This window comes from Zosterops lateralis (genome assembly GCF_965231275.1).
Source record: "Zosterops lateralis genome assembly, chromosome: 1".
NCBI classification, from domain to species: domain Eukaryota; kingdom Metazoa; phylum Chordata; class Aves; order Passeriformes; family Zosteropidae; genus Zosterops; species Zosterops lateralis.
The window spans coordinates 117206171-117494528 of record NC_139762.1 but is presented as its reverse complement, the minus strand read 5'-3'; the positions used below and the strand labels follow the sequence as shown (position 1 = coordinate 117494528).

General features: G+C 39.3%; 2 protein-coding genes and 1 long non-coding RNA gene across 6 annotated transcripts; 2 read left to right on the top strand and 1 right to left on the bottom strand.

Annotated features, from left to right (window-relative positions):
• Positions 1-121437: 121437 nt before the first annotated feature.
• LOC310909837 lies at positions 121438-127067 on the top strand. The gene is made up of 2 exons (XR_014590193.1): positions 121438-121742; positions 125682-127067. It is a non-coding gene; the product is annotated as an uncharacterized lncRNA (long non-coding RNA).
• Positions 127068-147150: 20083 nt separating this feature from the next.
• Positions 147151-272374, top strand: CYP7B1 (cytochrome P450 family 7 subfamily B member 1). 4 transcript variants are annotated; one of them, XM_083869649.1, is made up of 6 exons: positions 147151-147231; positions 250111-250262; positions 256541-257137; positions 257583-257789; positions 263760-263938; positions 267955-272374. In XM_083869649.1, the coding sequence occupies exons 1-6, from the start codon at positions 147161-147163 to the stop codon at positions 268249-268251; spliced, it is 1503 nt and encodes a 500-aa protein (XP_083725775.1). In that variant the 5' UTR covers positions 147151-147160; the 3' UTR covers positions 268252-272374. The 4 variants fall into 4 exon arrangements, with proteins under 4 accessions (XP_083725775.1, XP_083725774.1, XP_083725773.1 ...); XM_083869648.1 differs by having other exon boundaries at positions 147153-147255; positions 250111-250247; XM_083869647.1 differs by having other exon boundaries at positions 147153-147255.
• Positions 272375-279582: 7208 nt separating this feature from the next.
• On the bottom strand, positions 279583-280482 carry BHLHE22 (basic helix-loop-helix family member e22; the record flags this gene model as incomplete). The annotated part of the gene is made up of 1 exon (XM_083873117.1): positions 279583-280482. One exon carries the CDS (start codon positions 280480-280482, stop codon positions 279583-279585), a length of 900 nt encoding a protein of 299 aa, XP_083729243.1.
• Positions 280483-288358: the final 7876 nt, after the last annotated feature.

Below are 288358 nucleotides of genomic sequence, written 5' to 3'. Positions count from 1 at the left end.
GAGCAAAGCAGAGGGGGACTATAGGTACAATTGACACCCATCATTATGTTTGTGATGCAGATAATAAAGGAAGCAGACCCAAGCAATTCACTAACACTAACGCTATTCTTTACATAAACAGTAAATGTTTAGATTTTCCTGTTCACTGACTAACAGCACACATATCATAAACACTAAGCTGTTATAGTACGTTTCGTGTGTTGATTCACTTTAACAGTTGTTAGTGTGAAGACAGGAAAAGAAAAGTGGGTGTAATGAGACCATGTGCAGTATGCTGTGAAAACAGAGGCCCTTATTTGGCATAATGGGTTGCACCATAAGGGCCATAAAATTGTGCATGTGTTAGTATCATTTTAATTATTACGGGTGCCACATGTTAAGCAGAATAGCGGAACTACTAAAACAGCTTCAAAATCCTTACTGCTGATCGCTGCATTTAATTACAAATAGGAACATTTGGAGATAGGTCACCATAAAACCCTTCTGTTGTCAAATGAGCTCAAATCTGATTTTTGTAATTATGTTTTTATACCACAGATCCTGTTGAATAACTATAGGGAATAAAATTTTAATAAGTACTGATTAAATGCAGGTACATCTTGCTTCCTAAGAATATTTATGTATGTTCTTTGCCACTTACATCAAGGTACCATCATTGCTTCTGTTTTGGTCAGTGGTGATCATTCAGCCTTAATGCAAATAAGCTGAATAACTTTATGTGCCATGAAATATTGGTTTTTTTCAGTGAAGCATAAAAGCACTGGATTTCAATTATTCATTCTGCTTGCTAGAGCTGTGTACAGTACTCTAATCCTCTAGTACCAAGGCACTCTCATTATAACACTACATGTCACATTCAGTAGAATATGATAATTAACCTTCCTAAGGCAGAGTTTTGGTATAAGGAATAACAACTTTTATTGTCTGTAACCACTTCCACTGTAATAACATGTTTATAGGTTCATATTAATAATGTTCTTTGTTAGTATCAAAATAAAAATAATAAATATAGAAAATTTTCAGTTTAACAGGAAAGATATAATTTGGATATTATAAGGTGGTAAAAAGCATAATTTAAGATTTAGGTAAACAAACTCTCATTGTATTTAAAGACTGCCTATAAAGTTCTCTAAACAGAAATTTAAATTGGGGGGAATGACAAAATCAAAGAGGAATTCAGTGCTATAAAAAGTAAGTAATAATTAAATAAATATATAAAATTTAACACAAGTTGTAGGGTGGATTTTGAGTTATACTAAGGACAAAAGCATTATATTTGGCTATATTGTTCAAGCAAGACTGAAGTCAGAATATGTATGCCCATATATCTCTCTGAGCATTTATTTGTTCATATTCCTTATTTCCTTTATAGACATATATGTAAACCTTAATCAGGCCTCCCCTGTGGTTTTTCAAACTGAAATATTGTCATCAACTAGAAGATTAAAAACATATATAGATTTGTCATGAACACTGTAATATCTAAAGGAGGAAATCTCTTTTGTGAGAGACTGCCATTGGAATCATGGGTTAGCATCCAGCTCAGAACCTGCTCCAGAGTTGCTGCACTTGCAATGGCTTCAAGAGACTGTCAGCTGGAAGTAAGTAAATATACAGAGCCTCCTGGAAAAAGACTGATGTAATCATTTGTAAAATGATCGGTGAAAGAGAATTACTTTGCTAGTTCTGATGCAGACTGACTGCTCTGCAGCATTTATAGCTGCACGGTAAAAACTCTTAACCCACACAGCAGTCCAAGAATCTGTGTTCTGGCTCAAAATAATAAAGAAAACCTCTTGTTGATTTTTGTAACCTGTTCAATAGGGTTATTGAATGAGCACTAAATAAAGACCTCAAATTGCACTGAGTGATCAGAAAGCAGTACAGAAGTTTTCAGGAGCCAAGCAATACTAGAAAATAATGGTCTCCTCTGTACTAGAACATTAGCAGGTTATGTGCTAATGTGAACCAGCAGAAACATTTGCACCCAACAGGGAAAAACCACAGATATGGATGAAATTCTGGCTCCATTCTGACCCCAGAATAGTTTGTGTATTTGTACAACTCCATTGTAGCTTTTATTATTTGCACTCCGCCTTGTGAGGGCAGAATGGACTCCTTGTTGCACTCTGGCTCAGTGCAAGAATAATGCACTATCTGTATGTCTAATGAAATTGTCTCTCACTAACATGAAATCCTCATCTGACAATGTCAGCCTCCATCTGAAATACAAATGGCTAAAACCAAATCCTTGGCTTCAGTCTTTCCATTGGAACTCTTAATCCCATGAAGCTCTAGTTGTGATCTCATTTCACACTGTAAGATGTGCCTAGTGTTGGACAGAATTATGTCATTGCAGAGGAAAAATAGTAAGGAAAGAGTGTGAAGAATACTCAGCTACAATTGTCTTGTAGAGAAGGGGAAAAAAAGAAAATGAGTGTTTTATCTGTGGGGTTTGTTCCAGTCTTATTCCTTTAACTGGTCCTGCTCTGTGATTGTAATAATAGAAATCTCTTAGTACTAAGAGAATAAAGGAGTATTGGTATTCTGCTCCCTATGGGTGATTTACTTTGGAAATTTGATTCTATACTGGTCTCTGCTTTTTCTGTTCTGTTTGGCCCAATATCCCCATCTACAAGGGGGAAATAATCAATAAATTAGAGAGACAGAATGAAAAAAAAAATCAATGCAGCACTTCACTTTTTAACAATTTAATACTAAATGGAGAGGCTCGTAACATTCAGACTTAAGGTTATTACCTGCATTGTTACTACATCTCAGAAAAACCATGACCTTTCCTGTTGATAAAGAAGATCATGGCACTCCTCTAGGTCACAGCGCAGTTGAGACTTTTTCAGGGGTTGTGCATCTTGAGAATTGGGGCAAAACTTATAGTAATGCCAACTCATACAGGTGGATTTGAAATCGCATCTTTGGTTTTGGACTAAGCCAGGTCCACCTGAGACTTTGATCCATTCCTCTACACAGTGTGTTTTCATGTGTACTTGAATCTTTGTTACTCTTAGGAATATTTCCTACTACACTACTAAATAATCCTTTTTTAATAGAAATCTGAGGCTACTTTTAGAGGACGTTTCTTTCACACATTTTGCAGTCAGAGCCTGCTGAACTGCTCATTCATGTGCTGTGGCAATTATTGGGTTTTGGGAGTTCAGCAGAAGGGATGTGGGGATTGTTTGCCAGCTCTGCTACACTTTCCAGACTTAATGCTCCCTTTCCTCTTCTCGGTGCTTGGACAATGAGCTCTAGGCAGTGGTAGATCTTGCTTGTTGAAGTTGAAGTTCATTGAGATGAAGGAAAAAGTTAGAAATAGGAAAATAAACGTTGTCAAAATTAATTTGTTTTCCGGGAAACAGACAATTTTTCATTTAACTTTAATGTTTGCCTTCTTCGTCCACCAAACCAATCACATCTTCTCTCATTTAACTTGTGTCACTTCTTGGGAAATAAAGACTAGCATTCATCTGGTCATTGGTTACAATTAAAATCTGACATTATTCCTGCATTTTTAGTATAAAAGTTCTTTGATTATCCAAGTAGGGAAAAAAATATGCTAAACAATTGGTTGCTATAAATTAAAAAGTCTCATCACAGGGACTTAAAGTTTCAGTGAGTGCATTGGATAGGCTTTCCGTTTTTACTTCTCCATAATGCCTTGTAGCCTGTTGAAATTTTTTGCTGCAGAATTAATTACACTTGCATGAATTTACAGATACTAAAGCAGAAATGTTTGTTGTAACTTAATTTTCACCTCCAGGTCCGTGATGACTATGAGAGTAAAGTGTATGTAATTGAAAGTAGTTTTGCTACACAGATTTTATGTCATTGTAAAGAGAGCTGAAAAATAATGGGCCAATTTTGGTTCTCACTGGATTTGCTTTGTAAAGCATCTCCTGAACTCTTAATTCAGCCATGAATGCTTTGTAGCCAAAAAATAATTGTGGTATTCTAGCTCCTGCAGTGCTACTTCAAGGATAATAAGAAGGAAGACAAACTACCTCCTGAAAATCACAAAAGAGAATTTTCCCAGCTCTCAGTGTTTTCCAAACTTTAGTGCCCCAGAATAAGAAAACTGAGAGAAAAATGACAGTAACTCATCAGTCATCTGTTTGAGTGTCATTAAATGTGAAGAGAATTTTTTTGCTGCATAGTGAGCACTCTTGGTAAGACATTCTGGCTGGGTCACTTGCCTGGCAGGATTATTAATGAGGATTGCTGCTTGCAATTGTACATATGGAACATTTTTCCTGTGGAAAATTGAAGGTATGCTAACATGGAAACTCACCAATCCACTACCTTTGTTTACCATTTAACTTCAAATTCAGAAATATTTGTAAAAATGGTAAAGAGCCTTTTAGATACATGTCAAAAGCACATTTTATTAATAGCCCTGCTTGCTATGTCATTCAGTTGCTAGAGATAACCTCACATGTCAGTGCCTTTTGTAAGACATGTTGTGTTGTGCTGAAAAGATAAGCTTTTAATTTTGGACACTGGTAACTTTAGCTTCCAGACCTGATCCTTCAGTTGTCCAGTGAGTTAAGTAGCCCTGCAGAACTCACTTAGCTGTGGATCAATAATCTTGGTTAATTTTTAAATAAGGGAGAAACTGTTACCTCTTTGTACATAGTACATCTATAATGGATAAAAATTTAAGGGAATTCCTAAATCTTTTTCATCTGTGTCATGTATGTATTCTCCATCTTTCTGTGCCAAATCACACCCTAACAAAAACTATCCCTCTACTCCCAAGAAATCTTAGTACACAAAACTGCTGCCTGTGTAATTTGATATGGAATCTTTTGTTCACCCTGAAGTCTTCTCTTTTCCAGGGTGAACAATCTCAGCTCTCTGAGTCTTTTCTCATAGGAGATTTATTCCATGCCTCTGATCATCTTGGCCTGCCTCTGGACTTGCTCCAGAAGGTCAATGTCCTCCCTGGGCTGAGGACTCCAGAGCTGGATGGGGCACTCCAGGTGGGGTCTCTCCAGGGTGGAGCAGAGAGACAGAATCACCAACCTGCTGGCCACACTGCCTTTGGTACAGCCCAGGATTGGTTGGCTTTCTGGGCTGCAACAGCACATTGGACTGGACTTCTGGAGGGTGGACTTTGGCCTATTCAGGGTCCTATTCGAACTGTGCCTTGGGAATCAGCCCTTAAAAACAGAGGGGCCCAGGAAAGGCTGGATATACTTTAAGGAAGAAGTCTTGAAGATATAGGAGCAGGTCATCCCACTGTGCCCAAAGATGAGCTGGTGAGGAAGGGGATCATCCTGACTGAGCAGGGAGTTTTGCAGGGAACTGAGGGAAAAAAAAGAGTGCATCACCCTTGGAAAAAGGGGCAGGTAACTCAGGAAGTGTTTAGGGATATCATTAGTTCATTAGAAAAGAAAGCTAGAAAGACAAATCTCAATTAGGACCTAATCTGGCCACTTCTGTAAAGGATAATAAGAAGGTTTTTTTAGAAATACATTAATAGCAAAAGCAGGGGCAAGGAAAAGCTCCACTCTTTACTGGATGTAAGAGGGGAATATAGTCACCAAAGATGAAGAAAACACTGGGGTACTTGACACCTTCTTTGGCTCTTCAATAGTAAGATTGGTTATCTTCTGGCCTCCTGAGCTGGTAGATAGGGACAGGCAGCAGAATGGAGCTCCCATAACCCAGAAGGAAGCAGTTTATGACCTGCTGAGCCACTTAGATGCTCAGAGGTCTGTGGGACAGGATAAGGTTAACCCTGGTGTGATGAGGGAGCTGGTGAAAGGCCTCGCTAAGCAGCTGTCCATCATTTTTCATCAAACCTGGCAAACTGGGGAGCTCCCAAAAGACCAGATATTGGCCAATGTGATGCCCATCCACAGACAGGGCTGGAAGGTGGGTCTGGGGAACTACAGGTCTGTCATCATGACCTTGCCCAGCAAGGTTATGGAATCATCTTGAGTGCAATCACAAAGCACATACGGGAAAACCAAAGGGTCACGCCCAACCAGCATGAGTTTAAGAAAGGCAAGTCCTGCTTGACCAACCTGATCTCCTTTTATGAGCAGGTGACATGCCTGGTGAATGAGGCAGAGGCTTGTGGATGTTGTGTACCTGGACTTCAGCAAAGCTTTTGACACCGTTTTCCATGACATCCCCCCAGAAAAGCTGGAAGCCCATGGCTTGGACAGGTGTTCTCTTTGCTGGGTTAGGAACTGGCTGGATGGCTGGGGCCAGAGACTGCTGGAGAATAGGGCTGTATCCAGTTGGCAGCCAGTCATTATTGCTGTCCCTTGGGAATCAGTTTTGGGCCTAGTTCACTTTAATATTTTTATTGGTGATCTGGATGGGGGGGATTGAGACTACCATTAGCAAATGTGGAGATGACACCAAGTTGGGTGGGAATGTTGATCTTCTGGAGGATAGGAGATCTCTGCAAAGGGACATGGACAGGTTGGATTGATGGGTTGAGACAATGGCATGAGGTTTAACAAGACTGAGTGCCAGGTTCTGCACTTTGGCTGCAACTACAGCACTCTGCAGCACCACAGGCAGAGCAGCTGGAAGGTGTCTCAGCAGAAGAGGACCTGGGGTCAACAGCTGTCTGACCATGAGCCAGCATATGCACTGTTGGGCAAGAAGGCCAATGGCATCCTGTATCAGGAATAATGTGACCAGCAGGACCAGGGAAGTGATTCTTTCCCTGTACTTGGCACTAGTGAGGTCACACCTCAAATCCTGCATTCTGTTCTGGGCCCCTCCTTACAAGAAGGGTATTGAGGTCCTGGAATGGGTCCAGAGAATCTCAGCGAAGCTGGTGAAGGGTCTGGAGCACAAGTCCTATGAGGAATGACTGAGGCAGCTGGAAGTGTCTGGAGAAAAGGAGCTCAGGGAGGACCTTATAGCTCTCTACAACTTCCTGAAAGGAGGTTGTAGCCAGGTGGGGGTTGACCTCTTCTCACAGTCAGCTAATGATAGGACAAGTCTCAAACTGTGACAGGGGAGGTTTAAGTTGGACCTTGGGAGGAACTTCTTCACAGAAAGGGTGGTTAGACATTGGAATGAACTGCCCAGGGAGATGATGGAGTCTCCTTGTTTAAGGAAAAACTGGATGTGGCACTCTGTGCCAGAGTCTAGCTGACATGGTAGTATTTGGTCACAGGCTCAAAGGTTTTATCCAACCTAATTGATTCTGTAATTCTGTGATTGCCATCTCATGTCCAGGCTCTCACCCACCAAGTCCTTCTCAACAGGGCTGCTCTTCATCAGTTTATCTCCCAGCCTGGATTGATACTGGGGGTTGTCCTGACCCAGGTGCAGCACCTTGACTTGGTCTTTTTAAACTGCATGAGATTCCCTTCTCAAGCTTGTCCAACTTCTTGTTCAGGTGTCTCAACTGCACCACTCAGGCTGTTGCCATCTGCAAATGTGCTGAGGGTGATTACTTTGTCTATGTTGTTAATGAAGGTAAATAGCAATGGACATAAAAGAACTTTAAAGTCAACACAAGATTGAAATTCCATTCCCTGGAACTGTTTAAGGAGATAGATAATGTCCCTGCAAAATCGTTACTATTTAATTAAAAAAGATACCAAAAAGAGGGTGGAGGTTTTCATTACTAGTGTGATGTCAGTAAACAGAATAATCTCACTGTTTCACATATTTACAGACCATTAGTACTAACTGCTTAAAACTTTTTATTATTGACATATACAGAATTTTTAAGAATTCCATATCAACCCATAGCCCTCTGTGCTCCTATTTTATATAGCTGTCATCCCAGAAAATGCCAGTGATATCTCTCTGGGTATTCTTTCTATATGATTTATTCCTTTATGCATAAGTTAAAAAGATGGACAAATTGTTGGAATAGGTAAGTTGTGAGATGGCACCAGTACTGAAGCAGCTGAAAACGGGATAACCCAAGAGTATAATTCATGTACTGAAACAGGAGCAGATGTCAAAAGAGACAGCTTGTCTAGTTTGTTTGGATGATGATTTCCTAGCATGTATTGACGGAGCAAGATTGTCAGACAGCCTGTTTGTGAAGTTCAGTGTTGCCTGTCTTAATCGTTCTTTACAGGGAGGTGACATTTTGTTGCAGGCAATTGTAGAGTGGAATTTTTGTGAATTGTTTAAAGTAAACCAAAACTGTCCTACGAAGCAGCATTCTTTGCAAATATCTAAAGTCCAGAGGAAACAGCTGCCATTTTGACCTCTTTAAATTGGATGGGCTGTCCCATCTGTGCGCTGTGGGCAGAGAGATGTTCTGTTCACTTCCTCTGGTATCCAGACCAGGATGATTCCAGTGGCAGTTGTGGCAAGGGAGAGGAGAACTATTGTAGACAGAACGTTGGGTTAACTGAGTCATTTAGAGAGTGTTATACATCTGCTACATTTAGGGACTCAGGCTTGTTCACAATGCAGCCTGTGCTATGATGCAGTTTGAAATGAAAAGGAGATGAGAAATCTGAAGAATCTGGGGAATTTAGTAGTGTGTGCAAAACACAGTTCTACCTGGCTGGTCTTGGTTGGAATTCATATTTCCAACTTCCTGCTGTCTTGTGTAAGTAAACTAAAAAAAAAAAAAAAAAAAGGTAAAAAACCATTCAGCTAGCAAACTGATGTTAACATGTTAAAGGGATTGAAGTTACCCCTCAGGTTTTGTGAATCCAAATGATATTACGGATCAAAGGTCTCAGGATCAAGGATTAGCTCCCTTGCAGCAAACTAAGGAAAAGAGAACAGTCTCTCCCAGAAGAAAAAGTAAAACCCTGTCTCCACAGACAGAAATTTAGATTTTAAGCTACCCTTACATAGCATATATGCCTATTCACTTCCCATAAATAATCTTCTTGAAATTTAGCTACCTAACTCTTCAATTGAATCTTTCAGTAATTCTCTCAGTAAAATACATTGCCTCATATTTTTTCACCTCTTGATGCTCTGGTCACTTCTGTTTCATCTACAGAGTATTCTGCTCTCCATTTTCCTTTTCCTTTATCCCAATCTTCTGAAGGCTATAAATCACCCACAATGACTTCAAGTTTCTTCCTCTTCATTTGAAATCTTTGTCTTTTACAAGACTAAGATTCTTCATGCTCAAATTGTTGGATTCTTCCGTCTTTTTTTCTGGTTTTCTATTACTAGTGTGATTTCTATTTAATTTCTCCTTCTATGTACTGCCATTATCATGTGAGATTTTTTCATATCCTTGAAACAACCTTCTGCCTCCATTGTGCCAGCCATCAAGACCTACTCCTTTCAAATTCATCCTTAACTCACATTATTGGTTTCACTTGCCAGAGACCATTTCTTTATATCATAGATCTCTCACAAAAGAAATAACAAAAACAGAAAAAGATAAATAAAAACAAAAGATTTGCAAATGTTATCATCTGTTATCATTAAATACTAACTCTCCTGCTCATCATGACATGCCCTTCCTTTTTGCGTTTTCTCTCTTTAGAATGATGCAGGTAAGTAGGCAGTGCCTTGTATTTCTTCTTTTCTTTTTGTCTCTGAAAATGATCAATCAATGTTGATATTGAGGTTTATACTAGCACCATATCAAGGCCTTGAGCTGAAAAACCCTGAGGTCAAGAACTTTGTCGTGCTATATCCTTACTCAGTGAGTTAATATATTTCCTTTAATATACAAATAATAGTAGCAGACTGAATGAAAAGACCTTCAGAGGTTAAACTTAATGTTGGTAGGAAATCTGTGAAAACACAGGTGTTTTAACTACTGGTGTTTTTGTGCCAGCCATGACATATGGAGCAGACACCAAGGAGATGGAACTGAAGACTATTGTTAGAATACATCAGTATCATCTTGCATTTTGAGCACGGCAATCTAATTTACTAATCAAATTTATATCAGTATATGCATGCTTATGCGTAAATATATGATGAAACAGCCACATATTTTTAAAAGATGACATATTTTTATTTGCACTTAATTTTGCACTTCCCAGAATTTTTCTGTCTTTTCATATTGCCTTATGGTGTGTTGCTTGACTCCTGTTCTCTGTAAGTGTGAAAAGTCAGGAGGAGAGTTCACAGCAGGTTGATGGCCTGGAGATTAAAAGTCTGTCTAAGGACATTTCAAAGTTGTAAAGGTATTATTCTCACATGTACTTATTTCTTGGTGGGTGTGAACAACAGCTACTCACCAAGCTGGTGTAGTGTGAAATAGTTTCCTGTGAAATGATGTGCAGACATATGCAGAAAGCCACATGTACAGCACATGCACAGACTCATCCCTGACTTATGATTAGTGAGATTCTTGCTGATAACTGAGTTAGGAATGACCAGTGGGGCATCCAATGTTTTAATTACCCAGACAACTCTGTGGTTTTGCCATATTTACCAAACTAAAAGCATGATCTTGTCCTGATGCTTTGAGATTAATACACTGGAAATGACCTTGACTTCTCAGCAGTAGTTCTCTTACTAGGGCAATTGCAGACTGAGATTTTGCCATGTGCACAGATATCATCTATACATTTCTTTGTTTGTTAATGCCTGGGATAAATTTTTCCCATGCTCTGCAAAAGTAAGTTTTATACTACTAAATATTAAAAATCATTCTTGGTCAACCTAAATACATCAACTAAATCAAACAAAAGGATGTTAAGTCTTTCAAGCAATTTTCAGAACCTGAGCAATAATTTGGTTGCAATAATTTATGAGGATAAATATATAATATAGTGGAACAGCTACTGCAAATAATTTGCTTTTATTTCTTTCGAGACAGTGAATAGGACACCAGAGCAAGTGGATCCAAGGTTTCTGACAAAGCTTGCTCAATCACAGATGCCCAGGGTGACTGTCACGAGAATGAGGGGCCTTTTCAACATGCACAAAAGTGAGCTCTTCCTGTCCTACTGCTGTATGCCAGCACAGCCACACCTTTCTGGTGGGCCAAAAATTAGTGTGACACTTGCCAGAAATGACAATAAGAAATGAAAAGGCCATATGGAGCCATTGCTGCCTGCCAGTCATTGCAGTAGGTGGCAACTGGGACAGGAGACGTATTGGAAAGGGCTCCATGCATTAGGGTACTGAAAGAGTAATGCAAAACCTGGATGTGATTCCTGGCAAAATTTAAATTATTTCTCTCTTAATGTTACTTTGCTCAGTTATATCATATTTATTATGCTAATAGGCTTATATTAAAGATATAATGAGTTTTGCTCTGGAAACAGAACTTGGTTTTACCACAACTGGTAAATTGGGGGATTTTCTTGGAATAACATTTGGTGAGTATTTACTAACCTATGCATATACTTCAGTCACCTGAAAGTCAGACACTGAATCACAAATAATTGTATAAACTTTCTCTGAAGGCATTGAAGAGAACAAGATGACTACAGGAGAGTAATCTTTCCATCCTAACAGAAGCACATTGGGTAAGTCATACTTTAATGGGGTTCATCCCATTCTAAAGTTCTTGTCCTAGAGAATGAAACATGCACTGGAAAAGCTGGATTCTCTCCAGTTACTGGAGTGACTGATTAGACATGGCTAATGCTCAGATGAGAATAATCCAGCTTCTAGTAAATACTTTGTAATCAGGAATTAAGGGAAATCTCTCTGTATTGTGAGGTCTTTTGAGATAAGTCTTGGTTATTATGCATAAAGAATAAATTCAGAAATGCAATATAGGGACTAATGAGATTTAAATGGAAGAAGGTATTGCATATAAATTTATATACTGAACTCAAAATACAGACAGATTCAATAATTTTGTTACTTCCATAAGAATATCTTAACTTACATTGAACATACAGTTATTATAACCAACAATTTTTGATTTTGAGTATACATATCCTATACTGCTTTGCAGTGCAACTGCCAGATTTCTCTATTCTTTTGGGCTAGTAAAATCTTTTCCTATTTAAGAAATATGTTTTGTGGAGATTTTCTACATATTCCCTGTCCTCTTCTCTCTCCCCCTTCTCATATCTGATCCACTCCCTTTCATTAGCAGAAAGTTAAAATGAAAGTTTGATGCCGTTGTTTTGAATACTAAAGAGTTTAGTCATAATTTCTGCATCAGTTAGCATGCTTAATACATATTCTTCTAAATACTAACACATATGTGAAAAAAATAAAACCTCTGTCTTTAAGTTGTTTCCTAAAGTACCTGGTGAGACCTTTCTTGAAGATTTTATGCAGGAAGACTTCTGTGCATGAAGCAAATCACAAATAATTTCACTCTGCACAATTTTACTTTACATGAGTACTGCACTGTTCCACACTTGCTTGCCAGATGTCCCACCTCAAGCTCTAACCTCACACCTTGTCCTGTGCAGATCAAACTCTGCGGAACGGGCTGAGTTTCCACATTTTAGGAGATCACTCTGAGAGTAAAGAACACTTCAATTTGAATAAGGCTGCCAGCCTGTGATACTAACAAGAAACTAATCCTGGTTGTTCAGCTGTAACCTAGATTAAGCCAAGGAAGATATAAAGCTAAGAGAGAAGACTGAAGTTCTTACACAACATTCAATAACCTGCAGGTGAATAGCCCCACCCGTGCTGCTCATTAGCATTTTATCAGACAAAAGAGCCAGACTACAAAGAAAGCAAGCATGTCTCAGAATAAGGCTGGAAACATTCCCAGGAGGAAGAATTATTTATCATGTGGCCCAGGTAAAACAACTACATATAACTTCAATGGCTATTTTTCATTTTATAGTTATATTAAGGTATTGGCACCCATGCAGTGCCAATATCCATCCATCCATCCATCCATCCATCCATCCATCCATCCATTTTTCATGTTTGTTTGCTCATGAGAATTTCCCTAAAGAAAAATAGAAAGACCAAAAGAAAGGTTAAAATGTCCAGTTCAGTGAAATTATCATTAAATGTGATTGCCATTATCTGGGATTAGGAAGCTTTCTCACAAAAAAATGAATCCCAGAGGTATCAATCGTGACTCATATGTTCTCACCATGGTCTCACTATGGAGCTCCATGTCCAGAGATATGTGACAGATCTCCCTTCCTGGAAAAGAGGGAGGTTGTTTTTTTTTTTTTCTTGCTTCCTATTTAGTCTCCATTTTATTTCAAGAATTAGCAGTGAGTCATTTGGCTTCGTCTTCTTCCTAACTACAACAAAATTTGTGGACCTGACCATAGATTATAGGCAGATTGCTCAATTATAAACATAATTTCCATTTGTCTCACAGTGACTCAATAAAAGGGTAATATCACTGATTTTTTAAAAGAAACTTTATGGGAAGTGTGGGGGCAGAGCTTTCCCCTTTCCAGCAACTTGCAAGGTCACTCTACAGGGTCATAAAGTCATAGAGCAATTTAGGAAGAAAATTAATGCAAAAGGCCACCTATTTGGTCCAAAGCCCTGCTCAACACAAGACTATTTGCATCAGCCATCATGTCTGGGCAAGTCTGAACCATCTCCAAGGATGGAGTTTTCACAATTTCTCTGGTAACTTGTTCTAGTGTTTGACCTTTTACTCAGTGAACCGTTGTCTCCTGGTATCTCATTTCAGTTTTCCTTGTTACAACTTGTGCCTGTTGCCCAAGTGCTGCCTCTGTGCACTGCTAATATCTGTTCTCCACACTGTCTGTGCCTGAACCTCTCTGTAGAGTGGGAGCAGTGCTGACTGTTTGTGCACTTGTCTCATCTCACAAAATGTGTGACAAATTTCCCCATTTTGGAGAAGGAGGTGAACATGTTAATTTCCCTTCCATTTACCACTTTCATAGCTTGCTACAAAGTAAAGACTGAGGCAGAGGAAACACAAAAACCTTATAGATTTCTTTATTTGTATTACAGGACATTCAGTAAATCTGTTGTTTGAATTCTTCATTGTTGAAAACCTTTACACCAATTAACCTTTTGTTTTCCTCTTCTATATGAGTGGGAATTTAAGACAAAGTTTTGGATGAATTCAGTAAAATGTTGTATTTCTATGTGTGAAAATTATACAATTACCAGATGGGTATAACCTGACATGCTTAGTTTGGACTGGTTGGAATTAAGAATATTTTTCTTCTACAAATCACTATTAGGCTTTGAAAAAATTATTAAGAGAGAACAAAGAAGACAGAGCTGTCTTGGTACCTCTTTCTGATGCTGTTCTACATTGTGAGTAAAAGCTATTTGCAGAAGTAGTTCTTCTGTACTTGAAGATTCTGTGAAATATATCAGGCTGTGAGCACATCTGCAGAAATCTTTTCTGTACCTGGTTCCTGAAAAATGAAATGAAAAAAGAGTAGATGAAGAAAAGAGGAGAGAGATTCAAATGTGGCACTAACTATTTGCCTTCTGAGAAATCACATTTAAATTATGGGTGCAAGATTCTACTCAAGCAAAATCAGCATTGTCTAAATTATAATTATTTTACAATTTATTGTTCTTTAATAGTTCTCTAATTAATCAATTTCTATATACAGGTTTGTGTCTCACTTTATGTAAACAAAACAGTTTTGCAGTAACAAAAAAATTTGATCCTACTATTTGTAGAGAATAGAAAATTAGGCCCTGAAGAGAGTCAGCTCATCGCTATTGAATTAAATTAAGTCTATTGATTAAATGTTCATTTTGTGTTGGGCTTTTTTAGAGGCATGAAATAGTCTCATTTAGTTACACTACAGCAGTAAGGGGGAAAATATGTGAACTACCTTTGCTATACACATGTTTCACAGGAGAATAATAATAATTGAAAAACAGTCACACAATTATAAACCAGGAAGAATATTTTTCTTGGATGTTTTGGTGAGAAGAATTTCAAAAGTAACATTTGATGGACTCCTCAGGTTTCTGCTGGAGATCTTGTGTCAATCCTACCAGTCTCCCCCTTGCTGACACCATGGTCATTTGAAGGACATGAAGATCTGATGTTCATAGGTCTTCCATGGTTCACGTGCAAATGGTTCACACACAGTGTGCTGAGTCCATGGATGTCACTGCAAACGGATTCCTCTTAGCATTTCTTTTTCTTTTCTCCCAAACCTCTTCCTCACTCTCTAATACTGTTGCTGCATCTCCTCCCCTCCCCTCCCAATTTTCATAGGGAAAAGAGATTAGTTAAAATGTGTGTCAAATGTTAATTGTCCAACTGAGAACTGCAAGAGAAGCATGTGCTGAATAAACTGAATAACTTTTTCTAACAATTCCTCTAGTTCTTAAAGTAAAAAATGGATCTTTTTGTGGATAGTTTATGTCAATGTGTATTTCTAGTAAATGAACAGTTCTGTGTCATCTGCTGGCTAAACCATGCAGAAAGGAATTTTCCTTACAGCTTTGCTGCTGTGACTACTTATGAATAACTTTATTATTGTGGATATGGAATGGAAAATGCTAGTTGACCTAGACTGCTTCATAAGACTAAACTTTCACCAATGATTAGGACAGAAACAATATTCTCAGACCCCTTTGTGAACAATGGAAAATTTGGTTGCAGATCCTTCAGAAGTGCAAAGATACTTTTCACCAACAATAGTGATCAGCACCTTTCTTACATCATTTTATTGCTTAGCTGTGTGTTGGTCTGTATCAACACAGATTGACAAAGTCATAGAATTTTATGAGACAATGTGAAAACTCATTTGCAAATTTTATTGCATTCCATCATTGCCTGCATTCACAGTCCAGAGGTCTTCCATTGTTGTGAATAACAATTGGGAGCAATTTCTGGCTATGGTCAATGTAGGGGTTGCACTCTTCCACGGACAGGTGTTCTTTCCTAATTGCTTCCATTAGTTTCCTTTTATTGCAGGGCTTCATCACCCAATGAATGTAGGGTTTCAAAAAATACCAGACCAGATCTATAAGCTCCAGTGTGTGGCGTGATAATCAATGTACATTCCTTGAACCCAACCTTAGTAAAATGATCTAGTCAAACTCACAGAATCTATTTCCCAATAAAATAGTTATTATTCCAAATGCAATATTATAAATAGAAAAAAGATATTGGTGCAGAATTTCAGGCAAATACAAGTACTTGCCAATATTTGTGTCACAATAGTATGGCCAGCAGGACCAGGGCAGTGATTGTTCCCATGCACTGGGCACTGGTGAGGCTGCACCTTGAATCCTGTGTTCAGTTTTAGGCCCCTCACTACAAGAAGGATATCGAGGCACTGGAGAGTGTCCAGAGAAGGGCAATGGAGCTGGGGAATAATCTAAAGAGCAAGTACTGTGAGAAGTGGCTCAGAGAGCTGGGGCTGTTTAGCCTGGTGAAAAGGAGGCTCAGATGAGACCTTATCATTCTCTACAGCTGCCTCAAAGGAGGTCGTGACCAGGTGGAGGTTGGTCTCTTTTCCCAACTAACAAGATATAGGACAAGAGGAAATGGCCTCAAGTCGTGCATGGGGAGGATTAAGTTGATTATTAGGAAAAATTTCTCACCGAAAGCATGTTCAGCATCAGAATAGGTTGCCCAGGGAAGAGGTAGAGTCACCATCCCTGTGGGTATTTAAAATATCTGTAGATGTGGCATTTAGGGACACAGTTTAGTGATGGACTTGGTTTGTTATGGTAATAGCTGGACTCAATGATCTTAAAGGTCTTTTCCAACGAAAATGATTCTATGATTTAAAATATGCTGACAAGATAAGACATGATTCCCATTGGGAAGTTACGAAGCTTCTGACCTGGTAATCTCACTGCACTGTAAAACTTGATTGGATTCTAGATCAAGAATCTTTTGTCACATCTTTGTCTGCTTTGAATCAGAATCACATGTATTTTATCAAAAATGGTGCACTTTGATTTCTCTTTCTTTTCATACTCAAGGAAGAATTAGCACAGATATCAGTGCAAAATGGATTTTTGCTTTTATTTTGCGTTCTAGATTACCTGAATTTTGTTGTGCTTCATGGAGGTAAACTAGGAACAGAATATGCCTTTCAGGCATTTTGACTTTTGAAGTGATACTCAGTCCAAAAAGAATATCACTTTTTCTTATCAGATCTGAGATTACATTTGGAGAAAATGTATTTATAAATAGCGACAAATGTCCAGTGCCTTCTTCCATAGGAACTAAATAAATTCAGTTGACAATTCATAAAAAAGAGAAGCCCAGAAAATCATTGTATACCTTTTTAGAATATTTCCCCAGAAGAGAAGTGTAATTTGACCAAAACCACAGTTACATAGTTCCATAGCTGCAAGGAATTTGTTCAGAAGTACCTTTCTGTTGTGGTATTACTTTAAACATACTTTTCAGTGACAATTTTCCATTAAAAGTAAAGAGCTGTTTTTTAGTGATTTCACTGCACCTTCAGAGACAAATATCCCTGAAAGCACAGTTTTTGTTTGTTTTTTCAGATAAATTATTCTTCATCATTGTCCTTTTACATCCATTCTCTCCCTGTGTCTTTTTCTCCACAGTAACAGAGAAGTTGACCATAATGTATGACACTTATGAGCAGAAGGATTCAGATGAGAGAAGCATAAAGTGTAAGAAATGTAGAAACTTGCACCCAGAGCTGCACATCAGCTTTCTGATTTCTGCAGACCTTAACTTTTTTCCTGCTCTGTTTACACTTGACTCATTCTCCAAAACAGATGGATCTCATTGGTTTTATCTGTCATTTACTTTACCCTTCCTCTCTTTCCTTTAGTTCTTCCTTAAAGTGCAAAACAATTCCTTGGGCTTACTTGTTGAGTGTTACCATGTGAGCTGTGAGAGGAGAGAACTGCACAACTTGATCTCAGATGCGAACATCAGTCCAGCCAATACCACTAAATGCTTGCAAGTGGAAATGGATCAAATCAGCAGTAAAGCCATGCTGAGTCTTTGTTTTGCAAGTATTTTTTAAGACAAAACAAAATTTCTCCAGATCAAGCTCCTGTGGGCCCTTTATTAGTTTTCTGGCAAACTCCCAGATGACCTTCCATTGGCATACTTGTGGTTCTTGTGCCTGGACCAGACTGTTGGTGGGGGAATTCTTTGCAGAAAGAACAACAAGAGATTAGCTTTTTCAATTGATGTTATTTTCTCTCTTTGCTTTACATACCAAATAACAGAATGTAAAACCTTTGAGATGCCTTGTTTGATTCAGTTGGTATATATCAAATCATCCAAAATCTTTATTGTCTGATACCCCTCCTGATGTAAACAGGATGTCTCATTCATTGGGCTATTACTGTGACTGTACATTTCTGACCAGGTTCCTTGTTCCTCAGCGTCTCACAACTGTGTTGGCCAAATGTTTAGCCAGATGAAAGGCTGAATTGGTCTGGAGGATTCATAAAGCACGGATCATGGCTATAATCTCACTATAACTGCAGTGAATTCAAATATATCCTATTTTCTGATGGTATCCCAGAAACAATCCAAATATCAGCACAATGATAAGAATTTGTAATATTTTTTACACACATACACACATACTTTCTCCCCTGTTTTTGGGCATTGAACAGAACAATATGTGTCAATGAAGTGTTGAGCCATTCCCTTTATCTTACCTTCTGGCAGTCTCACTCATGAATCACACAGTTACTGATGGAATAGATAGATCCGCCAGGGTCCAAAACCCTGCTTCAAACTTGCTCTCTTTTAAATTAGCTGGCAGACACAACACAAGGATTTTTTGGCAAAATAAGTGCTAGGTGTTGACATATTTAGAACTGGAAAATGGGGTGTTTGTACAATGGGGTGTTTGGAGAATGACTTTCTTAAAAGGTTGCACTACAACATTTTTCTGTCCAGTATATTTCTATTTTTGGTACCAAGACCAGCTTTTCAAAAACGAATCTTCATTTCAGCCAGTGAAATCAATTATTCATGGCTTTTTATTGCATAGTGAAGTTTTCTGGCTCTTTGGGCCCAGTGCTTGTAAGCTCATCTGCTTGTGCTCTCACGTTTCAGTTTTTGCTCATTTGCTTCTGTAGATCTGTGTTCCTTAGAAGGAGCACATTTTGAAAACAAAGAGTTATTTACTGCAAAGAGTTAAAACAGCAAACAAAGCCAGCCTAGGAGGTTGCATTCCACACTGCCCTTCCTACTTCAAAAGAAAGGGGGATTTGCTACACAAAGGATCCCTTTGGGGGAGCTTGCATGGGTGCTGGCTGGGTGAATACAAAGCACTTTGGGGCAGCTTACAGAGTAGGAGTTGATGTTGATTTGAAGTCAATGGACTACCTGTTGGGACAGAGTAGGTGCCACCTCCTCCCACCACTGGCAGTCTTACTGGCATGGCAACGAGTTCGTCCTTTTTATGCCAGAAGCCATGATCTCATATTTGTTAGGTATTGGAAGCAGTCAAAGTCAAAAACACTCCTACAGTTTTGAGGACGCGAGAATATTATTCTACTGCTACGCTTCAGCCAGTTATGCTGTGCTGCTCTCACTTACTACCTCCTGTGCCACCACCTGCCAGACCCAGTCCGCCTCATCCGAGCGCCGTCTGGCATTGCTGGAGCGTGAGGGGCATGGCCTCCCCGTGAAGGTGGAGTATGTTGGCACCGCAGGCCAACAACCCTTCACTCTTCAATATGGCTGGCGCCCAGGGTCAACGCAGGAGAAGTTGTTTTTGTTTTTTTTCTGGTCCAAGTAGCTCAAACAAAAGCCAATCATTCTTGCACATATGACAAATCTAACAGTGATTCCTGAAAGCAATGCTGCGATTGTATGGCAGATATGTCCCCAACACACTGTTGGATTGGGGAATGTCATGTTCACCAGGTTAAGAATTTAGACACTGAGCCTGTCTTAAGACACAGTGTAAGTTGGATGTCTTTTTATGGTAACCATGGAACTCCTCCATGATGTTTGCATTTGCTTCCTTACTTTCATTTTTTACAGCTGGTAACAAATATCCAACAGGTCTGAGGGAGTTTTTGTCCTTTTGTAGGACAAAGCCCCTGCTCCCCCTCCCCAGTGAGGGTAAAACCGCGGAGCGGAGGCATGGCGGGGCTCGGGCACGCTCTGCCGGGGAAGAGCATTGCGGGCAGCAGCCTGGCAGCTTGTGGTGTCATGGTATGCAGCCCATACAACTGCAGAGAGGCAGATTGGCTGGCCTCAGCCTCGCCTCTTCTGCTGAGGTGTGCTACCACCGGCTCACTGGAGTGGGGACCTGGGGGCTGGACCCACTCCTACGCTAGCCCCCGTCACTTGCTGCCGTGGCCACTGTCCAGATGGACACTGCGTTACGCAGGCTGGAGATGAGGCTTTGTTCCCGCTGTCAGTACTGTGGAGCCCATTTTTCTGAGGAAGCAGCTTTCAGATATTTGGGGTTGTGCCAGGTTCTGATAATCCAGAAAATTCTGAATTTAAGCGTATTCCTTAAAATTAGTGTTCCCTTTACCTTTCTGTGCCAGGCTCCAAGTACTGCCCTAGGAGTTGGGGCACCTTATTTGGCAGATGATTTTTTTAAAGTTCATGTGTGGCTTTTGTTTTAAAATATATTAATTTATTATAATATAAAATCATCTGCCCGGGGGATGTGGGATGTTGTTGGACTACAACCAAGTATTGGCTTGTAGCCTTCTAAACCAGGGTGCTAAGAAATAAATCCTAAATAGAAATGGATGAACAGTTTATGTTGCAAATGTATTCAACAGACTTCACCCTTCTATTCTAAGGGCTTTCCTCAAAACAATTGACATTTTCTAGATTTTTTTCAGCACATGAAATGCAGTATCCTGATACTGCAAAGACCAAAAGTTATTTGCTTAATTGTAAATTATTTGAAATGTCTTTGCCCTCTTTGGGGGTTCATGGTCTTGCATTATTCCTCCTCTCTGATCAGATGAGTAAAAATTTTATTCACAAAAAAGGCATTATTTATCACTAGCTTCTTAATATTGGTTCTCATTTACCTATATAGCTGAATACTAGTACTTTTATGTACAAAGAAATGACCAAAGGATATAGGTGGAGAAAACATGCTAAAAAAGCTATTGTAAAATGATTAATTAGAGTTTTATGCAAGTAGCACATTCTTTTCCTTCCAAATAATTTTGCAGTGTACTTTCTACACCTTGCAGTCATTCTTGAACATTTTAGTTTTCACTCTACTGACCCATGGATGCAGATTTCCTGACATCTTTAAAGAAATAGTTAAAAAGATCCCAAATAGATGAAGATTTTAAAACATAGATTTTTGTTCTTCCATTAGTGTCTTAGCAGGACAATGTACTATTCTGAAGTAAGATTTCAGTATTGGCTGTGATAGCTATGACCTCTCATATGTTCATTTACAGAATTTGTCAGATTATTTTAACATGTTTGCTGGATTCTAATGACTTTTTTTGGTTCAGTTGCTGCCAAGTGAAATATAGGTTCGTGTAACATTGTTACATTAATGATGATCAATTTGCATGCTTGTAACTTCTGCAGATCAATGAGGTACCATTGTGCCACCCCATTTGCAAACACCAAAACTAGATGAGCATGTGATTTTTAACATCACAAACTTTGCAGTCCTAAAGCACTCCTGCAATTGGAGGTATTTAAAGCAGCTTGCTATATCCACTGACAGTTCATTGACCTTAAAGGGTCTTCTCCTGGGAAAGTCAGTGTTCTTCATATTCTGCCAGTCATAAAGTTGGGCGAAAAAGACTGAGGAAGAGACATAATATGAAAGCAAAATTGATGGACACAAAATAACTCAAGTTAGCATTTGATGTATTTCACATTGATTGTTCCCTTTGTAAATTGGAACTGGACTAGAATGGCGTGAAGGAATAATTAAAGGCATTAGCTTTGACCTTAGCTGAATTGCAGAATGATTATATTTATGGTTACAGGCGAATCTTTCTTTTAAATGGAAGTTATCAGAAGGAATTCACACTTTGGGATTTGAAAAGATAATCACAGACTACCACATTGAAAGTGCTGATATTGAATCAAAAATTCAGTGATTTCAACGATGAGCATCATTACTCTCTTCTTAATAACACTTAGTAACAACCACTACACTGTGGTGCTTGGAGAAAAGTTTCTGTCTAAATCCAGAAATGTGCCATGTTCTGCTCCTGTAATTACATCTTTACAATTGTGTTTTAATGTAGTGTCAGCAGAAGAATGTCCATTGACAATGACTAAGCAGAGAGAGAGGAGTCTATTTTTTACACAGCAAACCATTTTCATTTTTTAAATTTCCTCACTTACCCATTCTATTTGTCTCTTTCCATAATTTTATTGTCTCTTCAGAAAGCCAGGCTGTGAGCTGTTCGTGGCAGGCACCCATTTTTCATTTTCTTGAGGGTAGGTAGTCTAATATAAATAAATAATAAAGGTCTTCGGCACTCCTCAAACAACAAAACTTTTAATGTAAGTGGTGAGACTTCTGCTTGGGTGTGAACAGGTTGCATTAAGATTCTGGCTTCAGATCATTTACATGGATCTAGAAACCCATGAGAGAAATACCACAGATTTTATTCATGCTGAGTTGCAAATTTACCCTACCAAGCCACACTGTTGTAGATTGTCTGGAGAAAAAAATCCAAATAATTGGAAAAAAGAAAAAGAAAGACTATCATCTTCTGGTAACACTAATGGTAGCAGCATATTTACCTGCTTGTTTGTCTGCCTCAGATGGAATTTATGGCTTTATGCTTGACTACCTCAAAGATCTTGAGATTAGTAATCAAAAATATTTTGATTGCCAGCTTTATTTCTTGAGATGTTACAAGAAGGCATTAAGTTAATATAATTAACTAAGTAAATAAGCAAACGAGACAATTATATAAGAAACCTTAGCTAAAAGAGACTACAGAAGGATTTGACAGATTACAGGCTTCTAATACTATCATAATCACTATTAAAATCTGTAATCTCATTAACATCAAAGAACTGGAACCAAACTGAACAAAACCAAAAAATCATTCAAAAAGAATATTTTTTTAATTATAGCCTTTTTTACATGAAATGATTGCTTTAGTACATTCTTGTTGTTTACGTCAAAATTGCCTAATACGTTAGAAGCACAAAATCAGCATTTTTGTTCTTAGGCATTTGTCTAGAGTAGAAGCTGGTGAGCTTAACTAGACTGTATACTTCAGTTATTATTGGTTTTGCAGTGAGAATTGTGAGATTTTCAATGAAGATAACATGCTTGGGTGGTTTTAGGACTTTTTGTCACTCATATTATTTTTACAATATTTACAGCATTTACAATACTTTGAATATTCCATATGTGTGTTTTTTAAAGAATGGCAGGAGCTTTCTATTTGATGCAAGCAGTTAGTATCTACCAGTAAATATATGTTTCTAAGTAGGAAAGGAACCCCAACAACTGACCTGCTCCCAGCAGCTAATTCTTTGATTTTCAAAGAATTTACGTGCTTCTTAGATTGCAAATTTGATTATGTAAAATTTTATTTGAAAATTTGAAAAATCAAAATGTTATGTAAGACATTACAGAAGGGAACAGAGTCCAAGCCTGTGATCTTCCAACATTTGCTGAAACTGGCATCTGATCATGGAAAAGAATATGAGAATTCTATCAGGAGAAAAAAACTAATTTCAGATAAATGATATGCTTCAGATTAAGACTGAGGCAGTGTCAGAGGCATCATTGATATTATATATACATTTTATATTCAAAGCAGAACTGCAACAGAGAGGTGATTACAAACAAGACAGGAACATATTCATGCAGTTAATTATGACTTCTACTGCAGAGAAGCTAGCTTTCTGGTCCCTCATCTGTTTAGACTTTTCAAAATCAAGCTCATGTGAAGGTTAAGCAGAGAGAGGGATAACAAGGCATCACAGAACAACCCAACAAGGACATTTGATCAGTCATTCCAGAGGATCTTCTGAATCTAGAGTATGAATGGTAGAAAAGCTGTAGAGACCCTAGAATCAGCTTGAAGGTTAGCAAAACTTGCTCTCATATTTAAAAACAACAAGGACAGACACCTGACTGTAGGTAGAGAAAATGAGTAAGCAACCTAGTAAATGCAATGTCCTGTCTTAAAAGTGAACTGAATATTGTTTTAGGATTTTGTCTGAGTTAGTATTAGATTCACAGGTGCTACCAAAGCTTTCTTTTTTGCCTGTTTTTCAATAACCTTACAGCTCTCTGCAGAATACACAGCTGTGTATACACAGATGTAATTTAGGGCAATGAAAATGGCACTCTTGGCCTCTTCTTGAACACATAGAGTTATGCTTCAACAGGTGCAAAAGGGAAAAACAGATTCCAAACACCAGGAAGTTTGGTCCAATGAACAAATGGTGGTAAGCTCCTCCAACCTCAACACCATATGATGATAACTGAGGATTGGTGTGGCTTTGTTCCAAATTAAGGAGATGATAATAACTGTTCCCACTCACACCACCCTGGTGACTGTGTAGGCTCTGGTGTACCGTGACCTGCAAGAAGACCAATGTTTTCTTTGCTTCCCTGAGTTCTCTCTGGACCATGTATCAATGCTGCTGGTCTGGGTGACCTACAGCATCTGAAGTTATGGGCACTGTCTTTTCTCTCAGGCAATGGAAGGCTTATGTTCCTTAATCCAGTACTGCAGTGTTCAGTTCTGTAGTGGGGCTATAACTATATTGCAACTGTACCTCCAGTAGTACAGATGGGAAATATCAAGAGTCAAGAATGATTCTTTGAAAACAATTAAGAAACATTTTGGAGCTGGGGTCGATATGCCCACCATCATGGTAAAGTAGATGGTCTATCTTGGGTACTGTTCCTGTTAACTGGATTTAGAGAGAGAGAAATAAAGAAAGAGAGGAAGAGAAAGAGAAAGCGAAAAAGAAAGAGAAAGAGAAAGAGAAAGAGAAAGAGAAAGAAAGAAGAAAAGTAAAAGAGGAAAGAAAAGAAAAGAAAAGAAAAGAAAAGAAAAGAAAAGAAAAGAAAAGAAAAGAAAAGAAAAGAAAAGAAAAGAAGGAAGGAAAAGTTAAATAAATGAACAAAATGAGTCCCATATTTGAATGTGTTAAACACAAAGCATGCTTTTTTAAAAAAATGGAACTGGGCACTATTCAGGCAGGGCACTGCCATTTTGACATGCCATGTGGATCCCGGTGTAAAAAAAAAAAAGAAAAAGAAAATAGTAATGTATATGTGTGGTAATAATCTGCACATGACTGGTTGCTGTAATGTGCACTGCCGTACTGCCAGCAGGGAAGTGAGTGATTGCCTCTCGCCTACACAATGGGCACTGGCTTTGCCTTGCATGGTTTTTCAGCAGAACCAATAAGGGGTGAGTGAGCAAGAAATAGGAGCCGCTGCCTGACTCCTCGCAAGCCTTGAGCCCCGCTTAAGAAGTCAACAAGAAGTATTTTTGCTTTTAAAATATTTTAAGTGGTTTACTGTGCCCAGGGAACTTGCTGAGCATGAGCTGAACGGCAACTACCTGCCTTTTGCTTTGACCTTGGTGTCTTTTAGCCTAGGTGGTGAGATGTGTCACAGAAACTGCGCTCATCAGGAAAGTTTCTATTTGTTTTGCTAGTCTGGTGGCTCATCCGGAGCAGTTTGATATTCAAATGAATCTGTCAGAAACAAGAGTGTGGTGCTTCAGTTCTTGCTCAGGCCTGATGACATTGATTTGTGAGCATACTGCTTGACTACAGGATGTGTGACAGATAAATTTTATCAAAATTAAGGCACAATTAAACATTTCATCTTCCTAATTACTGGCTGTAGATTCAGCCTGATGACCATGTGCTGTAAGAAATCAGCGACCATTACACATTTTAATGGAGCACAGCTGTCTTACAGCTTGGTAATATTTGCACAGTGCCACAGAACTGTAATTTATGATAAAAAGAAAAAATGTGTATTGGCTCTTTTTTGCCAAAATAGATTAAGGATTCATATACTTTAATGAGATTTGGACCCAGCCTTGGATTATCGTTATAAATGATTTATGTGCATGTTGGTGGACTCCTGTAGTTTTGAGTTGATTTGTGTTTTGGTCGACCAATATGTAATTCAGTATTTCCTTGTGTGCCAGTATTTGCATTCTTTCCTGTCTCCATTTCAGTTCTATTTTTCCACCATAACTGAGCAAGAAGGACAACTGGCAAGGTTAAGAAAGTACCAAGACGTATTTTCCAGGAGACTCCTTTACAGTGAAAGTCACCCCTGAAACCCCTCCCCTGCTCCACGTCTCAAACACAGGAAGAAGAGAGGGATGGAGGTGAGGGGAGGTGGGTGACACCAGGCTGGATCAGGGTCACTCCTGCAGCCTGGAAAGCAGGGCACTGGGGAACAGATACCTGAACTCCTGCCTAGCCAGAGACCTGCCTGACCATTGCTGTATCTCAAGGCAGAATATCAAAAACCTTTCTCCTGCTTGTTTAAAGCATGACCTACAAAAGAGTGTTTGCTCCCCCACTTGATATTTCTCTTGTTTCAGTCTTCCTTTTTTTTTTTTTTTTCCAGGAAATGTGCTGCTTCTCTAAAGGAAAAAGAATCCCATCAACATATGTAGCCAAGTTATAATTTTTGGAACTCCCTTTCCTCCTCATTCATTTCTTCACTAAGTTTCTTAGACTATTTAGAGAGTGTGTGGAGCATAGGGAATGATGAAGATTAAATTAGGTGTTTTATATCTACACATACATACACTCCTATATATACACACATAAATACATGCAGAATGGCTGTGTTTGTATTTGTTCATGTTTTATTTTTACATTAAACTTAGTGAACCAAATTCATACTAAATTAAACTACCTAGATTTCCAAGGTGTCATGACGCAGTCCAGAGTTTGGCCCCATATGTTGTGAAAGCCTGAGATCCATATGCGTAGATGAATAGAGAAACTAAATCCTAATTTTCATCATAAAAAAAAAAAAAAAATCCTGTCCAAGCTTGATTTACTTCAGTGTTCATATGCTGGAATGTTTCATACTGTACCAGGTTGCATATGCTTGCACACTAATTCTCAATTGCCGTATGCAGTTTGTGACAACCATCTGCTAAGACCTCCCTTTGAGTTCTTTCTCCCACTCAGCCCAGCTGAAATAAAAACATGGACAGAAACAACTTCTGCAGGGAGATGAAAAAGTTAATAGGGGACTTGGAGTTAGACTGTGCATCTGATTCGAATTCAATTGCTCTTACAACTTATGCCCTACTTATAAAATATTCCTGAGGTGTAAAACATTAAATATAGTGGAAAACTGTAAAATAAAGCCATACCTCCTTTGACAGACTTGACTGTGCTGGAAAGGTAATGCTAAAATGTGTACACACAGTGCATGTGTTAGCTAGCCCTCACTAACAATTCTAAACCAGCAGCTAAGATTAACTGTGCATCGCACCTTATCACATTAAAGTACCCTAAAGCAGGAGGGGGATGAGTGGTGAGAAAAAGAAGGTGCGAGAGAGAAGGAGCTGAAAAATGTGCTTTCAGTTTCATTGACAGAGAAGTGATTCCTTTTAAGCCAGTCTCATCAGAAACCCTGAGTGCTGGGTGTTGTCTGTTCCCGTTCAAGCCAGAGGGGAAAGTGAGAGATTGAAGCATCTGAAAATCAGGTGAAGGAAATGACAAGATGAACAAGTGATGAGCAGTGATAGAGAAGGGGGTTGTGGGCTAAGGAAGTGAAGCAGACTATTGCATTCCACTATTTCATTTTATATTTCTCTTTACCATGAAGTAATGGGTTAAATTCTCCATCACAAGTATTTTTCAATACAAATAAAACCAGATCAGAGTTCAAAAGTGCAAGTGGCCTGCCCCCAAACAGGACTGGTTATGCCACAGCTGAGGAGTGCAGGTGGCAGTTTTGCTGATTTGTTCTGTAAAACCCCCTGATACAATAAAGTTTATCCAATCTGATTTTTCCGTTTCTACCATGTAAAGCCTTATACTTCTTCCTTCAGTGCTAGCTGTCATGGAAGGAGGCAGTGACAGGTTTTCCTAGTGCGGCTCCTCTGCACATTTTCTGAGATCCTGATAATGTAGAACACTGGTAAAGATGACTCCAGGTGCCTTCTGGGCAATAAATCTCTACATACCAGTATGGTGCTCATCTAATTGGTAACAACATGGTGGTTTTGCCCCATATTTGGTTCATGAAATCAGACTAGTGCTCTGAGACAATAATGATGAACTTTGAGGTGGCAATCATGGGTCTAGGTGTGTATTTCTGTGGTGACTTCAGCAGTTTTTCAGTGTAATCTTGAGTAAAAAACCCAATCCTAGTGATGAAGACTAACTATTCAGAATTAAAAGGAGTAAGAAGGAAAAGGGAAAGGAGGAATAACTTTTGATATGACGAAAAAACCCCATACCTGGAACCCATATTTTGCTAGATATTTAAAGGCAACACATCAGGATATTTGGCAAAAGCAGCATTCCTAGGCCAAATTGTCTTACGTGACAACCTTGGGCTTTAAGGACTCAGTAAGGGATAAGGGATTTTTGCCCTAGAAATTGCAGGGCTGCACACATGTAAACCTTGAAGCTGAAATGAATTTGAACTATTTTAAGAGCTTTTAAAAGGCTGGTATATTAAATTATATATCAATCTGTCCCCCATTGGTTATTATCTTAACAGCTACTCTAAGTGGAGCCTATCAGTTTTAAATATAGGAACAGCAGTAAATAGTGCATTATGATATTCCAGATGGAACACTTAAAATAAATTGAAATATCTGTATGTTTGAGAGTTTTCTACAGCACCGCTATTATGTCACCATTTTCTTTTTCTGTAGGTAGTGTAAAAAACCTCTTATCCTTACAGCATAAAAAAGTTTGAAGATATGGATGAGTGGAAAACTGATGACAGCCAAATACTCAGCCAGACCTTTTGGCTGCAGAAAATGTTTCGGGATTTGATGCAGGAGTAGAAGTGACATAGGAGTGTACCAGGATCTAGGATCTTGTTTCTCTTTTTCTGGGTTCTTCTATTCATGCCAGCTGCTGGGAATATCTATGGGGCATATCTCTCTCATCTTGAGACACCTATTGCTGACTCAAGAATGTGGGTGCCTGCTCAAGAAGGAGAACAACTACATTAAATGGAATCAGGGAATAGGGCAGCTCTAGTGACCCAGGATTCCTGATGGGGCAAAAACCCTGAATTCAACTGAAGGTTGTGTGACCTTCACACAGCATAACCAATATGCTTTGTTTACAAGCTAAAGGGGAAATGAAACCACATTGAAAACCACATTTAGTCTACTGCAAAATTAGCTGCACTTGCTTTTGAGGGTCTGGGGCTTGAAGTAGGGAGATAAAATTCACAGCCGAGCTGAGAGATTGAACTGCCAAGCCCTGCATGTGATACCTGTATTAATTAGTACATGGGTTAGTATTGCACCAATATCCACATAGAAGACTTGTCAAATTTACTTTTTTCCCCTCACCTGCATTGCTTAAGGTGTCAGTGTTCATTCCACTGCACAGAGAGGGAGTTCAAGTGCTGTCCTTATTGTTAGTGCTCCAGAGGCCCAGTACCTCAGCAACTTGAGAAACACAGAAGTCAAATTATCATGTCTCTTTGTGTATGTGTACTTGCCCCCTGGTTCCTTGAATAGGTCAACTTAACTTTCCATAAAAATATATCCCAAAATACACCCCAGAGCAAAGTGAGGAAGATAAGACAAATGCCAGAAGATAAACCATGGTGGAGCTAAATTGTGCAAGGAACCTTGTCTGTCATCATTGGTCTTGCCTGCAGTTGAGCTGGCTTTTGAGCAATAGGTTCCTTGGAAGATGGTTGGGAAAGATATTCAGCAGGCCCAGGAAATATTGCTTTTATTGCATGCAAATATACATTATTGCTATCTACTTTAGTTTTCCTTATCTCTTGAAATCCACTTCCTACACTGGGATGTTGTGGTCTTACTTCTCAAGTAAGATACAGGTAGCATTTATAACACACAAGCGGTAGCACTATACAAATTCTATGCATTTGTTAGTCTTATCCATACCTTTAAACTCCAGAATCCTGGCCTCCAGGAGGTGCTATGGGTGGAGAATGACAATAGACCCGTTGCTGGTATTCCTTTTGCTTAATCCATTTGGTGTTATCCTATGCCCCAGCAGCTATCTCAGATGTTTTTAAACATACAGTGGCTAAAGGTGCAGCTTTCTCCTTCTGAGCTGATGAGGCTAATTGGCTACAGTCTGTATACCTGTAGTTTTTCTGAGGTCAGAGTTGGCTCCATGGTTAAACTTCTGAAATTCTTAAAATAGTCATTAGACTATAAAGCATTCTGATGCTGTGATCAGGAGAGTCCCTATCTCTTGTTAGCCTTGTGTTCTGCTCAGTTAATTCCACAACACAGCCCATGCCAGTGGAGATACCCAAATATGATTCTTATGCTCCTCAGCTGCAACATAAGGCAAATGGGTAAGCTCACATCTCTGCTGAAAATGAGGTTCCATGGAGATGGCTTATGGAGAATCATAGGGTTACTTCCTTGTTTTTTCATTGAGCTGCTGTTTAGCACCAGGTACCTCCTCTGTTACTGCATCTCAGCCACGGCCAGGTGTCTTCAGCTGCTGAAATTCTATTTAACCAGGAGTACATGTGCCCAGCTGATCCTGCCAAGAGACTTGTGTAATGTTGCTCTTAAGAAACAATTAATCCTCCAGCAACTTTCCTGGGTGAAGTCAAGCACAAAAGGCGTTTCCTTTTGTAAGCAGGAAAAAGAAACCCAAGCTCTCCCCATCCCCAAGGACAGTCTGAGCAATACAGATCATAGAAGTATAGCTTTCAGATTATCAGTCCAGTTTTTCTAGCTTTTGGACTATTCTACACTCCAGGTCTTTTCTAGAGGTCATTATATTTATTTAGAGGTTGTGTGTAAGCTATCAAGAGAAAAGCAGTGCTGTAATGAATTATAAAGTCTCCAGTTCATGGAGCCTCGATCCCTAAGTTCGGATACAACAGCAACCCTGTGGTTTTCAACAGAATTTCCACTTATTGACAGTAGTCTGAACTGCTGAAAACAGTTACCTATACATTTCTCTGGATGTGCTGTGAAGAAGCACGTTACAGGATGCCAATGTCCACATGACTTGGTTTCTGTGGTGAGAGTCACTACAGGAGCAACTCGATAACAGAAAAACCTCTGACAGATTAGTCCCTCTTACTGATAGGTGTTGCTGTGACAGTATATCAATCTTTTTAAAGTAATGGATAACCATTCATAGGTCCATGGTTGCTTTTATACTTCCATCATCATGTCCGTGGCCTTCAAAGTTACAGCTGATGGACCTTCTGTCAAGACCCACATATTTAATCAATGTGACAGCATCCTACATTTTTCGAACCCCAAAGGCTCTGGAAAACTTTAATGCAGCTTCCAGGTAAAGTTCAATCCACATGGCTGAGTCCCCTGAAGTATTTTCTGCAGACAACTCCCCTCCCCCATATTTTAATATACCCAATGTCCTTTACATTTGAAGAAAGTGAAGAGCTCAGCCTGAAGGCCAGATATTATTGCAATAGAAATATGTGCTTTACAGAGCTTACCATCCACTAAGAAGTTGAGTGCAAGGCTTATGGTTAAACCTCTTCACTTGGAAGAAACAGTTAGAACTTTTGACAACAATAATGAGTTTCTCCCTATCACGATCACCAATTACCACACACGTTTGTGAGCATTTGTAGCCTAGAATATGAAGAGGAACATACTCTTAAGGAAAGGAAAACATGTATTAACATTTGATGAGTACAGGAACAGTTTATTGATAAAGAAACATCCTGCTGCTGAGCTCAATAACAACATCCATGCATTGACACAATTCCATCAGAGATCCAAATTTATCAACATTTCTATAACCACAATCAACAAATTATTCTAAGGCAGTAAGATCACTCAAGAAAGACACTATGGGCTTGGAAGCCCCTCTGCTTTCCCCAGATAAAGCATCTGACCTCCCAAAAGACAATCCCTCTTTCTTCTTGTCTTGCTGCACTAGGATAAAATTATTCCCTCTCTTTCTTTATATGTGCACATAAGCATGCACACAAGATCAGAATCTGGCCCAGAATTCTTTTGTTCGCAGTACTTGCCAACGAGTACCAATTATATGCAACATAAATAAGTGCTAGCTACATTAAAATATGAATTTCCTTTAGAAGGGAATGTTCCAGAATCCTAATGGCTGCATTTGCTTTGTCTCCTTCAGTTTTACTCTTTACATGCAACATTATTAGACATACTCATTGCCCAACTTAAACCAGTAATAATGTCTGTAATTATAGCAGAAGCCAGTTCACTTACAGTTAAGTAAAATGCTATATGTCAGCTATGTCAATGTTATCTGTATAATACCAAAAATTTAAACAATGAAAATATAACATCAAACATGAAAATCCATTCATGCTAGTCATTAGATTTTAACTATGCTTCAAGGTTGTTAATGTGAAGAAGGGGAAGACACTTCAGCTGACCATGCCTAATGCAGCAAGCATGCAGCAGAATGAAATTCTTTATTTTCTCAGTACTCAATAAAAGAAACGGGAGCACTGCCTATTAAACTATAACACTTTTGATGAAAAGGTTCTTTAGTTCCAAGTCCCTTACTATTGCTCTATCCAGAAAATTTTACTGCAGGTACTACATTGCATAAATAAGCTGACCTGTCAGGTTTTTGGCAATTTATGGGGCTGGTCAGCCTGTACGTTCGTGCAGTTTTTTTCTTGCAATGAGATGTAATGGCTTTTCAGCGCACCATAAGCACAGTTGTGACCACAGGCTCACTAGTGTCATTTTGTGTGCAGTAATGAAGCCTGACGAGTGGTCTCCTGCTTGCAGATAGCCGGCTGTTGTCCTAAAAATGCAAACCATTGCCTCAGGCCATGGAATCAGGAACAGGCAAAGGACAGTGGCACAGGCATGGCTCCCCACTGCTCACCCTCCCTTTAGCACACTGTACTTGGATGCAGTAGAATAGTCTTTACCCTTGTATATAAGGACACAATGAGAGAAAGTGATAAAAGCAATTGCATGAAGGCCATGTTGGAAATCGGGTTTTGTGAAGTTGAGCTGAGGTTCAGGGGAAAAAAAATCTACTGCCAATACATTTTCCCCTGTGCTGAGTGGGTCCTTTGAACAAAAATACTGATCCTAATAATTTTCTTTTCTTTTTTATTTTGATCTGTATAAATATTTGTGCAGATATGTGCACACATGCTTATTTATAATAATTTATATTTTGAGAATATGTGCTTACACCCACACTAGCACACACATGAACATGTGTACATATACACAGAGAGACACAGCTAGCAGGCACAGCAAATCACAGGAACAAACCTCACTGATTTTCCTTTGCAGCTCATCAATATTCTACAGCCCAGGGAGGCCAGGCGTGCATGGGGATTCACACTTCCCACAGCACAGATCCCCCTCCCTGCTTCATCACCTGAGAGTTGCCAAAAAGACCGCTCTGAGCAGGGTAGCACAGTGCTGGGAGATGGCTTGTTTTCTGGAGAAAAATGAAAAGTAAGCCTATCCTGAATCAAATAGCAGTTAGGCCTCAACCTAGAATTGTGTGATTTGTGGTTTAATTAAGCCTCCTTCCATACACCAGCCATCATGGAGCAGCCTGGGTGCTCACGACAGGGGACCATCTAAACTCTGAGACCTGGAGGGTGGCTGTTCTTCAGGAGGGCAGGAGCTGCTTTTGTGGTTTCCACATGCACACCCAGTGTTTTGTAAACAACTACACGCAAAGGAGATGGGAGCAGAAGTTACAAATCTGTTTCAGTTATAACGTGGTTGCCATATCCCTTCTCACTGTTTCATAGCTCTTTGGGAGTCATCCTTCCCTGCAAAACTTGCCACGTGGTAGGAGGTGTCTTTGTAAAATGCCATGTTAGAGGAGAACATGGAGCCCAAGGCTCTCACTCTTGTCTTGGCTAAGACATTGCCAATCTTTATCTTCAAAATATTTGTCCCCTCAGCTCACAGAGTGCAAAAAGCTGCAGTTTGCACTGTTTTTATGTGCAGGGGTGGAGCTGAGTGGTGCATGAGGCTGAGAAGGGGGGAGGGAAGATAGGGGATTGCTTGCAGGTACAGTTCATCAGTTGCATTTTTGTCTCACAAGTGAGACCCTGGCCCTCAAATACAAAATTTAGAGTTCTTTTTTTTCACATTTCTTCACTTCTGAAATAAGAGGAAATATTTGGTGAAATATTAGGTCTACTGCAAACTAGCAGTTCATCAGGTTATGTGTCACAAAAATGGCAGAAGCAGACAGTTTCCACTGTCACAGTCAGCAACATGGCTTATAACCATCACATTACATTTGTCTTTATTTCTTAAATACATAGCTTGATATTGATATTTTTGAAATGTTAAATATAAATCAGAAAATATACAGAATGTACAACGTTGCCTTGGGAACCTTTGCTTCCTTTTTTTTCCTTTCTGAAATTTTATGATAGAAACTCTGCAAAGTTAAGGTAGCATTAACTCAATCTCTGGGTATATATAATACAAAATGCTTGAACTTCTGGGACAGCAGCTATTTCTATGGATACAGTATGTTGAACAGACATGGAACAAAGAAAACCAAAACAGTTGGTTCTCTGCTGTCAAGGAAACAAGCTGCTCTTTCTGCTTAAATATCTCTTACCAGAACTAGGAGGGAAAAATCCTCCAAAATCCAAGTTTGTACTTAAAAAGAAAGAATCTGACTTTCAGGCCCTGGAATAAATGTATTTTCAGATGTTTCAGTGAGGAATGTTGTTATATTTGCTGTAGTAAATCAATATATCTCCGTGAAAGCCCCTAAGGTTAAGGTTACTCTTAAAGGTAAATACTAAATCATTTTTTGAGAACATAGGAGTCCAGAAGGAAAGTGCAAAAACATTCTGCTGTGTTTTGGGCTTTGTGCTGCATGCAGATCACTTACTTAGATTAAATTCTGTTATTTACACTCCTGTAATTCAAACTCCTTTTTAAATATTTTTTCTGCTCCTTTTCAATTATTAGGAGTTCTGTGATTTAAATAATGAAAACTAAACCTGAAATTCATTCACAACCCAAAAATTTTAATAGGTTTATTTCTTTCAGAGGCATCTGATAAACAGGCTGAATGAAGATGCACATACCTGTATTGGTATTTCCAATGAACAAATGGCATGGGAGAAAGCAGATACTTGGAAACATGGCTAAGGTTACATGAAAGAAAGTGACTACAGGAAAAAAAATTACTCCAAGCATTTTTAATATCTTGGAGTTACCTCCTGGTGAGTGACATTCTGGTTCTGGTTGGAATAAGCTTCATCTTGAGCTCCTGCACTTCAGTGAAGGACATTGCAAAATACCCAGAAAAGCACAGCACCAGAAAATAGGTCTCTTCTAAACCAGAAAAATATCCTAGGAAAAAGATTGTGCTCTGACACATACCAGTGAAGCTCACAGTCTTTCTGGACAAAGTAGATCCAAAATGCCCACCTAGCTTTCAAACACATTTAGGGACACAAATCTTTGTCTATTCACAGCACTATCTCTAATTTGAACCAGGAAGCAGAAGTGAAGACAAATGATGTATTTGGCTAAAGCTGTCTTTGTTTATCAGTTATGCAGGTTTTCCCTCGCAGGTTTTGCAATGCCACAGGTGGACTCAGACATACAATGTCTGAATCCTGAGTGTCCTCCCAGCAATGGGTTCTTTCATGCACGTCCTTAGCTCCCAGTAATGGGAAAGGTACACACATTCAGACGTTACCCTTCTGTGAACAGCAAAGTTCCTGAGGGCTGGAAACTGCAAAGGAACCTGAGCGTGTAAAACAATCCTGTGTCTGGAGATAGCATTTGCCTTGCTAGTTAAAATTTGGCCCTTTGCATACAAAAGAAATGATTTTGAAGCAAATTGCTATTAAAATCCCTGCACCTTATAAAAAGTGTCCAGAAGTAAGCTTTTTGCTAAGCTATTCTTGCTTTCCATATTAGCTTTGTTGGTCTTGTAGGATAGAAATAGTTTTTAGAATTTTTTTTTTTTTTTTTTTTTTTTTTTTTTTTTTTTTTTTTTTTTTTTTTTGAAAAGGGGTTGTGAAACATTTTAAAAACACAGCCCTTAAGTAACTGGTAGATTCAAAAGACATACTCTGAAATGTCATTGAAGGTGCTACACACAGCCCCACTAAAGAATTACTACTGAAGACCTAATACCCATAATTAACTTTGCAGTGCCTTATTTTAATAAAATTCTTATTTAAAAAACTCTGCATCTTCTTATCTTTAATTTTCCTGGGTTTTCTTACTTTGTTTAGACACTATTGTAGCAGAAAAGAGGGGTGGGTTTAGGGGGAGGGAAAGGTTTGTACACTTCTGAATATTTGAGCTGTGTTTAATCATTCTCATGTGTGAAATCCTTTATTAAAAAAAAAATCAGTTTATTTGATACTTACTGCTCTTTAGTACAGCACAGCTTGGTAGCACTAGGTACGTCTTGTTGAAAGTATGTCCATAAATATGTCCCTTGCAGCACAGAACAGCTTGTTAACTTGGCAATCCTCAGCAATTTGCTTTGAAAAGTTTGCCTCAGTTTTGATAGTCCAAATGTAGGGCAAAAACTCAAAGTAACTTTTTTAGCTAATTTTACCAATTGACACTTTCCTCCTAGTTTTAACTGCCTGTTTACTAGAACAAGAACTACAACACTTCTTCCTCCATATCCAATTAGCCTTTTTTTCAATGTTTTATTTATTTTTAATAATAGACTGGGACAATTGATTTTCTGTTTCTCTAATGTACAATGTAAAAAAAAAAATAGAGCCCATAATCTTAAAGAAATATTATCTTATTAACTTAACTTATACGTAAACCTGTGCCAGTATTATATAGGAATGGTATTCCCATGGTATAGGAAATGGTATTGCTTTGCAATGCTTTCTATCTAAAGAGAATGTTAAAAGTGGACAAATGCTACCCATCCCTATGTCACAGAAAGAATAAATAGGGCACAGAGAGGACAAGTAAATTGTCCAGTGCCCAAAGGCTAGAAAGAATCAGCAGCATTGAGAAAAAAAATCCAGATTTTTGCATGTCTGGTGCTGTCAAAAATTTCTACACTCCTTTTTTGGTGGGGGGAGGGGAAGTGTTTTATGGTTTGGGTTTTTGTTTCTTTTTTTTTGGCTAGGGGATTGGTTTAGATTTTTTTGTTGTTATTTTATTAACACTTTCAGCTAGCTTTTTTGGATATCCTTTTTAATGGAATAATGGAAGTAAGATGACTACATTATTCCTATACCAAATATATTAGGTTGCCTTGGAGAAACTGGAGAAATTGGAGAAACCCTGAAGTGAAAACTCTTGAGTGTATGTTCTATTTTAACCACATGAGGACTGTGATTGGAGATACTTCAAAGTGGGTTACGATGGTTAACTAAGTGAAAGATAATATCCCTTTGCCATTACTGTCTAGTAGGTCTCATTACTCCTCTGGGCACACTCCTTAGAATAAATTAAAAGAATCCACTGAGAACCATTTTGCTTTGGGTTTTTTATTTTCTAATGATTGCCAAAAGCCATTTGCTAGAATAGTACAGAATGTTTACAGATGCCTTAGGAAGAAAACAGCAGAATGTGGAACTAATTGTGTTTATTCAAGATAATTATGAAACACAAATGACCATTACTTACAACAAATCCCTTGACAGCTAGAGTTTGACTCATGGGGACAGGATCAAACTGAGTAAAGAAAGGCCTTAATGTAAAGTTATACTGTCCATATGGACACCACCTATCAGCACTGGCTATTGGAGTTACTGCTCGCCCTGCAGTGCTCTTGTATCCAACTAGTGGTCAGAACAGAACAGCCACAGCTGCTAGGAAAGAGGAAAAGCACATGGAGATGGTGAGTACTTCAGAAGGAAATCCTGTTGGGGTCAGAAATTCTGAGAAAAGCAACCACAGACCTCTCTGGCAATTAAAGCAGAACTTCATAGGGAAATAAGCCATCTTTGCTGCACCAGTGATGGGCATTTAATCTCATCAGAGAATGAGATGCACAAACCAAATCTAAAGGCATGACTATTAATTCCACCATAAAGAACATGCAATACACAATGCATCTGTGTTCACCCCAAAACAGTCTGTCAAGCCATCCCTAGACATCCATGCAAAACTGGTATGCAACTTCATTTTTAAGTAAGAGGACAAGAGGAATCCAGCGCAGTACAGGTGTTGGAATTACATAGAGGTAGATGATGAAAAATGTTGTGAAAAAATTCAGAGTGAAAAAAATTAAGTAAATTGTTAGATTAAGGAAACAAGGTATAATCTGATTTCATATGGGGTTTTTTGTTTCTTTGGTTTTGATTTTGGTTTTGGTTTTTTAATGGGGCACAGAATTGTGCTTTTTTGATTGATTTAGGGGGTTTGCTCTAATAATATCCAAATGGATCAATACTGTGATTACAATTTCATTTGACTTCATTCTTCTGTTTGCTGTGGTTGAATTGTTTTAACTTTGGACAAAAAACAAGTAGTTATTTAGACTATCAAAAATGTATTAACATGTGGTTCTCATACAGAGAGGTCATTAATATCCTTAACAGTGTGAAAACACAATGCAGGTTGTACTGCTTTTGTTGATCTCATTTTCTGGTGACATACACAAATTCCAAAGCTTAGTAATGTCCAAAAGAAAAAACAGGAAGTTCTTTATTGACTTTGTATCTTTCTTGCCCATATGGATGAGGGCACACCTTGGTGAAACCCTGGACCTTAAATCACTGTGAGTTTTGGTTCAATGGTCACTTAGCATACCATACATGTAGCTTATGTTCGATGTAATAAATCAGCATTCAGTGTCGGTTTCAAAATTCCACAAAAAAGGATGAGTGTTAGAGCTTGTACACTAACACAGAATTGTTGATGAGGGTTGAAACCTACCAGCAAATACATTGTGACTGAAAAATGCCAGCAGCTCAATGGGTCTAGAAACAGCCTCAGCAAACAAGTTGGATCTTAGCAGTTTGGGTTGCTGTTAACTAAGCTCCAGTGTTTCAGTCTTGGTGATTTTTTCCTGGGAAAGAAAATCTCTACTTAGCTCAGTGCTAATATGGCCAGAAGAAATTGGACTGAGATCCTAAATTAATTGTCAAAAATTTTACAGATGGTTTATCACACCTCCTGTGGTTTTTCAGTTTCAGAAAACTTTTACTGTAACATTTCTGCTGTGATTTTTATTTTTGATATAATAGGTAATCTTGCTATAAGAAGGGAAAATTATTTTAAAACAATTGATAGCCCTCAAAATGAAATTGAATATATAACTGTGTCACTCAGAAAGCTTCAGCAGGGTTTGAAAAATTTTCCATGGGTTTCCATCCATTAGCTTTAAACTGTATTTTATTTAGACTCAGACCTACTTTCTCTCATTGACTTCAGTACAGTCAGGTCAGACTGGGGGGGTCAGTCCCTCACAGTGACAGGACTTTTCTCCATCTGTTACAAGGACCAGCCTGTACTGAGTTCACCAGTTTCCCAAACCACATTTTTAGCCAGAAGAAAGCCTTACCTTTGCACTATGGGGACACTGATTTCTTCTACCACTGCTGGTAATGGTATAGGTTGAAGGGACACGCAAGAGAAAGAAGGGGTGAAGGAGAATGCAAATAGTATCCTAGGATGAGCAGTAAGAGCTCCTTGAATCTCTTGTCCAGTGGATGTGGGCAAGGAAAAAAGGAAAATTAATTTTATGGGAGCTGCAAAATAACAACAGCATCAGAAATTAATAGTCAACTTTTTTTCAAATAGGCTTGTCAAAGTCTCCCAAGAAATATGTGGGACCTCTTAGCAAAGAAAAAGCACAGGCTGGTGAGCTTGACCTCCAAATCCACATTTGAGTGGACTGGTTTCTCAGAGGTGGCTGCAAATGGCTTCTAGTGATGCCAGTCAGCTGGGCAAAACTGGAATGAAACTGGAGATAAAAGGACTTCTAATTTCCTTCCCTTCCTTGGCAGTTGTGCCCCACTTATACCTTAGGCAAAGAAACTGCCCATGAGCTCCCAGCCCCTGTGAGCACCCCGCTCTCCTCTCAGCCACCAGCTGATCCCTCCAACAAGCCTCCAAGGTGAGAGTTCACTGACACAGGTGGGTGAGGTTAAAGATAATAGGAATCTAAACATCCATAGGGAGTTCAGCTCATGTACGAAGTCATAATTACATAAGCCATTACCATCATACGGGTGAAAAGAAATTGCTGCTAGCAGGGCTAAAAAACATTTGCAAAGACAGGCTTAAGAATCGAGGATGGAAAATATCAGACTTTCTCCAGTGGATGCACTGTGGCTTTAGCTAGGCTATAAAACAAAGATTGTTTAGTAATTCAAGGAGAAACCTGTTAAATGGATAACCTTGTTTCAACAAAATTTAATTTTTTTAGCAGGTCTGTTCTTTCAACAGGTACTGATTCAAGCAGCCTCAGCTATTTTTATCAAATGTATTTTAGAGGCACAGGAAATGCCACTGAGGATTTAAACCCCCAGTAAGCTACACAGAGGCAGTGTTTGTAATACACTGCTTGCTGCTTTCATAAGCTGGACAAACCTCATAAATTATGGGCCAAATTATGCCCTTGGATGAGTATGCCTGATTCCCACTGCTGTCAATGTGTCTGTCATAGAAATCTGTAGGAGACCAGCTTGTGCATCCAAAGAGGAATCTGGCCTAAAATCTATTATGCTCATATTCCTTGTTACTTAGATATTTTTCGTGCCTGCTTGACTTACTCTCTTTCTAATTGAGGTTAAATGGCAGCATTTAAAGATAATCTTACAAAAAGAAAAATATAAAAGACCTCTAGTTCTAAAGTGTTTTGATCTACGTGTGACTATAATTAATGGATATTCTTTGTCCAACGTTTCCTTTAAAATACCGTATAAATGGGTTTACATAAATCTAGTGTTCCTGCAGCCTTTTGAGTTTTTGACAGGCCTGGATGATCTCCCTTCAGAGCAAGAAAACATTGTCATTTCCCCACAAGTTTTTATTCTGCCAAACCTCATCTGCCCATCAGTTGCTGCCCTCCTGAAGAATGCTTGAAAAGAGACATTTGGTAAACACTCTGCTGCCTCTGTGACTCAGAAACATGCCCCCTCTTCACTCAGGTGAAGGAGTCTGGGAGTAAAGAGAAGTCATTTATAATGTAAGTATATAATACCAGGGAAAGTCAATTCAGCCAGGGCCAGCTTGTCTGGGAAATATTCCTACTGACCCCTCTGGTTATCTCCTGGTGCCCTGGTCATCTCTCTGAGCTAGATACCAGGTTCAAGATTTACTCTTCTGTGCACGGCTGCTTTGAATTCATTTTCTTCCTAGGCAGCTAGTTGGAGTAGGAAATTTATACATGCATCCAGCATTGTCATAGTCATATTTTGCCTCAGGGCATATTGATCCTTGTTACCATATTGACTTGATGCTTCTACATCTGCCAGCAATAGGTCTACACATTTTTTTTTATATGAAGATTGCACATTTTCCTTCCCCTGCCCCAAATCTCCTTCCACACAGTCTCCTTTTATTAAGGTAAAACAGTTGTAGATTTTTTTCCAGTGCAGCTTTTAAAATAGGTAAAGGTTTAGCAATTGCAGTTTAGCCAGTAGCTAAACCCCGTGCAGCTGCTCAATCACTCCCCCCACAGTGGGATGGGGGAGAGAATCAGAAAATTTAAAGTCAGAAAACTTGTGGGTCGAGACAAACACAGTTTAATAGGTAAAGTAAGAGCTGCATGCACACAAGCAAAGCACAACTAGGAATTCATTCACCACTTCCTGTGGGCAGGTAGGTGTTCAACCACTCCTGGGAAAACAAGGCTTCATCACACATAATGGTGACTCAGGAAGACAAACATTATCAGACTGAATGTCCCCCACTTCCTTCTTCTTCCCCCATGTCAACATGCTGAGTGTGACACCATATGTTATGGACTATCCCTATGGTCAGCTGGGGACAGCTGTCCTGGCTGTGTTCCTTCCCAACTCCTCGCACAGCCCCAGCCCCCTCGCTGATGGGTGGGGTGAGAGGCTGAAAAGGCCTTGACCCTGGTAAGCACTGATCAATAATAACAGAAACATCCCTGAATTATCAGCACTGTTTCAGCACAAATGAAAATGTAGCCCCATACCAGCTACTGTGAAGAATATTAACTCTGTGCTGTCCAAATCTAGCACAGGAGTAATGACGTTAATAAAAAGAAGGAATAAAGAAAATAGTTGGAAATTAATTTGCAACAGAGTTTCCTTTTCAAATTATAAATACACAAAAAACATTATATGTATTTTCTTTCCAGAGTGAAAGAAAAAACACAAAGGTGAAATCACCTGTTCATTTATAATTAACTAAAGACTGGAGGAGCAGTAACAAGATGGTCCTTACAACTGGTATGCTTGGAGCAGAAGATTTGACACCACAAGCAATTTTTTCTTTTCACTCATGTTCTCCATGCAGTTTCAACTATAAAAGTCACTAACCAAGAGCAGCCGTTAAAGTGGGTCCAAAGTAGTTTTTGCTTAACTTTTAGCATTTACTTAACTGATTACTAGTTACAAATCTGACGCACAGCAGACATAACAGTGCTCTCAAGGAGATTAAAGGATTAGTCACTCACTAGCTTAATCAGATTAATAGAGATTTCGAACACAATATATAAGTCTATCCACAGAGGGAATACATGATAGCCACATGCTAGCCTAATTTGTGGAGGGATACTAGGGATGGACAGACTCAGACAAAAGAGTGTAGAAAAAAATTGCTACTTATCACAGGGATTTTTCTATTTACTGCACTTGTAATACCACACAGAGACCTTATATTTTCTAGTGGAATTACAGATTCACAAAATACAGCATTATCATCAGCTAGTAGCCTATGCAATACTGCAAGAATAACATAATGCCCTGATATAAGCTTGAGATATACAGTAAACTTATGCATGTGTTTCCACTTATATAATTTTATATTTGAAACCTTTTTTTTTTTTTTTTTTTTTTTTTTTTTTTTTTTTTTTATGCCACAGCATCCAGGATCTGAAACATCAAGTGTGGGGAGCAGCTCTGTACAATATTAAAAGCTTCGTGGCAAAATTAGAAGTTTGATACAGTGAATTAATTGGAAGTAGGAAGCAAAAAAAAAAAAAAGGATTTGCTGTTATCTGTGAGAGCTGCCAAAGTTAGTTTTTTAACATAGTTTTACCTGTGGAGAAATGTACTATTTTTTTTAAAAAAATGCAGTTCTCTTCCACATGGTTTGAATAAAGGGAAAAGTAGGGTGGAATCTCTGCATATTGAAATTGAAGTTTTCCTGTAGTAGAAGTTACGTGACAACTGCATTATTTCTATGAACAATTTTTAGACAGAAATCAGAGAAAGCATTTATATGCTCCCTGTTTTTACATATAAAGAGAAAAAGCAAAGAATAATCAGTGTAAGTGATGCTATCTTCATCTATCACTCTCCTTTTCAAACCATTATTTTTAATTTTTCTGATGTTTTTCTCCATTTCTGGGAGAGTGACCTTAACAAGTTCCTGAAGCATTTCGGAAGGTGTCAGTCTCGTTTCTCAATCTTATTTCCCTGACATCCAGTCTTCAGAAAAGAAGCACTTTTTAAGAAAGAAACAAACAAATTAATCTCCATGTGCTTCAGGAAAGACACTGTAGCTGGATGTAGGCCAGCTTTTCACTCTGAAGGATGCTCTGTGCTTGGCAAAGCCCAGAGATGTGTGTCTACAACGGTTCTTCTGCTAAGATTTTTGAAATTTAATAATTACGGTTATTTAAAGGAGTAAACTGCCTCTGAGTGGGAACATAGCAGCTAGCAAGGAGAAAAAAAAAAATTAAAAAAATATATGTATAAAAAAAAGGGCCCCGCACCGCTCCGTCCCTGCAGCCCGTGCCTCTGACAGTCGGATTTCAGCCACCCAACCCGAATCCCATCACTGCTCTCCGACAGGAGAAACACAGACACAAACACAAAGCTGCCTTTGGAAAAAAACAGCAATCGCCTGCTCAGGCTTCGCTCTAAAGAGAGAACGCGCTGAATTAAAAATGTGCCAAGAACAACCAGGATGGCATTGCTTTATTTTCACAAAGAAGTCTCTCCTAATTGCACATTAACTGTCTTCGCGAACAAACTTGTTTCCACCTAAGGCTGACAGTCGCGGGAGCCCGGGTGTGTGTGTGTGTGCTGGGGGAAGGGGAGGGGGGAGATGCTTTGTGCCACTGTCTGTACGTCTCGTGCCTGCGCTGATGGAATTATTGTTTATTTTTTTAATTTTCAGAGGTAGGCTGATGACAGCTGAAGAAGACTGTATTTGCTGAAGAGCAGCATGATGGTAGAGAGGAGCGGAGCTCCTGAGGGAGATCTAATGGTGCCTCTCCTTCCTGCACAGAGATAAAGACTTATAATAAGCGTGTATGTTCACCATCTGGCTCTGTGCATGTGGTCCTTATGGAGGCGAAAGCAGCACAATCTGTAAATGATCAGGAGCCATCGCGCTCTCTCCAGAGAATCCACGATGCAATCAAGGTGACAGATGGCATGGCCGCTGCTGTGGCCTCATGGAGAAGATCAAAATCACCTTCAATAAACTCTGACTGAAATGGGCATGAGCACCTCAAAAAAGTCAGTTTGTCAGTCAAACTGCGACAGCAAGCTGCATTGGGGAAACATAGCAGCCAGCTCTCTGTTTTCAATCGTTTCCGTCTGACTGAGCCTGAACTATGATCTTTCTCAAATTGTCCTTTCTGTTTAGCTGAAGCAGGCCAGCAAATTGCCAGATTCATAGCTTTATTGAAGGAAATTGAAAACATGATGTCCTCAATTCAAGGGACAAACAGCTGGCAGGTGCTTGGACACCCAAGCACATAAAATGGACCCCTAGTCTTTTGGACAAGTTTGTCCAACTTTTGTCAGAGTAAATATAGATATATAATAAAATAGATACAATAAAATCCCAATTTAGGCAGGGTTTATCAGGCATTAGCTGACAGCAATTATATCACTGCAAATGGACCTTGTGTTATGTATTAAATGCTGGGTTTTCCTATTTATGCTAAAAATGCCACATCTACTGTTTATTACAGTGATTCTTGTTTCCCTGATTTTGGATGAATATCTGAGTATAACATTTTTGCCATGACTGCTTATCAAGTACAGGCATTCAGGGCCCAATCCTGCAAGGTTCCCAACATGCCTGACAAGGTGGCTGAGCACCTTGCAGGACCAGCCTGCCCAGGTCAGACTCTTCACAACAGTCTGTCCCTCCCTGGCCACCACCCACACCACTAGCAGCCCCAAATGCCCCGTTTCCACCCTTGTGCAGGCAGGGCGGTACCCATCAAGTGTCCTCTGTCATTTGCCTTACTGCATCAATAGCCAAGGGTCTTGAGTGAGTTTCTCTGAAACTGGTGGTGAAGAAACATATCCATTGCTTTACTTTTCCTAATTCTTACTACTTTTTATACTTATTTTTTAAGGCGTCCTTGGCTTGATCTACTCCCATTTCTTGTGGTTTTTTTTCTTTTCAAGGGAAGGCAAAATAACGTGCTTGTTGCTGTTTTCAAGCTTACACATGGGGGCTTCCAGGCTAAAGCTTTATTGCCAGGCTGAAGCAAGAAGGACACGCTGAGAGGAGACAGAGGATGGGCAGCCTTCCTTCTGCCCGCAGGATCCTGCCCCAAGATCTTCCTGGCCTGCTTTGGTACGAGAAGTGGATCGACGTCTGCGTCCCCGCTCCGTGTGGCAGATGGTCACTGTCTTTCTCGCTTTGCTCGCTTGCATGTTTGGTTTTCTACCACCACATTTTAAAATGTCCCTATCGCCCTTAGCCTTTCCAGCTACTCGTTTTTATCTTCATCGCTAGTGAAATATTCTAGAAAGTCTTTTGGCCTGGTTCAAAGTCTTTCAACAGCAGTGAGTCTTTTCAACAACTTCACTGTGTTTGAGTAAGTCCTTGGCACACATTTCTTTGTAAAACAGAGCGTTATCAAAGGCAATTTTTAAAAATATCTTGCTTTTTTTGATTCAGTGTGGAGCATGGGTCATGTTTTAAACTCCAGGTTTTTGTTCCATCTGATTACTTTTGCACATATAGCTGACCATCCTGTCTTGCACATTTTATGCTTGCAAAACAAATAAATAGGTTGCCTTTGTACCTTTGTTCCTCTCTACCAGTATGACTTTGCTTGCATGGGAGAAGAGCTATGCTCCCTCTCCTCAGTACACAGGTGCCAAGAGACCATGACAGAAATGGCCCAGTGTAAGGCTGTTGTTTCCACCAGGCAAAATGGTATTTTGCTGCTCCAGTTGCTGCTCTGGAAGTTGGTTAAAGAGGTAGTGGCAAAACCTTGATCTGAACAAGAGGTGCTTTTAGGAGAATGATGAGGGAGTCTTAGAGATAAACTCCTGATGGTTTTTGCTCTCTCTGTTGAGAAGTTTGATTTGGGATTACAAGGTGTTGCTCTGCTTTTTCCTGTATAGGTGGTAATAGGGAGCACAGCAGAACAGGTATATTATAACAATCTCTCCAGAAATTGAGAACTGCATGGACATTTCCTGTGGTACAATTCCCAAAACAGAGCACAAATAGAACAGGGTAAAATAATAAATATAATATTTAAGCCTGAGGTTCTTGTGTAGACCTTGCCAAAACATCTGAATACCTGATATCTTTATTATGGCAACCAACCACAAACAGTTAGGTATTTGGACATTAAGATTTTGAAATTTAAGTATCATGAAAAATTAATTCACTTGCCCCAATAGAAATCTAATTGGGACCTCTCTAAATTATAGGTGAACCCTGGTAGCTTTCTGTTTTGGGCTACCTTCTCTCTCTGTTTTATTTTCTGTTTGTTTCTCATGCTGATTACAGAGAGTGGCAGGGAAATTTGGTTTGCTCTGGTGGTAGAGTGCAAAGACCAGATCAGGTGGTTTAGTTGATGAGCTCCAGTCCACAGGTGCACTTGTTACAGAGTTTGTTTTCACCTACCATGATCTCCAATGGGTCTCTCAAGGACTCTCTCTCCTGTTGAAGAAGAGGTTTGAATTGATCCCTCTGTGGGAAGATTAGTGTAAAATCACCTTCAGAGACTGGTTTGAGTATAACAAATGGTTTTATTTTTTTTTTTAGTGGGTGAGAATGCACAGCACATAATGCACGGTACATTTCAATACACATGTGCATTAGATCAATGGAAAAAAAGCCTGGCCCATTTGCAATTTGCCACTGCATGGCTGAGAAATTTGGAGGTCCTTCCCCAACAGAAGGAAGTTTCACTTAATGCATAGAAATTCGATGTCATATGTTATGAGGAGGAAAAAGGATAGGTTTCTAGATAATTGAATGAAGTGAAGGGAAATTTAGGGCCAGAGACGCTTTTGTCCTTGAATGTTCTTTCATCGTATTCCAAATAGGGACTCTGTGTCATGGACCTGTGAATACAAAGACTGCTTTTAAATCTCTGCTTCTTGCATGACTGACACTTGGAATTCAGTACCATCTTTCAAGGCATCCTTTGTGCACATTTATTTCAAAATAATGTATTGGACCTGTAAAACCTTATTAGAATATTTTTGCTACAATTACACTTCTATACTCTGTGGGTAACATTTAAGTTGATTGTTCCTTGTTTTAACACGACCTTATACCACAGCAGCATAAATACAGTGAAAGTCACTGTCTGAAATGAAACAGCTTTTATACTGGGTATTTTGTTACGTATTGATGGAGAAGATGTTGATTGTAAAAGGAAAGTGTTTTGTTTTCTGGAAGTCAAATACAGAATTTGGAGCCTAGCAACGTTGCCTGGGGAACATTTAATAATATTGCCATGCCTGCCGCATACCAGGGAAATGAACCTCCCAATGATGCTTAGAAACATGGGATCACTCCTTAGCCTCCTTTTGTGTGCTGGCTTTATCTCTTTGGCCCTCATTCTAGTTAGAAAACCATATTGCTTCAATCTTTTTTACAAATCATTTAAAATGGAATGAAATCAGGAGAAGGGGAATATCAGCATAGAGCAACCCACTCTCAGGAGTGGAGTCTCCTCCATTGCCAGTTCAGGGCAATTTCCATTCAATTTCCCTGGACAGCTTTATGGGGAAATAGGATGTTCTACTTCCATAGTTATCATTGCAGCAAAGGCAATGAAACACCCCCTTAAGAGGAGGTCAACAGAGTCCAGTATCAAGAGCAGGAGGTTTCAATGGAGAAGAGAGGGTGAGAAAATTGAAATAAAGGATTGATTTTGAGCAACAATGCCTGTGCTTCATAGATATGACTGTCTTTCATTTAATGAAGGTACCTCATAGAAGGGAAAAAATTAAGTCATAAACACAGCAGATATATCCTGTGCATGTGAAATAACAAAAAAAATCTTGCATTTCTCTGAACAGCTATGGCCAGGAAAGGGGAAGTTTTATTATAATGTTCTACTGTCAATTTTTCTTCTAAAATTTATGGGACATTTTACATAGTCTGAGTGGTGGATACACTGGGATCAGCATATCTGAACTGAAATATAGATGAAATCAAACCAGTATGGAGTGTCTATTTGGAAGTGTTTGGGTATGTTTATTAAGAAAACAAAAGTTGATATGGGCAAAAAGGGGACGCTTTTCAAGCAATTTTTTCTTTTAGGCATGTGGACACATGAGTTAACATCACAAAAACTAGACAGATACATTTGTGAATGGTATTAAATAGCTGCAAAAACCATGCCCCTATTTAAAAAGGTCCATTTACACAGTGGTCCCTCATTTCTAAATTGTTATTTAAGCAGAAAATGCTGTACTTTCTCCTGTGAAGGGAGCAAATTAGTGAACTGGAATGGTCTAGCTAAAATCAGAAACGAGGAGCTGAAAATATTCAGAATGATTGCAGTATATTTTATGTTATGAATGTACCACAGAGCCCTCAGTACTTGCATTACTATTTTAACAGCAGCTGGTACATCTGGGTGCTATGTAAGGTCTGCTCCTGCATACCTGCAGCTCCACCAGAGCCCCAGAATGGAAGCCTGATAAGAGGACATGCATTGCTTTGTATGATAAAAGGTACTTTCTTTGTCTGGCAAACCACTCCTTTTGTATGCACATCAACCAGATGGCCATTTCAGTTTGTCTCCGGCTGTGAATCAGACAATATGGCAGAATTAAGGGAAAAGCAAAACCTTCCCCCCGGCTCCTCCTCTCTGTATATAAAATTAGAAATCAACAACCTTCAGGGAGATTTTATTCTAATACTTCTGTCCTTCAGTAATTTAGTAACTTTTGACTTTCTGAGTCACCATGCATCACTCTCATTAAGGTGTGACTAGATAAATGCTTATAAGGACTATGAGGTAAGGAAAAGGGTTCAAAAATTAAGTAACAATAGAGGTGTGAGAAGCAGTGGTTATTTTTTTTTTTTAAAGGATGTGTGTATAATTTTGGTGATTTGATACTTACTACATTACTTACATCAATCGACGGTGAGATTTCTGATGGTGTTTCATGGACAGTGACTGCAGTTATCTTCTCTCTGGGGTCTTGTTGCAAGATTAAACACAAGAAGTTTTTCACTGGTGGTCTACACTGTGCTGGTGTTCTGTCCTGCACTGGAGATCCTTCTACAAATTTTGGGCAGCCACATCATTACCTTGCAGAACCGGCGGAGATTTTGGAAAAGCAATTTGTTTCAGGATCAGGAGGTGTAAGGCAGCTCTCACAATGCTAACACTGCCCACACAGATGGGGAATGTTACATGCTCTTGAGATATAAACACAATGGTTGCAGGTGAAGGGGAAGAAACACTGTGAGGAAAGAGGGCCAACAGAAACCTCACTAAAACTAATTCTCAAAAAACCACTGAAATGTGCAACAGGAGCCCTAAAACATTTGTTGTTGGACTTCCAGGGCCAAAAGACCTTATGAGGTTTACAGAGAGCTGCTGTACACAACTTGTAGCTATTAACATCATTTAAAGCCTCCTGACGCTTCATTTTATGTATTTGCACAAGTGTGTAGGATCAAACTTGAAAATAACTAAAAACAGTCCAAAAGCCACTATACCAGAAAAAAAACAAACATTCCAGGCCTTGGTAGGAGATGGAAGCACTATAATAAATTTTATCGTTTAACTGGGCCTAATTTTGCAATTTTCCAGAAATATTCAAGAATATACATGCTGATTTTGGCACATCTCTCAACACAAATTTATCTCCAAGTACCAGTAACTTTTGTTGCAGTACTGTGATAGCCATGTGCAGTTGTGAAGAGATATATTCATCATTGAAGCTCCTACTCATATTTTAGCAACTGCTAAAATTAAATCCATGGGTTGAGCCCTTGGTTTGCCTGCTATTTCTATCTAATAGTAACCAAGAAATACAAAGGCATTGCTCTAATGTGCAAGTGACAAAACATTCTCTTGGCTCATAGCAGATCTCCAAGAATGACCATGAAATCTTGTGTAAAACCAGATCCCATGAAATAAAGCAATGGAGCACCCTCAGGATTCTCTCTACAACTGGCAAGAATTCCTATTGACTTCTATTAAAACAATTGCAAATCCTGCTCTAAACCTTTACATAGCAAACACTGCAAGCACATTTGGGTGACATTTACCTGCAAGGGCAGTGGAGAAGAACACCTTTCTGTGCATCCTTCTTGGCCAGTTTGAATTTATGTCAACAGTGTCAAAAAACAAGTGTGTTTTATTATTTTCTTCATGCTATTTATACCTGGTTTAACTTTTACAAAGACCACACAGTATTCCATTTCCATGTACAAATTTTGCAAGGAATCATGAGAGGAAAACAGCAGTAAAAAACATTTGAGAGCATGTAATACCATACCACTCTACACAGAAATAAGGGAATATATTATAAACAACTCCATTTCAAGGTTTTGCACCTTTAATGATTTTTCCTAAAGCTCTGGAAATCAGATTTCCCTCAGCTGGCTGCTATTGTAGTGAAAGTAAACAAAACAACAGACAAAAAAATTGAGACATTCTGGAGTTTTGAAATGATTCTATGAATTCTTATGCATTAATTTTGTTAAGGAAATTTTGTGAGAGCTAGCAGACATGTTTCAAATATTTAGTGAGAAATAGCTTTATCCTCAGAAGTTCAAGCATCAACCTGCTATGCAAAAGATAGGTAAGACTGAAGGGAAAACTGCTAACCATGGTTTTAGATAAATTAAGGTTTGGTATCATCCAGAGTTATGTGAAAAAACTGCTGAAACTAGGTCTGAACTCTGTAAAATGAGATGTGTACTGCCATAAAAAATTCAAACATATATCTGCTGTTGAAATCTCACGAGTTATAAAATTGTGACTAAAATATTCCACATTTTATGCTGATAAGGCGAAATTACTGGGGAAAAAAGGTTGGATGAGAGGTTAGCTAAATACTTTTAATATTTATTTTGTAGTTGAGGAAAGATTAAAAAAAAACATAGAAGAGATGATTCAAGTACTTATGAATTTTCTCTCCTTGTTTCAGGACTTGTATTCTGAAATTGAAGCACTTACACTAAAGGAGTTTTCTTTTTGACAGAACTCGATACCCATTTTCATCTTTATGTTGGATATCTTTTCCTTTCCAAGCTTTATCTCTTCTTTGCTGTGCCTAGGTCAAGTAGGACTTTCATTATAGTCCAGTTGCTGTGAGATCCTTTAAAAATCTATTAAATTAAAATATCTCAGTGCAAATCTAAAATCTATGGGGAATAGCCAATTCTGTTGAGAAGTCTGTGTCATCAGTGTCCCTTTCTACAGAAATGAGTCAGTAATACATATATTCTTTACAACTATTTTGAGATCTGAAATCTTTGAACATACTGTAAAATTACTAGGTTTAGTTAACAGTTAGTAGTGAATTGCTGGTAGTAGTTATCTTGGAGCAAGACAGAAGGTATTGTGTGATATACACTATGGAATAAACTCCCCAAGACAAATTGCGTTTTTATCCATGCCATTTTTACCAAAATGTAGATGAGAGGAAAGAAAAAAAAAAAAAAAAAAAAAAAAAAGGGTATTCTGAAAAGCTTCTGATCATGGAAGCTTTTTTATGCAAGGATTGGTAGAATTAAAATGCTATCTGATAATTGGTACTGTGTTTTACTGGGAGAAAAAATACATTTGGCAACATTATCTCTGCATTTTGATAGTCCTACCATATTAGTTTGATGCACTGTCTCAAATGCAAGCACAAGAATATACATAGCCATCCTAATTATTACAATAAAAAGGAGGAAAAGTGTTGGTTTGCTTGATAATTGTAAAAAACAAACTTAATGGGCATTTTTAGGAAAGGAGCTGTAAATCTCAGGACAGTTCTCTTATCAGTTCATCCATAATCTTATTCTGAAGTCTCTTCAAACCTATGGAAGAAAATCCCAAAAGTCAACAAAAAAAGCAATTTTTCTTCTTTGAACTGGCATGTAATTTTTACAATAAATAAACTTTATACCCCTATATAAACAGATTTCTCAAAATTAATGTCTTCCTACATTTATCAAGTTATCTTCTCATGGTTTTAGATAATCAGAAGTCATAACTTATGGTATATGAAGACTTGAGTATTTTATATGTTATTTTTACTCCTGAGCATGGCTTCCAAAGATGCATGCATAGCCTGCAGCCTGCATATATATACATACATACATATATATATATACATATATATATATATACACACACATATATATGTCTATTTGCTCTCACTAGTGAGCCTCTGGAGACAAAGCCACCTCTTGTGCAGTTCTTAAGTACATGAACAACCTTGACCACATGGCTCATTCTGTTGAGTGGGATAATTCATGCATTTAAAGTTTCATACATGCTAAAGTGATTTGATGGATCAGGGCCAAAGCAAGTAGGGTCTGTGGCAATGTAAGACTAATGATGCTTTTATTGTAGGAATCGTTATCCCTGGTTTTGGGTGAATTTTAACAATGCAAAGAGTTTGTGATTTGTGGGAATTCTTTAAGGTTAATTTTAATTTGTTTGATTTCATTCCATTGTGCATGGCCCATTTTTATGCCTGTGTTTCCAAGGAAACAGTTGTAAAATGGAATTTGATATGATGTGTTATCAGGTTCCTTGTCAGCAAGTTCTAAGTGATAGTTATGAACTTGACAAATTAAGTTAAAAAAAATTATGACTTGAGTATTAAGATAGAGCTACATGTACAGTGTTTGTTGTCATCTGAATTATGTTCTAATGCTTTAATTTGTTTGGGAACAGAAATTGCTCTGATCACTGCAAGAAAGTCATAGTATTGACAGCATATATACAATATACGATGTCTCTGAATTTCTGAAATCAATATTTGAGACTGCTGGTGTCTTGGTTCCTTTAATATAATCTCAAGAGCAAGTACCTTGAGTTAAATCAGACCAACTCCATTTAAGAAGTCCTTTATCTACACTGACATCTAAAAAAAAGGAAAGTGAAATCCAGTCAGGACTCATGTCTTATGTACCAAAATCCAAGCAAGAGCTGTATATACAATAAGTCTAAGAAGATGCTGTACTTTGGGTGGTATTTACAATCTGTTAATTGCTGTGCAAGCACAAACACAAATGTTTATTCCAAAACATTTGTGCAAATGTATGTGTTTTACAGAGCAACAAACAAACTGGAGTTCTGCTCCTTAGCTTCTTTGTTATTCTTACTGCAATGATGTGTCCCTTGAGTAAAAGCAGTAGGATAAAAAGCTTTATAAAAAACCATTTAGATCCAGGTTTGTGATGTTTTTCACCATTATTGACCTCAGGAAAAAGATGAAAAAGAAACTCCAAACTCACACTAAGGACTCCATTTCACATAATACTGTCTTTTGGTGACACTTGAAAGTCAAAATATTTCAAGAATATTTCATCAGTCTATTGAGAATAGCTTATTTTTAAAGCAATCTCTATGGGCCAGTTACCTTGACTGAAGCCTGAGAAAAAAAGAAATAACTTTGCAAGTGATATTAAACTCATGGGTTTTAGGGAAGGAAAATAGGGATTTGTCACTGCAGCGTATTCCAGCAGTGCTCCCTTTCTAAATAGGAAAGTTATTTGGCTTAGTTTTAATTCGATCAGTATTTGTCTTTCAGATACTTAATAGAAGTCATGTGAGGATTTGCAGAACTCTTAAAACACATTTTTATTGCCTTTTATCTGAGCATCCCTGTGAAACATGTGCAGAGCTGACACACTGGTGTGTGTACTTTGACCTCTGCCATGGCCTGTCTTGGCACGATGTGGGATCCCGCCAAACCCCAACTGTGCTCTCACTGGCAGCTGGACTCACTCTCCCATGAAACTTAAGGTGCTGGAGACAGCAAGACTAGCATTTCTCCAGCATCAGGATGTAGACAGGACATTCGTTTGAACCCACAAGATCAGACTTGTTCCCTGGTTTCCTGATTCCCTACATTTAGACGTCAAGTGCAAAACCATAACAGGTTTGGGGAAGGGGATGGGGGCAGTACCTTAATTAAAGACTAAGGAACAGGATTGTGCAGGAAAGCTTAAGCCAAGCAAGAACTCAAACTTGTTTTTCCTCAAAAGTAGGCTGAGCTGACCTTTCTCCCTTGATTTACAAGTGATGTGTAAATGGAAGTAAAACCAAAAAAAAATCTAAATTTTTTTTTTGAAATGCACACATCTTCACAGCACAGAGAATTCTCTGTTATTTCTTGTACCTGGTTTTATAAATTTAGGTGCTAATAACACCAAATCCTACCTTTTTTATACATGAGAAAGTTACTGTGTGCTCCTGATTCAGTGTTCTTATCTCAAACGTTTATAAAGTGTGATCCTAAGGAGGTAAATTTTAATATCAGAAAAGAAAATAAATTATTTGCCTATAGACTCAAGTATTTTAAGCTGACAGAAATGTGATATTTTTAATGTTTTTGAAGAGAGACATTTCTGACCAAAGGTAAGTAAGGTGCTAGAGGTGAGTCAAGTTCAAACTTGATCCTACGTGGAGAAATCACCATGCCACGCACAGTTGCATGAGTCATTGCATGTGTGTGCACACACAGGCACGCACAGCCACACATTGTTGTGTGTTTTTTCTCTTCCATGCTTTAAGCCTAAGACCAGTTCATGGTTTTGTGTTAAAAATTTGAAGTAAGTAAGTTCATTTAAAATCATGGTATTTGGATTTGGTGAGACAAGGGTGAAGTGTACGCTCTAAGTCATAGAAAAAAGCCTTTACATTAAAAATGACTGTAGTTATATTTGTCTCAGGCTTTTCCCTTTAGTAACAGTTTAAAAGAAAGAAAAGGAAAACAATTCCTCTTGAAGACAATTGAACCTGACACAAAAGACTGTAAAAGCTTGAAAGATGGTCTGATGTGGAAATACATATTTCAGCAATTTGTAAATTGTGCATTATATACTCAATGAATAATTGTGGTCTATTTACCAGATATGAATATAGACAATTGTTAATGTACTATCATGTCAGTCCATGTGACAGAGGCATTATATAGTTGATACAAAAATGCACATTGAATAAACAGAACCAAAGAAAGAAATACTTGCTGCTGTTCAAGCATTAATGAGAGCTGTTTTAATGTTGTTAGAGACTGGAAGAAGTCTCATTCTGACACAACTAAAACTTTTCAGATTCCTTTCCCTAAATATATATTATAAGAGTGCAAAACGCATCCACATATGATGTGTTGTTATCTTGTCTGTCTCTTTTTCTAATTCAGTCTTTTGATGTCATTTAAAAATGGCTAGGGGAGTGTTTTGAAGGCTTGCAAAAAAAAAAAAAAAAAAAAAAAAACCAACAAAAAACAAAAAACAACAAAAACAACAAACTAACAAACCTGCTCTCATTTCCAAGACAACTGTCTTCTCTTGCTATGAAGTCTCAGGAATCAGCTTGGGTGAGTTACTGCAAACCCTTTAAGAAAATGAGAATACATGGGCTACAATAGCTCTATTTAAAACAGAAAATCTACTTTGTGTGTGTGTGTGTGTGTGTGTGTGTGTGTGTGTGTGTGTGCAGGCAAACATGGCATTCAGGAGAGTGAAATGAAATGAGCCAGAAACTTCTCACATTTTCCTGGCATCTGTGGCGTGTCGCCATATGAGAACCATATGACTGCTGGCAGATTGGCATGTCAGCTCAAGCATGTACAACTTGACCTCACGGAGCTCTGTGTTTATCAGTTTATAACAGGAATATTGATACAATTTTAGCTGCAGTCTTTCTGTGCAAGGACACTTCATCCTTTCACAGTCCTAATTCTCCTTTGCTAAAATGACAGCACCTTGTTTTTGAAGTTGCTTTTCCACTTGGGGAAAAAAAAAGCAAAGGCGGCAGAAGACAGCAGAAAGCTGTTCTGAGTGCCAGAATGATGTTTCATTCATTGTTTTGTTAACTGTGAAGTCCTTAGTGGAGTTTGTCACAGGATTGCCTGGCTGACTTGTGCTGTCTTTGTGACTGAAAAGCACAGCAGTATTAAAAACAGAGGTGGAGGCAAAAATCTGGAATGTTGTAAAAGCTGCAAGTTATTGCTGAATTATATCTGCACAGAGCAGTCTCAGTGTTTATTCAGTCAGAAGAAGGATAAAAAGATAGTACATAAAAATGCGTATGAACTGTTTTTCACCTCAAATTTGCTTTCCTGATCTGCAAATAAGTGGAATATAAGAATGTGTGTAGCTGTTGCATCACATATATATGCAATTAAACATTATTAAATCTTGAACATGATACAAAATCTGAGACAAACAGCTCTCCATCCAGAATGAGAAACTGGATATATGTGTAATCATAAATCTGAGTTTGCTGCAAAAATTCAGATGTCATACAAACTTGTCTGGTTGTTTATGGCAGGTGAGAGTTGGTAACACTGAAATGATGTAGGTAGTCAAATCATGACCTGGATTGGAGACAGAAATAAGAAGTACAGAGAGTACTGTTGACCATATGATTTCGGGTAAACTGCCTTAGTCACCACCATTTCCTTCAAGAATAAGGGTATGTCTTATATCCTCAAGGACTTAAACATGTACTTGCACTTGTTCCACTTATCAGTGTGGAAAGATGATGTACTGAACATGCACCACTTCACATTAGCGCCCGCAACTGCACTCACACCACCTTCCAGAAATAACGTTATTCATATCTGCTCAAGCTTCCTTGAAGGTTAAGCTTTAAACTGCTGTGATTTTCCAATTTTCTCTATACTGGCAACTTAATTAGAATCTCATCAGAGCAGATTCTAGGACTGACATTAAAACTTCCTCACCCACTGTCTTGACGAGAAACATTATAGAGACAAGTACTATTAGTAATATTAGTTTTTTTGTAAGGACTGGCATGAAGGGTAGGTGGAAAAGCAGTGCAGAACACCATTAGAAAATTAATTAGATAACATTCTGAAGACAAAAAAGAAAATATAGAGTAACTGCTTCTTCAATTAAAAAAAAAAAAAAACAAACCTAGGAACAGAAAGAAAGTGAGATCTAAAATTTCACTTTCCCCAGAGACTATGGGACTATATGACAGACAAAGAAACATCCTGCCACATGCAACTATATGTCCCTATAAGACTCTGTATAACTCAAATATGCAATCTGTGGTGATCACAATGGCCACTTATAATGTCCTTGAGATTATTTATCAGAAAGTCTAAAATATTTGGATGTATTTTCCAGAATTATAGTCAACAGTCTTTTCATGCTGGTGGATTGAAAAAAATCCACTAAAATAGAAATAAAAAAGGGAGGGGAAATGGCTCTGTTCTGCTGAAAATGGAGAGCTATTTATTTCTAGTTTGTTTTGGCAGGTGATGTTTGGCCAGCAAATCTAATATCGTGGTAAGGCCAAACGTTTTTGAGTTTACCCATCTGTAACCTCCACACAAGCTACAAAATTTAAAAAATTCAAAGTTTCATAATCTTTTATGCATGATGAACTCTGATTTAGTTTTCATTATCATCTGTAGTCTGAATCTCTGCTGATAGCTTGAGAAAACTTGCCATATCAAATTACCACAAAAAGATGTCCAGCCTATGGAAATGAACAATGAGCAACATCTATTTGACAATTGTCTTTTATGTTGAGACATACTCTGTCAAAAGCACCACCATAGATCAATGATGACATCTAAAGAGGCAAAGTGCATACTCAGAAAAGATTATTGAAAGTAAAATATAATCACAAATTTTCATGGATGTGCCAGTTAATTAATTTATACACACATTTTCACTGTTGCTCACTTAAACACATGGATGAGGTAGACTCTCCACTATATATATATATATGGGTTTGGGATAATTTTCCTCTATTAGGACAAAAAAAAAAAAAAAGTAATTTCAGCCAGACTTACCATGTTATTTTATATATAGTTTATAATTTTGAATGGTAGCAAAAATACTTAGAGAAGTAGAAAAAATTGGAAGCATGCTTGTCATTCATGATGGAAATGTGCATGTTCAAGGAAAGGTAAATTCACTCCTGAGCACTGAGCTCATCTTAAGCCATGGGCAACAGCAATTAAATTGTCATCATCTGAAGAGAATAACATAAATCTACACAAAACAATTTAATACATCTTACAGTCATTACAGTATAAACTTGAAAAAACAGTAGATTTATACATGAACGAGCAATGCCTCTCATCATTAGATAGTACTTAGTGTAAGTGGACCAGTCAAGCTGTTTGTGCCTTTTTGTTTCTTTTCAAAGAATTGTAGTGGGGGGTGCCTAAGTGTATGATTCAGAAGGGAGGGAAAATCATTTACTGCAGCATGTGGACAGGTTTGAGTGAGAGCAGATTTCCATGCAGGAATGAAATATGAGCCAGGGAAAACACCTCTTTATGAACACACTCACAAGCCCTGATTACACGGCCCACAGCTGGAGTTAATCCAGATTCCTGTTTAATTAAATAGTAGCAGACATTCTGCTGCCTTACATCAAAATGCAAAAGGATGGAGGTGAAATGCAAAATGTGACAGCCACCTCTCCTCATTGCTCCTGAGAAAATATAAGATTTATTTTAAATATTTTAATGAAAATCTATTCACTGTGCAGGACAAATTTTAAATGCACAGGGTGAATTCTAACTGCATAGAGAAATGTACGTAATAAAGTGATGGTTTTGTACTAACATATTAAATTTTGTTATTGAATAGACTGCCTATGAAATAACCTGTGCTACAATTTCTTATGAGACCATCCTATTTTAAGCCAACATTTTCAACCTGTTTCTGAAAGAGTATAATCCAAACTTTTTGTTTTTTCTTCCACAGCAATAAGAATAAAACCTTTAGCTGAAGGATGTCTATATGAGAAACAATCCCATTATATACTGTGCCATTTTAAAGCTGGGCACTTAATCTAATATCTACCCTTTAGCATCCATATAGCTATATTCAAAATTTTTCACAGGTGAGAGTTGAAATTTTGTCAGTCTTTGGGGATCAGGAACTCATCCATAGTGCAGATCAAGTGAAATGTAGCAGGCACTATCCAAGGTTATAGGGTGTGATAGAACAAAAGAGGTGACAACTGTCTTACAAACATAAAAGAATATGCACATTCTACTTCTCCCTAAACAGATTTTCTTTACTATTCTGTTAATCTATGGCACGAGTATCCTGATTTCATAGCATGACAGAGGCTGTCTGATTTAAAAAAAACACAGATACACTCGGGGAAACACAGAACATATATATTTGCTGTCATTGAAGAATATATTCCTTTCCAGTATAAAATCTCATGTAGGAAAAAATAAAGATATGATGGGGTTTCTGCATTTTTATAGCACCAAGTGATAAACATAGATAGCATCCTCAAAGAAATAACAATGGCAACAACCACTACCCTCTTGGTTTTCTCCTGTCAAGAAATATAAGCGTTGAGTTGGCTTTGTTATTTGGCTGAAGTCAACAGCTAAAAAAACTGTTGACCATGGGCAGCAAAGAGGTCCTGGCTCCTTGAGGAGAAAGATGGTGGGGTGGTAAGAAAAAAGTGGAGGTTAGAGAAGCAACATTTTCCCCACAAGCACAGCTGGTCTGGTCTTTAAAAAAATATTTATTTCTATAGTTTTCTTTAAAAGCATAAAATGGGAGCAATAAATGCATCTGAATTGCAGATAGTTTAACAGTGATCAAAGTTTAATGCTGTCTTTATGTAACTCCTTATTAACTAATATAATGCCTTTCATAGCTATTATTAAGCCAAAAATCAGCAGGATTAAGCAAATGTATAAAACATTTCTGTGCCTATTGAAAGCATTCAGTCACATTACATTAGAATAAATTATTTTCTAACAGTATGAGCACTACTATCTTAAAGAAGGGAATACCCTGACTGCTCATTTTGGCTAGCACATTTTTTCCAGAGCAGGAGATGGTTTAATACGCATTTTTAAACCTTGCTGTGACATGTAAGAGACCAACTAGATGGACTTTTGGCCTGATGTGGCATGGTTATTCTTATATTCTTTATGATGGCTCTTAACTTTGTGTCTGTTTTAGCATTATCCTTTTCATAATTTAGGCACATTCTTGAGCATATAAAAATACATCCTTTATTTCATACACCATAGCTGCCCCTATCCCATTGTCCTCTATGCCTTCTGTCACAGTCTGAACACACCCCTTCTCCCTAGAGTCCCTTTGTATGTTTCTCCTTAATTCTTGACATCTTTCAACTCTGTGAAACAACATTTAAAGATCAACCTAAAGGTTAAATTATTATTTAATTTCCATCTTTCTCTGCACCTTAATTCCATAGGCTCCACTGTAGCAGGCTTGGCAGGGGTGGAAAGAATGGCAATAAATGCATTCAAGCTCTCCTGACATTTAGAAAACAGAGCAACAATTCAGAGGAAGAATATGGCTGCTTTAAATTCTGCTTAACATATCTGCAAAATCTTTCCAAGGTAGGTACCTGTCTGTTTTCAAATCCACCCTTGATTTGCCTTTTTTTCTTCTCTATTTTTTGACCCCAGGGTACTTCTGTATATCCTTCAAACGCCTGAAAGAGAATCCTCAGAAGGATTTGCTTTAGGTTTTCTCTTTCAGGCAGCTCTTGGGGACCAGGGTGCAGCCGGCCTTAGCTTGCACTACCCCACTGCTCCTGGCTCCCATTCCTCCCTCCCTGATGTTCCTGGCGATGGAGCTGTGTTGGAAACAGGCTGCTGGGCACTGTGCTCTGGGCAGTGTGTGCTATGATACAAACCACAGGTAAATCATGTGCTCTATAAAATGAAGCATTTCGATCCAAGAGTCGAAGGACATCATCTCCATTTTCTTGCCAGCCACATCACAGCCTGTGCAATACATTCACTTTATGATATTTAAAAAGGGCAAGGATCTGCCATCACAGCTGCACTATCTATATGCATTTTGTGTGTGTTCTATACATGCATAGTGTGTCTGCAGGACTCCCAAGAAACCCTACAGGGCTCCCATGCTGGGAGCATCTCCCCTGAGAGATGGTGGTGTTTTTCTGGCTTGTGGATGCAGATCACATCCCTTCTGCAGGAAGGCAGGAGAGGCAGGGATGCCCTAGATTGGCCTGATGATAATGAAGCTGTCTTATAACTCTATCCTATATCCTGGTGCTACTGGGGGAGGTCTGGAGCACCCCTTGTAGCTAATGTTTTCTCATTGCATAATAATTGTTTTATATTTAGGTTTTGCCCTCTCTTTCTGCCTTTTTTTTTTCTTTGCTTCTTCAGACTATATTTGACCATCTTTACCTCTCTCCATGTATTACTCCTACTTGTTTCTTTTTCCTGCAATGGTCTTATTTTTTTCCAGATCTTTTTAGCCACATTTCTGCCCAAAACAGAGAACTTCATTTTTAAGGGAAACAAACTGTAATTTGAAACTAGTTTTTGTTTTTTCAAAATGGGCTTTCCACTTCTCATGGCAATTTCACCCCTTCCCTCAAATCCAGTATTAAAAATTGTTGGAAACATTAGCCAGACAGGATTAAAAATAAACATTTTAATAAAATGTCTTTTGGGTTTTGAATGACAGAGCAAGGCTGTGTGCATGATATACAATAAAAAGCCTTAAACACCAGTATATTATGCATAGGAGAAACAGCTATTCTTTCTGAAGGTGCCATTTATCAGCATCTGGGGAGGTTATTTAAGTGAGTAGTTTAACAAACGGGAACTAAAGTGTAATGTTTATCAGCTGTCCTGTTTAACTCTAAATAACATAGAAGAAGATGGTTCTTAAAAATGAAATGGACATCAGTCAATATACACTGCCAGTTTACATGAGAGGTTATATATAGCCCTATAGAAACGATGCATGGGAGATGTGCTGCTGGGGGTCACCTGAGCAGGCAAAGGAGAGAGGCTGAATCATACACCTTGGGCAGGCACAGACAAGCACTCTGTCATTTTAATAATGCTCTCATTGCAGAAAGTTTTGCCAGTTATGGCCATGATGCTTAATTGCCCTCATTTATCTCCCTAATAAGTGATGTCATTGAGTTAGAGCTGCTGAACATATACAACTGGCAAGCCAGTAAGTAAACCTGCTATCCACACCTACTGATGAAAGTGGGGGGATAAATGGGAGTAAGAAATGCAGCAAGGCCTTAAAACTATACATAGTGAAATTTAGAACAGCAAACCAGATATTTTATTGTCTTATTTCTCTACTTGTCCAAGACCATCCACATTTATTGAGAAGTAAAAAGCTGAAAATACATACATAGAAACCCCAAATTCTCTGAGTGTAGAAGCAAACTCATTTGTATTGCCAGCTTGAGAGTTTAAGAGGTGACAGTGTCCTTTGGTTCTGCTGCATCTTCATATAGGTAGAGGTAGCTGCAAGTCTGCACAGTGGATCTCTCACTCTGTGTGTAGGGAAAAAAAAAGTGGTTTCAGCTCCATATTTTCATTTGTAGCAAGGCTTTAGTTTTGAATGATGTAGATGAACGAAAGCAATAAAATCAAAAAAGCAAACAAAAACTCCCCAAATGGCTTTACTCAAGTCGAGTGAACAAATAGAGAAAAAACCCAAATACATTCTTAGCAGTGAGTCTGCGTTATCTCCATAGGGTACAAATCACTGCCATTTCCAAGTCTTTATCTCCCTTGCAGAGGTTACCACCTGCTGCATTTCCAGGAGGTCTGGATGTGTTGCTGTGGCCTGGCCAGGGGCCGTCAGTACTGCTGTGCTTAGGCAGGATGATCTGTGAGCAGGCTGGAAATGTGTCCAAGGTGGCTGGAGTTTTGTTTGTTTACTTGCTTGTTCTCCTATATTTCTAGGTAGGAAACTTTCTCTAAAAGGAATTTTGATAGAGCTCAGCTTTTGGGACCAGTCTGGAGTTTCTTTTCATCTCAGATCTACCCCTTAATGGGGGAAAATGCAAGAGGGCTGTTAATATTCTTCTTAGAAATCCTCTTTTCCTAGTCTCAGGAAATAAATGGCTGAAGTTTGACAATTAAGAAAAGTTGCTCAGTCTCTGTTAACCTCTGTGTCTACAAGGGCAGAGAGCAGCAGGACTTTACAAGTCTGAGCAGGCTAAAAGTGGTCATGCAAGATGATGGGAGTCTTGGGGCATCCTGTGCTGCATCATGCAGGAAATTAGGTGATTATTGGAAATAACTTCCTGGGAATTGCTAGAAAAGCATAAAGGGAGTGAGGGAGGCTGAGCGTGAGTAGAGAAAAGCCAAGGGGTTTCTGCAGGGCCTGAATTAGGTAAGTGCCTACATGAGAAAATGAGAGGTAGAGCAGGGGAGGACCAATGACCTGCAGCAAAGCTGGTCTCCTCAGGCTGCTCCTTTCTCAGAACACTTTGTTTCTCTTTCTGTTATTCCATCCTTTTCCAAACTGGGGAAAATGGTTTTTAAAAATGCTTCCTGTTTATGGCGTGGCTTTAGATTTTTTTTTTAAGGTCTTGCACTTCTATCTGGAGCTCTTAAACTGCCTGTGGGCAGATAGCTTGCCACCGCAGCGCCGAGAGACTTCCTCAGCAGAGTTCACAACTGTGGCTAACAGTTTGGTTGGTTCTACTAAAAATACATTACACCTGGAGATACTTGATGACTCTTTTCCCAGAGCTGATGAAAATTACTGTTACTTTTTTGAAGGGAATTTTCAGGAAGTGTTAAATGTATCTATAATAAGAGGAGTTGGCTTTAAATGTAATATTCACCACAGCTTTGAACTGTGGGTAAATCCAGTTTGCTTCCTACAATATCCCCACATTTCTTTATGGAAATAACTTCACACAGTTGGAATCTGTGAGAAGGAAGGTGATATGGGTCATGAAATTATACCAGATTTTAATTTCTACTGTATGAAATTCATAGCGTGCAGGATCTCAAACAGCAGCTACCAAGTTAAATTGTATTCTTAATATAGACTCTCAAACCCTTTTATGATTAAATGTTGACTTTTCCTACATGAAAGCACAAAAGGTTGATGCTGTGTGGGAAGTTCAAGGTACCCAGATTACAGGGTGTAAAAATAAGGATAAAAAGGATTTTTTTAAATTATTTTTTGAGTCCTTTTAAAATGTTGGAAAAATGTTCCAGGCCATTTTAAAACCAGTGTTTTTGAATTGTTGTTAGCATGATGAGCTATTACAAAAATTATAGGATAAAACCTTTGTTTCCATTGGTGTTAAAGAAAATTTTAAACCAAGAACTAATGATTCCAAACCCACAAACTCAAATTTGTGTTTTAAAATTATGATGAAAAATACTTCAGTTTGCTCCAGTGTACCTTTAAAGCATTTTAATATTCCTAAATGGACAATTTGGTAAAAATAATGCAACTTTACAAAATGTTTGAATTTTACTGACACAAATTTGTAAGAATTTCACACAGTTGTCTCTGGTAGGGACAGGCACTTGGTCTGTGAAGGGATTTACTAGGACCAGAAGACCACAGTTAAAGCAGGAAGTAGAGACAAGAAAAAAACCAACTTCTACTGCACGAGTCAGAAAGTCATGGAAAACGGAAATGCCAAGAAGATAGACTTGGGCATTGACCATCTCCCTAGGAAGCCTGTTCCAATGTCTGACCATCCTCCCAGTAAAAAAATGCTTCCAATGTCCAGTCTGAGCCTCCCCATGTGCAGCTTTGAGCCATTCCCATGTGCTCTGTCACTGGGTACAGAGAGAAGGGATCCACACCCCACTCTTCACTTCCCCTCCTAAGGAAGCTGGAAGGAGCCATGAGGTCACCCCTCAGCCTCCTTTTATTCTCCAAAGTAGACAAACTCAAAGTCTCAGCTGCTCCTCACAGCCTTTCAACCCTCGCACCAGCTTCGTTGACCTCCTCTGGACTCATTCAAGGATCTTCACATCCTTCTTAAATTATGGGGCCCAGAACTCCAGGGACTATTCAAGGTTTCTCATGTCTGTTCCTTTTGGGGTTTTGTTCTACTCAATGCGTAGATAATACAAAGTAATAAAGGAGCAAATTTTTAATAAGCTGTGAACTAAGTATAGCCTTACAACAAATGAAATATCAAGGTATGTTTTAAAAGGAAGGACCTTTTAGAAAGCAATAGGGTTTCTTCGCTGAGTTTCAATGAAGTTGTTCTTGATGCCTAAGTAAATATCACACGTCAATATTAGCATAACCAAGTAGGGTATTATTTGGATCAAAATATAGATATATATGCCAAATGAAATGATTCAAAGAAAGCTGCTTTGGGTGATATCAGGGTAATGATGTTGTAAAACATTTTTCCTGACTGGTAACCTTATCTTTCACACCCTTTGCAAGATATCTAAGATGCCATATTAAGAGAGTTTTAAAAATAAATAATTTCTTCTACTTCCTGAAGTGAAGGGCTTTTCATCAGAGCATAAATTCAGTACAAAAAATTAAAAAATTCTTTGCAATTTTCCTGCAAAATTAAACACTGCTATCTGAACCATTGAGAGAAATATATTTACATATTTCAGGCTAAAGATCTTTTGTAAATGTTTAGTTACCACATTCAAACCTTTCAACACTTCCCCCGAAATCACATTATTCTTATGAAGATACAACAAGAAGTCAAAGAATAAAATGTAAAAAAGCTTCACTTCAGTAATATGAAGGTTGTGAAAAGAGCTGACAGCATCCAGGAAGCTCAAAGTTAGAGCTGACAGCCTGTCCTTAACTCATGCTGTGTGAAAAAAAGCAAATTTCACTAATGCATATTAGCTGAGCCCAAAGTTTGAACCCCTCAGCCCATCCCTCCTTCTCTATTTGAGTTATGGGAGCTGTTGTTTTGAGGTCTGATTATCAAACTTGGCTTCAGTGTTGCTGTTAGAAGGCGTATGTGGCACTTACACACAACAGAAATCTCTGCTCAAAAACTCTGTTTTGTCCAGGCACGTGCCAGTGCAGCAGCCAGGAGGAGAGATGTGAGTTACAAACATCGATGTGTTTCTGCAGGATTTGAAGACTTCACCAAAGGCACAACAGCTTGCTGTACACCTCTTCAGAAAACATTTGTTTGACATGCTTTCTACCTTTTACCCTTGCTATGGTTTATCGGCCTTGTATGCATTTCTAACTTGTGATGCTCAATAAGGATAAATTTAACAAGTGCACCACGTATGTTTACAACCTCTGTGGAAAGCAGAGATGATCCATCTGTGAAATCTGTTCTTTTGTAGGAGCTGGTTGACACCTGGGACAGAGAACTTCCTACACCGGCTCCATTCCCAAAGTCAGCTTCTGGTGACTCTGGTTGAAAGAAATAACTGCATTTCAACGTGCTATGTAGCCAGCACAAAGGAAGCAGGACAGACTTCCATTCATGACTTAGGAATTTTAGGAGTTGAAACAGGTTCCTTGAAAACTGAGTAAAGCAGATTTTACTAGTCCACAGCCTAAGAAATCTCTTTTGCCCTTCCTAATATACAACCAAGAACATTTTCAGCTAAAAAGAAACACTTTCTCAAACTGTTTAAGTCCTGCTATACCTTTTAAAAATAGAGCTTAAGACTACAAAAGATGGACAAAAGTCTGTGTCTATCTTCTAGAATTTCTTTTTTCCAGACTAGTGTTCAAAAATTCAGTACCTGCAATCCATAAATCTGAAGGATTCCACATACTTCACTATAAGTAAGGTGTCTGCAGGATTCTGATGATTACTTTCTCTGAATGCTCCTTTTCTTTGCTCCCAAGTTACAGTGTACTGGTGTTGCTGTGCACTTGTTTTGCAGATTAATCTGAGCAGTTTCCATAAGAGTGAGCTTTGGCAACCGGTTCTTGTGGGATAACACTTCAGTGACCCCTATTTGTGAAACCTTCCTGCCCATTCCTGACAATGTCTGTTTAATCAACCTAGGATCAAACCACCAGTGGAAGGTGCTGGTAGCAGAACAATAATAATAATAATAACAACATTTAAAAAAAAAAAACCCAACCAACCAGCCCCCAGACTAGAGAAGGTACTTAAAAAAATTAGAACATCTGAGATAAAAAGGTGTAGAGAACATGACAGTCTGTCAGTAGAAGTCTGAGCTGATAAAGCCAGCAGTTTGTTGAAATGTAACGGCCTTCTACTAAAATGCTAGGAGAGTAACAAGGCACCCATGCAAGGAAAGGAAAAAAAAAAAGCTGAATGAACATTTTAATTAACTCATGTGCAATTTTAATTAAAAACATAATGTGTCAGGAAAATGAATAATGCCTTGGGGCAATAAAATAGCTAGAATTTCTGTTCAGTCTTCTGCTTCATATCTTTTATGGAAGAAGGATATTATTGTCAAAATGAAAAAAACCACTCCTTCCAGCCTCCTGCCTCCTTTTCCACACACATCTAACAGGAACACTTAATGTAACAAAACTCAAAGGTGTGGACAAAAGGAAAAGGATTAAATCAGAGCATGGTACAAGATATTCTGTGCTACCATCATGTCAGTTGTGCCCCTCTTCTGGCTTTTAACAGAAAAAGTTTGACCTTCAATTTCAAAGTCAGTGTTTTGGTCTTAATAAAATATGCTCAGAAAATGTGGATCCCCCTATATTTTTTTTGTGTGAAAATTTGAAATATTTGAATATTATCAGGCCTTGATGACAAAGTGGTAGTCTCCATCCTTCACAGATGAAGCCATTTTAAGCCATTGGGATTCTATAACCTGAGATACCAGTAATCACATGGCTTTTTAGATGTGAAAAAATAAACCTTTCAAATATTAGAAAGGAAAAGAAATAAAACAAAACAAAACAAAACACTGACATAAAAAAGTTGAAGAAAGTTAACTTCCTCAAAACAGAAAATGTATAATGTCCAAACCTATTTATTTCTTTTCTTTGCCCAGATACCACTCGCTGAAAGAGATTTCAAATTCTAGCAGCTATAGCATAGCCTGGGGCAAAGGCAGGGTCACAAGCACCATCATGTAACACATTTTAAAGGCTGTCAGAGATGTTTCTTCAGTCTCTGTGTCCTCAGCAGTCCCAGAGACACCGGTTTGCTGCAGGGACTTGCTACCTGGTCATACCTTTTCTGTGGCTCACATCATTTTGACCGTAAATCACATCTAAACTGTGAGAAGGCTGTTTGCCTTAATGTGCTCTGAAAGCCTATGAAGCTTTGTGTGCAAAAAGTGCTGGGCCACATCCAGTCTGCAGCACGCTTTGCACAACTCTGGTCTCACAGGCTTCCATGGGAAGTCCTGGCACCCAGAATCTCCTCTAACCCCACCCACCTCCCACCCTCACCCCATGTATGTGCTCAAGACCCTCACAGGAAAGAATTTTTTCCTAATATCAAATATAAACCTACCCTCTGCCAGTTTAAAGTCATTTCCTCTTGTCCTGTCACTGCATGCTCTTGTAAAATGTCCCTCTCCAGTTGTCTCATGGCCCCTTAAAGTACTGGAAGGAACTAGAAGGTGTCCCTAGAGCCTGTTCTCCAGGCTGAACAGCCCCAACTCTCCCAGCCTGTGCCCATAAGAGAGGAGTTCTATCCCTCTGATCATCTTCATGGCCCTTCTCTGAACTTGCTCCAATAGGTCAACATCCTTCTTGTGTTTGCTGCCCCAGAGCTGGACAGAGTACTCCAAATGTGGCCTTGCAAAAGCAGAATAGAGGAGGTTAATCATCTCCCTCAATGTGCTGGTCATGTGTAGGTGTTTTTAGGTGTGTTTTAATTCTCATTTTCCTGCTTTGATTTTGATTTGTAATTAGTTCCATTATTTCCCCCAAGTCAAGTCTGTTTTGGCCATGACAGTAAACAGTGAGTGATCTCTCCCTGCCCTTACCTCAACTCATGGGACTTTTGTTATATTTTCTCTCACTTGTCCAGCTAAAGAGGGGAGAGACAGAGCACTTTTGGTGGGTACCTGTCATCCAGCCAGAGTTAAACCACCAGATCATACTTCTTTTGATGCAGCCCAGGAATATTCAAGGACAAACAGGTACAGTTTGCTTCCTCCCCAGGGCAGTGGGGTGGCTCAGACGAGCCTGGTGCCCACCCAGCAGAAGCACCTCTGCCTCTGGGGCTGCAGTGGTGCCAGCTGCACCCTAAAGCATCAGCACATCACAGCTCACAGACCAAACTCAGGAGAGATAGGCCAAGCTTTAGATCTCAGTCATCCAGAAAATAGTGGAAGGCTTGCAGCAGAAGCATGCAGGAATTAGAAATTTAACAAACAGGAGGTAAAAATCAGCCTCCAAACAGGAGCCTCTGCCTGTGAGGTCACTGCATTTAGAGTGTGTATGTGTCTACATTTGCATAAATTACTGAAATTTCTGAGTGCAATGTTGTAATATTTTCCGGAGCCTGAGGGAACTACCTAAACTGATTTTAACTGTACAAAGGATTCCTTTTCAAGAATGCTTTTTTTAATATCTTCTTGGACCTGTTACTTGTATTTTCCCCTTTTTGTTTCCCACCAAATTTTAGGCTTTAGCACAGCTAATAAATAAACAATATAATTTCAGGTTGCATGCACTATTGCTGAACAATAAATGCATTTTAACAATATGCCTGCCATTTATGCTTGCTTCTCATAAACAAGCTTGCTTTTGTCATGGCAGGACTGCCCACCATAGGAGTTAATTTATGCAAATTCTGGATAATATTCAAGTTTAATTTTCTTTTTTCCCTTTCTTTTTCCCCTAGTCATTCACTTGATTCTAAGACTGTCATTCACTGAAGGAATAGTAAAACAGCATTTGATTTAGGAGAGCAATCACAGTTCATGCTTCAAATCCTGAATATTCACAATAAGCTGAGACAAATTATTACAGAATTATTCATCAAATTGCTTTGAATAACAAATAAATGTTGTGGAATTACAGTCTGAGTGCAGACTTTCACAAAAAAGCAAATACAGTAAAATGATTTAAATAAGTTCTTCAGTGCTAACTAGGATTTAGATTGCTATACTTTTGGATCCTGTAAGCAGCAAGTTCCTTCGTAATTTACCACATTGTTTTTGAGAGGATGATCAGTACTGGTTTAATTTGCAATATAAAAATTTTGCCATGAAGATGCCCAACAATGGAAAAGAAAAATATTTTGACAACTTGATGCAGTATGCTTGTTTCTGGCCATAGTCTAGAAGAAAGATGTGCTTACTCTCATGAGCCATAAACAGATTTTTTTTTTCTTTGCGTCTTTAGTGTTTATAGATTTACACCAAGTGCTAAGGAGCTGGAGTTTGACCACTTAATATTGAATTCTTCTGTGCACTTGGCCAGTCTTAGAGGACTGTGAAGAGCACATCCTTAGGTGAGCTGTGAATGCCTGGTCTGTGTATATAAGAGACATGCTACCTCTGATAACAGCAGCTACAAGGGTTTGTACAGCCTGCACCAAACAGGCAGGGACTGAGCAGAGACTCTGGAAGGCTAATTCCAGATATTGGCTGACAGTTATTTTCTCTAAAATCCTACTTAAATCACTTTGGTTAAAAACTATTAAAACCATTTAGTTGTATTTTGCTTAGTAAGGATTTGTTTGCATCGAAACTGGAACCAAAATTCAGTTGGTCACATTTGTTTTGGTAGCAGTCCACATGGGGACACTGCTGCAATAAATCTGCCTACTTTTGAGACAGATCAGGACTGAAGTGTTATAAAAGTACAGCTAGTTGCAAAATCGGAGTTTTTCACCCACCTCATAAAAAGGTAAAGGTATTTACAATTAGTCTGCAGCACGATGAAACACAGCAGTCTTGCAGGTTCCAGCAGCAAGCTCTGCCCATCCCTTTTAAATTTCCCTTATATTTCCCTGTATGGCAAATACATATTGTCAAGAAAAAAAACCAAAACAACAAAACTTTTCAAAATTTCAGAAGGATGAGGTTGGCATCGATCATTAATGCTCTCTGTTGCAGATGCAAAGATAATTAATGTAATCTAGCACATCTTGAGGAAAACTAATGTGCATACAGATATAAACAGCAATTTCAATCTTTTAAAGAGTGCAAAGCTAGTGCTTATTAAAAGAGTTCATAATTATTCCTGTTTCAAATTCTGCATGAGAATGTGCTGTAATGAGGAATTTAAAATTTTCTAATTAGACATGATTTTATAAAACACACAGATAATTAAAATAGTGAGGATTACAAAGAGAAGGATGAGAAGACACTGTAAAACAGACAGAAAAGAAGAAAAAGGGTGTAAATAAGGAAAAAACCCACAAAGCATCACTGATGTATCAACTTTATTCTGCAGAATTTGTAGTATACTGCAGTTTTAGGTTTCATAGTGCAAAAAGCTACTATCAAACATTTTTATAAGGTTATGCTAGCACAGGTAGATTCATACTGACAATTTATTTGATTAAAGGATGCCTTGGAGTTTATTTTCATAAGTTTTAGCACTTCAGAACAGGAAATTGAGCTCTATAGACCATTGCTGTTAAAACTGATCAAAACACATAGATAATAGTTCTTAGGTGTAGAGCCATTGCAGAGCTGTTTACACTGATTTGTATTCAGTGCGAGATTGGAACAAATAAAAAATATTTTCTATATAATTTCAAGAAGCAGGGTGATGTTGTTCTGCTAAAAGACAGGAAGGGGGAAGAAGTTGACTCTACAGTGAGCAATTCTCTTCCACCACCCCGTGTGGGTACCAGGTGGGATGCTGAGGGCTTGTTTATTCCCCAGTGAACAGAAACTACTCTCCAGAACAGTCTGTTTGAGGATAAAGGTGACAGAAGATGACTAACCCTTGTTAGCGGGATACATTTGCACCCCAAGAGAACAGTGGTCCTATTTCTTTGTTTTGTTAGGAAGAAGAGTTCATTTTGCCTTTGTAGAGTTAACAGAGACATTTTTAAAGGCTTGGGAATGAAGCTTTAGTTGGGACACTCATTTTGTTTTGTGTTGTCACTGAACTGCTGATTTTCCACAACGGTTTAAGCAATTTCCAGATTGTAGCAGGGGCTGCCACACACTAGATAGATATACTGAGCAAGCTCCTCTCCAGAGTTGCTGCATTTCCAAATGCTCCATACCAGTGGGAGAAATTCGAGGAAGTACATATGTTGCTTCTAGCTTCCACAATATTTTGGGTGTGACTGACTAGACTCATATGTTCCCATATTTCACCAGCAGATAAGTATTGGACTCAGAAACAATTCCACCCTATCAATATGAAAGTGATGTGTGAAGCCAAGAATGTTATTACTTAAGATCTTGCCAACTACCCTTGATCAATAGATGAAGGTCAACTCGCTCAAATGCATAAAACTATTTCTGATCAACCAGTTCTAGCTGCATAGCTAGGAAATTTATTATTTAGGAGCTAATCTACATATATAAAAGCACAATGTTCCTTTTACTGATAAATAAATATCCATCAGTGTAGCAAGTGATAACATTTATTTTGTAAAGATTTATCTTGACTAAATCTATGAGTGATAGCAACCAGAAAGCATTCAGAACTTGTCCCAAAGTGAACTTGCTGAGTAAAGAGATCTTAGTATGATGTTTTGATGCACTTGTTCAGCAAAAAACCCCTGACATGTTGCAGCAGATAAAATCTATCTTTCTTCTTCCTCTTGCAAATAAAGATAAAAAGCCTGCTTTGAAAGAAAAGTCTGAAATTTGGCTAAAAAAGACAATAATAGCTAAACTAGAACCTCTTGAAAGAAAGCAAAATGATGTGGAGAAAAAGATTATTTCCTTTTTCATACCATAGCAGATAAAATATAGAGACATTTGACATTACAATAGTTTTGCTTTGACAAGGATGTAGAATTTAATGAAACAAAGTCAACAGCAACATTTTCCCCCATCTGCAAGCTCGTACTGACTTCCCATTTTCTTTTCTCTCTTCTTTCCTTATCTGTACACTGTAAGGATGTCTCTGGCTTCTGGCAGTTTTATCTTAAGCTTCAACAAGAATACAATTCCTGTAAGGATCTGGTACTGATGCTGGTTAAAGCATAAGCAATGGCAAAGACCACAGGTTTGTACATGTGCAGTTCAAAGGATTGTGATGTTCAAAGGGTTATTTCCTTTTCAGTGGTCAGATCTTTTAGATTCTCTTACTTGTGTGTGCGACTGCACCAAGCTCCAGCACAGTGCAGAAGTACATCAGCTTCTGCTCCAGATCATATCAGGCATGCTTTCTCATGTCATCTCTCTTCCTCAGAGGAAGAAATAAAGTTTCAAAATGAAAAAGGGCTTGTCAGCTCTGCTTCTCTACTTGGCTCTGCCAGTGCTGCAGCAGAGAAGATGGGCGTGTTCACACCATGGTCCTGTTAGAGCTGGTTTTGGGTCTTCACCCTTCATCTGAGGTCAATCACACGTGAGTCCTGGTGAACAGTGAGGTTTGCTGACTCCTCAGGGTTAGAGGTAGGATTAGTTTGAACCAAAGTGGCTCCATACAGACAACAAAGAATGACTTTTAGCAAATAAGCAATGTTCAATTTTTTTCTCTACAGCTTGGTAATGAGGGAGCTTTGGCTTTGAAAGCACAGAGAATTATGCACATTTATGGTACACAATTTTCATCAAAATTCAGGTAAGAAAATTGCTCCTTTACATAACCTTCATAACATTCAGGTTTGTCAAAATCGTTGGAATTTATGGACATTGAAATTTTCTCAGGCACTGAGGTAAGGTGATACTTGCCTTGGCTCAGCAGGCTTTATTATGAAATAACTTGAGGTGTGGAGGAATGGTCCAACAATGCCATAGTTCATTCTGTCATAACAGGTGGATTCTCATGTTTAATTTCTTTATTAAGAGTCTTTCTGCCTAAAGGGGCATAACAGACATGTGTATCATGTATCTAATTCCACTTCTTGTTGCTGAGCTGTATCTACAACAACCTTTTAGCGATCCAGGCCATGTTTCAGTGGCTTGCTATTCCAGCATGCTTTGGTCTGAGACCACCCTGAGAACCGTAGTTATATACTCTCCAGCTTTCAAAACAAACATTAGAGGCTTTGATCCCTAGAATTCAGAGATGCCTCACTTGAACAGATGCCATCCAGCTTGACTTCTACGTACAGATGGGCAGGGCTGACAATGAAAAAATCCTCGTTTTATTAAGAGATGTGAAGTATTTCTATATCCAATTGATATTAGAAGCTGCTCAGGGATTTTTGACTAATGGACCAAGGAAAGAAACTACCTAAGATAGAAAATTGAAGATAGTAAAGGCAATCAAAGATATGTGATAAACTGCAGTTCTTATAATTTTATGGTTTATTATATTAAGCAGTGTGTGTTTATGTGGTAGGAAGAGCACAAAAATATCATCCCTCCATAAAGCATTGTTCTGCAATACTTGAGAATTTCATCAGGGCCAGTGAGACCTAAATAAACCCCAAGATGCAATCAGATCATTTGTGTTTGCACTTTGATGTTACAGTAGCATGTGCTTTTGATAGTTTTATTTTCTTAAAAAAAGGTAAGTGAATTCTTGTTTCTTCTCATCCAAATGCCAAAGATTCATGAATTAAGCTTTGTTCAAGGTGAACAATAATTTCAAAATTGTTTTTCTCCTTAGTGAACATCTGATCTGTTCCTGTCAAAATGCATTCTTAAGATGTCTCTTCCTGCTTTTTCCCCAGTAGATAGTTTAAACTGGAGTAAGCTTTGAAAGGTTTTCACACCATAGATGGGCTATTGGGACCTTTAGAAGGTAAGACCTCATTATTGAATGTCCTTGAAGAATGTGTCAGCTCCATGTGGAGAAAAAGAAGGAATAAAAAGCAAAAATCCTCTGATGGAAATAATTTGTAAATAGAGAGACTGGCAAGGATTATCTAAGAAAGAAAAATGTTGAGTCTTGGACATTGAAAGTGATAATTTCACACTCTAAGCAAAAAAGGCCTCTGTTTTTTAGCAGAACAGAGAAGCTGGCTTTCACCACTGCTGTAGTCCCCAGCTACAGAGGTGTGAAATGTTTACTTAGAAAGTGCAATTTTTCACAAATGACAATGTAAAAACATTCATACCTATGGGAAAACTCCATTTCCATACATGTGTGAATGTATCTAAACATAATGAATTCTATCCACTGGAGGAAGAAATATTTCCTGGACTGACCTCTTTCCCTGTATCTCACTGGAAACTTTGTCTCCATGGGTGAATTCTGATGAGATTCCCTGTTGCTTCTGCTCCCATCAGAACCTCCTGATCTTGTGTGCCATCCCACCACAGTGTGACCTTTCTCCTTCCCAGTTCCATCTACCCTGGAGCCATGATGACTTTCTCCATCCCTAATTCAGAAAAGTTCTAAGTGCAGGCAAAAAGATTATAAAAGGTAAAAACTGGTTCAAATTTTGGTAAAACTGAAGTCCTAGTTATCTGTTTGCTTGAGACCTTTGGAGAGTAATGACAAGCCAACTGGCCTTGGATTATCCCTTCAGAGCCACATTTCACCTGATAATTGAGTTAAACAACTAGTTATTCCTATAGCCAGAATGCATGGACGGGACGATAAGGGAAGACTGATTTATGATCACTTGGTATCTGAAAGGTGTAGCATTCTATTTAACAAATAGTATTCCTCTAGATTAGAAAACATCATAAACACATTGGAAAGCCTTCAGCCCAGACCCATCCACCACATGTATTTTTTTAACATTTTAATTTAGCTATCTGTTTTGGATTACATAAATAAAAAAAAATGAATTCAGTATTTTCTTTCTAAAATAAATCAATTCTGCTACATTGGAATTACCGATTAGATTGAGCATTAGGGAATGTATAAAACTGCATCTTTAACAGACACAACAACATTTCTCAATGAGAATCAAGCAGTTTGCAGTGACCTTCATGTTGATCAGTGGGGGGTCAGTACTGGCATTAAATCATTTTGATTCACAGATGAGATCAACATATTCATATTTGTTTGCCAAATGTGTATTTTAATTTAAGCTTCCTCTGATTGATGCATGTAATTTATGCTGCTTAGAACTAAGGCATCATATTTTTCTTTTTTCCTAACTAACCGGGGGAGACTTTCTTGGAAACAGATAAAGGAAAGAGTCCAGTAATTTGTAGCAATGTGACTACAGCCACACATGTTCTAGAATTAATGTTCTTCATTAGGGTGAGGAGTATCAGCTGTATATATACATCAGGATTTTAATTAACTTGGTCCCCACAACAGGATACATGAGTCAAACTGTTTTTCCTTTATTTTGTATTAGATTAAAAAAAAAAACAACCCAAACCAACATGATGTAAAGTTAAAACAGAAAAACAAAAAACCAACCCCATGCACATGCAACAATAAGAAACAAAACCTAAGAGTTTTATTCAAGGTCAAGAATATTTCTGTAAGTCAGAGTTAATCCTCAGGAGTAACTTGGCACTGACAGCTCACAGAGCAGTGCTCTGACTGAGAGATTACCAGTTCTACCTACCCTGTAGCCCAGTCTCACACAAAGGTAGTGATTCATTCATGGGATTGCTTAAATATTTTTAATGTATTTTTGGGATGAAAACAATTTCATTTACAAGTGGCTTGTAATTGGCTACAAAGACTGCAATTGCCCTGTACTCTGACAGATGGGTTGCCTTTTAAATGAGCCCTGAACATACTGTCCAGGGGAAAATGCATCTTACTCCACAAGTGACTGGCTCACATTTCCCCTGACCTCTATGTAACCAGACTGATGACTGAAGTTGCAGCTGTGTTGGACAGGGACACCTTTCACTAGCCATGTTGGTCAAGGCCCTATCCAACCTGGCCTTGAACTCTTCCAGGAATGGGGCATCCACAGCTTCTCTGGGCAACCTGTTTTAGTCCCTCACCACTCTCACAGTAAAGAATTTCTTCCTAACATCTAATCTAAACCCATGCTTGCTCAGTTTAAAGACATCGCTCTTTGTTTAGTTCTAGGCATGTTTGCACAGGTGTGTGTTCAAGAGAGAGAAACAGATAAACTCACCTACAGTCCCAAACAGACCTCCCCAGTGTGCACACATTGCTGGTTAGAGGAGGCAAAGTCAGGGAGAAGCTCCTTGCTCACTGAATGCAAGGATTGGCTTTTCACTGGTCTCAGATCAACTCCAGAGAAGGCACTTCCTTCTCCTCAATGATGATTTTTATCCTTTCAACAGAAATTGCTATTGTGCTAGAGGGTTATTGTGTGCCAGGGTCTAACGTTGAATTAGCTTAATTTACGCAATTTGTGTAATATTGTTGGTTAGGAGCCAAGGCAAGGTAAGCTGAACTGTTGCACCTTTTATGATTTATAAAAAAGCCCATATTTGGACACAAATGTCAGCACCAGTGTGATTGTGACCCTCACCTCTAACAAGGATTGCATCCCAACAGCAAGAGACATTTTATTTAATTAAAGAAATTCAGAAGGCGTGGACAAAGTGCTCATGCAACTAAATCTTTTGGAATTGGCTTTGACATAATTTTTTGCCTTCTGACACAAATTCAACCTGGAGTCTTCCTTTTGATTACATACCTCCTAACCCATCTATTTTAGATATCCAAGACGTATTCATATCCTAAATTCTTTATAGAATCAACATAAGAGCTATATTGCTGATAAGAGGTAGATCTAATGCTAAAATTAGGACAGATTCCCATAGGTCTGAACCAGTGGAAAATAGATATACTGCAAAGAAATATGAGGGATCCTAATGTTCTGACAAAATATCCTAGGAAGCTTGGCAGAGAGTCTTAAACTTAGTACCTTAAACTGTCCTGTTAACCAGAGTAATAGAAAAGATGATTTTTATCAGTCTGGAGACTCTGGAGCTAGCTGATACTTTAAATCTGTGTATAAAACACATATTCAAAGGACAACAAATTACACACAATTTTGTTTCAGTATGTTACAGTGATTTAGAATATCAGTTCAGATTATTACTTTTTTTTAATGATTAGGCATTTTGCACACATTTTCAATTGAAAATAAAAGAAAAGCTATTTATTTTTGGCTTTAACACAAAGTTGTTCGGAGCTTCTCTGAGAACAGAACACTTAATTTTATTCTAGAGGAATAATGTCATTTTTTGGTGGTAAGAAGAAATCAAACTGGGTGGTTATGTCTGTTATATAATAAATCAAGATGCTACAATAAACCTACAGTACATCTAGAAATGTGTGCCTGGAAGCAGATCTGGCAGTCAAAATCCAGGTCGCACAGCCCCTTTGTTTGTGAAAATCACAGGTCATCAAAAAACCTCCTTATTATCAAAGCCATTTATCAGCCGATTATTTCCATACCATTATTTCTCTCACCATTCTATCCACCAACAATTTGGAGATATTGACAAATATTCCTTAAAAATCAAAGCTCGCGCTGTCTCTGCAGGTTGATCGGATGAGCTCCCTCTCGTACATCGGGAAGCTGACTACTTTCCAACAACTTGATTTCACAAATGGAGAAACAGCATCTGTTTTCCTGCAGCTCCACATATGGCTCTCAGTGTTGCTGCGTGGAGCTGAAGCAGGTAGTCCCCAGGAGCACAGCCCTCCAGAGCCCTGCAGCCCCCCAGGAGTGGCCACCGCCTCCCCAGGCACCTGCAAGCCCAGGCTGCATCAGCATATTGCAAAACATCCCTCCCAACGTCAACCCGCAGGGGAAAAATGCTCAAACGTGTATTTAGGACTCCTGTGCTTGTCTATTTGGTGTGGTGATTTCAGTGTATCTACTCCAAGGCGTGATTGCTCAAGGACTTTAGAAAATGTCTAGCTGTCATCAATGGACCATGAGGGGACCTGAAATAATTTGCAGACAGAGGGGTGTGTGCATTTGGAGAAAGGGAACAGCGCAGCTATGCTAGAATTAAGATAAAATGCATATACTTTTTCTGCACTGCGCATGAGTATTTTTGGCTCTGTAATATATCCAGCAGCTCCTGATGATCCATTCAGGAGTTTGAACCTGAAGTCAAATAAAAAATATCAAGGCGTGCTCTTTTTTTTTTTTTTTTTTTCCCTTCCTTCCCCTTTTCATAGGCTTTTTGTGCTTGTGAAGGTCAAGGGACTGGCCGTGTCAGAAATTGAGTTTCTGAATATAACCAGAGTCCAGGTATATTTCAGACAGATGCTCTCATTCTCAGACTGCCCTGCCAATGACCTTAACCCTGATTTGGAAGGACAACTCAATCTACTATAAAGAGGAGAGGTGATTTAGTCTCCAGCCATGCTGACAGAGTCTTGGACCTCTCTGAACACAGTTTGTCATTTGTGCTGAAACATCAAATCATTTGGTAATGTGAACTATCTCCCACCAGCGATTAAACTGAGACTAATTACTACTCTTTCCCTCTAAAATCTGGCTCTAAATAATCCCAGTGATAAAATTTTTCTCTCTACATTTTCCATCTCCATAACAAAATGTAATGCATAACTATCTATTTAACCATCTATCTATACTATTGTTTCCAACTATTGAAGGCCAGACACAAGAAAAGACAAGACAATTTTCTCTGGCCATTGCTGGAGACTGCATTATATCAGGTTAGAACTTAACAAAAATCTGATTTGTTCAAAACTGTCATTCCTTTCTTCAAAGCATTTATCTGCACCTCCAAACACACCAACTGATCCCCAAAATCTGAAAAGCGATTTGGGTCAAATCTAACATTGTTAAATAACTGTAAACCTCTGGTGAGGTGCCATCTCAGCTCATGGCATAAGAAAATCATGGTCCAGGAGAAATGCTGACACATAGCAGCAGCAAGGCATCTTTAAATGAAAATAGCACAAACTTGGAAGCCAGATGCACTCCACCTTTGGGACAGGAGGAAGTAAATAAAGCCCATGGTTATAGTCTCCCCAGAAAAAGGACTGCCAGCAGCACCTCAGGAATGACCTTACACAGACATGGCCAGCAGGTGGGTCTGAAGAAGGTGAAGGCAGTCAAGCAAGAGCTTAAGAGAGAGTGACTATAAAGAGAAAGCAGAAAGGAAAGGGAAGACAGAAGAAAAAAAGGAAAACAAAGGAATTAAAGCCAGACAGATACAGGGAGAAGATAGTGTCAAATGTGCTATTTGGAAAATCAGACAGGTCCTCTGGTCTCTTACATCAGCTGAAGGAGAACAAAACTCAATATGATTTTGTTTGATGCAGAGAAAAGAAACATGCCAGACTACAGCATTATTCCACTCTCCTGTGTCAGGAAAGAGCTGCTGGTGTTTAACCAGTCAAGGTAGACATCAGACTGTGAGGGACATGGAGAAAGAGAAATGCCAGCTAGGCTGCTGTTTTGCAGGATGGTGAAACTCTTAATTTTCAGTAAGGTGGGGAGCTGAGAGAAACTAGATCTTACCATGGTTTCATAGCAAAATGACAGCTGTATTGCTTTGATTGACTTCTTGTGGCTTTAATCTCACCCTAACTTAGTTAAATTTGTGTTGTGAAGCAAATGCTGTCTGCATTCTCTGCAGAAATGGAGCAGGTGAAGAGTCCACTGTTCCTTGAACTCAGAGGGAAAGACAAGTTCAGGTTTTAGGGGGTCACATACTCTTGTATTTAGGAGGTGGCAGAGTTTTCCTATCAGTATGTAGATATCTGGGTAGCTCATTTGGAAAAATTCCAGGACCTACACTGAAACTGGAAGGCCAGGAGGGAAGCAGAGTCCTGGCGTGTTCTGTGCCTGCCACAGACAGGCACTGTGGCAAGCAAGCCATGGGAGCCTGCTTTGCATGGCTGCTGAATCTCTTCTAATGAACTGAAATACTGACACATGGAAAATTGTTGGAGCCATGTAATAGTTACCTTCAGCACTTGGAGAGTCAATGCACTGTACAGTAAGTACAGAAGTCCAGTTCTTTCCAGAAAATTTGCAGAATAGCAGTGCAGAAATAATCATTGTAGTGCTGCGCTCTAAGTGCCAAAGTTTCTGTTTATTTAAAAACCTCTGTTGTGAACATATTATTCAAGATATGTTTTTATTTGCTTTGTGGTAGAGATGGCAAAGGGAGATCATTATTTCTCATTATTTCTATCAGGCTAGTTTATCCTCTTTGAAAAGAAAATATCCAGGTCCAGTCAAATATAACAAGTTTCTAGAAAAAACACTGACATTCAAATAATGTAAAAACAGGCACTGCAACAATTTTAAAAAATCAGATTCCTCTTTCAGCACGGAGGTCTGTGTTTTTAGGTTGATTCAGGCTTAAATGTAGCACTCCATTTCAGTTAGTGAAATGCTGTGGATGTATTTGAAAACACCAAAATTTCTTCCTTAGAGAGCAGTAAATTTTCAAAGTGTTTGCAGTTTGTTCTTTGCAGATGGATGAAAAAGGAGGGAATCCACCTCAGAAATTATTAGAATACTGTCATAGTATCATTCATCTTGGCAAAAGTTGACTGAGCAGATGATGAAGATCCACTTAACTTGGACTCAATCAAAGGTTTTGCTATTTTCATTTCACAGGCCAGATGTAGCTCATCACCAGTTGGAGCTGATTTCAGAAGAGGTGTTAGAGTTTGCTGGTCCAAGAGACGATCTGATCCAGGCATCAAAGGGAGCCACGAGAGAAGTGTGTTCTCTCCCCCTGGCTTGCAATTGTCTGCGGTGCTGCCTGCTCAGCCCCACGCCACCATCCCAGGGCAGGGCTCCTGCCATCCCTCCTCAGCCTTCCCTCCCCACCCCAATGTACCGTCCTGCTGGCAGGCAGCTAAAGAGTGCAGACTTGGTGCCCGCACAAAAGTGAGAAGGAATTGCTAATAAACACAATTCTGTGCTGGGAAAATCAGGAGCCAGCTTCCTGCTGTGTGTTTGCTTGACTTACCCACATCCATACACTGGGCAAGGAGGTAGCCATCTCCTCTCACTTCCCTTTTGTGGCTTTTGAACTTTTTAAACTCTTTTGTGGGGAGCACATTCTACCTTATTTGTGCAGCATCTGTTGTCTGGTCTTTCTGACCCGTGCCAGAAGCTTTGCTAGTCTAAAATGACTGAAATGCTTTACTGCGATGCCCACAGCATTCAAGATCCAAAAAGGTTGATCAATACCCAGCAGGATGCCAAAAGTGTGTGTCCTATCTTTTCTTACGTCCTAAATGAAAGTGTGCCTGAAACAATATTTGTGCCCACTCTCTCCTATTTCTATCACTGATTCTAATCAGAGTTCAGTACATTTCTTGAAAACAAAAGCCCTTGCAAGCAGTTATAAAAAGGTAATGTCAATTGCTGTGCTATTCATGCAGTAGAGCTTTTGTTTTGTTTTGTTTTTTAAGATTGTGATTCAGCATTGTACAGAGGGTCCACCTGAGATGCTACTGCAAACTTCAGAACCTAACTAGAATTTCTCTGAGGTTCACATTTTTCCTGATGTTTCACAGAGGGTGACTTTTATCTCTCCCATAGATTTTCTGTGAATGGGTCATGGACTCTCAGACCTGTTTATAAAATATTCATAAGATGTTTATAAAAAGCAACTTAAAGCCTATTTGATAATGTTTCTACTATTTTTAGTCTCTGAATAGATAATCTTAAAAAGGCTCTAACCAGCAAAGCAGGAAAACTTCATTAGGATGTTGCAATCAAAACAGTTGAAACAGTTGTTTGGGTTTTCCAGCATATTTCCAGCACAGATGTATGCTGGAGTCAGAAACTGTAGTCCAACTGCAGATTTACAAAATCAAAACTTTGCCTGGTTATGAAAACAGACTTTAGAATGCTTTTTTACAATGTTCTGTTCCAATAAAGACTATTCAAATCCACCTTCTCCACATGTGTGAATGGATGAACCAATTGAAATTCCCATTGCAACAACGTATTATAGAATATTAGAATAGCAAATATATGTATCAATGTTAGAAAAGATGGGCTGTCAATTTTGTGCTCCTCCTTTCACATTTCTTCATTTTCTTCCTTATCATCATGCCAATGACAGCAACCAAAAAAAATTTCAAAAAACGAAGAAAAACCCCCGAAGCCACCATTGCCCCAGCAATAACGATTTGGAACATTTTCATAAATGTTCTTTTCAAGACATGCCCTACTCAATGAAATAGATGCCTGAAATCATGCATACTTCAATGTATTTCCTTTTCACATTCCTTCTGGACGTGTATTTATATGCCAACTCGTCTTCATAAATTTCAGACTGGCCTTATAATAGCACAAATTAATGATGCCACTAGAAAAGAACTCAGCTGCTTTCAAAGGAGCAATAATCATGTCAGAGGTGCAGTTGGCATGAAGATGATTGAGTTGCACCTTTTCTCTGAGATATTTTCAGGGATGAATCATCCCTTACATAACATATAGCAATGGACAAATTTTCCATGTTACTCTGATACCTCATGCCATCACATTTAATTGTGTAACAGTCACTCACTACTGCATAAATTTGCCTCCTCAATGATTTGTTGTAAGACCATGGTAGATGTGTTTTCAGTAAGCTGATTTGAGATTTCGGGAGACACGTGTCTGACACTGCACTGGATTGCAGGAACTGCAGGACTGCGATACACCTTTCTGGAGACAAACTCTCCTTCTGACTTTTTGATGTGAGCTAATTGGAACTCCTCTCTTGAACATTAACTTCTCCATTGTGAACAATTAAATGGGAAAATTAAAGACAATAAAAAGTCACTGTACTCTAAATAAAAGGTCCTTATTACACACTTTGCCTAACAGACTTTTTCATATCCTCATATATCAAAATTTTGCTTTACTGCTTGCGGCATTTTCCAGGCCGTGCCTCGTATCTCTCTTTAAGAGAAATTTATATTAATTATTCATCAGATATTACGAGCTAAATACATTCACCAAAAGCCAAATGCTTTTTCTGTACTAGAGTGCAGCTACAGCACTGCTGATGATAATAGTCTGACACAGACTATTATCAAACTTTCAAGTTGGTCTGCTAAAGCATTCTATGGCTTACTGAATATTTTAGTAAGCCAGAGTTAATTTTACACAATGAATATTTTTACCAAACTTTTTCATTGTGGACTCTGGTGAAGACAGAAGAAGTTTTAATCGATCATTTTATATACTTAAGTATTATTCAGGTAGGTTCCATACCTGGAAAGGCCACAAATACTGGCCTTCCTCAGAGAAATGTTTTTAATAGGAAACTGTAGATCTGGCAGGGTGCATCAGGCTGCTGTTTCACACAGAGTATGGAATACTCATCCAACACCCTCTCTTCAGGGCTGACACATCTCACATCACATTAGCCTGTGACACTCCAGTAAGCCAGGGAGTTGGAAAGTGTGTTTATATCCACATTGACTTTTACCTTACTGAGGCAAATTCATTCTGTTTAAGTTTGGACATGTAAATGAAGTGACTAAGTGAGCAAACTAGGTGCCCTACAACTTAGGCTACTTGAGTTTTGTGCTGGTGCATTAAGATTCATGCCCTTGAACTATGTCTCTCTTCCCTTCAACCTAGCCTAACTTACCTCAGTGAGGTGCCAAAAGCTACATGGGATAAATTAAATTGAAATTTGATGACATTCTGAAAAAAAAAAAATTAAGACCCTTTAACTATTAAAGGAGAATGCCTATTAATGATTAAAATACCAAATCAAATTTCCTCTGGTAAAGAGGAAGTTGATTGGACTTTCACTAACACTGGTATTTCAAAATCTTCAATGGATATGAAGTTCTTTTTACCAGAGGTATGGGGATACACAGATACAGTATCTAACACCCCTTGGACACCTCCATGAGAAATCACAGATATTATCTAGTCCTGGTAGACATTTACTCTGGGATAATGATTTTAACATAAGCCTTCACTGAATGAGTTCTGCACAGAGTTCAAGTGAGGGCTTATGTAACCCACAGAAATGTTGAAGAAGGGAAAATCTACAAGACATTAACACAAGATCCTAGCAAACCTAAGTTGTTCAGTGTACATGAGACCATATGTCAAATATTTCATATATCTCTCCGGATAAGCAGAGAGGATCAAAGGTGAATTCTGGTTAAAAAGACATCTGACAGTAATTCATGTTACATAAAATAAAGTGCAAGCAAGTAAACTGCTTCTTCACTTTTAAGTTGCTTCCAAAGTAATAGGCAATTTCCTAAGCTGGCCATATTCCTTTGGTAGTTTGCCCACAAAAACAGTTTGAGAACAATTACTTCAAATGGTTGGACAATATTTTTCTAAAAACTATTACTGGAAGAAAAAAATCACACTTCTACAAATGAGCAGAATGACTTTACATTCTCTGTTTAAATAACTTGGTATTTAATTTTCCTGCTTTTCTTTCTTTCTGAGTGTGGTTCTAGGGCAATCTGGTCCCAGCTGATGGAAAGATCATGTATTTCCACACTTATGTGGATAAAACTAAACTTTTTTCTTAAACAATAAATTAGAACAGAGTTCTGTATTTTTACTGCAATGCTTTTGCCACTGTAGTGAGGTAGTGAAACTCAGTAACTTTCTTGTAACTCAGTAACTTTTATGTCTTAGTGGATGTTACTGCATGCACAAAACTTCCTAACTGCTAAATATTATGGACTTGCTGGCTTTTAGTGCATTTCTTGACAGTGCAATCAGTCTTTCATCCACTCTTCTTTTCAGGAAGAAATGACAAAAGAAATTTACTTTTCTTTTCAAAGAAAAATAAAAGGCAATATGATTTAAGGTCTGGATTCACACAGAATTTTCTTTGGGGTAAGAATGAGGAAAGACACAAAGCCTGAGTGACAGCTACATTATGAGATGTGTGAAATGGGCTCCTCTTGCTAGACTCTTTAAACCCAACTGTTAACCTCCCATGGCACAGAGATTTTAACTGGTATGTAAACAAAGCATGGGCTACTTATTTCATGTATCCTCTCTTCCTGAACAATCTATTTCTTTGCTTTGGAATTTACTTTTGATCTCTATAGCCTGTCAGTTTAACCAGTATGTTGAAAGAAATTTGTGATAGCCTCTTTGGATAGTTTACCAAAATTTCAGGTGCTTTATTTCCTTTGTTAACAAATATTCGCATGCTAAATCAAAATACATGGCACCGTGCCAGATGCTAAGAAGAAAATGAACTCTGTCCTGGACAAAATCAGAACATTCAATAAAAAGAAAAAAATATAATGCTCCTTGGCAATCCAGACTCTTCACATGGCCTATAAAACATTGAGTATTTCTATCCCCAGTTTGTGGAACTCTGCACAAACTGGCATTCAATATCTGATACAAAGGGCCCAGTGTTTATAATATTAATCAGGCTTTGAACACTCCAAGCTTATTTTAGGGCCTTAAACTAGAATGTAGTCCTTTAGCAACCTATCAGCTACATTTATTTAAGCAGAAGTGTATACAAAATTGTTATTCAAGAACTGGAAAGAATTGCTTCTTTTTCTCTTTCCAGAGAAAATTTGCATTGAATCTATAATGTGAGACTTATTCAAACGAGCTGGTTTTATTTCCATGGAGAAATAAAAGTTTCTATGAATATTTGTCGCATAGTAGGTCTTTTCCCTGCTGTGATGGATTGATCTTGGCTGAAGATCAGGTGCCCACCAAGGTGCTCTATCATTCTGCTCCTCAGCTGGATGAAAGTAGGGAGAAAATAATATGGAAGGTTTGTGGGTCAAAATGGAGATGGCTCAATAATTACCATCATGGGCAAAACAGACTTAACTTGGGAAAAAAATAATTTAATTTATTATTAATTTATTTAGTTATCTAATTTAATTTATCTATTATTATTTATTCAAATCAGAGTTGGGTAATGAGAAATAAAAACTAAATCTTCAAACAGCTTCTTTCCACCCCTCCCTTCTTACCAGGGTTAACTTCACTCCTGATTTCTCTACCTCCTCCCCCTCAGCAACACAGGGAGATAGGGAATGGCAGCTGCAGTTAGTTTATCACACTCTGTCTCTGCTCCTTCCTCCTCACTCTCTGCTCCTGCTCCAGCGTGGCATCGTTCCCATGGGAGACAGTCCTCCCTGAACTTCTTCAACATCAGTCCTTCCCACAGACTCTTCACAAACTGCTCCAGTGTGGGTCCTCATGGGATCACAAGTCCTGCTCCAGCGTGGGCTCCTCTCTCTTCATAGCCACAGGTGCTGCCTGTACCCTGCTCCAGTGTGTGCTTCCCATGGGGTCACAGCCAGCTCTGGGTACATCTGCTTGCTCCTTTGTGGGCTCCCCTGTGAGCTGCAGGTGGATCTCTGCTCCTCCATATATTGTGTGAGCACACTCTGCTTCATCATGGGCTGCCCCACGGGCTGCAGGGGAATCTCAGCTCCAGCACCTGGAACACCTCCTGACTCTCCTCCTTCACTAACCTGGGGGTCTGCAGGGATGTTACTCTCACATAATCTTACTCCTTCCTTTTCAGATGCTCCTACTCCATGTTTTTCTTTTTCCCTTTGTTAAACAACTTATTCCAGAGGTGTTACCACCATCAACTGATTGGCCCAGCCTTGGCCAGCTGCAGGTCCATCTTGGCTACCAGGTATTGGCTCCTCTGGACATGAGGGAAGCTCCTCACAGAAGCCACCCCAGAAGCCCCCCTGCTACCAAAACTTTGTCATGCAAAACCAATACATCCCCAAAATGTTATATAAGGCTTACAGGAGTCAAAAGGCACTTGGTTGTTTGGGGTTTTTTTAATTGAAGGCTAGAACACAGATAGTATGGCATTGAGTTTTTTGAATTAGGTTTCTGTTAGAGATGTGACTCTAACAGCTGGGTAGTTAGATGCTTTTAATCATATTATTCTCACAACTTGTGTCAGCATTGCCTGGAGCCACAGAAAGCTGCTGAGTATTGTAGAGTTTCTAGTAAACAAAAATCAGTGTAAAATGTGAACAAAGCTACACCAATGCAGATTTAGACAAAAGGAAATGACCAAGGGTAAACTCCTACTTACCCCCTGGTCTGCAAATTAGAGAGGGAAATGGATGCAACATTGCAGTGGGCACCACAGATGGACAGAAGTGAATGTGATTTACACAAGCAAAGGTAAATGGAGGTGGGGGAAATGTGGTAGCAGGGAAGATGAGGAAGCCAGATCCCAGCTGCTGTGTAACCATGGGCAACTACATGGACTCATGGGGAATTTCAAAGGTGCCAGCACAACAGTCTTTGGGGTCTGCCAAAGAGCCAGATGCTGGTGCAGAGTGAATATTTTAGACTGTTTGCCATACTGTTTTCAGAATTCTACCTGATCGTCTTCCCATCTCCTTTGGAAAACCCAGTGGTATGTTAATTATCAACTTCATAGAAGAAAAAATATCCACAGTAAGCTTAATGACTTTACAGAACTTTTGCTTAAATGCAAAACCAAACAACAACAAAAAAGGACCCTGTTAGAGTGTGTTAAAATTCATGGGCAATGTATAATATTCATGGCTTCTTTGATTAAAAATGAAATTCCTTCTTTCTGTAACACCCAGAGATTTTCATTAAAGCAAAATGAAGATCTTAACTGCAGCTACTAAAAGCAGCAGCTGGCACTGACACTGGTAGAGCTACATGGCCCGTGACGTGTTCTTTCCCTACTTCTCACCTCTAGTGAGGCAGCACATCTCTTCCCCATCTTCCTTTCTTCTGAAAACCCTCTGACCACTGGAGAAATATGAGAGTCCTGTAATAATTTGTGGTCAAGTTGTTCTGATGAGAAGGATAAACTGAAGGTATAGATTTGCAATTGGTAGATGCCTGTCTGTTGATTAGATATAACCGTGTTTTTATTTCCATCTCTCCTCCAGAGGATATAAAAGCAGTCACCTGTCAACCCAATGCAGCAATGAAATTCAGCAGCCTATTGTCCCAATCACTGCTTTCAATCACTCTAAACGGTCCCCAGAGACAATCATTATTATAGGACATGTTCCTAAGAGTAGATAAATGGAGCTCAACCTGCCAGCCTGCATAGGGAAAGATGGACAGTCTTGGCCAAAAATATGAAAGGGCCTGGAGCTTTATTGACATTTACATCAAAAATAGTTAGCAATGAAAGCAGCTGTTGTGGAGAGCTTTCACCACAACGTGTTTGGAATATGCTGTGAATTGAAATACAGACCTCCTGACAAGCAATTTACCTTCTGTCATTCTCCATGTGCTTGCAGCATTACTGGGTACTTGCTGTGATAGCCCACTTAAAGCTGCACATGTGTACAGTTTGGATGAAAGATTAACTGCAATTTGAGGTAGGAAGTAACGAATTGTGGAGTGTCATTCATAATGGCCGACATTGTCATCTGCAGGGTGACACCACAGCAAGAAGGTGCCTCTGTTGTGATGAGTTTATAGATTCAGATGTCATTCATCCTAATGAAGATCTGCCTACAGTTCTAATAAGCAGAGTGTGAGACAGCTCAGGATTATAAGCATTAATCTGCCTTGTTTGTTGACATTAACATGATGACTAAAATGCCATTATGCAAGAAATTATTTCGAAAGCTATTAAAAAGGGGCAATCTTAGAAGGAGTATTACAGCCCAGAACAAAATATGCGCCAAGAGTTAATTTGCATGTTTACTCTTTTTATTTTCTACACTGTATTGATTTTTTTTCTCCTCTAAATAACTTAGGCTGCACAAAGTTTTTGGTATTTCATGAGCATAGTACCACTTACTGTAGCTGAAATACAACCCACATGCCAGTTTCCCCTAATGCAAAAAGTAAATCCATTGACCCCTGGTGCTGATGGCAGATTATGTTAAATACAAATAACAATGCAATAAATATTTAGCTGATATCTTGTGAAAATAACAAACCCAAATCATGCCAAGCACACTTAAAAGGAAGACTTACGATAGTATTTAATTTAAATAATTGACCTAATATATGAGTAGATTGGATTTTCTTTTCAGGCACAGAAATAAGCCCTTTCAAACTGATGTGGTGCTCTTTACTATGGGGGTCAATGGAGAACTGCCAAGGCTGATTTTTCCAAAGACATCAAGACTCTTACAAGTCATTATCAACTGGAATTGAAATAAATCTGTGTGTAAATCTCTGTTTAAAGAAGGCTAGAAGAAGGATATTAAGGATTTTGATCTTTATCCCTGCTGAAGTGGATGACATACATAAAAATGGATGTATGCCTGTCTTCTCAACTAAGCCGAAATGAAAACTGTATTCACTAGCAAAATCCAGACAGTAATCTAGATATGGCATAAGATATTTTCTTTCTAGCTGCACCTAAGAGACCCAGGGGACAGGTTTTAAAGACAATGATGAAGATTGGGGACCCCTTTGCACTTACAGACGCTTCAGCATTTTTTTATTTACACCTAGTTCTTAAAATCAACTTGAAAATTCTTAATTTTTAATTTATGTAAGACACATTTCAACAGAACTTATATATTTTTGCTGTCTGGATGTGGAACAAATTACACTCAGCAGTAGGAGATTTGGATTGGGGATAGGTTAGTAAAAGATCTTCTAAAAAGGTTAATCGAAATCTAGTGGCAGCTGTTACCTTTGTAATATGTCAGTGGAGAGTAAGGAGAAAGATTTATCTTGACATATGTTTGCCCATATATCAATGGATACAGGTGAAGCAATTTAAAAACAAGGAGGATCTGGGAGACATGCTGCAAGCCAAGGAAACTATGGACTGTATCTTCACAGCCTTTTGTATCTTTGCGAAAGGGACAACACTAAATAGTCATAGCCACCAGAGTTTAACAAGAGAAGGGTGGAAAGTCAATCCATGTTCTGTGTGGGACTACCTGCTTCTAATCAGAGCTGGGGCCTGGGTGCCTTATTGCAATTCTGTGAGTTAGTGACTGAAAACTACATGCAACAGCATGCATTTTCACTTTCACTTTGCACAAGGGTTCTTTTTTGCTAATGAGTCAGGACAGCCTTAGAAAGGTCCTTTTGTTACACTAATCTAAGCACATATAAAGTGGAAACTACAATTACCTAAGGGTGCATTTATTCCATGGGAGACCCAGCTTCCTTCAGTAGGCAAAAGAAGTTTCTGTTTAAAGGATAAACTGCCCATTTGTGGTTTATATTTTTTTGGCCTGCAGGTCAAGCCTAGTATGGAATCTAAAAATGACCTTCAGGTAGGAAAAACACTGGACTCCAAATGCAGTAAGTGGGATGAGTCAGAAGTCTTGGACAGGGGCTTAAAAGGGACACAGCTCAAAGCAAGGAGCTGAGAGAAATAATGGTGCAACATTTTAAGCCCAGACAACTGAGAACCACTCAAATGGAAATAATCCTAAGCATCAGGTTGCAGAGGTCTCTAATGAAAGGAGGGATCTGGTCTCCTTTCAAACAGTCACACTGAGTACAGGTTTATTAAATGGCAGGATCTGGAGAAAGTGGCACTTCCCTTCTCCCCTGTTTCTGAGGCAGAGTAGAAGCTGGCAAATGTGAGGCTCAGGTCCATCACACTTCCCTCATTTGACGGAGCCCTAAATTCCCTCTCTGTTGGATCTTAATATTTCCAAATAATGAGATGGGACTGCCAGGAGATGTTCCTTGAGCTTTTATTGTAACATCAGCCTCAGTACAGGGTGAGACAGTTGAAAGATGGCAACAGCTCATGTCTTGCCAACAGCAGCCAGAGTTCTCTGTGTTACAAGGCCTTTAAAAGTTTGAGAAGTTTTCTAACCAATAGCAAGAGCTTGTTAAGAACTTACAGGCACCTGCATCAGCTAATCATTAAAACTACATGTAAACCTTATATCTAACAATAGGTGCTTGTTTCATACTTCTTGCTATTCAGGAACTTTTGTATTCTTCTATAAACAAAGCACAGAGCCTCATTATTAAGCTTTTCTATTATCTCACATAACATATTTTTCTACTTGATAAGGCCTAACTCTACACAGCACAAAAACACAGTCTTATTTTTTTTTGTGTCCTTATTCTTATATCCTTTTAGCTTTAGGCCTGTATCTGCACTGCTATGAGAATTTTCTGCTCTTCTTCTATTTCCCACACCTCTCTTGGTCGGTCAGGATTTTTGGTGTGGATTCCGGTCCTGCTGTGATTGCTTGGGCTTTTTCTTAGCAGGTGAGAACACCATTTAAAAGGGAAGGGCTGTGATGAATAGGCTGAGCTGCCAGGCACAAAGCTCCCTTGTGCCAGGGACTAGCAGGAGGGAAATGGGGAGAGTCTAGGGAGGAGACAGGGGCTGGCCCCTTTCTGCCCCTTGTAGTCTAGGTGGGCTACACACTGAAGAGTCTGAAACCCAGGGCTGCACTCACAGAGGCATCCAGTGCTGCTCCTTATCTTCTCCATCCCTATGCAGTGTGAGTCCCCTGGCAGCACTGCCAGGCAGTCCCCACTGGCTGTTTCAGCAGGGTGGGACTTCTGGTTCAGCCAGCATAACTCCCTGACATATTTCTGACTATAGATATGCTCAGTCCCGAGGGGAACATACCTCGGAGAGCAGCTGCTTGCTGCTCGTCCTACCCCCTGCACCAGCTGCACATCTCCAGAGCACCAGATGCACATGGGAGCTCTCATGGTGTCTATGCAGTGATCTGAACATTTTCCGTACTGAACTATTTTCCTGTCCTATTTGAACAGGACTACTATTCATTTCTTAAGCCTGTGTCAGGCTGATAAGGACAGCACACAACTACAATTTCAAGTCCCCCTGAGATAATCTCCCTCATGCAAAGCACTGCACTTCTCCATCATGGTTACTTGGCTATTCAGTGTCCTACATGGAAGAGTGAAATACCAGTTGTAAAGGCATTTCTAGTCCTTTTGAAAACTATCTCACAGAGTTTTTAGGGTTGGAAGGGGCCTCTGGAGATCATCTCATCCAAGCCCCCTACTCAAGCAGGGTGACCCAGAGCAGGTGATGCAGGAACGCCTCCAAGTGGGATTTGAATGTCTCCAGAGAGACATGGACAGCCACATGTCCACAGCCCCCCTGGGCAGCCAGTTCCAGTGCTCTGCCAACCTCAGTGTAAAGAAGTTCTTCCTGAAATGGAACTTCTCATTGTTTAGTTTATTGCCTTTGCTCCTTATCCTGTCACTGGGCACCACTCAAGAGACTCTGGTACCATCCTCTTCACAACTGCCTTAGAAATATTTATAGGCAATGATGAGAACCTCTCTCAGTCTTCTCTTCTCTAGACTAAGGCCCTTCCTTCTCCCTCAGTCTTTCCTCACAAGAGAGATGCTGCAGACCCCTAATCACCTTTGTGGCCCTTCCCTCCATGTAATCTCAATCATGTGGCCATGAGAGTTAATCTGGCCCAAGGAAACCCTGCTTAGGCTGTTTGTAAACTGATGTGTGGGTGTATGTCCACAGCAGGGTCCTGCTCCTCTGCGCAGGGGACGTGCTTTGAAGCACGTGTATTTTGTCTCTGTACACAGATAGCCTTTGGGGATGGGGGTGTGCTGAAAGAGGCTCTGGGATGGCAAGGCAGAAAAGATGAAACCCCCTGAATCTCATCCAGGCAGAGCCAGCTCACTCTGGGAAAACTGCCTGGGTGTCACAGGCTGGCTCTGAGGGTCCACTTACATCCCTTCACCAAATAGCAGGCACAGTCCAAATCCAGCAGTCACAAAATCTCAGTTCAGTTCAGTATTCTATCCATAGACTCAAAAGACACAAATATTTTCAGAACCAACTTTTTTTTTTTTTAGTTAATCACATATTTGTAATCAAAAAGGCTTTTGAAATGTGTATTCACTTAACATTTATTTGTTTATTTGTTTCCAAGGAATAAAAACATTCCAACATTCCCAAAACAGCTGAGATTTGGGGTGAAATGTTTCTTTTCTGGGAAAAAGTGAGTGACATTTTATTTACTGATAGCTTCTAACTGTCCAGAAATGTCCACAAGTTTTAGGTTTAGAAGAACTGGGTCTGCAAGAACAGTTATTCTCATCAAATTTTTAATTCTGGACTCTCAGAGCAAAAGCATAGCTGATTTATGATACACTTCTAGAAATATGAATTAATTATTGGGAGCTAACCACAGATTTTGGTGGCAGAAATTTCCCACAGATCAGTTGACTTAGGAGGTGTGAACAGGTTAATAATATCCAAATTATTGATTACATTCCATATTTAAAATAAGAGAGAGGAATATTTCTACAAGACAAAGAAAAATAATAGCTGCAAATGTGAGGAGAATTTGAAGGAGAGATCAAAAAAAGGAAATGAGCAGGAGATTTTTTTAAAATAAAAGTAGATAAAATACCAAAGTATATGTTTTTGAACAGATCCATAGTACTTTAAACTGAGAGTTTAATCTGTTTTGAATTGATTCACTGAATAAAACCAATACTTTTTCTAAGCAAATCCTGATGCATTTTTCACAGAACTTGGCAGAATTTTCATCAGATTACTTGTGCCTTTAATTAGGCCTTGTGCTGGGAAAAAGCTGACTGTGACTTTATGGGTCAAGATGAAGCATCTTATTTTTAAGAGAGAATAATACTGGGTCATTGAACTGCTGGGTATGTGTTCAGAAGGCAGGAGTATTTGACTGCCTATGAAGTTTCTATTTGGGTCTAGGAGTACATCAAAAAATTTCATAATGATGGAAAATCATTAAAATCTAATGATTTAGGTTAAGGGGAAGGATGTTGAACCAGATGACCTCCAGGAGTTCCTTCCAACCTCAACCATTCTGTGGGTCTGTGAGTCTTTGAAGTAACCAAGAAAATTCTCCTGGTGAGCAGACTGATAGGACAGAAATTCTGTAAGGGCTTTCAGTCTCTACTTGAATTTTTTCACATCAGAGAAAAGTACTGGCCTCAATAATGGCAGGGAAGAAAAGCAAAACTAAAGGTTTGAAAATTGTTTATTTTCCCACAAGTATTAGGAGGATCAGCCAAATGAATACACTAGAGATTTTTTTTTTCTCTTTTCAGACTGCATTAACTTTCAGCCAGAGCTATGTTGGATTATTTCTAGCTCAGAAGCTGGACCTACTTTTGCCTCCTCTAACACTGTCATTAAACAGTAACACTATCTGGCAGCAACAAACAGCACAAAATAAGTCTAAGATTATCCAACAGCACACACAGCTGAGAACATTCAAAACCAGCTGGCAAATGTTTGGAGTTACTCCAGATTCTCATAGTTGTCTTCCTTAATGCAGGCAAAGGTAACAAATGTGTGAGAGGGGCCAAAGACCTCTGATTTGCTCCCGTGCTGTGCTTTAGCCATCAACTCAGAATATTCTGTGGTTCTGTGGACCTGATTATTGGGTTAGCTTTGCTAACAAGGACACACAGCAATATTCTTTTCTTAAATCCCCTGAATTCTGTTGAATTTCAACAAATGGTAGAACAAAGTTTAAAAAAACCAACATCGAAGAGCACAGGGTGTGCCAGAAAGGAAATGTTCTTCCTACGTATCTCATCAAAAGCTTGCAAACTGGTTATGTGTGTCTTTTCTTCATTCTGCTCAAAGGACCACACAAAACCAGTCCTCCAAACCTGAGGTCTTGGCTTATTGCCATGAGAAAAATCCAGACTCAGAAAAACAACTCCTTGGGCAAAGGACTTGTCTCTTTCATACAGCTCTTGGAAGAGATGGAAAGACTTCAGACAGGCATTGCCTGACACTAAAACCTGTTTGTCTGCCTCGTGGTAAATTTGTGCTTAATACGAAATGTGGGTGTCCCTACGCGTCCCTCTCACTTGAGATTTCTCATTGCTTGGAGCTGCAGTCCAATTCAGCAAATGGAAGAAATTCTGGATTGCACCAAACACACCAAGGTCGGGTAGTCCCTGCTCTGTGGTACACCTGGGAGCAGCTGCCTGCTCCACAAGACACTGGTAAAAGAAAAATTGTGAACGCTGTATTATTATGTATTTCTATTATTTTTAATTGTCTTCAAAGGGGAGGCATAATTTTGAGATCAAGCACAGCTGCTTCTTCCCCATCTCCCCAGCCTTACCAAGTTCCTGCCACAGACTTGGGAGAAGCAGGAATCACATCCCCAGTGAAATATTGAGGTATTGTGAGTTTCTGCCCTTTGGCCAATACATTTTCTCTGTGAGTAGATAGATGTGAACACTCTTTTCTGGCTAAGTTCAACAGTGAAATGTTGGAAAGTGAAGTCCTGTAGCTCTTGGTCTCAGAGTTCTAAAGAGTAAAGTTAAAATATCCCCTGGTTAGGGAGGCCTTGCTGCTCTGAAATGATGTGTTCTACTCAGCCTGGCCATAGGGCTTTGTGAAGACCACCTGTGTCCCTTTATGAGGACAATTTGGACAGAAGCTGCTGATTTCTGTGGGGGTAACACCCCACCAGGAGTCATGGGACAAAAAAAGGGAGTGCTGCTTCTTTTGGTATGTGCCTTTTCTGGACTCTAAGTGTGATCAAGAGCCTTAGCATCTCCACTGGCAAGGGCTCTGAGAGGAACTCTGCATTGCAAGACAGAGAAAAAGATAACCTATTGTTTAATATTCATAGTATGGCAGGACCCAGGAGCCTAAGTCAGCCTCAGGGCTCCCTTGTGCTAACCTTCATTCAAACACTCTTTGTTCTTTATCCTATTTACCTGTTAAAAGGTCTCCTCTCCTGTTTTCAGCTTTGTACAACTTTGTTTGATTTTTTTTTTTCCCTTTCTCAGGGGCTTGTCACCTCTTTCTTTGTCTTGTTTCTGAAAATCAGTAGAGAAAATAGAAAAAAATGTTTTAATGTAATTTGTTTCCTGGGTTTTATGTGGTGACTAAGTTACAAAGAACGCCCCCTGCTAGGGAAAATTTCCTTTGAGATCTTCATTTTATTGTAATAGGAATAATTTGAATGAGCAGTAATTTTTGTTTCTTTTTAAAGGCATTTTCTGAATAAACAATTTTAGTTGGAAATATTTGCTTGACTCCCTTATGACACTGAGAGTATTGGTTGCAAAACTTACCATCTGAACTATTTAATAACTTATTATTCTGTTTTGCAAACTTATCTTCATTCTGATGTTGTAACTTGGCTATCTCCATGGACAGCTGAGGGCTGCTTCGTTGCATAAATTGCCCAAAGTCTGAGTAAGGAACTGGAGGAGGCAAAATTGCAAGGTGAGAGGGCTAGTTTTAAATTTGGCTGACATATCCAAGGAAACATCATTTCCAGGCTTTCATTCCAAGGTACTGATGTGCAGACTGAGAAAAACCTGAGTGCAGTGGAACCAGCCAGCTTCACTGTGCTCCAATTTGATTATCGCCATAAATTGTCAAGTCTTTAGGAAGAAAACTGTAAGTTAAGCTCTGTTGAAGGAAGAGCTGACAGTCTGTACTGTCCATTACACAGTCACAGCTGAGGAGCTGCAGATCCTTGTCTGCACACAGTGACATGGAGGTGACACTGCAGTGCCTCCTTCCAAACCTGGCCCCCTCCTGCTTTGGGGTCAGAGTTTGCTGCTGTTTTATGAGTTGAGCAAACAGATAGAGCAGCCGCTCTGGATAGCAGGGAGCCACCAGGGACCTACTCTCTGCAAGAACTGACCCAGTGAGTGCTGGAGGGCTGGGAAAACCCTTGAGATGAATCCACCAAAAGATTGACTTCCCAGCTGCACCATTCTCCTCCCCCTCTATCTCATCCTGTCCCACTGCCTGTGCCCCTTCAATCCAGACCCTTGGTGTTTTAGATCAGGCAGAGCCTGGATCCAGGCACAAATGACTAATGACAGCAAAGTGGGTGAGGCAGGATCTGGGTTTCAAAGTTAAGCTCTGAGATAAGGGAAGTTCTGGACATTGGGACAAACAAACCTTGGATGAGTAAGTAAACTTCTGGGGAGAACAAATGAATGAATAAATAAACAGATAAAGTGCCTGTGTGAAGTTTTAAATAGAGTCAGTTGCTCCATGAAAACAGGAAGCCTTTAAAATATGAGGAGAAAGAGGCATTTGTTTTTGATATGCAGACAAAAAGAGCCTTGACACTTTTATTTCCACTCCCAGTGCAGGAGCAGGTTTCTGCTCTAACGCGGACAGGGAGACAGGGCTCGAGCTTGAAGCTTGAGCAAGTCCCTGTGGATGAAGGGTAGAGCTGTGTATGTGTCAAGATAAAGGCTGAATCAAGCCTCAGCACTACTGAGATCATCCCATTTTCTCTCTTTGCCACTTGCTTATTATTTTTTCTTAATTAACTTTTCTTGAATGGAAATGCTTTTTAGCAGCAGGACTGGCTATAAATAGCTGAGTGATCAGTTTGAAGGAGTATGGAAAAGGAGAAGTATCTGTGTTTATCTGCTTTTGCATTTCACTGACCTGTTTCAAGTTCAATGTTTCCCAGTTTCTCATTCATATAATAGAAGGGAGTCCTCACTTAAAGATATTTTAAATATCTTCTTGATATAGACTTGATATAGACATATAGATACGCCATTTCTGATATGAAACAACATATTTTTCTGCTTATTTATTCACAAGATAGGCAAATAAAACTTAAATTGTAAAGTGTACTGCATTAAGAGAGCCCTAAGAACAATATTTGCAAGTGTTTCCTTGTGAAGAAAAGTTTATGAAATCCATTTCAATATTTATGGAATGTTAAAAATGAGGCATTAATTGGCAAACAACTTAATTAAAATGCTTTCTCGAGTAATTAGGAGCAAATACCTTCCTCTCTATTTTGCATACCATTTGTCTTATTCTCTCTTTGATAAAGCCTGCCTGTCAGTCAAACTTTGCTGCAGGTAATTTTTTTAGCTCTGTGGGGAAAATCTTCAAAAATTACATCTGAATTTAAAATATTTTTATTATCATTTTTGTCTAACAAATTCTCCTTTTTACTTCATCTTCTATATGTCCCGGTAAAGCATCATCCTGGGAATTTAGGGCCTGAAGATGAAATTCTGCATCAAGGCATTACTGAGTTTCCAAAAATGCTCTCCTGAGAACAAACTGAATCAATCTAGAATCAACAAACAGTGCAGTTAATTAATGAGTACACCATAAGGGAGCTTTTTTAAACAATGTTGACTGCTGCTGCCTCAGGACCAATAGCACCAGAAGTTATTGCTGGTTTCAAAGAAGTGATTCTTAGGGTTCCCCTAAGGCACCTTTTGCTTACATTAGCTATTTACTACAACTTTTCCTCTTATTTGCACCCTAGGGAAAGTATACTTATTTGCTAAATTACTTTTTAAGTGATGCTTCTTCATGCCAGTAGCCTGAGGTATATGAGGGAAGATGCTGCAGCATAAATAATAGCAGAAACTGAGCTGCTTTAAAGCAAAGTATAAAGAAAACCTCTGAGCTGGACACCATTGAAGCAGTGCTCCCAAGCCAAGCTGAACCTGGAGGGCAGGGGAGAGCCCCAGGGGCCAGCTGCACACCCAGCCAGCTGTGTGTCACCAGGGGTCACAAACACACTGAAGTCCCCACAGGGAGCAGCCCTGCAGAGCACTTTGGAGAATCAGGATGGAATAACAGAGAAATTCCCCCAGATTTCCAGACACTACAAAGCAGAGAAGCTGAAGCAATCCTAGGAGAGTGATGCAAGTTTGCACCAGGTGAAATCCTGGCTAGCAGGTTGTCTCCAACAATAACCCAAATGAATGGAATATTCCAACTACAGCCTTCCATATAAAAAAATCCAAACAACAAAATATTAAAAATGGGACTGCATTTTTTTGGGGTCACACTGCTACATCATGGCAAAGCAATGGCAACTTTTCTTGTGCAACTTTTGGAATTTCCCTTTCAGGCCACTCTGTAGGAGGAGAAAAAAAAAAATCTAAAGTAGGAGGCTGTGTTTACCAAACACCCTTCGGAACATAAGTTGGGTAGATCATCATGTTCTTGCAAAATTATGTTTTCTTATCACAGCTATGTGATAAGAGTTTAAAATTGTTATTAAGTAGGGTCAAACTATCACGGGCCTGGGATAAAGTTTTATTTGTGTGTAACCAATTTCAGACATTGGATGAATTGCTGAAACTTCTTTTTAAAGATGCTTGGCTAGTAATTATCCTTACCCCAGCCATGGCTGGAGCTCTTATAAATGTAACAGCATCTGTCATTCATACAATTTAAAGTGTTCCACTAAATTGTTGTATGGAAGTATTAATCTAAATCTGAATGGAGGAATTATATATTAATAATTCCAAGAGACTGTACAAGCATTGGTTATAGCAATAATCAGTTGATATTACTGATGAGATCTTGCTGCAAGGTATTTCCAGCCTTTTCATGCTTTTAGTAACATTTACTGAGACATTACCCCTACCGTAAATGTTTCAGTACAGATTCACTTTACATAATGTAATCTGTAAAAGTTAGGGATGATTGAAGTTCAGGTTTATTCCTGCTACAGAATTTTGGCCAGATTTTTGTAGGACCAAGGAAAGTGTGATCATGAGCAGGATAGGGTGAAGTTGGAGAAACATTCATGTTTCTGGAGGGCATGCTTTGCAAAGGGTTCAGGGAGATTGGAAAAGAAAGGATCCTGCAAAATACAGCTTTTGTTCCCAGAGAGGAAACTGAAATCTGTGCCAGGAGGGCAAGTGCAATCTAAACCCAGGAAGTTAAACTCAGTCATTTAATTCTCTTATGTTTATGTCTGGTTTTGTTAATTTCCTGTAAATTTGAAGGGACTTTGCAGCACAGGCACCATGACAGGGTTTGACCTGAGCAACGACCATCTGCTGGAAGGGAAAGACCTCTTGCCACAGAGGCTCAAGCACATGGCACATGAGCCTTGTGCAGCTGGCAGCTGAGCATGGGGATGCTGTTTCTTTGGAGCTCCTCCTGGCATTGCCACTATTTATTTATTACTTGGGTTCCACCTTCCCCGAGTGAGCGCGGCTGTGTGCTGCACACAAAAGTGGCTTCACTCAGGGACTGTGCCCAGAACTGGGGTGTGAGGTGGCCCTAGACTCCAACCTCAGATTTGGCTGCAGGGAAATGTTGACAAAAGTTGCCATTTCCTTGATGTTTTGAAGTTAATTTTGCTTACTTCAGATGGCTGTCACTTTGGTCTTGACATCAGGGAGGAATTTTTCATTGTATTTTTGATGCTAATAATTTATATCTGATTAAAAACATAAACCATACCTATATATTGCTTAAGTAGGAAGGAAAAATCGATTAAAATGGAGAGTGAGGTGGAAAGCTGGAGTACTATTGAAAACAAGCAGGAAAATCACATCAGATTTGTACTGTAACTAGTGAAGGTTCTGATTTCAGCAGGCTCTCAGAGCACCTTTATGAAGCAACTTGTACATGCTTTTTATATTTCTCAGTAATAAATGTTGCTCCTCAGCCCAGACTCAAGGCAAATATAAACTCAAATATAAATGTTTATTACACATAAAGGACATGACTTTAGATTAGGAGTGTTCATACCAAGCCTTTTCATAAACATTTTTTATACCAAATAGAAACAAAAGCAATTCACATTTGGCATTGATGCATTGAATACTGCCTCAGTAAATAAAAACCACTAGGTCATCTCCATACCTATTTCTTGATATTTAGTTAAAAATCACCTTATGTATATGTATCAAATAAAACAATTGGAGATGTCTAAAAGATTGGAGGATTCCTGGTTATCTCATGTAATACTGTAGTAATATGAGCCACTAAAATCCTGGGACTGTTTTTTTTTTTTTCTTTTCTTTGCAAAAATGATTTTTAGTATCTGCTTTTTTTTTTTTTTTTTTTTTTTTTTTCATGTCCTTGAATCCTTTCTGTTTGTGTTCTTTGTATGAAGTAAAGTACAGTACTGGCTGACTATTGTGATTACCAAAACCCAGGACTGAGCTAACACAGGATGGTTTTTATTTCTACAGATTAAGTATTGTAACAACAACAGCAACAAAAATGTCTGTTCATCTCACGGATATAATTTCATAGAAGTAAGTATAGGCAGTGGAACTCTGACAATATGAATCAAGATGGTATGGTGAAGAAAAGGTTCTATAATGATCTGTATGTACATTATACATTTAGTTTTTTCTAAATTAAAAACCACCAGTGCAAGGCACTAGGCTTGATTCTTCAGCATGTATGGAAAGGAGTCAACTTTCATGTTTTTTGTTCAGTTCAATTATCAAATTACTGAAAATTCCTAGTATGTGAAGAAAACTCTTAGCAACATTCTTTCTGGCATCACCTGCTCTCCTGTCTAGTCTATTTATAACAGCATTCCCACCCCAACATCTCCAGCCTTCTGTAGCAAATACGATATATTCATGTTCCCAAGTCCTTGCCTTCTCTCCTACTGGAGGTAGGAGCTTGTCACGTCCTTTATAATGACTACAGTAAGTTGACTTGTCGTGGGTAGGAGTGTGAGGTTCAGACAAAATTTATTATTGAAGCCCAGCCATTGAGCCATGAGGTGCAGAGTGGACCCCCTAGTTTTCCAAATTCTTCTCAGGGAGGAGCCTGGGGGCAGCTGGATCTAATCGTAGCCCCAGATTTTGCCAGTGGTTTCAGTAACCATGTCCTGCAGGATTACAGATAGCAAATCACATATATTTATATAAAATGAATCGTTTATTATGGCAAATGATTAGACCAAAAATCTTAATCAGGATTATTTGCTACACAGTAAAAAACTAGAATTACTAGCAGTGCATACTATAATATATTGCACTGCATCACAGCAATTATATTAAAGCTAGCAAAAAGAAACAAGTAGAGATTTAAGTAGAGATTGATGAAACTCACCATGCCAATGCTGATGGGCAGATCTCTTTTTCTTAACCTTGAGGAGTATACTTGTGGGGTGTTCTCTACCCAAGGATGGAATCTCTACACACTCCAAGGGTAAATACAACATTGTCTGAGTTGCTTGACCACATTCCAGGGCAGAGCATCCTGCTACATTTGTTCCCAGTGCTACAAGCTGTGTTTCTGTCCTTCTGTCTGGCTGTGTTACTTGGTTCATGGTAACTGTAAAGCCTTGGAAGAGTATTGACTTATTGCGCATCTTAGCCAGCTGATCCAAGTTGCTTTGTAGTGGATTTGGTTCTCAAAATTACCCCTCAATTTACAGGGTTATTTTCCTCCCTGATGATCTTACTGACAAACTGTCTAACAACTACCAGTAGATCTTGCTTGCACCATCCACTCCAGAAATGTCTGTCCTTCTCTGTCCCCACTAACTCAATCTGGCATGCAAGATCCATCTAAAGGTTCTTGAAAGGTTTAGAATCAGACACTGTTATTAACCTGCGTACGTACAGGCAGTTTCTGCATACACTTCAGTATAAATACTTGATAGGGCTAAATGAAGGTCTCTCTGTACAGTTCTACCTCCAAAACATTTGAAAAGCTCTCCATATCTCCATGGTGAAGATCTCAGCCAGAAAACAGAAAAACCTAAACTTTTGAATCTGCAGGCAAGGGAACACAGAAGTTAGGTATGATGCTGGATCCAGTTCCAGATTCTATACAGACTGATAGTGATTCACAACTTTTGGAGTGCCTAAGGATTTGGGTCTTGACTGAATGCAAACTTTGAGTACTCACAACTTTAGAAGTGCCGACATAGTATGAACTGATTCAACCGGTCCAAAATCTCCAAAAATGTTTTGAAGAGTTGTCTTGGTACAGGTTTTATGACAGATCAAGCACTATCTATGCATACAGCTTGCTAAATCATCTAGCCTCCCCCAGCTGCCACACACCTTCATAAAATATATGGACAAAATGAAATCTGTATTATGACTAATTTGACAGGTAGTTGTGAATGCACACTTTCACTGGATCAAGCTTGTATTTAGTCTACCATGAAGATGGCTCTTGTGAAGGAATGTGCAGTCTCTGACCTGTTCATGGTGAAGTCTAGAAAAAATATTTTCACATTTTCTGATGTCAGTTTATCTGAATTAGTGGAAGATGATGTCTGCTTTAAGCTGTTAGGTGAACTAGCATATTTTAATTACCAATGGAAGTGAATATGAGTATTGACACACAGCTCATCTCTAACGATGAAATTCCTGAAAAAACTAAGCTACCAAGCATCAAGATATTTCTGGAACATGTATCATCATTTCCTGCATTGTGGAAGGGAGATTTACAGTGCTGGATCTGTAGGGGATATTGTGCCAACAGAGTGTGGCAATGCTAATTTCCATGTATTCCTCTGTTGTATTCAAAGAGTTTGGGTGATGCTCTTGCTGTGTAAGCATTTATTTTTTTTCCATTTTTTTCCCTTGTACAACACCAGAATGCTTAAGCATTATAGCTGTGAGAGTTTGAAATGCCGTTTGCAAGTCAAACTGTTTCAAAGTAGCCCTGAGGGGAAGGAAAACAAATATTCCCTTAACCTTCATTCTAATTATATCAGTCATTAAAATACAGGGAACAAAGAAGAGTGTTTATTAAAATTCCCTTCTGTTGATAGCTCCTCTTTATAGTGTGGTTCACACCAGCAGATGTTTAGAGGAAGCATCTTTGTGGAAGAGAGGAATAGTATGCTTATGAATTGTGATCGCTTAACCAAATATTTTAAAATATTCTGATACTCCCCGTGATATTTTATAGTATATACTGAGGAGTTATTTTAAGAATGCATTTTCATTACAATTATCTCTGTGGTTGTCCAGCTTTACACAGTCCATTTAATGTAAAATCCTGATGAAATAACAGTGTTTGATACTTGTTGATTAAGATCCAGAACTGGCATTGTATCCTCTGCAGATAAGCAGAAGGAATAGAAATGGCTGTTTTCAGCTGAAGACCTAATTTCCCTTCACTATGAGAACTCTTGATTCTGTAATCATAAATTAATTAGGTTAATTCAGAGATTATTAATACAACTGGCATCTACTTCAAACAACGAAGCCATCTGCTTTTATAGGGGCATTGGAGAGGTACAGATTTCTGCTCTACATAATTTACTTTCTTCATAGGACTTTTCTTCTTCCCTGTGGTGCAAGTTTCACATGCCCCTATTCACTGAGTTTGTGACCAAGGTGACTGTTCCACTGTGTTTAAAATAATCGTATTCTGCCTTGGAAAGATTGGTCTCAGGTTGTCTAGTGATCAATAGAAATGAACAGAATAACATGAATACTCTGGGTTTTTAACCAAAATTTGAAACTGAGTGGATATTTTTCTGCAATTTATGTGGCTTTTCATGATGATGTCAAGTTTTCAGGGTGGTGATGTCAAGTTTTTATTACAGAAATTTGATTTGGAATAATTTATTGGATTCAGCTTTCTTTTTTTGCTTCCTAAATAATAATAGTTTTGTTATGATTAAGAGTTTTAAAAATCCTTAAACTTCAGCTTTTATTTTAGGAGTAATTTATGTTTTCTTTCATTTTTGCATTTGTAATCCACAGAAATAAAAATTGACTGTCATAAAGCTTTAAAACTGCTTAAATATTTTTAAGCAGTATGTTTTTCTGCAAAAATGGAAGTTTAGTATGGTGTATGCTACTAGTCTAGTATGCTACTAGTCTGATATAGAGAGTAAGAGCCCATTTTTCTTTCTTGGTGTTCATGCCACAAGGCCTCCAACTCATTTACAGGATAATTCTGGTACAAGCAAAAAGAAGCAGTCAGAGCAATCAGCATGGGACTAAGAAGCTCCAGCTCTCAGAGAGGTGCTGCATTGCACATCTCTGCTTCACACCACTTGTCTACCTTTATAGGGAAATACATGTTGCTTTTGATGGACATGATGATGATAGCATATGCTATTGATGCAATCCTCCTAAGTTGGGGAATTCTAACACATAAACCAGGTTAGTGAGGCTTGTATGAAATTCAGGTCACACCTGACACAAGAAAGACAAAGGAGATGACTTCTGGGAAGCTTCATATCCCAGCAGTAAAAGAGAGAGCAAGAACAAGCTCCTTAAGTTGAGTTACCAAAGCTCCATGGCATGCAAGTGTCAGCTGGTATCCTGAACTCTGTCATGTTTCATGGCTGTGAAGATGAAGACCATTCACAGTGAAAAGAGCACAACAAGAGCAGCAAACACAGGGTGATGGTAGGAAAACAAACTGTTCAGGGAGCAGGTGGGAAGCAATGGGGGCCGAGCACCTTAACCCCGTTTCAAGCATGTCTAAGCTCCAGCAGCAGAAGGTAGCTGTAATTGGAGTGGATCTTGAGGCAGCTCAGAGCTACTGCAGTGACATGTAGATCCCTTATCACTGGGGTATAGGCTGTGACTGCCAGAGTATTTCTGTTACAACTGAAAAATCTTCTTTATTCAATAAAAAGCTAAAATTATTTCCTCAGTCGTGCCTATGCTGCAGGTAAGGATTGAGCTGCTGAGCTACCTGCTACAGAGGTATATTGAGAGAGAAATGAGTGGAAACTAGTTTCAGTAGCTAACCCTACAGAGTTCTTCAGTAAATTAAACTTAGCTCATTTAAGAGAATAGTGTTGACTGCTTCCTCTTTTTTTTCTTCATCTATACCTGCTTTCTTTTGGTAAAAGAAAGAACAATAACTGAGTCTATATTTCTATTTTAAAGATAAAGCTAGCAGGTCAGATAATACTAGATGTGTATGCCCAGAGAACTTGCTGTTGAGGACTCTTTCATTGCCATACAAGAGAGAATTCTCAACCCTCCATGAGTAATGCCATCAGGGAAACATGCTGATTTGCAGCAGTTCTGATGGACTTGGTGTCTTCTGCCTCTTCAATCTATCCCTTGCTTTTTTCTAAGGAAAAAAATAAAGGAAAAGCAGAGGAAATAATTTGGTTCTGGCAGACTTCTATTTTACTGAACTGCACATTTAGTTTGGTATACAATACACAGAACCAGACAAGTACTTTCCCACCATAATCCATATAAAGTGCTTGAAGCTCACAAAAGTCAAAGTCTGAGTGAGTGGAAAAAGGAAGAAGCCCTACAGAAGCATCCAAAACTAAGGAAAAAATGTCATGAAGACAAAGTGCCTGAGCTTATCAACAGACAGAGCTTGCCTTCAGGAACAGGTTTTCACAACTTGTTGAGTCACAAGTAAAGAATAAGTCTTATATTTTCCAAGCATGGACACAGACAGCAGTCTACTCAGTTCTAGATGGAGCAGAAGAAACATATTTACTCTGCACATTGCAATACAGGCTTACAGAGTGACTTGGCCTTTCCAGTTGAGGGGCCTAATTCCTTAAAGGTAGATTTCCACACATACTTCCTTAGTGATGATAAAAAGCCCTCAACTCCAAAAAAGAATATTTAGAAACCCTAAAGAAGTTGTAACTATTTTTTCCCCCTGAGGCTGTCATGCAAATAAGGTTTTCAGTGGCCTCCTATTTTACATTAAACTGAATATGGAAGGGTCACAAACCACTGGTTCAGATTCGGTTCTGTGATACCATAAATGCACTTAAATGAAGAGTGTTGTTTTCTATTTACACTCGTACCAGAAAAGCCAACAGAGACATTTGCTCCTTGCTAGATTTTATAGAAGCAAAGTGCAGAAAGTCATGAATAGTCTGCTTTTATTTCTGAAATTCATATTCTCTTTCATTTTGTTTTGAGTCTTACATAAAAATCCCTCACTTCCATTGTTAAAAATCATCATCAACCCTCAAATAATCCAGTATTGCATGTATTCTGGAAAATGAATATGACCTAATTAAAAAAATAGAGGTAAAAGCACCAGTTGCATTCAGTAATTGCCAGCAGGCAATGTTATTGCATGCAGAAAATTGACTAGTATATCCAATATAAATTATTGATGCACTCATATTGACTTATTCTGACTCTGATGGATAGAAAATGTGACACTATTGTAATGTGCATATTGTATTAATAACATAACTAATCAAAGATAATTTTTAACAAACTCTGACATAAGGCGCTAAATTATTGATGGAGAACAGTTTAGAGATGGTTAGTGCATTAGTTGAATGTGCTCATTTCACTGACCATTTGGTCTGGTCCCATCTGCCACAAGTTAGCTTCCTCAGCTCTCTAGTACCCATTCAGGTGCATTTAGAGCAGCTGGGATATTAGTTCTCTATGGAGAAATAAGATCTCACCATGACTCGCCAATGCTCCCTGCAGTTCCATGCTCCCCAGCAGCCTCTTCAACAATAGGACCAGGCCCTTCTCAGTTCCAGGTCTAATAATTTAATCCCATAAAACAACGTAACTTAGTCCCTCAGAGAGTCCAACCTTATCAATAAAAAATGCAGGCATACAATTTACATTGTTATAGTGACATTCCTCAATATTGCTTTTTTTTTTCATTCTGTCAAAAGCTGCTTAATAAAGAAAAAACTTATTCAAGGAACTAATGTGGCCATTTGAGGGAATTGGCCTAGGATTATGGCATGAAAATTAGGAAAAAGTGGAGGCAGTGGTGGGAGGGATGTGAGAATTAGGGCAGTTCCTCTATTAGAGGAGATTGTTTCTTTAATTCTTTAGTTTGTGGAATAGTAACAACAACAAGAACAACAACAACAAACCAAACAAGCCACCCGCAGAATGTGGATTTCAAAACAATAAATGCTCACTTTTGGTCCATTTACAGTTAAATGTGGTAGCATCCATATAATATTAGCATCATTTAGCAATCCTTTGGACAGGAAATTGGGACAATTCATATTGTGACTCAAAGCACTAAAACAAATGACTCCCCATGACTTTTAAGTCTTGTGGTACAAATCAACCATTGTGTATCATGCAGTATATGCAGACTGTGCCCATTTCCACAGATGTTTTAAATTAGAAGTTATTCTTTGTTGTTAACTCTGAAACACCATCTCATGTTCTTGGTTGTTAATCCTGAAATACCATCTCATGGGGAATGTCAAGAAGAACCAAATGGTTGGAAACTTAAAGAAAACATTACCTGATGGCAAGAATCTTTTGAAAGAATATACTTTTCACACCAGCTTTCACCAGAGCTGGTGGGAAATGACACTCATTATCACACAGCCTCATAAACCTCCCAGAACTCCCTTCCACCCTGCTGATTTTCTGCTGTATAATGGTTTTGTGAATGTCTACATTTTCGGAGACCAGTTTTTAGTCCAGGCAAGTTCTCTTTGTGCTAAAAGATTTGCCATGCTCCCACGTGGTCTTCTAGGCTGAATCTGTACCACCTAAGCAGCACTCTGTGATGCTCACAATGCCTCTCTGCCTTAGCTAATACCATGACTGCTAAATGGGCTCCAGCAACTGCTAGCAGCAATCAAGGCATGTGTCAGAGGATGAAGTCAGCCTCTGAATGGACAAAAAGATATGTCAAAGCACTATTTGATTAATGTTGCCAAAAATGTCCTTATTTCTGATTTTCCACAATCAGAGAGTGTACAATTTTACTTGCTCTACCTTTAAGTAGGCTGCAATTTACTGTCCCCATTGGAACAGAATGAGCTAGGTCTGAAAAAGGAGAGGAATTTCAGGAAGTACTCATACAGCAAACCACAGCTTACCGTAATAACACGGACAGGGCAGACAGTGATGAAAAATATCTGCATTTTTCATGTGGTTCCTGAAAATCAAGGCAGCATATCTGTCTCTATCCTCAGCTCACTTGCCTTTTGTGTCTCTGAAGAGAAGTAGGAAAGACTTCTCCAGAGCGAAGGTTTTCGTCCTAGTCATAGGTGACATTATTAAGGGCAACTGAGAAATATCACTTCCCTACTCTGGTATGATTTCACTCACGTGAGCAATACGTAACAAAGGAAGCTGTGATGAAATTTCCAGCTCTGCGGAAAATCCTCAGAAATCCACTGAGGACTTCTGTGGCTCTCTATCTCAGTAATTTGCTGGGGGAATGCTCGGGAACTTCCAAGAATCCAAGCTAATCTATTTCCCTTTAAACACCATGAAAACACCACATTTGCTTTCCCTCTCCTTTCCGGACATGACTAACCCTCAGGAAACACCCTTAAAAAAGCACTTCTGAAGAACTGTTTTCTCCAAAGGATTTCAGGCATATAAAAAGAGAAGAGCTTTTTTTTTTTTTTTTTTTTTTTTTTTTTTTTTTTTTTTTTTTTTTTTTTTTCTATCTTTTTAAATGATACAAGAAGATTGTGTCCCATGAGACAGCAGTACCATCAGATTTTCTCTCAATAGTGTTCTCACAGGTTGAACATGGCTGTGATACCAGCGTGTGATTTTTAGGAAACATGGCACCAAGTACAGAAGGGACAAAAACGTGTTTTCCTACTGCGGCTGGCAAAAGGAGTACTTATTTTGGTATTCTAATTGCTAGAGAGCATATGATCTCCAACTGTTTCTTCCAGAAGAATTAAAAATTGTCAAGTGGCATTCTGCCTTCTTTCTGCATTTCATGGAAACAGCTGGCTAAACTTCTGCACTCCCTCATCCTTCTGCTGGAGCCTGGTTTTTAGTCACCATCTTTTGCCCACGTATTTAAACATTGTTTACACCTTATTAATCTAAGCAGAGTATGACATTCTGCAAAGTTTTGAAATGAAGCACAAAAATTGTGCAGTAGATTTATCAAAACCCACTTTAACAAAGACTGACGCTCCTGGTGTAAGTCAAAGGGTTTATCCATACTGAATTCCCATACAATTTAATCCCTGTAAAATTTCACAAATTCACAAACATGAACAGTCTAATTCAGGACAAAAGACCATAAAAGTAGTGGGATTTTTTTTGGGTTTTTTTGTTTTTTTGTTTTTTTTTTTTTCCTGGTTCTGATCTGTGTATTTTGTAATAAAATTGGTTGTTCCCCTGTCAGAGAAAATTGTGCCTCTGTCTGTCTGCATGCTGCATCGTCACTGAGAAATGCAATTAGCTTTGCACCGAGGACAGAAAGCAGAAATTTAGGTAGTACCATGCAACATCTCAGTGACTGCAGTGTTACAGGCCATAAAACATCATGAAAAAAAATGATTAAGTGTAGGCAATGTCTTGCCTATGTAGAGCAAACAATGCAGAGTTAAAGATATCCCAGAGAAGGATTTATTTACTTATAAAGACTGTCCAAATTAAGGCACCAGAACCTAAGTAGAAACAATGGCTGAAGTGCTTTGCCCTTCCAGTATGGGGAATATGGGCAGTCAAAATTTCACTGGTGGTCTCAGCTGCCCTTCCCACTCACACAGTGGTGACAAAACCACCTTGCCCCTCAGCATACCATTGCTTAAAGATGAGACATTAAAAAGGTGTTAGTAAAAATCTGATGTGGTTTTATATGGAGATTTATATTTTTCTAAGCCTCTCTAACATGTTTTCCGGAGGGACTTGGGTTTCATTGGCTATAGTTATATTATAATGAGCATATGGACACAAGCCCAGGATATGGCATGAGCATTCAATGCTTGTGGAGAGAAAGCCTGATTCCACCTCCCCTTGTGCAGAGAAGCCATGTCTCTCCTGCCTGCAGTGTGACATGCCTTTGTGCAGTTCTCCCAGTCACCAACGCCTTCCAGGGACAGCACCTTGCTGAATTTGGGCAGTGAAGCTCGGCTGGGGTTGTTGAAAGAGCAAATACCATGGGTAGTAAGGACTGAAGAGGGGTAACAGGCAGCCCAGGGTGGCTGCAGGGAGGTGGGAAGGGTGATGAGCCCTTGGTGATGCTCTGGCCCATGTCCTGCTGAGCAATGCAGCCACTGCCTCTGACTCCAGTGGATGTGACAGCTCACAATAAGGTTACTTGCTCCAGACATGCAAGTTCGAGTGTTAATAGCAGGGGGAAATACCCTGTTTCCTCTTTTAAAATTGATAATCATAGTGTTTTCTCCTGCTTAAGTAGCCTACAATTATTTCATCTTCTACTTCAAAAGCTTTTGAAAATATGAAAGTGCTACCTGTTTTATTTGGTCAATAGAGGTGCAAACTTAAAAAGAAGCCAAGATTTTCTTTGTGTACTATTTGCCCAGTTTACTCATCTAAAAAGGTGATGCATAGCTGTTGAGCATTTGTCTGAAGAATGGTTTATTTGGCACTGAAATATATTGAAATGAGACATATATACACATATGAAATATATTGAAATATGTCATGAAATATAGTGAAACAAGAATATATATGCAATTAGTACAATCTCAAATGACTGTTTTGTTTTAATGAAATTAAACTCCTCACAAGACTGCCCCAGAACTATATAATGATTTGAAGGGCTAATGCTTGCACTGGGATGTTTACATTAGCAAACAAATCTGGGAAATAAATGTATCCATTTGTCTGCCTTGCAGGGATATTCCTGAGGAGGCAGCTGCACACTGTTTGGTTTCATTGTGTTGTTTCGGTTTTAACCAGCTTGGCTTTCTTTTCAGCCATGCTGCGGGACAGGAAGGCTCCATTTCAGTGGTAAAAATGTTTCCTTTTAGCCAAAAAAATAAACATGTCAACTCCACTAGAGAATTTGTAAGACTACACAATGCAGCTCTGTTTGCAGTAGGATGGCCTACAGCAGTTGAGAGTTGGTCTTCTTAACTTCCCTTCTGAGTTCTGCCCTGAAAGCACCCTGTAACACCAAGGTGGGTTTTGGTGTGGTAGCCTTGCTGAAGCCACTAAAAACCCATTTGCCAAGTTTAAGCTTCCCAAAAATATTAGGCATGAGATCATCACGTGGATATAAATTCTTCAGAGACAGCTGAAATTAACTACTCAAATAAATCCAGAACTAATCTAAATATAACTAAATATAAAATCAACACTCAAAATAAACAAACAAAAACATTGTGAAGTCTTAAGCAGATGATGAGATGAATTCAGCAGACAAATTGTGTATTGAATTTAAGGACCAAGCTTCAGACTTTAGTGGGGAACAAGAAGAAAAATAGCAGAAACAACTTGTATTAGGTAGAAATGTAAATTCATTTTTAAATTGGGATTAAGTATTTGAAATACAACAAATTTGATGATTAGTCTCAAGAATCCCTCCTTTAGGAACAGTTTCACTGACCAGTCATAAGCCACAAATGAAAGAAACCAGAGCTACAGGCAGCTGAGAATGTTGAATGTGACTTCCTTTGGGTACCAGCTAAGGTGACTGAAACAACTTGATTCCCAAAAAGGAGGCTAATAATAAATCCTACTTTCAAGTAATTGTTTGACCAAATCCACACAAGGACAATCCTTGGAAATGAGATTCCACAGCTGCAAACTGCTAACACGTATAACTGCTATACATCTCATCTTTTGACTCTGTCAAGTGATATACCTTTCCCTCCTTTATCAGTCTTCCAAAATGGGTGAAATTACGTAGAAAAAAAGACAAATTTTTATTTTTCACTTGGAAATTGGAGACTGCCCCCATTTTTTGCTTCCATTACTTCACATGAAGATGCACCTATGTAAAAATTGTTATATTTTTAAAAAGATATCTAGGCTAGCAGGTGCTTCATCTAATTTTTATTTCAAATTTTAAGATTTTTTGAAGAGAGATAGAGATCCTAAACCCCTTTTAAAACCTCTGTCTCAGCTCCCAAGATGGTGAAAAGAAAGAGGCATTTCTATACAGCTAGCTTAGATATAGAATCTAACCTGTGGTGGCTTAGGTTAAATGAGATAAATCCCATCCCCTGCAAAGTTATGATGCCAATTGCAGCTAAATAAATACTCTAAAACCTCCACTCTGAAGATAAACTGGTGTTTGGAATATGTAGGTATCTTTACTGTTTCTTCTTCTCACAAATATGATCATTGTACCTGCCAACCTGGGAGATATGTATATATATAAATTTCCCAATTTTTGTCTAACTATCATTACTGCTAGTAGGAGATGTACATGGTTATTGAGAATAGAATATACCCGCGTTTCAAGTACCTGAATTATTTTTACTTTGCATGGAAATACGATTAGTTGTAACGAGAATTCAGGATTCAATGAAGGTGAGGTAGCTTAATGGTAAGAATTTAGTGCAGTTTTACAATCTGATTAACTTAAAATATCTCAACTTATAGCTTTTTCAAGCAGACATAATGGACCTTATTGAATAAGTTTGCTGAATCAGGTATTTCTTTCAGAGAAATATTACCATTCTTCTAAAGGTAAAAGATTGTCTTTCTATATGTTACTATTGGGTTTATTCCTTTTCTTCTTAAGAAAGCTCTGAAATTAATTTGTTATTGTTTTTATTTCACTGAAATCAAAGAAGCTTATAGGACTAGCTCCCCTGTGTTCAGGTTTTCATATATACATATTATTATAGTAGTAATACAGAGACATTTTAGCTTCCATTAACATGATTTGGCAAAAATAATATAATTAACAAACCAAGGCTTTGAAGGAACCAGGAAAGCCATAATCTTGAGGGCTTAGGCACTGGAGAATGGACCTGCTAAACCTGCTTTGTCACTAACTCATCACATTGTTTCAAGCAGCCTGTCCCTTCTTTGCCTCAGGGTTTCTATCTTTTAAAATCCAGGCAGCAATACCTGTATTGCAGGACAAGCCTTGAGTGTAGCCAGTCATCTGCTTGAACAACCTGTGTGAAAAAGCTTTTTACACATTTTACACATATTGTGCATATGTATACACACACACATTTGAAACACTTAATAAAGAAATCACCCTTTCTCATTTCCATGCTTAAACATCAAGAACAAACTCAATACTTGCCATGTTATCAATGTTGGGTATGAGGAACCAGTAAAGTGTCTTTCCACATGTGATGCCTTCTGGTGTGCTGTGCTCAGCTGCATACTTATCTATCTGGGTGAACTCAAGCTGCCCAAGCAGTACTTTTCCAGTCTAAGCCAGGTGAACCTGAACACAGCACTTCTTCTCATCTGCAAAACATTATATAGGAAGATGTAGTGTATTGTCCTTTGGAAACATTTATCTTTCCACTGGGCGTACAGAGGTCTAAATTACCATTTTGGTTTAAAATTAAGGAATAAGTTACAGTAGCATTGAGAAAATGAAACCAGTTTTTAGGTTGCTTAAAAATATTAAAAATGTAAAAATTATGTGCAAATTGTAAATACACAGAGTAGTTCTAAAAATATAATTCATTTTCAGCCCCATAAAAAGCAAGGCTGCTTATGTTATGGTATAGCTATGGTTAATTTTGAATGCCTGCATTTTTGATTGCAGGTGATGGCATGAAACACAGAGATTTCTGTTGGAGGGTACGTCATGTGAGAAACCCACAATCATTGAACATACTGGTATCCTGTGCAGAAAATACTAGGCCAAACAAATGACTAACATGTTAGGAATGACAAAAATCTGTCATCTCACTCTATCACAATCTCACCACTTTTTTTAGTGCTGCTATTTAGTATCAAACAGAAAGCCTATGGAATGTAGAAGATAAAAACAAAACAAAAAAAAATTTGAAAGAATAAAATTATTCAAAAAACACGTCAGGACAGGGTAAAATTGCGGTGAAATTTCTACTTATCTTTCAAGCTGTGATAGAGTTACTTTAAAAAAACCCACAACCCACGTAACTGAAAAAAAAAAATAAATTGAAACATTATAACCCTTTCCTTCCTCTGCATTAACTGTACAAAATATTGAACTCTAAATTTTGTCTGGCTAAGTTAGAAAGATCACATGTTGACATCACTTGCCAAGCAGCACTTTTTACTGATGAATATAGAAGGTTGGTTGTGCCATTTAAGTTTGTCAGTTCTCAGACTATGTATCAGAAAGAAAAACCCATCTGGGACTGAAATGATAAAATCACTGAAATCTAACACAGAATGAAGAAGTTTAAAAAAAGCTAAGAAGAAATTATTGTGGAAAGTGCTTTAACTGCAGCAAGTGCCAAATGGCAATATGACTGAAATAGTTTAGAGATCATTCCATGACTCTTGGTGCTTGAACAAGTTTAGGGCTATTTTGGATTCTGATCTTTTATTCATATCTAGAGAAGTCATCAGATCTGTTCTGCCCTCGCTGGTGATGTTGCTATTACTCCCACCTTTTAATTTTCTTCACTTGATTATGTGAGTTTTCCTTTGTCTCATTGTCACAGACATTTAGAATTTTATTGTTGCAAACAGTTGTCATCAAAAATGATGAATTGTGGAGCGTTTGGGTGATATTTAGGGTACTGTTACATTATTGTTGTTCATTTTGGAGTCTGCCATAGCCTCTGAAGCTTCATGCACGTCCTGAGAAAGTCACTTTCCTATTTTCTCTGTGCCATACACACATATAGATGTGTATATGTTTTTGAAAACCAGAGCTTTTAGTGATTGGCTCAGCTAACACCATCCTTAACAAGCTTGTTTTAGTCTATTACTTCAAATTAATTTTTTAAGACTAGAGCATTAGAGAGGATGTCTACTGGGGCTACTGTTGGGAAAACAAGTCTGAGGACTAGTTTATGAAATAAAAACAGCACATAAGGGAAGAAAACTGCCTAAAGGAAACATACTGCTGTTTGAAGCAGGCAAGAGGTGGGAGGCAACCTTGTTAAAAAAAAGCAAAAGCAAACAAACAAGACAAAAAACCAAACCAAAACAAAAAAACAGGGAAAATGTCCAGATCCTCTTGAATATCCCAAACTGAAACTGAGGTTCTGCCAATTTTAACCTATCCTACACATTTTTCTTGTGGTAGGCATCTGAGAATTGCTGGCAAGAAACCCTCTAAATTTGCAAATGTTTTAGGGTTTGCATCCTGCCTGCTGACGGATATACACTGAGGAAATGAGGAAAAGAGGGCGCTGCTGTCATCTCTTTTGTAGTTGCACCCTTCCATTTGGTACAATGGGTATGGCACATGGCAGGGAAATATAATTTTCAGTACAGCTTGGTGCACCCATGGAACTTCGAGTCAAATTCCAAATTCCTGAAACATTCCCTGAAGTGGAGAAGTTCTATTTTAAAATAGAAAAGAGTAAGAAAGCAGATAGAAAATCAGGAGACTGTCATAAACACTCTGAGACTGTATGTGCTGGTTCCTTTTCTTCCTCTTCCTCTTCCTCTCCCTCTTCCTCTTCCTTTCTTATTTTTGGACTTTGAAAGCTCACCTTTTAGGTAGTATCTGCAAAGTAAATTATTAGTTCCTAAAGAAAACAAAGATTCTTCTGTGGCTCTTAAGGAGCTTAATGGAAACACTTCAATATTATGTGGTTGTTGGATTTTTCTTTACTCTGTTGGGCACATTGCTGGTAGTTTGCCAGGATTTGTTTACATCTGAAATCTCCAACTTTCAAATTTACACCTTCGTCCTCATGCTAAATTTCTTTTCTATCTTTAATAAGTTTCCCACTAATTTAGCTAATATGCATCATGCATGTCACTCTTACCAGATCAAAACCACTAATTAAGACTGAACAATCATCAATATGCCCCTCCTGGGTAACTCTATTCTGGAGCAAATTACAGGCAGCTTGAACTTATATTGTCAAAAATTAGATATCAAATCAGATGCCATCAAAATGACCAAAACCTGGTAAGATTCCTATTTTACTCTGACAAAGAAACACTCCTAGAAAAATATAACCTGTGAAGCTACAGCCATCCTGCAGTGTGCAATCCTTTGTGGTAGAATCAGACAATCAGAGGAATCCTATATCAGCTTGGTAGGTTTGTGCATACATGTAGAGTTACCTTAAATGTGTACTACTCTCTCTCCAAAAGGTAAAGTGGGAATAATTCAAACAGTTTGTTTTCAATTGAATGATCTTTACATTTACATACTCCTTCTCTAAATGTGCTGTGTTCAAAGCAGGACAGAAATATTATTTTCCTAAACATATTTAAGAAAAAATGGCTGAAAATTGCCACTATCAAATTTTTAATTATGCTTAACAAGGTAATTGCTAGTAAACATCCTCTTTCCTGACACCCCCCCCCCCCAAAAAAAAAAAAAAAGAAGTACATTTGAGAATACAAAATGTCATTGAAACACTGAGAACAAAAATATTTCAAACTGCTCTGTTGCTAGTATAGTATGGCTATAGCAAAACACATACTAGTGAGTTGGAATCATATCATCCTGAGCATCTGCACTACTCCTCCTTGGAGAGTGCATACTAATCATCTCTCTTCATGGTCAGTAACCACATAAGGACAACACCAGACGATGCCAGTGGTTTTGGTCCTGTAGCATTTATATGCTTTCCTGCAAAGATAGTCATGCCAGATAATATTCGTCAACCTTGTCTTTGGTCTTCTCTCTTGATTGAGGCAGATGTTTATTTTCCATCTGCACTATATGTCAGTGCAACTGCAGCCTTCATCTGGCAAAGGGTGCCTGTAATATTATGAGGCCATCGCATAAGCTGCTGGAAAGATTACTCTTGTGAATAAAATCAGTTTATGGCTAAAAACATTTATTCTTCATTTTGATAAGCCCTTAACAAATGAAAATTTGCTTCCTTACACTTTTGCCAAGCATAGGACCATGTTTATTTCTAGCTATATGGGTCACGAAGGATTCCCAGCTGTTAGATAGAGTCAGTTGTGCATTGCTGCACTCAACAACATCTGTTTCACAAAAACAGTATCCAGCTTTTAGCGCTCAAATGGAGGTTATACCATATGCCAGCAGACCACTTAGTTTTTACCTTGGGAACCAACTTTACACTAGTCAAGGTAACAGAGGAAGTACTGAGTATTTAAATGCTACCAGGCTTCAGTCACATCTTCATGTGCTCTTGTCATTTCCAACTATATATAGTAAAATTAGTTCCAAGCATATACTGCAAGCTGTTCCTCTGTTTAATTATTAACTGGAAGAAAGTTTGTTTGCAAAACCGTTGAAATGTTTTTTGTGATAGACTCTGATGTTGAAAGTGGTGCCATAAGATGCTTCTGCAAATACAGAACCTTGTTAAAATGTCAAATAATATCAGCTATCAACAAAAGCAGATCAGGCTGAATACCCTTTAACTACTGAGCTGGATGTTAAAAAGCCATACTACCATGGAACTCTTCAGAGCCTCGCAAACCATTCAAAATGTCTGGCGGTGTTATACTACCATGATGTTTTCGATTATGATTTATGTTGTGCTACCAACTGTCTGCTTTCCTCTCATTTGGTTTTAATCACTTAATGACTCTCTAGAAATAAAGTTTTAGAAATATGTATTTTTGACAGCAACAGATAAATTAGGTAGAAGGAAATGTTTCTGATGGGTGAATCACTCTCTCAGGAGAATACCAAATAATTTTATGCCTTTAATGGTAGCAGGAGGACAGTTGTTCCTGGTAAAAATTGCATAAAATTGTATTGCATTCAGTGATACAGTAAAGCAGATTTGTTTGCAAATGACTCATTTCTATTATAAACATTCTGTAGCAAAATACCTTCCTTAATGCCCAGTAAGATGTTTTCAATAGCACATGGATTAAATTTGGTATGTACTCCACAGTAGCTACAATACTGCCATTACAACTGATTCTACCAAATCATGTCACTAAAAATGTGAATTATGCCTGTGAAATGAATGAGTTAGATTCTGTTAACACAGACAATATTTCCTTGTATGTAATTCAGTTCACTGCAGTGGAATTATTCTTTACTGAAATAATGCAAAGAGCCAGTCACGGCGCTACAGACCAATTTGCTCCAAGTCCCATCCTTAGTTTCTAAAACTTAAGAATAAATAGAGTGAAGATGCATTAAGAAACAACTTATATCTATCTCTCTGCCATGACAGAAACAGGTAAATGACAGATTCATATCACCACATAGGTTTTGTTCTGACAACTTTCAGGAGAGTAGCAATAAATGCATTTGGTCCATTGTACCTCTTCTGTGAGTGTCACATGCACATAGTACAAGTTGTATCTTCCATAGACTTGTCTCTTTACCTACTTTCTGAGGTAAAAAGAGGTCTTTCTCTTTACTTACTTTGCTATGGACATGTCTCAAGCTCCTCTGGTTCTTTTCTACTGTTCCTGCTTTTATTTTGCATGAAAATGATGTGGTGTTCACATGCAGATATGGAATTTATACCCTGATATGCAGCAAGGTATAGACAGAAAAGCAACCACTCCCAATAAGAGATGCTCTTAAGTTCCATACTACAAACAATGCCAGAGCCTGACAAATCCATGGTTTTGGGAAATGGGTCAATAAATCTACAAAAGAAAAAACCAAAATTTTAAGTATGCTAAGTCATAAATTATACTAAGAATAATTTGGGGGTTTGTTCCCAAAAGGGACACCAACAAAAAGAATTCCAGGGCAGATCACGACCTTGGAGGCTGCAGATTTATGAATAGGATGATGTGACCTCATGGTTTAATTTTCATATCCTTTTGAAAAAATCATACATTTGACGTTTCAGAGAAACAGGGTTGGAAGAAAAATAAGATTGCCTAGTTTTTAAATTCAGGCTAAGTATGTGATAGATTGAAAATTTTCCCAGATAGCTAGGTCCAAAGTGGTTTAGCAAAATTAAAATCCGAGAAGCAACATCCATTTATACTGCATGAGGACTTGGCCTCTAACCTACATCTTCTTTGTTGTTTCTTTTTTTTTATTTTGCTTGCTGTGGTCAGATATGGGAAAGAACTACTTCTGCAAAAACATTTATTTAAATCATGGATGGAAAATTGAGTTTTCAAACCTGTTTTCTGTTTCCAAACCTTTAAGAAACCATCCAACTAAGAATAATTTACTCAAAGGACAGTATGAAACACTTCATGCATTATAAAACCCCAACATATCCTTGAAATTATCTGTTCTATTCATTTATGACACAAAAAAATCCATTTTCCATATATTTTGGATATTCTTTTTCCTATCTTCATCAACATTCAGTTCTTAGGGACATTGATGCCCTTCTGGAAGTGCGTATCATGCCTGTGTTTGGCTAATTCTGTACTGCAAACAGTACCAGTTTAGTTTGTTCTTCCCCCAAGGGCTAAAATTACTGAGGTTTTGGGTTTCCCATTTTCATCACCAGTAATTGCCTAAATATTCACACCCTCCACAAATTAAAACAAGGGTTTATTTTAAAATAAATGACCTTTGCAGAAATGAATGGCACACTTTCATACTTCAGAGATTTCATCCTAGAATACACCTTATTTTCCAAAGAAGATGGGAAGCACTAGTGTTTCTGGTTTTAAGTGTTCAGAAATTTATAAGGTGCTGGAAATTTTTCCCTTCTATTCATTATAATTTGGCAAGCAGCTCAGTTTTGAAGTGTTGGACTTTGCTCTTGGGAAGCAAGAGGATACCTAGGGATGAAAAGTATGGGAACATCTAGGGTGCTGTGAATATTGCTTTTTCAAATGAAACAAAAGCAAAAATTGTTCACTCCTCAATCCATGACCTTTACCACAGATTTCTTTGCAATATTTCTGACCAGTCATATCTTGTATGAAATTTCTTGTACGTATGTTGAACTTATAACAGTAACTCTGTACAGACAGCATACAAAGGTGCTCTTGCCCCCATGGATCAGACAGAAAAGCTGACTCATTCCAAACATTGAAACTTTGCTCTTTCTCCTAGTGAATCATTGCCAGGAACAGCCCTCTGTTCCCCTTTTCAGACCCTTCATTTCCACAACACATCTGTACAGCCTTGCTCCACATGAGAAGAACTTTATGGGCACTTTGAAAGCCCATCTTTGGCCTGGAGTGTCTGCACTGCAGCTGCTGTAAAGCCATGGTGTCTTCACAGCTAGCAGCTATAAAGAGACACTTTTCATCTGTCACCAATGGACAAACAATGTCCATGTTCAATCTGTGAGTCTCATCAAATCCTTAGTCCTAGACTGCTATTTTTCAGAGTCCAGCCTACTTCTCACAGCCTCAGCACATTGGCAGGAGGGAAGCAGGTGTGTATCCTTTCCAGGGCAGAGGGGTAAGACAAATTCTTGCTCAACCTTTTGGTGGTTCCACTGTCCCATTCTGTGCTCTTTATACGTTTCATCTACAAAATCAATGATGAGTGGCACCATCTGCTTCTGACTCCCCATTAACTCTTGGCCATCTATTCTTTTTACTATGGTTTTGTACTTTTGCTTCATGAATCTTTCCTCTCTCCCCCATTTAAAACTCTACATTGGTTTTATTTAAGCTCTCCCTAAGCCTACAAGTTTGGTAAGTTATTCTGAACAAAATATATTAAAAAAAAACAAGCTGGTTTTCCAGGTGGGTTTTCCCAAGCTCTCGCAGCTCCCATTCAAGTGAAGTTTTTACAGTTACATCTGTGCAAACAGTGAAAACAAATACAGTGTAATGGTAGGGAGCTGAAGGAAGTTAAGTGCACCTCTCCACCTGCCAAAGCCCAGATGTGGGAAATAACACAGCACAAAAAACCCCAAATACTGGGACACAGCAAAATTATTGCTACAGAAGGCTTTGGTACTATGTTAGTTTCATTTCTTGAAGCATAATCTTTTCTGCAACCATTGTTTTCCCATTGCTGCTGCAAGCAGTTTTAGCACCAAGCATGAGGTAAGATTTATAACGTCTCTAAAATCAGTAATGAGCAAAATGTTTGTCTGCAAAGAAGAATGTCCATCATTAAGAGAGACCATAAGGAGAGATGTTTGCATCTATTACCAGAGATAGGTGGGACATAACTTACAGCAGGACTTACTACCTTACAGAGTTTGGATGTTTATTAAGAGAGCAAAAGAAAAGTCTGTTTTCTGAAATTTCTCAGATTTTCTAATCTCCCTCCAGTCCCCGAATAAGGCCAGTAACAGTCACTCTTAACACTTTCTCTTCACAAAAACCTCTTCTTTATTTTTACTAAGTGATCCCATGTATAACATAAAGGCAGTGTTGTTTCTTAAAGATGCTTCTCAAATGAAAAAAAAAACCCAGTTAGTTCCAGACTCCTATATCTACCAGACAGGCACCAGCTGATATTAACTAGAGATGGTGAAAGCCTGGAAAGCTTCTGGCATGTACTGGACTCTGTACATCTCCTCATACAGGGTCAGACCACAGTTTATTCTATCCAATATGGGTTCTTTAATAATATATGACAATGCTAGAGCATGGACATCTCAATATTCCCCTCAAACACACTCCCATTTTGTGCAGTCTTAGTACTTTATGGGCTGGACATACAAGCCACATCTTTCCACTAAAACAGCCCTATTTTTACACCCATGTAGAGTCTATGATATCCTTGAAATGAACTCTACAACTTAATTACCATGTGAAAAATTGTGTTTTTGCTTTGCTGCCTGGTTATGCACTTTTTTCTATAATACAGAGAGGCAACAACTAGCTGTTCCCAGTTCTTCGTCGCTATATTTGTGACTTTATAGACTTGTCCTCAAACTTTCCCACACTGAGCAGAGTTGAGTCTGTTTAATCTCTATTCATGAAGGAAGCCTTTCTCTGTTCTTCTGATCACCATTTTCCTGCTCTTCTTCTTCTGTATCCTTCCTGATATGGAAGGAACCACCAGCATGCAGAACTCATGGGACACACAGGGATTCACAATGGCATAATGATCTTTCTGGTTTGTTTTTGATTCCTTTCCCTATGTTTTCTAAAATCTGTCTGGGATTTTTTTATTGCCTCTGACTAATAAGCTTAAGTCTTCATACCCACAATGAGACACGATCTCTTTGCTGAGTAGTAATAGCTAAATTAAAGCATCTCACTGTATATGCATAGTTGATGATTGTTTTCCCCTATGTGCATTATTTGATGCTAATGGATATTGAATTTCCTGTATTATTCTTAGTCATTCAGTACCATGAGATCCTTTTGTAGCTCCTTGTAGACATTTGCAACCAAGAACAATTTTGAATCCTCCACAACTTTGTCACACCTCTTTCCAGACTATTTGTAATTCCAACAGAAGAGGCTTTAGCCTCTTCTCCAGCCTCTAGAAGAGGCTCCCTGCAAGACTGTCCTATCATGCTCTCCTGATTGGGATTCTTCATACTTCTTTCTACAACTTGTTCCTTGTACAGAAAAGTTGCCGTACAAGATCCTGTGTGTCCTCTTCTAGAGCAACCATCAACACAGAGAATTCACTTGAATTTTTTCCTATAGCATTTTGATTCTTGAGCGCTCTATTCATTTTTGAGTAATTTCTCAGTCCTCAAAAGTTGTTTCACACTATTTCTTCTCCATTACAACGAACATTCTTGTTATTGCTTTTATACTTTTATCAAACAGTCTTCAATATTTTCTTTTGCTATCTTTATTAGTGTTTACATTCATAGTGCTAGAATTTATGCTTGCTCTTTTTTTTTTTCCCCTCCCTTTTCTGGACCCTTGGCCAAAAGAATAATCTTTGCAACTTGAAAACAGCCTTCTATTCCTAACTGCCTTTTGTATTATGTTCTTCTTTCCTGATTGTTTTCCAGACATTCAGAATAACTTATGTCTTGGTGCACCTAAGTTTGTTTCTAAGTTAAAAATTATAATTATATAAAGATAATTTCAGAAAGGCAGGGAATCTGTAGAGTAATAGGAAAGTAATTGACTTATAACATTACAAAATTGAAGCTGCAAGTAATTCAAGAAAGAATATAGATGGTATTGTAATATACATGCTCCTTTTAGAGGCTACCAACCTCTGGATGAATGGAAAAGAGCAAATGAAAATATAAAAATGCCTTTTATTTACCTTGCAACAACACAGGAAGTTCACATCTACAAAGTCAGGAATGGTAATAAGGTCATATATGCTTGTATTTCTGTAGGAAAAACTGTTTGATTTTTCCCAAATATTTACTATAAGTATTATCTAGGGGAAATAACTTGTTGGGCTAGGAAGAATGAAATCTTGTGCTTAAGAAATAACTTAAATTCTAGATTCATTGTTTTCCTAATTTACAGTAGTTGGAAGAATTGGACACAATGGGTATTTAGATTTCAAGTATAAGGCTTTGTTTCTGTCATATTACTTTTTAAAAAGAGATATTTTTGAAGTTGTAATGTAGGTTTCAATCATCTCTGTCAGTGGAGGATAACAGAAATTGAGGAAATATGAACAGAAAATGTGTAGGAAAAATATAGCAAATTATCTTCACATAGACACTGATGTGTCTGAGTTACATGACTCTTCTGTTTGCCTCAACAGCTGACTTACTGTAATGTTTTTTCTGTGTTTGTTTCTAACCACATTTGTGAGCCTTTTGCTCTTTTCGTGTTAGTAAAATTTCATATATAGATAGAATAGTGTTGTAATTTATCAGCAAGAGAATAATATTCACATAGGACCATATTCCACAAATAGCAAACTGATACAAGAAAGGCTACTTAATAGTGTACCATTAAATGTGCATTAAAATATGGCTTTATGTTAGTTGGTACTGTGGAATCTGGCAAGTGTTCTCCATCTGTATTTAGCTTAGAAGTCACCCATCTTTGTTTGAAAAAGCAGAATACTTTAGAGAAAAGAACTGTGTACCTAAAATCTTATCATTTTCTCAATGACTTTCCTCAATGGCAATTTCTCAGCTGTTCTGATGGGAGATATTACTGCTGCCTGTAAACCCTGACTTTTGAAAGTCTTTAAATCTCCGTAGGTAGTGGTCAGCAATAATTCTGTCAATTGTTTCATTGGCAATTTTGGAGGATGCTGGCCCTCTCACTGCCAAAACACTCAAGACAAATGATACTGTATTTGTCTTCACCTTCTCTGGAAAGTTTGAGACTGAGTTTTCCTTTCTGTCCTCATATTGCTGTTGTCATTTAGATGAATCTCTAAAGATCCCATTTAGTTACTGAAAACTTTCTATTTGGGTTTTACTGCTTAGTGTTCTCCTGAATCCAGTTTCCCTGAACATTAATGTAATGTTCCTTGTTCTGACTTTCTTAGCATAGGTGCAATCTGAAAAAATTTGGACATCTGCAGTAACTCATGGCTATATCTGAGACTGTTTTCTTGGCTTCTTCAGTGGTCAAGAGAAATGGAGAACATATCTGACCAGTCTTTGACATCTGCTTTAATGATGGGATGGATCACAACTTGAAAGATGATGTCTCTCTGTCGCTAACAAAGGGATCAAGGCAAGTAATTCACACACAGAGTCTCCTCTGCAGATATCTACATGGTCGAATGAATCCCACACAATGTAGGTGCCACTTTTTCAGAGTTGAAAATTTTCAATTATTGTAAAATTTCAGAGTTGTAATACTTCAAGCCAACTGAATCCTGGGCAGCATCAACAGCAGCGTGGCCAGCAGGACAAAGGAGGTGATTTTCCCTTCCACTCTGCTCTTGTGAGAGCCCACCTGAACTGCTGAGCACAGTTCCAGTGCAGCCAACATAAGGACTCTGCAAGTCCAGAGGAGAGCCACAAACTTGCTCAGAAGACTGCATCACCTCCCTTACAAAGACAGGCTGAGGAAGTTGGGGCTGTTCAGCTTGGAGAAGAGAAGGTTGGGTGGAAACCTCATTGTAACCTTTTGGTTTTTGAAGGCGCCTACTGGGAAACCAAAGAGGGACTCTTCAACAGGAACTGGAGCAAAAGGACAAGGAGCAATGGGTACAAATTGAAAGAGGGCAAATTTAGGTTCAGTATTAGGAAGAACTGTGAGGGTGGTTAGGCAATGGAACAGGTTGCCCTGGGAGGTTGTGTGTGCCCCAACCCTGTCAGTGTTCAAATCCAAGTTGGATAAGGCCTTGAACAACCTGGTATAGTGTGAGATGTCCCTACACACAGTAGTGGGGGGACTAGATGATCCTTAAAGTCCATTCTAATCCCTTAACATTCTATGTTTATATGATTCTATGATTAACAAAAGCAATTGAAGGAGAATACACAGTATTTGAAAATCTGTTCACTTACCTCCAGCTCACTGATTTGAATGCAGACTGAGAGTGCTCACAGTCTAACAGCTGTTCGGTGACCTATGTGACATGCTTTGAGCCTTCAGATTTAGGTTTTGCAAAGTCCTAAAAATAACCTTCTCTCTGCCATCCACTTGCTACATTGCCATTGCCTGCATGCTTAGGCTGTTTGCTCAGGCATGTTAAACGTGCTTTTTCGTACCTCCTTGAAAACAAGCTCTTTAGGTAACTATTATGTCAAATGCAAGAATAAGGGGAAGAATACAGATTTATCTGGTCATGACAGCAAATTCTATTGTCTAGAGTTATTACCAACCAGTAAAGTACCAGGCAGGATAGCGGGAGACATGAACTTCCTAAATACAGAATTGCACTTCAGCTCTCCACTGTCCTGATAACATTTTTCAATGCCAACAAAGACCTTTGTCCTAATTTTGAAAATAATTCATGGTTTAACCCCAAGTTGCATCAAATTTGTATTTATGAATCCTGCTGACAGCTAAGGTCTTTGGAGACTACACTGACCAGAAAGCTAAGAGTGAAGCTGGGGACACAACGTTCTCTGTTCAGGGCATCTGGCTAAAGAACAACGTCTCAGAGGAGAACAGCATTAGGAAATGTTTCAAAAAGCCACGGGAAAGCATTTCAGCCTCAGAAACTAAAATATACAGTTTATCTTTGTTATATTCTTATTACACAAGAGCAGCTTCACTTTCTGCATGTCAAGTTCTGATCTGAGAAAGCCATACCTCAACAGTTTTGGCCTTAGAGACTTTGGAGATTGTCTGAATACGTCTTCACACTTTGCTACTGCAAATGCCTTTATATAATGCCAGGACTTCTGTGAGTGGTATAAAACTCTGAAACATACAAAAGATAGAGTATATTCCTTCTCAGGACTACAGCCATTGAGAGATCAGGTGGTATAATTGTACCAGGACCTGTAGGTTGAAGCAGACATGAGTGAAAGTGAAGGCAAGTGCCAGAGAAGTTAGATTTTTTTTTTTTTCCTCATGGCAAGGCACATGCCAGGCCCTTGTGCTTCAGGTTATTTGGGGAAGATAGTCATCCTGTTGCCTCTTGAAGAGGTTTACATTACCCTCTGTTCAATTTCCAGGGGATGTTACTATGTGCCTGGCAGGACTAGAAGACAGTAAAAGGATTAAAAATGCAACTTTCCTTGAAACATTCATGCAAAATCTGTATCTGCCTAGTTGAATGCCTAAATTACTTAGACTTTCTGAGGATTATATAACTATACATCTTACGTATACAACACTGTTTCAACATTTCCTGAAAAGGCTGGTTATGCGGAGCCCACCACACAGAAACATTGGTATATTAATAGTATCTTTTTGTGTAAGTGAGAAACAAAGCTGTGGAGTGTTCTTCAATCAAGTGATATTAGACAAGTCAGAAAACACTTGCAGTACCATTTTAAAATGCTTTGATTGTAAGTGTTCATAATGCAATGGCATCGCTGGTACATATTCATACCACTCTCATACACACAATCTGGGGGTTCAAAGGCTGTAGGCAGCGAGACTTCACAGGTACTCACATTGGTTTTGTTGTCTTGAGTCTGCAACTGATTATTAAAGGAAAGAAAAGTCTCTTAAATCCCCCATTATCGGTGTCCTGCCATTCACCAAATGTTCCCAGCCCTTTCATTAGTGCAGACACACAAGCAGTGAACGTGAAGTTTCTAACAGCTGCAGGGGTAGATTTCACAGAGCAAAAGTAGGAAGGAGGACTCCAGAAACCTATGTAATAAAAATGTTTCCAACCATAACCTTAAAATAATAACTATGCTGTTCATCAGGCATTACAGCCAATAGCTCATGCTCTGTCCCATTGCATCATACACTTGCATCCCACTGGTAATGACTTGTTCTTTGAATTGCAATTAACCTATTTAAGACCAATTAAGAAACAGATCTTGAATAGGCCTGCAGTATTACAGCTCAGTACTCACAGAAGATGACAATGATGTTTTAATTAAATATGGGAGCAAAAGGTCTCAAACTGAAGCTTACAGCTAACTAAGCAGCAGTCATTTGGTTAGTGAACAGGCAAGGAGCTTTATGGTCTCCTTCCACATGGTTCAGCCTCCATAGCTCTCAAGTTTGCTTAAGGCTAAATAGCTTTCCTAATCTATTATTGCACAGAAGAAGTCCCTCCCGCCCCCATTTTCCAGATCACAGTTTGGTATGTTTTAACAGACTATGATAATCCCTTGGTTTTTGCAGGGCAAGAGTATTGCTGATAAAGTGATTTCATTTAGGCAAATTAACTCTGTTAGTTACATGAAAGATTGAACACTGTTATCTTATGCTGGTATGTGCAAAGTCTCATAAGTGCAAAATACACATTAAGGGCCAATTTTGCATGAAAAACTCCTGATAGTATAAGAGCTGGTTAATATTTCTGAATTATTAAGTCTGACAGCATAATCATGCTTTTTTGTTGTTTAGGCTGTTGATACCAGATGTTTAATGCACAATAAAATGTAATAGTGTAATAGGAGGCATTTTAAGGAAGTGCAATTTTGGAAAACGAAGAAACTACTTGGGGTAATTTAAAGCATAAAAACAGATGTTGGAATTTGGAGCCGTTTTAGTTTTACATAAAGTGGAAGCCTTCCTTTAGAAAGCTGTAAGTATTCCCAATCATTTGCTTTGCTCTCCTGGCATGGCTGTGGCCAGCTTAGGCAAGGAAGTCAGGTCGAAGTGTTGAGGTGTTGGTTCTCACTCTTACAGAGTGTTCAACACCGTGCCTCGGCTGTGGTCACCGAGAACGCAGTGGAGGGATTGCTCCCACTGTGACAGGGCTGATTGCTCTGCACCTGCTGGTTGTTTAGCACATGAAGACCACAGGACTGAATTACAAGCTTGACTTCAATGTTCTTTCTGGTGTAGTATTGGATTCTAAGAAAGTCTTGCAGGTGTTTTCAGGGACACAAAGTTAAAATTTGCATGTGTTACCAGGCTGGTTATAAAAGTCGGCTGAATTTAGACCACATGATGCTTTTGTTAACTATTATAAATTGAGTTTATTAAAAATACTGTACAATAGGATAGAACACTTATATAATTTAAAACAGATACTCCATTTATATATATATATTCAATGAGTTGCATGTTGAATACCAACTTAATATGGAAACAACAGACAGTAATGAGTGCTGATCAGTATTTTGGGATTGTTGAGTCTAATAACATAACCATGCTTCCCTTCTTCTTGCTGCTTCTTTCGGCACCAGATGTTTTAAGCACAGTAAAATAGAACCTTAATATTCTCCATAGTTAATGGGTGAGACCACAGAAATACATACAGGCACAGGCTGTGTTTCTATGAAGATGTTGTCACATAATTTATGAGACAAAACAGATGTTCTTTTAAACAATTTTCACTTGGTGTGCCTGGAATTCCCCTTCAGAAATGAGAAGCTGTGGGAATTTTCCATGACATAAAGGAGTGAGTTTCATACTTAAAAAATAATTGGTTTCATACAGCCAGAAACTTTGTCCCAGCAGGAGCCATTCCAGTTTGATTGTATATCTGCTTGCTTATTTCAAGACGTCCAGATCAACTGAGGGAGTTTATGTACAGGAGATTAGGTCTCTTTTTATCTCTTACTATTTAACATCTTGTTTTGTTCTATTTTCTCCTTTATATTTTTGTTTGTTGGTTTGTTTTGTTTTTGAAAGTCACTGCTTCTTTTTGCCTCCAGTAAGCTCTGTCAGATCTGCTTTGACAACCATCTGAACACAACTGGTATTGCAACTGTCTTCAGTGGCTCTGATTTTCAGAGAACAGCTGCTGAGAGCTTTCTAATGACTGGGTTTTTTTAGGGCTTCATCACACAACCACCCAAAAGAAAGCAACCAGATAGGCTTTCATTCAAATAGGGTTTGGGTCACTCACTTAATGGAACAATGCCTTATATCTTCAAAGACCTTGCAAGTATTTTTTAGCTGAATATCTTTTACAAGTGAAGAAATTATTTTCAACCCATAGAAAAATGGGGAGAAAATGAAAGAAGGCAGTGAGAAGCTATACAAACAGAAGCTAGGTTCAAGTCAGGGCTCAGGCATTCTATGAGATTCTTGCAGCTTTTTTATTTATCTCCCATGAGCTAGAGGGCAATATTCATCTGTGAATACATGCCTGGTCCATGACAAAGGAAAGGTTTGTTACCCCACTTCAGTCTATGGTGAAAGAAGAGGCTTAGATTGTGCACAACAATTTTTCTCTTGTCAGTGGTCTTCAAATCCCATGTTTATGCCTCTCAATCATGATTTATAAAATACATAAGAAGCTAATCAATGTATTTGCTATAATTTGCTAAATTAGGATAAATCTTCCATCTTTTCATCACTGGTGTCCCCAAGCTTCAAACAATGTGACCAAAGGTTGCTGCCATGTGGTTTAGATCATTAAGCAAGGCAGTAGGAAGTTACTTGATCACCACTGTTCCACAGCAAAGCAAAGATTCAGGGACAGATACTGGATCTAAGATTGCTGCACCGTCTCATTACAAATCAAAGCAAGGTTCCCTAATCTTTCATTGCACAATCTGGTAATATGTTTTGTAAACAGATGTGTAGGAGACAGCTGTTTTATTTAACAACCAACTGAGAAAACCAGACTCTGGCATGTAGTAAATAAACAGATGAAGTCTTAGCTTTTGAATTGCTTCTTTCAGAAATACCAGCCTGAAAGTATTGGTGGAGCCATGTGTCTTCCCCTTTCTCTTTTGGAAAACAGGTGAACTTCTCTGTTGCCAGCACATGTAAATGAAAAGCAGAGGCCATACATTCTCCAGTCTGTGCACCACTAGTTTAGCTTATACAAACATGATTTTAAAAAGAAAAGAATCAAAACTGTGGAGTAAATGTGAATTTGTAAACATTAATTGTAGGGGGAAGTACAAAGAATAGTACCCTCATTTGAACCAATAACACCCACCTCTCCAAATCCTACTGACTCAACACAGGATTGCAACAGTTTTTTCCTGCTTCCAGTCACTTAGCAGAGTCTAGTCAAGTTTTATGAGAACTTCAGTTCATACATTTGGGAAATTCTCTTTTGGACTTTCTCTAGGGGGAAAAAAATAATGAAAAATTTACTTCTGTATGGTTTTGTGGATTTAACATTTGCTTCCCTCATTTTCAGTAATCCTGGATAGGTAGAAAGTTGGAAACATCCTTCCACTATGACTCCATATGGCCAAAATTAAAAATGAACAGCTGTCAAAAGTAACTTACTATTTAATGAGGAATCAGAAAACCAGGACAAAAAAAATATAGTCTTTGTTGGTTTTTTTTACAGTACAGACTTATTTCTCCTGGCAGACTGATCAACTGAGTATTGTTTGCATTAAATTGCATGACTCCCAAAGTGTCAGTGAATTACATGAGATTACCAAAACAGTAGAAAAAAATATTTTTTGAAATTTGTACACATTCATATGTATATATTTATATGCACAACATAGTAACTATTTTGTGTGATAAAGATTCCCAGTTCAAAGTTCTGGATTGCTGGAAATAACTCACACAGTGTTACTGTAATAAGGAAAATTCTTGAAAAGCATGGAATTTTTTCAAGTACTTTTCTCTCTTTTTTAAAGAAAAAATAATCAAAAGAAAAAAACATGCCAACAATCTTATATATAACAATAACCTCCATGCAAATCAATGGGTTATGATAGAAATTCCCCTCGGGAGCAAAGAACACTAAAAATACTTAGTCTGAAACTGAAGCCATGATGATTCCTTCGCTTGGAGAAGCATGTCAGTCTAACATAAGTGTTCTCTGCAGCTTCCCTAACCCCAGCTGTACTTTTCAAGGATACAGATGACTCTGATGATAAGCCAGGCTGGCTCTACAGAGCACTTTGTTCATTCCCCAAAAGATCTGCTGCTCGAGGACTTGGTGTCAAGATAACTTACCTTGCTTTGCTTGCTATGCCCCGGGAGACTGAAAGAACTCCTGCTCCCGAGAGCTTTCATAAGAGATGTGTTTTTTAAAAGTCTGTTTAAAGTCAGGTGGTTTTGTCTGTTTCCCTGCAAGAGCACTGTTCCTGACAGTATTTATTTATTTCCAGAAGGTTTAGGTCAACATGCCTACTGTATTGATCATACAGGCATATCCTGATCTCAGTTAGGCTAGAGTGAAGCAGATGAAATCATTCCAGATTTAAACTAGCATAATGATGCTTAGAATACAGCATAGAGTTTTGTTCTATGTGACCTAGCCTTCGTATATTTGCTTAGAGGGCTACATCTGGGGGAATGTGAGGATTCTTCAGTGTTATTGTTATAATCTATGCATTGCACACGGATTCTGTTTCGCTGCTGTTGTGCTGTTCATATAGACACAGTCACAAACCACCATGGAGAAAACCCTTCACAAAAATCAAGAGACACATTTAACTTCCACAGCTCTCTTTGACTGTAAAGGGTTTAAAAATTAGCATGCCTGATCAGGCATGTTAACAAGACTGTAGGCAGTGTTGGTTTAGAAACTGATAGCTAAAACACTAATCAGTTATTAAAAATTCGCTTTCCTTTAACAGAACTAAAATTTAATGACAAATCTCCTTCCCTCAGAACGCAAGCAAACAAACAAGCATGTTTGTACATTAAATATGAAGCTGAGGTGAGAGGATAAATGATTTGTGTCAAAGTTACTGTCAGGAGGAGGAAGGCACTTTATCAGAGCGACAGTTCAACCAGGTACAAACAAAGGTTGTCTTGCTCAAGAGCATATTTTGAACACATTGTTCCAGAACAAATGATGATATGAGACAACAAAACAACGAATTAGATAAGACATGTAGGAACAAGGGGAGCAAGTAAACAAGTGAAATGGAAATACAAACAGACTGAGTGACAATTTTGGGGAGAAAGGAAAAGTACTGCTGGAAATCAACCAGGGTGGGATTCAATTCCATACTTAAACACCTTAATTTTAACCTTCTTTTGCAGGCATTTTACATCTGCTTTTCGGTGTTCACTTGGTGCTTACTGAGAGCTACTCTGAGTGGAGCTCAGAACTAATGATGCTAATGCCTGTACATTCAAGAATAGTCGTCACCATTTACCATAGGGAGTTTAACTATCCACCTTATCAGCAGACACCTACTTTGTCCATTAAAACACACTTAAGTGTCCTGGTCTTGAACATAATAGGCTGTGTTGAAATGGAAGGTGCTGATGTGGCAGGAGCCACACTGAGATCTGACACTGGGAGCCAGGCAAACATTACATTAACTAGAGGAAAGGAATGGATGGAGAAGTAAGCTTTAACCTTGGGAATGGCTGAAAGCATGTAGGAACTGTGTCTCCTTGTCTTCCTCCCCACCCTACACTGAATAAATTGGGAGAAAAATCAGATGAGATAGCCTATGCTAAAGACTGAAGTGGATATCATAATGTCCATTTGGTGTGGACAAATTTCAATTTATGTATGCAGATATATTCCAGTTCATATATATAGACAAGTCAGCCCTTAGAAGTATTTGTCCCGCTAGGTATTACAAAAAAACAAATAAAAACCCCAAATCTAATATAATTAATATAGAGCAAATAAAAATAATGTGACTTTTAAATCTTAGTGCTATGCCTGCTTCTTATGTCTCACCTGCAGCAGTGCTTGTGAGAATAAGGGAATGATACACATTCAGAAGCTGATGGTAAACAGAGAGGATAGTCCTCAAGGTTCTTCATTAGTGAAGAATACATCATATTTCCAGATAGCACTTTTGCTGAACATGCTAGGCCATCTGCTCATGAGGCTTTTGGTTTAATTTCAGGCACAACTGGCTTCAGCCCATCTCTAACAGTGAATAAAAAGAAAGTTTCTAAAAAATGAATTACTGTCCCAAAACACAAATCACTTTTTGCAAACGTTGTGATAAAGTTTCCAAGCAATGCAAAGTGGGCTACCATATGTCAAAAACCTCTGTGGATTGGTGAGGAGAGAGACATTCCTACTGTAGCTCTCTGTGGCCATGTAAATTTTCATTTTAATATACCACTATTAAAATCTATATTTGTTCTTCCTTTTTGTTAGTCACTACTGGAAAAACAATTTTTTTTTCAGTTTAAATATCCAGGCTTAACAATTGCTTTTCTTTTTCAAATCAGAATGGTAATTTCAGTAATCCTAAGAATGCAGCAAAAAGGACACACATTACATTATTTATTTAGTTATTTATGGGCATTTTTTAGTGTGGCTTCTCACTTGAAACAGGACCATCACCAACTCAGGATCAGGTCAGAGAGCTGCTCAGAATCTCTATGGGTGGGATAAACTGATTTCTCTCTATTACCTCTACCACTGCTGTTTCTCTACCACTCTCTCGTTTCCTAAAAACCAACCTGAGCACCCCAAGCCACACCAAGTAAACAAAAGTTTACTATTTGCTTTCAATAAAACAATGTTTTGTTTTGTATTCTTGAAAGCAAAGCCTGTAAGAACAATTCAAGCATCAAATACTTCATCAACAAAAGTAAGGTAGAACCCAAGGGACACAGACAGGTTCTGTCTTCTCATTGAAACTCAAGATGATTTCTGCATGCAGCACTTATTGATAATCCTGCACCACAAGCATTTCCATCCTGTGAAGGGTATCAGAAGGGATTGTCAAACTATCATCTGGTTTTGACCTATTGTTAGTTACTGCTTTTAAAAATGCCATACATCTAAAAGAGAGGCTGATTGAGGCAGTGGAGATGTTGGGGATCAATACTCCTTGCTGTCACAGGAAAGACAGCAAGGCACTGCTGAGTCTGTGCTGCTGAGTATTACCAGTAACCTGTCTTAAAAGGCATTTCCTGAGTGTTTTGGCAGACTAAGCACTCAGTGCTTTTCAAGTTTACACCAAAAATTTGACAGAGGTGATTTAAACTTCCCATATAGTAATCTGTACATAATTAAATAGTGCATTTGTGGTTCATCAGTGGCCTCCTGATACTAGAAGAGCAGGTGTTTTGTTGACATTTTAAGATCGGGATGATCTTTGAATTTGAAATTCTCTCTTAGTGCTATAGCCTGCTGATTGCCAAATTGCAGCACTGAGGAGCCTTTCAGCAAGGGAGGACAGTGCAGGCTGGGCTTAGGAAAGACACTTGACTTGTTTTGACTGGTTTGAGTAGCCTGGAATCTAGTTCCATGTTTTCTTGAACCCGTATTACTTCTTGGTCAAAACAACAACTACCCGTGCTAGGCAGCTATTTATAGAGGTGTAACATCAAATAAATTAGCGGACTTGGACAGCACAGTCTAAGCTGAAGAACTGAGGCTCTTGACTCTTTGGATCAATCTGAACGACTCAGTGGTTGAAGCACTTTGTCAGGGAAGACATGGCTCCTTCTATACAGCACAGTTTGCTGAGGTGTGTGAAAAGTCTAGCATTGCTGTGACCCATGGCATTGCCTTTTCATGAGTGTATGAAAGAACTTCAGTCTTGGGTGACACTGATCTGGCACCTTTCCCAAGCATAATTCTGGACCAGACCAAAAAATTTAAGGTGGAGCTGAGGCACTCAGCCATCAGGCTGGAGCAGCTCTTTGCCAAGATGTTGGAGTCATAATACAGGTACACTTTGGATTCACATGTTCAAAGCTAAGTGTGACAACAAAACCTTTCAAAGTGAAGGTTAAGGGTCGTGTGTTTAGCAGGATTAGATATTTCTAACTCCAGTTACTATTACAGATAAACAGGACCTATAAATGCATATGGGGTGTTATCAATAGGATAATAATAATAACTATGTCCACAGTTACAATACTAAATATTACAGTAAAATCAGGTGTTTGGGAAGGACCACAGCTTCTCATTGTCCCAAGCAGAAGCACAATATCCCTTGGAAAAAGAAGACAGCCTTTACACAAATTATTCTGTAATCAACTTCTGCAAGAATCTAGTAGCTTACACTACCACTTTTTATGGAAATTGGTTCCTAAAAAAAGAGTGGGCCACTTGTGATAGTCAGTATGATGATATCAACTTTTTAGAGTTCTGGACATAGTCCCATCCTGGCAGAGCTGTATTGGAGACAAGAGAGAGACACTCCCATGCATACCAGATGATGAAAGAAGTGATTGTTGCCTCACTCCATTTACTGTTGTCTAGAGATGATACACTAGTTAGAAAATGGAAAAGTTAATTGCAGACAGTTTCAATACAAGTCCTTATCGTCACATCTTCAAGAACTAACACTAGTTGTTAAGCAATGAATGAGTAAGAAGTACCAGAGTAGTTCACATCTTCTAGGTGTAATTTCAGAGTGTCTTCTCTCCTGCCCACTTCAGGAGACAAACAGCTCACTTGAAACTCAACATTGCACTGCCAATAAATCACAACATAAAATATTTTAATTTAGTGTCAGTTAAATTTCTTTTTTAAAATAAAAATGAATTGACACACTGAATTTTATTTAGTAGGTTTTTTCCTATAATTTCCTACATTTTTGCTTACAAAAACAGTGTAGCAAGATGGGTACCATAGTATGGAGAAAATATTTGACTAGTAATTGACTTTCTGTAAACTTTTAAGGGCAAAATTTTATGATGAAGAAAAAAATACTTAACAATTTCTGCACATATTTTACTGCTTTCAAAATTGTTGAGATAGAAACTTACAAAGGTATCAATTTTAATAGGTTTTAGAATAATATGCCATTTTCCAGCAGATGAATAAATATACTATTACACTTTTCTGCTTCATGAAGATTTCCCCTGACTTTGGTAGGAATTCTAAATGTGAAAGATATATAGGCTCAAATCCTTGCTGTAGTTCTCAGTGCTGAAATGGTATCTGTTACAAGAACAAAATTTCCAGTAGATGCCTCTCTCAGTCATTGAACTTCAGCAGTCTCTCAATTTGAGTTCAGTGAGACCATTCAGGTTTTAGAGACAATGACAGTGATATATGGAACAAAGACCAATTTTTGTCTAACACACATATATATATAATGAAAAACACAACATAATGATTTACACAGAATGATTTTTTGGGGGGGGGATATTTAAGCAAGTATCCTGATATAAACAGATCCTTTAAGCAAACATTTTTTGATATCCTCCAAAGGCCAAGCACTGGGTTAGAAATCTAAATGCAAATAGAAGTAAACTCTAAGTTTGAGAGAAGCTCAAGAAACAAAAATTTTATCAGTTACTCAGTACCACTGAGGTATTTCCTTTACTATTTAAAAGTAAACTGTAGTTTACTTAGGAAAGAGTGCATGGAATTCTAAGGATAATTCCAATATATTTGCAATATAGAAATGTAAATATGTGTCAGCTAAATTTCAGAACAGAAGTGAACAATAAATCCAACAGAAAATTATCATAGTATCATTATATTTTCAACCAGCCTCTGTCACGTAATATAAAACTGACGATAGAAAAAAAAAAAAATAAGGCGACAGAAAATCTGTAATGTATCAGAAAAACCAATGGGAAAGACTTTTTTTTCAATTAAATGGGACTTTTTCCAAAATAGGGAAATATATATGATAATATGTATTCTGAACATATACAAGTTAGAAATTTATAAGGGCCTATTAAATATATATATATATATATATCCATTTAGCACTTGTGAATATAATACAAGGGCATAATGGATGTTGGGATGGCACATCTTTGAAGCTGATGCAATTGGTTACCAACCTTCACAGGTCCTCCTTCTACAAATGCTGGAGCAGTGATGCTTTTATCTGGACTAATGGGAGAGAAAGAAGTCTCAGCCCAAAACACAGCTCACCCAGAAATTAAAACTGGGGAAAGTGGGCAGGAAGATACCATTGGGTTCTGGGTGTTTTTTGGAAGCAGAGGCCAGCTGTGATCCCTCTAAGTGTTCCAGGCAAGGTTAGATAGAGCTATTTTCAGCAACACTACAGTCTCAGACTCCCAGGAGTCTTGAACCTCCATTGCAGTGAAGAAGCAGATGGACTCAAAACCCTGTAGGGTCATTAGTCAAAGGACTGTTAGACAAGGGTCTGATAAAGATAAGGGCTGGAGGCACATCCTGGCATGTACCAGCAAGAAGGTTCCTCTTCCTCTGAATTTGGCAAGCAGGACTGGTACCTTTTACAACAGGTATGGGGTCTAGAAGGCCAAACAACTGATGAGGTGGGGGAAGGTCTGTCTGGAATGGTGAGGCCTCCTGAAATGACACCACCTGCACTCTGCCTCAGAGCCTCCTCTGTTAACAGGAAAAGAAGGGTAGATGTGACAGGAGATCTCTTCTAAGGGGAATGGAGGGTCTGATATGCAGACCTGACCCACTTTACAGGGAAGCCTGCTGTTTCCCAGGGGCTCGGATAAGGGACACTACTGGAAAACAATCCAGTCTAATAAGGCTCTCTGATAACTATCTGATTACTATTGGTTGTTCAAACTGGCAGCAATGAAATAAAAAAGAGAAGTCTGAGGGCAATCAAAAGAGACTTCAGTATCAAGCTACTCCATTTTAACTTAGCTGATAACAAACCTGGAAAGTAACTATGGGCATAGGCTGGCTGTATACCTATTTCTCACTTCCCCTTTTAAAGGATCTGTGCTTGTTCCACTGTTTAGGGAGAAATTAAGAGAAAGTAACTTCTGGGGTCCCATTTCAGACCTGCCTGAACTTAGTCTCTATCCACTCATTGGCACATTTAATTTAGCAAAAGTATCTATTTAGGATAGAGTTCAAAGTACAGACTCTACCCCATACTCCACCCAATTCCTCTAACCACAATGCTTCCCTTAGGTGTGCCCCATAGGTTTACCGGCTTCAGGCTTTGACAGATTTGCAGCACAGGATGACAATCTGAGTACCATAATGACGGGCCATTAGCCTATGCCCCAGCCCTGCCGTGAGGTGTCCGGCACAAGATCATACATGCCCCAGAACAAGCTGAGCCTCGCTCATTAAATATCAAAAGAATCATTCCGATTTGGTTTAGTTTGAAAACTGGTGGATCAGGTGCTGATTCAGAGGCAAATCAAAAGTCTTCACCTCCAGAATCGGAGGGTCAGTCAAAAATGTCCCAGATAGGTGGAAGAAAACAACTCCAGGTTTTAATCTGCTGGTGAACTTTGAGACTCAAGAGTTTCTGTATTGTCTTTGAATGAAGCCATTCCCGAGGAGAAGAAACAGTTAAAGTAATAAACATACTAGAGAATATTAGAAAAGAAAGAAGAAACATACAAGTCACCTTGAAGTACATCTGATTTGATTTTTTAAATTCAATCATAAAAAGTTTTGAGTAATACCAAGTACTTTTGACTTAAATGATTGCACATTAACTCTGAGCCACTGACTGCTAAGCCAAGTTTTGGACTCTCCAGATATGTCTCAAATTTACTGTGCTACAATGTTTTGCTTTTTGTTTTTCCCAAAGTTAAGCTTAATTCAAATTATTAACTGCAATAAAATATAAACCCATATCTTTAAAATAATACCTTAATTACGTGACTGATCAGCAAGATCACTAATACCATGCAATATCAGAGGAACAAGCACTGCAGTAAGTTAACAAAACCCAAAACCCACAAATTTAAAGGCATAGTTTAAAAAGCCGTAGCATCAATACATGGATAAACTGTGATCCAGAAATTATAATTAAGAAGAAAAACTGGTTGTGCAGGAGTATGGTTAGCACCTTGGGAATTATTGTCAGCTCTAGTCTAATATAGCAGGATTTAGAAATTGTGTGACTGAGTCATATTATTCAAGTCCCATTTTAAGTCTATGTGATCTTTTCCTCCTTCAAACCTTATTTGCTAACTGCATTTCTTTGCAGTGTGAATGTTAAAACACAAACATGCATTTGGAACTCGTACATCTCTCCATTTTTTTACATAACACATGATTTTAGTTGATAATTACCCTGTGTTTTATTGCCAATTAACTTCTACGTAAGCAGTAACTTAGCGTTCCTCTTGAAACATTTTCTACTGCACTTTGATCCACCTTGCATTGCTCCACCTTGTTTGCTCTTGCCAAGACAGCTCACAGGTTTTTGAGTGTATTACTGATTTTATTTCAGTTTAGGAGCTCTAATCTCCTGTTTAAACACTTACTTTTACTTTTTAAAATGTATATACCATAAGTATCTGCCCTGTTTTGCAATGGCTAGCATTCATGATATGAATGCTTACTCATTTTAGGGCAATACCCCACTCACTGACTTTTTCTGGTTTGTGATCATCATGTATTATTTCCCGCATTTCCCAGCGTGGGGTTTCAAAAATGTCTGTGGGTGGAATCACAGTTGTACGATCATCCTTGACAAACTGGTTCTTGATGACAAACTTGTCTGGATTTTACTGTCTCCTTTTTCACGGCTTCTATGTCTAACCATTTGGCTCATATAAAATTCTTATATCACAGTCCATCAATAACACACTCTTTAATATTTCTGGGATTTTTCATCTGCAATCTTCAATCACTCATTCTTCTCACTTGTGTAACCATGTATTCTTTAGAATTTCTCTTGAACCGTTCCTGTTTGCAACAGGATTTCACCCTACTGCTGACTGATCCTTCTAACGGACAGGACTGAGAGCTGCATCTTTTATGTTTTCTTTACATACATTCCTTTTTCTCTGCTCTCCTCCCCTCTCCTATCTTCCAATTTGAGCTATAGCTATGTTCAGTACTCCAGAGAAATGAAAAATGTCCAGATGTTGTTTATATACATACACCTGCCAGCTAATGAGTTAATACATGATATTTGTTTTTATAATAGTACAAACACTCTTTAGTTGTCCCAAATATTTGCTGCTAGCAAATACTGCAGCATTTCCAAGGCAAATTAAACTGAATTACAGCAATGAAAAATAAAAAGTACATTTTGAAGGTTACAAAGTCAGCTATTAGAAAGTTTAAAAATCCCAGAATTGTAGGCCTTTAATCAAGGTAAATATAATATAGCTACATTATTATTTTTTTATTATTATAACTTTGTCAAATTCTGAATATATAATCTTGTGCAGGGAATACAGCATTCTTCAAAACTTTGTTAGGTTACTCAGTGCATACAACTGAGTACCTTATATTGCAAATATAAATCCTGTTTGGGGTACACTAGCAGTAATATTTTCATGGATGCTCATCAGTAGGGAAGTTAAATGCTGGGGTTTTTTATGCTAAGAATATGCTTTATTCTTATGCTATGAACATGCTTTACATGTTCAAAGGGTAAGTCCTTAACACACCACTGTTTTTGTAGCTAGATACTACAGACATGTATTGCTTTTGATGGGATTAGCACTTTGGGAAGTCAAACCTAAGCTCTCAAATTGACTGCAGAAAATGAAGGTCTATCAGATAATTAGCCATGGTATGATGGAATAGAAATTATCCACAGAAATGGATGGAATATAATGGTGAAGGAGATTCTTTATTTAACTTAGCCAGGGCAGCCACTTCTCTAGGAGTCATCCCCTTGCCTCACCAGGTTTCCATCTACAACAAAGAAGTAGGAGTTCTCCAGTCTCTTTGACTACATAATTTAGGTTTATCTGTAAAGCTCATTTCTAAATTGCTTTCTTGTAGATACATGTATATATTTAAGTTTTCTCATTAAAAATCCAGAGCGAAAATGTGAAAATTCTTCCATGTGGCATCTGTAACACAGCTCCCTTTTTATTCAACTCTCAGAACAGGATGCCTCACTTTTCCATAGCCTACATTTTGGATTGCCAGTCTATTTTCTTGCAAAGGTAAAGACTCAGCTTCAGAATGAGTGGAATCAATAGCTTATCTGGTGGCATGCTAGGCTATTCCTTCTTCTCCTTCAGTAAAGGAGTTTTGTGCCAGATTAGGGTGTAAGTCACAGATCTCACTGTGACCACATGATAACTACAACAAAAGGGGAAAGATGGGCTTGCATGGCTGGTGGCACAGATGGCAGTACAAAGAAACAGGACCATGTCTTTTGAGGCTCTGCAGTTGTACAAAGTAAAATTGCAGCCAGGAAGACATAGCATTTTCTGTTGGGCCCTTCATATCTTGATTGTCTTGCCCATCACTTATATGTTTTCCCAGAGTCAATTTTTGACCCAAATTCCTTTCTTCTTTCCCAGTGAGACACAGCCTGCAAACTTTAGGAACCATCTCAGAGGTTTTTTACCTAAGCCCTCTTGGCTTCTCCCTGCACACACTGCCATTCCTACTCATTTCCTGTTCCACCTCTGCTCTTGGATGAGTCATATCACAATTCCACATCCTAATCTCTACACTGAGACACCTGCCAGTCTGTCATGTACCTCCTCAAATAGTTTCTATTCTGTCATCTCCTTTCCTTTGGGTCCCAGATTTCATCTTGCCCATTCATCCTTGGTTTCCCCTCATATGTTTCTAATCCTCCTTTCTTCCCTTTCCTGGCTCCCATTCATGATCTCTTTGTCTATTCCGTTCCTGTCCTTGTCCCTGTAGACTGCTCAGCTTCTTTTTATTTTTTTTTCTGATGAGTCCATATGTTGGTGTATGTAGCAAGTGTGTGTTTGGCATGGCATTCTACATGATAGTGGGAAATGAGACCAAGACATTTGATGTGCAGGGACGGATGAATGGGACTTCTCAGCCATCTCAGCGTGGGATCTTGTTCAGAGCTCAGGCTGATCAGCTGTGATTGACACAGGAGGCCATGGGAGAGAGCCTGCAGTGCTGTGTTACAAAAGCATTAAATGCAGATTGGTGTGTACTTGAAGGAGAGAACACAAAGTGAGAATCAAATTATTAGTCTTGAATCAAGCAAGATTTAAGAGGTCTGTAAGCCTTTTCGTCCTACACTTAAAACACTGCATTTCCCTTTGCCTGTATTCGAGCAGGAAGGGAGACGGAGAGCAGGGAACAAAAAGGCTTTTAGTTTCATTGCCCTGAATTCAGCCTGATCTCTATTAGCTCACAGCTTCACTTCCAGAGAAAACAGCTGCTGAGCTAAGAGCTGGAAGCAGACCCAGTTCCAGTGGCATCTTCACAGAATGAAGCCCCAAAGGTCCAGCAGGTCATTAGAGTGTACAAAACCTCTTTTCTTGTGGGGCTTATAACCTAAATAAATTTGGACAGATTATCTTTGACACAGAGGTTAATTTGTTGACCCCATTTCAAAGTCTAATGCCACTGCCATTTCTCAAAATCACAAAAAAATGTTACCATGAGTATTTTTCTTTAGCATTATTCACAAAAGTACATACTTTTTTTTTTTTTTTTGTGGAAATAATTCATTCACACTTGAACTGAAGGCACGAACAGCCTTGCAGTATTGCAGCTGCAATGGTTATAGCAGCTCAAAGCTATAAGCTGTTGAAAATAACCTTTGAATGAATAGTGCTGGGTGAGTGGAAAAGTAAGCCTTGTTCCCGCTGTTGCTTATAACACATATGTCATTGGTGTTTCAATGGTAGAGAATCTGCTCTTGTCTAAGACTGGGAGTTTAAATCCTTGTGCACATGAAAGCTACCCAGTAGAACAGGCATTTGTCCATGTGCTGCATATAGCAAAATCACACTGTGATGTGTAAAATACTGTACAGATTGCAGTATATACTGTTCAAAGTTTATTTTGAGTCTTCTGCATTTTCATAAGACAAAAAAATATGATCTATATCATCTTACAACATTGGCAGTATGAAACATACACACAGTATGCATTTTGAACTGTAGCATATGTACAGAATGTTCACAATTTAAACAGGAGAAATGTAGCTGAGCATCTATCTGTCTGTCTATCTATCTATCTATCTATCTATCTATCTATCTATCTATCTCTGCAGCCTTACTACCATAGTATTAGGAACCTCTCTGAAATCTTTCCAGCTGAAAAGCCCTCCAAGCTTACCTTATGAATTCTCCATCCCCTCCCCCCTCCAAACTCATAAGTACTTGCAAATGCTTTCACCTCTCTCCAGCCTGCAGCTGTTTCTGGAAGTTTTCTGATACATACAAGGGACACTTGAAAAAATTTGTCAAGGAGCCACTACTACCGTCATGGAACAGCAGCAATTACACCCCACCAGTAAGGATAACAACAGGACACGGTTGTATCCAGCTGGAGAGCAAAATTATCCACTTCCAAACATAACAGTATTTGCATTCTTTCTCCTCAGTTACGACCATGGTGCAGCAAGAGCTCTGTAAAGATCTCTTTACAGCTTGAAACTGAAAATCCCTCCAATTCTTAATAAACTATTTTCCTATCAAGACACCACATCACTATAAGAATAGGCATGCACTTTCTGAAAATTAAATTAATTTCCTCTTTCCTGCTAGAGCTATATTAAAGGGAACTGTTCAGCCTCATCCTCTTTCTCCAGTAAGCTGAGATGCCAATATCTACGGATACATCTATTATAATTTTAACTGGTATGTTACATGCAAATATCACGCAGTTAGATTTGCATTGACGTAACTCATACTATATATAAGACATCAAACTTAAATAGGTTTTAGCTTCTCTTTGAGATTCCTTCACTAGTTAAGAATTTAATCCATCCTCTTGAACTTTTTAAGACACAGAACAACACTCAGCATTGTTAGGGACTTAGGATGTTTCCGAGTTTGTTCCTGTATTTTAAAGCACTCCTGGTGTTTCAAAACCCTCTTTGGTGTGTGTGTGTGGGGGGGGTTTCATCTGCAATTGACCTGAGACAGTAACTTTCAGCAAACATGAAAACTGCAAACTAAAAACAATTGTTGTAACTCTCTTCACACCCTTTGGCAGAACTACCATGACCTTGGTGTTTTGATATTTTGGTTAAGGGTAAGGGCTTACTCTAAGTGCCAGCTATTTAATTGTATACGGACAGTTATTTCTCACCAAACTGAATTGAAACACTAAATTTTCACAGCAGAGGTCACTCGTAAAATGAGTAATATTTTTACTGTGTAATGTCTTACAGTGCAATGGTTTTCAGTTCTGAGTTAGTCCTTTTCCATGAATTTACAGGACTAGTAGCTAAGAAACCCCTTGGGATTCCCAAGCTGGGGATTTCAAATACAGTTACCTGCAAGAAGTTCTAAAGAATTTCCAGTGAAGCATTAGTCTCTCTTATGGTTTCCCTCCATGCATCATATTGCACAATAAAGGTGTTTGATTTTTTGATCTCAGGAGGGATAGACAGCTCATGGTTTTAAGCAACATTGCTCAGATTTGGGTCCCTATTAATGTGGGACACACTAATTTGATTTTTTCCTAATTAACACAATGTCATTTTTAAATATTTCACTGCAACTCAAACAAATGTCTGAGGAAGAGGACACACAGCTCTGATGACTTCAAACCCCCAGATATGCCTCAGGCTCTCAAAAATCATGAAATCTGCTAAGGAAGGTTTTTTTGTTAACTGCCTTTTTTACCTGCTAAGATACATTTGGGACTCTACAATTCTGAAAAAAAACTTGGAACACGACAAGTCAGAGGACTGGTGTTCTACAAATTGTAGAAGATGAAAGGAATATATAAATCACCATGCATTATGGAACACACAATGTATGATACCGCATGGGGTGGAACATGAGCATGAACTTGTCTGTCAGCATCCAACCAAAACCTGAAGGCTCTTACTTCATCTCTCAGTGTGAATTTGCATTGAAGGGTATCTTACATTACAGTAACATCTGAGTGTACCCCGTACCAAGCGGCAGTGGGGCGGTAAGGGGCTGCTGCTGCTGCCCTGGGATTTTGTATTTTGCCTTGACACGGAGTATTGAACTCCCTTGGACCTCCTTCACTCCACTTCATCCCACTTCCTCGCGCTGGGCATTTTCCCATTGCCTCAGTTGTTTTCCCCTCTCACCTCGTCTCTTGTACCTCTCCACAACACACCAGAGCGGCTGGCACAGTGCGAGGACTGGACACACTTTCTTCTCATTAATAGCCAGCCCTCGCTATTTCTATTTCATTTATCACACCTCAGATTAAGTTTTATGAAGCTGCGGGATGTTGTCGTGCTTTTTAAGGGGACACATGTTGGGTGTCTGTACCAAACCCAAGCGGAGTCAAAGGGCTGGCGGGGCTGTGGCCTGTGCGGGTCTGACCCTTCGCACCGGGACACGGCACCGCCACTCCGCCACCCCCGGCCCGGAGCGCCGTGAGGGCCCACAGGGACTGACGGGCGGGGAGCGCTGAAATCCCCCCATCATCCCCGGGTCTCCGTGCTGGCACCTTCCCGCCTCATGGGAGCCTTTTCCCGGCAATCGGGAGCCGGGGCAGCCCCTCAGCGCCGCCGGGAGGCCGCGGGCGGGGGCGGGGGGCGCGACCCTCCCCGCGCCGGGCGCTCCCCGGGGAGGAGCCGGCCGGGTCGCACCGGGCCCGCTCGCCAAGTCCGGCTCCCGGCAGCCAAACCCAGCCCCCTGGGCTCGGGGTGGGCGGGGAGGGACGGCCGGCCGGGCGCCTCTCCTGCCGGGAGCGGGAGGACGGGCGAAACTTTCCTCCCCGGCGGCGGCGGCGGCGGTGGGGAGGCAGGGGCAGGCTGCGAGGCGAGCGGCGCCAGCATGGGCCCCGACGCGCTGCCGCTCGGCACCTACGGCGGGGCGGCCGCCGCATTCCTGCTGCTGTGGGCCGTGTGCGTGCTCTGCAGGAGGAGAAGGTACCGAGGCGGGGGGCGGCCGCCGCATTCCTGCACGGCCGGGCCGGGGCTGCCGGGCGGCGCACTGGGAGCTGCTCTCCGCCCGCCCCTCCACGCGGGGCCGCCTATCAGCGCCCGCCGGGACGGGGGCGGCGGCGCCGGGATGGAGGGCCCGGGATGGAGGGCCCGGGGTCGGGATGGCGGCCCCGGGATCGGGATGGCGGCCGAGGGGGAGCCGAGGAGGCGCGGCGGGGGGCGGGGGGCGGGGGGCGGTGGCAGCTCCTCTCCTCTCCTCTCCTGAGCGCGGCGGGGGCGGCCGCGGGCACGTGGGATCCTGGTCTCGCCTCCCGGGAGTGCCGCGCTCCGAAAGGAGCTGTGGAGGCAGCACATCCCCGGGCGGGTCGGGTGTGTGGGCACACGGGACGCTGAGGTGTGCCGAGCGCTGCCCGCCCGGCCCCAGGTGCGCCCGCCGTACCTGCCCCGCCGGGTTGCGACATCGGCACTCGCTGCTCCTCTCTCTGTGCCGAGTAACTCGGGTCACGGACATTCTAGTGACTGCTGCTAGAGTCTCTCATGCTGTTGCCTTTAGTTTCTTTCAATCTATAAATTCGAAGAACTTACACACGTGTTCTGGGGCATTTCAGAAGGAACTTGCAGGGTTTTTTTGAGGGGAAAAGAAGCGCTGTCTGAAACTATGCTTTCTGGATACCTGTTACTTTATATGCTGGCATTTCCCCAGGTATTTTTCAGTTGATGAAGTAAAAATGCCAATACTTGATGCTCTTCAGTGTCTCTTCTGCAGCTGATGAATAAATAAATGTGTGTAAAGGCTGGCGGAGGAGGAGTGAAGAAGGGGAGGGATCAGTGTTCACTGGATTGTTTGCTTGTTTTTGATTCATAAAAGTGAAATGCATAGAAAATAATAGGTGTAATTCTGAATGGTAAACTGTTACTCTTCCTAACGACTGTAGTTATTTTGGAAGATGTAGACAGCTAAATGCAAAACAAAAAATTGCACTACTAGGTTCTAAAAAAGTTAGAAATGCAGTCTGGCAGTTTTCAGACCAATACCCGTAACTTTGTGACCATATATAGAATGAATTGAAAAACAATGAAAATTTGTGTTTTGATCCCAGAAGGTAAACAAAGATGGGTTATTTCCATGGTGTCTGGTTTGGAACCATTATTATACTGATTTGACTTGGAGAGCCCAATCCATTCCTTAAGTGAGACATCCATCCCATCCATCCCAATGTTTGAGTGGGGTCATCCCATAACACAAACTGCTTGACAGAGTAGTCTGTGATCCTGCTTCATGCTTCGGCTCAGTTTATGAAATAAACAGCTGCTGCTCAACAGGTCACTCCTCCTCCTCCTCATCATCATCCGTGTTGCTTATCATAACCTCTGTGAGGTTATTCTGCGAGTTAAACACATAAAAACTATTTATGTTTTGATAGGTTTAGTTTGCTGCCAGTGTAGCTCCCTAAAGAACATCAGAACAGAAAACAAAAGAGGAGCAGGAAGGCAAATGGGGTTAGGTGTCTTTTTAAGGCTAGAAGATACTATACTGCCTCAGCCATATTATAAAATTGTGCCTGTCATTAGTTAAAATTGTAGTACCATTGTAAAACACAGAATTTTAGAAAAAGGAAACGCACAAAGCTGTTGCTTGTAAAGTTTTCAACCAGATGTGAGTGGTAGAGAAAAAGGATCAAAGAACTCATTTTGAATTATTTTTATACCCCTTGTGGCTGTAGAGTTTTTTAAGTGCACTCTTTAGAGTCTACAGCAAAATGGTTTGGATGTTTGTGTCACAGCAGAGTGATGTTATACAGAAGACCTCACAAGAATGTATACTGCCTTGTCCCAGAAACCAAACTATTTTTTGATTAATTAACTACCTGAAAGTCTGTAGTGTTTCTCAAAGAACTGTACAAAGCACTAGCAGGCAAGCAACTGCAAATAACAAATGGTAAAACCCATCAATCTCTGCGTTGTACAGCCCTCAACACAAGGTGCTGGTGTTGAGGTGCTATCCTATTCCAGTAAAATGTGCAGTTAATTCTTTTTCTTGTAGCATAAAGAAAGAGAAGAAATTATGTATGGTCTATAGAGGTGCTTAGCAGCAGCCTGCTGATGTTCAACTACCATTTCTGATCTGTGGGAAGATAAGCCATCCTAAGGGTGCAGTGGATTTAAAAATGGGGTTAGAGCTTAGTTCATGCTTCTCAGATTTGGTGCAAGTCTGTGATCTCCCCTTGCTTGTCAGACCCTTATCAGTTCATCCATCCCCATGTGTCCTCCACTTGTCAGATTTCTTCTTTCCCTTTCTTCTATCTAAATCTAACAAACCATGCAGCAGGTCGGCTACCCCCTACCCTCCCTCTGGAATCCACTGTAAACATTTGTGTTGACACGGGGAGAGTTGACAGATTACTCCATAAATAAACACCAAAGTCAAGGCTATATTCCTGGTCACGGATCATACCCATTTGGCCAGAAGAGCAGACAATGTGGAGCTTGCCTGTGCTAGAAGAGATGTTGGTACTTCAGGCATGCATGTGCTTTTATGTAAGTTGATATGTTGCCTTAATGTTGGTATGCTTGTAGCAGTGGGCAAACCCTGTATAAGGGGATTGTTGTGTTTAAGGTACCAAGATAAGCTTTACCAGAATGATCAAATTTGACATCTTAACCACAGCCCTGCATGTATCCCATCAAGATCACTACAGTAGGCAAGTGTGTGTATATATAAATGAAGAGCTTAAGTAAGTAAATAAACACCACTAACTTGCACTTCAGAGTTCCGTATGTTTGTTTTGCTGGGTGATGCCTCTGTCCTGCTTGACTGAGGTGAAGCCCAGTCAGCTTTGTGACTCTTGAGAATTACACATCTAGGAGCACAATGAGGGTTTGTATATACTGGAGGTGAGATTCCTAAATCCATCACTGATGCTCCTTAAGCAGATGTTACAGGATTTCACCTTTTTTTGGTAAAAGGTACTTCCCCTCTGTTTCCTCTCAGGCTGAGGTGCTTGTTACTGGAGCAGAAAAGGGGTTATATTGACTTAAAATTTTGTCAGAAAAGGTGTTGTATGGACTTAATCTGCTGTTGCCTTTTTCTCTAATGCAGTTGATGTAACTTGGCATTACAAGATTTGAGGGTGAGTTCAGTACCAGTTTTCTCAGAGACAGGGTAGAAAGGAGGAGGAATTTCCTTTTGTATAAATGCTTATCATCTGAGTGCTTGTGGCAGTAATAACACAAAGGGAACTAATTGGAGTCTTTGCCAGGTTTTGTATCACAGATGGTGAAGAAACAGAAGTAGAACAAAAGTTTCTGTAATCACAGAAAAAATTAATTTGAGTTAAACTCAATGTCAAATGAGTCTCGGTGCCTTCTGCATGCTAAGAGAGAGCTCCCTCTTACTGGTTAGTGAAGTAAAGCCTATCTAGGCTGTTTGCTTGGGAATGTGTTTTCTCCAGAGAGCTTCCTTTTTGCTGCTGCACAAAAGTATTTCTGCTATGGTAAAGGCTGATGATTTCCTAGCCTGGAGATGGTACAGATTATTCTCTTTTGCCTTCATAAAATGTCTTATCTCAGCCCCAGCTTTATGTGGTTTTCTTTCAGTGTTTTCAAACTGTTTTCCCACTGGTTGTACACAGTCTCATAGAACAGGAGGTGAGATGTCAGGTGAAGCTAACTCCCATTGGTCTTTCAGCAGTGATGCTGCTCAAGTCAGAGAAAGGCCCTTGAGATCTCCAGGGGCTCTCTCCTACTAATTTCCATAGGTGTAGTACTATTCCACTTTTTCTTGCTCAAATTGATGCATATTTTTGGCTGCTAGTGTTCATTGCGTGTCCATGACTGAAAATGGCCACAGATTGTAACCAACAATTTGTGGAAAAGGCTGGGGTATTCTCTGACTCCCTCCTTGAAGAGCAAATACTGCAAATTACTAGGAAGAAGAGGCTCAGGCTGACCACAGATTAAAGCCACTGCCTTAGGGGAAGAGGACAGTGGAGAGAAGTGGAACAAAAATTACTGTGTTCTTGTTTATCTATTGAAATTGAAATAGTCTCTTTGGGTTTGCATCCCGAAGTTTTTCAGATAAAGAAAATACAGACTGAACCGGGAAAAAGAGTTCCCCATCAGAGGTTTATGACTGTTTGGAAAGTTGACGCTCATCTGATGTGAGCTGCATCAATGACAGGATTTGTAAAAATTATTCCTTCTGCAATTCTGTTGCTTTAAAATGAAAGAAGGTAGATTTACATTACGTAATAGGAAGAAATTCTTTATGGTAAGAGTGATGAGACACTGGAAGAGGTTTCCCAGAGAAGTTGTGGCTGCCCCATCCCTGGAAGTGTTCCAGGCCAGGTTGGATGGGGCTTTAAACCACCTGGTCTAGTGGAAGGGGACCCAGCTCATGGTAGGGATTTGGAACTGGATGATCCTTAAGGTCCCTTCTAACCCAAACCATTCCATGGTTCTGTAGGTCTGTAGGATTGGTATTTTAATTATTAGAAATGGTCTTCACAGTCAGGATTGCTTGTAAGGAACACTATGATATGTGGCGCAGGTTGTGCATTTTGCTTTGCAGCACTATAGGAATTTCTGTGCTGTATTAGATGGGATATGTGCCTTCTAATATTTTGTTTCTGACCGGTTTCTAATATATCAGAACATGGTATTAAAAAACCTCTGAACAGTATAATTGTAGATGGAAGTCAACATAAGAAGAATTGCATAATGCATTTCTCAGAAAGGATTTTGCTGTGACCTAAGTTATAGATTTAAAGCCTTGTTGAAGCAAACTGCCTTTCATCTTTCATTTTTTATTCTATATTTTAAAATATCTCTGATCTATACAATTACATTAATCTAAGATACTTTTCCCCAATATTGCTCTCTTGAACCCAGACAGATATTGTTGAAAAGAGTATAGATTTTGTCTTTGCCTTCAAGAACATCTTATCCTTCTCTGTGACAAGCTGTGAGCTTGCTAACAGCTCTCTTACCAAGCGAATTGTAGTTCACAAGATGTCATCAGCCTGTCTTTTTTACCACTTCTGCTAATTTAGGCAATATGTTAAGGTAGTTTTCAGTTGGAGGGAACATCAGGAAGGACAGATAGAAGGATACCAGAAAAATCTGGCCTCCTCCTTACCTTGGCCTTCTAGAGAGGCCTTTTTCTCCATTCTTTTGACTGGACCTCTAGGGAGTGCATGTGTTTTCATGGCCTCCTTTTGTTTACTGTCATTGTCCTCTTCTACTCCACTCTGAAAAGGACTGAAGACTGAAACTGTTTAAGGCAGAAAAGTAACAGTTCTGTTTCTTAAGTAGCCTTAGGAAACCTTTCTTTCTCACCATCACACTTGGGTTTTCTGTCAACTGTTCACTGCTGTGCCAAGATGTGGAAGCTTATTTCTTTGCTTGCTTCTACTGGTCAGAGCTTACGTTAAGGTGGAACAAAATGAAGTCAGTAAAACCATAACTTCTTCAAGGTGTACAAGTCTCCATTCGCTGTTGGTTTTTCTTATGGCAGTAATAGACCTGGAGAGCCACTACATCATGGGTCTCTCACAGTAGTGTGTTTCAAGACAGGATTTTTTTTTTTTTTTTTTAAATTTATTTATTGTGCTGCTTCTGATCCTTTTAATTTGTAGCCTGTGTGCCATGCACTTTTTGAATTCCGCTTCCAACCGCTACTTTGGAGATGACGCTAAAGATGAGACCTCTTTTAGAAGATAATGAACCTTCTCTGATTTACAGAATTCTTTGCTTAAGGTACACTGCCACCTAGCAACAGTTTCCCTTCCCTCCCAGTTTTCTTGACCTACTTTGTTGGGGTTTGTTCACCTTTATAGTTTATACCTGGTCTGGTCTTGATCAGCATCCAGAACCCATCAGTAGATGCCATCCTGGTAAATGTATATGTGTGAGAGGTGGAGATATTTTTAGTGGCAATAAGAACTGCTAGCTTCTAGTTTCTGACTAAAATACAATAGTTTATACTTTCATGGTTTTTTTTCCTCCCCCTGTTTTTGCGGAAAGGGTCTGATTTTTTTTTTCCCTTGGAATTATTGATTTTGCTTTCTTCTGTTCTTTATTCTTTGGAGCAAATAAAATTAATGGGTGAGAATTAAAGGGAATTGCTTTCAACTCTTTTTATTATTCCAATGCAACCTGAAGCATGAAGTGTCCATCTAGAGCACTGTACACAAATTCACAGAGTTTACAGAAAGTTCTGAACAATTAACCCTTCTGCTCCTTTTCTAAGCTGATAGTCCCAAAGATATGAATGAGGACAACCCAAGCGAATACATAGTGCTTAAAAATTATATTCACACTTACCACTATATTTAAAGGAGGAAAGCAAGCTGGTTGGCAAATCTTAGCTGAAATGTTAGAAATAAAGAGTGGTGTGAAGGAAGACAAAAAGGGGCAATTCTTAATCCTAGTGTCCCCTGACATGAGCTATGAACTGCTTCTCCTTTAAGCATGATGGTGAAATTTGCCCCCCGATGTGTTTAATAATTGGTGATGTAACTAGAGAGCTGTGTCATCAGGTGACTGCAGGACTTCCTGGAGTCTCAATTCACAAAGCTACCTGGATCTTAGGCCCCCAGTAAGGACTGACTTCACTGGGATGCAGGGACTTAGATAAGTCCCAAGCTTGCAGTCTTGCTTGTGGACTCCTTCTCAGTTCCCCTACTGTAAATTGGAGGTCAGTGTGGTCTCTTGATGTACAGACAACACAGACAGATGCTTCACTGGGCACTCAGAGTTGTCAGAGATGCTGAAAAGAATTCTTCTGTGATATAACTGCTCAACATGTGCTGAGAAACTGTTGCTTGTCCATCCCTTTCTCCTATATGCTGAACTACAATTTTAGGTATTGTATTTTTGAAACAGTCAGCTAAGTTTTTGGATTGTGGCAAGCGCTTTAGTGTTCTGCTCGGTTATGAGAATTATGGTTCAATATAAAATTGTTTGGGGTTTTTTTTTTTTTTTTTTCAGTCAAGGGTTTTATTAATAAGTTGGGCAGGGCTTGTTTTGATAAACTGTTCTTAGTACTCCATCTAGTCACTTATATAATTTAGTGCATCATAATGCCAGAGAAAGGGGGAAATACAGAAGCTAAAAGAAACAGCATACGTGCAATGTTAATACACTATATGAAGTTAAGGAAAATCTTACTGTTAAGTTGGCAGTCTTTTTCTCTTTTATCCAAGTTTTGTAGATCTCCTTGGTAGTGGAGCCAGACTTGGAACACATTTTCCTGACTTCTAGTTTTGTGCTTTAACTTGCTGCCTTTTCTTTCCAAGACATTTACCATATATGTATGACATTATAGCTGTCTGGTAAACTAACTTTTTCAACCGTGAGGCAGATTTTGAGTTCTGATTTCAAACTTCAGTAGTGTTCTTTTTCTTTCCCTATCATTTACTGATCCTTTTACAAGAAGCATGTAGGATTTTAGGCTAATATCCATTTGCATGCCGTCTGGGAGAATTTTGGCTGAGTGAGAGTCCCATAAAACAAAAGTTTCCTCTTTACAAACCACATGGATCTTGGCTGTAGATATTCAGTCCCTTTCTCCACAAACTGTTTTTAATGGTGCCAGATTCTTCTGTTTCTTCTCCTTGTTTGGCACATGTCAAGCAAAAAAAAATCTTGGCTCTTGTATAGAACATATCTTGTTTCCTCTTAAATGCTCGTACTTTCTATTCGTAATTCAAATCAGCACAAAAATGCTAAGGTTGTGCTTCTCATGATTTAATCTTGTAGTTTCCTAAGCAATATTCCAATTCTCTTAAAAAAAATAATGCTCTCTCATACTGTAGGCCTAGTGGTAGGAGGTTCTAGCCGAATGCAATGGATGCGTTCCTGTTGATTTTGGAGAGTATGCATGGAGTCCTGGCAAAGTGGCCTGCTCAAGCCTGTGGAGGCATATACACAAAGAACAGATGAGTAAAATGAGAAGGTACAGGAGTACCCTTTCCACCATACAGCTTCCTCTTTCTGACACTGCAGTGAAGACCTGGACTCCGCTGCACTTTGTAGGCTCATGTCCATAGTGGGTGGTTGAAGAAGTGTCTCCTTTCTGGCCCATGGCAGCTCAGGGATCTGCCAGAGCACCTGTGTGTGTTTGTCACTACTCATTTTCCTTGCTGACAACCTTACTCTGCACCCTTTGAGCTCTTACTTGTATGAGTCACTGTGTTTCTGATGGCTGAGGCAGAGTGCACAACTGCCAAGTGTGGTTATCTGATTTGTTGTGATTCCCCCAAAAAATCAGCAAACTGCTTAGTGACCTGCTCTTTCCTTATTCCATTTCCTTACTTTTTCCGTACTCTTGCTTCTCATAAAATCGTTCCCCGGATTTCTTCTCAGTGGTCATTACAATTTTTTATGTAATTTGCTTTGTCTAAAATGGTTTGAACAAAATTAGAAAATTTTCAATGATATGTTGAAAAAATGATCATAGAAAATTACCACATTTCATTACTTTTTGAAGTGATGTATTATTTAGAAAACAATTACAGTCTCGTTTCAGTATGGTGTGAGAATGCAGAAGTTTTGCAATTTTTAGCTCTGGCAGCTCTGTTTATTTAAAAAAAAAAAAAAAGAAAAATAAAACCAAAAGGAACCCATTTATTCCTTAACATGAGAAAACTATTGCTGTTAAAACACAGTGGACAGAACTGGTGAAGAAGTCAGTTTTTCAGTCTTTTTGTACTCTTCTTTCCCTTTGTATGCATGCCAGCAAAAGGGTGGGTCTACCCCTTTGTAACAGTGTAGTCTCTGTAATGTAACTGTAGTCTCTGAAGACTTCAGAGATGGTGTCCAGCTTTCTAATAGGGCCCCAAGGGAAATGAAAAAATAGTTTTAGAAACTCCCATTTAATGAGGTTAACAAAAGCAGAATGCTTAGGAAAGAAGGACAATTGCTAGTATCTCCTCAGAGAGAATTTGAGCGACTTCCATTGCTGGTCCACTCACCTGGTATTACAGTAGTGTTTGGTCATTGCATCCCTAGCTGGAAAGTTGCTCTGTGTTTTCTTCTTCAGTGCTGGTATGGTTTTTCAGGTTACAATAGCTTGTCTTCAGAGCTTCTGGTGTGAAATAGATCATAGCCATGCTAATTCTCTCCAGCTGTTTTTTCAGCATGAGAAGCTTTGGTAGTCACATTTGGGAAGCTTCTCTGAAAATAGTTCAAAGAGTGGAATGATGACAAGGCATAATTTTTTCCTTCAGTTGTTCAGCTCAGACTTATACTTCATTAAGACAGAAAAAATATCCATGGAAGATTTCCTTTTTTTTTGGTAGGTACTTTGTAGGTTTGGTATTTGTAAACAGTTTCCAGTGCATTATGTGTTTCCTCCATATCCCTCTCAAAATCTTCTATTATTCTGTTGGAGCAGATTTTTTTATGTTTTTAAAAGATTTTAAGATGACTGGGTTAGTTTCAGCATAACCGTTTTGCTTAAATAGCAAATTTCCTAGACCTACAGCTGAGGGTGAGGCGTGTTGCCAGAGCCCGCACTGCAATGTTCATCTGTGATTCCTGTTTAAAAAGTAGCAGCTGTGTAGCTGTGTGAGAAGTGAAAATGTCTCTCAGTTCAGGAGTCATCCAAGAACCAATTGGAAAACATGATGAACCCACTGAATTGATATTTGGGAGGAAAAATGAAAGTACTGTGAGAGCTGGCTTGTATGTGGTGCTCTTTTTAACCTAAGCCTGAAAGATTCTGATTGAAAGGCAGTAGGACTTAGATGTGTGTATCTGATGATGAAATGATGAAATCTGATGATGAAACTGCACAGAAGATGTCTGGGGCTCTCAGTGACAGTTGCCATCACAGTATCTGTGACTGATGGTGATTCATTTCTAGGCCCTGGAACAAGGGCAACAAGCCAGGGTCAGAGCCTGGGCTCCTTCTGAGATGAGGGAAACCTGAAGTTTGTGTCCTAGCAGCTTGCACGTAATATCCTTTAAAGCCAGGTTAAATTATCTGTCACTGTTAAGGCGCAACACAGAATTGTTCACAGCAGGGCTGGAGAGGTTCCCCCTGTATGTCAGTGTTCAGTGGCTTGGGAAACAGCTGCTTGTGCAGTGTCTTGTGGTTGAACAGACAGCTTGATTTCTGGCATTGCTGCTTTAAGATACAAAAATGATAATCAAGCTTCAAAGAAATCTTGCGTATGTGAATGAGTCAGAATTATTTTTTCTTCTATAAGCTGTTTAGTTTCTTGCATCTTATGTAGTGAAAACACTGCTAGATCCTGCTTGGTGTTACCATGTCGTAAGTGAAGGGACTTTTTTCACAACCTTGGACTTCCTCACATAGAACCACATCAGCTATAATAAATTTAGACCCTTAAAAACCTGCTGTTATGAAGACTTTAAAATAAAACTGTGCAGGCTGTGTCTGTTCAGTGGTAAAAAGCTAAAATAAGACAATGCTGAGATCAGTTGGGCTCAAAAGAAAGTTCAGGTTTCCTGCCATGATCTTCTTTCCAGAAGGAAAGATTTGTGTTTCTCTCTCGGAAACCCAAGCCTAATTAGGTACAGTTATTGTAACCCATCCAGTCTTACTTCCCAGGTAGTCTAGTCCTTTGCAATGTCTCCTGCATTAGCTATATTAAATTGTGTTTGAACACAACTGTGCATGGAAGGATGTCCTGCCTTTATTTTTTTTCTTTTACTTTGAGGGATCTTCTTACCATTCTGTTTTCACTTTTAAAAAAGAGGGTGGGTTCACTCTCATTAGTGAATGTATATATCCTTATAAACATTGAAAAGATTTAAGCAAAAGTTATGAAAAATATCCTGAGGTGTCATCCGGTGCCAATAAGTTCATCTCCTGTTCAAAGTATTAAATACTGCTGTTGCAAATAAATACCTGCTGAAAGGTGAGGGCAAGCTCATCTGACACATCTTTACTTGTGGCTCAATGGCAATTTAGTCTGGACTGAAGCAACTTGCTTTCTGTGCCTTCTTCTCCACTGCCAAGAATCTTTGGGTGGACCAGTTTATGTGTGGTGCCTGCTGCTGCTCTGTAGTCTCTGCATACCTTGCTTCATTGTTTTGGGAAAAAGATTGGCCAATTATTTAAACGAAGACTGATAGCCTGGCCAAATGGGACCAGATGAATGAATGCTTCATTTTTTTTTTTATTTTTTTTTTTTGCTTAGACGTAAATAAAATCTTATTTGTTTTGTTTTGCACACTGTTTCAGCATATTTTGTATTAATATCTCTGAGACTATTGTTTAGGAGTCAGGCATATGTGTTATCTCATACCTCCAAACTGTGTTGCAGCAGTTCCAGATTCACTGTTCTCAAATGTGCTGGACCCAGTAGAAATGTGAGGTATAAAGCTGTTTAAACTGTAGTGATACAGTTAGTTTCATCAAAATGAAAGCCCAGGAAGATTTTTCTTGCAATTGTTTTTAGCACAAGTAATATGTGCTGTTTTGGAACATCTGATGGTTTCTGTTATTAGACCATGTGAAAAAACGCTTCCATATGTGCATATAGTTGCAACTTTGTAGGTAATTGATGGTGTTGGAAATGTCCTACAGAGGTCCCTTGGTCACTGTATTGGAGAATACACACCTGGCTCAGTTCTCAGTGAATGACTGCAGTGTTGGAGGGGACTGGAAGATGGAAATCCCCATGTATTCTATGATGGTGATGGATTCTGAAGTGAGGGCTGTCCTAGGATTCCCAATGTGCAGGGCATTTTCACCCCCACAGCTTTTGTTCAGTGGTCAGGATCCAAGGCTCTGGGTGACAAAATCCCTGCTGTTACCACATGTGACCATTTGTACCTCTGGTATCCTATTTAGTCCCAGCTACAGTGATCATTTACAGCTGCATCTTCAGCCCTGCTGTGTCCAATCCTTTTTACCTTTTGTGGCAAATACCAAATCATCTCCTTAAAGGCAGCAGGGTGCTGGAGAGTCTCTCCTGCTCATGGCAGTCAGTAGATTTCTCAAGGTTGTGGAAGGGATAGATTAGTTAATTGCCTGCTGATGTACAAATTTCACTGCAAGTCGACATGGAATAACACAGAATTATAGAACCATACGTTGATATGGGTTGGAACGAGCCTTAAAGATCATCTATTCCAACACCCCTGTCATGGACAGGGAAACCTTTCTCTAGATCAGGTTGCTCAAAGCCCCATCCTAACCGACTTTGAACACCTTCGGGGTGGGCAGTCTGTTTCAGTGGACGTCTTTCATTTTCCAGGGTTGGGTTGGTCAAAGCAGCTTCAATAAATAAGAGTTTACATGCTAAATTTCTCAGAGCTGCTCTGTTCAGGGAAAGCAACTGGCACAGTTGGATTGCATCGTACAGATAAGGTTCTTAGGCTCTTTTGTAATATTTTCATAATTGTCACAACCTGACTGCGGAGTTTGGCTGGTGTGTAGTGCTAGATTTATGTCACTAAAGGATAAAGTCTGTATTTATCACTCCTCACTCTTTCAGCAGGCTTTATGTTTTGTATCATCCATTTTGTTCTGCTAGATATTAGAGCCCTTTTTTTTTGGTCTGATTTCTCATTTCACTTTTTGTACTGTTCACAAAATTCATTGTGCTCTTTAGTAATTTTCTTCATATTCTCATTGCTATGCTCAGTGGGTAAGCTAGGCTAATGAGACCCTTTTTTTTTCTTCATTTGAGTGAGTTTTGCTAATTGCTTTTATCACACTGGAACCTGTAAGGGGATTTTCTGTGGACAAAATGACACCCAAAAAAAAGCGCTTTTGTTGGTAAGTTGCCTGGCAATTCCTTATGGATCCTCAACATAGCTGTCAGCAAACGTGAATGACTCCTTAACGCCCAGTGCCTTTAATTGCCTTTTATTTCCCTTCTGTTTCCCTTGTGTGGGATTTCTCACTTGTTGGAATGCAACTTGAAAGCAGGTAGTGATGGAGTGCATCTTCGGTCAGCAGTAGAAAGAATAAAAGAATGAAATTAGGGTGGTCAACATGCATCAGGATGAGAAATTTCATCCAGCCTCCTGCCCTGTCCTGTGGTTGTGGCTGATCCCTTGCCATCTCAGTTCACAACTTATTGTTGTGAAGTTGTTACTCCCCTAACAGCTCAGCTCATGCCAGGACCTGTCACTTCTGCAGACCTAAGGTGTGAGGACTTCAACACTTACCCTTTACAAAGGCTCTGTGCTCTCCCAATTATCATTTTTTTTTCCTTCTTCAACCCCAAGTCTTGCTTACTGTACTGAACATCACCCTAAGCACTCATCTACCTCAGAATCGTATCATTATTTTCAGCATGAGGCTAGCATAAGATTTTGTGAAATTCCTATGAAAGTATTAACTGAATGAATTTCAACACTCAGAAATGAGATGGCAGCTATTAGTTGATTGTATCTAAAAGGAGACAGCCTCCGCGAGTCTTGGGGCTGACCTATGCTCTAGCTTTTGAAGAAAATTTACATTGAGCCTAATAGAGTTTATCAACCAATGATTTTAATTACTGATGTTTACAAATTTCACTAGGTTTATGTTAAATCAAGATGTATTTGGATTTTTTTTTGTCTTGCTTGAAGTTTTCCCCTCGAGCTCTACTGTAGTCCCTTATTATCTTTGACTTTGTCAAGAGTAGCTTGAAAGCCTCTTGTCTTTTCTGCCATACCTGCCTTCTGCAGGACTCCTTGCTTCACCCAGGGAAGGGATTAGAGCCATTGCTATTCTCTTCATTTATATAATTCTGTCATTGCCTTGACATCAGTGTAATCTTCTTGACTGGCTGATCAAAGTGATTTTCAACAGTTTTAGACAGAGTAAAAAATTAGTGCATTTAGGTCTTCCTTGATTTTTCTGGCAGTTTTCTCTGTCATTCAGTCTAGCAGTTTTTTCTTTATCTCAAGTCCCTTTTTTTTTTTCTGTGCTTATCTTCTTTCTTATATCTACTACAGCTGGAATTTTTTTTAGACCTTTAGTTCTTCTAATCTTATGTCAAAGCAGTTAACAAGTGATAACAAACCCTTATCAGACTTTGCATTATTTCAGCATTCAACATTATTTTTTTGCCTTACTTTAGACATTTGAGATTTTCCATAGACTTCAGTAAACCCAGGATTTTATTTTAGATATTTGCTCACAGCACAGAGCTTTGATGGTTAGCTGCATCTTAATCATAGAGCCAAATGAAATTTCTTCTGTAAGTGGCGTATGTAGATATAGCCTTTTTGTGGTTCATAGCCCATCATTAACAACTGGAATACTACTGCAGCAAGAAAGTCTGTTCAAAATCACAGCAAATTCTGCTGCTGTGGGCTTCTTGAGAGGGAGAAATGCTGTGGTTTGTGGTCCTGTTTCTGCCGTGAAATGGTTTTCGATTTTCTTACAGAGGAAAAGTTTGCATTTTTACTTTGCAAGATGAAAATACACAGTAGTTAAGGGTCCCTTGGGGGCCACTGCAGACTGGATCTCTCAGTGACATGTTAAAGACCAGCAACATTTTGCCAACCTGGCTGCATTAGATGGGCTTGTGGTTTGTCCTCCCACCACGACTGTGCCTGCAGAAGCCCTCTGGCAGTGGCGGGGGATTGCTGTGGTAGCTCATTCTGGTTGAGGAACCACCTTTGTATGTCTGTTTGAGACATGTTTGCTCACATGGAATTTACTGATGATTAGGGCAGACCAGGCCATACAGGAAGGAGTGGAAACCTTAATGCTAAAGACATGCAGCCTGACCATGCATGAGTGCTTTGCTTTTGCTGGACTTCACCATCTCACCATACTTACATGTGGTGACTTACCCCCACTGTGTAAAGGATAATACTTGGCAAGTTTAGTTGGGGTTCATTGAAGTCCCCTTGCATTCTGATTCATTGAATTGCTGAAGTGATGGCTCTTTTTAAGTCTTTGAATACTTTTGGTTTTAGTGGGACTTGAGTTTCTAAGCAGAGCAGAGGCTCAATTCTTTTGTTGACGTATCAGCACTTTCATGCTGAGGCAAATGTGAATTTCTGGTTTGGTGGTATGAATGCTGTACATTCTGTATCGTTCTGTATCTCTCCTTAGTGGTACTAATTTCTGGGGCAGGAAATGTGGTTCTAATGTTATGCTTTGAACAGAATTTCAAAGCTCATAGAGGATGAGATCACTTCTTGTTGCTAACTGAGGTTACTTTAAAATAACACGTTAACTTCCATCTACATACCCATGATAGCTTTCAAGGCTGGGGCTGGTTCTAGGTTTCCTTTTATATGCAATACCACATGTGTTTGAATTTATTGATTGCATGGAATTGTAATGGCCACATGGCCCTGATCATGAGGCAACCTTTTTTCTCATTCCTAAAAATGTGAAACAGTGACATGTTTCTCAAACTCCTTCCTGGGCCAGTAATGCCATCAGCTGCCTGTGGCTAGACAGAGTTGGCACATGCACTTCTGCTAAACCCACCCCTTATTTTTCTTTCCATGAGCTGGCACGCTTGTACTTAACCACACTGGCTAATGAGTGTGATCTGGTGTTTCCCAGTGGGATACTAACTTTTTGAAAGCAATCTGAAGCCCATTCCCCTTTCATGAAAAATATGGGGAGGTGTAATTCTATTGACTTTCACAGAACAAAAGTACTCTGTCTGACTTCTTGAGAAGGATGAAGCCTTTGGAGCCTTTTTACAACTGATGCACAGTCAAGGATTTCTGTCTTCCAGCTATGAACCAAATGGATGTGAATTTTTTCTAATCATGATGGTGAAACTAATAACATAGTTGCTAAATGTCACGAAGTGGCTTTTGAACCACAAAGGTTTTCTGATGGTGTAGCATTTTTTGTTTGTTTTGGGCGTGTAGAAACTAAGAGAGAACTTCTTCAAGAAAATCCATCCTGAGTTTGTGACAGCTTCCCAGGAGAAGTTCTTCGTGTAGCTTTCAGCTGAACAAATTGTTACTAACAAATTTTTAAGAATTTCCTGTGGTCACTTTAGTAGAATATAGTTCCTTCTAGTCTGTGGGTAGTAAAAATAATGGGCTTTTCCTATTGTGAAATGTGCCTGTCTTTCTGTGCACTTCTTCCCACAGAAACCAGCTGTGAAGGGAGAAGGAAGGTAGGCTGCTGGGAATCCCAGCATACTCATGGGGTGAGTCACAGGACCCAGTCAGTGTCTGGGAAGCAATCTTTGTCCTACTCTGCAGACAAGAGCCACATGAAGCTTAATTTTTATTTTTTTTTTTTTATTTTCAAAAGAAAAGACATTTGCCTCATCAGTGATTATATTTGTCCTATTGCAATCATGAAGAGTGTGAGTCCTCTGCTCTGTTTTTCCTTACCATCACTTATCCTAAAGCTGATGTTCAATCCTTAACTAGCAGGTTCTACTTCAAATTTAAAATTATTCCATTTTAAGGTGTTTTTTCCTAAAATAATGAGGACTGAAGTAAATGTGAAAATAACTCCAGGTCTACAATGAGAGAGATGTAGGGTAGGTATTTTTATTGGAGTAGAATAGATGGTAAAGCTTTTGGAAACAAAGGGAGCTCATAAGAAGAGAGTGGCAGACTAAAAACCCCTACTATCCTTTGATTACTATCAGACTCAAACATTGCTGAAGTCTTAGCATGCTAATTAACCACAACTGATACATTTTGGATGCTTGTAAATAAGCAATTTTCCTTTAACTCTGGTTTAACTCCTGAAGATACTATATTAGGTGCTTATTTTTATGTAAGCTTTGCATTCATTTGCCTGTACTGTTTGGTGTCAAAAATATTGATAAATGTTTCCTGGGATATATCTTTTATAAAATATCAAAGCATAGGTCTTGTCAGCTTACAGTTTTATGAAAATAACTTTGAAAAGATCTCTTTTTCTTTTTATGTAAAATTGATTTCCATTGCTTGCTATTTTCTTTAGTGTCAATTACTATTTGTTATCAATTCAGGCACTTGGAGGTCTTTGTGTGAAACTGGAAGCGCAGTACAACTTCTCTAAATTGAGTTTGTTTCGTATAAGTGTATTGAAATGTGTGTGTTTTCAGAGTTCACTTAACAACATTCTGAGCTTGCATTTTTCCTTTTTTTTTTTTTTTTCTTAAACCACAAAACCTGTTAGAGGAAGCAAGCTGTAACCAATCTTTGACTTTTTTCAGATTTGTGATTTGACTCCTCAACATGACTATGCAGCAGCTTAGGGACTGCAGCTTTGGCAGTGCTGGAATGGTGCTGTATTGATGATCTCTAAATAATGTCATCTGTGGTGGACTGTACTGATTCTTGGTCATCCCCAAGGTCATCTTGACTTTGCTACTGCAGTGATGCCACACAGGGACTCAAATTACTTTTACTTCAACACTGAAATAAAAATGCTGAGTGTTCAGCACTAAATTTCATGGCAAAATTCAGTTCATTATTGCACAGTCATATAGTGCTGTCAGAAACTTTAACCTCTTTTTACAGGCTGATTAGTCAAGTGAGTAGTTAGTCTGTCCACACTTGGGATTCCACACTTTGTGTCATCTGCTGTGTTTCTCAGCTTTGTGTATGAGAACACCTGACATACACATCTCTCTAGAAAGTGTAGCTAGTTCCTCACCTCCATGCTAATGCCAGGGGTGCTGTGAGGATCCAGTGTGGTTTTCATGTCCTTTGCACTATTTTTGGACCAATGGACTTGGCAAACTTTGCTGAAGTTGCCCATTTACAGCAGGGATTTGGTATATTCTGGGTGCATCTGGCTCCTGCAGAGCAAGGAGTGCCTCTGTTGCTCAGCAGGGAGCATCCTGTTGTAGAAGGCAGTTTTAATTTTTTTTTTCAAAGTAATTAGAAACTTATCAGGACAAAACTTGTGTATGAGATAGGATGGCTTGGATTTTCTCATGGATGAAAAATAATGGCTCTCTCATAAGCAGGAATAACAGAAGAAGGTTGATACAGTATAAGGAATACAGTAATTTCATCTTGTCTTATTAAAAGTGATGACTGCAACAATAATTGATACATTTTTTAATCAGGAAAGAATATGGAATAAAGACCTTCAGGCAACTTGTTTGTAATTCCCCTAAATGTACTCTGCCTCACATAAAATTACTGCAAGAAGTTGATAAGTCTTTTTTGCTCCGCAAAATCAAAATGAAAATTGCTTTCCATTTTTTCAACCTGGTTCTTCTGCCAGATTTGTTATGTTGGAAACATGATGTGGTGAAAAAGGCATCTGTAACCTCAGGCTCTCAAGAAAAGGCCCATGTTTTATACATTATTCTCTTCTCTTCGATGGATACCTTCTAGGAAATGTCTTTGTTAGCTGTTCTTTTTTTCCAGTACAGAAATACTGCTTCAACATGTTCTGTGCTGAAATGTCAGCGTTGTGCTGTTGTGTAGGTGGTAGTATGTATTATACACAGTTTTCAAAACCTGAATAATCAGTGATGTGCATGACTTTGCCAGGGAAAACAAATGGCTGTGTCATTTTGATTTCGGTATATCAAGAAAATGTAACCTATAAAAGTTAATTAGCATTCTTCCAGAAGGGGGTTGTTTAACTAACATCTTTATTTCCATGTTTTCAGTTTTGTCAGAAGTTGGAGGGGAGTGTTTTATTCTGTTGCTAATATATACCCATAGATTTGCAGAGTAGTTCACAGAGCTTTATCTACCATGCATCTGTCTTCATTTCAGCAAACGGATAGATTTTTCACTCACTTGAACAACCACTTAAATCCACTGAAAATTTTTATTCAGTCTTTCATGTGATTTTTTTGCATAGTTTCTATAAATAAAATTCCTTGAGACTGGTAATGTTCATGTTATCTATCAAAATGAAGTTTTGCCAGTGATTTTAACGGGAGAAATCCTATAATTTGTCATTGAAATCCTGACCATCTGCATCACTGGTCACTGCAGTGAGTTGTATCTCCACCTCTCATGAATTTGGTTCCCATTTTCCTGGCTGTTACTGTCATTGAATGCGCAAAAGTTTCTGGTCTGAAACAAAGCTGAAGTTTGGGCACCCATGATACTGAATGAAGTAATCTCACTTTATTTTCCTGTATAACTCTGCAATTCATTAGCCTTCCTCCACTACTTTATAACCTGACTGAAAGAAGGTGTAGCTATTTGCACACCAGCATTACATAGCAGTTATAAGATAAGCTGTTATTTAAGTTAGGCTATAAAAATTTGAGAGTAGGTTTTTCACACACTGGTTTGATAAACTCTGTGTACACCTAAGGTCTTTCCAACATTAAAACCTCAAAATTATATTAGTAGCTTTACAAGTATTATAGAAGTGGAGGTTTTATTCTGGTTATTACTTCTGGGTGCTAATATTTACTAAAGTGTTTTAAGAAAAAGCAGTTAACAGGCAATTCTAATTTTTATTTCAATGAGGCCCTCATAAAAAACATAATCCTTAGAGGCCAGATTCTCAAACCTGCTGAGGTACACTTGCTGTGTATCAAATTCTGCCTTAAATGCTGAAGTAAAGATGGTCTTATGGATTACTTGGCTTCTTCTCCACTGCTCTGTAATGCACACTTGAGATTTTAATTTCAGAGTCAACTGTGATCTTGTGTTACAAAACTATATATATTGAAATGTTTGGTGTCCTTTAATGCAAAGCATGGATGGTGGCTGGAGCCTGGGCAGAGACCTCAGCATGTGAAGGTGCTGCCTATGAAACCACCCCTCTTCCTTGCTTAATCGAGCCACAGGGAATTGGAGGTCCCTAGGGTTGGCTGAAAAAGGGATCAGGAGCAAATATTGGAAAGATAGTGGGATTTATTAGCAAAAGTGAGGGAGAACTGAATAAATGGTGGCGGGGGAGGGACTGGGGGCAAAGGAATTTGACAATTAACAATGGATAGAAAACTGAATGGTAAATAAAGCATTACGATCTTTCAGAAGACATTTCTGTGTTGCCTGGTTCTGATTAGGCATTTTTGGAGCATAAAGTGTTTGATTTTGTCATCTTTCTAATTATAAATCCAAGAGCCTGGAAGAGCTTCTACTCTGACCCTTTTCTAGAAATGGGCCTTAGCGTTTCACTTGGTGGTCCAATACCATCATGTCTTCGTAGAGTACACATCTTCCAGACCATCCCTGTGCTTTCCTGGAAGCCAGCTCCTTTTGTTCCTCATCCTCTTGTTTAAAATACCATGCTTATAACAAGGGTTTGTTGTTTCCCTGTCACTGGTGGTTGCTATGTGTTTCTCTAAGATGAAAGCCTGCTCAGTTTTTCCATTTGTCTGAATTTTTTCAAGCTTCTTCATTTACCTGTGTGGTGGCTGATTCCCTTCCCTCTTTAGAGATGGTGTCTTTTTAAGAGGTTTTTCAGGCTAAAGCCTTGTTTATGTAGGATTGAATTCAAGCCCCTCTTGGCTGATAATTAATACCCTTGCCCATATTTCCAAACTAGTATGCTTTCATAGAAAGTTTAGTTTTCCTTTTATATTTTTCTCTGTTTCTTATATGCTTCCTCTAATTTTTAGTCTTACCAACCATTACCATGTTTTGAATTTTTTTTCCTGTGGGGGCTCCAGATGCCCATTTGCAATAAACTAACTGGCTATGGGGCTGAGAGACGAAGTTACAGAGGATTATTAAGTGCAAAAGAGAATACCCATTAGAAGTAAAGTGTGGATAGTATAATCTTTCAAGTAGGACTGTGTATTTTATGTATTATAGCCATAGAACATCCCTTTCTGACCTTAGTTTTCATTAATAAACATTGTTTTCAGTTCTTTACTGACCCAAGTTGTATAGTTTTCCAGCCTTTGGCACTTTGGCTAACAGAAATCCAAATTCTCTTGAAGAATTCTAAATTTCATTTGCATTTTCTCTTTGTAATTTTGCCCTCCTGAATTACAACTATTAGGCTTTTCTGTAACATTTGGAAACTGTTCTTTAAAGCTGTTGACTTTGGAACTGTCCATGTTGGACATAGTCCAGGGCATGGTTACTGATTATTGCAACACCAGCTTCCAGCCCAGTGATTTATTACATCCCTGTATGTCTGTGCAGTTACTCTGTCTTGAACAGGGTATCTCTACTGATGGTAAGAGGTGAAAACTTGGATGGTGTTTTCTGACTGTCTGCCTGGCACCCAAAGAAAAGCCCCTTCACAGTAGAATAATTTTATTCCACCTACTGGTTGTGCGTGAGGATGAGTGCATCCCTACAGGGTGAGAACAGCTTTACTAATGATGCACAGTTTCTTTATCACCCCTTCATCCCCAAACCACTCAGGTGCAGATCTGGAGCTGTGAAACTACAGTGAAACTGGGCAGTACTGAGGCTTTTTTGGGCCGTGGTATCTGCAAACTATACACAGCCATAATCCTCCACCCCTCTGTGCTTCTGATGCAGAGTCCAGCATGAAGAACCAGCTTGGGAACCCAGCTGGGTGTCAAGGACACAGAGCAAGTTGAGGCAGCCTTCAGGAGCTCTCAGACATGTCAGCATCTGCCCTGCTGATTGCCAGAGCCTGTTCTGAGATGTGCAGTTCCAGTGCTTTGCACTGCCCTCCAGCTTCATTGATCTTCAATGGTGGGAGTCAGAGAAACTGTAATTCTTGCAAGTGAGCCTTTGCTTTTCTATTGATACTGTGTAATGTATGTAATTTAACCATATATTTCAATCTCCTTTGAGTATTCAACTCTTAAGGAATAGGCGACATTGGAAAGGTACTCAGAGCACTGTATTTTTGTCTGCTTTGCACTGTAGTATGCTTAATGCCAGATATAATAGGAACAATTAAAAGGCAAACTCAGTCATTTAATTTAAGATCTTAAATGACGTGGAGATCTGGTGAGGAAGAGAGTGAAAGACTGTTTCCAAGGTTTGGAACTGAGAATGGTTGTAAGGATGTGGAACATGCCAGTGCCAGGATAGGCGGGCAGGAGGAGAGTGTAGTGCACCTTACGACATGGACCAATTCTTTGGGGGCATGGACTGGTTTAGTAAAGACTTGAACAGTAGCAAAGTTGAAAAATAGTGTCACATATGCACAAGTATCTCTGAAGGTGAGATAGACTTTTGTGCATAGGTTTGGGAGAAGGTGGAGGACCTGGAGGTGGAACAAAGATAAACAGGCATCAGCTCAGACTTCCTACTGGCTTGGGTTGTATAAAAGTACTCTGGAAAAACCCAAACAGACAAATATTTTTGTGGTGAAGACATGGGATGGACAAGAAGATGTTTCCAAAGGCCTGAGAAGGTTATGATCAGTTTGGTATCCTCTTCTTAAAATAGTGAATTATGAAGGAAAAAATTTGCAGCAGAATATTACTATGGGGAGGCCATGGACATTTGGTTGCCTTTGCATTGGCACAGAATATGTTTAAACTTTCTGCCTCTCTAGACACATTTTCACCTTCTGGGGTATCTCATGTTGGAGGAGAAGATGAGATGTTGCTGTATTTGGGTTTGAATGAAGAATTATCAAGAAGGTATCAGAGAGGGGAATAAAAGAGGAATTTCAATAATATGATGAGCACTTTTCTGGGTTAAACATTCTATAGTACGCAGTTAGTGACCTCACAAAAAAACCTCCAAAGTTCACATTTCCTTTGCCAAATAGAGAAAAAAAAATTCTACCTAAATAAATATTCATTACAGTATTTTGTGCAATTCATAATGTCATTTTACCTCAAGTAATGATGAACAATGGAGAGGTAATATATATGTGTATAATGCCAAATGACATGAGCTTCTATTTAAAAAGTTTTCTTGGAAAAACCAGAAGACTTCATCCCCTCCAGTACTGAAAGAACTGGAGTTGTTGCTCTATATAAAAATTACAAGTGACTGTAAAACCTGTCTATCTGAATTAACTGCATGAAATTAATTCCATGAGAAAGGGTTAATATGTCATTATTATAATAATTACAAGTCTTGGAAAAAGAAGCATTGCTAAGTGAGAAAAAAAGTGTTGCATTCAGTTCAAGCTCTTTTTGAGAGGTTGCATTTATTTTTTTTTAACTATTCTACATTTTGCTTCTGTAGTTCTTCTGTATTTCAGTGTCAGGTTGAAAAACATACCTTTCACAATGAACCCCTACTGTAATAAGAATTACAGAAATGGGCAATAGTGCTTTTATACTTCTATAGAAGTGTAACATTTATTTTTATCTACCTATATATATATATAATATTTAAAACTAGTCCTTTCTCTCTTGTCAGTGTGCTGTGCCATATGGTGCCGAGCAACATGCCAGATGATAAAAATATTCCTAGAACATATGATATCATCAGTCAATTCAAGAGGGGTGAAACTTCTTGACCAAAGCATTTGTGGCTTTGATACATTTTCCTAGGTGTAAAGTGTATATTTTGAAATGATGAAGTGTGTCCAAGAGGTCTCCTTTGAATTTGCATAAGCAAATTCTAAAATACCATCTTAGAACATTTTGCTTGTTAAAAAAACTTGGGAACTAAATAAATTTTGTTTTAACAAAGGAATTCATGGCAAAGCACTTCTTTTCATAGCAAAAAGTGATTCACTACCTTCCTTTCAATATCTATTGGTGATTGCTCTGGTATTGGAACCATGCCATGCAGAATGGCATCTCTCCATCTCCCTTCTCCACTTGCAGAGAAGTCAGAACACAGTGCTTGGTCAGAGGATGTTCGTGTTTGGTGCAGACAGATATCTGTACAAAATTGGGAAAAGACCATGTGTCCCCAGGAAAAAAATCCAAAACGTGACAATATTAGCTATTATAGTTTTCTATCAGAATTAGTGAAGTAACTAAAGTTACTCTGATGTTAACTCTGGGGTTTACTTACTTTATGTTGGGCCTCTTTCTTGCTTTTATCTGTTTCAACAAAACACCGAAAAAAGAGAAAATTAGGTGTTTTCCCTTGGCAGTGTCAGTTGTGGTCCAGTGACCTTCTCCAGGGAAATGATGGGTCCTTCTTCAGAAAATACTCCCAAGGTGCTGCAAAGCAAATACGAGACATTATGAGCTTTAGGGACAATGCTGCAGGAAAAGTGGCCTTTGTAATGGGCTGGGTGTTATATGCTGCAAATAAACTTACAGGCCGGAAGTGCCTACACAGCCCATGTCTTTAGCTCCCAGCCAGTCCTCTGTTCATTTTGTCTTTGTCATGGGATGAATATTAAGGAGAAAAGTCTCATCTTTGAGTTAGGACCTAAAAACTATGCTAGTTGATTCACTGGTATCATGTCTCTGTCACTGGATTGACTCTTTCTTCCTGCTTGTCTTCCTTCATCTATTTCCTTACAGTGTTTGCATTATATCTGAGAATCTTCTCAGCTGTCAGATCTTGGGTTCCTGGGTCAGTATTTATTTTTGACTCACCTTAAAACTTAAATGTGTATTGCAGCATTCTCATTCTGTACACCCTGTTTTTAGATTTCCACTCCTTAAGTCATCCTCACTTCCCCTCCTGTCAAATATGTGTTAGGGACTTGACTGACCTTTTTGTGGTCAAAAAAAATGCCTTACAAGAATTCTTGAATATCTCAGAATAAAGATCTCAGTTATATAAGGCATGGCTTAAAAGGAAGTGTCTGGTCTGATTGTAAGAATCTAATTTGTAGAATGAATGAATGGGCCTGAACAAAAAGTATCATTCAGAAGTGTGTTTAAAAAGCTGTTTTGCACATTGGTGAGGCTCAAACCTCTGATGTTACAGTATCACCAATTTTCCAGTCATCCATTAAGTTCTGAGAGGAAGAATGTGTATTTATACCTAAAACCATGAAAAAAAGTTTATGTGATAAAAAGGAAGGTGGGGGTTTTTTGCACAATTTGAAGAGGGGGGAAAAAAGGGTTAAAAAATTATAAAACAGGGAACAAAATGTAAATACTATCATAAATTATTGTCTTCTGTACCAGCAAGTATGGTGTTGATGTAATGGAAAAAAATGCAGTCTATACTTCCAGTCTTTACTTTTCAGCCTTTTCTTGTTGTGAGTACTCTTTTACATATTTAATGGTTCTCCATAACGAGGTCTTTAAACCCATTATCTCATCAGCAATTTGCTTTTACAGGTTAATATACTTACAAATTATTTTGTAACAAGATATCCCCATTAAAGGGCAGATTTATTAACAACTCCCTCTCCACAAGTCCTGATTTTTCTCTTTGAAACTAAACATTCCTACTTCAGTGCTTTTACATTGACCAATTTGTTTGGCAAAAGGAGTGCTTTGCCTTGTGCTTGAACTTGTAACCTTTTGAGTGTTTCCAGAGGTACATCACACCACAGACATTTTAATAACTCAGACACTTTATGGTTGTTCAGATTTTGTGTATTTAATGCAGAACTAAATGGGGTGCAAATCCAGAACCAGCAGATCTAGAACCACCTTTTAGGATTTGTGGATCTCTTCTAGAGAGCTGTATTTACCATGTTGACAGTATTCGCTCAGAGCTGCTGCTTACAGCTGTTCTTTTCCTAGAGTCAGACTTCTGCTCTAAAGCAGTACTCATGACTTTTCCATGTCTGCATTTGACAAAACCTCAGAATCACAGAATCAGCCAGGTTGGAAGGAACCAGAGCAGGTCGTCTGGTCCAACCTCCCTATTTAAGTGGGGTCAGCCCAGAGCACATGGCACAGGATTGTGTCCAGGTGGTTCTTGAGTATCTCCACTGATGGAGACCCCACAACCTTTCTAAGCAATTTGTTCCATTGCTCATCTGCACAGTAGAGAAGTTCTTCATATTTGTGTGGAGCTTCTGTACATCAGTTTCTGCCCATTGCCTCATGTCCTTTTGCTTGTCACCTACTCTTTAGATAGTTATGCACGTTAAGGAGGTCCCCTCTCAGTCACTGGGCCTGCTCCAGGAGCTCCATGTCTCTCTTGTACTGTGGATCCCAGCACTGCACACAGTACTCCAACTGTGGCCTCACCAGGGTTGGGTAGTAAGCTGCTAATTCAAATTTTGAAAATGCAGCCAACTCTATTGTATTATTTCTTCTCCAAACCAAGATCAGAGGTACAGATTCTGTATAAGGCTGGGCTTCAGCTGTGGGTATGAACTTGTCCTTTGCCTGCAATGTCTGAATACCATTGCTGAGGTCTTGTCAGCTGAGGTGATCAGGGACAAATGTTGCAAATGTGATCCACTTCTTTCAGGAAAAACAGAAGTAGCTGTCTGTATTTAAAAGCAAAAGACCTGAAATGATTTCTTAGTGGGTTTCAGATACCTAAAAATATTCTTTATCTCTAAATGTAGGCTGAACTAGGCCAGTATGTCAGAGCAAAAGACATGTATGTGATTAAAGTGCTAAGATGATCTATGCTCCATCTACTTCAAAAAAGAATAAAGCAGTACTTAGTAATATTATACAATCATCTTTCACCTCCTTTCTGAGAATCTTGTCATGACAGTAATTTGGGGACTAGACAGCATTATTGTCCATAACCCACTGATGAGGGGAATGAGGCATGGATTGAGACTTTAAAGATCTCAATCTTTATCCTTTAAAGGATAAAGACTGTTAAAGGAAGCTAATGGGTTCTGGACTAGCATGAGGCTCAGCTATGCAGTCACAGTTGGATACCACAGGAGCCATGTCTGATCCATTGCCAATTCATGGCAATCCCATGCATTGGATCAGATAATGGACACTGGCCTCTGCATCCTCACATTTATTAGTTTCCTGTCTTATTATTGTAACCTGCAGGCCATCTCAATTAATTCTCAGGAATAACCAACACAATGGGAAGAGAACCGCTGTCTAAGCAAGTAGGAGCTAACGAGGCTGTGCGATGCTCCACGCAGCTCTGGGGCAGGAACCTGCCTGTAGGCTGTCTTGGTGGGTGCCCCTCTTGTATGAGCTCAGCTGGGCTGCCTCTGGGCTGCAGCTGGATTGTTTGCTATATAATGCACCTAAAAGAAAGCAAATCAGGCACAGTTTGCCATGGTATTATTATTTCTTAATGTTTGTGAAACAGCTAATAAACCATCTCAATCTTAGTTAACCACACAAAATTTGTTCAGTGGGACTCTACAGCTTCATAAGTGGTGAAAAGTAACTGGAGACAGAAAAGCTCAGAAGTTATAGGCAGTGGTGAAAGGGATTTGTGGCCCCTTATAACCTTGAATACTCATTCTCATAAGAGATCACATTTTTAGAAGGTATAGAAACACGGTTATGAGCACAAAAATAAGCAAGTTTGTATGGGTTAGTGCACTTGGTTCACTACACAAGCAAATGCATATTTCAGTAGCTAGTTGACTCTCCTGAAGTGTAGTTATGCAATGCATCCACCCACTTGCTATAAACCTGAATGAAGATATAAGCTGCATATAGGTTGTTTACATTGCAAATCTCGGCCTCTTTTAGAAAACCCAACTTTTACTCGCTTCATATGAGCAGCTCAGAGGATTTTAGGAATTCATCTTAACAGAAAGCAGATGGTTTCAGAAAGCTGAAATGAAGAAGGAAAAGGAAGAAGCTGAACATCAAAGCTAAAATGTATAACATTAAGTGAAAGCTACCATGATAGATTTTTTTTGGATTTTAAGACAGGGCATTACACCAGTTAGTTTTGTGTCCTGTTATGCAAGTAAAAATGAAGTGCTAAAGATGTTTTTAAAGAGACAACTTTATTTTTTTTCTGGGAAATGTTCAACAAGAAATTAGAGATGTTAGCATTCCTTCTTTGATTGTCTATTTCATTAGGAGATGGTGTCTGGTTGCTGTACCTAAGTTTTCCCTAGCACCTCCACTTGCAAAACCCCATGTTTCCTGATTGTGCAAGACCCCAGGGGCTCTTGTCTTCATGATAAGATTAAAGAGGTCTTTACCTCCCAGACAAGGGAATGCAAAATTCTCCAGTGTCAGCAAGAGAGCTGTGTCTTTCTGCTCAGTTCAGCCTCCATCTCCAAAGATATGTCCTGCCTCTGTGAGACTCTGTGGATTAAGGAACTACAAAAGGACACTTAACAGTCCTACTGCGAAAATCAACAGACTGTTATAAATTATCAGGACGAGTAATTTTCTCTCTCAGTATCAATATTTCCTTATTAAAAGGAGAGGACAAGATTTAAATATAGCATAAAACTTCCAATACTGTGTAGTATTTCTTGGAGGGCTGTGTTTGCTATGTTTATTTGCCTCAGGGGTAACACTTTTTTATGTACATTGTGAGGCTCAATAGTCTGGCAGCAGCAGCGCTCAGAGTGCTTTTCTTGATACTGTGCATCTGTCTCTGTTATGGTATCTATAGCAAAGTTGGTAGGGAAGAAATAGATATTGAAGATGTCTCTGGACTCGGTTTTTCAGTGTTGCTGTAGTTAGGTTTTTTAAAGGGTTGTGATTAATTTTTTTGAAAGGGAAAATACCAACCTTTTTTGCTTGTGGCTATTAAGAGTGACGAAAAATTCCCAGAGGAAATTTTGCTGTAAATACTGTGAGGATTAATTACTACTTATTGCTTCTACATGCATAAATAATCTTTTTGGGCTTGTGTGGGAAGAATCATATATGCTTTATCTATGATCACTATTTGGTCAACATGACTTTTTTATTATTTGAAGCATATTCTGTTGGTCTCATCTTAAGAACCAGAGTTAATTAATATGAGTATAATCCATGTTGTTCATATTTGACAATGTAACTACTGTCATGATTTTTATACTGAAAGTTCATCTTTAGGTAGATGATATAAGTATTGTGAGTATATCTTCTCCTTTCCACCTTCATTTCTACAGAGATGACTTCCAGTGGTTATATGATGCTGCTATTGATGCCTATGCTGTGTGGACTTCCAGAGCAGACCCTCAGCTTCCCAGCAGAAAAAAGATTTCAAAACAGGGCACTATAAATTGCAGTGATGAAAGAATATTCAAATGGCCAGATAGGTGGAGAGTTGATTGGGAAAGAGAGCTTTTGTTCTTTAAACTTCACTTGTAAGCAGGTGATTCCATTTTTAGAATACTCCACTTCAGAGATACTTCTTTGTGTTTGATCTTAGGAAGTTGATGTTTGCAAACCATAAGCATTAGACAGCTGTCTAACAGCAGTAGCAGAAGCACCATTAGTGTGCATCTCCATAAAAATGTAGCTGTTGATTATTATTATTGGGGAAATATATATATCTTTGCATATTCTCTATATCTTTGTATGCTATATAAAGAGATATTCAGAAAAGGGCTAGCTATCCACATGGCTTATTAAGACCTGTGCCGTCTGTTGCTTTTCCTCTTCACAGGTTAGCTAGGGATATAAATAGGAAAAGAAAACTATTTACTCAGTGGATTTTTTTTTCAGATTCTCCACTAATCTATTTATATGCTGGTTCAGAGTTTTGTGCCTGTAGCGATTCTACAGTTTCTGAAGACAGCAACTTGCTTCAAAGGCTGATGAAAACTCGGACTGGAATGTTTCCAAGATGGAAAGTCACTTTCTGGTGACTACAGGAAGTCAGCATTATTGAGGAAAATAAAGCATAGTAAGCCTTGCATTAGCACAGGGCTGTACCTAGTGAATATAGGTTTTCAATGGCAAGAGCAGTGGCTTAATTATGTATTGTCTTTGGCTCCTAGTAGCACTTACGAGTTGGTCTGAGTAAGTTGCCACTGCTGAAATCAGTGTGAGATTGGACAGCCTGACCCTTAGGTCCTGTTTGTGAGGTCAGGTGGTTAGCTGGTACTCTGGATGCTTTCCTGTCCTTGAGTGCCCACATGGAGAACTAAACAGGGTTTAGTTTAGGGTCTGTTTACAGTTCATAGTCTAGTTTGTTGATATTGACTGTACACAGACAAGTTCTGAAAGCTTTTGAAAACAGCAGCAGTTAGCACTGGCTTATGCTGGGGTCAGTACTGGTCCCACCTAGCCCAAAAGAAACAGTGGTAACTTCATTGTCTGGAATGCCATTCACCCCCTGAGTCTGAGGGTAAAATCTGCTCTGGACTGAACTCCTCCTTCTTGCCCTTTGAAGCAGTTTGTGTCCTTGGATTTGCCAGCAGAGGAGCATTTTATTTTCTCCTTTTATTCCTCCTTGCAGGCTGTGTTTGCTGGTGGTTAGTGTAAATAATACAGAGAGCCTTCTCCAAGATTCATCTGACTGCATTAGGGGAGGGGAGCACTTCTAAAGCATGGTTCATCTCATTTTAAGTCTAAAACAGATTAGACAAATTGCAACTCAAAAGGAGATGGCTAATCCAGATGTGTCCTGGCGTGTCTTTGCCAGAACTGGCCACGTGTATCTAGCCAGGAATTTGTTTTTCTTGCTACTCTTAAAAACTGTTCATTCTGATAGCACATGTGCACAGCATTTCAAACAGAACTAAAATTATCCTGGAAATTTGGTATCCAATGAATTTTGCAAACACTTTTGTGTTTCTCTAAGCTCTCCTGAGGATAAAACTCATTTTGTGTGAATGTCCCAACTACAATTGCTTCTTGATTTGTAACAGCTGTGCTGCAAAAAAGGAGTCTTTTACATTAGCAATTCTGGGAAGACACTCAGATTTTAAACTCTGGGTTACTCCATTCTTTCTCTTGGACTTTCCCAAGGGACCAGTGAATTAAAACAAATAAATATTTGGATACATGTAACATGTTGTGCAAACCAACAAGCTTTGAGCTTTCTGGAGGGATGCAACAAGTACATGGAAATTGGAAATCTAATTTTGAGACATGACATTATGTGACAGTTTAAATAAGGAAAGAAATTTAAAATTTCATTTAAAATTTTACTGGTGCAAATCTTGTTTAAAAAAAAAAAAAAAAAAAAAGAATTTCTTAGATGGTCAGTAGAGGGCAGGCATATTTTATTTCTGAAGAACCTTTGCCCGCTACTATGTGCAAAGAATATTTGTTCTATCTTCAGATTTGAGGAGTGTAAGTCTACTTTGTCATATCATCGTGATATAAATCAGCAGTAGTAATTTAAAAAGACATTGTCAACCCCTTTGAGGAGCTAAATGTCCATTTTAAAGCAATTGGAGGATATGAGTTATGACTACAGGCATTTAATTTCTGTGTTTAGATTGTAAAAACCATGGCATAAAAAATCTGAAATATTGCCTCTACCAAGTACTAGATAAGAATCATTTCTCAGCTGAATTCTGTAAAATGCAGTAGTTCTTTCTGATGGGAACTACTATATCACTAATGGTGTGGAAACACACTCCTGAAAGTCACGATTGTTTAAATCTTCATCTCAGTAACAGAGATTCTTCTTGAAGATCTGACTAGCCAAGCGACTTTAAACCTAAAGGAGCAATGCCTCTTTTAATTTCTACCTGCCTTCCTCTGTAATTGAAACAGTGTTTGTATTTCAGCTGGACAGAATACCTAACAGGTTCTGAGTACAGGGTAAAATCAGTGTCATATCTGATTAGCTCAACAGAAAAAATTAAAGCGGATTTAAAGAAGCATTTATTCTGAATGAGCTCATTTTCCCCCAGGTACGTTTTAGCTCTGAAACAAAATGTAGACAGGATATTTTCTGGAAACACATTAATATAAACACATCTCTAATATTGTTATGATATACCACTTCTTAAACCTTGTAATGAGATTTATTCTTAAAGAGAATGAATGATTTAAAAAAACCCATATTGATTCTGTAAAAGACTAGAATATTTTTTTTTGCCTATGTGTAAGTGTGCATACTCATATATGAACTCTTGTTTATATTTATAATCAAACTTGCTACAGTGAAGCTACACATATAAGGAGCAGTAACATGAGACAAGGGTCATGTCATCTACAATTTCTTTCTGTGATTTGACAGTTCCTTTTTTTCCTGGCAAGGTTGATGTTCACATAGACACCTTTAATTAGGATCAAAAATAGTTTGAAGATTTGTCCCAAAATATATGGTTTGCATTCACTATGTCCTCTCTGTATCCCTCAATAGAAAGTCTTTGTTAGATTTCAGAACTATTCCAGCTAGAAGAGGTGAATACTCTGGAAGATGTTGGCTGTCAGCTCCAACTTCATAGGCCTTGGAATTCTGAGTTTGGGTGTCATGTTGCCTTCGTTATATGCAAGAGGTGTGTGACTGAGATGCTGAGGTCCTTGAATCACACCTGCAGCTGAAAATGAAACCAAGTTTGTGGGATTACTTTTTGTCCTTTTTAAAGAAAAGCTGTGGCCTTACAGGCAAGGAGATGAATTTTTATGCTACTCATGCCTTCCAGATGGTCTCTGGGATTAATTTCAATTTTTCGTTCTAGAAATTAATGGAGGTCCATATTTTTGTGCAATCCAGCTAGATACTGAGATGATGAATCTCTGTAAGAAATGAAAGCTGATTGAAGAGATGCAAATGTTAGAACCCTCAAATGATTTCAATCAAAATTGGACTTGCTATCATGTGGGTACATGTTACTAAATTAACTTCAATTTTATCTACTTGTGTTTTCATTGAAGTCATCTAGGCAGATGGAAGAACTGTCCATATGCGGCCTATACCATATACAAAATGTACAGGATATACTTTGTTCTAATCTTATGCTTACCTCCTAAATGATCTAGTGTTATGTTTCCTATGAAATACTAAATATAAAATCTGAACCTTCTGCTTCATGCTTTTAGGTGACTGGATTTCACATCACTCAGACTGGACAGAAAATTTAATATTTCATTGTGTAACAGTGATGACACTGCAGCAAAATATTTGAAACCATATGGGTCTTAATTTAAAAAATATTTTCTTCTGTCTATAATGAAATAACCTTCATCAAGCCAGCAAATAAGTTTCAAAATTTTAATGCATAAGCTTTCAAAAATGATCTTTTCCACTTTTCTTTTGTCTTTGACTTGAGATAGTGAAACTACTGTAGTGTAAATTTCAAGATTATTTGCACTGACAATGTCAGCTTGAAACCTAGTAATTTCATAAAAAAATTGAGCTAATAGTTTCAGGAAATGTTTCTATTTCTATATTACCTTGCCAGTTTCTGTAGTTCTACTGTTATATTTTCCTCTTTAATGACTTTTGTATCCTGTGTTGGACTGCAAGGCTGTCATAAAAGCAGTGGAAAATCCATTTATGCAATTTAACACTGGGACAGACTTAAACAAAATTTATACACAAATTCCTAAGTGATTTTTTTACATTAATTCTTTGTTCACAAAGTCAGCAGAGATTAGGCAATCTATTTTTTTTTATTAGTGTTGCTTATAAATGCAAATCTGTTTATTATTACATTAGAGCTGAGCATGTTAAAAGCCCAAAATACTTTTCCTGCAAGAAATTGCATCATGAAAAGAAGACAAACAGATGGCCATAGAGGAAACAGAGATGACCAGGAATGGACTTCCTTACAGAAGGTCAAAGATTTTCATCAAGGAGTACAAGGTTTTTTCATCAAGGAACAAGGTCTTACTGAATGTTTTCAGTACCACCTTAAAAAAAAACCCTAGAAGCACTGTTTTAGCTTATCTGGGTTTCTTTTAAGACTGAGGGCCCTGGTACATGTAGCGTACCTTAGCTGTCGACCATATCCTCCTTAGAAATGGTGTTGGGACCACCTGGGGTCTCCAGCAATTGCAAAATCACTCATCTAAATATGGCTGAGGAGCAGCCGTGACCAGAGTCAAGTGTGATCTGGCCTTCAGGGCTGTGGAGGCTTCTGGTGAAGCCGTGCCCAGTGCTGTGTGTTCTTGTGCTTGGTCTTCTCCGTCTGCACCCACTTGTCTTCACAGGTGCTGACACGGTGGGGTGGTTTTGCCAGGAAGTGATTTTTCCAAGGAAGTTGTAGTAAAACCCAGTCAGTGACTAGGGTTGAATATTGGTATCTTGTTAAACCAGTAGGAAAGGAGTAAATAATTCTAAGAGGCACTCAAACCACTACACATAATTTGGAAAACAGAAAACCACTAGACATGGCTATTTCCATGGCCCTGCGTGCCTTACTCCTCTTTGGTGCCCTGTGACCTCTGCCATGCCAAGGGTGAGATGTGCTGTAGCAGACAGGAATGGAAACAGCAGTGTGGGAAGCTGAATTGAGATAACCCAGACATGGCTGCAAAATGATGTGCAACACTTAGTTTAATACCTGTATAAAAACCTGTATGGTTTAAAAGACTTACGGAAGGGAACTGAGAAATAGTTCCTATACAGTAAGACAAGAAAAAAAAAAAGTGTGACAGGGGATGAGAGATGAGTCTGTGAGGGAGGATGGATGTGTTGGAAATTGAGAGGAGTAAGTAGGAAAAAAAAGTAAGAGGAAGGCTGAAAAAAGGTGATAGAAAAGAGGAAGAAAAGAATTTCTTGTTTATCTCTTGCATAAAAATATGTGCATGAGAAAGAGCTCACTTGAATATTAGGAAGATATAAAGAATTGGGAAAGATGACCAGGGAAATATTAAACTAGAAGTAAAACAGGGAGGGAAAGGGCTTTCTTGTTTGGGTTTTGTGATTTTTTTTTTTTTTTTTTTTTTTTTTTTTGGCAACAGAATGCTCCCAGATTGCAGCTCCCTCCTTCCCCCCCCCCCCCTTTTTTTTTTTTTTTTTTTTTTTTTTTTTTTTTTTTTTTTTTTTTCCTGGCTAAATATCTCCTGATTTCACAACATATTCTCATCCTCTAAACTGAGGTGGGATTTATGACTTTCCCATAATATTTATTACTCTTATTGCAGTACCACTCAAAATCTCAAACAAGGTCAAGACCTTTCTGGGAAAGAGGCTATGAAAACAAAGAAAGATGATAAATACTGTGTTCTGAAGGCTTGTTCAAAGGCTGTTTGAAGCCTGGTTCAAAGACTTTTACAAGCAATGCGAAGACTTTCTTTAATGTGTCTGAGTGGGTAACATTTTAAATGTGCTAGAAAACTAAGTATTTGTCTACATATTGCAATAATGTGTCGCTAGGAGATGTAAGGCCAGCCCTGAATGACTGAGCAGCAGAAGTCTGAGGTAATTCATCCAAGGTGCAAGACCAAGTCCTGGCCTATTGGAGAAAGTGGGAATAGGATTTCATCTCTGCAGCTTCTCAGACAGGAATTAGATTAAATTATTCTTCTAGATCTAAATGATTCTTGCACTGTAGTGCAATGTAGTGTAATTAGTGTTTAACTGCAAGAGGGTCCTACTGTAGAAGTTGCCCAGGTTTGATCTTAAGCTATAAGCCATAATTAATGTAAACAGAAGCAGCATGGCAGGGCTGAAGAAAGTCAGGCTTGTCATTAATTCCCCAGAAACTCCTTTTTCCAGTTGCCAAGTCCACTTTAGCCCTGGTTTGATCCCTCAGAGAAATGTTGGGACAATTCATAAGCACCTAGACAATAATCAGGTGATAAAAAACAGCCAGCATGAATTTGTCAAGAGCAAATTGTGTCAAACCAATGTCATTTCCTTCTTTGACAGAGTAACTGGCCCAGTGGATTACGGAGAACTAGGAGATGTGATGTATCTTGACTTAAGTGAGGCTTTTGACACTGTCCAACATGACATTCTTATAAGCAAGCTTGAAAAATATGGCCTAGATGAAATTGCTGTAAGTGGCTGCAAAGCAGTTGAGAAGTGTTCTCAAAGAGAAGTTATTGGTGGTGCTCTTCCCAGCTTGGGTCCCCTCACCTGGCTTTGCTGAAAGGGCTCTTCCACAGAAGGTTCTGCTCTCTGAGTCCATCTAATGCATCATTCAGAATGCTAATGAGAAAATACACTTTCTTTTTTTCATAGAGTCAGTCGGGCAGGGGCAGGCAGGGAGGTTTGCAAGACTTCGGAGTAATGAATCTATAGCATCTATATAAAAATTGACCAGGTGAATTTTTCGCAATGAAGAACAAAATACTGCCCACAATACAGTAAACACATAAAGACAAAAGGTAGAAGTAATTGGAAGGCAGAAAAGTGTCTGGGGTTTTAGGAGATCACGAGTGAAATACAACTCACAAAGGACATGCTATTGCAAATAAAGCACCTCTTTTTTCGGAATTCTTTAACAGGAGTGTCATGTGTAAGACATGGGAAGTAATTATTTTGCACCATATGGTGCTGGTGAGGCCTCAGCTGGAGTATTGAATCCAGTTTTGGGGACTGCATATAAAGAAAGACGTAGATAAATTGGAGAGTTTCCAAAAGAAATCATGAGGAAATCAAGAATTTTAGAAGTATGATTTAAAATGAAAAGTTCAAGGAGTTAATTTCGTGAAGAATATTTATGCCCCTTGCCCCTTTTTATGCAGCAGAGGGGTTAAGCAATCTCCTGAGGTGTCTGAGAGTTCTATTTTTGTTGTCCTAACTGTAATATTGTCAATCCGAATAACATGCTCACCTCAGTAACACTTAGCTGATGTCATAGCAGAGATATGGGAGAAGTTCTGGAAGAGGAAGCAGACACTAGAAGTGCCTTCAGAGGGTCTCTTTGTGTGAGTTCAGCAGTAAAGAAGAGTTTATTTGGAAAATACAAGCCCATGTTCAAAACCAACATCATTAGTAGTGTAGAGAAAAGCTACTTTATACATGATGACTTTATTTGTGTATGGCCACATGGACTAAAATATCTTCATTTTTACAAGTTGGTACCATCTCTCACCACTCAGGGATTTCCTTCAATAAAGTTTTCATCCCTGGAGATTTCTAGTAGGATTCAGAATATCATTTCCCTGAACTAAAAGCAATAGATTAAGCACAATGCTTTTAGAAAACAAAACTTCCTAAGAAGAAAATAAGTCCACATTCACAGTATATGGTCAGATTTGTCTTTCTTTCTATTATGACTATTTTTCAATTCTAAAATACATCTGTTGAGTTGTATCCTTAAGACATTGAGGTATTGGCAAAGATGATTTCTGACCCTTTCTTTCTGTTTCTTTGCTTTTCTTTAGAACTTGTGTGACACATACTTGCATACAGCTGCCAGAAAGTTTCCAGCATTTGCAAGATTGAGTCCCACGAGCTCCACTGAAAAGCAGAGTTAGAGTGAGCATGACCGTGCAGCAGCTCAGCTCCTTGGATTAATGCAGTGCCAAGTATGGCTTTTATCTTTGCTGTGGAAAAATCAACAAAATAATAATAGATCAGTAATAAAGAATCTTTTTTTTAATTGTTAAGTGAGGAATAATAAATATAACATCATTTTTTTTCCACAGATGCCAAATCCTCCTATCCACCCTCAAAAAGAGTTAGACTTTTCAGTGTGACTGAAAGGAGTTTAAGGTTCCCCAAAGTTGTAGGGATTTGTGAAGCGAATTGGAGTAATGCATTCTGTGAAAGATAACACTGCCCAGACATCCCAGAAGGATAATGCTTCTCATTTCTCATCTCTAGCCTAGGCTTTGTGGCTGGTGGAGCTGAGGAGCCATTGTCCTTCATGTCCCTCCAGACAAGTGTGGCACAGCCATGTTCAAGGGAGCACAGACTCTCAGCTTTTTAATAGCACAGCTTCTTGGCCTTGGAGACTGCTTAATACCAGTGACTTGGTTGGAAATGATGTGATTGTCCATAGGTATGAGCAGAATTTATATCATAGTGCATCCTGTGCCTTTCTCAATACAATGCCTCAAAAGCATTTGTAGTTTAGCTTGAAAAAAAAAACCCAAGCAAAAAATATCTCTGTTTCTTAGATACAAACAAGCAAGGAAAAAAAAAAAAAAAAGAAAAAAAGTAGAATCTGGTTTAATACACAGCAAACCTCAGGCAGCTCAAAGTTAAACTTCCTATTCAATTACTAATTCACTGCTTTTGTTTGTGGGTAGTGCAGTATTTGTGGTTGGTGAGATTACCCACTGATTGCCATTTTTCATACTGATGTTGCTATTTCAGAGAAGGAATTAAGACTGAAGCTTCCTTTAGTGCTTGCACTTTGCAGTGTTACAGGCACGGGGAAGTTGTTTTGTGTATGTGCAAGGGGGGCTGCACGTGGGTGTGAATTAATAGAGTTTTTAAATGTATTTTTAATTTTTATCTCCAAGCAATGCTCTATTATCAGCTAGATGATAAAATGTCTTGAATAGTTGACTCTAGGGCTTTCACTAAACTGCCCATGAATGCTGAAACCATCTGTTTTTCTGGACGTTTGTCAGGGTGAGTGTGGCAGAGGCAGCTGTTTGAAAAGGGACGCTTTGGATGATGAACCAGCCCATTGTCTCTGAGCGATGCGCCTGCATTCAGCAGCTCTACCCAAGCGTACTATAGAGCAATCAAAATCAAACTATTGTTTGTCCCAATCATATTGATCTGAAAAGAAGGTGGTGGGATGACCGCATTGTAGATGCAAATAGTTGTTTAGAGCAGCTGTATGCTGGCCAATATGTACCACAGTAGGAATCCCACATGGAAGCTAGAGGGCTCCCTGCACCCTACTGGGGACAGAGAAAAGATGATGCCAGATTGAACTTCAGTCTACAGCAAAAAGGAAGGATCTGGACTGTTGGTATTGCTAGTAATTTGCTTTTTACAGTAATGGTTGACATTAACCCTGTAGTGCCTTAGTAACTAAAGCCAATTGTTTGGGGTTTTTTTTCTGAAAGCACATTGCAAAAAGAGATTATCAAGAAGATAATTACCTAAAGCTGCTGCGAAGAAATATAGAAGCAATTGGATTGCTTGGATGTCAACTATCAATTTCTCTTCTATAAAAATTAATTGCATTTTTGTTGTTGTTTTCTATGCAGAATCATTCATGCACTGTTTCAAGTTTTCATAATTTATTTATGATGATGAAAATATAGCAGCTGAATCGAAACATATTGTGGTGTTCGTTTCCCTGTTAAATATAGCTGTCTTATCTCTGCAGAAAGTAGAGGAAAATATGATCTTTAGTGCATGTAATGAAGATTATAGCTTTTAGTTTGGAGTAACTGAGAAAGCTGCACTTCATCCATTAACATTTTAAGCTTTTTAGTTGTCCTTGTCACTTCATTGCATGCATGCTAATATCTCCTCATATAAAATTTAATCTGTCGAACTAAATGAAGGAATTAGTATCTGAAAGACATCTTTCATTAAGCAATTAACGAATCTTTCTAACAAATCTACAAAAGCATATGTGTTTATATTTAATAAGTATTTGTATGATCAGCCAATTACAATACATAGATACATCTTTTTTGTTTATTTGTGCTATTAGAAAATCTAAACTTACAATTAAATTGTGATTATGCTTTAGGAAATGTAATTGTCAACAACTGTGGTTAGGGGACTTCTGTCTGGAAGAATCATATCAGAGTCACATAAAGCTTAATATTAATTTCTTAGTGTAAGAATATTTTTTTCCTTTCTTTTTCTGATTCATAGATGGAAATGATGAGCTAGTAAAGAGTCTGCAGAGAGAACACATTCAAGGATATGTCTTTTTAAAATTAACAATGATGTGCATGTGCATGTAGGATGGAAGCAAACAAGAATAGGATGGCAGCCTGGATGAAAAGGTGATCACCTGCACCAGCTGCAACATGTTTCTTTTCACAGCTCAGAGTAGCTTTTCAAATGTACTCTCTATTCAGGCTGCTTGCATAATTTAATAAAGGGACACCCCAGCCTAACTTAAACAATTACTAAACCACTTTCAGCCTCTGTGTAAAAAGTGAAAAACGCGAGTAAAAATAGCGATGTTGTCCTTTTGCCTTTGCACCATCATTAACTTATTTGGGAGTCATTTTCTGAGCAGTATCTGTGAGTTCTTCCTTCCTGGACTTCTTTCTTGTTTGAATTCATAGCTTTTAGGACACTCCATGTGATATATAAATGTCCAGCTGCTGCAGCACTTTGTATTATCAATTGACTAGTAACTCTAATATCAAGAAATAAAAAGGCTACTTGATTTTCTTGAATAAGATGGCTATTGCTGTTATTGCTCTAGATTTGGCCCATTTTTATAGTTTTTTGTTTGTTTGTTTGTTTTTGTAAACCAAGTCTTCAATAATGTAGTTGTTTGGAGAAAAAAAATACGGTAGAGCAGATGAGCAGTGAATTATATTACCTTCAAGAAGTGTCCAGTTTCCTGTGTGAGGACAAAATTCTGCATTACTGGTTCTTTTTCAGGCACATACAAGGTATACAACAATTCTAAGCATTTCCTTCTACTAAATATTGAAGAGTAATATTCTTCAGAAACTTCTACCCTTCTAAGTGCATGTATGTCCATGGCAGGAAAATTTCACAGAGAGAAACTGGTGGAGAGTAGAAGAAATAAAACCTTGAGTACTTAAAAAGTACTGCAGTTATCTCCAGGGGAGAGAGCTGTGTGTGAGGTGAGTTAGTGAATTATAGGAGGGCCCTTGGGTGTTATAAAAATGAATTTGGCCAGTAGAAAGACTTGCTTTTCTTTTCAGACATCCAAGCAGCATTAAGACAGACAGTGTAGCATACTTGATTTGACTCATTTGCTTATCTTTTTCATTAGCATTTTGTTACCTGACTGTTTCAGAGCCAGTTCTCCAAGTGTTAAAATAACTCACCAGCTTGACAGCTATCATATATGTCTGGCAGTATTAACGAAGTGCAATCCTTGCCATGAAGTTAAAAAAAAAAAGTATCAGACACCTACTTGCTGGTTGCCAGAGGACCAAACCTCTGAGCAAGAGAGAGACAGAGGGAATGCTGCACCACCAGTGAAGTTCAGGGATGGTGAGGAGCCAAGACACCTGCTATTTGCACCTCCTGGAAAGGGTGGAGTAGAGGAATCTTGGAAAACATTGCTTACTCTTAGGGACTTCTTTGTCACATCTCTACAAGTCTGCTCAAAGTTTCACCCTTTGTGTCAGCCTCAGGGCTGTGTTTGCCTCATCCTGTGTTGTAGAGTCTGAAGTCATCTGCTCAAGGATGCTTTTTAGCTGTATGCAGTGTGATGCACGAAGTACTGATAAGGCCCATTTCTGTGCTGAAAGAGCTGAAAGAGCCCCAGCCTCTCTCAAGCAGCAGCCTTTCCTTCTGCTTTTTATCTTTTGTTTGCTCTCAAACATTTTTCTGGGCATGGGCTTCTATTGCAATCCTTTTGTTATATGCCCTGAGCAATTAACTCCAGTGCGTACTTCCAGTGGTATTCGGTTTTGCCAAATATTGGTGTAATGCAATTGCAGTTCAGTTAAATACAGAGATTTTACCAAGTGCGATTCCTTGATCTGCTTTACTTTAGATGAAATTACACAAACAAGTGCTGCACAATGTCAGTGTTTGGTTATAGTCCTTCTGGTCAAGAGCAGTATAAATACATAGATAGACAAAAGTCAGAGCCTTGGAAAAATAATATGTCACTAGTGTATTGCAGTTGAACCTTTTCTCATTACCAGTTTTCAACAGAAAAACTGTGGAGATGCTCTTGGGTGAAGTTGTAGGGTTGTGATTTTATGTTGCCATTGATGAAGGGAATCATTCATTCATGGTCTCAGGTTCGATTAGATTCTACTTTGGTCACCCCAATACTCACGTGTTTACCATGCGTTACAATCCAGTGTGAACATGGGTTGTAAAAGAGATGCAAACAATAATGCAGAACTATTAGTACTCTGTATGTGTGTATTTTTTGCCTGGGGTTTTATTATGGGGAAAAAAAGGGGAGTTTCTTCTTTAGATCAAGTGAAGACTCAGATTCTCTGCATCCTATAGGAGACAGGGAAATTGCCTGATATAAATAATATTTCTTTGGGATAGGCACACAGAAATAAAGCTCCTTTGACTCTATTTACTTTCAGATTATAGTATGCATTAGTATAAAAAATCTGAATCTGTGTTTGGTGTTTTGTTTTGATTTTGGTTTGGGGTTTTTTTGTTTGTTTTAGGATGTGTCATTATATCCCTTAAAAAGATTTTTAAGCAGTCTCCTTTTCCTGGTGGAAATTTTTCTTCCCAGAAAAGCATTCTGACAATGATACTGATTAACATCCTTTCACAAGGTGAATAATATGTTAGGCGAAAATGTAGTAGAGTTAGAGAATTTGGCACAAAATTGGAATAAGGACAAAATGTTGTCAGAATTGGGTGCTGGAAGCCATATGCTTCTTTTTTGAAGGTGGGTCACGTTTTTAGCTGTCAGATGGCTAAGAATTCTCACATCGCCCGTGGACTTCAGGCAGAGACAGGTTTTCACTACGGTGGGAAGGCAGACCTGCCTGCTACCCCCAATTTGGCACATGAATTCAATACTTGTATGACAAAGCATCTGATTTATCAAACCTAATTTGTGACGTGGAAGGACTTCTCTTACAGAGATTTGTTTTCCACTCTTCCTGGGGGAAGCTGCCATTTTCCTACAAATTTTGGAAGATGGGCAAGATTGGGTTTGTTGGTTTATGTCTTTCTCCAGATAACTGAACTTGCTAAGTAATCTGGTTGAATAGGAATTTCATATTAATAGGGACACAAACAAGTTTCTTGACTTGTGGTTCTAAGCATCATTCCTATGGTTGAGAGAACAGAAAGACAAAGATGAAAAAAGCTAATGAAACCCATAAAAGCAAACTTCTCGTCTCAACCTCATATTGGCTAATCAGTAACACCCAGAATTATTTGCCTACATTTTATATTAGCTTAAATAAATCTGCTGGTTTTACTTTCCAGTTCTTCCCAGTGTATTTTTAGGAAGCTGCTGTTTTACTATGATAGGTAAGTATAAGTCCTTGTCCAAAGAACTGGTCTCACTCCTATAGCACATAAATTTGTTATTTATTTATTTATTTTAGTGGCCACTAAATGTTCTTTGAAATTCTAGGTGAGGCTTTATCAGAGATTTTTTTGAGGGCTACAAGTATGATACAAGTATTTCTGTTGACAGTGTGTGGATTGGCAGTACTATTGTGTCTGTGGGTCTCATTACTAGAAAAAAATTGATAACTCTTGGTCCTTGGCTTCCCCTGTTTTTTCAGTTGTGGAAGCACAGCACCCAGCAGTTCCTGTCCCTGTCCTGAGCTGCGTGACCTCCCATGAACAGATCTTCCATTACTGGTGTTCCACATTTCATCTTTGTGATTTCTGGTTCTTTTTGTTGCCAGTGAATCGACTTCACATTCACATTTATATTTAATATTTTGTTGGTGGAAATTTTAAACCTAACTAACCTTGAAGCCAATCCCTAAAGTACTTCACTAATATCCTCCTTCCCATAGGAAGGAACCTTTTAAGTTGAGTAAACTACTGGCATTGGTAGCTGATTCCAGAACCGCTTGTGACTATTGGAATACTCTGCTGAGTTCCAGATAGATTAAAAATATTTGGTTTTGTTGGTTTAGATTTTTTAATGTAAAATATTGGTTCACAGAATCATAGAATTGTAGAAGGTTTGTGTTGGAAGGGACTTAAAGATAATCCAGTTCCAGCCTTGCCCGTGCCATGGGCAGGGACACCTTCCACTAGACCAGGTTGCTCAGAGCCCCATCCAACTTGGTCTTGAACATTTCCAGGGATGAGGCAGCCACAACTTTTCTGGGCAACCTGTTCCCATGCCTCACTGCCCTCACAGTAAAGGAATTTCTTCCTAATGGCTAAATTAGGAGGAAATAGACATAATTATATTGTGCAACTCTTGATTTCTATGAAGAGTGTATATATGTCGACAAAAATTAGTACTGTGATTTTTTTTTTCAAAGCAGACTATTCTTGGGTTTGAATCCTTTTTTTTTTTTCAGTGTGTGGAAATAAATTACACTTTATGGATGTTGTATGGAGTTTTATGCAGCAATTTATCATGCAAAATTTCCATTTCTGAATGGTTTTTAATCAGAAATTTGTTTGTCTTGAAAACTGTCGTTCTGACTTTCCAAGTAGATGTCAGCAAGTATGGACCCATTCACACTGAGAGAAAAACTATCTTACTTTATTGCAAATGAGTTTTAGAAAAAGGAAACTGCTTATGGTTATTAGGACATCCTATAGAAAACTTTGTCCTGGCATGTTCATCCAATTCTTTAGTTTCTTCCAAGTCATATATGCCAGTCATCTCAGAAAATACCTTTCCCTTGTTTGTTTTAGGTTTCATTTGATGATGTCTTTTTTTTTATATGCTCAGCCGTCGTTTGTTTAATTCCAAACTGCTGAAAGTGGTTTCTGGGTGGCTGCACTGCTGTGGCTCTCATGTAACTGAGTGACATCAGCCCTTAAAACAGAGCTGGCCACCAGCAAAATGGAAGTTATTTCTGTTTTCCCCATTAAGAGTGGCTCTCTGGTAGCTTTCTCTTGTTTAATTAGGAGGAAGGAATGTATGCCCTTTCAGTTCCTGTGTATTTGGGAAAGTGGGTGATATTTCTAAAGACGTGGAAACTTTTGTGTATTAATTCATCAAACAAATTTGATATTTAGTACTCACTGCAGACAATTGCTGCATGTTCAGTCCTCAATATGTATAGTGATAATCAGTATCAAAAGAGGAATGTATTCTCTGCCTTCACCTTGAAGTAAAGGCTTTCTTCTTAAGCAACATGTCAACTTTCTAATTCCAGTGTTGAGTGAATTAAGGTTTAATTATAGTAACACAGCTAAATTAACAGAGTTCATGCATGAAATAAATACAAAAGATAAATATCAAAACAGTTCCAGAATATGAAATATTTTAGGTCAAAAGCTTTTTGTTACCATCACTATTTTATAGCCATTTTCTCTCCTGCACTGATTACGCAAATATAAAATACTGATGAAAAATGCTGTGTAATAACAGTAGTTACCAATGGATGGTGGCTGTAGTAAAATAAATACTTGGCATAATTTAAAAGAAAAAAAACAAAACAGGTTTTTTTAGCCTCATTTAAATAGGTTTAGCTGTAAAATTTACTGTTTCCTTAATTCTATGAGAAATTTCACTAAAGTTGATTGGTTTGATTTATGCTGCCAGTATAGAAAAAACGTTAAATGAGTTTAACTTCAAGACTTCCCATGCCTGGCTGAACTGAGATACGCTTTTTGATCAGACTGGATAATTTGCCTTTCAGAGTATCACCATGTTATGGCATGTACTAAGGGAGAATTAAAAATGGTTGCCACAGTTGCAGTAACTTTTCAAAAAACGGCCATTGACATTGTTTAGCTACTGCCAGAAAACAGGGCAGAGTGTTTGATATATTAAAGAATAAAATCAGTGCTGCCACGTAAGTGGGAGTGCTCTCCTGCTCCATATAGTCTATATACGTAGTGTCCACTTTTCAGCATGATCCCTGCCTGGGGCTTGGTGGGATACGTACACAGACTCCTTATTTGAGTGTGGTGATGTTTGTACCTCAGAGTGTTGAACGCTTTGAGCTTCCAGCATGTCCAAATGGGCAATGAGACCAATTCCAGTGTATTTGTCCTCTGTTTTTGTTCTCTCCCTGGTCACCTCTCCTGAGATACTGTTAATGGTTTTGTGGAAATCATTTACAATGCAGGGACATACTTGTAATGAAGACATAAAGGGAACCATTCATTCTCCTAAACAGAGACGTCTGTCTTGTGAGGCCTCCAGCTGTGGGCCCAGAAGGGTGTAATTCTCCATCCATGGCGGTGTCAGACCTGCCAGCTATGTGTGAATGTGGAATAAATACCATGGAGCATCTCACAGTACTAGATAGACCCCTTTCTTGAGGCAGCTGAATTGAGCCCTGCTTGTTTACTTCAGGTGAAATAAATCAGTTTGAACTTGACTGATGATATTGATTTGGCTACGGGGAGATCAAGCAATTTTAGATACCTACATTCTGGTACCTAAAATTTAATCTGAAACCAACATACAGCCAAAAGCAGAGTACTTACTGTCTTCATTGGTACATGGCATGGAGGCTGGAAACTTGTTGGCATGCCATCCTCTGCTAACCTAAAGCCATCATGGTGCAAACTCATCTTTAAATAAAATGTGAAATTCGGATAAGTGAAGTGTAAGATAACATTCACCCATACTAAGTTTGTGTGCCTGACCACGCAGAAGTGAAGACCACAGTTGTCCCTCTGCTGTGGAGGTAAGACAGGTATCTCTGCAGAGGAATTCAGAGCACCTGAATTAGCACTCATGCTAGGAACTATACTTTCTGTGTGCTGTATAGGATATGCAGGAGGATTAGGATTCTTACTGATTGCTTTAATTTAAGACAGATAAATCAGGGTCTGAATTTTTTTGTGTTACAGCCTCAGAGAGAAACCCTGAAATGTAAAACAAGTATAATAAAGAGTCTGAAAGGAGGGTGGAGTGATACCTCAGTGGTGTTAGGGAGATGGGCAACTATCAAACAGATTTGGTTGCTGGCTGGCTCAGATGTTGGGCTGAGTGTTCAATGTGAGTAAGGAATTATTTTCTTGTTCATCTTCTTCAAAAGTATGACCTGGTGGTTTTTTGTCAGGTATGGGACTAACAGTGACTTATTCCAGCTTTCAATAAATTCCACCTTTATTCTCTAGCTCTGTCCAGTTCCTGTTTCAGGTCAGCCTTCCCGAGGCATCATCACCATGTCCTGCAGCCTGAGTCTTGCCCATGCAGAATTCCTAAAAAAATGGTGGCAGACAGTTGTAGTTATTCCAGTGGAGACAAAACCACTGATCAATTCCCAGGAAAACCAGGGTGTTCCTAGAATAAAATAATGTTCTTTAGGAGCAATTCCCGATAACTCTTTTCATCATCTAATGGTGACTTCTGTTCATGGCACAAAGCTTTACTCTTCATTTAATTATGTGCTAAGACACATAGAAGACAAAGAGATGATCCAAGGCAGCCACCACACTTTTACCCATGGCAAATTGTACCTGGCCAATATGGTGACCTTTTATAATGGAGTGATGGCAATGGTTGATGAAGAAAGTCTGACAGATACCACTTATTTAGATTTCCATTAGGTCTTTGATATGTTCCCACAAAACATCCCTATCTCCAAAGAGATAAGGGGAGAGACGTGGAATTGATGGATGGACTACTCAGTAGATAAGGAATTGGATGAATTGTGGAGCCAGAGTTGAGGTCAATGACTCTATGTCCAGGTGGAGGCTGGTGATGAGTGGTGTCCTTCAAGGATATGTCTTGGGACTAGTGTTCTTCAGTATCTTCATCGACGACACAGACGGATTGAGTGCACCCTCAGCAAGTTTGCAGATGACGTGAAGCTGAGTGGTGAAGGTGACACAAGAGAAAGATAGGATGCCATCCAGAGGGACCTGGACAAACTTGAGAAGTGAGACATGGGAACATCATGAAGTTCAATAAGTTCAAGTGCAAGGTGCTTCGCCTGGGTCAGGGTAAGTCCTAGGCATGAATACAGACTGGAAGAAGCCATTGAGAGCAGCCCATCAGAGGAGGAGTTGGGTGTTCTTGTGGATGAAGAGCTGGGCATGAGAAGTGTGCACTTACCAACCCAGAAAGGCAAACTCATCCTGGGCTGCATCCAAAGGAGCGTAGCCAGCACATCGAGGGATGGAATTCTACCCCTCTACTCTGCACTTGTGGGGCCCACCTGCAGTGCTGGGTCCAACTCTGGGGTTTTCAACACAAAAAAGACACAAATCTGTTAAAGTGAGTCCAGAGCGGGGCCACAAACATGTTAGAGGGATAAGACATCTCTTCTACAGAAACAGGCTGAGATGGGGCTGTTCAGCCTGGAGAAGAGATGGAAACCTTATTCGAAATCTCATTCCAGTGCCTTAGGGGGAGGTATAAAAAGAGGAGTTTTTATACAGGCATATAGTGACAGGACAAGGGGAAATAGCTTTAAACTGAAAGAGGGCATGTTTAGATTAGCTAGATTAATTAGGAAGAAATTCTTTACTCAGAGGGTGGTGAAGCACTGGAATGAGTTGCCCAGGGAGGATATGGATGCCCCATCCCTGGATGTATTCAAAACCAGATTGCATGGGGCTGTGAGTAACCTGGTCTAGTCGGAAGTGCTGCTGACTGTGGCAGGGGGCTTGCAACTAGATGATCTTTAAGGTCCCTTCCAACCCAGGCCTTTCTATGATTCCATGATCTTGAGGGAAAGTCTGTGTTTCAAGGCAGAATCATCCTTGTTTTTGTTTCTGAACAGGATGGTCTGGGGTGAATTCCTGCAGGATACTCAGCTTCATGACTTACAGGGTTTCTTCCATCCCCATATTCTCTCATTGCTGTTTGAGTTGCTGTAACCTTAATTAAGGTTGCCTTCTTACAGTATTTTTTTTTAAATGTTCTTGGAAGTGTTGAACTGCTTGTGAGTTTAAAGCAAATTAACAATACTTCTTTTTTTTCCCTCTTGAAAAGCTGTTTTACAATATGTCTCTTGTAAACTTGCAGCTTTCTAAGTTTCTGTATCAGAATTTGAATTGATTATGAGATTTGACGGATTGTATCCCATTAGCTCTTTGGCTTGTAGGAAACAGCCCTTGACCTATTTTTTTAAACTTTATTTCATAACTGTTTTCAAAACTGTCTGAAGATCAAAAAAGCAGGGTCATTCATTTAAATTTACTTTAAAGACCAGTGGTTCATGGCTAATGAATGTATGGTTTATTAATCAAATGTATGTAGCTGAAAGAAGCCAACTACAATTCACTTACAATTGCGATTTTACCCTATTTTAACGTTATTTTAATGAGCTACAGATTTGAATGTGGGCTTTGTTCATCTGTTGCTTCCACTCAATTGCAGTTTCACCCTAAGAAGACACAAGACAGATTGATCAAGCTTCCAGTCATTGTGAGACTTAAATGAAGTGAACAGGGCCTTATGTTTCAAAACCAAATGAGAGGATTAAAGCAACAAGAAAAAAAAATTCTCCTATGTTATCTGTCTGCTGTTCTTAAATTTGATTAAGCTACTTGCCACTAAGCACTTTTGGTTTTACTGTAAATACAGCCTAGAAATAAATTTTCATGGCCGCAGGCACCAATCAGCAAGTGATACCATGAATAATTAGCACTTAGAAACACTTGTTCATGTTAGAATATTTCTTTGATTGCCATTTCCAAAAACATACTCAGATAATAGGACAGTACATTTCCTTAGGGTCTAATTGGGATAGAGCTCCGTGCCAGCAGTTACAATAGTAGTATAAGCAAACTTTCCAGAATATTTGGATTTTGTGTGTGTGTGTGTATAGTGCAAGTTTGTATTTTATGAGAGCAGAAAAAAAGAGAATAGTTTCAAGTTAAACTATAACAATTTGGTGCATTCATATTTTATTTTTTAAACTACAGCATTCAGTTTTGGGCTATAAAAGGCACTTTTGAACCTGAATATGACCATATCTAATATTACCTTTGCAAAATATATGCAGATTGCAATGACCTGTAAAATAATTAAATGGCCTGTGAAAACAATGTAAGCAAGAATTCTGTATCCTACTTTATTCTTTTCTGCTTTATTCTTATAAGCTCTCCGATTCGCTTGAGAATATCTGATAGGGAGTAGCAATCCTTGTGAGTTATACTGAACATAAACTCTGGGAACTGCAATATAGAAGCATACCTCAGTTTTATAGACTTTTGCTTTGGTTTGTATATTTAACTTTTGACATAAGTGTGTTTGAACTGTGAAGTCCATCAAGAAATACTTTGAAAATATTCATCATTCCAATAATAATGTTCTGTTTTCCAAATTTGTTTAATTTGCCTATTCTAGATTTGTTTTTAATGCAGATTGCATGTCTGTATTTGATGTACACCTTTTTTGTTCTAAATTACCTTTTGAGTTTCTCATTAAAAATGGTTAAGTTGTATAGCAATCTAACCTATCTGCAGTTGATCTCACATCTCTTGTGTACTGAACTCCCTCTCTACTCTGGTGTGACTTTCTGTGCAGAAAATCCATGGCTGCAGATTCTAGTGGCCTGACTAATGTGAGTTGTTCTCTCAAATGGCTTTATAGATTGAGATTTTAGATAAGAAATATATTTTGTTAATGCTGAGACATTTTGCAGGTATTAAAAATGCTTTTTGAGTGGAAAACAGCTATTTAATCTATTAAAAGAGATAGCTTTGAAAACTGTTCTTTATATAATGTTTTGCCTACATTAAGTATAAGCACTGGCCAATTAGTGTGGGATTTCCATGGAGCAGGTTAAATTTACAGCTGGTGAAACTGAGGCAGATGTGGAAAAAACTGGACTTTCTGGTGTACTTAAGTATATATCTCCAGTGTGATTGGCATCTCTATGGGACAATTGAAGCACAAGCCACCATAACCATGCACTTTTAATTTAGCTGCAGTGAGAGCAGTGAAGGGTGGGGAAGCTGAGCAATGCAGTGATCAGGACATGGACTTGGGGCAGCTTAGGATATATCCTCACTGATGTTGTCTGTAGCACCAAGTTGAAAGCTAACTGGGGTTTGCCTCATCAGACTCTGAGCTGTACCTTCATTCAGTGTATCCAAAGGACAAATGCAATCTAGAAATTGTAAGATTGCAATCAGATTTGGGAGTCCCAGGCTCCCAGATTTGCATGGCTTTCTCTTGAGTATTCAGACTCTCCTTGTCTTGTTTAAGTGTTAGACTAATGTCTATCAGCCTCAGGAATTAAATGTGCGAGAATGAACACATTGATAAGAAAAACTAATTTATAATCAACACTGAGTCTTTATGCAAAAATTTAGAATAATGCAGGTCTTAAATCTGTCTGATTCCCACACATTGTTTGTTTTTAAATAATGTGCTGCATGAAGTACATTTTTTGTGTTCCAGGGGGATGATCGTTAATAGACCTTTGTGTTTTCTCAGCCTTTGTGTGGCCATATGTAAACTTGAGGAACCGAGTTCTGTTGTGTGCATCTGTGTCTAGCTGAAATCAAAGGTGATTTTGACATTTTTCACCCCGAATGGTAATTTAGGTGAAAAAAATATTGGTGGTGAATTTGAAGCGCAAACATATTTGCCTTCTGTATGTTAATCTTTATGCAAGCCATGTGATATTATTTAAGAAGGCTCTAAGAAATAATCTGCATGTATTTTTAATAGAGTTAGATTACTTTATATTTCATAAAAGTATGTATGAATGCAAAAGCACATAGTGTGATGAAATTTGGTAAAGTATTTGTGCGCTCGTTTTCTGCAATGCAGGGTGTTTGGTGGCACAGTCAGTGAATATTTCTGTATAGCTTTGCAGTGTAAAACAAATTTCTCTTGACATTCAGTATATGTAAGTAACCGAGAATATAGTTCATTTCATTTGGTGTTCAGTCATCTAAAATCAAAGCATTTGGAATATTAATACTTAGCTTTGATATAAATGAGTAATCTACCATGTATTAAGCTTCCTCTGTTTAAACTGAAGTTTCCAGATAGCACAGGATACCATCTGTATTTTTTCATATTATTATTGCCCTCATAATAAGTTCAAGGTGAGATTTTCAGGCAGTAAGCTGCAAGTCAGTTTTCATATAAACACTTTAGAAAAGCCATCTTGACATCAGCGGCTTATGCAGTCTTCCATCTATAATGTAAATGACTACACCTGCGTTGTTTTTATTTCTTCATTATTTTTGTCCACTCATTTAAAAATGCTTAAAGCATTAAAAACGTTTCTGCAAATATGTGTGAAAGGAGACAATTGTTCTTGTAGGAAAGGCCAGGAAAACACACAAAAGAGGCCACGGAGAGACGATAAACATAAAGGTCCAGGAGGTATTATGATGAGGTTCACAGATACTGTGTTCCAATCAAGCTCAATAAGCTCTGAATTCCTATTATGTTTCTCAAGCCTCCAAAAAGACATGGGAAGAAACCAAAAGTTTAAGTCAAATAAAAAGCACTTAAGCCATGAGCACATGAATGTATGGCTGGGTAATGGAGCTTTCATCTCTGAAATAAAAACAGTTCAATTCAATTGGAACTGAAGTTTCTTCCCCCTTTGAAAAAGTTTATTTTAATGAGTTTCCATTTTATGCGTGGGCTGTTCTTTAATCGATGCTGCTCCATTGAAGTTTTACCCAATGAAGACACAAGACAGATTGTCCAAGCTTGCGGCTATTGTTGGGAGTTGATGAAGTGTATGGGCCCTTATGGTTGATAACAGAAGTAGATGGTCAGAGCCAATAAATAAAACTTTAACTCTGATTGTTGGGTGTTTTATGCTGAAAAGCTTTCTATTACCATGAATCTTCGGTTTTGAAGGACTTGTGAACCCAAAGGCAGCTTGTAACTCTGTCACACAGACTAAGTTGGTCAGACAAGCAGCAATCTGTCCTATCCAATAAACCCAGTTTTGTCTTTTAAATTCCAGACTTCTCTTCAGGAATCAACATTGTTAATATCTTGACAGACCATTAACTTCATAATACATGTATCTGCTGCCCTGTTGATTTATCACAAGAAATTGATGTTTGCAGAAGTTAAATTGTGCTGTCCTTGATAGTGTTTTTGCAAAGCACACATCAGAAAGACAAATTTTAACAACTGAAAGCCTGTGCTAATGTTTGAGGAAATTAATAAAATATTTTTGTGACATCACTGAGAGTCACAAATGCAAAAGAGTCCCAAGATGATTCATATTCTGTATATTAAGGAAAGAGGATATTAACTTGGAGGTTTCAGTATTTTCAATGATAAATGAGATTTGTTTAACAGATAGAGCAGTCTTAAAGCCAGATATGTTTGTCACTTGGTCCAAAGAGAACTCAATGAACAGAAGAGCAAATAAAAATTCAATTAAAGTACTCTGCGTATTTACTGAAGAAATGCAATTCATTTCAATTTTAAGAAGAAAATCTGTTCAATGTTTGTGTTACAATTGGTTTGTCTGATCAGCAATACTTGGAGTGTGGCAGCTAGTGGCTGGAGGTGTCATGATGATACATTGGAGGGTATCTGGCCCTGGAGATGCATTGTGTATTCTGGAGTTTCCTAGTTCTTGGGGTGAGAGGGAAAGAGAGGGGGTGAGAAAACCTGAGTAGCTGGGAAAATGTGGGGAGTTCAGGTGTGAGTACCATTGCAATGGATTGCAGTAGGGAACGGGTAAGGTTGTGGGAAACAGGAGGAAGGTTTCTCTGGGAATGTCACTTGTCTACTTGCATGAAGGTCAGTTAAGATCAGCGCCTCCTAACTTTCCAAGATTCTTACTCTTCTTCAGCATCTAGTTATCAGACCATCTTTCATGAGGTAGCATGGCTAATATTTGTCCTGTGTGGTCTGTTCAGTTACTCTTTACATTTGAACACAAGGAAACACCTTTTTACAGTGGAGGTGGTCAGACACTGGAACAGGTTGCTCAGGTAGGTTAGGGAGTCCCCCATCTATCAATACATAGTCCTGGACAACCAGCTATAAATGACCCTGCTTGAGCAGGTGGGTTGGACTATACAATCTCAAAAGGTCCCTCCCAGCCTAAACAATGGCAAGTTTTTGTGTACTGCACAGTATTTTGTTCTGGTAAGCATGCTCCTTGGGTTCTAGTACTCCTTGTTGGTGATGTGTGTTTCAGGACAGAGAGGAGAAAAATGTAGCTTGGCAATGGAACAGGAAATCAGATTGGCTGCCAAAAACTCCTCTTCTGTAATGATGATGTTTTAAAATGCAATGGTAATTGAAACAACATCCTCTCATATATAGGACATGGAAAAGGTGGGCAAATCTCTTTGGTGCATACTTATTATACCTTAAAAAAAGTCTCTATTTTTCTTAATAATGTTAATACAGTTACCATAATATTTATACAGTTTCTTTACTATATGGCATTGTGCTGAATGCTGTTGAGTCATACATTTGATGGGGATGAAAATTCCATCTTCCTTTTGTCCATCTCCTGGAGGGAGTTTGCCTTATGAGAAGAAGTGGCACAAGAAAGTAATGTATGAGGTGTGGGAGGTCAAAAGAATGGATTTAGTGTACATCAAGGAGTCCTTGACTGTAGCTATGGCGCTCCTAAACTTTGCACCAGTATGCGTTTAAGGACAGGCTTTTGATGACATATAAAGGCCCTTTATTGTACATGCAGTACAGTAGCTACAACTGCTGTGCAATATGCTGACCCTGGTCTTCATAACCATAAAGATCTTGTATCTTTTGTGTGCTAAATAATATATTGTGTGCTAAATGATATTACCATGCTCTTGCAAATCGTGTGTTAACTCAGAGTGTGTTAGATGTTGTAATGGAATAAAATGTTTTGTGTATAACTCTTGGGATGTGGGTAGCTGAAAAGGCTGAATTTAGAGTAAGAATCTTTGAAATACTTGGAGGAAAGCCAGCTACTAAAATGTCTGTGAAGAGTGGACACAGATGAAGCCTATTCCATGGCAAATTAAAGATCAGGTTAATTTAGTATTAACCAAATTTTAGCACCCAAGATGAGTTGCTCAGGCCCTTGTGACAGTGAGTGTGCTAATTGCACAAATCACAGAGAACTTAACCATCATTTGTACTGTACAGGATATGTTTTGCCTCTCTCAAAGCCACTAACTGAAAGTGTACAAAGGCTTACTACTGTCCTACTCCAGCTGATGACACTTCTATCCATACTGCATTTATCTGTCCATTGCTGTGGAACAATACTGTCCTCTAGGCACTGGTGGTAGCGTGTATTGTTAATAAAACTGTGATCATCCATTTTCATGAACCAGATCTTCTTACTGCTTTCTGTGTCCTGTCTGTAATATGCTTAGAGATTTAAACAGGAATTGTGATACAAAACTCTGGATATTTTTGTATTATGTTGAGTGGCTTTTTGCAAGCAGATCTCCTTGCTGGGAAATATGCAATGTGGACCCCTGTAGATGAGATTCATTCCCTGGCCATTGCCTATCTTTATACAGAAGCTTCATTACCACCTCTTTCCCTGAGAAGGGCTGTGACTGTACAGATATCCTAAATAAGAGCAGCCTGGACACCCCAAAGAATCCACTGAGCGTGAGAGAGTCACAACCAGCAAACAAAGTAATTCAGAGACTCATTTTGCCATTCCTGGTTAGCACAAAGAGAATTCTCTGGTAGGTTTCAGATTCCAGAGCTTGCTCTGAGCAGGGAGAGTGTTTCTCATTCCTAAGGCATGTAATTATGATACCGGTTCCTGGGTATTACCTGGTACAGGGAGGTGTATTTGCATTTTCCTCATGAGATAAAATTATTCCTCACTCTCTAATTACATGTGGTACGAATTTATTCTTTTTACATTTAAATAAGTTTTGTATCAAGTTTCTTTTGCCTTCTAATACACCTCAGGTTATAGAGTTCCTTTAATTTGTCTGCCAATGGAATTGGAAGGTCTGAAGGTTGTTTTCACAAAGATGCTCTGAAGGATGGGCATCTGTATCCATGCTTTGCCTTGAATAGACTAATTCATCTGGTAATTTTACCAGTTTCAGCAGTTATACGTTGGGCAAAAGGGTCCTCGGCAGTTAGAGTCTGCTGGTACCCTAACTTCCTTCCTTCCTTCCTAAAAAAAGTGCTCTTCCCTCTGATACAGCATCAGTAGACCTTGGTGACAAATATCAAAAAGGAGAAGTGTAGCATGAGTTGGGTTTTGTACGTCCTGGTTTAATGAAAGGAAGGTTGTTGGAGTGCTGTTCATCATATAATATAATTAAAAATGTGCAGTTAGGATACTGGGTATAAATTTTCTGCCACACTTGCTTTTGCATGCTTTACCAGCAGCTGTGACACTTGGGAACCATGGAACATATTAGGAGCAAGCTGCAGGAAAGGACAGCACTGTATGTAAACCCCTGTTGAGACTGCATCTCAGGTTCCTAATCATGCTCCAAGCTGCAGCTTCATCTGGGAGCTGCACAGCCATTTAGTAACAGACTTTGGCTTTTCTGGTCAAACTGGAGCAGTTATTGACAGGAAGTCTGAAACCCCGTGTTGCATTAAGCAAGATGATGGGTTTTGTCAGGTCATTGAAGCACTGACAGTCTGACTTCTAAGTCTTTGGAACATAAAGCAGCATCCAGTAGGAAAACTGTACCTGCTAAAGTAAACTTCTTTTGCCAGAAGATAAAGAGGATTAGAATTTGATTTATATGATAAAAGTACTGGCTAGAGGCTGTAATCGCTGGCTGTCCTTTATTGTAATCCCCCAATTGCCAGATACGGGTCAAAAAGGTAAGATGTACTCTTTTGTACCAAAGCAGTGGAGTAATGAGGACATCTGTTTTCATATGGTACTTGACACACACTACCAGAAATTTGATGTCATGCTGTCCAAACTTGTACATCATTGCAGAATTGCATTAGCTTTTCTGATTGATTCTGACAAGTCACTGACAGTTTTTGAGGTGAAACACAGACATGACAAAGGGCAAGCAGAGGCTGCATATGTCAGCTGGAACACTCCCTTGTTGACTCAAAAGGGTGAAAATCTCTCAGTCTTCCCTCTATGTGCCCCTTTCTGCTGTATAAGCTCCCCAGCCTTGCAGCTTTAGAAATTATGTGATTACAGGAGTGGGTCCTTCTGAGATTTTGCTTCAAAGAATTATAGCACTAAGGAATAATTTTTTTTCATGGGTTAATGTGTGCACCCATAAGTTAAAAAGTGTAGTTCAGTAAATTTATTCATCATGAATCATGAAAGGTTGATTTCCTTTATTATATCACACCATAAACATGGTAATGTTTGGTTTGTATTTGTACATCCATAAACTTCATTTACCCTCATAGTGTCAAGCAAGTCCATTTCTTTTCCAGAAAGTGTCAACATATATGTATGAACACATAGTGTTTTAAAATAACAATACTATTTAAAAAAACCCCAAAAACCAGTGAGCTTGCTTGTAATATAGGGGCTTGAGGTGGTTGTTTTTTAAGAACACAAAGGACAAATTGCTCAGTGATGATATATACAGGTTTACCTGTTCTGAAACAACACAGGGTTCCCTCCGGTGCTACTGTCAGTAAGGTCAAATGCACCATTTGTTCTCAATATCTATTTCTAGGTATGCTAGCAAAAGAGCAAATGATGTGCTATAGCACAAGTCAGGATCCCATTCTATATTACCATTTCCCATTCTGTGTTCTGCTCCAAACCTTCTCTTTGAGACGGATGGTAATTTTTAGCCATGGCTTGTTTTGTCCATTTTTTGAGATAAGCTGATCAGCAAATGGAGACCAGTTATATTGCAGTTCTGTGCAGCTTAAACACTCAGTGTTCAATAAAAGTAGTGAAAGAAGGATGTAACATAAATGGGAGAATAGTGCATTGCATCTGTTTCATCTTGCTAGACTTGGATACTGGTCTCAGAAAGGATCAGCTCACATATGCCTTTATTTTGCAGATAGGTGTGTGTTACACTTGGCTGATTACACTTTGGCTGATTTTTCATAGAAAAATACACACACTTTTTCATAAGAGAACAAAAATGCAGTGATCCATTTTAAGTGAGATACTGCATTTGGAATTTATTATTTGAATTAAAAGATAGCTCTGAACTATATGTTCTTAATAGTACAAGAGAGTTCGCCTTTCACATTTTGTTTTGTTTTGGTTTGGTTTGGTTTTTTTAATTAAATCGACCAAGTCTTTTTGGAGTGAGCCCAGAAGAGGGCCACAAAGATGATCAGAGGGATGGAGCATCTCTTGTAAGAAGACTTGAGTTTGTTCAGCCTTGAGAAGTCCTAAACAACAAATTATATGAATGTTGTTTGGATCAGTCTTTTTCATGAGTTTAAACATTTCATTTTGAAAGGGTTGTGATCTCTCAGCTAAGTTAGTAGAAGACACTTGTAGATGAGCCATAGACAGCATTAACTCTTCCTACAGAGGAATATGTCAAAGAAATAATATGTGAAGCAAAACAACAAACTTCCTCACATTATTGTCATGTAAATTCCAAGAGTCCATTTTATCTTAGTGCCCCTTTTCCCTACTTGACTCTGTGAAACTGAGCCAGTTAGACCCTTTCAAAGTGTTTGACGTGTGGTCACCTATCTTCTTATTCCTTTGGGGGTGCAGGCATCTCCTGGTTGCAAGAGACTTGCTTTCCTCAGTTAACCATTGTGGATTCCTGAGATGCAAATCATTGATTGGCAAAGATTCAGGGATTACACTTGGAAAGCTCCTGACATTTGGAGTCCAGTGTCATCTTATTTGACATGCTGTTTGAACTGCTACTGCTTCCCTGATCGTGCAGTGATCATGGTGGTGTTTACAGGTGTGGCTGTAGAGAACTGTGGTGGAACAGGCAGGCACACCAGAAGCTGCCTTGTTGCTTGAGTTCTGTCATGGGACTGTCAGACTTCATATGGACAAAGCTGGCTCTAGCAAGAAATTCAACACAACTTCCTCCATCTCCCATTTGGAAGGAGAAGCACATCATGATCATCTTTGATTGTTTCAGATTCTAGGCTGAATCATTCATATTCAAGAATGATTTTGTTCTGTTTTGGACACTGAAGGGACTTGCACAAGTTGTGCTCTCTTTTGGGAAGTCTTGCAGTGACCAGTTTGGCCGGGTATCTCTGGAGGAGAGCAATAACAAAACAAACAGCAATACAACAGCTGAGATACAAAAAAATTGTTGACTCGTTGCTGCATTTCACATCCTTAGTGCATCCTTTTGCATCCACTTTGTATTTACAGTGCAAGTTTGCATATAAAACCACACATCATCATCAAACTTGCAGTATTTGGGACAGATACACCGAGAAGGGTGATCAGCATATTCCTTAAAGCATCTTTTGTTTTGCTTAAATGCAGTTGATTTGAAGATCCATTGTATTTTTTGTGATGAAACTTGGTGATATATAAAAAAGTATTCTCTGTTGGTTGTGCATACATAATTTGAGCTCACCAGCTGGAATCACATGTATATGTAAATGATGGCAGATTTGGGCTCATAATTGTTCAAATTGGCTATGGCATTTGTTATGTCAACCCTGTGTTCTCAGTGCTGACACTTTAGATTTCAATCAAAATTTTGTTAGGCAGAAGTCATAGAAAACCATTCTTTTAAGTGGGTGACTTTCTCATGATACAGTCTGGAGCTAGCATACACTTAAAGAATTATTTTAGCAAATGGCAGTCTTTTAATAGTTTAGTCTGTGACATAGCCGTTACAGGTTATATTCTTCAGAGACTTCCAAGCTGCCAATCAAGATAGTGTCCAGTACTAATTATGTATATTTTTCTTTATTCTGTGAATGTGAAATAGAATGCCTCTCTTGTTTTTCAAATCTGTTGCTATATTAGCCTCCTCATTTGCATGGGCATGCTGTATATATGGATTATTAGGGACAATTGCTAGCTGCAATGCCATTTATGAAATAAGGAGCTGTATTACATTACTTTTAGAATCACAGAATCATTAAGGTTGGAAAAGACCTCCAAGATCATTGAGTCCAACCTTTGGCCACATTAAACACCACCATGTCTAAACCACTAAGTGCCACATCCAGTCATCCCTTGAATACTTTCAAAGATGGTGATTCCACTACCTCCCTTGGCAGCCCATTCCAATGTTTAACCACCCTGTCAGTGGAAAAATTCTCACCTGATGTCCCACCTGAACTTCCTCTGGTGCAGCTTCAATGCATTTCCTCCTGTCCTGTCACTTGTTGCCTGAGAGAAGAGCCTGACCCCCACATGGTTACACCCTCCTTTCAGGCAGTTGCGGAGAGCAGGAAGGTCCCCTCTGAGCCTCCTTTTCTCCAGGCTAATCAACTCCAGCTCCCTCAGCTGCTCCTCGCAGAACTTGCTCTCTAGACCTTGGGGTTGTTGTGACCCAAGTGCAGCACCTGTCATTTGGCCTTGTTGAACCTCATACTGTTGGCCTCAGCCCATCAATCCGGCCTGTGCAGATCCCTCTGCAACAGCCCACAACATACTTCTGTCTTCTGGTGTTCAGCTTTTCCAAACTGTTAGCTGTTTCATTAACATATCCTGTGATTTTTCTGGCATGCCTAGAAAAATCCCTCTCCCTTCTCAGGCTTCTGAGATGTCAGGTTTCCGTCCATCCCAGGCTTGATTGGTGGAAGATTGCAGCTTGAAGAAAATGAACTGTGGTTATTTTTCCCTCCTCAGAAGTTCTGTAGCTGTAGCTGTAGCTGTCATTACTTTTTTAAGCTTTCCTTTATGTATTTGCTGTTGCAGTTCCTTTGATTCTGAGTACAGTCACACAGATTAACAGACATCAGAGCAAACCTGGGCAGGCAAATGGCTGCTCTCATAATATTTATAAAAGATAATGCCAACAGTTTCTCAGTTTACCACAGTCCTGACTCTTCATTAAAAAGAATTGAAAATGCAGAACTGTCAGTCTTAAAATCAGGGAGTGACTAGCACAGAAACATTAGCTGATCTGGACTGTCACAAAGTACATTTTGGTGTCTTGGTTAGGTAGGACTCAAGCAGAGTAGAAGTGCCTTAAGGCACAGACCAATTCTGAGCTTTATGTTCAGAAGCATTTTACAGCCATGATAATGTATCTCTGAAATTAAGCATCCTAAGCATGGCTGATTGTCTTTTAGTTAATTTATCACCGTGGAGTATCTATGTAGTCACTTACAATGACAGGCTGTAGTATGGACAGTAAACCCTTCCTGTGGCAGACTGCATCTGCAGGCTTTGTCTGGACCTGTGATATAAATGTTCCTGATAGGCCCTGTTTTCCTACCAGACAAGCTTGGTGATTGTCCCCATTTGTGCACATGTATGTGAGGGAAACAAGGAACCACGCTGATTAAAGCTGGAAATTCTCCAGTTCCTCCTTAACCACCCCAATCTCCTCCTGTGCCCAGCTTGTCTCAGCAGAGAACATCTAACATGTGTCCCCACCTCACAGCACAACAGCTCCTATGCTGGACACTCCTCTGTTAGAGACACACAGATTTCTATCATTGACCTTCTCAGGAAAAGTGCATTTTGGACATCTTCAATGTAAATACATAGCTGCACTTCTGACTAGATAGGTGCTTGGTTTTGCCATCAGCACAGTCTAAATTTCATGCAGTGGTGGTAGGTCTGATGCATTGGTCACAATACCTTGTTTTCTGGGTATTGTGTTCCTGTGGAACTGCAAGTCTGGGTGTATATTTTAAATTGCCTTTTATAGTGGTAAGTAGTCATTGGTAAGATCATGATTGAACTTGTGTGGTCCAGTGTCTATGAGACAAGTGTGTGTTCACATCTTGAACTCCACATTTGTGTATTCCATTCCATCTGTTGATTATGGCCTGATGGGATAGCCTGTTAATATGGAGCTTAGCTCCAGTACCTCTATTCTGCTGGTTTTAGTATACTGCTGAAAGGGAAACTGTACATTCTGCTTTCTCCCCTCCTACTCAGCTCTAATGTGTGCTTTTTAGAAATAACAATTTCTACCGTGGTCTGGATTTCATTGCAAGCTATTGCAGAAACAAACACTGATACATTCTAACATTTCAAAAACATTACTGCACATCTGCCCTGCTGGTTGAGTGTGGTAGCACCATTTCACCATTAAGTTAATTGTGAGGAAAGTTTCCTGGGTATGGCAGCTTGTTTTCTGTACCTGGATCTGGATTTCTAAAGACTTGCTGATTTATACCCCGTTAGATCCAAATGTTTTTATGTTATCAAAAGATTGTAAGTACACCTTTTATTTAGAACGCTTGTTAAGGTGTAAATTAAAGTTAGTGCCAAGGAAAAACAGAAAAATATTTCCCTGGAAAGATTATTATGGTGATTTTTCACCTCAAAGCAATTCTTTGTCAGCTTGAGAGGTCTAAGGAAGTAAAAGGTAGGATATACTTTATGGAGACCAAACACAGAAACAGAGTATGAGATGAGGATAGACAGACACATTCATTGATCCAGTGGTGAAAAGGAGTTATTCCTCAAAATTCAGAGCAAATGCCACATTTCCTGTGTTTTCTTTCCTTAAAAAGAAGGGCTTAGTTCCTCTATGAAGATATTTATGGGCAGAACAACCTGCCCATCAGATTTTCTGTCTGGAAATTAAAAATGGATTGATGAGGAGGAACAAAGCTACAATGGAAGGAGTTACATTGTGTTTGTCTTCCAGAAACAAGCAAGGCTTTGAACCATCTTCTTAAGCCTTAATTTCAACTAGGCAGTGTCTCATTTCAGAGCCTGACAGGTAAAATGATTGGTGTCAGGAAGGCAGTTTTCTCTTGACTCCTGGCACCCTTCCAGTGCTGTGATTCGTGCCCCGACACTGTGCAGCACCATTTTAGTTGCTCTGCAATGGTTTTCTGCTTACAGCAGAATTGAAGATGCACATAACAGAGGTCTCAGCAGTGGAGCTTTGAGAAGAAGTGTAAGTGGATTTGTATATAGGGGAGTGACATGCTTGGATACAACATTTGCATAGCTGATATACAAGAGCACAAAGCCCAAAGGCACAGAGAAGTTTGAAGCTTAGCAAACTACAAGGAGATGTTCAAAATGTGAGGGTGGCAGTATTGTTTAATATGGATAAAGATACAGATATAGATGATATAGATATATATGAGCTTTTATTTTGGACTGTCTGCTTTCAAAGTACAACTTTCTTTTTAAAAGGGAGATAGTTTCCAAAATGTAGTGTACAAGATTTGGCTCAATGGAAATTGATACAAGGGGGTTTGGTTTCTTTGATTCAATAGCAGCAAAACTACACATGTTAAAATAGGGGAGGGGGGTTGGTGGGACTTCAGTCATTTTTGGGCAGACGGATGTTTCCTGAGATGTTAAAATAAATCCATTTGGTTGTAGGTAAGATAATACTTAAAATGCAAGCTTCTCAGTGTAACTCTGTAACTGAACATCCATGGAGCCATTCTTTCAGCTGTCACAGCTCCTTCAGTCATGGAAGGTGACAAGAGTACTTCTGGGAACTGTAGGAGCTCTTTCTTTAAGCTTTGGTATCCCTGCTGTTTCACAACAGTGACTTATCCACATTTTTTTGTGCATGTTTGGGAGTACACAAATGGCCTCACGTACCAAATAGCTTCTCAGTTACTGGCACTTGGTACAAAACCAAACTCAGTGACAAGATTTCTTTCCAGCAGACCTTATATCATGAACTTTCAGTATGTACTGAAAGGAAGATACCAAATCAAAGCAAGTTTTCCTTCAAAGAAGCCAAGATATCTTCCCACTGAGAGAAATTTTCTTGCCAAATGCTGGCTCTCCAACTGTGGCCATCTTGACTAGGGAGCTATTTAAAGCAAGGATGCAATGATTTTTTTTTCATTATGGCAAGACTTTCCTTCACTTCTCATGGATGGCTGAGATGTTGATGCTCTAACTTTCCTTAAAAAGTATGTTTAGACAGAAATCAAGATCAGGAAATTTCAGAAGGAAAGTGATAATTGGGATGAACTGAAAGTAGAATTAAAATGGACACTGTTAACATAAATATCTGTGTTGTTTCTGCTATAATCATACTCATTTCTCTTTATCTGATATATTCTATCCTTATTTAAGTCAGAGCACACCCCACATGGTTGTTGCATCCACTTGAATTTACACTGTCTCTTATACTCTCTGACATGGTTTATAGCTGGTAAAGAAGGAACATTGTGGGGATGGTTCAGAAACTGGGCCCAGATATGCCAGTATTGTTTAGGATAAATGACATTGCATTGGATGAGAAACTGTCCCTTGTCTGATCCCTTGGACACGAAACATGGATGTGGCATTATGTACATTAGGAGGTATCTTCTGTGAATTTGGTTTTCCAAGTTTGCTGCAATGTTACTCGCCATGGAATAAGTACTTGGTGCTTCATTGTTTGTTGATGTTGTCCTTATGATGAACAACCATTGTCTTTTTGATAGAAAAGAGTTACTTTTTCCAAAAGCTTGTGTCACTAAATTATCTAGGTTATGTAGGCAAATACAGCTTCTCACTGCCTAAATACCAGCCATAGAACTGAACTTGTTTATTTAAAGGCATGAATATGCACATGCCTGGTTTTAATTGGGATACCTAATTTTCTCATTTCTGTCCTTGTTATGCAAAAAAGGTTTACATTCATCTCATCTTCCTTCCTACCACTCCGTCCTTGTTGCTGTTTTCTCCATTGTTGTACCTCTTGTGGTGAATCAGGTGTATGATGCAGATATGATTATTATCTGCTCATGTCTTCTAGCCAGACTATGCCAAATCTCACAGATTATTTTGCATAACGTCTGTAAGACACCACCTTTCTTCTCCGTCTGTGTATCTCACATGCTTGTTGGGTTCCCTGCTCTGTTATGCCTTAGTTATTGCGCCTCAGCATATGACCACTGGGGATGAATCCATCAAATGCAGCATGCTTAGTTGCATTTTTGCAGTCCCTCATGGTCTGGCTTCTCACTGATTCAACTAACCTTTCATACAGTATCCAAGTATTTACACACTCTTCCTTATCAGCCCAGAATGCCAGTTCATCTTTGAGGATATTGAGGATATTGCCCTTGAGAAATGACTCTCAGAGCTTGCATTTCCTTGTGACTACACAGAAAATAGTTTATCTGCTTTTGTGCCAAAATGATTGCTAATTGATGTTAACTAAATGCTTTTCCTATGCTAATTCCGTCTGTCTTTAAACAGCTGTTGTCTATTGTCTAAACTAAGATCTTTGAGGAAGTAAATGCCTTTTTCATTTGCCTTGGTTTTGTGCAGTACCTAATGCAATGAGTTTCTGAGCCATGATTTAGGTTATAGACACAGTTCCAAAAATAATAAAGTACAACTAGTTTGTTCTAGTGATTACCTATAATAGCATTGTTTATGTCTTGTCTTTTTTATAGGTTTTTACTTACAAGCAGTACCTTTTAAAGTCCTGTAAATTTCAAAGTCAGAACAAATCATTCTGAGATTATAAAGTAGCAGTATCCCTAGCTAAAACATTCCATAAATATCCAGGACTACTGAACACAAAAAATAAAGAACACCAGCGATTTAGACTGCATTTCTGTTATTATTCCAAGGCAGTTTACTGTCTTGGAAAAAAAGGAAAATATTTTTTCTCCATGTGCTTATGTTTTATAGTACTTTGTTTATAAACTGTTAGATTGTTTCCCTGAAGGAAATTGTGAGAATGAATTCAAAGCCTGTTGAAGCTAGTGAAGCATTAGTCAGGTTTAACATTTGTTTATTTGTGCCTTTTATACAGAAGGAAGGTTGGATGTATTTTTTTTAAGAAAAATACACAAATCTGATTGCAGAGCTACAAAATTGGTAAACTGTCTTGAGGGCAGGTCTGCCCCCTGAAACTGGTTTTAAATCGTGTTCTTAATTGGCTGAGTGTAAAGATTACTCCTCTTTGAACAATCTCATATGGGTAACAAAGAGAAATCCCAAATTTATTTATTGTTGGTTTGGACTTTTAATGATTGATACACCAGATTTTGTTTGACAAGATAGGCATCACCAGAATAGTTACCTAGAAAATGAGTTCTTAGCTTCTTATACACAGATTTTAGTTTTGACTCAGAAAATAGTGGCCTCTTTGCCAGAGGCAAATTGTAATCTGGCAGGCACACAAGGCCCTAAAGACTTCAGAGGAGCTGAGCAGAATGGCCCATATATCTCATTTTAAAGCTTTCTGCAATAGCTTTGAGTCCAATGAGGATCTGTGTGTTGGAGAGATCTGCCTCTTGACACAGCAACAGAGGAAGATTAGGCAAGCACTGTATTCCCTATGTGGAGGCCCAATTTCTTTCTTTATCAGAACGACTTTAGCAGTGGACTGCTGGACATGATAAATGTGGTTTTTTGCCTAAATCAAGATGATGATGCTTCTGATGGTCCTCACTGTGTCATCATAATTTTGTGCTACAAATGATCAAATATAGGGTGGGGGGATTTTCAAGATCTAGTAAGAAGAAAGAGAAGATGTGTATTACCTGCAAAGCTTTTAAATTTCCTAAATCTGATGAATGTACTGTGTTTTTTGAAACCACTGATTACTTTTTGGGGAGACTTAATAAGATGATAAGAGCTTTAGAATGTCTATCACTTCTTTGCTGGTGTGTGTGTTTATGTAAGGCATGCACATTGAATAAATGTACATGTAAAGAGATGGCCTTAGACCGATTCACACATTCACATGGATGTGCAGTTGAGGTAAGTGTGTGCAAAATTCAGACAAAGTAAGCTTTCAGATAAATGGGACAGGACCTCTGTTGCTGAAAATTAGCAGAACTCTTGACATCAAGGAGTGTAAATCCACAGATCATCCTTGCCGACCCAACCATCCTGCCTTAATTTACATATTCCACTCTTTTCATGTCTGCTAATGAATTGGATGGCTCTTTCTTTCTCTCCATGCAGAAGGGGGTTAGTCCTAAGTCTGGGAGTTAGTCTAGAAGTCCCAGCTCCAGCTGTTTAGCAAAAACCCTCTGGACTGAAATTGCCCTTCTCCACCACTGCAGGGGCTTGCCTGGCCAGAGGAGTGACTGTCCTGGAATAAACTGAAGGTCCACAAAACTGTCATCTCAGGTGACTTATTTTTGTGCAGTAACATTTCATGCATGGTTTCCAGTGCCATTTGTCCTCTACATGGCCTGGAAACCAAGAGCTTGCATGCTTTTTGAAGGTGTTTGCTTTGACTTCAATAAGGCCCAGATATCCCCAAAGGAATTCAGTCATCTTCCCATACAATAACAAATTAAAATCTGGTATCAAAACAAACCACAGGTGATGGTTTAGGGAAGAAGGTGTACTGAAGATAGGGCAGGTGAAAGGTTTGTTGCAAATCCATGGCGCGTTGCACGATGTTTGTACTGCTCCTTCTTCTTACAAGGTTAGGAACTTCTTGAACTGATACAATGATTTATTGGAACTGAGCACGAGACAACTTGTCATCAGAAATCATCATAAAGCTTGGGGATAAACACAAAGCATTCCTCCACATTTTTATACTGTGGTATTACAACTCCCTGTGTATATATGTTATATATTGATACTGATATATATACTATATACATATATATTTATAAAGCTCTATATGTACTCTTTTAAGTAAAAGAAAAAACATATGATGGTTTGCGTCTTAAGGAAAATTACCCTGATAGTTCTCTCTAAATAAGTAGGCTCCATTTTCTTTTTTCCCTTTAATGTGAGTGCTCACAGGTTGTATGTTAGGCTTGTTTTAGAGGAAGCTGGTTATTGAAGGAGCCTGGTTCTGAGAGCATAGGATTCATCCTTCAGGATTCAGAAGTCCTGAGGGGCAGAGCTGTCAGGAGTAGTTGACATTTAAAGGAGAGGAGGCTGTCTTCTATGAACACTATGCAAATCTCTCAAAGGTTTTGAAAACGGAGTAAATGCAAACTATATATAAAGACTTGAAGGCAAGGTGCTCCTGGTAACCTGCACAGCTGCATGAGCTGCTGCACCACACTAGATTTGGATGCAGAGGATGAAATTCACTGTTATCCCAGGAACACAGCTGATGTTGATCTCCATTCAGATTCATTTTGTTTACAAAGGAAGAACAGAGATCTTCACTGTTAGTAAAAGCTGTTGTTGAATTTGTTAGGATAAAAGAAAAAAAAACTACAAAGACAGATTCAAATTAATTTGGAGTCACAGAAGGGAGACTAGGAGGCATTTCAGAGATGTAGTAAATTAGTACAGAGATCTTTCACCTCCAGCCACTGGGTTCAAACTCATGCCAAGCTGCAGGCTGATAACAAACGAGTGATTTAAACTGTGTCCTTACTAGGGCATGGCCATGGTTTCTTGTGTATGCCTCTCCTCAGCTGGAAAGTGTTTCTGTTATATTAAATGTCAGAGTGTGGGATTATTGCTTTGTAAAATTTACAAAACTGATACGTTTTCAACATTAATTACGATATTTAAAAGAGTAGCTTTGTCCTGATTAAATTAAACTATTTCAAAACACAGCTATTGAAATTAATGCAAGTGTTTTATATGAGCATTCTCACAGGAATATGGAAGCTTTTTATTCTCTTATTTATATATGAAGAGTTAATGTGTGTATGCATATATTCATAGTCATTTTTTAAAATAATAAAAATACTAAGGAAGGGAATTGCCTGTTTTTTAAAAACCTTAAACCCTTAATCTTTCCTTTTTACATAGTAGCTAGACTTGGATGTAGCTAATGTCATTTGGATGTTCAGTACAACATATGCTCAAAAGCACAGCCAGCTATATTGATAAGATAACCCTACTTCTCCACATACTATGGGTACAGATTTAAATGTAACACTGTTAAGCTGTGGAGGTGAAATGAGAGATCATGTGAGGCCTTTTTCAAAGATCCAACCATAAAGCATCCATTCAAATGATACCAAGTGATAAATTCGTAAAAGTGGAACAGCTCCATGTTTATGTTTCTCTCATGCTCCATAACTCAGACATTTTGCAGATATGTTTGGTTGTGCCATACGGTCTTCTTCTATCAGAAATTTACAAAGATCTGAATAATGTTATATAAAAATTGGGAGAAAAGCGCTGGTATTTTTCATTGTTGCGATTATGATCTGGTGCATGGTATAGGTGACAGAACACCTATATCCTAGACAAGATGACATACAACTTCCAGTAGGTATCTCAAACTGTGTGAAATAAATATTATTTTATGTATTTATTTTATTTTGGGAATGTATTATAATCTCTCATTGCTGAGGCAATATTTTATTAATCGTTCTCTCCTGGAAGAAAAATAATATCACACTAGTCAGCTGGGAATTTTTACTGTTTTAGAAGCTGCGTAAGCCAGCTTTGTCAAGAAAATTACCTTTTAGAGAATTAGAGAAGCATAGATGTTTGTTAATAAAAGCCCAAATGTATAGGCTAAACATGCCATTCTTGCTCACTGGAGTAATTCTGTTTACTTCAGGAGAAGGAACTATTCCTGTGACAGTACAAAGCACCTGGTGAAGTTTTTAATTTCCTAAATAATTCATCTCTTGGGATGGATAATGCATATTTGAAGATTTTAATTGTAGTGCATTATATTCTATTTTCAGACTGAGAGCTAGCATATACAGCAATTTTCAGTGGTATTGTATAATGAGTTATGTCTCTGATTAAACATTATTTATGTGCTAGGTTTTTTATGATTATTATTTTTATTTACTTCATAGACATACTTCACAAAATATCATGGGCTGGCATCTCTACAGTAGCTCGGAGCTGCTCTTTAAAATGTCCTTGACTTTAAATAAGTATATAGCCAGAATAGGCATATTCTTGGCTTCAATGTAATTTGCCTTAGTCCACTCTCTGACAAGGCTGTTTAGGAGGGAGGATGCCAGTGGTTTCCAAGAGGAAAATTTATACTGGGGGAAATTCAATGTTTGACAGTAACACAAAAGGACATGAGAGGCAGGTATGAAGGCACCTACTACAAGGGACTCCAAATTTTAATTGAACTTCTCTTTGCTTCTGCAATACTAACAGTTGGAGAATGTATTAATAATTAAATAATAATAGTGGAATCCTTCTGACATCATTCAGCTTAGGGGGAGATATTAATGCACTGCATTATTTTAACAACAAGTTGTATGTTCTGCTTGGGCTGTGTACTGGGAAGAGTGTGACTTTGCAAAGAGAAACATGAAAGGATAGCAGCATCCTTCTTCTGCATTACATTTTTTTGGTTTTTTCACATGCTAGGTTTAGGGAATGGGACAGCTAAGAATATTTCTTTTTACCTTGATAAAAAAATACCCTGCAGTTTGAATATTCTGTTTTAAATATAAAGAACCAGCCTAAATCTTAGTATCCCTTTCCAGGAAGGATGCAAGACAGAGTACCTTTACAGCTTTATCTGTCTGGGCTTTCAAGTTACCATCTCTAAAACACACCATCAGCTCATGGGTGCTGCCTCCCCTTTCACATCATGTTAAAGAGAGGGCTAACAGGTCGAAGGGCATTGTGAGCCTCCCAGGGCCCTTCTGACTCTCTTCAAATCAAGACAGGTAGGCCTGAAGATGAAAAGCAATAATGAGCTTTTTATTGCCACGTGATAGCCGTCTGATTTCTTATTTTCAGGTAATTGGTTGGTTTGTATTAGAGGAGGTAAGAATGATTTAAGAACTTCTTGGAAACGTGCCTCACTGCATTAGCAACTGAAACCAACCCAGACTTAGTGGAGGATTTTTCATACTTTTCAGTAGAGTATTTTAGAGATCATTAAATGTGAAATTAATTAATCCTTATGATTCCTTTGGAAGATGGAGGATTTTTATTAGTCTGTTTTACAGACAGGGAAACTGAGATAGTTTCAGGCAACTCACTTCTATGTGGTGAACCACTGGTAGAGCAAGGTGACAGCAGAACACCTCCTAACTGGTTCCTAGGCTTCTTCCTCAGCTGCAAACCAGGTTTTAGTGCTGGACTACTGCATCTTTAAACTCTTTTATACCTATGCCCGTTGTAAGTGCCTTAAGCCTCCTTAAGTTGTCCAGGTGTCACAAATTCTGCCTCCAGTGAATGAGATGTATTGTTAAGATGTCTGTCAAAATTTTAATTTAATAGCCTTGCCATACATGATGTAAGAATTCTGGGAGAGTGTGAAAGGCAGGAGTGGTTTTGGTATGCCTTTTATTTCCTTTGACCACGCCAGTGCTTCTCTCTAGTTCCCTAACATAATTTCTTTTATCTCTCTCTTGCTGGAAAATCTCTGACCCTGAGAGCCATTTAGAGGCAGAAGCCTTGCTGAAAACAGTCTCATTTACTACATAGTCTTAATTTGTTCCGTGAAAAATATCTACTATTATGATACACTGAGGCTGTGGAAGAAGAAAACACACAAGCTTGCAGCTGATGGCTGAATCCTAACATATAAAAAAGAAGGTGAAAGGGATACACTAACACTGGACGTCTTTAATTCTGATACTTCCTAATTTTATGCCAGATAAAACAAGGTGCTTTTAATTTGAGATTTAAACTGTCATTCCTTGGGTTTGTTTGTTTCCCTTGTATTCTCAGAGGCCCCAAAGGAACCACGCTGCTTGCCATTGTAGCAACAACTTCCCATGTAGGTGATGATCGCCCGTCCAACCCCAGCCTCCGAGACTACGGCACATGCTGTTTCAGCTTGTTAGGGGATTAACAACTTCAGCTAAAGGCGTAATAAACCTTTTATCCTTTAGGCACCAGCTATTACAGGGGTATGCACGTCACGTTTGAGCAGTGCCCTATCTAGCAGTATTGAAAAAGAAACAAAGGAGGAGTGCAGGACAGAGAGACCCCAGCAGCCTGGGACAGGGTGTGTTGAGCCCCGGATGGTTTTGCTTTCTGGCTGATTTGGCTGCTCATGGGTTTGATGCACAATCTGCAAAGAAGAGGGCTCTGCTGGGGTGGTGGCTCCTGGGGACCCTGCCTCTGTCTGCCTTTAACCGTGCTGTATTTCCTTTTTATTGCACCTGCAAACAGTACTTGGGAGCAAGGCACTAAATTTTGTATGCCGTCTGGATGTCAGCAAGCATCGCAAAGAGGGGGGTTGTATTCCAGTTAGGATGCTGTTTTGGCTTTGCAGATAATGCAAGTGGGACAGAGTACCTCCAGGTTTGTTTTGCTCACTCCAGCATGCTGACCTAGGTTAAAAAACATTTTCATTTTCACTTCGTTTCTCAGAGAAAAAATCTCCCCCATTATTATTTTCTCTCCCTCTCCAAGAAACTGTTTCATTTTGTTGAAAACAGACAGAAAAAAATCTTTTGTTTCTAAATTCTTGAATTCTTGATTCTCTAAACCTCATCCTGATTGTAAATCTAGGAGTAGCAGTGTTTTGGGCCACACTTTTAATACTGTAAGTTCAGTTAGACTTTTTTGGTTTTTGACTTCACAAGAAATGTGTAATATTCTGTATTGGTAGCATGCTGTTAAATTTATAAGGCATATCACCAGCATTATGTTTATGGGCTGAATTCATATTTCTGATATGTCCATCCTTGGATCCAACACTGACTTCAGTAGAGAGTTTCACCTTCCTGATTTTTGGCCATCAGCATATGGTAAAAATACAACTTTCAGCAGCCCAAATGCTGCTCCATGTCTGCCGATCTCCTGATCCTGGATATTGAAATATGATGGTCTAAAGACTGATGTCAGAAAGCAGAGAGTGAGAGGGTATGGGACAAGGTGAGGGGTGGCTGCAGCCATACGGATGTCAGCGAAGTGCAAAGCAATACCGCATGCCAGAAAATACTGCAACTACCTCTTGCATTTTGTATAAGCAATTTTCCACTCTGTTGTCTTCTGTCAAATGCAATGTTCTGAGACATTTAAATAAAATAAATACTGCTGTTGAGTTATATTTAGAACCATGTGAAATTTCTCTAGTGAAACTCCCAGCCAGGCAAAACATGCCGGCTTTCAGGTTTCTGTACCACTTGAAGCTTCATCTGGGTTTGTCAAAGAGGTTGCTCACAAATTCTGATGGTGAAGGTGGCTGCTTTCCAAAGGAGGCTGGCAGAGGCTCTGCCTGTCACTGGACGCTGCTGGATGGCTTGACCAAACCAGGGCTGGGTCCAGGTGAGACTCAGCAGAAAGTTGAGTTTCTTGCAGGTGGGAGGTCAAAAAAGCAAATGATGAGACTGGCTGCTAATGGAAATTGAAATGAAGGTTTGCATAAACCTCCCACCCCTGCTCGTTTTAATCACTGAGCTCTCACATTTGCCTATCTTCCCAGACATGCATCGCTTATCTAATGAGGATGGGTGTTGGTGTAATGAGTACCAGCACAAGTGGGGGCTGGCCAAGGCAAGAGTAGGTGTGTGGAAATCCCTCCAGAGGTGGGGTGAGAACTCACTGGGATGGGGGCCATGGTGAGGCCCTGGGCTGGGGTGGTCTGCTCCTGGCTTTGAGCACCCATCTCCCTCCTCTCCTCTAGCCTGCACAGGGTTGGTCCCAGCACACCACCTCTGCCCTGGGGAGTCACCCTCACCCTACAGTGCTTCCCAGGAGCACCATTTTGCCCCCTGGGATGCAGTGGGTGGAGCACACTACTCAACTGCAGCCCCATTTTGAGGTTTCTTGAGCATGGAGTGTTAGATGTGTACATCCCTCTGGCTTTAGGGGGGAAGGGAAAGAGGCTGGCAGCACAACAGTTTGTAAGGGTAGGGCCACTGGTGCCACACAGGCTCCAGTTGGTGCCACAGGGGCTCCAGTACATTTCACTGCACCTTTCCCCCAATACTAACATGCAGTCAAATGGATTTTGATAAAGCAGAGAGTGATGTTCTCTCTCCCTTTTCCTTGTGAGATGGGGAGGGGAGGCTGAGCATACCTTTAAATCACTGTCCTTTTTCTTCATAAGGATGCCCCAAATAATTTCAAAATACACAAAGGCTTTATTGTAAAATAGACATTTTGTGAGGAAGCAGGCGTATTTGTTCATCACAGCTGTGCTTTAGCTGTGGTGGTTATGGAATAAAATGAAATTTTAAACTGCACTTATAATAATTGCGTAAATTGTTTAACAGCTTGTTTTATTTTTTTTTTTTTACCTCAATAGGACCCTTTTTCATTCATTTAAGAGTTAACCTTCTTTGATAATGTGCTAGGAAGTGGTATGAAAACCTTTATTCTTCCAGAGGGTTGAATTCTTTTGTGAGATACGATAGACAAAGCTGGCATCCCTTGTAGAGGATATGTAAAGCCTGTCTCCAGACATTGTGACATTGCTACAGACAGAGTTTGTCATCCATAAATTTACAGCTTATTTCAGTCTATTCATAAATTGACAAAAATTTTTTTGAAAGAAAAAAATATATATAGGTGTATAAAATACCCAGTTACAGGTTGTGTTCTATTTAGCCCTTGATTGAAACGTATTGCTCCTCAGTATCTTTTAGCTATGAAAATTATAATATGGAACAGAGATTAGAATGAAATTATCATGGCTAGAAGGCATTTACTCAGTGGTGGCAGCCACATAAACCTGAGCCCTGAGAATGATGATAATGCATTAGGTTCTGCATGCCCGATATTATTGCTGTACATTATGTATGTTTCATTTATACTATTTCGCACACACCAGCAACGCTGACAGATAGGTAATTACTCTCTGCGCCAATGAACACTTATCAGCCCCGCCGCTGTTTATTGCTGGGATGAAGTGCGCTTGTCAGTCAAGGTCACTTGTTTGTGTGTCCTTTTTAATAGTTCTTTCACAGTTGTTGAACTTTGCGGGCGCTTCTTGTGGCAAACTTTCGGTAGGTTGCCTTACTACGTCGCCTGCCTTATTAAAGTAATTTGTGTTTATGGCTTTAATTGATAAAGAGCCAAGTCGCAGGAAGCAGGACTGGAAAGAGGAAGGGGAATATTTTGCTGGTCAGCTGATCTGTGGGTATGTTGGGTCATGGATTACCTCAAAAGCAGTGTGTTTGCAGAGACCCTCAGACCCTGCTATGCCACCAGCATAAGCTGGTGAAATCTCTTGTGATAAAGATAAACATGAATTTAATGGTAATGGATACCAACACAATCTGCAGACTGCTGTAGGGCTGCTGCTTGTGCTTTTTGGTAGAACATTTGCCAGTTCTGAACAGAGCTCTTATTGTTTGCACCCTCAGGACATGCATGTGAAAGACCAAGCCACTTTGTTTGTCTTCAAATCAGCGCTATCTTTTCTGTTCTGTATTATTGCATGAAATATGCTTTCCAGGCTATGTGTGTGCCTCTAACATCTTCTTTTTTCTATTCTTAAAACTAATTGTGTTAAAGGCATTATGGCAAGCGCACAATTTCTTGGGTTGCAAAGAAAAAGTTCAGAACCAACCTTCCTTCCTTCCTTCCTTCCTTCCTTCCTTCCTTCCTTCCTTCCTTCCTTCCTTCCTTCCTTCCTTCCTTCCTTCCTTCCTTCCTTCCTTCCTTCCTTCCTTCCTTCCTTCCTTCCTTCCTTCCTTCCTTCCTTCCTTCCTTCCTTCCCTCCCTTTATTAGAAAATTCAGAATAACCTCTAGGATATAATTTATCCAGTCAAGATAACTGGAGCTATATCCTTAAGCCCATAATCACCCCGAGTTTGTGTGTTGTGAGATTTATACTGCAGTTCCTTATTACCAAAGAAACAGTTAAAAAGGATTTATGTAGTGTGTGCAGTGTGTGTGTCTGGAATTTCTGTATGTTCCAACTTCTGCACTCTGGTGCCTCCTTGGTCCTTTTTGTAGAGGACACTATTTTGAAGTGGAGACTGAACATTCAATTAAATGCAAATTTTATTCAGGCATTAAAGCAGAATCACATTCATTCATTAGACTCAAATGATGCTTTTATTTAGGAAAATATATCAGCACATGGTAGCACCACATGCTGCTTATAAATAACTATGGTGATCTGGTTGTGCAAAAGTATATAATTTCATTATTAAAGGATTTAAACTCCTTACAAGGTGCATGGTGTCCATGAATGTTTCACTTAATTTGATTACATCCATAGAAAAAGCATTACACTTACATGGGTAGCAGTGAGTCTCCTGTCTTACAGCAACGTTCTAATGCATTATAATCCCAATCTCACACTTGTAGGTTCTGACTTGCCTGGATGTGTTTAATATTTGGGGTACGTAAATGCAGATTTGAGCAATTTGATTTGTTTCTGAATCTAGCCTACCAAGCTTCCACATTTTCAAGCCACTTCCTTTCCTTAGTTCTTAGTTACCAGAGTGTTACAAAGAAAGGGGTTTGATCTCATGTAGATAGCATAGCATTAATTACCCTGACACTAATTAAACTGCATCAAACAAATACCACCGTGTTCCTCAGGGGGACAACAGAAGGCAGTTTAAAATAATTACTGGAGCTTCATGCATGTGTGAAGTTTTCATTACTCTTAGGACACAAGCAAAAGAGATTTGATATCATTAAAATTCCCCCCTTTAGTGTTTGCAAAAAAATGACTAAAATTTCCTCGGAGCATATTGATGTCTAAATAGTAGTGATTTCAGTTCTTGAGAATAGTAACTTTTCTTTAAGAATTGTAAGCCTGTGAAGCAGGAACAGGTGTTCCAGTCCACATTTTGGTATGATTATGTATTAGCTTATGTTTGTCAGACCATTTCATTAACCACCCACTGCTATCACATATACATATACTTTGTTCTTTCTGAACCATGAAATGAAATGCATATATCTTCACTAATGCTTGCTATCAATGTAAATGAGAAAAGGAGGCTTATTACCAATCACTGCTGCTGTGAAGCACACACCTCTGTACAGTTACAGGTAATAAACATCTTTTTATAAGTAGGAAGCAAGATATATTGAGTTATGCATACAGTAAGCAGCAGACATGCCTTCCACTGTACTCCAGTGTTAATAGATCGCAATTCCCAGCCATGTACACATTCAACAGGATGTCCTAGAGCACCTTTCTGAACCAGAAGATGCTATTCCTCTTCATGCTCATTTATATCTTGCAAATGTTTGGAAGCTAGCAAAACTTTGCTGCCCAGTAGTTTATGGGCATCTTATCCAAGGAATGTTGGAGCATGTTTGAGCTGGCGAGCAAGTGCCAGTTTCTGGATCAGCTGTTGCTCATGTCAGAGCCAGCAGCCGCTTTATAGACCCTTGAAAAAATTGATGGAAGAATGATGTCCCTGCCTGGGATGGGGGCTTGGAGCAGAAAGCCTTTGAAAGGTCCCTTCCAACCCATCCCATTCCAGAGACCGGCAAGCAAAGGTGACATTGTGACAGCAAAAGTGGACAATGCAGAGTTCCAAACTTACTGCAAGTTCTGTGCATTGCTAATGCTCATGTGATCATGCACGAAGTGCCACTTTCCATTTTCCGTGTTGAGGAGTGTGTGTGCTTCATATTTCCCAGTGGTCTACAAGCCACCGAGCCCATTGTACAGGGTCATTTAGCCTCTTGATTTCTAGAGGTCAATACAGCATTGGTAAACTTCATTGAATTTGATACTGATGGCAGGGCCTATGAAGGTACGTGAGACAGAAAGCATCTCCAGCTCTGCCCTACTTGTATAATTCTGTGTGTGATTCTTTCTCAAAATTTGTTTATGTATAATTTTAATGTATATAGTCTTGTATCGTAACCTGCTTATTTTCTGGAATCTTTGAGGAACTGTTTAAAATACTTTTTTGTAATGGAAGGTCTGATCATGAAGATGATGCTTCTTTTTTTAAATTACAGTATTGTCTTGATATTACTAAATCTGCTGCCTGCAATATAACAGTGAATTGGGGTTGTGCAATTGACAGAGCAAGTAGAGATGATCAAAACTGATTGGAGAGGAAATACAAAATTAATCCAGTTGTAGGATTCTGTGAACCCAACAAACACGCACAGCAGAATACTTTTATTTCTTTGGAGCCAGATGGTTTGTCCTATTTTAAGCTGATAGATTCTTCATGCATTTCTTTTGGATGTCATTGGTTTTAACTGCCAGACAGTATCTACTGTTAGAAGTTTCCTTATTCCTGGATTATTTAAAGAGTATTTTTGGCACATTCAAATGATCATACTGTACACCAAGTTAATTTTTCCTTACACTTAGCTCATACGTGAAAAAAGTGTTTATATAATGAAAAAAAACCTCTAAAATGAACAGTTCTTTTTTTCCTTCTTTTGACATGATGTTGACAGAAGTCGCTTTGATGTAGTTTAGAGTCATGAATTTTCTATCTGTTCTGTTTTTCCTGGGGCTCCATCTATTCAGACATCCTGATCTGTCATTTTGCAACACTTTGTGAAGTGCTTGACAGATAGCGGTTTTGACAAGTGCTGGACATCAGCAGCAATTCAGAATAAGCAGTGTATATTTCTCCAGGTAAAGTGACAAAACGTCTAAAAGCGTAAGAAGAACTGTACGGTCTTCAATCACATTTAATGTTACAAAGCAAGACTTTTTCTGCTTTCTCCATTTGTTCTAGTAATGTGCAGTGGCTCAAGCTTGAGTATCTGCTGGAATTTTGGATTGATGACTTTCTCTTTTCCTTTTGTATTTCCTAGTACATGACTAATTTCTTCAGTCGGATTAAAAAATGGAAGCGCTTGCTGAGACAGATCCAGAAAATTGCAGCACAACTACAGTTACATGTAATAATAATTTCCAGGGTCTTCTAGTATTTGACAAAAACAAGATGTATGTGATCAATTATCTTTGCATTTGTTGTTGTTGCTTTGTTGGGGTTTGTGGAGGGTTTTTTGTAATCTTATTTTAATTATACAGATATAGCATATATGAAGAACATAATTTAGGAAAATCACCATTATGGATTAATTGTTCTGTTTCCTATTCCACATCCCAAACCCTTTCTTAATGGTGATTTATATTAAATCACCCACAGGTAATCATAGATTACATATTTACATGATGTAGTATATTGAAAATGTAAAACATTTCATATAATTATTCTGCATCTGTATTCACTCAAGAAACAGCTGTTGAAAGTTGAGGGGGATGCAAAATGGCACAGCCTGAAGATGTTCTTGTTCATTCAGCTAACTCCTTTTTGATGTGATACCTACTGGCAGGGTTGTGTGGTGAATTCAACTTCTTTGACAGCCATCAGCCCCACTGACCAGTAGTTTCAGTTTTTATAGTTAGGGGAAAGATGAGAAAAAATATTTCCATAATTTAGATTTTTTTTTTCAGCTGCTGGATCGAAAGCCCCTGCCAACAGCTATCTAAATCAACACCATGCCAACATGTTCTGTAGTCCGAAGGTCACTCAAACATCTGGCCCCACAGTCTTGTTCTTTAAGGTTTGTCACTGGGCAGCATCTGTTTATAGATTCTTTCTCAACCTCTCTTTGATCACTTTGACAGCAAAAAGAAGCTTCTATCACCCTTGATGTGTTAAGATAAAAATATCAGGAACATCAGACCATTGTAAAATTTGGTGCAATTTCATATAATACTGTATCTGCATTTTTAGTTTCTTAAGTTCGATTTTTTTTTTCTTGGCTGAGTTAGAAGGAATTATGTATTACTTTCTGCTGTTGAGATTAAAAAAAATATTGTCAGAGCTGATATGTTCAGTGGGAATGTGAAAATGACTGCACTAAGCAGGTCTTGCCCAGCTGAGCTTGGTCAGCATTTTAAAAAAAAGTTTGGAAAGTGAGCAGAGCCGGCATATTTAGCTCTGGTCTATTTTGAGTAACGTGTTATCTAACTCCCTTTACTATGTCCTGTGTACTCCTACAAAGAGCTACCTATTTCATAAAGGTTTATATATGCTCCTGACTTCCTGTGAATTTTTATGTCTACTGTTTTCGAAAAATTTGGAATTTCTTCCTTTTTTCTAAACAAAGATAAATAAGTTCTCTTTACCCTGGTCTTTTGCTTTAAAAAAACATTTGGTAGTCTTTGACAATGTTACAGTGATCATATTTATGGAAAAGATATCGTATCATGGAAAAGATCTTAGATTACATGTCTTATGGAATTGTATGGTCCTGTCCTCTGCAAAGACACTTTATTTGATATGTAACCCAGAGACAGACGCAATTGTAATGTGAATGGATAGAATTATGGGTATGTGAAATTAATTTTTGCTTATGCACCTCCCAAGTTTGTGGCAAATGATGCAGACAGCCCTAGAATCCTTTGTAACTTCACAGAACTGCTCCAGCTTGGTATCAGTTATTCACACCTACTCATGTTCAGCAGAGGGAAGTATTTTCATGAGAACCTTATTAAATGTGCACATAAAGGACATAGTCCTGTACATCTGCCATGAATAGTCACCTCTGTTCTGTGGTGGTGGGTTTATGGATGTATATCCATCTGTTAGATAGAAATGAGCTGCAAATTCATTTTGTCTTGGCTAATGACAGCCAGTAGGTCACTCAAATTTTTTACCATTATCAGCCGAGAATGTAACCATGTGTAGGAATCAGCACCAGATTGATCTTAGTTGGGCTCTGTGTAGCTTTATAAAATGAAATATATTGAGTGGCCAAGTGAGAGGGCTACATCCCCACTGTTCTCTGAGGTGTTTCCTGGGCCTTGGGAACATGGAGCAGTCTCCTCTCAACTGCTGGTTGTGTAACAAGAAAGGGACACCTGAGCAGTGAGGGGTGGTACTGCTGGCAGATTGGAGCTTCAATTGAAAACTCAGTTTTCCCCAAGAATACAGGAAAGTCATAAAAAAATCTTAGTGGAGAAGCTAAGTTTGCACCAAACACAGAGGAGAGAAGAAATCCAAAAAGCAGGTATGGCCTCCTTCTCCACTAGAACATCCCACCTCAGGCGTGCTCAGAATGAAGAAGCACCCCCCTAGTAAGCCATGTCCAGTAACTGTGAGGGACAAGATGACATGGCCACTTGATGAGATTTCTTGCTGTATGAAAGAAGGGAAAGGTCAGTCTTGAGAGATATTTTTGGGGAGAATTGACAACATTTTGTTATAATCTAATATGCAAAGAAGGCCAAGTCTAAGACTGTAGATCTGAAATATACAGAGGGTAGGCGCTTCCATAGTAACTGTGAAAGAGATGTAGGCTTTGAATTTAAATTCCAGCTAGCACATTTAATAATGTACTAACTGTTTTGGATAGATACTTCAGAGTAATTCTGACCAGGATCTTGCTTTTTATTAGACCACCCTTGTGAAATGGATCCATTGCACAATCCTACTGTTCTCCTATCTCATACTTCATGTCAAGATGCTTTCTTTATAGTTTCTCTTTCTGTAATCTTTCAAGTTCATTTGAAAGTATGAGCTATACTCCTTTTCATATGCCGTACTGCTTTTAACTATATGTTGCTCAATCCTCATCATCCTTCATCCTACAGCTCTCCTTTCCTTTGTAGCAATATTTTATCTATTCTCTTTGTCTCCTTGAAGAAAAAAAAGCTCATTGTTGAAGATCTGAATTAGTGAAAACCATCCTTACATACAGGATTTGACTCAGGAAATATCTTAGCTGAAGGAGATGGCATAAGAAAGCAAGAACTGTTCAGTGGGAATTCTGCTTCATAAACTTTTTTAGAACAGCTGCAGATGGTGTCACCTGCAAGAATCAGAAGGTTCATCCTGTGCTAGGAGAGACATAGGCGTTTTCTGAGAAAAATAATGCAGGTTTGCACAAGAGAAACTTTGCTGTACCTTCTGAGGTGAGTTGTGGAGAGTCCTTCTTGGAGGTGATGCAGGTTTGAGCAGTGAGAAGGCTACATATTAGTGCTAATTGGACCAAAAGATAGTATTAGATAGAAGAGTCTTTATATAATCTAAAATTGCTTAGGTTTAAGATGAACAAGTAAGTAATTACACAGAAGCTGTCCAGGAATACAAAAACCTGAAAGAAAGAGTCCAGTAAATTCGATTTCTTGTGTAAAGCTCAAATAAGGTTAAAACTTCAGTCAAAACTTGAAGTGATGAAGTAAAAAGCTAGATAGGATTGAGTTTATATAAATAATCGCATTGTGAGCAGTGGAGAAAGCACACACATGACAGCAATATAGTTTCAGCACCACAACTGCAAGATGAGACCTCTACTTCACTAATTGTAAAAAACCTTATATTAGCTTGTGCTTTTTTATCTACTGTTTTTCTTTCACAGGTAGATTTTAAATAATGTATTAATACAGAATGAGCAATCTTTTGGTCTGGGAGTAAATATGAATGAAGACTGTATTCTCTTGTGTCTGCTTCTGGCTTCTTTCCTACACTCCCCAAATCAGAAACATGTTTTAATACTTCTCATTTGTCATTTTATATTAAAAGAATAGTCAAGATGAGACTGGCAGCTCCTGTAGATGGATTTCTTGTTGACTCTAAGGCCAGCAGCAGGTGTGTGCCAGGGAGTGCATGGCAGAAGTATGCACAGACACATGCCTTTTGCCTCTTGCAGTTTCTGTGATTCAGAGACACAGGTTTTCTGGCCTATGAGCAGTATTTTTATAGTTTTAAACTTTCCGTTCATGGATTTTGCTGTGTGGTTAACACTTCAAACTTAATTTCTACATTAGTTTCCACAGGCACCCTGCCAGGCTTTAGTTAAAGGCCAGCTCTTTAAAATCTATGAGGTCTGGTTAAGATACTGCTTGGTTAAGATACTGCTGCCTTGTTCACTGGAATTCAGCATTTTTCTTACTCTTGTTTTCTGTCTTCCAAGGTCTTTGAGTGACTTCTAAATCTATTCCTTTGATTTTCGGCTTGATGCTCCTCTTTGTTTTGTTTTTCATCCTATTCTCCTTTCTCCATCTCCTTTTACCTTCTTGCCTCCCTCCAGGAATTTATCTCAGGCCAGGAATGTGCTGTGCTCTCACACAGTGGAAATGGGACCCACTAGCTGAGCACAGGGGGTTGCAGGCACACTGTGGAGAAAGCCAGTGCAAGTGTGTCTCTGGTGGACCAAACATGTTCTAGTGGTTGGAAAACTGGCATTTTAGTGGGATTATCAGCTGCATTTTTGGGTCAAGAGTGCTTCTAATTAAGGATCATGGGCTTTTAATGTGTCAGTTATGTCTTGAAAATGAGATGCTGGCATTGTTCTGTGTTGTCTGGGAGCACAACTGGTTTGAAGCCCCCAGGAAGACATCCCTGACTCACTGGCTGCAAGGCAGATTTGAACTGATGGCTGATGTTTGTTTTCCATGGTGAAACTTCCCACAAATAGTATTAAAGGCTGAAGAGCCTTTCCAAGGCAGACTGGAATATTTTATGTAAATAAGAAAGCAGACTGATTTTGGTGCAAAAAAAGCATATTACAGAAGCTATAGATATTTTGCCACATTTCTTGCACAAACTGTTTATGCCACCTGTAATTAAAAATGAGATAATCCCAGCAATTTGAGAAAGTCTTATATGATAAATACCCATTTCCTTGTTGCTTGCTGTGGTGAAAGATAATTAATTGTAAAGACAGTTTTAGAAGCAGTGCAATAATCTTCTCTAACCAAAAGCAAATGTTTAAAAAGTAAGAAAATTGATAATGCGATTAATTATGTGGATATTACAATAATCTAACCTCCTTGGTAGAAATTTGGTGCCTAGGGACAGTATTATCCACACATTAAATTGAAATTAACAATAACATCCTCTTTATCATTACAGTCTAGGACACGGCAGAGGTAACATAACTGCAGCCCTTGAGAGTTGCCTAGGTTGAGATTTCAGAGCAGTTCTTGAAAATGAGGATCTGTGATCTGTTCACAGAAAATCTTTCTCTTAATATCCTAAAAGGTTGTTTCAGATAGAAATTTTAAGACTTAACCTAAATGGATTCAAAGGCATTGCATACAAAATGCTTCCAAAGGGTTCCTAATTTCACAGGTGGATTTGTATCTAGATGGTGGGTTAATGATGCTGTGTCCACCTGCTTTTGAGCTTCATCCCGTGTTTTGAATACATTAGCTCGACAGGTAAGCATTCACTGAACATGGAGTTTTGTTAATTGTAGATGTTGTATTTCAAACTTAGCCATATTATTTCCAAAACAAATCATAATGAAGGAAGCAATAAACATGAACACTTATTTTTAAAATACTAATGTACAAGAAGATAAATAAAAGACATAGTTGATAGTATATATGGAAAATAATACAGAGTTGCTGCAAGCTGTTGTGCTGAATGTTTTCTTGAAGGACTATAAACTCTTAACCAATTGGGTATATGGTTATGATTTACATACAACATTTTCCTAATATTACAGATGGCAGTAGAAGCTCAAGATTAAATTACTTATCTGTCAATTAGACATCAACAGGTTGCTTATAATGTAAAAAGAAAATGAGCATTTAAAGTCATATGAGTTGCCACAGTAAAATGATAATGTACAAGTAGGTAAAATACAGCACTGATAGTAAGGAAAATGGCAGGAATTGAATTAGCTCAGTATAGGTGTGTGTAATAATGATTTATTTGTAATATGAATGCGTGCTTTGTTTATTCATTATAAAGGAGAGAGGTCAAATGAGCTTTATTAGTAAAAAGAAAGAAACAATCTATCTGTTGCAAGTAGTGGAAAAAACTTAAAATCATTAAATATTGATGGATAAAAGGAAGTTCTTGTGTTTGATGTGTTGGTTGTTACTTTATTTGTATTTATATATACATAGACATATATTTCGCTAATCTTTAGAAGTCTCCACAGCAAACCATGAAGTGCCTGATGTGTGATTCTCATTTCTATGGAGAATCAGTGTGCTGTTCAGAGGAGCAGCACAATGTGCCAGGTGGTGCCCTGTTGTTGGGATGCAAAGCAGCAGGGGCTCAGAAGCTGAAGACAACATAAAGGAGTGGAGATTTATGGAATAGTTGCCCTGTAAGAAGTTTACTGTACGAGTTTGAACTTGATATCTGATTTCTGCTGTCTTCCAGCTGACTTCCCCTCGGGGCACTCACAATGTCTCCTGGGCTCTGCTTCTGCCTAGGAGAAATATGAACTTGCAGGAGCTCCTGTGTATTTCAGCAGGTATTGCTCAAGGGCTCCTGTGAGTCTTCTTGATATAAATGGAGCCCAAACTAAAAAAGGAGTAATTTTTTACCCAAATGTACTTATTTGGAAATTAGTGGGTTAGGAAAATGACATCAAGCTTGTTCTTAGTTTGTATTTCTGGTCTGTATTTGGCCTGGCCCTGAGCTTCAGTCAAGATGACTTGAGCTAACAGAGCTGTAGCAAGACTTGGCAGTGAGCAGAGTTCATGTTTCAGACAGTGCTGTCCATCAGTTCCATCAGGAGGTCATCACCTGTAGCAGGCAGTTCAGAGGGGGCTACATTTCATTTTATTTCCCCTATAAACACACTTAGAGCAAGAGCTCTTGAAGCTATACAAGCATCAAATCACATGAAAGTAAAACTAAACCAAACAACTCCCCCCTTAACAAAGCCCCACAAACAAACAAACAAACAGACAACACCCCATTCAAATAAAAAATCCATCTTTGGACAGGCAGATCTGTAACCTGTATATAGCTACACACTTAATTCTGCAGTGTGGTTTGAATTAAGCATTTGCTTGTGATCTACAGGGTTTGGAGCCCTGTATTGCATAGTGCTTAAATTTGTTGCTGGCATGGTAAGACCACAGTATTCTAATGTACGTGTCCTGAATTATATAATACTACTGAGCACCCTTTCTAATTTTCTTAATGCTGTGAGTCATTCAGCTTCTGGGCATTAGTTAAGTTGTTACATAGATGATTTCCCTCATAATTATAGAGAGGTTTGCTGCCTTGTTTTTCTCTTTTTCTTTGGCAAACAGGATTGTTTCAGTAGTGGTAATAGAGTTGCCTGTTGCTATTGTGAGTTTAGTCAGCTGTGAAGCTGCACTTATGTTTGTTATTGCCCTGCAATTCGTTAAGAAATGCAGCCTATTAATTATTTCACTAAAATGTAGCCACTGGACCTGTGGGACATTCCACTTTCTCCTGTTGCTTTACATTTCCATTAATTGTAATGGCAGTTCAGGCAGTTTCTTTACATTTATATGTAATTTCCCTTGGCTGTCACTGCCTGCTCCTTCTAGATACTTCAGTCAATATTTTCCACTGTTGGTTATATTCATGTTTCTGCTCAGGAGCTGTCACTATAACTCCCAATTCCTTGTTTCCTCCTCAATGCTACAGTTGAACATTGAGGCATACAGGCGTGGAGGTCAGGAGTACAACACTTCTGATTCACTGTAGAGCAGCTTTCCAGAGTAATACCTGTTTTTAAGCACTAAAACGTTTGACCTGTAACCCTCCTTGGTTACTGCATTTCCCTTAATAGCTCAATTTTTTCCCCCTTTGGCTCTGTTTGGAATTGCAGTGGACTTGTTGGGAAGTTAATAGTGATCACGACAATTTTTATTTTCTAAATGAAACAATGCCCCCTGGTGCTCTAGGATTCGAGAGGTCTGATTTTACACTCAAAATAAAAATAAAACCAAATAAAATCTTTTCAGACAGATACTTACTGTTCCTGAATCTGCCAGCTACCACTCAAATGCTGTCACTGTCACTCACAGGGGATGGGGAAGAACACTTGTCAGCACTGAGCAACAAAGAGAAATCACAAGGAGAGTAACAGGGAATAAAAGCAAATTACAAAAGAGACAAGTCCATTAGGCAGAGTAGAAGCAAATTACAGAAGAGAAAAATAAAATGAAAGAGTTAAGAAATAGTCTAATGAAAGAACAGTTGGGGAAATGTAAAATTAAAACTGTCTGCTCAATGAAATGTTAAATCTAGATAGTGATAGAGAAGAAGCAATAATATTAAAAAATGGAAGTACTTTTTTATAAAAAGATTTAATTTAATAAAGGTATTATAGAAGAAAAGGACAAAGAGGGTAAGTGTGAAAAATTTGCAATGACGAGCATTAAATTAAAATGGCAAATATAAAAAGTAAGGGAATATGGAAGGAATATGTGAGTGCATGACTGCTACAGGAATTAGTAGACTAAATCTAGTTTGATATTTTCTGTGCCTAACAAAACTGATTATCAATGCCGAAATTTAATCCAAAGTACTATCAGAGTTACAATGTAAGCAAAGCTGATAAGCAATGAAATGAAACAGTTGATCTCTCTTCAGTTGAGCTTATCACTAGCATTTGATTCCATAAAAATTAAGATGCTAAACTACAAAATTATTCTTGATGGGCATGGCACGCATGGGAACAACAAGAATGTTGCTTGTCCTGGTTGCAGACAGCAAACTCCAGCACAGCATGCCTTCCCACAGCCTCGCAGCTGACGGGAGCCTCAGCTTTGCAAGACCAATCAATAGAGCAGAGACTGCCATAAATCACTATCTCAGATGGAGTGCAGGGCTATGAACACTACAAGAGCTATCTATGAAGCCAAAATAGACACAAAAAAAACCCCCAAACAACCTCAACAAATAAAGGCAGAAGAAAGGCAAAAGAAACCACCCCTTGCTGCAGCTGCAAGATGTGTAAACAACCCGCACGCTCAGGTTTTTTTTCAGTCACGGGCAAGGATAAAATAGCACAGGCTCAGAAGCAGGGATGACTGAAATGGCTTTAAGGTAGCTTTATGTTCCCACAGTCCTGGAGCAGCAATGAGTCAGTCAAGTCCCTCACTGTAAGTTAGAATAGCCTGAAGGCTGCTCTAAATCATTCTGGCTGCCAGTGACCCTGCAACAGCAGAGAGGGGTTGCTGGGGCATAGCAAAGTCTTGGCTGCACTTCCCTTCCTTTGGCCATGTCCTCTGGCCCATCCAGAGGAGCTGTTGGGAGGAGGGGTGAGGGGGAGTCGGGGGACAAGAAAGGGAAAAGCACGGAAGTGGCTGTGATGCCTGTTCTGCTGGAAAACCCGTGCCTCTGCTGTGGCTGGCAGAGGTCCAGTGGCTGGCTGTGGTCAGAACTGATCCCAGCACAGGCAAGAAGAATTCTGTGGTTGGGCCATGGCCAGGTGCAGTGGTATGGTTTCATTTTATTAATCTGATTTTCAATGGCATTTTTTGAGAGTTCTTCAGTTTATGTAGCAACCCTTTTTCCTGGGAATCTTCTGTGTTAGTGACTGGTTTGTAAATATTACACGTATGCAGGTGTTCATATTCTGTGAGCACCATGGTTAGTTTTATTAGTGTATCAGTGTTAATGAGATGTTATCTCTACCAAGTACAGTCTGGCCTAGAAATAGCAATATTTAAGTTAATACTGCTATGTGGATCTATACCATTGAGTCAAGCTTATGATTTTAATTTGGTTTTTATTTACCTGCTCTTATAAACTAAAAACAACCCCCAATTTATGAGAAAAACATGAGGCTGTGATTCAATTTGCTTACTTCCTTTTCTTTTTAGAGTAAAATTCTAAATAATATTAAGAACAAATAACAGTAATCAATAATCCTAACTCCAAATATTTGCATTTTGTATTGGGATGATTTGTTGCTGTTGTCAGTCACCTCTGAATGATCCTATATGTGATGGAAGCTGCAGTTAAGAGTGTAATTTGTTTCCAACTCTTACGTAAATATCTCAATCTCGCTACTTCAGTGTGAGCAAAATGTTTGTGGCTTAAAAGAAGACCATGGCATTCTTAAAAGAAGACAAGCCAAAGCGCTGAAACCTTCCCTGTCTCTCATTAAACAGTCAACAGCCCAGCCTTCCTAGTAGGCAGTCAAAATAGAAATTTACCAAACTGAGTAGTCACAGCAGGTTATTGACTGTTAGAGGAGATCCTGCAGCAGAGGAAAAATTATTATCCCTTTTAATAATTCCTCAAAAGCATTCCCAAATTTTTGTTGTCACTCAACTGGGTATTTCATGATGTGCAACAGAAGTAGAGTAATGTTTTGAAGTACTGAGCAAGACAATTGGTCATATAAGTAGTGGACATCTCCATGAGTTACCCAGAGACATATTCTTAACCTGCACATATACAGTGCAAAGGTTACAGTTTCTATTTGCAGATCTATTTTAGTAAAATATGAGGAGCTACCTTTCCCCATGGACTAAACCTCCATGAAGGTCGAAGTAGAAGGTTATGGACATTCAGTTTGCTGCCTGTGGATATCTGAGACAAAAGTATATGATGCCTTGATGAGCAAATGGTAGAAGAATGGTAGTTTGCAACCACAGGTGTGGTGTGCATGTGAGGGAGCACAGAAGCTGTAACTTAGTTTGATGCCGTTGATATGATAGCTTATAATGTCTTGGCTTTTTCTGATAACTTAGAACAGAAATTTTTGAAGAAAAAGAGGAAAGATGTATGTGTTGTTTGGATGTATGTCAACACTGGTTGACACAGTCAGCAGCTGAAGACTAAATCTTCAGGGTGTAAATTCTTTTAGCTCAGTTCATGCTGGGAGAGCTGTGTCAGACTGCAGTACTTTAAGCTCTGTCCTGAGGACACCCAGTACCATCAGCAAGAACTGCAAACGTGGAATCAGTTGAGTTCCTTGGAAAGGATTCAGTGGTTTCCTGCCAGGAGCTCAGCACCAGTAGTGGTCTTGAAGATCTAGTGCTGCCAGAAGAGACACATAACCTCTGTCTGATGCCTTTCATCAAAACTGAGGAGAAAACTGTTCTCTGTTTTCTTTGAGTCTGAAAACTGCTAACATCCCAAAATATTGAAGATCATTTGACTGTGTGGGATTTCCCTGTTGCTGTCTTCTCCCTGGCCTTTTTAGGTAGGACAGATTGCAGCAACTCATGCTGGTGTGTGGGGATTGTTCCAGTCTTACCTGGGACAATCCAAAACAAAGACCTACCTACAGTGGTAAGCTTTTCATCCCATCCACGTTATTGTCTTAAAAGAGCTCACTGAGTAGGTATCTCTGATTTAGCAGCAGGCTGGAGCTGAAATAATGTCTTGACATGCAGGCATTTTGGATTATTTAATAACTTAATTTTTTCTTGAGGATTGATAGCTTAGTCTGTCATTTATTTGTTTGATATTTTATGATCTGATGATTTCTCCTCACATATTTTAGTCAGGCATATTATGTATCAGTGTTGCTTTATGTTTTCTATTACTGGGAATTAATTTTTCACACAGTATCTTCATTTAATTATATAATACAATCACATGTGCATCTGCATGAATAGGAAGAATCTGTTCTAATTTAGCCATTATATATTATGCTATCTTGGGTTTTCCAGTAAAAATTCCCAAGTTTTTTGTTTTAGCATAACAATAGTCATATTCATTGCTTCTTACATTGTAACAAAAGCACTCAGATGCCAGTTCATAGATTGACATAATCAGCTTTGTCTCTTAATTAGAAAAGAGAATAAAGCTGTTTAGGAGTGTCAATAAAATGACAGATGCATCATTAACAGAAGGCTGCATTGGATCAGAATGGTGCAAATAGCCGGAATTGAAATGTTAAAATTTTTTACTGGTAACCTTTTGTTTCTAATTTTCATTTTCTTGTGATTTTTTCATAATTGAAAAACAACAAAGGTACATAATACAGCAGATATATGGAACAGTTATTGGTGATGGAGAACTCAAGTTTATAACCAGAGTAGAGCTATAGCTAGGAAAACTTACTACTTTGGATTTCTGCCTACCTTCAATACAAAATTCAGCATGATCAGTGCACCCTTTGGCCACGCCTTTGATGCACTCCTCATCACCCATATGATGTCACCAGTTGTTTATGAGCAGTGGGATAGCATGAAATTCAGGACTCGCCCTATGCCTGATTTTTTGGTGCAGCACAGGGTATGAAATCTTTCCACAATCAGTCTGAATATTTAGTTTAGTATTGACTTCAGTGAGTCCATATTTCTGCAGCAGTTTATGGTGCTGGTGATACCCACTTATCCTTTGGAATAAAGGAAGTTTTTACATTGTACTTGTAAGACACAATAGCTTTCAGTCAAAACAAATAAAAGTTGCAGAATCTGACAAAATTGCAAATATTTTAACACTGGGACAATGCGAATGCCTGTTTTGGGTTTCAGGCGTACAGATGGAAATAAGATTGCATTTGTGATCTGTCAGAGGCGATTCATTCCAGCAGGGTCTAATGTCCAGGGCATCCAGAAGACCTAGCATCTTGTATCAGCTTTACTGACCTGAGCTGGAGGATTTTCAGATTTCTTGCAGATCCAATTGTCTTCTGGCAAGCATTATTGAGATCCATCCTAGAAAGAAATCTGCACTGTTTTTAGATTGGGCACCAGTCATATGACACAATTTGGGGTGCTGGTGGTCAGGCTCCTAGGTAACATAGCAAGACACACAGCAAGAGGCCATCCTTGAATGTACTCAAAACACCCACACCTACAGCCTTCCGTGCTACATGAGTGCTGCGCAGTCAGTCTTGAAAACTTCAGTAAGGGGAATGATGATTGGGTGAGTCAGTCTGTAGTCCTGAGCTTGCATCCATGGATTACCGTGGATGGGATGTTCTAAATCTTAGTCTCCTTCTTTGTCTGTATCCACATTCTATTCATTAGAACCTGTAAAACTCATTATCTCTTCAACAGAAATGTTTTAAACTTCTAATATTTCATGAAGTTTTGACACTTCTGTGAATTTTGTGTCCCGTGTATAGACAGCTGCCTCATCTGCTCTTTGGGAATCAGCATTTAATTGTGTGGGGCTTCAAAAGAGTTGTAATGGTACCCAGTTGAAGTAGCTGGTTGAAAAATATTAAACACTTCATTAATAAAATTTCTAATTTTCAGATTAGAATGAGATGAGAATGAGCAGATTGAGGAGCATTGGAGAGTATGATAGACAGATGGACAGACAGACTACTGGAATCTCATCTTGTCTTCCCTGAGACAGGCCCAACAGACGACCGTGATATGGAGGATTCCTTCTCCTCTCTGAGCACAGTGACTGTACTAAACACACTGACTTACAGGACAGGGAGCAGTGGGGATTAATCCCTGCCCAGAGCAGCAGGAGCATCCCCTGTGTGACTGCCCCACCTCCCCAGGTGCCCAGCGTCACAGGGGTGAGACTCTGTAACTGCACAACAATGAGGGCAAGGGTTCATCTACCATGAGGTGTCGAGAGAGTTAAGTCAGACCACACCCTCTGTCAAAGCCACTTCCAGAAAGCAATAGGACAGGTCATTGTCATAGGAAACTCTTCTGATGAGAACAGAAGGCCCAACATGCAGACTGGACACACCTGTTCAGGAAGTCTGCTGTCTCCTGGGGTCCAGCTTAAAGATGTGAATAGAAACCTTCCCACCTGTAATGGCCTTCAGATTATCATCCATTATTGATTTTTCAGGTGGCAGTTCTAACAAGAAATCTGAGGGCAGTCAAGAGACCTCAGGGCTTGGGATGACTGGCTGAAGGATCAGTTGCACAAGTAGTGTTCTCCTCTATTTGCAGGGAATGATAGGGAAAAAATAGGAAGAGCCAGCAGATCAAGACCTGATTCCAACCCTTGGTGTTCACCTTTTTGTTCATCATGTGTTGGCTGAGTTTTGAGCTCTTGTATTTAGTTTACAGAAAAGACATGGAGGCACTGGAGCATGTCCAGAGAAGAGCAAGGAAGCTGGTGGATGTTCTGGAGCATAAGTCCTATGAAGAGTAGTTGAAGGAGTTGAGTTGGTTTAACCTGAAGAAAAGGAAGTTCAGGAGTGACCTAGTCCCTCTACAGCTCCCTGAAACTGGGTCAGTCTGTTGTCCTGAGTTGCAATAGTTAGGACAAGAGGAAATGGCCTCAAGTTGTGCATGGGGAGGTACAGATTGGATGTCAGGAAAATTTCTTCATCAAAGGAGTGGTCAAGCATTGGAGCAGGCTGCCCAAGAAAATGGTTGAGTCCCAGTCCCTGGAAATACTTGTGTAGAAGTGACACTTGAGGACGTGGTTTACTGGTGGACTTGCCAGTGGTAGGGCAATGGTTGGACTTGATTATCTTAAACGTCTTTTCCGACCTAAATGACTCCATTATTCTGTGAAATTACTCAGTAGGATAGTACCCGTTTTTCGAAAAAGAAAATAGAAGGATGATATATTTTCATATATTGCCATCTTGGATTCTTCGGAAACTTGATCCTTTTTAACCGAAATACTATTTTGTGCAGGAGACAAATGAGGAAGAAAATGAAACAAGTATTTATTTGAAATTCTAATATCTCTGATTACAGTCCCCAAGTTGACATTTGCTCATTTTAATTAAAAAAAATTTTGAGAATTTTATTAATGTTTTCTACTTCATTTTTCATAGCAGAGGGATTTAAAACATGTTCAGACCTACAATGTTGCAGTTGCTGATCCATCTTATGATCTGCAGTTAGTAATATCTTACTTTCTGTGACTGCAGAAAGAAAATGTATACTTGATTTACCTAAAACTGGATTTAGTTAGTTTTCCTAAAACCGACAAGGGTTGCATTTGAGAGAACTCACACAAATACAATGCCAGAAGCTTAATTTAGGTTTAACCCTTATACCCTTGAACACAATAGAGTTTACATAAATATTTAAGAAGGTCAGCCACAGACCAATTAAAGGAATATATTTTCCAAGCATCAAACCATTGTTTTCAGGCAATGCACTGATGCTCCTAAATTAATACATATTAAATCTGTTACGGGCTTAGCAGCATTTAGGCTCAGGAGAGGGAGAAGCAGATGAGAGCACCCCAGGGGGAGGTCGGGCAGAGAGTGCCTGTGAGACACACGACCCGTGCTCACAGAGTCTCTGTGGCTGAGGGTGGCTGCAGGCTGCTCTGCAAACCCGCTCCAGGAGGACAGGGTACCACCATCCCTGTTGTTAAGTCCTCTCAGCATCCTAGGAAAAGCTGTGGGCAAGCTGAGAAGGCTGTGACTGGCTTCATTTTGATATTTGCTAAATAAAAGTGAGGAGCAGCTGTTTTGTGGGAAATATATTTAAGGGTTTTTTTTTTTTTTTTTTTAATTTAAAAATAAAAATGTTTTAAGATACTTCAGAATTCCCCTCATAATGAGAGATCTAGTTTCAGTCTAGTCCTAACCAAGATTGCTTGGTAAAAAACCTGCACTTTTCATATCCACTCACTTCAGACCCAAGAGTCCATCAGATTGCTGTTTCATAGTGCGTAGTATGAATTATAGAATTCATGAATGCTGCTCATATGTACATTTATGTGAAAAGTATCACTACACAGACCTAGGAAAATATGTTTGTGAGTAATTGGATTTGTGGCAGCTCATTAAGGCAGAGATAGGACTTACCCAATGTGAACTATGAGAAAGTCTGATTTGAAAAAGACCCATATGCTCTTGAACGTAGGGGCAGAGCCAGAACAGAGCTCAGGGTGGGAGAAGGAGGGAAAGGTACAAGCGAAATGGAAAAGAAGTTTTGGAAGAAGTGTAAAGAATGCAGAAGCACATCTAGGAAGGGGGGAAAGAGAAGAGACTTGTTGCAGCTAGTGAAAAGCCAAAGATAAAGAGTGCAGATTGTAACATGCTTGCTGCTGAAATAGATCACCTGCAGTTTCTGCTGAGAGAAGTAAAATCAGTTCAGAAGGAGAAACTGAGATGTTAATCTAGGCTGGTGGCAGAAGGAGATGGAGCAGGAGAGAATGAATGTTTGTGGGGAATCCTGTTACAAGCCTGTTTCTCCTGACATGTGCAATAGGTTTGCAGCACTGGAAGGAAAAGAGGGAAAAGAAGTATCTGGAAAGAAAATATGAATAATTGAATAATCTTTGAAAGACAAGAAGGCCTACTAATACCATGTTCATCTTACAGATTTTAAAACTTTTGAAACCCTCACTTAAGTGCAGTATTCAAATGCTGTTTTCCTGTGATACATGCCTTACTGACAGGATTAGTTACCTTCTCTCATTATACCAACTTCGAGTTTATTTGCAAATAAGTAAACTGAGTAAGGTACCTGGGGTATTTTTGTGTTTATCCAACTGTTGAGATCATACTTTGGAATTTTTCAATACATTTTTGAGCAAAATATGTCCTGACTGTTAATTCTGTAATACAATTTGTGAAATGTCTGACATCTGAAGCTCATGGGGGAGAAGAGGGAAATTGCTTGCAGTTCACCATGTGCTTCTGTGCTTCCACTTGGGGAATGCATGGCCATAACTGTGGGAGTCATGAAATTGTTAATTAAAAATCTTCTTCGCTGTACTGCATCTTTTTTTGTAAGAAGATAAAATGCAAAATCTTTTCTTCTTCTAAAGCTATACACATGGAAATTTTTTAGACAGAGTAAGTGGCCCTGTTTTCTAGTTAATTACCTCAATAAATCAGGAGTGGGTTGCTGGTATTTGAAAATTCTGTGCATGGTAGACAGAGTGAGGGAAGGATCAGTTTTCTGCAGTGGTCTCTTACTGGTCTGTAATGGTATGTAATGCACTCAATACAATGCTACCATGGCTATAACAGCAGAAGCTTTCCGCTAAAACCCAAAATATTACAATAAAACTGTGTTACAATATAGAAAGTGTTTGTGTTGCTGCTACAAAAAAAAAGGAAAATTGCGGCACCACTCAGTTCTTCCAATGATGTGATCTTTGTTTGCATAAATGCACGTGTGTGTGCATATAGAAATAAGTATGCCTATATAAACGTGATCTGTATTGATACACATAATCTGACTGATATGTACACCTCATTGATAAATATATGTGTACACACACATGTGCATCCTGAGTGAATTGTATTTGCTTCTTGAAAATGGCTAACCCTCCCTGAAAGGGGAGCTGCAGAGAGGGAGTGATTTTACGGATACTCACTGATCTCACAACTGAGGATCAATTTTGCAGTGAACAGTGTGCAGACGTGCACTGTAGAAAGGCTGCTCCTGGCTCTGCCTAAGACAGGAGACAACAGATGGGTGTGGGAAGACAGGAGGGCACAGTGGGGAAACTGGACAGGACTCACCAAAAGCCTCACTCCTTCTCCATGACAGTGCGGTGTGTGTGTGGGTCACTGTGGTGACAGTGATGATCAGAATTCAAAAAGAGGTTTGACTAAGGATGTACTGGGAGGGAAAGCAGGTGGACAATACCTAGACTAGGAACATATTGCACATGATGAGAACAAAGGCTCCCCAGATCTGAAGAGGAGCTTGGTTTGAGAAGAAAGTTTACAGTGGGTGGGAAAGGGGCTGGTTGGTCGTGGCAAGTCCGTGGAGGCATCCCAAGAGGGATGGGCAGCCAGGGTGGAAGTATGCAGAGGAATCAGGGGCAGGAGAAAAACGTTTTCATATGAGTGGGTCAGGAAAACTGATATCAAAAAACAAATATGAGAAAAGACAAGACAGAATTTGGGGAAATCCAGAGGAGCCATCATCTTGGCTACCTAGATGAGCAGTTCTAATCTATCTGTATCATTAATAGAGACCAATACTTCCAAAAAGCTCCTTTTCTCCCTGGTGATTATAAAGATGTCTGGTTAACTAAGATTCCAAACTTCTGGATGGCTCAGTTGCATTAAATAAAGGGTCTATTTTCATCACCCTTTTTGTTCTAATGATCATCCTGCAATATTTAGCATGCAGTTTTATAGAAAATAATACTTGCTTTTTAGAGTAATTATTTTTTACTTCTGAAATTATACTACATTCTCAAAGAAAACACTGTTGCTGCATACAGAAGCAGTAATATTTTTCCATCTCGCGTTCTCCTCTCTTTCCTTGTTACCAGGGTTTTTAAAATGTGATAATGTCCCACCACTGTTTCTGAGATTTCCTGAATTTATTTGTTTGCTCTTTATTACGTAAGGAATGATTTCTGCCTGTTTGAATATATTTCCGTGGGGAGTGCTGACATTCTTATCCACACTTCACTTGTCACTTCCAGGCCAGACGGTTAATATGATTTCCTACTATGAGCCACTTACTGCATATAGTTTTAACATGTGTTGCAGCAAAGCAGTATATTGAAGTGCAGGAATGAATTAAGAAAGAGAGGATATCAGACAAAAGTCATTGGTTTCTCTCTGGTAAAGTCAGTTAATGTGCAGCATAAATATGCTCCTTATAGGAGTAAAAGGAAATACAGGTGGATGTCATATTCTGATCCCTTCCTTCTCACATGAATATGAGGGAAAAACGTGGTTATGTTTGTGGATAATACCTGAAGAGGAGTGTCTGCGAGCCTGCAAAGGAGGGATTAGCATTCCAAATGGTAAACTGGAAAACACAGAGGACTAATCAACAGCATCTGGATGGGAACACAGTCTTTTCTCTGGGAAAAGGCTGAGGTCTGTAATGGTTCCCAAGCTGGATTTTTATGAACACGGTGGTGATTTTGCACAGAAAACTGAAAATTGTGCTGGGAGGCAAAGGGTGTTACCCCTGAGATGTGATAGGTAATTGCTCTGCTGTGCTTGGTATAGGACACTGCCACAGAGATAGGTATGGGCTAATGTTGGAAAATCAAGAAAGAAGTGACACAAGTATGTAGGGGTCTAGAAAATAGTTATGAGGAAATACTGGAAGAAATTTGAGGTTGTTTAACCTAAAGAAGACTAAGTGGTACCTTTAAATACATTAAGTGTTCCTGCAGAAGTGAAGAGAATAATTTATTCTCTTATCCTTTGCGGAGTGAGAAGTAGTGGGCTTGAAGTACAACATGAAGATAAAGGTCAGATCTGAGGAGAAACAGATTGCTTGGGGAGACTCTGTTACTGAGTTACTTCAAGAAGGGCATAGAAAAATATAAGGAAGATACTAGTGCACAGCACCCTACCTGGGGTACCAAGTATGAAATAAGTAACCTCTCAGCATCTCTGCCTAGCCTATTTTTCTTTGATTAAAGCTGAATAAAGAAAGGAAAAGTCCTCGGCTGGACAAATAACCTGAAATGTAAAATGTAATAGAATAACCTTGGGCTTGGTCAGGAAAAGTGTTGAGTATTAGTGGTGCTCTCACAGCCTTCACCCAGAGCAGAAGCAAAGTGGGATTACAAAATGAAGGCTATGAGCACTAAATTTGTATTAATTTTTAATATTGATGAATTATTTTTGCCTTGGCCAGGTCTTGTCTTCACCATGACTCCTATCCTGGCTGTTATGAAACTTTACATTACATTTGGTAATGTAAAATTTCTCAGACTTTTCAGCCTCGGATAAAGCTTGAGCCACAAACTCTTTTTTAGTGGGTTTCCATTTTAAAACTGTTTGGATTTTTTTTCCCACTATGACATTTACTTGCCTTTTGGCTTTTTAGGCAATGTCCCTACTGGTACCTACAAATAGAGGTAGAATTTATAGATGTGTCCTTCAACACAGTGTGTGGTGTGGAGAGCTGCTATGTAAATGTCAATGTACAATTCTTGATATAATTTAGACTAAATTGCAGAGGAATAAGATTTCTTAGAGAGTGATATTTCAGAGTTACTGAATGAGTTATTGAGTCTTGATTTTTTTTGGATATTTGGGGATCACCTAAATGAAAGTAGGTGATTAGAAAAGAGAGAAAAGAAGATGCTACTGTGGTGAAGATATTGCAGTTGGAGATCTTAGCAACAACACCTTGAATGGTTTTAAAGGAGAAAAAATGTATTTTTATTAAAATCCCAGAAATTCTTGACATGAGAAACTTTCAACAAAAGGATTGCATTTTACTGGGGAAAAAAATCACTGTAAAATTTCACTGGTTGTTTGATTTGCTTTTGTCAGCATTTCTCCCAGTTTGTCTCACATTACCACTAGAGTCTGTTTTGCTGTATTGCTCCTTTTGGAAGCGCAGATGAACTCCTCTCTTTGGCATGCTCAAAAGTGTAATTGCTACTTTTTTTCTGAGTCTTTGTCCTTTTCTTTTGCAAGTGATTTTTATCCTAATGAAAAGAGACGGTTTTCAGTACTGCAGTATGAAACCACTTTACGTAGGCATGGGTATAGGCAGTGGTAGTGTGAGGTTTTTTCTATCCAGAACTTTCACTTCTTCATAAAGTCAATCCATGTCTCTCTCAAGATGATGCATCCATTTACTCCCCACAAACCTGAAAACAATGGTCAGAAAGGAGCAATGTCTTTACCTACACAAGAAGTATGTAAGCTGAGAATTCAAGGGTAAAAGACTGTATATTGCTAAAACTCTCATCTGACTTGTTCTGCAGGGAATGTTTTCATACTGCATGTATTCAACCTGGAAGTTTTAGAGTTCAAGGAGATCATTGAGTCGGATAATTTGGGTGAGGATTTAAGACACACATAATTTTATGTCAAAAATTGCATTGTGGCCAAATATTTGAAAGAAATTTTTTTCTGTCTTCATAGATGTAGAACACCTATAAGTAGGTCGAGGGGAAAACTGTAACTGCTAAATTAAAAAAAATATATATAGAAAGATAGGTTCACTGGCTTCCTCCTGTCCTAAGTTTCCTGTGTAGTCTCTCTCATAATACAAGAAGACATTCCAGACACCACATTTCTGGGGATTACCTTTCTAAGGGTTGAAGCCTTTGGCCTCATTCTTTTCCTCACAGTTAGAGTGTTCATAAGCCCCTGGAAAGACACTGTCTGTCATGTCTTGTTGCTTAAATATTGTGATCGAGCCTGTGAATAATCTCTAACTGCTTTGACATGTTCATAATAGCTTTTGTTCTACTCTGTACCAATCCATTTCCATTCCTTAAAGTCCCCTGACATGGTGTGTTCCAGCTTGGACATGGTATTATGATGGTTTCTCCGAAGATAATATGGAAAAATCAGAGCATCACCTTTAGCTTTTGTGGATGGTAACGATGGTTTGGAAAGTGAAAATGACCCCTCTGACAAAGTCAAAAGATATTGTTAGACCTCTTTCTCCTCGGTTTGTGAGGCTTTTTTCCGCCTTTGGTGAAAGTTGTTGTGAAAAGCGGTCGGCTGAACCGGTGTTACCCTGTCGAGTGACGTGCTCGTGTCGGGCTCCTTTAGCTGAGCTGTGTGCAGTGAAGGCTGCGTTAACACCAGATGCCAATCATACACCACCAGTGGATTTGCAAGATTATAGGACAGGAAAAAAGATGAAGGTTAAGCATGGGGCACAATAGAGATTACTTATGGTAATGAATTGTATAATTTTTCTAGACAGATCTGGATTAATGTTTATCCCAGGCAAGAGATTACTGTATGTCTGATTCTAGTTGTAAACAGACATTATTAAACAGAAGGTTTATGTTCATGAAATGCGACTATGGGTGTTAAAGCACTTATGATTTATTATGTGCAAAAAGAAAAATTAACCTGTTCATCTGCTATAGTACAAGATGCGCTGTGGGTTTTTGCATAATTTGAAAGGCATCTGCTCCTTTGGAATACAAATAACCAGTGAGATGAGAAAGATTCTCCTCTCATTTACACGGGTCCAATGCCTCACACTGCAGTGATGTTGAAATGGTGTAACCAAGAAAAGAATAGTCTTGAGTGCTTTTATAAAGAATAATATTTCTGTGAGAGATTATGTTGGCGAAATCTGTTTGCTTGTGAATCTTTAAGGTATTTTCTTTATAACTTAAAAATAAATAAATAAATAAATAAATAAGTAGTGTTCAGAGACCTTTACAAATTACCTTACTGGGGTTTCTGAAATAATTCCCTTTCACTATGTGAAAGCATAATGTTTAGAGACATAGAATTTAATAATTTTTTTTTTAATATTTTCCAAAATAATTATGTTGAAGCCCCTTTTTCTCCTGCTTTATTGCATCGCTGCTTCTTAGCATAAGTAAGACATAGATACAGCATCCAAATTTTTAGTATTGCCTTACCTCAGTAGCTAAATAATCACACCTGAGTCAGTGCCTTCTGTGTTTTAGGTGAGCTGAAAAATATTTCTTTGAGGAAACTGTAAACAAACTCCAAAACTTTGCTTTTTTGGTGAAGTACATGTTGCAACTCAATTACTTGCTAACAAGAAAGTATCTTTTCTCTGTGAAAGCAAAGAAAAATTACAGTTATCAAAATCTGTTCGTTCTATTTATGGGCTGTATTTGTAGCCAGCTGATTTTTGCATAATGCCATTTGAAATTATCCATTTAACAATGATGGATGATATAACTGTGTTGCTCTCCCTCCACTTTGTAACTGATCCGTCTACTTATAGATTGCATTGGACATGTTGCTGATGCTTTATTTGTAAAATTCACTCACATATGTGAGAAATTTGTTTGTTAAGTCTTACTGACTTCACAGAGGCTTCTCAGACAAGTAAAGATATTCATCTATATAAGCAAAACCAGCCCAATATGTGGAGTGAAAAGACCTGGGAATATCATGAAGTTTGTTAAGTGAATTAGAATTTAAGCAATTAGACTAGACCTGAATAAAATGTAATCTGTAAGACATTCTGAATGCTTAAATTTAAAAAGTTGCAGTCTTAAGTTTCCATCAAAACACTTCATAGTGCGCTTTTTATTTCTTAGCTATATTTTGCATTTGGTACAACAATATATTTGTCATGAGTAAAGTATAACTTTAATGCTTTCCCTATAATATTTTCCCTAATTATCAAATTTTACAACTTCTGTGAAGCGTGAGTCCAGAGTTAAAGTTCATGAGCAAATTAATGAAGCAGTAAAAGTTTCTGTAGGCTTTGTTAATGGCTCTGTTTTGCATCCAAAGTTGATGAAGACCTCTGGAGGCAGGATGCAGGTAGGAGTCCCTCAGGAGATGGGGTTGGCTGCGCTGCTCTGCTTGAAAGTTTGTGCAGAGAAGCACTGGATTTGGGGAGGCACTGAAATACAAGCGGCCGCTCTTTTCCTTGCCGTGTGTTAGCAGGCATTGATAAGTCGTGGAGATGACCTCCATCTTCCAAAGAGACAGAAAGCTAGAAATGAAGACACATTTCTGTTATCAGTCTGCTGTGGGTCGTAAGTTGAACTGGTGTTATATTTTCCTCTGAAAGCCACATAGCCTTGACACAGTGTTTAACAGTGTTAAGCTTATTGCTGCTGAGCTAAACATGTCTGAAGTGAACGATGACCCTCACGTCTTCGCAATAGCAAAATGTCTCCCTGATGTGATCCTGAAGACTTGGAGCATTAAGTTAATTTTCCCCTGGATTTCTGAGCTGCCTTCTTTTTACCCGGCGGAGAGCTTGTGAGGAATACAGCTTCTGACCGAATGACAGAACATGGAGGGTGAAATTAGATGCATTCAATTAGAAGATGACAAAAAGCCTATCTAAATATTTGTCAGGATGCTACTTACAGGACATAGTATCCAGCCAGGGAAGTGAAAGGCGGACACTCTCGGGACTTAATAGTCTGTGGGGGAAAAAAATGGGTAAATCATCCAGATTCTTTATGGGCTTGGAAGGGATAATTGAGGGTATCAAGTTGGCTGCCATGGTTCCAGGGCTAGTGATCTCTCTCATGTAATCTCAGATTAGTTCTTTGCTTTTATTCACTTAATACAGAATTAAACATTACAAAGTTTTCTGGACCACTTGAGTAAATAATGTTGTTATTTGACCACTAGAGGATGATTAGTGCAGTAGTTTATAAGAGGTATTGAAGAAATACCTCTTAGAAACTGCTGCACTAATACATTTTATATTCTCCTCAATATAAAAAATACACTACAAAACAATCAAACAAAATACCAAAGCCACAAAACTTAAGAAAATGAAAAAGGCACACTGTTGGCTGTGAGACTGTCAGAAAAGAAGATGTACTGGTTTTCCAGAGGACGAAAAGATGTTCTTGGAAACTTAAATTTGAAGTTAGTAATCAGTTAAACAGAAAGAGATCAAAATATGCAGCTTGGTTTAGCCACATCTGTTTATCTGTAAATTAAATTTATAATAACTTTTTTTTAAGTAAATGAGCAAATATCTGGCTTGTATTTTCCTGCTCAAAAAGTTTTAATTATGAAAGCAAAACTAAAAAGTAAATATAGCATACAATGATTATTTTAATTTTTTTTCATCTGTGTTACAGCAGTTCAGGGGAGAATGTGACTATGATAGGGTTAATCCAGCTACATAAAAATCCATGCTGTGTATGATAGTAGTAAAGCTTGTGATCCCTTGATCTTTGATTAGATCCAAGCTAGTAAATATCTTGTGTTTAATCAGAATGAGTTGTTCTGCATGTAGTATAAGTCACCTTCACAGATGGGATGTAGCAGCAGAGTTGTTCGTGAATATTTGTTTTAATCCCTTCCAGAACAAGCATGCTTTATGTTTCTTTGTTGTAAATCAGATTCAAGCAACTAAAGACCAGCATGAATGAAAGATATTTACTTGCAGTCAGTGTGGGAAACTGTTTTCCTTTTAAAGAAAAATGTAACTTAGTAGATTCTTAAAAGGTATTTTATAATATTCTGTAAAGATAACTCATGCACTGTGACTGTTTTTTTAAACTGGGATGCAAACATCAATACCTGGAATTTCTTCGTAAACTGTCCAGATGCATTTCTGTTGTAGATTATAAATATAAAGAGACCAAGATTTATTACAGTTAATGTTCAGCCTGTATCGTGATCCTGTATTTTAACGATATTTGGTTAGAATGGTTGTTCTCTTTCCTGATAAGCTGAAATTACTAAAATGTTATCTGTAAGGATACTTGTTTTGTGTGGTGTGTCGGCGTCCTATTTACCTAAATCTGTCATAATTGCCTTCCAATACATCTTCCTCTGACACACCAAATATTGAAAATTAGATGACTCTTTGCTGGGAGCTTTTCTACTGAATGTCATTTTTCTGTGTTCATAACTTGATGGTAATAACTGGACGACCTGTAGTTAAATGCGTCTCAATTTCTCTCACTTATTTTTCCTAATCACCACATGGAGCCTTCAGTGCTCAGAGGTGTGATTAGATTTAACCTGCCATCATATCTGAAGAACTTTCTGTACAACACATTATACATTGCAGGAATTACAGATGTAAATGGTGGGTCTAAGTGTAATATATAAATAGATATAAAGATGAGTTGCTCTCATGCCAAAGTTAACTCCTGTTTATTTTTTTTTCCCTGTTTTTAACAGAAAGACTGGAGAGCCTCCACTAATAAATGGCTGGATTCCTTACCTTGGAAAAGCTTTGATTTTTAGAAAAGATGCTTACAAATTCTTACTGGATCAGCAAAAGAAATTTGGAGATATTTTCACTGTACATATTGCTGGTGAGAAATATTTTAGTATGTATCTTGATTTTTTCCATCAGTGAAGTTAAATATTAATCCAAATGTTTAGTCTAGAAACTTCCTTAACCCAAAACATTTTTCTCTAGCATAGACCTATAAAAATCCCTCAAATTTACATATATTGTAAGCATAATAATTACATATAAAATATCACTATCACTGTGTGGATTTATTTACATCTCTAAGTATATATGTATTTTGACAGATTTTGTAGGTATGTACTGTATGAACATAGATTTTGCCAGCACATTTAATTGTGTATTGATGGGTTTTTTTCTTAAAGAAGGGAGAACTAACATCATCTTGACACTGCACAGAAAAATATCAGATTAAATTTAGAAAACACTTAAGGAAAAAAGTGCAGAATTTGTTCTCACACATTTTACAACTGGTTGACAGGAACACAAGGGAATGAATGACACGTTGACTCAGTGATACAATCGGGACTGGAACACAGAAGCTTCCCGTTGCCAGCCTCTTACTCTGATCATGCTTGCTGAAAATAACAATATAATAAAGTATGATATAACCTTCCTGCTTCATGTATTTATAACTGTATTACTAAGCTAGATTGAATAAAAATATTTGAGTGATTTCACACAGACACTTAGCTGTGGAAGAAAAACATAGAATAAAACTAAAATCCTGAATGAAAGTTAAATATATAAATTTACTTCTATCTATAGAGATTTACTTTTTTACTCAAGTCAATATAAAATCCAGTATTTTCTGTGTTTGGAAAGGCAGGCTCTTATTAATATACATGGTTATAATCATATAAAGTGCACCTTTACATGCTGATACCCTTGTTCAAATGATCAACTTTATTCTGTATAATTTTTAGTTATTCATGTAGTTTTAGGGAGTTTGAAACAAAATCGTTAAGTGTAAAGTATAAAGTTTGCTTTTAAATTTTAGGGCAGTAGCATTAGCTTTATATTTCCATATAGGCAATATTTTGGATTGAAATTAAAAAAAAAAAAAAGTCAATTAATTTAATTGCAAGCCGTGTGTTTAATTAATAAAACTTTTCTTCCTTTTACAAATCTGTGGTTTTGTTCCTTTGGAAGAGAATTTTCACTATATTTATTATGTGCTTTTTAAAAATTTCATTCCAGATTTTTTCTTTTTGGAAACTGGTATGATCAGATTTTTGCAACTTGAAAGTGAGTTTGAAATGTACAACACCAACCCTTGTTGAAATACAGTATTTTTTATTTTTAATTTAAATTCACACTATAATACAGTTTTGGCTTCTTACAAATACTGATTAATAACTGTAATTCAGGTATTATCTTAGTATATTCATAAAACTGGATACAGTCAGACTTCAGAGTCTTAAAAGTGCTTAATCAAATATTTATTTCTTTTGCCTTTTTGTTTAGGCAAGACTGTCTTTAGAAGTTTGTGTATAAGCAATCTTTGAATGTAATTTAGTTTCAGAAATTTCTATTTCCATGATAAACCAAATCTCACCTCAGATAATCCCCCTATGTTCTAGTGTTTTGAGCCGTGCCTCCCTTGATAAAGACTGAGGTAAATGGAGTTTGTTCTGGATATCGTTTCAGTCTTATGCAGGGCAATGTTTGATTTTGTGAATTTGTCATAACAGAGATACCACTTTAAGTTCTCTTTTTCAGTATAAAATTGCTGACCACCAGGACTTCACTAAAGAGAAATAGTTTGCCATCCTCAAGTCAGGGAAGAAACCAAAGCTAGTTAGCATCGCCTATCACGTCCTGATCCGAAGGCATACAGGATTTCTGTATGTCTTACTGATTTGACAAAGATGATGTTTCTGTGCTCGGCAAACATAGCATAGCCAGCTGTATGTAGACTATCATTACTTTACCCCCCTGGTGGATGTCTAAAGGTCCTGTCAAAAAATTCTATCAATATATATTGTTCTAATTATTGGTTCTCAAACTAGTTCATTTGGAAAATGCGGAACGATGCTTGGAGTTTCTGGCATTGCCCCGTACTGGTAATGCGATTTTGCTGATTGTACTTTCCCATGTGATGAGCAAATGATTGTCATCCCTAAAAGTCGCAAGGGACATGGATGTCATCTTAATAAAGAAATTAAAAAGCACATCTTTCTATGAGAAACAATGTAAATTCCTGACCTGTCGCAGAAAATAGTTCTCTAATTGGTTTTGTGTGGTGGTGCAGCAGAATCGTTTTCTCCAAACGTCATGCCAGCGCAGCACCACTGTACATCATTGTCAGCAGTTCAGCAGAATCTCCCTAATAAGAGGACGATTACGTAAATGCGATAGTCTTGGGGGAAAAAAAAAAAAAAAGATCGGAAAAGAAAAGAATAAGGAGGGGAAAGAGAGAGAGAGTCTGTGGCATTGAGATGATCATACTTCCCAAGCCTCTCTGCTTGTTAAGAGTCAGCAGCATAGGCAGACAGCTAGGTAAGAACCTAAAGAACTTGAAACAGTTTTGTCTTTGTTTCTCAGGATTAAACTTAGTGTCCTTTTCCTCTCAAGTTGGTAGGAATGAAAGTAAACCCTGCAACATTATCTCTGAGACTAACTCACCTTTTAATAAAATAATCTTAGTGCCTTTTTGAATACTGCTGCTAAGCCATTCTTTTCTTTAAAGCATGATACACCTACAGTAATATATCACATTTTTCTCTCGTAGGCAAAAGGTAATTTACATTAACTCCTTACCAGGCTGAAGCCTGCTGCAAGCATTACCAGAAAAACATCCATCATTAGATGCCATCTGAAATGCTTGTCTTTCATCATTAGCATTAAAAAGCTCCAGAATACATTATTAGAGTAATTTCTTAACTATCATACAAATACTGGCTTCTGTGCTCAGATTTACCAAAGTTGACAATTTTCATATTTTCCACATCAATCTTCTATTTCTAAGAGACTGTAGAAACTAAATGGAGATAACCAGGCTATTTGCAGCATGGGTGTAATGCACACCAAAGAATTGGATTATGAAGTATGAATTCTCTGTAGCCATTTAAAAAAGAACAGAGGGCTTTTCGCAGAAACAAGGATACATCTCTTGTTTTGATTTGTTTTTTACTGTATTAAATAAAATAGCTCAGTGACTTAAAGTATTGACAATTGGAGTAGGACATTTCTATATGAACATGTCAGTCTATATGTACATGTACAATTTTTGGTGTTGAAGGGGTTTTTTACAAACTTACAGGGATAAGGTTAGTCTCTAATGGTTTCTATATAAATACTTCAATATTTAAGGCTACCTGATTTGCGGAGATTGTAGTATGCCTTCATTTTTGGCTGATTTGGCATTACATTTTCTAGTACTCTGATGGAAACTCATGAGTATCAAGATTTTGGATTGATTTCAGGAAAGGTTACTTTCCAAAGATTGTCCTGGCATTAGCTGCAGTGGAAAGACCTAGGAGTAGAGGGGGAAGCTGCATTTTAAAATACCAAATAATAACTGACAACTTTATGAAATATGAAAGGTTTTAATTTATTGGTCTCTTAAACCACCAGGGACAATCAGTGGGAAGAAACCTCACTGGGGCCAAGGACAGTATTTAAAAAGCAAAAACTAAGGACCATATTGGCACTTAAAAAATTTAAAATCGTAACTTGAGGTGAGAAAGTTTGTTCCACTTTGGATGTTTGCTGTTCAGGGTGTAGAGGAGGTGTTGGGGCACGGTTTTGTAATTAGCAATCTGTTCCTGTATGGAGGAGATGGGGGTAAGCAGTGTAGCCATGTAGTGCCTCTGTGTGCAGGGATGACTGTAATTGTTAAAGGTTCCCATACCCACTCTCACAACTTTCTAACTGCTATTAATTAGCCCTAGATTTTAGTACTTTTCTAATTAAGAGATCTAAAATTAGATTCTCGATGGCATATATAAACAAGCTGCCTTTGTTATAGGGAGTTCCACTTTTCTGATTATCTAGACTCTTACTAAATGCAGCAACAAGAAATATTTTGGTTTATGTGTTTATATATGTTGTTGACTTGCAGTGATGTGGTCTGGAGCCTGAATTGATTCTACAAAATGAATTATATTTTGGTTCATACTTACTTTTTGCTACCAGGAATCTGATGAGAATAATAAAACCAGGATCTGTAATATTCTTTTTCTCAGGGACTTTTTTTTTTTCAAAGTATGTGCTAGTGGTGAGTGACTTCTGATTTAAAATTATTATTAAAATAGTTTGTTTGTCTGAAAACTCATTTGCTGAAAATAATTTTCTTTAAAATGATAAGAATTGATGTGCGTTTGCTAAGTGTCTGATTAAAGATCACAAAGAAACTCATATTTTGCATCAGAAATAAGCAGATGGTGGACAGATGGTTTAAATTAATATTAATTAAAAATCTTAACTTAAATTGTTTACCCTGTAAATGCAAAGTTAAGAAGCCAGCTTTCATCTTTAGGGTTAATAACACTCCAAATCTATTTATTAAAAATTGCTCCAATGGGCATTCTTTCCAAGCTTTGATCACAAAGATGGTAGCCTCAATAAAGAGCATGAAAGTAGGTGAAAGCTGGAAAGAGAGAGTAATTCTAGGACTCTTAACAAATATCCTGCAGAGGTCAAGACTAAAAATTCCTGTTAGCCTCTGTAGGCAGAGGAGGTCAAAAAAGGGGACTGAGAATTCAGGATCTCTCTTTCATGCTGTTTCTCAATATACTTATTCTTTAAAATTAAATTTATAGCTATGGTTGATTATGTTGCAGTTAAACAAAATCCATGAGCATCTTGAAAATCTTCATAGACTGTTGACAAAAAAATAAAAGTGGTTCAAATTCTGTCTTGATATATCCTTTACATTTCCTTACCAGTTCACTGGGATTGTAGCTGATGTAATTGGGAGGGGGATTATGGCACCTGGTAATTGTAGAGAAAGTCCAGAATGTACCCAGATACCATAGAGCACTGTGTGTGTGTATAAATCAGAATATGAAATAACTATGATAATTCAGATATCACTATATGGTAACCATGGATACTTGACATTTTTAGTGATAGTGACTACTTTATCTCTGGACATCTGTCACAGAGCCAAATTTGGTCCGCAGTTAAGCATGTAGTGTTCCCATTAAAATCAAAGGAGATTTGTCCCTTTAGTGAGACAGAATTAGACTGTAAATGCTGGAAGCTTTGCTCTTTCCCTGAGTTTGTGACTGGGATATTTCACAGAGAAAGTGTACATTTTAATAGGTACCCTTTTTCCCTAATGCACCTCTTCATTCAAGGTACGAGTCAGGAACTCTAAATTTAGATCCATCTATAAAGAGCCAAGATTTAATTGAGCTTTGGGAGTGTTAGCATTTTGATTCATGGTAGTTCCTCCAAATGCTTTTCTTCAGCAATTGACTTGAAATTTAGGGAGAAATTGCAGGACTTCTCTGGCAGGGACAGTTTGAAAAAGCATTTAACTTGATGCGTTCCTATCCCTCTGTACAAGGAGCTGAAGGTATCACTGTGTCACCTCATTAAGGACCCTGGGAAGGCTGGGAAGTTGGTGGTGCATTCTGGAACAATGGATCCTAGCACTGGGGCAGTGTGTAGTGAAGACTGTACTAAAAATGGTACCTGATACATTGTAGACTGTGAAATCACATTTATAAACTAAGTTAGTCATGTTATGGGTACTAAGCACATTCTTAACAAAGAGTTAGCAAAGCTTCAGGGAAAAAGAGCCAGATGTGAAAGAACCTTTAAATGTTGGGGTTTGCAGTGTGCAGTTAAAGCTGTAACTGACAGATTATGAGTTCCTGTGTCATCTGCTTGGAAAAAAGTTGCCTAGGTGGCATGTTTTCAACTCCAGCCTCTGTCATTCACTTTTCTCTGTGCAGGTGAAATGTGTGTGTTTCTCGCTTTCTGCTGGTGAAAACCTACAGTTTCCAAATGTTGCTATGACTCCACGCTGTATTTTCATGAATTAGACCTGAGTAGTAAATGATTTCAGAGTCCCACAATTGAAGAGATCACACACAAGTGTTGGCGCAAACAGCACATCTGTCTACATGGAAATGGCTTCACATGGATTTTAGAGGAGCCTGGAAAGTGTACACTAGTGAAATCTGCATCCTGACAAAAAAAAAATCCAAATAGCATTTGTTTCACCATTTTTAAAAATTATTTTTCTTTGCAGAGTTATTCATGTATCTTTGCTTTGGGGTTTTTTTTTCTGCATGCTTTTTTCACAGACTTTGGCTTATTTTCAGTTATTGCTTCTGGAAGAGTCACCAGATTATAAAAGTGCACGTGTCTCTAATTATTTTCTGTTCTTCTGTTCAGGTAGGTATATTACCTTTATCATGGACCCGTTTCAATATGTCTACGTCATCCGAAATAGCAAGCAACTTGAATTTCATGAATTCGCTAATAAAATGGCATCCAAAACTTTTGACTATCCAGCCTTGTCAAAAGGAAAATTCCCTGAACTCAAGGAAAACCTGCACAGAATCTACCAGTATCTACAAGGCAAGCCTTTGGATATCATTTCTGACCACATGATGAAAAATCTCCAGGATATATTTGAATGGAAATGCTCACAAGCAACAGATTGGGAAACAGAAAAAATGTACAAATTCTGCTGCTCTGTAATGTTTGAAGCCAGTTTTGTAACACTATATGGAAGAGTTCCTGCTGCAGATGGCCACAAAGTTATTAGTGAAATCAGAGACAAATTTATCAAGTTTGATGCCAGCTTTCCCTATTTAGCTGCAAACATACCAATTGAGTTGCTAGGAGCTACCAAGAAGGTTCGGAAGGAGCTTATACATCATTTTTTACTTCAGAACATGACAAAATGGCTGGGAGGGTCAAAAGTGGTCCAAGCCAGACAAGATATATTTGAGAAATATGAGCTGCTTGGAGATTATGACAAAGCAGGTAGGAAACTTATGAATGATTGCTTGTCTAAAATAAAATAATTTACTATAGACCTTTGAAATAAAAAGGCAAAATGGCGACCTTGAAATTTTTTTATGTTCTTTCTAATTGGCTAATGATAAAATGTTTTACTCTGAAACAACCCTCTATGATAATTGATTTTTTTTTTTGTGCTGAGGTGGTAAAACAAGATACTTAATGGTGATAATGAGAAAGATTATAACTGAGCTGCATTTCCTCCCCTTATTCCCCCCACCCCCCCCGACATTACATTTCAAACTATTCTCATTAAGCAGAAAATTAGACTTCAGAAGCCTATTGGTCCTCATTAGCATTCACTGATCCTTGGCTGGGTCTGTGTCCTAACATCTTTTAATTAGCACACTGCAAATCTAATCAGTGTAATAAACGCTATTAATCTTCCTTTTCACTTATTTTCTCCCAGCACATCATTTTGCCTTCCTGTGGGCCTCTGTGGGAAACACGATTCCAGCTACATTCTGGGCCATGTATTATCTTCTGCGGCACCCAGAAGCTCTTGCAGCGGTGCGTGACGAGATTGACCATTTGCTGCAGTCAACAGGTCAAAAGAGAGGGCCCACATATAACATCCACCTCACCAGAGAACAATTGGACAACCTGGTCTACCTAGGTAATTTATTTTTATCTGTTAGGAAGAGAAGAGGGGCTCTCCCGGCAAACTCGGTTTATCACTCATTTCTGTTTACTGAGAAGGTGGAGGACACAGCTGCCTAATTGACATAATAACACCCATTTACATCAATTATAAATTATGTAGTTTATAGCTGTAGATACTCTCATTGCATGTAAACATTAAAGCCTAGGTAATTAACTATGCAAGGTATGCAAAAGGCTAAATCGAAGCTTTGCAATTATTTGAAAAAAAGTTGATGCCTATTAAGTTGTTTGATTCTGAGCATCTGCCGAAGTGTTAATGCATTTCAAATACTTCTGTATGGTACTGCCAAGAAAGACCATTTTCTGAAATTAAAGTGGAATTGTGTATTTAAACCGCAAATGTATTTTATCCGCAAGCAGTATCTTTCTTTCTCTCTTTAACAAAACAAAAAGGACTTCTAAAGCAGGCTTCTGTTGGGCAATGCCTTCAAATAAAATATAAGAAGATAAAAAATTGCAGAGGAGAAACGGTATTTCAGTACTTTATTCAAAAGAGGGAGCTTTAAGGGAGCTACACATCTTCCAGTTCTCGATCCAGGGTTCAGAGGGAGACCTTTGCCAGTGGTCATTGGAAGTTGTTCCACTCAGGAGCCTTCAGTCATAGGCCTTCAGAGCATCAGCTCTTGGTTTCACTTCATTTGGTAGTGCACAGACACTGGCAAGAGAAATGGTAAAAATAGCCCAAGGAAGGAAAGAGGGTGTAACAGGTAGGTACCTAACCTTTAAGCATCTGTAAGTCTCCCCAAGTAGTGTTACAAGGGCAGACAACAGACGAAAGATTAAAGGTTCAGTAATCCTCTGTTTTTAAATATCAAAACCAGTCCCATGTTCAAAACAAGCTCATGTCCATAGGTCTTGATAGCTCATCACCTGAAATGATGCTCCACTCTTAAACAAAGCTGTGTCAAGGGATGGTGCTGGAGCAGTGCATTCTATGCCTGGTTTGGATCCTTTGCAATAGCTGCCATTCTCCAATGTGGCATCTGTGTGCAAATTTGATTTGATTAGTACAAATACAAAATTGAGTCTGATCCATTTCCTTTGTGTTAGAGCATTAGTATTAATGTTACATACTGTGAGTCTACTAAGTCAGTTACGTCTAGAGTCATGGCTGTTTTGATGCAGATTTTTGTCTAACCAATGGAGAATGTTTTTGAAATAGAGGAGGCATTGGATGACAATTCTGGTGAGTAATGTGACTTTCTAAGCATTTAATGGAGTTCTAAGGAACACAAGTGAAACTACTTTGCATCAGAGCTAACATACACCAATAAATAAGTTACCAAGGATCAAGAAGATCAAAAGACAATTTAGTTTATATTTGTAGACTGAGATGGAAATGGCCATGAGAAAAAGGGGGGAAAAAAGGCTCCCCAAAAGTGTAGGAATAAGGAAAATAAAACCGTATACTTCACTAAAACCATCTGGTGCAAAACAGTATGAACAGTTTAAAAACATTAACTGTGTCATTCCTCTGCTTCTTGAAATCTTGAAGTACCCTGGTAGCATTTGATTTATGGGTTGAGAGGGAAGTACCACATCCTACTTTGTAGTATTCTTGTAACACTTTTGTTAAATTTTATAATCATGTTAAACATAATGTGATATGAACAGAAGCTAGATTTCAATTCTTCTGGCACTTAAGTCATAAAGGGCTGGATACTGTCCCATAAAATAATAATATAGAAAAAAAATCTGTACCATAAGAGAATTAGAGTCATGCTTCAGTGAAAAGGGGAAAGGGATGTTTTGTTAATAAATATGTTCCAAATTGCATTGCCTGCATGACAAGAGCTTCCCTGCTGCAGGAAGGCCACTGACCCCAAACCTCCAAGACTGAGCTTTTCCTCTTTCCATTCCCTCTGTGCCAACCCAGAGCATAGGAAACTGGGATTGTGTCCCTGCTCTTGAGTGAGGCAGACCAGGTGGGATGCTTACATGTTCATCAGCTTGTCATCTCATTCTCCTGTTTTAAGTGCTCTGATTCTCCATCCTCTTTTTGGCCTACTATAACAAAAGACTTTTTTTGATTCTTCATGCTATGGAGAAGCAGTACAAATTGCTAAAAGTCTTTCTCAGGAAGTAGCATTGTTTTTGTGGTCAGATTGTTTGGATCTAGGGAACAACATGGCTTGATTTACTCCTAAATTCTAAGCTTAAAAAAAAAAAAAAAATTGCAAAACACATTCAACCCAAAATCAAACAAGCAAATTTTGGCTCTGATTATCTTTTTCTGTTGGAATTTCTGGGGCAGCACCCTTTGCATTATCCCCAAATCCAAATGTGTGTATTTGTGTGCACAGAGTAACATATATTATTAGACTTTATGGCTCACAACAGAGCTCTAATATGGTAAAGGACACATGAAAATGGTCTGTCAGTTAAACTGGTTATAATGGAAATGCCAAGGGTAAAGCAGAGATGTACTTAGTACGTGTTTAATGCTAGGCATGTTTAGTCAGTTCATTTGTTTAATATTAGTCCATTCATTTATATGGTGAAGTATTCTTGCCCCAGGTCATTGCTGGATCCCAGATATTCCTGCAAAAAGAGCACAGCTTGAAAAATTGTTTTGTACACAAGAAAGGGTAGGAACCCGAAAGGAGCTAATACAGAGTGTGTAGTCGTAACACAAATGCTAAGCATTAAAATCATTGGTTGAATTGAAAGGAATAAATATATTCTTCTGTAATGGGGCTGGGCAGTACGATTTGGTTCTGAGTACAATGCAAATGTACTTGTTTCAGATTATTGTTTGTGTTGGCACACCGTGATGCCCATGGGTAAATGACCCCCCCAAATATTTGCATACTCAATAGCTATTTTCCTACAATACACTCTAATAATTATTGCACCCCATTACCTGCTCTGCATTAGTGTAAAATTAACAATCCATTACTGCACAATAAGTTTTATAAAACATTTACAGATAGAGATCATGTTTAATTAAAATTAACTTGCCTATGAAAGCCAAATGCACTTATGATTCGCAATGACCTTTTATTACCTGCAGTCCCTTGTTTTGGCTGGATGATTGACAGCTTGCTGTTTGGCTACCATGTTGTATTTCAGCTGACAAGACTTTTCATTTTAACTCAATTTGCCTGCCTATCACAAGCTGGTGGCAGGCCAGGCTCAAGTCACCCAGCTTTGCCTCAGCAGCTTGCTCTATTTCTCATTAGTACGCATTTATTCAGTGGAAATTGGAAGACAAATGCTTGAAGGCATGTGAACTAAGTATAGCAAATTAGGGTTTAAAGACTGAATATTTATAAGTATATTGAAACAGTTTTTTTAAAAAAAAAGTCTAGAATGAATTGGAAGCTGAGTGCTAGCTTTAGTATAAGAGAAATGAAGAGAGAAGTGGGAGGATTCTAAGAATAACAATACTATGAGAGATATCTCTCTCTTCCCCCCTCCTTCTCTCTCTCTAGAAAATATGTAAAATCTCTCTGACAACACCTTATCAAACAACAGCCTGGCTTCTTCATGTAGCGCTCGCACAGTGAAGTTTAGCATCTCATGTGTGTAAGAAGGGGGGAAAAAAATGAGGGTCATGTTCATTTGCTGCTTGGTTATCCCTTGGTATGCTTTAAATTGCCTTGTTTGTTCGGCACAAGCACAGAAACAGATGTTGCTCTACCGTGCTGGATAATTTACTGTACCTCATGGTGCAGAATGGAAGGCCTCCCAAGCTACCCAGCTGGTCTGTCAGCGGCGATGGCTGGTGTCTGCTGAACTATGACAACTGCAAGTAAAGGCTGCAGTTTTATTGTGCAGTTGTCATTCCTCTCAATGTATAGCTCTGGCATTTGTAGAAAGCTGACTGTCTATTTTTTTAATGTGAGCCTGCAAAGCCATATAAGCCCCATTCTCCTTTGTTGATCATAATGTGACTCATTACTTTTGTCATCTAATGATTATCGGCATGATCGCTCAGAGCGAGAGCCAAGCTCGCCTTCCACACATAACTGGTACTGGAAGGTAAAACAGATTTGTCATTTACGATCTGACCGCTAAGCCACACTTTGTGCTCCATTATTGTGATTAACTTCTGCATAAGATATGCTGCCCAATTGTCATTTGAGATCCGGCAGCGGGCAGGGACTGCCGCGCTTTCTGGGAGGATGTCCATCGATAGGATGTGACCGCATTGCTTGGGTGGTTAAACGTAAACCTGCTATGTTGCTGCAGCACTTTGTAATTATTTATCTTTCTTTTTTTTTCCCCCTTCTTCCCTCTTCCTCATTTGATTTCTGCTGTCTCTGCGTATGTCACCATGATTTCCAAATGGTGGACTGGTACAAAGCTACCAGCTTCATTTTCTGCAGGTTGAAGGCAGTCTGGAGCCGAGGCTGGACCCTTCCTTTGTACCACGTAAAGTTTTGTTGCCAGAGTGCTGCCAGTTGAAATCTATCGTGTCAGGTGCCTTGTGGCTATCCGCAGTAGAGGCCATCTTCTGGAACCAGGGTTTTTTTCTGGCTTCGTCACCAACAAGCCGATTTGACTCTGCCTGATTATAGTAACGAAGGCAGTCCAAAAGAATATGCACAGACTCACTGTACGTCACATTGAATCACGGCACTGGCCACACAAAGCTGACCGCAGCCTCATTTCTTTAGACAAATGCATGCTTAAGGAAAAACCTCCTGCAAGAAAGCATCCAGGGCCACTTTATTTGCTATGCATGCTGCACCAGATTTAATTTTTAGTGAAAGAACGTTTGTTATTATTTTTTTCAGAGGCATCTACACTGGGTAGCTACTGTCTCTAATAAACTAACCTTTTGGGTGCAGCAATTGCAGTGCCTTGGTGAACACTTAGAGAAGGCTTATTTGATATCACAAAACATAAATGCAGACAAAAATGGATTATTACATGCAAATGAAACCCTATTTTAGGCTATTTTTCACACTAATGATTAGAAGGAATCGAGTCACATATAACAGTGCCCATACACACTGGTGGAAAAATAGTCAGTTTTGATTACAAAGTGAGAGATGCAGCCCTAGACAGGAGCTACATGCTGATATACATGCTATCAGAATGATTTATGCAAATTATGCATATTATTCCCAAAGGAATTCCTCCTCAAACTGCCAGGATAAATTGCCGGAAATTAGCCATAAAATCTGTCGTGCTAGGAGCAAAAGGTGAAGGCCACTGGGAAAGCAAGGACATTCAGCTTCTGGAGCCTTCCAGGATGTGATGGTGGAGACAGAAATCTTGCTTTCCCCCAACCTGAAAGGACTATGGTTTGTTTCCTCTAGGCCAATTAAAAGTGTCTTTCTCTCTTAAAATTGCTAGGCAAATAATGAATTGCTTTCATTCACTCTGACCACAACAGACACTATAATTTGGCAGCATAGTGCATTGAAAAGAAAAAACATTTAAAAATTCTCAGAATGACTACAGAATTAACAAGCAGAATGATTTCTAATGTATAGTCCTACCATTAAATCCAACATCTTTCAAAAGGCAAGCTAAACAGCTCCATGGATGCTTTCACAGGTATTTGGTTGCAACCGCCAAAATATATGTAAATGCATAAAGCGTTCATGTCTTTTGATTGCATTGTTTTCAACGTGATATCTGAATAATGACTTTCTACCCAAAATTTGGTGCTGCTTACAACTGACAGGATTTCTCATCATCAGTGAGAATCACTTCGGGAAGTTCAGCATTCTGACTGCCCTACCCCAACCCTGCAGGGTTGTGTATTGCCTCCTCCTGGTCTGTGCTTTATGTTTGATTTCGCTTCTGTGTTTTTTTTCCTTTTTTTTTTTTTTTTTTTTTCCTTTTTTTTTGCCTGTAGTCTGCCCTACTAAACTCCTGGAGAATCAGCAGCTGTAGCCATGTATAACTTCCAGTCATCTCCCATATTTCTGATGCTTCCCTCCTCCCCCTTTGTGTTTAATCGCAGAGAGTGCCTTAAACGAGAGTTTAAGGATGTGCTCGTCCTCCATGAACATCCGCATCAGCCAAGAGGATTTTGTTCTCAAGCTTGAAGGGAATCAAGAAGTCGTTTTGAGGAAAGGAGACTGGATAGCCCTTTACCCGCAGATTTTGCACATGGACCCTGAGGTCTATGAAGATCCTAAGGTAAACATTCAGCTGGTGCTACTCTTCCTACTCCAGGCACATCAAGCAGCCAAGCCTTTTGTGATCTAGGCTGCTTTTTTTTTTTTTTTTTTTGCCTTTTTTTTTTTTTTTTTTTAACTGCTGTTCCTTCTTCTGGAACAAATCTTCCTAGTTTCAGATGTATTTTCTAAGGCCCTACAGGTCAAAGGATTCATGGCCTGAAGAGAGAAATATGGTGATGAGACTAACTGCGACTGCTTTCAAAGGAATTGACAATTGCACATTGACTACCATAAACTTTAGGCTAAATGTGGGCTTTGTTTGGCAGTGGATCATTTGATACCCAAGGAGGGCTGAATAATAGAAGGTGGTTTAAATAGCAAATAATGTGGGCCATTTAGCTAAGTGCCCGCAAAGCATCATTGACTCTCTGAAGCCCTGTAATAGCAGTGTCTTACTTGAGCCTTATGCTTTTTCACCTCCCTTCGTAGGGATTCACCCCTTCTTGATCAATTAGAGTGTTGTGAACTTGAGACTGTAAAGCTGTTGCTCTGCAGCGAAGCTCGGAGGGTAATTGTGTCATCTCCTTGTATTTTTCTCTGACGCTCCAGTTAATGAATATCAAAGACTCGAAATTAATCCACCCTGCCTCAGCTGTAATACAGCTTCAGAAGTTCACCACCTGCATGCAAATTGAATAGTCCTCCTCTCGGTTAGGTTGCTCCCCAGCTTGCTGTCCCCAGCCCAGGGTGCCACAGAGGAAGAGCAAGAAAGAGCAAGGGTGCACGCTGGGGCTGTTAAATGGCTTGTCTGCCTGAGAAGCAAGAGCTTGTACCTCATCCATTCCTCACCCCTATTTTCCTAAGCAACTGTTGTCTCCCAGCCATGCTGATTTCCATCCTTGGCATTTGAGCCAAAGAAGAAAGGAACTGGATTTTTTTACATGTTTATAGAAAGCCCATGTTAGAGACATTGCTCAGCGAAGCTCTCCCTTTCAGGAATTTAAAGATGAGAGGTTGCAAAGAAAAGATGAGATTCAAGTGCCTCGTTGGTGCAGGACAGCATTTCGTTGTGTAGGAGCTCTGCCAGCCTCAGTGAGAGGAGGTGTGGAGCATGTTGGAGTCAGCAGGAGTAAGGTATAGTCACTGGGATGAACACTGAAACCACGAGAATGAAAATTGCATTCAGGGGAGCTCTGTTGGCTGTCCCCACCCAATAAAAAAGCCTGCAGAGAAAAATCAGGGTTTTAAAAATAATCCATCTATTGGCAAATAGTTGATTAATATTTTTATCCTTTAAAAGGATAGATAACAGCTAACAAATAAGCTTTTTTTTTTTTTTTTTTTTTTCATTTTATCCTTAACACTTTATTTTGGAGAACGTTATTGATTTGTCAAAAGTCCATCTGTTTGTTTAGGTCCTAGACCAAAAGCATCAGTGTGGAAACTGATCTCCTCCCTTATCCAATAATTGTCGGAATATATTACCATATTTCCATTGCTTGAATATATCTGCTTAGTATCAGCTCTGCTCAGCTTTCACAGTACAGCTTTAGTTCATATATTTTATCTTTTTGATAGTGAATGAGCAATCCACACATTGCAGTACATTGATTTCAGCACATGGGCCCCTCTCGAAAAGTGGGGAAATCACTGTTCTGTTTGGTTCTTAAAATATGCAGTGTGCTTTCAACAATAACTACTGAGGATCAGATAGAGATGGAGAATGAATTTTTTGAAAGGTGCAGTCTTGAGCTTGTCATGTATTTAGGGAAAACTTTTCCTGGGAAAACAGGCAGCTTGACGAGATAATTTTGTAGCAATGCTTTTTCTCCTGGATACATAAATTTAAGTTCAAGCTATCTTGTGCTTTGGCACCATATTGTGTAAGTGTAAGCATATATTTCTGACCTCCTTCTCCACCCATTAAGGCCTAAATAAATTAGTCAGTTTTCTATGAAGTGTATAAGTAAATCCCTAAATTCTAACTCAGCTAGTGTAGAGCTCAGTAAATGAACTCTGCAAAACCCATAGAGTAAAAAACCCTGCAGGAAACCCTCTATGGTGACTTCCCAAACAAAGCTAAATACAGTATGTGGCAGAAAGAGCCTTAGATCAATCACAGGAGATTGCTCAGTTTTCATAGTACTTGTAGCAGCTCGTCCACACAGAACTTCATTGCCTGTTTTCTCTCATCGTCCTGGCCTTTTCCTTGTTGTCAGCCACCATGTCTCTTTCAGGAGACATTGTGCATGGCTGAAAGTTCCTTCATTTTTAAAAATTAGTCTTTATTTAGCCAGTGAACTAGCTTTTAAGGAGGCACTACTCAACCCAAGGGGCTTCAGCAGCACTGAGTTTGATGTCACTGTCATTGGCTACATTCCTGTCTCACACTTGTTTTCTGTTTTCCCTATTCCTTAGAAAGCAATTTATTTTTTGTTAAAAGGAATTACAAGTCTCAGAAAGCTCTTAATATGACAAAGAAAGCATAAGGTTTGACCCAGGGTGTCTGTGTGTTCAATAACACAGTTCTTAATTGCTCCAGACACCAGAAGTGCACCTCATGAAAATGTTTGAGCGGAGTGAAGAGCTCTGGGTTGGGTTTTTAAGCTATTGCAGTTCATATTTAGTGGTGCTTTTTTAGACAAGCAGGATTTAGAATTCAGGAAGTAAATCTAATGGTATTCTGGGCTTTCATTTGTTACTGTGCTGCTTCAAATGAAGCAATAACTTCCTGGCAGAAAAAAAATAAAGGCGTGCTTCCTTTTGGCTGGGGTGTTCAAAGAGACTGAAAAGAATGACTTGTCAGTGGAAGCAGACATAGAATCACTTTTATATTTGTGGAAAATCCAGGTCTCCGCCATTTAGTGAAACAAGCTCCTGTTCTTCAGCACCCAAAGCTACATCCCCTCCAGTGCTCCTAGTACTTGTTCTCTTTCTCACTGACCACCTCCCCTGACTTTTTTTTTTCTCAACAGCAAGACCTGGAGTGCATGATTTTCAAAGTCTTTAATCTAACGGGTAGATCAGTATCAGTGTATTTTTAGTGGTGGTGTGAGGTTTTTTAATCAGTTGAGGTCGGTTTCTGTCTGACTGACTTGTTCCCAGCCAGCTCCAAATGGCTGCTGCTATAGCAGATGTATGCAAAGCAGGACAAATGCTAATGAGTGACCATAAGCAAGAAGTGCCTGTCATTTTTATTCAAAGCATGCAGGAGGGTTTTGTAAGTGGTTAATTTGCCATTGACTGAGTGAGGATGCCAGATCTCCTTCATTCAAAAACACAAATTATCTCTAAACAGGGATCCTGCTACTCAAAAATAATCAGAAATATGTTCAATTTATGGAATGTAGGTTACAAGTGTGACCTCAAGCCTTACTTGAAAACACCCTCTTTATAATGGCCACTAGCATTGTCCTGCTTTGCTCATAGCTTCTGCAGCAAAATATTTGAAGGTAAGATGTGGCAAATTAAGCAGCAACCATCTCCAACTGAAAGGAAAACTGCAAAGCATTGGAGTTTTCAAATAATCTTCACCATTTGGTGCAAAAGAAGGATGGATTTTGCTCTAGCTTGCAAGAGCAAAATCAGTGCAATGCATTAATTTATTCATAGGCATTTGCAGAATTTGGCAGATTACCCTTATTCATGATGTATGTACCTCACTGAGTGCATATGATGCTTTACAAGAAAATTGTCCTTCCACTAAGGTTCATTGTCCCTGCTACAAAGCAGTCAAAATCTAATTACAATCAATATAGGCCAGACACTCAGTGGATGAGATGTGGAAGTTGAAGGAGCTTGATGTAAAAGGACTAAGCTAAATAAGTGGATTTAAAGAGTGTTCTTTGCAGAGAAGATAATGTGAGTTAATGAAACTTGAGAGAACCAACTAAAAAGAAGAAGCTGTCAGCTCCTTGTCTTCCTCTTTATCTTATTTTCTGGGTTTCAGACGCGTTACCATTGTGCAAAGAAAGCAGCTCATGTAACTGCCTTGTTAGATATCACGCTGTCTCTCTCTTTCTCTTTCGTTTTCAGGAGTATAAGTTCGATCGATACATAGAGGATGGCAAGAAGAAAACCACATTCTACAAGGCAGGAAGAAAACTGAAGTATTTCCTAATGCCCTTTGGCTCTGGGATCAGCATGTGTCCAGGGAGGTTCCTGGCAATGAATGAAATGAAGATGTTTCTTTTCATACTATTGTCTCATTTTGATGTAGAACTAGCAGAAAACAAAGCTGTCAGACTTGATAACAGTCGCATGGGCCTTGGTATCCTCCTGCCAGACGCTGATATTGCCTTTCGTTACAAGCTAAGGTCCTTAAGAAATTGAGCAGCTGCCTATATGCTTTCCACTAATCTCCATGTTTGCTCTGTTTCATCACTCAGCTTTATATTTTTGGAAACATTTGCTTTTCCCTCTCTGCTTTTTACCTCCTTCCTCTTTGTTTCTAAGGAGAAAAGCCGTTGGGCTGGAGGTAGAGACCAGATGCAGAGATGTGCAACTTCAATTTGTCCTGCTTGAGTTGTGAGAAGTGAGGTGACATGACAAGAGTCTGGCCAAATAAACAGCCCAGCATCTCTACGAGGTGCATTGCCATACTCTTGGCCATGAGATGAGCAGGATTTACAGGGAGGATGAATCCAGGCCACTTACATGGGAAATGGGCTCGGCAGCCCTCTGTCAGAGGGTTAGATTGGGAGGTCCCATACACCCATCATTTAGAGGAATGTCAGCATCTGCTCATAGAAGCATAATAACAAGAAAGGGGGAACTTCTGTCTAGAGGATGAGATAATTTCTTGTGATTATTATCCTAACTTCATATTTACTTTACTTCTTTCATGGTCTTGAGAGTCTTAACCCTTTATTTAGGAGATGTGGTGGAAGTTGTGTGGGTGGTGGAGCATGATTTGCAAGAATGTCTTACTGAAAACACATTTCTAACTTCAGGTTTTTGTACTGAGAGTGAATGCTTTGATTTCTTGCTCCTTTTCGTTTATGTTTGGTTTTTTTTGTTGTTGGTTTTGTTTTGTTTTGTTTTGTTTTGTTTTGTTTTGTTTTGTTTTTCTTTTCTTTCTTTTTTTTGGTGCAGTGCAAAGAAAAAAAAAAGGTGATTTCTTTCCTGCAATCATTTAAAGTCAGAAGGGAAGTTCTGTTGGTTTAGTAGGCCCTTGATCAACCCTAAATTATCTGTTTTGGCTTTTGAGCCCCCCAAAACAGCATATTCTTCAGGGATGTTTGAAATTATTCTATCACTTCAAAAATTAGCTTCTCTTTCTCGCACTGTTTCTTAGTAACATGTTCATGCATTTATTTTGACCATTTCTTATGTTTGTTCATTTCTCTAAAAAGGCAAAAGAGGAAGAGGGTTTCAAGGGCAAGTGTGGTATCTAAAAATGCTTTTTATTATTGCTTTACTTAGCCCAAGTTATGCATAGGTAGAGTAGTGTGACCTGTGTTTGGAAACAGACATGTCCATCTGCAAATTGGAAAACAGGCTCTTCCCTGGGGCCAAAATTTGAGCAAGTGAAAGCCCTGGACAGCCACAGAAGTTTATACTGGCTGTCCAACCTGTTTACTAGGTGCCCAGCTCTTGTTTGGAAAATTAATTTCCTAGTGCACAAAAATCTGAGATTTTAGACCATCTCTCTTCCCAGCCATCACTTTAGAGATTGATGAGGATTCCCATGGCTGTCCAGTCTCAATTTGCCAAGATGATAATTGTGATGGCAGAATAGCCACATCTGTTGGCCTTGCCTTGTGTTCCTAAAAATATCTCTTTGGGATGTGCCAGAGTAAGTCTTTCAAAATCAGAAATTCTACTCATCTGTAGAGCACTTGATGGCCTATGGATGAAAACTACTACCTAAATACTAAGAATTAATTTTTATTATTTGTGTAGAAGCCTGTTCGGTTATCTGTGTAAAGGACATACCCTAAATAAGCGTCAGCATCAGTAGCAAGACTTTCAGAGATTGGTACAGCCACATTCCAAATCCTCCAAGAAGAAAATTGTGGTTTTGTGCGATATACTGGATAAACATTTTCTTTTCATATATAGTATCAATAATGCCTACAAATTTGGAGTACGCTTTCATTAAATAGGTTTTGCAGCTGATTAAATGCTTCAACTTTACTTCAACATTTAATCAACAGCAAAAGCTGATTATTGCTTTGTGCCACAGAATAAAATTCTTTTTATGGAGACATGCTTGTACTCAGGTTACTTACTCCTGTGGTTACTCTGTAGAAGCTATTCTGTACTCAGCTGCAGCTCACAATCCAGTTTGGACATTAGAGCCTGGTTTATTGAGAGAGGGAATGTTGATATTACACTGTTGACTGTATTCCATTATTGCTTATATGTAAGCTGTAAAATGTCTCATGCTACAATTATGATGAATCCTTCTTTGGCATCCAACTTTCAAACAAACCTGAAGCAACTGCGAAAATAACAGTGGGTATTTGTTTTAAACAGAAGCCTCTTTTTCATAATTGTATTCTATTTTTAGGATTTTGAATTAGAATATCACTGGCTGCTGCTTAATTTGATAGGGCATAATAGGACTGTTCCAAAAGTACATGCAAATCATTAGTAGTTTCAGATTAATTGCTGATCAATTTGTATAGTATCTATTCTGAAATTAAAAGAAGAACTAGATTGTTTCCAGTGTAGCAAGTTAAATCTCTATCATATGCTCCATTAAAAAAAAAAAAAAGAAAAAAAAAGAGAAAAGGGTCAGAACCTTTCCCAGGAGTTGCAGGAAACCTCTATGAAGCCACTTGGAGGCCTTGCATCAGAGTTAGAGAGCACCACGCAAGAGGCCAGCAGTCTGCTGGGATAAAAGTTGCTTGCTCTTTTTGCTCAGGAAGGAAAATAATCAAATGCAAAGCAGGGTCTGCCCAGCCTGGCCTGGAATTGTGTCCCTGGTAACCCAGGCTCCCAGTAGATCAGTTTGGCTGGTAAGCAGTGCATCAGTGCCTTGGCATACATCAGCTGCTGAGGAAGTAAGCCTTGCCCCATGTAAAGTCATGAGAGCTGGAGCTGGCCAGAGAGGTTAAGCCCTTCTGGTCCATGTATTCAGCAACTGAGGAGGGGACATATTGAGAGCCAACAGCTGGTCTGACCAGGAGTGACTCAGTCTCCATGAAGCAGGACTGAAAGGCCCGTGGTGTTGCTATTCCTGGTCCATGAGGTGAGACAGCACAACAAGGGGTAGGTAGCATCCCCAAAAGTCCCAGCTGGAGCCAAGCTAGCTGCGGGGTGCTGTGCCAAGAAGAGCATGTTTCTTTACTGTCCCATCTTTCCCAACACTTTACACAGAGCACAACACCCTTTTTGGTGACCTCCTCTGCTGCAGGACCCAGGAGTGTGCAGCTCTGAGTGTCCATCATTGGAGCACAGAGGCAAAATCACGTAAGCAGAAACAGCAGTGCTTTTTGGCAGCATTCAGGTGCCCGTGGGGCTGCAGGGCAGGGTGGGGTGAGGCAGACCTGTGCTTCCCTCTCCCACCTCTCCACTTCAGCAGGGGGTCTGCCCTGCCAGCCCAGCAGTACTTTCTGGGGGCATCCACAGACCTGGCAGGTGCAGGGTCAGGCAGAAGGAGCACATGGATACCCACTGAATTTCTCTGCTCTTCCTTGATGAACTGGTGCACTCACCCATCAGTTTGAGATGTGACTTGGCTGGTCACTACCAGTTTCTCACTGTAAGTTGTTGATGTCTATGGCTGTATCAATAGTATCTTCTGCTATTAAAATATAAGCACCTTTTTTCTCACAAAAAATTAGGTTTATTAGGTCAGTATGGCCCTTTATAGCATGCAAGAAGAAATTGAATTTATCATGGACTAATGTGAAAGCTAAAACGTAATTTTTTAATTATTCTTCTTGTTTTAATTTACAAATTGAATGTTCTTCATTTTCATGCTGGCACTTAGTACTGCTAGATGCTATTGTAATTTTTTTAAAATATTCCATTATTTAGGAAACCATCTAGTATATGTGTACCTGTTTGGAAATCAGATTTTCATATCTCTGTCAGTATGTCCTAATGTAATAATATAAAACCATGTAAGAGTTGTTCTTTAGTTTATGCTTTTAAGCCAGCTGCATGTCACTATTCTTGGCATTTCTATTTTTATGAATAATTACTGGTCTGTGAATTTCTCTTGTAGAATTATTCATGATCTTTTATTTTGTCATTATTTAACTTTCTGTTGTTCAAGAGATTGTAAAGTGCTCTTAATTTTGCGAACTCACAATTTGTATATAGGTGAACAATGGCTAAGTTGTACTTTAACAGTTAATATCCATTGTTCAAACTCCTAGATCAACTAAGGTACTTCTGAGCATGAAAATTGAAATCTCATTATTTTAGTAATCTAACATCTTAAGAGAATTTTGTATTTCAAGGACACAATAAAAATGAATATATCTATTTTAATATTGAATGATTGTCCATGGTATTTTTTTCAGCTTACGTTTATATTTTTCTCACAGATTCACAACTATTGCTTTAAATTTTTAATTATTGTTTCAACATACTACATTTTTCTATTACTTGATCTTGACAGATATTTCTATAATAATAATAAAAAAAAACCTGTAATTCAGCAGTGGAATACAGAAACTCCTCTGACTATTGGAAATGATCATGTCTTTTTTATCACTCTCCCCCCACCATGAAACATAAGCCAGTTCTCATCAGATGAGATAAAAAAGTGGTACTTCTGACATTCTTAGGACATTATTCAAAATTAGTATAAAGACCTGCAGTTCACTAGTTATTCCTAAGTACAACTCTTAGGCTTTTGCTTTGGCAAACCTCCATGTAGTACAAGATGTACTACCTAGTGTAAAATATTCTGTCTTCACAGATCATTCATTTTAAAAGGGGATATGAATGAAATTATTACGATACACAGCACTGCACCAGCAAAGCACAACTTGGCTTTTCTAGGTATCACTGTCACTGCAGAGTTCTACAAGTAGGTATTTAATAGGAAGGTTGTACCCTAAAGACATCGGTGTTTTCCATTCCTTCATGCAGAAATGCTTGTCAGTATTTCTGCGAGGGTTATTGAAGATACTTCCTGGAGAAGGCAGACCTGCAGCATTTTCTGGGTTTGATAAATGTATGTGTAGCTGTGCAATTGTTTTAACTCCAGGCTATATTAGAAGTTACTGAAATTTATAAATTAAAAAGTGGCACTGTTTGAGATTTCTTGAAGGTCACATTTCTGGGTGAGTGTTCCGTAATGGTCTAAGGGAAGGAGTTAGTGAGACTCCCTAACACTGTATTTTATCCAGTGTTTGATTTGATACTGGGTACTGTCTTGATGTTGCTTATACAACACTGTATTCTAAAGCTGTTCAAGGTATCAGTTTATGCATATGCTTAACTCATATGAATAGAGCTATTCTAACTGCCAGACCATAGAAAGTGAAGTATTTTCCTGTCTACTACCTAAACCAGCCCATGTACCCTGGCTAGTCATGTCCCCATACCCACTGCATATCAGAAAAATTATCTCATTACAAAAAAACTCCTCAAAACTATGCTTTTGAAACTATTGTGATCCTTAAGTTATTGTCTATGTTTATAATTAGTAATAAATATGAAGGAATATATAAAAGCATATTTAAAAAAAAGGTAGGTAATGTTCCATTTTAAAGTGAAAGGAAGGAAGCTGTAGTGGGATATTGATCCTCATATAAACCAGTTCTGTGTTTATTCTATGCATAAGGTTTTCCTGGGATCTTGTGTACTGAGGTTCTATGAGTACATCATTCATAATAGTAGAAATGTGCTTGTCTTCAAAACTGTTCACACCAAAATAAATAATCAAAAGAAGCCTAAGCTTCAGCTGTTCTTGCTAGAAGCCTTGCAGGATTCTTTCTATTTTCAAAGATTTGTTAAACCGATTTTGACACTAATGTGTCGGTTTATTTTTCTCTTCCTCAAAACCAGCAGCTATGAGTATAGAAAAGTTTAATAAAAGTCTAAGTTCTGGCTACAGGGAGAGTAAAAGTCAGTAAGCAAACACCCTGTTGATGACTTTTGACAGCGACTTCTTCCCCATCAGCTCATCTTTCCAACTACCTCTTCCTTCCGAACAGTTTAGTCACTCGCTAAACCTCCTACAGGCAGCAAGTCTTTCCCTGTCTAATTTCCATCTTGTGAGCCACTGAATCGCCTCTCTTCACAACGTATCTTTCAGCTGCCTTTTAAAAATGAATTCTTTACAGCAGCCTCTTGCAAAACCGGCATCGCAGGTGGCTACAGCTGGGAGAAGTGCCGCCTCGCTAAAGCTTTGGACCTGAAAAGCGGATGGGCATTAGTTGAGCTGGTGCTTGAAGCACCGGGGGATGCTGCCGCTCCGGGATGCCCCCGGTGGGACCCGCATCCTGCATCCCGCATCCCGCATCCTGCATCCTGCATCCCGCATCCCGCATCCTGCATCCCGCATCCCGCCCGCTGCCCGCCGGGCTCCTGCCGCCGGCTTACTCTTCTTGCGGTCCCACCTCTCCCGGCCCGCGGCAAAAAACAGGGGAAGGGGAGTGAGGAATGACTCCCTTCCTAAAAGCAGCACGAGCTTCCAGGGATGCTGCAGTGGGACAAGGGGACGGGACCCCCGGGGAGGTTCCTAGAACACCCTCTGGGTGTTCAGTGAGTTTGGAGGGCTTCGGCTGGTAGGGAGGAGGTTTACTCTGGAAAGGCGATTGTTTTTCTCTAATCCTCAATTAGGAAGATTTAAAAATAGTATTAAAGGGGCAATCTGTTCTGCAACTTCTCGGAAGAAATAATTGTTGATTTAGATAAGCGCTGATCCCTTCAGTGTTTGATGAAGACGTTAATTTATGGCTGTCTAGCAGTTTATGGCTGTCATTAGATTTTCAGCTTTGTCTCTCTTCGAAATGTATCTTTATTTTTTTATTTTAATCCGAGACAATTATGTAAGAAAACGGTTATGTTTGATCTAAAATACATCATTTTCCTATAGCATTTCAAATTATTCACAGATCATAGTTCTTATATGTGCATATATGAATTTAAAAACACAGCAGTAAAGTGCTTGAAACAGACCATAAATTTGCTTCCTATTTTATTACACGTCTCTGAATCAGGTTGAGAGGACAAGGGCAACTAGGGGCTTGGGGAAGGATTTAACCCTTCCCGGGGCTGGAGAAGGAGGCGAAGCAGAGCAAACACCCGGGGGCGGGCTGGGTGACACCGAGCTGATGAGTGACCCACAGCTCGGAGCTCACAGCCACTTCCCCAAACTTTTGTCCTGCTTCTGCTGTTTGCTTTAGAGCCTCAGGATCCCTCCGGCCTCTGGGCAGGGGCGGTGCCATCACAGCTACAAATGATCCTGGGGAGAGTCGCGGAGTCCCGGCTCCTCTGTTTTACTCTCCAACAGCCTCCCCCCATCGCCACCACCACCACCACCAAAAAAAAAAAAAAAAAAAAAAAAAAAAAAAAAAAAAAAAAAAAGGTGGTAATTGCTGCAAAGTTTCCGAGTTTCCGTGGATAATTTACTTTGACTGCTGGGTTTTAATTAAAAGCAAACTTATTTATGTTTCTGATGTTTATATTACGCGATTTAATTACGTTTAGACGCAGCGTCGCACTTTTTTTTTCCCCCTTCCACCCTAAATCACATTTTCATTAAAGGTTTTAATAAGAAAACTCACTTGACCACTATTCATTATCTAGTCCCCTCCATGCACACAAGTTCACTTACCCATTCATTTATTCACTTACTCATTCCAGCAGATCCGCTGCAACTGCTGCTAGCAGGGATGTGAACACTCATAATTATTTGTCAAAGTCTGGAAAGTGTATTATCCCTTCTTCTAGTGGTAATTAGTTACCATAGCATCTAATACGTAAATGTGCCCAGAGCACACCATTAACAGTTAAGCGGAGGATTCAATTTAACACATGATTATATCTTTCATAAGTCATTACATTAGGAAAGCCAATGTCACTCATGCTGGGACAATCCAGGCTCCGAGCCGGGCTGAGGGGCCGGGAAAGGGAGCCCGGCGGGGGCAGAGGGAGCTCCGGATGAGGCTCAGGGAGATCCCGCTTCTTTGGGCGGTGGGAAACGGGGAAGAAGCTCTTTTGAAAGGGTACATGTTCATTTCTGGCTAAGGGATCCGTCAGGCTTTACGGGGGGCGGGGGAGGCTCTCTCCTCCCCCCAGGCCGGCACAATTGCGATTGCATTGGCAGGACCCGCTCGGGGACTGGCCCGGTGGTTTTGGCGCCGTTTCCCAGTGAGGATTCCCGGGCAGCGCCACAGGAGAGCGGGGCCACGGGAGTGGCGGCACCTCCAGCCCGCACGGACCCCTCGCCCCCGCCGAGGCAATCGATAGAGGAAGCGAGAGAGCCCAAAGTCGGGCGGCAGCGGTGACAAAGATTTCCATTCCTCTGTCCCTTCGCTGTGAAGCGGAGGCGGGCGGGACGGACAAGGCTCTCCGTGTGCCACAGACCTCGCTCCCGGAGCCGGGCCCTGCCCGCACCCTGGGGACCCTGCCCCTGTCTGTGGGAGCCGGGAAGCAGGGCCTGGGCCTCCCCTGCCCCTTTCCTTCTCCCCAGCCCGGTCCCGGCCGCTCCCGGAGTTTGCCGGGACCTGCCCTGCCTTTCTCGGGGAAAGCCGAGCAGCGCCCGCGCCTCCCAAGGAAACCTCTCCGGGAGGGAAGCCCGCTGGGTTAGGCAGACACTGAGCGGTAAATATTGCAGCAAAGGCGCCCTGAGATGTTCTGTGCACCAACACACACTCACAGACACACAGACACAGGCACGCACCACGCCAAGCTGGTGGCGGTGGTTAATTCCTAATCAGAATGATGGACAGCAGAGACAGAACAATACAAACTAATGGCTGTGTTGCTGATCACTTTACCCCTTGATTAAAGACACCCAATTATGGCGCAGAACAGTGTCGTAATTATGTTCCTTAATCACATCCAGGAGGTTTAATTGCCTTAACGATGTGTTTCATTAAATGAATTTAGGTATTATAGTCGACAGTTTTCATACACAGTTGTTTTCAAATTAACATAATATTAGACATCGTCATGGAAATTGTTTTAATAATCATAATTAGGCGCACCCAGCCTTTGTCTAGTAAATGCTGAGAGACGCTTCTCCCTGCGCCTGGGGGCTGATCTGCCCACCCTCTCTGGGCTGCCTTCCCACAGCTCCGTGGCACTTTACAGTTATGTTTCCTGAAAAGTTACAGGTTCTGATTAATCTTTTTTGATGGGAAGTGGAGCAGAAAATATTTATACCCTTCCCCCGCCCGCGGTGCTGCCGCTGGGAGAGGCGGCTCGGGCCGCCCAGGGGAGGGGGGACCCGCAGGACAGGGACCCCCGGGCCGGGCTGAGAGCCGAGAGGACACCTGGGGGGCTCCTCGGGTTTGGGGCAGGACCGAGGGTCCGCCAGGGGAGGGACAGCGGCTGCGAAACTCGGCGGATTGGGAGGAGGCGGGGGGCGGTCCTGCAGTGAACCCCGCGGCGCTTCCAGCCCCAGGGCTGGGACAGGGACAGCGGGGACAGGGACAGAGAGGACAGCGGGCAGGGACAGCGGGGACAGCGGGCAGGGACAGAGGGCAGGGACAGGGACAGCGGGCAAGGAGCAGGGATAGCGGGCAGGGATAGCGGGCAGGGACAGCGGGCAGGGATAGGGACAGAGGGCAGGACAGGGGACAGCAGGCAGGGGCTGGGACAGCGGGCAGGGACAGAAGCGCCACGGCAGCGGGAGGAACTTGTCGCCTCCGTCCCTGCCCGGGACACCCGGAGCCAGGAGCGGGGTGATGGGGAGGATGATGGGGAGGGCACCGGGGCACACTCAGAGCAAGGCAAAGGAAAGAAAACTCCCCACCCCCACCATCCTTAAATCTGGATAGATTTGCTTAACAAAGCACAGCGTTAACACAAGCGTTTGTTCAAAATATTTTAATAAAGATTCTTTCCGACATAGATACACATACAAACGGTCGTACATTGCTGTCATAATCTGATTGACCTATTTAATATATATCACTCTTTACACATCCGTGACCTGCCAACAGATCCATCATGGCTCCTATTTTGCCATCCAACCTGACAGTCCGAATTTGTATTATCTGCAAGTAGTGGAAAATAGCAGGACTCGTTCTTGGAAAAAGAAAAAAAGAAAAAAAAAAAAGAAAAAAAAAAAAAAAAAAAAAAAAAAAATCTTGATTTACAAATGGCAGAGAGACAGCCACCCAGCCATGCAAACTCAAGCTGAAGGCTCACTTTGGGTAAATAGCTACTTCTTGCTTTTCATCTCTCATTTTTCTTAAAAAAACCCCAAAACCAACCAAACAGAAAACCCAAAAAAACCCTCAAAAACCAAACCAACAAAACAAACCCAACCAAAAATCCCCCAAACAAAACAACTAACCAAAAACCTGCCCCCCACACCCCCTGGAAAAGGAACAGAAGAATTCCACGCGTTCTGTAAATTAGCCTAAAGTATTTTAAAGTATTTCAAATTAAATAGTCATCCACAGTCAGAATAATTTACATACACATTAAAAGCGGTTTAAATTATACCTTGGAAAACACAGCGCCTGGGAAAACATTGGCTTGGCAAGTGTTCTTGTAGCAGCTATTGCTCTGATGCCTTGTAAAAGTAAATAGTTATTACTTGTTATAATGCAATGAATACCCTTTCAAAAATCAGTTGGTTGAGCAATTAAGAATACACTTTTCCTGTAATTTTTGGACTGAAGCAATTTATTAAAGCTCAATTTAAATACAGGGATGATGCAACTTAAAATCCAGATGACCTTTCATAAACCTAAGCAGCTCGGATACATCAATAGTTCTGGTTATATGTTGTTGGCAAATAAATGTTTTAAACACTTGGCACACAGTTTAAGTTAATCCATAAACAGAATTTTAGAAGCATTTAAAGTAACTGCACATAAGACCCATGACCTTAACGCATGATAAATATTGTTGGCGTGGAAGGGTCATTTTAAAGAATAATAAATAGCGTGTCTTGTTTATACATCATTGCAAAGTGGAAAGAAACAAGGTGCACATAAATATTTCTTTTAAAAATGCGATACTTTCAGCCACACGGAGTAAGGGTTCGATCGGTTATTTTTTGTCGATTTTTTTCTTTTTTTAAATCACTCTCACCAAACTTTGCGCATTTTCACAGGATCAAAGTTTAGAGACGGATAAAAAATACAAAGTCTTCCGTAGCAACGCTCCAGTCTCTTTTGTTTCTGCGAGTCACTTAAATAATAACTTTACATTTCAAGTTTGTTTGTTTCCTGGCTCAGAATAATAATAATAATAATGCTAATAATAATTAATTAATAATAATAATTAAAAAAAAATCTATGTTCAAGTGCCCTCTCTGATTTGTCCCCGGTGGCAGCCCCGATAGCCTGACCTGGTATTTCCCGGGCTCTCCTTTGTCCGGAGGCTCAGGGAGCCCCCCCGGGCCGGGTTTTCCTCACTCCTTCCCTCCCTCCCTCTCTCCCCGCGGCATCCCCGGCCCCCTCCCCGCGGCGGTCCCGGGAGAAGAGCGGGAGAGGCGAGTCCGGGCAGAGCTCAGTCCCTCCGCCGCCTCCGCATCCCGGGGAGCGGCGCCGGGAGCGCCCCGCCGGCTCAAGGCTTCTCCGTGCACTGTTTGCAGAGGCTGGAGGAGACGCTGTTGAAGATGGCACATTTCTCCGGGCAGGAGGTGGCGGGGGGCAGCCCGGCGCTGAAGGGGTACCCGGCCGCCTGCTCGTAGGCGCCCAGGGCGGGGTGCAGAGCCGCCGCCGCCGCCGCCGCCGCCGCCGCCGAGCTGGGCAGGGAGGCGGCCGAGATGGCCTGGCCCTGGTTGAGATAAGCCACCAAGCGCCGCATCTCCTCCAGGGCCTGCGCCTGCATCAGGATGTAGTTCTTGGCCAGGAGGAGCGTGGCGATCTTGGAGAGCTTCCGCACGGAGGGGCTGTGCGCGTAGGGGATGACGGCCCGCAGCTCGTCCAGCGCGTCGTTCAGGTCGTGCATCCGCCGCCGCTCCCGCGCGTTGATGTTGAGCCGCAGCGCCTTCTGCTCCTTGGACTTCTTGCTGCCGCCGTGCCCGTGGCTGTTGGAGCAGCCGCCCTCGGCCGCCTTCAGCCCGCCGCCCCCCCCTCCGCCGCCGCCCGCCGCGGGCGAGGAGACGCGCGGGTCGCCGCCGGGGCCGCGCAGCACCAGCTCGCAGCGCCCGTCGCTGTCGTCGTCGGGGCTCTGCTCGCCGCCGCTGCTCTCGGCCACCGAGCCGCGCCCGGCGCTCTCGCCGTACTTGACGCAGACGGAGCCCGGCGGCAGCGCCAGCGGGTCGCCGCCGACCCCGGGCTGCAGCAGCGCCTCGGGCTCCGACGCCTCGTAGCAGGCGAGCGGCGAGGGCTGGCGGTCGCGGGGGTGCGAGAGGTCGAGCCCCGGGGGCGAGCGGAAGGCGGACTCCATGCGCTTGGCCGAGGCGGCGAGGCTCTTGTGGAACAGGTCCTCTTCTGCGGGCAGCCCCAGCGCCCGCTCCATCGGCGCCTCCGCCTCCTCCGCCCCCCTCAGCTCCCGGCCCGCTGCTCCAAGGCTCCGCGCCGCGGCGGGCGGCTCCCCGGCGTCCCGCTGGCAGCAATCTTCTCCCGGCTCCCGCCGGGGCTGCGCCCTGCCCGGCGCCGCCGCTGCCCCTTCTCCTCCTCCGGCTGCGGCTCCGGCTGTGGCTCCGGCTCGGGCTGTGGCTCCGGCAGCGGCTGAAGCTCGGGCTGTGGCTGTGGCTGTGGCTGTGGCTGAGGCTCCGGCTGCGGCTCCGGCTCGCCCTCAGCAGGCGCCGCGCTGGGGCATTGTGCGCTGCCAGCGGAGCCGCTTCCACCGTTTATCTTGCTTGGATTCACCTTCAAGAGATTTCCGGACCCATCAACCAGCAGCCGCCGCAGACGGGGGAGTCTTTTACATCATTATCTCGGAGAGTAGGTTATTATGAAGAAGACTCGCCTGTTGGGACAGAGCTTTCTACCCAATCAGGTTAACGTTTTAATTAATAGGATTAAAACGGTAACAAACAATCCCAGGCGCTATCTGGCCCTGAGTCTGAATAGTTTCTTTTCCCAGGTCTGAAGACAGGCAGCAGCTAGAGCTTTATAAGAGGCGCCTGCTCCATTATTCTCCCTGCCATCTGTATACACAGCTTAACGCATATGTTTGCAAGACGTTGTGTCCTGTTAGTAACCCAACAACTGCCTTTAGCTTGACATGTGTGGCGACTTTCACTCATCAATGAGCACACTAAAAGCCCTACTTAGATCGAAGGATGTTCTTTGCCTCCTTCAGCAAATTACAGCCCTGCACTGCAGAAAAGCCCACTTCGACACTTCTCCTTCCGAGCGCTGCCAGCAGACTTCTGCTAACTTAGCCGTGGAGTCAGGAGTGACACCCTCTCCCCCCGGCCCACCCACCCCCTGCATTTACATTAACTTAGAGCTCCCTCCCACCCCCACCCGTCTTCCCAAAAAGCATCGCCTGGGAAAGAAAAAACGTAAAATGAAAACCCCCCGGAGCAACCCCAGCCGTGGTTGCCCGCTCCTGCCCACCGCCAAAGTCCACCTTGCTTCCCCGGGAGGCGGGTGGTCCCCAGTCCTCCCTCTCCCCACCCCTCCTCCCACAAACGGACACCAAATTACGGGGAGGTTCCCCTCCTCCTTCCCTTATCCCTTTTCAAGTAGCAGATTGCTGCTTGCCAGTGATTATCCCCCGTGTCCCTATAAAAAAAACCATAAAGCCCCATCAGTTACCTTGAAAATGAACGGATCTGGGAAAAGAGAGAGGACTGGAAGAGAAAGGGCAAAACCCACCAAACTTTTTAAAATTTATTTTTTTACTGTGGCTGACCAACTCTTTGCAGGTCCGCTCCTCTCCCGGGGCTTCTCCTCGGACCGGGAACACTGTCCTCTGCAAAGCTGAGCTTTTGTCCTTCCAAAAGCTGAAGGGGAAAGCCGAGGGTCGGGCTGAATTTTGTCCCATTACTCCTCTGATGTTTGAGGCGAGCAGCTCGCTTTCTGTTAGCACTCGGAGTATTTAGTGGCAGGTTTTCATTCTTATGACATCAGTAAAAAACAATATTTCCCAACGCTTCCAAATCATTCTTATGTGGCAAGATTACTGAGGGCTATGAAATTTTTTGGTTTCTCTGGTTTCATTAAAAACCTTTTAATTGTGTCTTTCGGAGTTGGCCCCAGGTGTTGGACTCTTTTCATTACATTTTGCTCTAATGTGATGAAATTCTAATTCTCTCCTTACCATATGGTTAAATTTCCCCACTGAGAATTAGTTGAAAAAGGAGAAATAATCTATTAATCTCTGTAATAGATTCACAAATGAGGTTTGCCACAGAACCCGTTTTTGAATGGTAATATCAGAACAGTTGGGTGCCTTGTTTCAGGAAAGAAAGGACCAGGCGACAACAGAAAACGTTTGAATTTTCACCTGGAAAGAATGAAAAGAAGCCAAGCTGCAGATTTCAGAGTAATTGACTGAGATTTCATCTAGCGAGGACATGACTACAATACAGCCCTTCCTCACCCCGTGTCTCCGGATCAGAGGCGAACATACAAGGCGAGCCCTCGGAAGAGGGAGGGTCTGCCCCCCGCCCCCAGCCCCATTTGGCTGCTGCTCCTGTCCCTGGTCGCCGTCCAAGTCACCGAGCGCCTCGCTCCCCTCCCCCTTTCCCAGGGATGGATGTCACCGTTAACCTCTATCATTAGTAATCCAAAGGCATTTTAGCTTTATTGTTTTTCAATTAGCAACTTCATTTTCCCCGGGATCATAAACAAAGGGCTTTATGTTTGCGACAGGGATTTGGGTTTTTTTTATTATTATTATTTAATCTGTTTAATATCCAACTTGTAAAACTCGTGTGGTCATTTAAGGATGACGGATACTGTTATTAGAATTTGATGGCTGGTGGGAACACTTCATTCCCCTCATCTTATTTCTTCGAAGACAGAGGGCTCCGGCTTGATCTCTCCCGCTGATCTGTGGGTTCAGCAGCACTATCTCCCTTGTTTTTTCTGCAACTTTTGGGACGACTTACACTGTCTGTCGGCAAGAGGCGGGGGATGCTCCGGGCCGTGCCGTCGGGCCGGGGGAACGGGGACACCTCCTTTCCTTTCCTTTCCTTTCCCTCGGCTGCGTTTGCTCAGATTTGCCCTCTGCCTCTGAAAACTCTCTCTCCATCTAAGCTTTTCTTGCTTTTCCCTGTCCAGCGGTCAGTCTGCATGATCCGCCCCTAGATCTGCTCGTATTCTTTTACCTGCTTCATCCCGGCTTTTCAATCACCTCTCTTTTCCTTTCATTTCTCTCCATTCTTTCCTTTCCCTCTCTACTGGATCTGTCCCCCGGCTTGAGACGTGAACGTATCCCTTCACCTTGCCGATGTGACTTTTTGTGCTCTAAAGATGCCAACTTTCTTACAAACTTTACCTTGCGGGAGGGAGTTGGGAGAGCAAAGTGGAGGAGAAGAAAAGCGAGCCCCTCTCGCCTTCCCTGTTGTGATCTGCCTCTCCCCACCTCCCGGAGAAGTGGCTGTTTAATAGTCTACGGGAACTTTAGTTTGGAGGCAAGCAGAAGAATTTATAGAAGCTTTAAATGCGGCGCTTATAAAAATACCGAGGAATGGTCTTTGAGGTTTATGCACTCGTAAACTTTTGCTGATTGCTTCTGGGAAGTTGTCAGGCATTTAACACTGCGTTTATCTTACGGCGCAATGAAAACACATCTGCCCAGCGTCTCGTTACCTGGTTTAATTGTACCGCAGCCCTCTGCCACCAGCTCCTGCACACTCGGGTCATTATTTCGGGAAATGGGTGTGCAGAAGGGGCATCCCCCAGACTCTGCTGTCAGCGGCCGGGCGGGGCGGGAGGCAGGGACAGGGAAAGGGGGGAAAGGACGCTGGAAGCTCCCAGGGTAACAGATGAGAACGGACTGCACGGCGATTGCTGCTTTTCCTTACCAAGATCTTCTCGAGAGTTATTTTGTTCCGTTCCCCACCTGTGAGAGAAGTAAAACCCCTGTTTCACTCTCCCCAGGGCTGCGTTTGCAGAAAAGTTTCCAGATTTTGCAGTCAGACGCCCAAGAGCTGAATGCGGACAGATTTTAGCCAGGTGAAGTTGTGTCTCCCTGCCTGCTCTGAGCAGACCGAGGTACGGCTGTGCCTGCTGAGCCAGACGGCCCCGTAGCAAGAGGAAGGTTTGGGATCTTCCCCGACTTCCCCGTCCTTCTTCAGTGGCCCAGCCCGGCGTGTGTTCTGCCTCTGACACTCCTGAGTCTGGGGGAGATCAGAGGTGCAGCAGGGGCATCCCGCCCATGCAGGATCTGCCCGGCTTTTCCAGCACTAAGACAACCTTTGGAGAGCGCTTTCCTTCGCCGCAGCTGCAGCTGCGTTGTCTTCTCTATGAAGAAAACTTTATTCAACTTCAAGGTGTACAAAAATAAATAAAATTACCCTCCCCAGTGCATCGTCTCCTGGGGCAAACATCCCCAGAGGGGACAGAGGCAGGCTCAGGAGGCCGGGGACTCTCCTGGGGGCTGTTCCCCGCTGCAGGAAGGGGCTCCGGGGAGGAGGGAAGCCTGTGGGGATGAGGAGGTGCTCTCTCTCTCTCTCAGCCCTGGGACCCCGGCGGAGTCTCCGGCGCCGGGGGGAGCGGACAGGGTGCGTGTACAGCCGGGCTTGGGGGACTTTGGGGTGACTAAAGAGGGGCTGCGGAACGGAGGTGAGTATTCCCTCCCTTCCCGGTCCTTAGCGGGGGGACAAAACCGGCATTGGGGAACTTGACCCACAGCGCAGAGGAGTTGAGGCTTCTTGGAGTGAGAACGACACCCTGACACCCCTCTGGGGCAAGGGGGGCCCTGCTCCTCTGGGGTAAAGGAAAGCCCTGCTCCTCTGGGGTAAAGGGGGTCCTGCTCCTCTGGGGTAAAGGGGGTCCTGCTCCTCTGGGGTAAAGGAAAGCCCTGCTCCTCTGGGGTAAAGGAAAGCCCTGCTCCTCTGGGGTAAAGGGGGTCCTGCTCCTCTGGGGTAAAGGAAAGCCCTGCTCCTCTGGGGTAAAGGGGGTCCTGCTCCTCTGAGGTAAAGGAAAGCCCTGCTCCTCTGGGCTAAAGGAGACCCTGCTCCTCTGGGGTAAAGGAAAGCCCTGCTCCTCTGGGGTAAAGGAGGCCCTGCTCTTCTGGGGTACAGGGGTCCTGCTCCTCTGGGGTAAAGGAAAGCCCTGCTCCTCTGGGGTAAAGGAAAGCCCTGCTCCTCTGGGTAAAGGAGGCCCTGCTCCTCTGGGTAAAGGAGACCCTGCGCTAGGGGTGTAAAGGAAATCCTGGAGGGCTGCAGAGAGACCGAGGGCACCTGAGGATTCCCGCAGAGACCCGCCAGGTGTGGCGGGGTCCCCTCCGGGCTGCTCGGGGACCCGCCGGCCTCGGCCCCAGCCCCGGTGCCTGAGCTCCCGATCCAAAATCCACAGCACCATCTCCTGGGCCTCGGCAGAAGTGCACGGCTCTCCTCGGTGCTGGTGGCACTGCTGGAGGGAAGGGATGAAGCCACAGAAAACTACATGAAAATGGAAAAAGAAATTGCATTGAAACGTGAAAGACTCCTTCAGCGTTTTTTGGCATGGGGAGATAATTAATTATTCCTTTCGTGTCCCTTCTGAAGCTGAAACCCGTGGGCTGCCTGTGCTTGGACAGGAGTCAGGAGGCTCTCAGAAGGTGTTCCATTAATTTATATAGACAAACTAGGAAATCTGTATACTTGAAAATTATTAGAATGGAAGAATCTGATGTCATCCCCGTTTCAAGGACAACACAGGGTGTTATGGGCAGTGACAAACTCACTGAGTCATTACACTGAGGTTTGTGGAGAAAGACTGGAAAGTCCTACCATAAAGCAATATGCTCTGCTTTGGTTTGGGGAAGCTGGAGATCCTTCCTTCCTTCCTTCCTTCCTTCCTTCTTTCCTTCCTTCCTTCCTTCCTTCCTTCCTTCCTTCCTTCCTTCCTTCCTTCCTTCCTTCCTTCCTTCCTTCCTTCCTTCCTTCCTTCCTTCCTTCCTTCCTTCCTTCCTTCCTTCCTTCCTTCCTTCCTTCCTTCCTTCCTTTTCCTTCCTTCCTTCCTTCCTTCCTTCCTTCCTTCCTTCCTTCCTTCCTTCCTTCCTTCCTTCCTTCCTTCCTTCCTTCCTTCCTTCCTTCCTTCCTTCCTTCCTCTTTTTTTCTTTCCCTTTCCCTCTTCTATTTTCTTTTCTCTCCTGTCCCCAGAGAAGCTCCTTTAAGCCCTCCAGGCCATTTTTCCCCCCATGAACACAGTTCCCCATTCATGTACACTTCTGCACCCCAATAAATGCCTGGCTGAATCTCAGCAGGAGCAGGGGCCAAAGCTCTGGCCATGTACAATTAATATTTACTCCCTGTCTGGCTTTCCCTTTCAGTCCTGACCCTATTTTCTTTGTACTGAAAACCTTCCTCTGTAGGGAACATGGCACTGAGCTTATTCTTCCCACCCTTGTCTGACTAGGCTATAGATGTCTATTTTCAGTTAATATTTCATCACCAAACAGTTTCTATAGGCTTTTGCTTTTCCCTCCGTGCTTCTTGAACTCCATCCAGCTCACTTTTATTGTTACTGAAAGTACTTAAATCTGAAAGCAGTAGTCGAGATACTATCTCATCAGTATTGTATACTGAGAGAGACATCTATCACTTCCCAGGTACGTGACACAATGTCTCTATGTTAGAAGCCCAAAAATTGCATTGGATTTTTTTTTTTGGTCACACTGCTAGATCCTATTGAATTTACTGAAGCCCATACATACAAATCTATATGTTAGTAGGCACGTATATTATAGCTACTGTATTCCCTTCAGTCGCCACTTTGCAATTATAGGAAGAAAAAAATATTTTGCGTGCTTTCTTTCCATTCCTTATAAATCCATGCTGTTTGTTGGTTGTGGATCCATTCTCCCCTAAGTGCTTAAGATTTTTACCTTTTAATATTTTTTCCCACTATATTACTGCAGACTGAAGTTAGGCTTACCAGATGGTAGATGACAGGTTCACTCTTTCTCTTCCTTTTCCCTTGCCATTTTAAAAGATCAGGAACCTTCTCCTCTTTCTTTTCAGACATCTGAGAGCTCACTAATTCTCCAGGAACACTAAATTATTGTCAGTATTTTGGATACATTCACTAGATAATTCCCTTTCTTCCCCATGCCGCACATCAGAAGGATAGGCTCAGTTTCACATCTTTAGTTTTCTCTCCCTCAACCTTCCCTATGACATTCTCCCAACAATCCTAACTAAAAGGTTGTTTTTCTTAACTGGGCTTTCTTTTTCAGAAAAATCGCAATTAGTACTTTTTAAAATTTAGAATGATTGCTCTTTTTTTTTTTTTCCTCTTCTTTGTAGAATAACAAATCTCTTTTATTCCTAGCAATTCCCTTCTTCCCCTCGTAATTAAAAGATCATTTAGAATCTATACACATCTAAGTAGTTCATACATTGAAAAATAGAAGCACTATGACTTTCAGTGCTCTTATACTCTATAAATAAGGCAATTTTATATGTTTAATAAGTTATCATGGGCTTAAAAAGATGTGCTGAAATACAGTTCAGTAGGAGTCAAATTCCACATTTTTAACAGTGAAAAATAATTTTGTTTTCAAACCCTTCCTATATTTCAAGCATTTCTGAAGTAAAGTGTAAGCTCATTTCTCATTATATCCCTTTAGTTGCCATGATAAGTAACAAGAAAGAACAAAGAATTTCCTTCCTGGATTACTTTGCTAAATTCATATATTAATCTTTTGGTAGATGATGTTTTTCAAGCACACTCAGATGTCTGATTGTCAGCTTTATGTCTCAGCAAGTATTCCCTGCAATTCAGGTACAGTAAAGTATCTACCTCTAGCAAGCCTCTGTGTACTATATAACTTTTATAGTCATTATAAAAAGTAATTTATTGAAAAAACTTAAACCTTTTCCAACTCAACTGACTTTTGATTTAAAGGTGTGTGATCCTGGTTATGGTAATCAGGTGTGGTAGGTGCTTTTTTCAGAATTAGGTTTGCTGTTTGTGTCACAAAGTTTAGAAGCTCTGAGAGTAACATCCCCTAAAACATAGCATGTTCAGAGAAACAGAGTTAGCAGCTCATGTTTCACTGTTACAGTGCCTGGAATTGCACATAATACAAGGTAGGAGAACTTTTCCCATTTTTAGATCACATTTTTTTTTCTCCTGGGTGCTATTTCTCCTTGCCTTCACTGAAGTACAATGCAATTCTGACTACACACTGGCTCTGGGGAAACAGCTTGTAATAAAAAGGGAAAAGTAACATTGCTTTTTCTTCTCTTCTCTTCTCTTCTCTTCTCTTCTCTTCTCTTCTCTTC

What these genes read in the sequence shown, in the direction of transcription:
- CYP7B1 (XM_083869647.1), top strand. Translation starts at nt 147,161, where the DNA reads ATGGGCCCCGACGCGCTGCCGCTCGGCACCTACGGCGGGGCGGCCGCC. An exon ending in GTGCTCTGCAGGAGGAGAAG is followed by an intron (nt 147,256 to 250,110) that starts GTACCGAGGCGG and finishes TGTTTTTAACAG; the next exon opens with AAAGACTGGAGAGCCTCCAC. An exon ending in AGGTCTATGAAGATCCTAAG is followed by an intron (nt 263,939 to 267,954) that starts GTAAACATTCAG and finishes TTTCGTTTTCAG; the next exon opens with GAGTATAAGTTCGATCGATA.